Here is a 288358-nt window from a genome sequence, read left to right as displayed (position 1 = left end):
ATGACAACCTGAGTAAAATCCTGGAGGCCAAATACTTAAGCAAGCTTGCCAACCTCAACAAAATCCAACGGGTTGCGTCGGCCCTCTGAAAAGAAGTTACACATGTGCACTTTACTTGTGCCCTTAAAAGCAGCCACAATCAGGGGAAAATAACTGCACCAGTGTACAGGATTGCAAACTCTCTTGCCACATCGTGGGCAAATACTCATGACTTATCCTCTCGTCATTTCCGCTCCTCATCCCCATGTCTGGCTTTCATCAATACTGTGCTTTATAAACAGAACTTGAAAAGTACACATACCATAGTGTCACTCAAATATTTTTTAAGTTTAAGGCCCTCACCATAACACACAGATGACTCTATCAGTCCGCACCCTCTTATCTGGTGGAAGGTATTCACCATGCGCCAACAAACAGACCTAAACATGCCGAATACTCACACCAACTTTCAGTCCCCCACTTCAAAAGAGCCACAACCGGTGGTGCCAGCTTCGCGGTGTTAGCACCAAAAAATTGGAACTCGCTACCGCTCAATCTCAGAAAAGAAGCCTTGCTCGATGTGTTTAGAAAAAGCCTTGAAAACAAAGCTATTCAACTAGATTTTACTGAAGCTGCTCCCTTGTAACTTGAACTCACGTGCTGTTTTACCATCTTTAACCATGTAAATATCCTCCATGTATTCTGTATCCAAGTGAATTCTCTGTAATATTCTGTATTATGCTCTATCCATTTAAAGTTAACTGCCATTTATTCTGTATCTGAGTGAAACTTCTGTAAAAGTGCCACGATGCCCCAGGGCCAATGCGCGCTTTATAAATTCAAAATAAATAAATAAATAAAATATATTAATCTTATAGAACTATGTTAGGCAAACTGTGTACAATTGTAGCATTGTTCCCCCCACATTCACTGGAAGACTACAAATACCAGAATGCAATTCAGCAAAGGGCAAAAAATGGTCTCTGAGTGTAAAACATTCAAGGACTGACAGTAGCACATTTAAAAAAAATGTGGATGCCCATCCATGCAGTAACTGGGACTGAACTTGCTTAGTGTCAAAGTGAGGAAAGGGCTAGCCCCCTCAAGCCATGTTTCTCTTGTAACCTGGTCTAATTTACTAGGCAACATGGCCTGATGGGGCTGGCCCCTTTCTCCTTTTGAAGCTAAGCAGGGTATGTCCTGGTTATTATATGGATGGCTATCGTGTCACTGGCCATGGCCTATCATTTTTCACCCCCAAAGTCATTATTGCTGTAAAAATATCTTTAAAAAAAAGAGAAACTAAAACCGTGGCTAAGGGACGATACATACCCTCAACTATCTGTAGTCCTTTTTAACTGTGGTTATCAAGAAAAATAGCAAAACAATGCTTTCCTGCCCTCACCAAGTACCTGCCTGATCTGTGCTAGTTCCACCCACACCCCAGATGGCCTCCTCACCTCCCCTGCCCTTTCCCAGCACAACACACACAGTTGTTCAACTAGGACATACTCTCATTGCAGATTTAGTAATGAAACAGGAGTTGAATGCTATTCGAATGCAGCTTTGTTTGAGTTGTTCCAATGGCACCATTGTTGCAAGAAATAGCTTGCAGAGCAGACAAGCAGCTATGTGTTGAACTTTCATTTCCTAAAATATCTGTAGATGAAAAACCACACAGTACACATTTGGCAATGTCAATCCGAAATGTAATAGCTGTTGCAAGTGGAAATCAACAATGTTCTCAAAATACACAGGAAGATAGTCAAGAATTTCTAATGACTGTCTTCGATTTATTAGTGCAGAAAACTGTTAGGGGCCGATTCATGGAACAAATGTGCGCCGAAAATCTTGGCGCAAGCATGAAAAAGCAAGCGCACTCGCACTCATGCGATTCATGGAAGTGCCTGCGCGTGTTTACTGCGGGATGTGCGCCAAATACTTGCGTGGGGCACACGGGCGCACACGTCATTCCAACATCCCGAATGCCATGCGCGACACGCACAGCGATAGCGCACAATGTCGGCGCACACACCAAAAAGGGGGTGGGACTTGGGGCGTAACACACGGAATGGGGAACAACGCGTGAAAAAGAAGGTGTAACTGGGGAAGTACTGCAGGGAAATACACGGAACTCCCACACGCACGTGAACAACACGTATTCATGGAATCGAATACAGGAAACCCGCGCACGCTAAAAGACGAGCACAGGCGTCAACACGTCCGTCACACGAAGGCAGGAGGAAGCGTCCCTGCGCACATTATAAAAGTGCGCACAACAACAAACACGTATACACAGCTACGATGAATGCCTCATTTGTCGCAGTGCTGATCGTGGGACACCGCAGGAGGAGGGGAATAGCCAGGCCCACATGTTTTTTGCCCCGGACCAGCCTTTTTGGGATGCGTGACGACCGGGTGTATGGTATGGCAGGTATAGGTTTCCACGTCATATCATCCTAGACCTTGTCAGGGAGTGGGAAGATGACCTTACATCCCCCACCCTGTGCTCCCAAGCATTGAGCCCCTTGGAGAAGGTGCTCAATGTCCTGCATTTTGTTGGCCACTGGGTCATTTCAGCGGACAACTGCCATAGTGGGGGGTTCTCACAGGCCACGCAGTCACGCTGCCTACACCAGGTGATGGCAATCATGACTGCACACCCCTCAGTCCACAGGCACATATACATGCCCAGAACACCTGCAGAAAGGCAGGCCGTGGTCCAGGACTTCCACAGGGTGGCACACTTCCCCAAAGTGCTTGGTGCCATAGATTGCACCCATGTGGCTCTACATCCACCTAGGGCTACTGAGCACATCTATCGAAACCGCAAGCACAGGCATTCCATCAACGTGCAGGTTGTATGCGATGCAAAGGGAATCATCACCTCTGTCTATGCAAACTACCCTGGCTCAACCCATGACAGTTTCATATACAGAATGTCCTCCCTGAGCCGGGCCCTGGAAGCTGGGAAGCATGGCGACACATGGCTCCTAGGTGAGTACAAATGCCTGTGCACATGCATGCATGTCACACACAGACAAATACACAAACCCAACTAATCACAACCATTGCGACCTCCACAGGGGACAGTGCCTACTCTCTGAGCAACCACATGATGACGCCAATCTGGAACCCCACCACACCACACCAGGTAAGATACAACGCTGCCCATATTGCAACCAGGGCTATAGTGGAGCGCACATTCGGAGTGATCAAGTCACGCTTCCGCTCCCTTGACCGCTCTGGCGGCCAGCTACTATACGCACCCCCAGTAGTGTGCAGGATCATTGTGGCAGCATGTGTCCTGCACAATGTTGCAACATGGTAGGGCGTACAGGTGGACATGGTGGTGCCCCCAAATCCCCAACCACACGCACAGGCACTGCCCATGGGAGGGGAAAGGGCAAGTGGCGAGGTAGCCCGGACCCAGCTTGTGGCCACATTTTTCACCTAAACTCCCACCCCTGCGGAGTGCACACAGGCCTGGCACATACCAGGTGACAACCGATGATGACAAAGAGACAGTCAACTGTCACAACCTTACCACCCTGAGGATGTTGCCATGGGAGTGCCACATTGTGTGCATCCCTAGCTACTTAAACATAACCAATCCTGTCTGACCAAAAGGAACACATGCAAGGTGTGTATCACCCCCCCCCTGCAAAACAGGCTATGAAAGTCCCTGTTATGTCACCCAAACCCTCCCAAACCACCTCACCCTTGTCTGCCACGGTGACATGGTATGCAACAGCAAAAGGCCAACACATGAGCAATAATATACTAATTGACATGTGATGAATGGAAAGTGGCCCGAGACAATGATGCCTGACATGGATTCAGATGAAATGACTGACAACAACCTCCCACACATACCAAGTCATACACAAATGCTGTACACCAGTGGTAGCTTCAACACAGCACTGAATGCCTGTTCACATGCACATTGGGCAATGCAAAATCGCCACTCCCAAACCCGTGTGCTGTGTGCGTCTCCTGCTACACACTGCTCAGCACAGAGCACAGTCAGCTGCCATTGTGTTGGGAATACACCTTGAGCATCACATCAAATGGACAAATGATCACATTTTCCCATTGACGCATGTCCAGGATCCCCAAATGGTAATTGATCATGAGCTGCAGGGACACAGCGTGCCCGAGAAGGCAATATGTGTGCACCTGTGGGCAAGGAACGGTGGTTGTACGTGTGGTGGAGCATTGTGCAACTGTGTGTATCAGTAAGGACATGCACTCATATACATGTCAAATCAAGTGACCCTCAGTGTCCTATACACATCACATGTGAACATTGAACATTGCCCATGTGTACACCCCAGCATGTCAAACCACAAAAATCCCCTGACACCTGAAAAGTAAATACAACACAGGAACAGTCATTGACCAGCAGAACACATCATGTACATAGTACCCCACAATGGCATTGTCAGAGAGTGCCCAAACACTGTAGCCCAGGCTTACTGTCCAACAACAAAAGGCCGCCCTCATTTCCACATCACCATGACCTTCTGAACAAGTGTGTCTGGGGTATGTAGCCTTCTCCCTTTTAGTCTACCTGGCTACAGGATCCCCCTACCCCTTGGTCTTCAAGATCCACCTTGCGTGTAAATAAGGTCCAGCCCCCTCAGAGGCCTCCTTGACTGTCAAAAATACCAAATCGCAGACAACTCCAAGGCGCCAAACCCCCAAACCAGGTAAAAAGACTCTTGGCATACAAATACCCTGGAAGAGTCTTCAGTAGATTACTCGAAGTGGAAACAAAACTCCTGGCACATGTACAAGCAGAATGATCGAACTACCAAGGTAGCACAGTTCACCAATGGATCAACATGAAGGGTACCTTTTACCGGAAACACCATACAATGAGGATGCAACAACTGATGGGTAGTGTCACAGTTCCGGTCTCCAGGTGCAGGAGTGGCACGAACCAACCACCCCCTCCGTGGTCTGGGCGCCTTCAAGGTAAAACTTACACAGGCCTCCGAGACCGCGGTGGGGAAAGAGGGTCAGGGATCCATTGGTTGGACAGGCATATGTGCGACGGCCCCTGCATGTGCCCCTGACAACTTGTCAAGCTACTTGGCATTTGTCCCTCAACACATCTTAGCTTTACTGTGCGCTTCTACAGCAATATCTGGCCAAGCTCCCCATCAGCAGCACGACTTAGCATGCATGTGCAAGTGGCCTGGTGGAAGGTTGGCTGCGGTGTGGCCCCCTTGTGCTGCTCACCTTGCTTGGAGCTCCTGGAAAAACTTCTGCTTCTGTTGGACGTCTGAGCAGAAGCCCTGTGCTACTGCTTGCACACACATGCGCATGTCTGCACCACCGAACGTAGCCAGGTTTCTGTAGTACTTCGCCATGTGTCTGCTGGCAAAGGTGGACTAGAGGCTCTTTGTCCTGCAGAAAGGGCAAAAAACATATAAATAACACTTGAAAGTTCCCTGTGTGTGTGTCTTCATGCTGGTTGTCACTGGGCCATGTTAGAGACCTACATCAGAACTCCTCCCACCATCAGTGTGACTTTGACAGGCAAAGGGTGCAGGCTACTGTCCACAGCATGAAGTGCATCAAGGACATATACAGGAAATAAAATAACATACATCACAATCTAGATCAATGAATTGACACATCAATCATGAACCCACGCAAATTGATCCCAGACATGCCGTGTATAAAACCCCCACAATCCCCACTAGGGGTGTTAACACAAGTAGTACAGCAGCAGACAGGCCACAGATATGACAGTCCAAAGCCCTTGTGTAAATGACTGTTACACCGAACCATCCTTGCGAGCCCATGGATAAGGGAAGCAGGAGTGGCCTTTGTGAGTCAAGACCCCAAGCTGCAAACACATACACGAAACAAGCTTGAAGGGCCCAGCTGGAACAGACAGTGGATACTTTCAAAAGCCACAAAGCACCACACGTCACATGAATGCGCAATAGGCAAGCAATTATAAAATATATTAACTAATTAAACTAACTATAAAAAACCTGCATTACCTAATTAAACTAACTATCAAAAACCATATTAACTAACTAAAGTAAGAATAAAAATCAAAAATGGCCACATACGACCCAGGGGGGAGGGACCAAGGAGGGGGGAGGTACAGGGTGCACCTCAGCACCCACATGCGATGATGTTGAGACACAAATAAAAACCTCCATGGGCTCAACGCCTGCACAGCCCGACCTGTGTGGGAGATATCTCGTCGTCCTCATCACCCTCTTCCTGAAAAGGTTGACGTGGCACAGAACCCTGACCATGCCTAGGCGCAGCTTGCCCCTCGTTGGCAGCAAGTCTGCGGTACGGGTGAGCCTGGTTCTGTGCGGTGATGACACATAGGTCAGCATGCAGAAACTTGCGTGATACGCGTGCTTCCTCTTGCAAGGTAGCACGTGTAACACTGAGTTCTTCCTGCGTGGCCTGGCTGGACAACTGGTATACCTCCCGGCAAGCACGTAGCTCAGCCGAGATGGTACTCTCTAGCTGCTCCAACCTCTCCGCTGACCGCTTCCTCTGGAACATCAAGAGCACACCCAGAGTAGATCTGAGGGAATCATACTCAACCCTCATGGCATCCATGTGTGCCTGTGCATGAGCAGCAATTGCCCGACGCAAAGACACCATTTCAGCCCGGCGTGCCCTGTTTGAGGCCGCCATGCCCAGCCTGAGCGAGCGGGCCGTGGACTGTGCCGCCCGCTGCTGGAGTTCCACCTGCCTAGCAGGGGGTAGCACGGATTGAGACACATGCTCCATGCTCTAAGCGATGTTATCAATTGCTGCCCCCTGGTGTTCTGAATTGGCAACCATGGCTTGCTCCCACTCAGTATACCCCAGTGGCGCACGGCCACCGCGTTGCTGGGCTTGACACCTGCGGGGCCCAAGGCACTGACGTCCTTGTTGGGTTGGCACCGCCCGTGGCTGCAGGACTACATTCCCCCATCGACGTGATGCCCCAGGCACATCAGCAACTGGTGTGGAGGGTGACCCTGCGTCCCGATCCACCACAGGCGGAGGTCCTACCACCGTCTGGCCCCTCAGTGCAGGTGTCACAGACAGAGGAGCGTCCAAATCAGAATCACTCACCCCTGACGAATGGACCCGATGCACATCCAACTCGACATTGTCGTCATAGTGATAATCCGGGCTTGACTCATTGCCAGCCACAGACAAGATGGTCTGTTATACATGTGGGTTCTCGTGGTCTACCACCCCACAACCCCCACTTGTGCCGGGTTGCTGGTGTGATAGCAAACCTGTGTCTGGCATGACAACACCATCCTCTGGCTCAATTGCGTCATCATCTGAAAAGTGGAGAAAAGATTACATTAGTACACATGTCAGAAGCACATAACACACACACACATAGATATCACACAGACAGCCAACACATGAAGCAGACATGTCACACACAGATGAGAACCTGGCATGCATGCCAGGTCACTTTGACATAGCATCAGGGAGTAGGCATGTAGAACAGTGTAACACGGCTCTGAAGTGGGTTGATACAGTGCAGAACATGTGTACGTTATCCACTATCTACATGAACAAGTACATCATGATGTCTATCAATAAACTTGAAGGCAGTGCAAGGGCAAGTTCAGGCATCACGTGCAATGTGCATGCAATGTGTTCCATGGCTACAAGCAAACCCCCCCCCCACTAAGTGAAAATACAGGGATGCATTGCATGGCAGAAAAAGGGTGACCAGAGACCTGTGTATTGGTAGACAGTGTTGGCTAGCATCAATTGCATCATCTGAGTCAACTGACAACACAGCAGATGATGATGGGACAGAAAGCAGGACACATGATGAAACCTCAGTAGTACAGCCATGTGTGCAGAAGCCGCTACACCAGTTGAACAGAGTCAGTGGGCCTGAAACGGGGAGAGGCCTGTGCCCCACACAGACTGTGACACCCTAAACATGTGTGTGATGCAGGACAGAGCCAGAGTGGCCATGGAATGGATGATCAAATACCCAGAAATGTAGGTCATCCTGGACACGTACTACAATGATCATCCAGTCAAGGACACATAGGGGCATGCATGGCATACACATGGAGCATGAATGGGCACTCTTGTCCCTGCGGAGCATCTGCCATCTGCACAGTCCAAGTGAGACACCCTGCATGAAGGGTGGATGATGTACCCCACTGCATGTGTCTGGCAGGTTGGCTGGTGGAAGTTTGCATGTACACAGGAGTCTTGAACAGGCCATTGCAGTACGCCAACATGGTGCACACCAGTAAATGTTGAAATTGGGGTGTAGGGGTGGTGTAGGGGCAAGGGAACATGCCCACGTGGAGTACCCGCATGCATGCAGAGGACACATGCACCTCAGTCATGCAATGGCATAGTCCCAGTGCTGAGAGGAAACATACCCCAGGCTACATGCAGAAGGGCCAGAGCTGGAACATGGACTGGAGGAGCAGCCGGGTGACTAGCATGTGAGCAGGGTGCAAGTGTGGTGGTGAGGACAGTCCCCGTCTGCACATGTCCACTATCCTGCACAGTAGGCACACATCAGTGAAGCATTGCATGACTTGCACATGAGAACCATGTACACATGACATGCCGTGGCAGTCAAGCACAACACATCACACAAGCAAAACATACATGTCCTCGACGAACAGGCGACAACACTCACTGGACGGGGCATCAAAGTCGAGCATCTCTCCCACTCCTTCGACCATTCCTGTTGGTATGAACTCCGCAACAAGTGACTCGTGCGGAGTGAGGTCTTCCTCCTCAGGTGGTGGCCCACTGCCAGTCACCAGAGACATGTTGTAATTAGAGGCACACTTCACCTTAGTGCTGCATTTGAGGTCATCCCAACGCTTTTTGCAATCTTGCGCTGTGCGCACCTCATGGCCGAATGCACTCACATGATCCGCAACTTGCTTCCAGCAGGTATTACGATGGGCAGCCGTAGTTTGACAATTCGGCCCCACTAGCATGTCACGGTTGTGTTCCCGCACGTAGTCCATGAGGAAGTCCAGTTCCTGCACGCAGAACGGCTTCTTCCTCGACGTGCTGGAGGCCGTAGCGGTGTCTGGGGTCCCAGGCTGTACTACAGGTGAAACCTTCCTCCTCTTGGACGCTGGTCTGGAGTGTGGCTGGCAAATGCTACCCTGATCAGCATGGGCAGTGGCGCTGGTGGAATGAGTCGAGAGAGTGGCAGGTGGAACATGGAGTGAAGCCCTGACTAGCATCAGTGGCTGCTGGGTGCCCTGGAATGGACGCTGCGCAGCAACATCCGCTGTGCCAGGGTCATTGACTGGGACTGTACTGGTTGGTAGACTCACAACCGGGGTGGTGTCGGCTGCATCTGCCCCTGCACTTGCCTACACCCGGCTGGTCGGGGCAGCAGATGACATAACTGCCCCAGGGACACGTGCCTCGGTCAGGGCAGCCCTGCGTGCACCTACGGTGTGCCTCCTGACCTCCTGGTTGGTGGTGTCTACAGCTGCACCTGCAGCTACCACTACCCTTGGGCCCGTGGCAGTCGATGAAACGGACTGCTGGGTCACATGGGCGCCAACTACTGGAGCCGCAGGGGGTGGTGGCATGACTGCACCAACATGTGGCACAACATCGTGCTGAGCTGGCGCACCCCTGCCTCTTTCCCCTCTGCAGCCACCCTGGACACCCTGGAGTCCCCCTACTCCCTGGTCAACCCGGCCACATCCCTGACCATGCCCGCCACGTGGAGTACGCCCAGCTGAGGCGCCCCTCACCTTTCGTGGGCTCCCAGCCATGGCACAGATGGAGTAGTGCCGGCACAGATGGAGTAGTGCCAATGGGAGGTGTGCATGACAATTGTCCTGGGCAATTGGGGTGAAGGGGGTGGGATACAAGATGTTAACAGCACCCCTGCACCTGCAAGGCTGTATGTGGACCCCCGTGATAAAGTGATGAGTCACGCAACGCTCAGGCACCTCAAAACTCCAGTAAAACCGTGCACGCAACCCCCAGTAGCTCACGTGTGTGGAATTAACATCCCGCAGTATGCGGTGGCACCCAGGGACACAAAAAACACATACGTGTGCGACATGCAGGCTACTATGACCTCGAAAATGGGTACGCGATACACAGGGGCACACGCAGTGTGAAAAATAGCGTGCGCAACACACCTTTAGACTAGCGTGATAATGAAAAACACGCGTAGCCAATACCCCCGCCAAAAGAAGAGATAGGTCCGCTGTGAAGTTGTGATGGTGTGCGAAACAACACGAAGTAGCAACACACACGTCGGTCTCCACGAAAGGCACGTACAGCGAGCTGCCGGGACCCGCTCACCTTTAACCCGTGCTGAGGTAAACGCCCGCGCACATCACATCACTTACGCGCCTAAGCCCTTTCCTCGGATTACACGCGTGTATTTTCACATGCTGAATCACTATGCACCCCTCACAAGGGAAACACCCATGCGCATAACGTCACAGACGCGCTTACGTGCTAAGGGCCTTTCCTCGAATTACACGCTGATGTGCAGTTTTTTCACGTGCCTATTCACTCCGTATCAAGCTGGCCACGTGACAACACACGGAAGACCACGCTCCTGCCCAGAAGGCCGAATTACTACCCCGCAGAGTCCAGAGCAGCCTCCCACGAGCCATCTGCTGCTGCCTGCATGCCTGCTGCCACTGTGCCCTGCCATTTGGTGCCTGCATATCTGCCACCTCCAGGGGTCCAGTTGCTATGACCACCCCTGCTGGAACAGAGGACTCCCGACTGGTATTCCATCGCTCCACAGCCCATCCCCAGGACCCAGTTGCCCACCCACACCTGCCTCGGGGACTGCCTTGTCCGACACAACTCTGGGGTGTACGAGGCCAGATGCATGAAACTACGGTGATGTGTGTGCATGTCATCAGTATGAACCATGATGCATGTGAGTTTCAAACCACCATTGTATGTTTGAACAGTTCCTTGGACATGTATGCAAATGTTCTTTGCATGCGCCATGCCTGTTTCTGCATGTGTTTTGCCTCCACTGACCCATGTGTTGTGGAGGGACATGATGGAAGTGACGTTTGACAGTGCCACTCATGTGCTATTGCTTCCTGTCGAGGGGACTATTGTACAGCACCCTGATGCTTGTTTTCTATGTCTCCCTCTACACAGCTGCGAGTGAAGAAGAGGGCGGAGACGGCGCTGTGGAGCAAAGCGGTGGGGATGCCTCCACCGGACGGCGACGCAAGGCCCAGTCACCCTCCCAGGAATTACCATCATCTGGGAGCAAGGGGACTGGTGCCGCGTCTGCCACTACGGCTGCAGCGGAAGGGGTGGGTGAGCCCCCACAGGGGCTTGCGACGGCAGAAGACGGTGTGGAGCCATCCAGGTTGGTGGTTTGCACAGAGGAGGAGCAGGCCGCTACTGAGCCGCACATGGGGCCTGGTGGGGGTGGTACCACTGGTGCAAGTGGTGCAGTCCAGGGGCAGGAGGCAGCACAGGTCGCTGTGGAGGGGCCTGTGCATGTCACTGTCCCTGGAACATCACAGAGTGAGCCGTAGGACTTGCCCTTCGCCATTGTATATAGTTAATTAGTCTTAGGTCTCCTTTCCATTTTTCTTTAATTTGGGGCACATGGACTATGCCCCACCTTTTTGTATATAGTTGTTTATTAGGTAGGGTTTTTTGTAGGTTTCATTTGGATTGTTGGGCTCATGGACCCTGGATTTGTACATTGTATATAGTTGAAGACTGGATTAGACTTCATTTTTAAAAGTTTTTACCATGGAGCAATGGATGTTAATTTTTCTTTTTCCTTTGGATTTGCTTTGATGGACGAACCCTTTGGAGCCATTTTCATTTGAATTTATTTGGATTTTGCATTCATATTTTTTTTCTATTATTTTGGACATGCAGCCTTTTGTTTATTATTTCTATTATTGTGTGGTTTTCTTTCATTCCCTTGCTTTTATATTTAGTACATTTTGGTTTCATACATCATTTGTGTGGTATTCTGTCATTGGTTTCATGCATGTCACGATGTGGGTTTTCTCATTCACTTGCACCCATTCTGTGTGTGTGACGGACATGTATTGATGTGCATACTTGCGATTTGGGATGTATCATGTAATGGGGATTTCAATGTGGGGTGCATGGGATACTTGGTTGGGTGTTTGGACAGGGGTGGCGTGGGGTGGAATTTGGGTGGCCATAAGGGCCATGAGTGTGGATCGTGATGACGTGTTGGGGGGACATGAGTCGGGGCCTGCTGGAAGGTGCCCATCAATGCTGAGTGGCTGGGGTGCAGGGGGACATGAGTCGGGGTCTGCTGGCAGGTGGCCATCAATGCTGGGTGGCTGGGGGTGCAGGGGGACATGAGTCGGGGCCTGCTGGCAGGTGCCCGGCAATGCTGGGTGGAACATGTGTTGGGGCTCACAAGTGCATGGTACCATGTGGTCTGCCTACGGGGCATGCCCAGGGTGGATGGGCTGCCTGCGGGGCATGGCCATGCTGGATAGGCTGCCTGCAGGGCATGGCCAAGGTTGTAGGGTAGTCCCCTGTGGTGTGGGCTGCATGCAGGGCCTAGGGAAGGGGAGGGGGCACACCCCGGAGGACCCACACTGCCAAATCGCATGTAAAACTCTCTGCGCACCCCTCAGAATACACGTACCCCTCACGCACTAGCGAAAACGCGTGTAAAGGTTCCCGCACACTCCCGAAATACACGTACCCCCTCCCCAAGGCCTATCGCGTGTGATACTTACTGCATTCCCCACAAATACACGTAGCACGCTCGCCCAAGGCCTATCGCGTGTGAAACTTCCCGCGTTACCCACAAATACACGTACCAAGCTCGTCGAAGGCTTATCGCGTGTGAAACTTCCTGCGTACCCCACAAATGCACGTACCATGCTTGCCTATCGCATGTGAAACTTCCCACGTATCCCACAAATACACATACCATGCTCGCCCAAGGGCTATCGCGTGTGAAACTCCCCGCGCACCCCTCAGAATACACGTACCCCTCATGCGCTAGCGAAAACGCGCGTAAAAGTTCCCGCGCACCCCCGAAATACACGTACCCCACTCCCCAAGTCCTATCGCGTGTGAAACTTCCTGCGTTCCCCACAAATACATGTACCACGCTCGCCCAAGGCTTATCGCGTGTGAAGCTTCCCACATCCCCCACAAATACATGTACCACGCTCGTGCAAGGCCTATCGCATGTGAAACTTCCTGCGTACCCCACAAATACACGTACCACGCTCGCCCAAGGGCTATCGCATGTGAAACTTCCCGTGTGTATTCTGAGGGGTGCGCGGGGAGTTTTACATGCGATTTCGCTAGTGCGAGAGGGGTACGTGTATTCTGAGGGGTGCCCGGGGAGTTTTACATGTATTTTCATGGTTGAGGGGCTGTATGCTGGTCCACTGGATTTGTGCACTGTTCACGGTGCATGGGGCGGGGTTGGGGGCGTAACTAACGCTGCTGCAGTGTCGCTGCGCCACTCTGCGCCACGGTTGGTTACGGATGTTAAAATACATGAATACGCTGTGCGCTGAAATGGGTTTTGGCGCACGCGGCTGGCGCAGACTGCCGCAAACTGCTGCACGCGCACACTGTGCGCCAGCCCTGTGCGCCACTTGTGTGCTGATTTCTATGAATTACCCCCATAGTGTAGATAGGTATGTAGGAATTAGTTACAAGTGGAATCATATGTGTCCCCAATGTAAGAAAGATTACACTACTCAGAATTTTTCAGAAAGATTTGTATATGTTCCTATCCCTGATCAGAAAAGTGTAAATTTTTCTGATCTTCGAACTATAGCATTCTATGACATGCAATGCAGTGACTGTGGTTGTAATTTGCAATCAACACAGCAAACTCTAGTTTTTAATAAGTGTGTATTGATTATGATTGTGTAGGAAAATGAACACGTCAGTAATGAATTTTATAAATAGTCAAGTTTCTATTAGTAAGAACACTTTCAAGACACGTGCAATTATTTTTCATGAGGGGGCATTCATTCACTGTGGACATTTCACAACATGGGTGCGTACAGATGTAGATTGGCTTGTTTGTAATGACTCTGTAGTCACAAATCAAGCTAGATTGCCAAGGGGTTTAAAAAATGCGTATTTAATGTTGTTAGAACCAAAGTTTTAAAATATATGTTTTATATTCTTTGTGAATTTAAACATGTAAAATAAAAGTTTGAAATTGAAGAATAGGGTAATAAGTGTTTTATGTAAAATAGAAGCTGGATTGTTACTAGGATGTATTGTAAAATTAGTACAAAATAAATGTAGAGTTAATTATCTTAAAGCACGATCTGAACATTCGGTTTATTCGGGTTTTCTGGTGACAACCCCAAGCACAGCCTCCTCTCTCCATCACAGCTCTTCAATTGAACTGAACTAAACAGAACATTGAGACATAACCTTCTGTAAACACTCCATCCTCCACATTCCATGCTCCAGTTCCCTCTGTAAGACACTTCACAACACATCTCCTCTCCTTCCATCAACACTTTTTTTCTTCACCATCACAATCCTATTCTTGTTCCAGACTTGTCCTCGCCTCACTCGCACTGCACCCTTCATCACTCTTTACACCAAAACTGTCTTGGAATACACAGTCACCTTTCCTTCTTAGAACGCCTTTCTTTATCCTCACCCAATCTACACACTGAACATCCAATTCTTTTTTTCCTCTCTTCGCATCCTCTTTCACAATCCACTTGCTTTTCCTTTCTTTAATCCTTTCTCTTAACTCATCCACCACGCAATCGGACTCTCTTGCCCTTCCCAACCACGGTGGCACAACCTTTTTGATAGGCTTCCGACCTCTCATCAGTCCAAATGCATTTATTTCCATCTCCACATCCGGAGACATTAGCAGGGCATATAACCTTTCCTGTACTGCCACTCTCCTATTTTTATCACATGTGCCAGCCAGGCTAATGACCTCCATTATGCATCTATTAGTTATCTCTACCATCCCATTTCCCTCTGGATGATATAACGCAGACCTTTTAGGCTTTATTCAACATCTTTTTAAATACTCCTGGAAACAACTTCCAATAAATTGCATACCACTGTCTGTGAGCATGCTATTTGTCAAACCTTCCCTCAAAACTACTTCCTGCAAAAACTCAACTATCTTCTCACCAAGTGTCTCTCTCACAATCTTATATTCAACCCATCTAGACATCAAATCAACAAGGACAACAATATACTTTCCACAACCACTCTCTGTATCAACTGGCCCTAATATGTCCATGGCCAAGTCATTCCACAGTTTTGTTGGTACACCTGTCTCTACCAATTTATTTATTTAGTCATTGGTCACATGTTAGGCGCTTATACAATTAGCAAAACTGTTTCAAAGCACCCACAGGGCACCATGGTGGGGACAAGGGGAGGTAGACAATGAATTACAACAACGATAAATAATTGACTTAATAGCACAAACAAATAATGAGAATAAAAGGGAGGGGAGACAAACCTACTATGCCGTGTGAGTGTTCAAAACGTGCAAGTGCAGAGGGGAGGGGGTAAGGGATAGGTGCTATAGTGCTCCTGGAGAAGTGCTAAGAAGAGAAGAACGTATGGGCAACCACCCGTGGGGAAGGTGGGCCAAGTAAGTGCAGTAGAAAGACAGAGGCTGGGATGAGAGATGTGGGGGGTCAGGGCCCTGAGGGAACATAAGGGCCCTGCACATCAGTCATGCTACTGTATGATTAGCAGGGAAAAGAGGAGGAGAAGGACGAGGTAAGGAGAAAGGTCTTGAGGCTTTTTCAGAACTTAAAGAGTTCATGCTCAAGACACAGAAGGAGAGGGAGGCTATTCCACAGGAGGGAGATAGCCGAGGAAAATGATCCACCAGCAGCTCTCTGTTTAGCAAACGACTTAACATGCAGGTAGTTGGTGCCAGAGGAACGCATGAGTCTAGAAGGGGAGTATTTGGTCAGGAAGCATTGAAGATAGAGTGGTCCCCGGACCCAGATAGCTAATGGTTGAGATTGTCCAACTTCTCCCTTCAATATGTGCCTAGTGCAAGTGATGCCCACATGTCCCTCATGCGCTAGATCAATGATCTTCTCACAAATATCCAGAGACACCACAACGTTTTAATGATAAAACAGATAAAAAAGCACTACAATTAGAGAAGGTGATGAAAACTCATCATATTGTCTATCATAATACTGAGCCCACCCATACCAAGGGACATATTTTGGACTGGATCGGAGGAGGTAATGTCCAATTTGGGCCCATTTCCACCACCCCTTGCATCTGGTCTGATCATTACCTCTTGACTTGTTGTTTGGAGCTCCCTGTTTAACCAGTAAGAGTGCACCCTATGGCGCACAGTCAAACTACGTAATTTTAAGGACATCACCTCAGATATTTTAAAGACTTATGTGGAATCACTCATGGATAAAACAGGAATACAGGATAACCCGGAGAGACTCACAAAATTCTATAATGAGTTTATGATGGAGATGTTGGATAAGTATGCCCCCTTAAAAGATAAAAAGTCAAAGACCTGCCCAACCGCCATAAATGGTTTACTCCTGCACTAGCCGAACTTAAAGCTAGCAAGAGACAGGCGGAACATGCCTGGCACAAAGATAAATCCAATGAGAACCTATTAGCGTGGAAACTCATTGGAAAGCAGTACAAGGCGATGATCATAGAGACTAAGAAATCACACTATGATGATCAAATAAACCAGGCTGGAGACAAGACAAAGGAACACTTCCGTCTCTTTAGAACCTGGGAGAAACCTATGGCTTGTAACCCTGATATCAAACCTTCTACTGAAGATTGTAATCGAGTTCAGAAGGCCTTTGCAGATAAATTGTTGAAAGCCCAGAAGAAAATTGAACAGGAAGCACTGATCCCGCCTATATCGAAACCTCCAAAAAAAGACAACTCAATTAATTCTTCAGGTACTTTCAACTTTACTGAACCCAATTCAGTTGAAATCCTGGAGCTATTGAAAAACATGCACCCCACTAATTGTCCCGGGGAAATGTTTCCTTCCAAATACATATTAGAACATCGAAAATTGTTTGCTCCATTCCTTAGTCGGTTTGTCAGTTCATCCTTCCGTACTGGCTCCATTCCTCAATCTATAAAAAACGTGGCAGTTACCCCTCTGTTGAAGAAACCTGGTCTGGATCCGTTGGATGCAGCCAATTTAAGACCAATTACAAATACCTTGTTCTTTCTAAAACTAATTGATAAGGTAGCCACCACACAGCTCCAATCCTATGTAGTTAACACTGGTAAGCTACGCGTGAAGCAATCAGGCTTCAGGAGCTTTCATGGAACTGAGTCCACGCTTTTGGACCTACAAACACATATGCTTGGCAAATTAGAGCACAGCAAGTCGGGGCTGTTGATGTTATTAGATCTCTCAGCAGCCTTCAACCTGCTGGATCATAAAATCTTGCTCAAAAGGATGGCAACTGTTGGAGGTCTATCCAGCAACACCATCATCTGGCTTAGATCCTTTTTGGAGGGCTTCCAGTCTTGTGTTTACTAGGGTGATCGAGTCTCGGAGCCACAGATTATAACGTGTGGTGTTCCCCAAGGAGCTTGCCTCTCACCTCTACTGTTCAATATTTATATCCTACCATTATGTGTTGAGCTGGAAGCCTTGGGGATCTTTTTCTGCAATTATGCAGACCATTTCCAATTGGTATTAAATATAACAGGGAACTATGAAGTAGATCAACAAACTTTGACTGCAGCATACCACATCATCAAACAATGGATGTCAACGAATTGGCTTTGTTTGAATGCCGCTAAAACGGAGTTGATGCTTTTCGGCTCTCAACATGCTCAATCAAAACTGAACCAAAAATACAATTGCTTCTCCATCGAAGGCAATCAAATTAAGATTGTACAGAAAGTTAAGACCTTGGGCACCTATATGGAGGAAAGTCTTTACAGCGAGGCTCATGTCACAGCCGTCTCCACCAATACCAATTACCATCTTAAGGTACTGAGACAAGTAGCCCCGTTAATATCAGTGGAAAACCACATAGAACTCGCAAGAGCAGTAATTCTGCCACGTGTTGACTATTGTAACGCCTTACTAGGAGGAGCCAGTAAGGCAAATGTTCAACAGTTGCAGAAAATACAAAACGCAGCGATACGAATCATCTTTCAGATGAAAAGCTCCGAACCTACCAACACTGCCAGAAGGAAACTCCACTGGCTCCCGGTGGCTGCTCGTATCCAATTCAAATTGCTCACTACATGCCATAAATGCATCTTTGGTAATGCCCCATTATATTTGAAGGAGAGGATTAATATCTACCAACCAAATAGATGCTTAAGATCAATGGAGGGCTCTCTGTTGGTAATGCCACGAACTCAAAGAGCTCGTGGACTAGGGCGGGCCTTTCATGTTCGGAGCCCAAGCCTGGAACATCCTGCCAACTAGGTTACGCAAGATTGAAGACCATCTTCTCTTCCGCAAGCAGTTAAAAACCATCCTGTTTAGTTATGATTATCTTAGTCCCTGCACCACTTCTGTCTTTCGGCGCCTGGATGCCTGCTGGCTTTGGCGCCTTATGAATCTGAATAACATAACATAACAACGCACTCCCAAAAGTATAGCAAAACCCTCCACTACCCATAACTCATCTTGTACCTCCCAAAAGGATTTCTCTCTCTGGTTTAACAAACCCTCGGGTGGTCACCCGACCTCAACGTAATTTTGAACATTTTTTATAGCCTCATCTTGTCCAGGCTTCCAGCCCCTCACCTTTAGTCACAATGCCATCATAGTTCACATAGATCATTTCTGAAATGTCTTCATGTTCACCTTCCTCTTCCTCCTGACCTCCCAAACGTGATAAATGATCTGGTAGTATGTTATCATGTCCAGGTATTACTTCCATATTAAACTTGTGGTTCTGTAATCTTGTTAACCAGCGTGCCACTCTTCTAGATACTTTACTGAGACCTTTTGACTCAAATATAGACTTAAGAAGCTTATGGTCAGCTTAAATCACAAACTTCATACCCCAAAGGAAATTTGGGAATTCTTCTACAGCCCAATGGCATGCCAATGCCTCTTTTTCTAGAACTGAATAATTTCCTTCCGCCCCTTTTAACACTTGAGAGGCATGAGCAATAATCTCATCCTTTCCACCATCTCTGGTCTGGGATAGAACCGCTCCCACACCACTATCACTAACATCCACAGTGACACTACTTTTTCGCCTTGTATCAAAACATTTTAATGCCTTTGCTAAGTCTATTTCCTCCGTGATGCTACAAAATTATTTTTCCCATGCACTATTCCATATAAACTCTTCTCTTTTCTTTAGTAGCTGTCTCATTTTCATCACCTTATCTGTGAAATTTTCTAACACATTTCTGGTAGAATTCAGTCATACCTAGGAATTATATAAGCTCCCCTTTCATTTTTGGCCTCGTAGCTTTCTTAATAGCATTCATCATCTCACCCTTGGGCTTTAAACCGGAACTTGATATTTCATAACCCTGGTACTCGACCTTCTCCATTTTAAATACACATTTCTCTTTTCTTAATGACACTCAAGAATTGTCAATACTTTTTCCAGAATTATGAGTAAGAGGCTTGGGTATAATCTGTCACTCTGCACCTCAAAGTCTGTAGATAGTCAGATTGCCTGTCGCTCCTTATCAGTACCTTAAGGTATATCCAAACCTTAGAAGTGGTCCCATTTCTGATGATTTAAATCTTAAATGTAAGTGGACACTTTATTGTTCCTAAGTGCCCATTGTCTACATGCCCATATCTGATACGTGTTTCAGCCTTGCTTGGGCCTTTCTCAAACTGGGCATGTTCTCTTAGTATTCATTAATGGCCTAGGCTTGCCATGTGGAATTCATGTCAGTCTTCAGGAACAGTACCTTGATTTATCCATTCCTTTTTTACTTTTCTTATTCCAATACCTTTGTCCTTTGTCTTGTGCTTTGTAGTTTGTCAGTTTCTTTTATTTTAGCTTGTTGAATATTTTTTTAACTTTTTTGATATTAAGTGGCAGAGTCCTTTCTGTGCTATGTATTTTTACAGTTTTTACTTTTCCTCCACGGCCCTGCATTTCAAAATGGCTACGGCGAGCAGTGATGATGAGGTGGTGTGAGTGGCTTCAACCTTACCACCACGAAACAAGCAATGTGCACTAAAACCGTAGCTGACAGTTGTAAATATTTCTGCCTAAAGGACCAACACAGCAAAAAGGAGATCAAGGAGGTCATGTGTAATTTCGGCTGTAAGGTTTTGTGGAGGGGACCTTCACAAAAGCCGTTGTAAAGCTTAAGGGCCATTGACGTTAATTCAACATCTTGTGCTTGTTCAATGTGATGAAGTGGATGAATCATATAGGAAGCCACATGTGAGACATACGTTGAAAGTACATGGTAGAAGATCAGCACAGACGTATTTGTCCTCTATGCTACAGACTTCCAATTTGTTTAACAGCTTTTTCCCACCAACTAACAACCAACCTCAGTCCATCCTGCCTGCACCGATCTTTCTAATTTTATCGTGATAGGCAAAATCTGTTACAGCTTGATCGAGGTGGGAGGAGGCAAGGCTCTTTTAGAACATATGGCCAATAGCCAACTCTAGGTATATTTTTGAGTATCAATTTTTTACCCCATTCTTTAGATAATAAAACAGAAACAAATGTACAAAATATAAAATGTGAGAAAAAAATGTTCTTTTTTTACCTTTTGTTACATGTATGAATCCTAGCGTTTTTCCCTTCCCAGTTCCTATATCTATTTTCCTTACCCCCAAAAATGGTCCTTTTCAGACCAACTTTAAAGTTATAAAAACAGTCAATAAAAACACATACTGTATATATGGATCAAAAATCCTTAATTGATCTTTTCAATACAGTGTGTGTTAAATAAATGTATATATTTGTATGTATTTCATTACAGCCGTGGTTATCTACTGTGAAAGCTGAGGGTAGAACTCCCCAGTCATTGCCTCATTTAGCCGCACATGCATTCTTGGTAGCCGCAGCTACAAACCCGTTTAAAAAGAAAAAAAAACACATGTACACATATATGTGAGCAGTAGTCATGCAAACATTATTTTAGGATACATTCTGAGTGTAGTCTTTGTACAGTTATTGTAACATATTAATAACTTTATATTTATCAACAGTACGTATACATGTAAAAATGCTAAGTAAATATGGAAACAACGTTTTTTTTTAAAACAGGTGTATTTGGGGAGAATGTGGTTGCACAATTTCTTTTTATTTTACTTTCTACACATGATGCATTGTTTTCATTTGCTCAATTGTCTATATTATTAATGTCAATTATGTATGAAATAGCAAAACCCTTGAAATTCAAGGAAACATTTTAGTTGCATGGACATTAAGGTGAGCAATAAATTGGGCCTCATTACGACCCAGGCGCTAAGTGGTTAACAGCGCCGTAAAAGGCTGCGGCACAGTTAACCACTTGGCGCCTTACTACGAGGTCCCTTTGCGGGACCCGACCTGTACGGCTGGTCTGGACCAGCCGTTAAAGTAGGGACCCGCAAAGGGACCTCACAGGCAATTACGGTACCGCAATTTGCGGTACCGTAATTGCCGCCTTTCCCATTCCCATTGAGCCCTATGGGGCAAAAATGGGAATGGGGAAGGGCCATGGTGAAATGGGGAAATGCCGCCCCGCCATCCTTGGAATGGGGCGTTATTCCCCCATTTCACCATGGCGGACTCGTTACAACACTGGCACCAAACATGGTGCTAATAGCGCCATGGTTTAGCGCCGGTGTTCTAATGAGGGCCATTGTAACAAACCTTTGAAATGAAAGGAAAAAACATTTGTTGCAGGGATGTTAAGGTGAGAACTTAACACAACAAAACCCCTTAAATTCAGCTAAACTCACCTTAACTGCATTCCCACTGTTGAGAAGCCGATGACCACAATGATGACATCACAGACCACATCACGGTTGACATCACTAATTACATTACAAAACTAACTGACATTAAGCATGGCATTCAGCTATGGTCAGTGTGCATGGCCAAATACATTTTAACACATGAATGGGTACTAATCATGGCCGTCAGTTATGGCCAGTGGTCAAAACCTTCACCCATGTGCACTGAATATTTTAAAACACTAACAGGCTACCAACCATAGATTTTGGCCTTTACCAGTAGATACAGATTTCAACTGTATCCACTGTATATTATATACAATGATCAGGCACTAGCCATGGACTTTATCAGAGTACTGGCCAGTGGCCACAATCTTTGGCTGTGTCTACTATATATTCTAACATATAAATGAGCCACTAGCCATGGCCTTTGACCTTGAGCAATTTGTAAATCTTATGGCCATGTCCACTGTTTATTTTAAAATAATTAAATGCAATAATCTATGGCCTTCGGCTGTGCCCACTGTGTATTATACAACACTAACCAGCCACTAGCCATGGTCTTCAACACAACACTAGCCAGTGGCCACGGCCTTTGGCTGTGCCGACTGTATATTCTAACATATTAATGGGCACTTTTTGAGGCCAGTGCAGGTAAGTGCTGTGCCCCCAGGACCTGATTGCCAGATTTTGTTAACTTTTGAGGCCCCCTGTGCCCCGTTTGTGTTCTCCCTGCCCGAGCTTCCCTCAACTCACTTCCTTGATCCTAGCCCTCCTCCTGCCTCCCATCCAACCCCCCTCCCCTGATTGGGTGTTGTTGTGAAGCCAGCCGGGCCTAGCACTCCGGCTTCCTTGCCTGCTCACCACTTTTTGTGGTGTAGTGCAGGTAAGTGGTGTGCCCCCAGTACCTGATTGACAGATTGTATTCATTTTTTAGGCCCCCGTCCCCCATTCGCGTTCTCCCTGCCCGGGCTTCCCCCGACCCACTTCCTCAAACCCAGCCCTCGCCCCGCCTCCCATCCTGCCCCCCTCCCGTGATTGGTATTCAGAAACCAACTTAGAGCTCACACCCAAAGCAGCCCCTGCCCGTGCAGCCACCGCAGTGAAGGACCCGAGGTAAAGGACTCTAGCTCCCGAAGAGGCAGCTCCAAATCGTGTTGGCCCGTGTTAGCCTGTGCTGCCTGCAGCAGTCAAACAGCAGCGTTCGACCAGGTAGGAGAGTTTTTTGCCATGGGCTCTTCCGTGAAATGTACAAACCCATTACCCATCGCAACCCTTTGTAAACGCTCCTGTTGAACCCTCCTACTACTAGTCCTGACTCAAACCAGAGCCCACCTTAAACAATCATCCTAGTAGCCATATTCTGCATCTAATTAGCCAGTGCCCCCTAGGGTTTTTGTATATTGTTTGATACTACATTTACTGTTGTCCCCGTGTTAGGCCCTTCTCCCTCTATCCTGGTGTCCCAAATCTAGGCGCTAGTGTTGCATCTAGGGTTACTGCATTTTCTGTTACTGCATTTACTGTTGTCCCTGTGTTAGGCCTTTCTCTCTCTATCCAGGTGTCCCAAATCTAGGCACTGCTATTACAACTAGAGTTACTGCATTTACTGTTGTCCCTGCGTGTTAGGCACGTTGACCCTCCATCCTGGTGTACCAAATCTAGGTTCTGCTACTACATTTTGGGTTACTGCAATTTCTGTTACTGCATTTACTGTTGTCCCTGTGTTAGGCCTTTCTCCGTCTATCCAGGTGTCCCAAATCTAGGCGCTGCTATAACATCAATAGTTACTGCAATTACTGTTGTTCCCCTGTATTAGGCCTGGTCTCCCTCCATTCTGGTGTCCCAAATCTAGGCGCTGCTACTACATCTTGGGTTATTGCAATTTCTGTTACTACATTTACTGTTGTCCCCTTGTTAAACCCTTCTCCCTCTATCCAGGTGTCCAAAATCTAGGCACTGGTATTACATCTAGGGTCATTGCATTTACTGTTAAAGGTACATACAATTCTAGGTGCTGCCCTTGACCTCCCCTCCGGGACAGAGATCCCCTCACTGACCCCTCCTCATTCCCAGTCTTTCAGCACCATACCCACCCCCCATAACTCACCCCTCCTGGTGCATATTCTCCGCTCTAGCACCCAACTTCATGAACCCCCCCCTATATCCCACATCTGGTTGCAACCCATGACCCCTGCCCCCGAACAATGATACACCCGGACCGTCTCTGCCCAATCCCCTACTATCATTCCACCTCCAACTCTAAGATCAGAGGAGCAGTCTGGCATGCCAAACACCCGTCTCCTCAAATGCTCATCCCTCACACCTCAACCCACTGAACACATCATCATCCATCTTCCCTCTAACATCTATTGAGAACAACCACACACTCCCCATCCATACACCCCACGCAATCTCAAACTCACAAGCCAAGGGGGCTCTTTGGCGCTCCAAATATCACAAGTCCCCGCCACTACCACGCCATCCTTGTGCCCACTGAAGAACTCCTCACCCTCTCACCAAACCTCCCATGCCGCCCTCTCCCTCCCTCAAGCCCTACTCAACCCCCACTCACAGACCCACCTTCATAGCCCTTCCCTTCTCTGAAAGTAGCTCATCTCACCCTTTCTAGCACAGTTTCTTAATCCTCCTCTGACCCTCCTACCTTCTCTTACACTCCTCTGGCACCAAAACCCACAAAACGCTGAAAGAGTGACCGTCTCTCTCCCTCGGCGCTCCACACATCACCACTTCTCCATCGGTCCAACCTCTGATCCTTTCTCACCCCTACCTTCACACCCTCCCCTCCCCCCTCTCCCTATCTCCACCCCCTTGCTCTTGACTTCTCATCCAGTACACCTATACCCCCAACGCAACAAACAACTCGCCTAACTCGCCACGCCTCAAGTGTTCCACTCACCACCCTCCCAATCCCCCTGACCCTCCCCACCACATGTCTCAAATACCTACCACCGACCACCTACTCTTCCCACCCCTCTCAACCTAACCCTCTCACCCAACCCTAAAAGTGCACATGCAACGAGTCCATCCACTACTCTCCTCATCCAGTCTCAATCACCCAGACTGATCCTACCACAACCCCCATCTCCCCGGACACCCATGTCCACTGAGCACTCCCAGTGATGAGTCTCACGAAAAACACCTCCCCTCATGAAGTCACATGCATCCTTTTCAATGCCCGCTGCATAGCAAGAAAAAGACACAGCATTTTGACCTCCCATCCTCTGACAATCCCAACCTCATTTTTATCACTGAAACCTGGTTCTCCAACAATTTTGTGCCAGTCCAACATGAGGCATTCCCCCCTGACTACTTGCTTATTGCCCACAATAGACCTTCCAGAGGTGGCAGAGTGGCAATCCTTTACAAACCCCATTTATCCACCTCGCTCATTGAAATCCAGACGTGCAACGCTGCCTGTAAATCCGTTCTAGTAAAACTCTCGCTTCCATCGATACTCACCCACAGCTTCCTACTCATCTACAGACCCCTGGATACGACAGACACTTTGTCAACAATCTCTGTGACTCAATAGCTACCATTCAGGTAAGTCACCCATCTCTTACACTCTTGGGAGATTTCAATATCTGGTTCGATATGCCCAACAACCCCATGACCCAACCTCTGGTCGACAGTCTTGATGCACTCAACCGCTCCCAACATACCACTGTCCAACCCACACAGGTGGGTACACTCTTGATGTGATCTTCAGCTCCTTTGACCTTGTCTCACTATCCAATCGCAAACCACTTCTCTGGACAGACCACTCTGCCATCCCTTTCTCTGTCCACAGCCCCTCATCCTACAACTCCCACTGCCCCCACTGTCCCCACCTCTGATCACAAATGCTGGAACAAAGTCATGGTACCCACTGACCTAGCTGAAGCCCTGTTACTCCGTCCCCCATCAATGCTGTCCTGTGGTAGACCCTTAACCACTGAATCCTTTGACTCCTGGCTTAAACAATCACTAATTCCTCTCACCTCCTCATGCCTCACAACTTCACGCAAAGGACCGTCCCCCAAATAGTTCACGCCCCACTTGAGGACATTCAAAAATCAAAATAACTCTCTTCAACACAAATGGTGAGCATCTAAAACAGAACTCAGCAGATCCATGTTCGCCCTCCACCACCATAACTACAAAACCTGAGATCCGAAAGGCCAAAAAAGCTTATTACAATAAACGTATTCTGAACTTTGGCAGCAGCAGCAAAGAACTCCACAAGATCATATCTGAATTTGTGAAACCTACTTGCACCTCTGCTCAAACCACTCCCACACAAACACTCTGCGACTCCCTCTCGCTACATTTCTACAACACAGCACTTGGCGGGTTGGCAACCCGTAACACCAAATTCTCCTCCCTCACACCCTGCCCTACATTTACCCCTCCTGATCCCATTGCCCCGATGCCCATTATACCAACCTTCGACTCTTGCGAACCCATCTCCAGAGACGAGTTCCTTGACCAACTATCAGGTAGTAGACCCTCCCGGTCCCCCCTTGACCACTGCCCCGCCTCTCTTCTGAAAGAAATATTCTCCTCTACCTGCGCAGGAGAACATTCAAGATCCATACTAGAGGACTCCCTCACCTCTAGCACCTTTCCAGAAGCCTATAAAATAGCGCATGTCAAACCGCTTCTAAAAAAGGCATCTCTCGACCCCCTTAACCCTAAGAATTACAGGCCAATCTCCAACACCAGATTTCTTGCGAAACTCATTCACCGGACATCATACTCCTAGCTCAACTGCTTCGTAGAATCCAACAAACTCCTTGACCCCGCACAATCAGGCTTCAGACCCTGACATGGAACAGAAACCACTCTGATCTCGATCTGGGATGATCTCAATGTAGCGGCAGACTCTGAGGGTTGTGCAGCGCTGATTCTCCTCGATCTGTCTGCAGCATTTGACACCGTAACCATTCAATCCTCCTTGACCACCTCCACTCCCTAGGAATCTGTGGCTCGGCACTCAAATGGATTGCCTCCTTCTTCAGCAAAAGGAAACAAATCACCTTCCTTTCCCCTTTTGTCTCAACTGCTCACGCTGTGAACACTGGAGTTTCCCAAAGTGCGTGCCGCTCTGCTCTCCTTTTCAGCCGGTATCTGACCACTCTACCAGGAATCATCCGCGTACGCAACCTCTCCTGTTACAACTACGCTGACGATACCCAAATTATCCTAAGAATTCCCAAGACAATCACCAACCCACGTCCCGACCTTGAAGCTTGTCTCAGTGATATTGACCGATGGATGACAAGTAACAACCTTCTTTTGAACCCTGATAAAACTGAAATGATGGTGTATGGCAATACTGCCCTTCTGCCACAACCGCTCCCTTGCCCCCCCTTCCAATATAGTCAAAAACCTTGGCTGCACTATGGACTCAGGCCTAACACTCTACCGTCAGATCAATAATGTATCAAAATCCTGTCACTACCACCTCAAACTCCTTAGGCGCATTTTTCCTTACCTCACCTATCCCAACAGACTCGCTGCTGTTGTGTCCATTGTTATGTTGAGACTGGACTATGCCGAACTTCTTATACGTGGGAGCACCGGCATACCAAGGTAACAAACTCCAAAGAGCCCAAAATGCTGCTGCCAAACTCCTCCTCTCCCTGGGACACAGAGGCCACATTTCCCCTGCTCTCCACACCCTTGTTAAGATGGATTTCTGAACTCTGTCCTGGAGGGGCAGAGGTTCAGAAGGCCAGCCTAGTTTCTTGGAACAGGGTAACTTCTGGACAAGTCAGACCAATCAGGGTAGCGATGGCAGCGGTCAAGACTAGGTCTCAAGAGGGGTGAGGGTGACTGAAAGCCCGCAATGAGCACACAAAGCAAGGACACTTACAAATCACTCCAAGCAGGTGTTATATTAAAAATATATACACATTTATTACAAGGCCTCTGTAACATTGACCATAGTAAAGAATCACGGTAAAACTCAAGTAAACCAACACATCACAATCAAATACAATACATATACAATTACCGAAGGGTTTAAAGCAGGGGTGCACAACTGATTTTGACAGAGGGCCGAAAGTACCTTACATGAGGGCTATAGTGGGCCGAAAAGTAAATGTGGGCGGGGCGGTAGGCGGGGCGTGGCAGGAGGCTTTTTAAACCCCCAATTTGTACTAAACACATGGAAAAAGAATGTTTTTGAGGGGTAACGATTTTTATTTGCATTTCAAACTTACATTTTGTACTACACATTTTCCATTGTTATAATTTATTTCTATTTAGTTATTGTATCTCGTCTGTTTCATTAATTTATATATATTTTATTGACCCTAGATACACTATGCCCCATGGCCCCCTCACCCCAACCAAACACTATGCCCCATGGCCCCCTCACCCCAACCAAACACTATGCCCCATGGCCCCCTCACCCCCAACCAAACACTATGCCCCATGGCCCCCTCACCCCCAACCAAATACTATGCCCCATGGCCCCCTCACCCCCAACCAAACACTATGCCCCATGGCCCCCTCACCCCCAACCAAACACTATGCCCCATGGCCCTCACCCCCAACCAAACAGTATGCCCCATGGCCCCCTCACCCCCAACCAAACACTATGCCCCATGGCCTCCTCACCCTCAACCAAACACTATGCCCCATGGCCTCCTCACCCCCAACCAAACACTATGCCCCATGGCCCCCTCACCCCCAACCAAACACTATGCCCCATGTCCCCCTCACCCCCAACCAAACACTATGCCCCATGGCCCCCTCACCCCCAACCAAACACTATGCCCCATGTCCCTCACCCCCAACCAAACACTATGCCCCATGGCTCCCTCACCCCCAACCAAACACTATGCCCCATGGCCCCCTCACCCCCAACCAAACACTATGCCCATGGCCCTCACCCCCAACCAAACACTATGCCCCATGGCCCCCTCACCCCCAACCAAACACTATGCCCCATGGCCTCCTCACCCCCAACCAAACACTATGCCCCATGGCCTCCTCACCCCCAACCAAACACTATGCCCCATGGCCCCCTCACCCCCAACCAAACACTATGCCCCATGTCCCCCTCACCCCCAACCAAACACTATGCCCCATGTCCCTCTCACCCCCAACCAAACACTATGCCCCATGGCCCTCACCCCCAACCAAACACTATGCCCCATGGCCCCCTCACCCCCAACCAAATACTATGCCCCATGGCCCCCTCACCCCCAACCAAACACTATGCCCCATGGCCCCCTCATCCCCAACCAAACACTATGCCCCATGGCCCTCACCCCCCAACCAAACACTATGCCCCATGGCCCCCTCACCCCCAACCAAACACTATGCCCCATGGCCTCCTCACCCCCAACCAAACACTATGCCCCATGGCCTCCTCACCCCCAACCAAACACTATGCCCCATGGCCCCCTCACCCCCAACCAAACACTATGCCCCATGTCCCCCTCACCCCCAACCAAACACTATGCCCCATGTCCCTCTCACCCCCAACCAAACACTATGCCCCATGGCCCTCACCCCTAACCAAACACTATGCCCCATGGCCTCCTCACCCCCAACCAAACACTATGCCCCATGTCCCCCTCACCCCAACCAAACACTATGCCCCATGGCCTCCTCACCCCCAACCAAACACTATGCCCCATGGCCTCCTCACCCCCAACCAAACACTATGCCCCATGGCCCCCTCACCCCCAACCAAACACTATGCCCCATGTCCCCCTCACCCCCAACCAAACACTATGCCCCATGGCCCCCTCACCCCCAACCAAACACTATGCCCCATGTCCCTCTCACCCCCAACCAAACACTATGCCCCATGGCCCTCACCCCCAACCAAACACTATGCCCCATGGCCCCCTCACCCCCAACCAAACACTATGCCCCATGTCCCTCACCCCCAACCAAACACTATGCCCCATGGCCCCCTCACCCCCAACCAAACACTATGCCCCAATACAGACCCAAACCCCCACCCCCCAACTCAGCACACACACAAACATGCACCAATACAGACCCGAACCCCCCACCCCCCAAATCAGCACACACACAAACATGCACCCATACAGACCCAAACCCCCCACCCCCCAACTCCAAACCCCCACCCCAACTCAGCACACACACACTCAAGCATGCACCCATACAGACCCGAAACCCCCACCCCCCCAAAACAGCAAACTCTCAAACAAGCACCCATACAGACCCGAACCCCCACCCCCAACTGAGCACACAAAAAACATTCAAATCAAAACATTCATACACATCCGACACACATCCGACACCCCCCACCCCCGCATCTCAACATACACACAAACATGCACCAATACAGACCCGAACCCCCACCCCCCAACTCAGCACACAAACAAACATGCACCCATACAGACCCGAACCCCCCACCCGAGCACACAAACATGCACCCATACAGACCCGAATCCCCCACCCTCCAACTCGGCACACACACAAACATGCACCCATACAGACCCGAACCCCCCACCCCCAACTCAGCACACACACAAACATGCACCCATACAGACCCGAACCCCCCACCCCCCAAATCAGCACACACACAAACATGCACCCATACAGACCCAAACCCCCCACCCCCCAACTCCAAACCCCCACCCCCAACTCAGCACACACTCAAGCATGCACCCATACAGACCCGAACCCCCCACCCCCCAAAACAGCAAACTCTCAAACAAGCACCCATACAGACCCGAACCCCCACCCCCCAACTCAGCACACAAAAAACATTCAAATCAAAACATTCATACACATCCGACACACATCCGACACCCCGCACCCCCGCATCTCAACATACACACAAAATACATTCAAACACAAACATTCATACACATCAGACACACCCCCCCACCCCCGCATCTCAACATACACACAAAATACATTCAAATACAAACATTCATACACATCCGACACACCCCCCACCCCCGCATCTCAACATACACACAAAATACATTCAAACACAAACATTCATACACATCCGACACACCCCCCCACCCCCGCATCTCAACATACACACAAAATACATTCAAACACAAACATTCATACACATCCGACACACACCCCCACCCCCGCATCTCAACATACACACAAAATACAAACACAAACATTCATACACATCCGACACACCCCCCCACCCCCGCATCTCAACATACACACAAAATACATTCAAACACAAACATTCATACACATCCGACACACACCCCCACCCCCGCATCTCAACATACACACAAAATACATTCAAACACAAACATTCATACACATCCGACACACCCCCCCACACCCGCATCTCAACATACACACAAAATACATTCAAACACAAACATTCATACACATCTGACACACCCCCCCACCCCCGCATCTCAACATACACACAAAATACAAACACAAACATTCATACACATCCGACACACCCCCCACCCCCGCATCTCAACATACACACAAAATACATTCAAACACAAACATTCATACACATCCGACACACCCCCCCAACCCCGCATCTCAACATACACACAAAATACATTCAAACACAAACATTCATACACATCCGACACCCCCCCCCAACATACACACACATACATTAGGCAAAACAAACCCGACACACAAACACAAACAGAGCACTTACCGGAGACGTGCTGGAAGGCAGGTAAGCTGGAACGCTGGAATCGCACTACGGCTGGCGTGGTCCAAGGCTGAAATGCCTTCCGGCATCAAGCCTTATGGACCACGCCAGCCGTAGTGCTGGCCCTCCATTGGTGCAGCACACACGCATTATGTGGCTCGTAGGAGCGACGTGATGCGTGTGTTTGCTGAGCCAATGAGCGCCAGTGTTTTCACCGGCCCGGAAGACAACAAAGACTTTCCTAATGGAGGGCGGCCGCGGGCCGCCCTCCATTAGGAAAGTCTTTGTGCCTCGCGGGCCGGTCAAAAGGGCATGGCGGGCCGCAACTGGCCCGCGGGCCGTATGTTGTGCACCCATGGTCTAAAGAGTTAGAAGCATGAAATATGCAGACCACCTAGATGGGGAGGAAAACAGGCAGTGCAAGTAATCGTTAGACCCAGTTCGCCTTCAGAGGCCACCTAACTAGAAGGAAGTCCGAGCCCTACAAAGAGTGGAGCCTTGTGCTCAAAAGTACCTGCACACGCTGGTGCCAACGGGCCAAGGGGAGTCTCTTCAAGGGAATCAGGCGGTTCAGAGCGGTGAACAAAGGAGGGCGAACAGATCTCCGCTACTCAAGCGCGGTCTCCACTTGCGGGCAGAATCAGAGCGCGAGTGCGAAAAAGGCGTGCTGTTTAACACAGCGAGGAAAAGCTACAGGCTACTGCAGGAGGGCGACCGGTTCCTAGCGTTGCTACTCACCGGTCCCCGATGCAGGCAGACCCAGGCTTCTCCGCGTCAGTTTCAGTGCTGGCAGGTTCAGATACGAGCAGGGGACGTCCCGGCGTCGTGTAGATTCCGCGGTAGCAGAAGTTAGAGTTGAGGATGTCCCAAACGCAGTGAACCCGCACAGATTGTTACCACAGCAGGGCAACGCAGCGGCCGTGTGTATTTCAGCCCAATGCACACTTCTCACTTCAGACCTGGGAATGCCAAGTGTACAAATCGTGTGAGAGTGCTAAGGACTCGGAATACAGCAGCAACCTGACGGCGGTGACAGAGCAAGGCTCCTGGGTAGGCTGGTCAGTCCACTGGATGGCCCAGGGACGCTTCCGAAGGCTTACGTGCAGGAGATGATGAAGATGCCGAGAATAGTTGTTCCCACTATTTCAAAGGGTCGAAGTACCAGTACAGGCCTTCTCGTTCGATCAGAGGCAGAATGGTCTCACAGGGCGACAGCAGTGCAGAGGAGCAGTCCTTCAGCGGGTCACCAGCGATGCCTCGGTTCAGCCTCTTATACTTGACTCCTGTATCCGTCGTTCGTGAGAACTCAGGAGATCGACATGGTACTGGTGTTTCCAGCCTCCACTTATCCAGAGTTCCCTTCGCGCCAAAACGGAGAGGACCCAATGGGAGATCTGCTCACAAAACTCTCACACCATACGTGGACCTATCACGGACCACGGTGGTCCCAGGCATTCAAGACACACTAGACTCTCTGGCACCCAGGATGTGTACTGGGACCAGACATCCCAGCCCACATCCTGGAGGCCCACACAAGGCATGCAGAAGCCCGCAAAAGCATCTGTGTTTCGCGGGAAAGTACATGCCCAAATAAGGATGGCCCCGGGTCGGCTCGATCTGGGGAAGGTGAAGGGGCAAGACGGTCAGCGGACAGGACAAAGAACCTCATGGCATGGCCATTTTGGAAGCCAGGCCACCCATTTTGGCCAAACGCGAGAAGCGCGGTTAACAGGCAAAAGGGAGTTCAAAGCACAAAGAAACGATCGTTGCCACCAGTCCCGTCCGTGACATACTAGCACAGTTCGTTATAAATCCATCGAGAGTTACTAGGGCGTGTAGAATGACTAGAGACCCAAGAGCGCGGTAATGTTGCGCGAAAGCTGCAACATGAGAAAAAAAGAACTACGGAAAACAACGTTTCCCGGTACTGACTGTCTTAAGGGCATGTCAGTTTCCCAGTAAGAATGGAGCAAAAGCCCAGAGGAGTGCGGCAGAAGGCTGTGCTTTTCTGGCAAAGTCTAGATCAGGGTGTAAAACAACAGCAAAAGGTTTGGGGGTTGCCACATGGAAGGAAAATTACCTACAATATGAAATCTTTTTTAACAACCCTCCACTGGCTCCCTGTCAGACTAAGGGCCACCTTCAAAACCCTATGCATTACCCACCGAGCAGTGCACAAGACCGGCCCAACGTACCTACAAGAGAAGATAAAACCATACCTCGCATTACACACCCTAAGATCAGGCACTGCCCTCTTTCCAGTGATTACAACCTCCAATTCTGCCAGGATCGGAGGATCTGCCTTCTCAACCTTGGCCCCAACTCTGTGGAACTCATTCCCCCTACATATTCTACACACACAAGACTACATGGCATTCCGCAAAGCTCTAAATACCTGGCTCTTTCCATAATGCTGATTAAGACCAGCTAATGCTGCGGAAACCTTGCAACCTGCTGACAAATTTTCAAAGAGATGCCGAGCACTGACGCCACAGAAAGCGACCATTAAGTCACCAATAAGGTCACTCTGAAAGCAGCAATCGCAAACACGTAATTGAAATCTGGAATAGAGGACTTGTACGAATAAAACCTCCTCTCCAGACACTCACCTCTCCTATAGCTATGCTCACTCTCTACTCTACACCAACACACAATAGAGCGCAGCTATACCCCTCAATCAATTCGGCCTAGCTGCTCACATACGAACAATACTCCATGAACACCTCAGCATTCTGCTAGAACGCAGCTATACCCCACGTAAAATCGGCTTAGCTGCACACATAAGCATCCTACACTGGTCTAACACAGCCAGAACACCGTCTCGGTGACCACCCACCAGACTGCACACATTCAACTGATCTCAATACCGCACCTAATGCTAGGATGCAGCTACCATCAGGCAATCGCATCAGCTGCGCACATAATCGGTGCACCCAAGCACCCTATGATACCTTATTCTCTCGACTGACCTGGTCTACGGTCCCCGAGGACGTTCAACCCACAAGCGCTTTGAGGTCATACCAATGAGATATAGAGCACTATATAAAAGCCAAATAACATAACATAACCTAACTAGCTATGGCCTTTAGCCATGGCAACTGACTACATATTTCAATGTTGCCCACTGTATATTTGAAAACAGTTATGAGCTACTAGGATTGGCATTTAACCATGCACATTGGTATTTTTTAACACTAACCCACCACTAGCTATGGCCTTTGCTGCTGGCCATTGACCCAAGCCTTTGTCATAGCCAAGACCACGGCCTACATTTTTATTAAGGTAATCAAAGTTTTCATGATCTAACTTATAAATGATGTTATGTCTAATTCCATTACTGATGTAATCAGTTATATACAATGTAATTAGTGTTGTCACCAGTGATGGCATCAGTGATGTGATATGTAATAAACATGTAATTAGTGATGTCATCAGTGATGTCATCAGTGATGTCACCGTAGCGTCGTTATATAGACTATATCATCTGTCTATGGGAAGGTTCGGAGGAATCACTAAAGGCCTTCTTTGTCTGGCTTAATACATGTAGCAACGATATTCAATTCACAATGGAACATAGTAACTCCACAATTCATTTTCTAGATCTCGTAATTGGTTATGATGAAGGGAAGCTCATGTGTAGTACTTTCCGCAAACCTACAGATCGGAACACTATACTACATTTTGCCAGTGACCATCCACAACACATTAAGGAGAACCTGCTGTATGGACAGCTTCTGAGGATTCGTAGGAACTGTACCTCGTTGGATGATTTTTATCACAATGCTACACTCCTGAGCATCAGACTCTGCCAGAGGAGATACCCGAACAAATTGGTCTCCCGGTGTGATGCTGGAAATGCATCAGAAGGACAGGGCCTCTGAATCCTTGTCCTTTACTGCTTTTTATCGTGTGTTCTGTCGTGTTTTCTGCCCAGGAGTCCATGTGGGACTCCTGGCAGTGCAGCTCTCTCTTTTGGTTTGGTGAACAGACCCATGGGATACCCTTATGGCACCCATGGGTAGGGGTACAACCCTGTGCCCCTAGTGTATGTTTTTGGGCACCTGTGGGTGGCCCACAGAGCAGGGTATGGGCTGGTGGCAGCTCCATGCTGAATTTGACAGGTGCTCTGGGTGTCCTCCATTTTGGGATACCCAGGCCCTGCCATTGGGATCAGTTGATTCCTGATAGGAAACAAGATGGCCCCTGTGGCCTCTTGCTTTCTATTGCCTGTTACCTTGTGTTCCCAAAGTCCTGGGAAGCCCTGACTCTGTCCCTTCCCCCTGACTGGCTGTTGGGTGGAAGTTCCATATATGGTGTTGTTGTGAAGGCCCAGCTAGACTGACTGGAGCCTTCCCAGTGACTGTATGTTGTGGGTACCTCCTGTGGGTGGGACCTGGGTGAATGGAGTGTGTGACCAATATACACTCCTTGTTGTGGTTGTCTGGTTTCTGGCATGAGAGACAAAGACTGAGACAGCCCTGCCCGAAACTGGCCTGAATGCAGTGTGTAGTGTTGAATGGCTGGGTACTTGTCCCAATCCACATTCCTTGTTGTGAGTGTCTGAAAGGGAGGAGTGTGGCCTGAATGCACTGTGTGCCTGATTGGCTGACTGACTGCATGAATGCCCTTCTGTATGATTGGCTGCTGAGTGTGTGCCAGCAGTGTGGATGAGAGACAGAATAGTATATCTGGGGACCTCTCACCACTGGTAATTGTTCAGAAGCGTTCTGGAGCTGAGTCTCTACTCTAAGAGTAACTGGAACTGCTGATCCTCGACGTCCAGCTGGAAGAAGAAGACTTGCTGCTGCATTTGCTTCGACCGATCCGAAGGCTGCCGAAATCGTCGAAGACTGACCCGAGAGAGGACCTGGTAAGGCGCCCTTTTCCCGTGCTCCGAGGGACCATCGAGCACCGCTCCATCTTCGCCGAAGCGCCCTGGAAGTCAGACCCTCGAAAGGCTGCCGTCCCGAGACGGGACCGCCGAGGAGATCGAAGTGAAGCACCCGGACATCGCCGCCATCGAAGTCCATTACCGTCGACCAGGGTTTGCAGGTCTGTGTAACCGCTGGAGGCCCGTCGAAGTTGTGTTGCCCAGCCGTGGGAACCACTTGACGCCGTGCCGCCGACGAACGGAGCCGTCCGCTCCTTGCCTAAGAACATCTGAATCGAAGGACTCCCTCATCCGCACCGTCGACCACTTTATCCTGCCGGAGAAAGTCTAGGACGACCAACGCGCCGAGGAGAAACCTGCCGGTGGGTTTGCCGCCACCCGAAGACTACAAAGACTCGAACGACTCGACTCCCTTGCTGGGCCCCCGTCTTCACGAATCTTTGCGGTCCAGAACAATTGTCGTCGAGGTGCCCCGCATGCCTCTGCCTTGCAGGACGCCAACGCTCCGTCGTCGACGAGCATCGACACCGTTCTACCCTGTTTGTTGTCGGACGTTCGACGCCCCGTGTCTCCCGCTTGAAAGGGAAGGCATTCAAGAAGGGCCGTCGATTCCCCGACGCCCAACGCCGAGTTCCTCGACGGACGTTCGACGCCCCTTGTCTCCCGCTTGAAAGGGAAGGCATTCAAGAAGGGCCGTCGATTCCCCGCCGCCGAACGCTGAGTTCCTCGACGTTTCTCGACGCCTCTCGACGATCCGTGACTCCCGCTTGAAAGGGGGTCGCTCAAGAAGGATCTGTCGACGCCTCGTCGAAGAACTCGACTGCACCAGGTACATTGGGGGGGTAAAAACATTATAGGAGGGAATAAGACGTGCAGAACAATATATGGACTGGGCTTGTGCTATATCTTTATTTTGCAGGTTGCCCAGGTGGGGGGATCTCCACACAGAACTGTGTCTAGTGGTAGGGGCCAGTATTCTGCCCATTGCTCAACCATCTTATTTTCTCTCCTCTCTCTATTGCTGGTTTCACTGTATTGATCTGTGTGACATTGTTACAGTATTGTTGATGCACTTTAATAAGATCTAATACAAAGGGTGGTACCACTTTAGAATTGTATATATTTGCCATTGTTGATTTTCCTAAGTACAAAGTGAGTTATTATGATAAGTGTACATAACCTTGAATATTGATGGTTACCAGACATTTGGTCGAAAAAAATTGGTCAACCAGACAAATGGTCGAACCAATTTGGTCGAAAACCAAATGGTTGAATTTTTTTTTTTTTTTATTTTCACCCCTTTTTTTTATTTTTTTGGGGGGTCCCCCCCAACCCCCTTTTTTTCTCTGAAAACCCCTTTTTTTAAAAAACGAAAACCCGAAAAATAAATATATAAATAAAAAAAAAAATTCGACCATTTGGTTTTCGACCAAATTGCGTCGACCAAATGTCATTCGACCAGTTTTCAGTCGACCAAATGACTGGACACCATATTGATTATATAAAGACTGTGTTCTAACCAATACAGTGTGTGGACATTCCTTTGTGGGGGCTTGGGGACTACACTGTACTTAAGAACCAGCCTGCATCACCTCCTGAGAAGCTAGGCCTTGATTGCTCGACCATAGCTACCGAATAGAGAATCTAGGCTGGGTTCCTCTGTGCCTCCCCTCTACCATATAGAGAGCAGAAGTACAGACCACCCCCTACAGGTCCTTTACAACTGGTGGCAGCAGTGGGATGCTTATGGTTTTAAGAATCAGTGTATAACCGTGCCACTTACAAAAGATATCTGCACTTTATTAAATTAAGGTTTAGTTGTGTACAAGATAACTGCATTACAAACAATGGAGTCTATTGCAAATGGCAAATTGACTCGGATGAGCTTGGAGGCTCTCCAGAGTGCTTGTGAAGCCAGGGAGTTAGACTTTGTGGATAAGTCTAGGGCTGAGCTGATAGCTGCCCTGGTGGACTACCAGACTGATGGTGAAACTCTTGATGAGGGGGGGAATGCAACCAATGAGGACTCTGCCCCTGGGGTTTCTGCTGAATCTGTTTCTGGGAATGCCGCCATTCCTGCTGCCTCTGTTCCAAACCCCAGCAATTCCTTGGAGCTTGAGTTATTAAGGATGAAATTGGCCTTTGAATACCGCAAGTTGGAAATAGATGCTGAACTTAAGAAAGAGGAGTTGGCTCAACAAGTGGAGCTCAATAATAGGGATCTTGAACTCAGAAAGAAGGACCTTGAACTCAAGAGCCAGGACACTGAATGTCAGAAAATCCAGCTAGAGAAAGCTAGAGTGGAGACTTCAGCTAAAACCAGTGAGAGTGTCAGGTCCCCAGCCACCAAGTTTATGAAAGATTTGGTTGGTGTATTTGTGGAGGGTTCAGATATCCTCTAATGGATTGAAGCGTTTGAAATGGCTTGTGCGATTCATGATGTTGATAAAAGAGATTGGGCTAAGTGTTTGTTAAGCAGAGTGCCTCAAACTGGATATGACTGTATTCTGAAGCTGAGTGTGGAAGAAAGGGGTCAGTATGAGTGTATGAAGTCTGCTTTGATTGCCAAGTTTGGCAAGACACCTACCCAATACCTTAAAAAGTTCAGGGATTTTAAGAAAAGAGAGAATGTGTCTTGGGTTGACTGGGTGAGTACTGCGCACATGAACATGATGGGGTGGATTGATGGATACAAGGTTAAGACTTTTGTTGAATTGTCCCACCTCTTGTTTTTTGAGCATTTTTCTGAAGCCTGTTCACCAGAGCTGCGTCAGTATGTGGCTGACCAGAACATTTTGGACCCCTTTAAGCTGGCTAGGTTGGCTGACAAGTGGGTCTCCCACCGGGTGTCCCCTAAGGACTCCAGTGGGAAGGACAAGGACAAAGAAAAGGGGGCCTCTCAGAAAGCTGAGGAGTCCCACAAGCAGTCTAAACCTAAACCTTCCTCTCCCAAGACCCAAAAATCTAGTGGGGATAAGTCATCTGTGGGTGGGAATAAGAGTAGTGGTCCACCTGCTGCAAAGCAGGCTCCCAGTGGTTCCAGTACCGTACCCCGCACTCCTGGCACTTGTTGGGACTGTGGGGCTCTAGGTCACAGAAGGGGTGACTCCAAGTGTAACGGTAAGGCACTTGGAGTACAGGCTGTCAGCCTGACCTACCCTTACCCTGTGTCTGAGGTGGAGGCCACTGTCCTCCCCTCCTCTACCGGGATCACATTTGGTGCTCCGGTAGAGATTTCCTTAGTGTCCCTTGGGGCCTGGGACCAGTATGCAGAAGTACTGGCGACTATCCCACAGAACACCCGTAGGTTTTTGAGAAGTGTCATCTTGAATGGCCAGCCTTCTACTGGTTTGAGAGACACTGGGGCAAGCATGACAGTGGTGTACAGGACCCTGCTCAAGCCAGAGGACTATGTAGGTGCTCCTCTGAGAACCACCAGGTTAGCTGGTGGGCCTCCCAAATTATCGCCTGAAGCCTTAGTCACACTCATGATTGGAGACAAGACAGCAAAGCTTCCTGTCCTGGTTCAGGACAATGTCCCTGCTAACATTCTGTTAGGAAATGATCTAGTAGAGTTGGGGTTGATCTCGGATGGTCTTCCCATGACTGCTGCTGCAGTCACTAGGTCACAGGTGACACCGGGTCTGGCTGTGAGTCAGGTACCCGAGCCAAAGGCGAGGCCTAAGGCAAGAAGAAGGAAGACCAAGAAGGCCACCTCTGTGGAGGGAACACCTTCTCTTCCTGCTGTTCCGACAGCACCCATTGGGATCCATGCTCCGGACGGGCTGGGTCCAGTGGAAAACCCAAACTCAACTCCTGTGAGAGAAGAGACAGAAGACTCTCCTGTGGGAGAGGTTCTCAACCCGGAGGATCATCCCGACCTTCAATGCTTGTTAGCTGAAGGGGGACCCTCCCGGGCAGACTTCTGTAAGGGACAGAGAGAGTGCCACTCTCTCGAGGGACTGAGGAAACAGGCCCTGTCCCAGGCACAAGGAGAAGTGCCTAGGACATTCTGGATTTATTGGGAGGGTGAGCTCCTTGTTAGTGAGCCCACTAAGCCTGAACCTGGTGCCCTCAATAGGTTGGTGGTACCCCAGGTTTACAGGCCCTTCCTACTGCAGTTGGCGCATGAGGTGCCCTTGGCTGGTCATCTTGGGACCAAGAAGACTAAGCAGAGGCTCTCTGTCCATTTCTACTGGCCACGGATGGGAGTAGAGGTGGAGTCCCACTGCAGGACCTGCCCAACTTGTCAGTTGTCTGGCAAGACTGGAGGCAGTGTCATTGCCCCACGCAGCCTTTGCCAGTGGTTGGCACACCATTTGAGAGGGTGGGCATCGACATCGTCGGTCCCCTTGACCCTCCCACTTCAGGTGGACATCGGTTCATCCTGGTCTTGGTAGATCATGCCACCAGGTACCCTGAGGCAATACCCCTTCGGACTGTTACTGCCAAGGTGGTTGCCAGGGCTCTCCTGGGCATTTTCACCCGTGTTGGATTCCCCAAGGAGGTTGTCTCTGACAGAGGATCCAACTTCATGTCTAGTTACATGAAAACCATGTGGAAAGAGTGTGGGGTAACCTACAAGTTCTCCACCTGTTACCACCCCCGGACCAATGGTCTGGTTGAGAGATTTAATAAAACTCTCAAGGGCATGCTAGGGGCTTTGGAAGAACCCCTAAGGAGGAAATGGGATCTCCTCCTGCCATGCCTGCTGTTTGCTTACAGAGAGGTACCTCAAGAGGGTGTTGGTTTCAGCCCCTTTGAGTTACTCTTTGGACATCCCGTGAGGGGGCCCCTCGCCTTGATCAGAGAAGGCTTGGAAGCGACCCCTCCAGGTCCCGCCAAGCCAGTGGGGGACTATGTGTTAGGCCTCAGATGGAGGATGACACAGATGATGGGTCAGGCAACCGCAAATCTCAAGGCCAGCCAGGAATTGAATAAGTACTGGCATGACCTTAAAGCCTTGCAAGTGGATTGGACTCCGGGACAGGAAATCCTTGTGATGGAGCCTACCAAGCCTAGAGCTTTGGCAGACAAGTGGACTGGACCCTTCAGGATCATCTCCAAGATGGGCGAAGTCAATTATCTGGTTGACATGGGAGCCTCTGGGGTAGCCCCTCAGGTATTCCATGTCAACCGGCTCAAGCCTTTCCACTGGCGAGCAGAAGTCTCATGTCTCTTGCTAGCTTCAGGGCAAGAAGAGGATGAGAGTGAGCCCCTTCCTGATTTGCTGCATAGCAATCCTCAGGATGGCTCAGTAGAGGGAGTACATCTCTCTCCGGATTTGACAACAGAGCAACAGAGGGCCTGCCGGGCTTTGCTCCAACAGTATGCCTCTCTGTTTACACTGACGCCAGGCCTTACACCGTGGTGTAGGCATGAAATTGACACTGGTGACAGTGTGCCTGTCAAAAGCAGGTGCTACCGTATGTCAGATACCGTCAAGAACCACATCCAGGCTGAGGGTGCCAAGATGTTGGATCTGGGTGTTATTGAACCCTCAACCAGTCCCTGGTCCAGTCCAGTGGTCCTTGTCCCCAAGGCAAGTTCCCAGGCGGGTACCAAGGATTGGAGGTTCTGTGTGGACTACCGAGGAGTCAATGCCGTCACCAAAACTGACGCGCACCCATTGCCCAGGGCTGATGAGCTCGTGGACACCATAGGTGCTGCCAAATTTGTGAGCACCTTTGACCTTACCTCAGGCTATTGGCAAATAGCTCTGACGGACCATGCCAAGGAAAAGACGGCCTTCTCAACACCTGAGGGACTCTACCAGTTTAGGGTCATGCCTTTTGGGTTGAAGAATGCCCCTGCCACCTTCCAGAGATTGGTCAACCATGCGCTCAGTGGGCTGGAAGCCTTTTGTGTGGCTTACTTAGACGACATTGCCGTCTACAGTTCCACCTGGGAAGAGCATTTGACACATTTGGATAAGGTGTTGCAGGCCTTGAAAAGGGCTAACCTCACTATCAAGGCCACCAAGTGCCAGATAGCTCAGGGGAAAGTTACCTATCTTGGTCATGCGGTAGGAGGGGGTCTGTAACGCTCACCTGAATCCCTCGGAGGCGCGGGTCTGGTCTGGGCGTTCTCCGAATCTTCCAAAGTCACTCGCAGGCCTTTGGCACCACCCTGGAAGGGCCAGCTCCTTACTGTGATCTTAATCTGGAGAGTGAGATGTCTGCGGGCAGAGAAGAAACAGGGGTTAACGTCTGCCTGACGGGGTTTCGGCCCTTTCCCCTTCCTGACACTCCTACAACTCTCCTAGGCCGCACGTGCTCACCTTAGGTAGGTAAAAGCGGCGCTCTCCATCCTGCGTCTGTGCAGGGGCGCTGTAGCCAGTTACTTCACTGGACGATAGTTCAGCCCTTTATTGCGAAGGTAGAGTCCAGAAGGCAAGACCGTCGTTAGCTGCACGAACGGTGAGTGCCTTATATGAGTCTTTTTATTGTCCTTTCAGAATCTTGCCTCTTTTGCAGGTCCGGTATGCTGATCCGGTAAGTGGAGAAGTCCAGAGTTTTTTGCAGGCAAGCAAAAGTTCATCTGAAGTTAAATGCACTTTTAAAAGTCTTTTTTCCCTTTCTTTCAGGTGGCTGTGCAATCGGCGATGAAGACTGATGCCGAAGGATAGTGCCGGAGGATGAACAGGTATCACCGCTTAAGGCGCGTGAGTAGAAATGGAGTCCTGAGCTCTAATAATGTCCTTCTTGTATTTTACAGGTGCGGACAAATGGCGCTGAACGGAGCTCGCGGAGACCGTGGCACAGGTAAGCAGATATCACAGAGTTATCGCTAACCTGTATTCTTTGTAATTGCAGATGGCTGGAGAACGAAGAATGGCGGCACGAGGCCTTGGAAGGCGCCGGAAGGTGGTAAGAGCAGCTCTGGTACTTTCTCGTGCTACTCTAATGTTCTCGTTTTCCTTTTCAGATGTCGCGGAAGGCTGGAGCTGGATTCAGGAAGGTAAGTTGAAGATTTTCCTGTTTTCAGGTGCAGAAGAAGAAGAGCAGCTGAAGCCGACACGGTGAGCGTCCTGCTGCTATTGCAGAATAACGCGAAGCACGTGAAACCAATCGGGTGTGGTTTAAATAGCCTTCAGTAGTGCTTAGGCGTCTTCTTCCACAGCTTTCAGAGGTAAGAAAAGAGTTCCAGTATGTAATTCTTGGGAGTGGTGCTGGCCCCACCCAGCAGTTAAAGTAGTCCCAGCAGGATTGGATGAAGAGTTCATCCTGCAGGTAGGAAGGCAGCATGGTCTGCAGGAGGTAAGTCCACCCAAGCACCAATCCTTTTTATATGAGCCCGGCGCTTCCAGTGCCGGGACTGGGTCCCTTTATGAGCATGAGCCTGGCGCCGCTGGCGCCAGGACAAGGTCCAAAAGGCCCCTACGGGGGCCGGCTTGTGCCTGGAATAAGGGTCATGACCTTGCTTCCAAGGATGTTGGGCTAGGTCTGACACCTTGGAGGCAGTGGTCATGACAGCACCCCCCCTCAAGGCCCCTCCCAAATTGGTCTTCCCCGGAGGCTTTGGTTTGTTGGGGAAGGTCCGATGAAATTTTCTGATTAGACGAGAAGCATGGACATTTTCTGAAGGTTCCCAAGATCTCTCCTGGGGGCCATACCCTTTCCAATCAATCAGGTAATACAGTTTTGACTTGAAAAACTTAGAATCCAAGATGTTCCGAACCTCGTATTCGTTTTCTCCGTCTACTTGGATTGGCTCTGGAGGTTTAGTCAGACGGGTTCCGGGTTGCATAGGTTTCAGGAGTGAAACATGGAAAACAGGATGTATTTTCATTCGAGTGGGCAATTCTAATTTAACCGCCACAGGATTTGTCACAGCCGTGATCGTGTAGGGTCCTAAGTACTTTGGATTGAAGGTGCGTGGTCCTTTTAGAGACAGATGTTTAGTAGACAGCCAGACTTGGTCTCCTACTTGGTACTGAGGGGACTCTTTCCGATGTTGATCAGCACCTTTCTTATAAGATTCTTTGGCTCGTTGAAGGTGTGCGACGGCTTCCTTAAATGTTTGAGTTATGGTCGCATGAAGATGGTCCACAGCGGGTGTTCCGAGATCTTGAGGCGGATCTAAATTAGAGGTCCGAGGGTGAACCCCATACAACAGGAAGAAAGGGGTTTTACCTGTTCCGGTATGTATTGAGTTGTTGTATGCATATTCAGCAATCCAAAGAATGTCCCTCCAAGTACCCTCTGATTGTTGTAACATGCAACGAAGATACTGTTCCAGAGTTTGGTTAGTCCTCTCAGTCTGCCCGTCAGTTTGAGGGTGGTGGCTGGTAGAGAGTCGCACATCAATTTGTGCAAGACGACAACAACTTCTCCAGAAATGGGAAATGAATTGGCTCCCTCGATCAGAGATTAGGACTGAAGGGAACCCGTGCAAGCGAACGATGTTTTCAAGGAATTCTCGGGCTAGAATGGAAGCTGTGGGTAATCCTTTCAGTGGAACAAAACGAGCCATCTTTGAAAAAAGATCAACAATTACTAGAATTGTATTATATCCGGAACAAGGGGGTAAATCCGTGATAAAATCCATTGAGAGGGTGTGCCAAGGGCACGGTGGAATGTCTATCGGATGCAGTAGCCCGGCTGGTTTTTCTCTCTGGCTCTTATTTTGTGCACAGATGCCGCATGAGGCCACAAAGTCTTTGATATCCTTTCTCCAGGACGGCCACCAGAAATGTCTTTTAATTTTTTCGGAGGTTTTGGCTACACCCGGATGTCCTTCTATTAAGGAATCATGATAGCAGGTGATGACCTGTTTCTGTAAGTCATCACACGGTAAATAAAGTCTGCCTTGGAAGTATAATAGATCTTGATCTATCGTAAAATCCTTTCCTTTCTGCAGCCAAGTCAAGGAATCTTCGGGAGTTATTATTTGCTTGATCTTCCTTTTTATGTCGTCAAGAGACATTGTGTTGATGACTCCCAAAATCTTTTGTTCGGGGATTATGGGTACTGGTTCTGGATTAGCTGCGAGTTCGTTAACGCCTATTCGTGAAAGGGCATCAGCTTTTCCGTTTTTGACGCCCGGCCGAAACGTAATCACAAAATCAAATTCTGCGAAAAATAATGCCCAACGGAGTTGTCTTGAAGATTGGGCCTTGGCTGACTTCAAATATTGGAGGTTACGATGATCAGTAATTACAGTGACAGTGTGCCGGGCTCCAAGGAGATAATGCCGCCAGGCCTTAAAGGCGGACTTGATTGCCAGAATTTCCTTGTCCGTGATTGTGTAATTGATTTCCGGGGCCGAAAATTTGCGGGACCAAAACGCCACAGGGTGTAATTGGTGTGTTTCAGGATCTCTTTGTGACAAAACTGCCCCCATTGCAAGACTAGATGCGTCGGTCTCGACGATATAAGGAAGTTCTGGGCGAGGATGTTTCAGGACTGGAGCAGAAATAAATTTGGCTTTCAAATCTTGGAAGGCTTGTTCGGCCTCTGGAGCCCACTCGAATTTTTTGTTCTTTTTTAGGAGAGCCGTGATAGGTTGGACTATTCGAGAGAATTCGGGGATAAACCTTCGATAAAAATTAGCGAAGCCCAACATGCTCTGTACTCCTTTTACCGAAGTCGGAGACGGCCATTTGGTGATAGTATCCACTTTTCTTGTGTCCATGTGAACACCGTTGGGTGACAAAATGAACCCCAAAAATTCGACTTCCTTTACATGAAAGGTACACTTTTCAAATTTAGCAAATAAACGATGGTGGCGAAGCCTCTGCAAAACTGCGGTGACATGTCGTCGGTGTTCAGCTTCTGAGGAGGACTATACCAGGATGTCATCAATGTAGACGACTACACAAACATCAATAAGCTCTCGGAGAACGTCATTCATAAAGAACTGGAAGGCGGCCGGTGCATTACATAGTCCAAAAGGCATTACTTGATACTCGAATAATCCGTATTTTGTGCGAAAGGCCGTCTTCCATTCGTCACCCTCCCTGATTCGTACCAAGTGGTAAGCTCCTCTGAGATCTAGTTTAGTGTAAATGCAGGCGCCTTTTACTTGGTCCAATAGTTCGGGAATCAGAGGCAGCGGGTACCTGTTTTTGACTGTAATCTGGTTCAGGGCGCGGTAATCTATACACGTTCTCAGGTCACCTTCCTTTTTCGGGACGAAGAACAAAGCTGAAGAAGCTGGAGATTTTGAGGGACGAATAAATCCGTTAGCCAGGTACTGGTCTAAGTATTGTCTGAGGTGAAGATTTTCTGGCTCAGTAAGAGCATATATTCTACTGCACGGTGGAGTGGATCCGGGTATCAGGTCTATCTGGCAGTCGTATGATCTGTGCGGGGGCAAGGTGTTGGCCTGATCTTTCTGGAAGACATCACTAAACTCTTGGTATTCAGGAGGCAATTGGAGGTTCTCGGAAGCGATGGCTGCCAGCCTGATGTCGGGCCGAGAATAACAAGTTTGGGTGCACTCTGGAAACCGGATTACCTTGGCTCGCCAGTCGATCTGAGGATTGTGTTTTTCCAACCAAGGAACTCCTAGAATAACTTGAAACTGCGGGGCCTTGATTACATCAAACACGATTCCTTCCCGATGTCCGTCCTGGCAGAGCAGCGTCACTTCCACGGTGGTGTGAGAGACTGGTCCGGAAACTATTTCTGTACCATCCACTGTAGTGATTACATCTTTTACCAATTTAGGACATAAAGGAAGATTCATCCTAGCTGCCATATCTTGATCCACGTAGTTACCGATTGATCCGCTATCAATGAATGCCTTAATAGCATGCATACGATTTGGTTGGTCGGGGCTTATGAGGACCATGGGCAGTACGAAATGCGAGGTCAAGGAACTGGTTTTTACGCTCGGCAAGCGGACCTCTACGCTTGCCGGGCGAGGTCGTTTCCCGATTCTTGTTGTTTTGCATCCTTATCGGAAGCTCCCAAGGCTTTCTTGACCGGTTTCACTGAACAATCTCGAAGGAAGTGTCCAGACTTCCCACAGTAGAGGCACAGCTGTAACTGTCTTCGCCTTTCTCGTTCCTTTTGAGTTAAAGGTCCTTTCACGATGCCTATCTGCATGGGTTCCACGGAATCATTTCCTTTAGCAGGGTTTTGAGTCTTTGAGAACGTCCGGGTTTCAAATCTGGAGCGAACGGCCTTTCTGTTCTGTAGTTGATGATCTAATTGAACTACTAAGTCGATATAATCGGAGCACTCTTGCGGAGGATTTACCACCTGTGCTAAGACATCTTTAAGTTCTCCACGTAGCCCCCTGTGGAAAAGCGTGATCCTCTTGTCTTCTGGCCACCTGGTTTCAACCACCAGTCTGTTAAAAGATGCTATGTACGCCAGGAGATCTTGGTTACCTTGTCTTAGCGATAGGAGTTCATTGTCCAAGGCCTGCCCTTGTGAGTGTCGTGCGAACAACTTTTCCATACTGGCCTGAAAGTCTTGGAAGTTTTGGAGGACCGGATCATCCTGTGTCACTAAAGGAATGGACCAATCAGCCGCATTGCCACTAAGATAGGAAAGTACAAACGCTACTTTAGCTTGGTCAGTTGGGAATGCAGCGGGTCTACACAAAAAGTGCAAGCGGCATTGGTTGATGAATACTGCGTAGCGTTTAGGATCGCCTGAGAAACGTTCTGGTGGAGCCAGGGGCACGTTCCCTGGCAGATTAATCTGCACCGGATTGCTTGAGGTTGTAAGTGGATAATTCCCTCCCGAGGTAGGCAAAGGTGCTTGCCCAGCTTGAATTTGTAGCAATTGCCTGGCCAGGTCGTCCGCTCGCTCTTTGGAAACGATCAATTCCCTTCGTAAGGCATTTATTTCTTGACGAGATGCATGTACCTCGGCCCTCAGCTCCCCAAGCAATTGGGCCAATTGGTCTGTATCCGAGGTTTCCATTGCGCCTGGGTGGGATATTTGTGGTAGGCTTCGCGTTCTGTAACGCTCACCTGAATCCCTCGGAGGCGCGGGTCTGGTCTGGGCGTTCTCCGAATCTTCCAAAGTCACTCGCAGGCCTTTGGCACCACCCTGGAAGGGCCAGCTCCTTACTGTGATCTTAATCTGGAGAGTGAGATGTCTGCGGGCAGAGAAGAAACAGGGGTTAACGTCTGCCTGACGGGGTTTCGGCCCTTTCCCCTTCCTGACACTCCTACAACTCTCCTAGGCCGCACGTGCTCACCTTAGGTAGGTAAAAGCGGCGCTCTCCATCCTGCGTCTGTGCAGGGGCGCTGTAGCCAGTTACTTCACTGGACGATAGTTCAGCCCTTTATTGCGAAGGTAGAGTCCAGAAGGCAAGACCGTCGTTAGCTGCACGAACGGTGAGTGCCTTATATGAGTCTTTTTATTGTCCTTTCAGAATCTTGCCTCTTTTGCAGGCCCGGTATGCTGATCCGGTAAGTGGAGAAGTCCAGAGTTTTTTGCAGGCAAGCAAAAGTTCATCTGAAGTTAAATGCACTTTTAAAAGTCTTTTTTCCCTTTCTTTCAGGTGGCTGTGCAATCGGCGATGAAGACTGATGCCGAAGGATAGTGCCGGAGGATGAACAGGTATCACCGCTTAAGGCGCGTGAGTAGAAATGGAGTCCTGAGCTCTAATAATGTCCTTCTTGTATTTTACAGGTGCGGACAAATGGCGCTGAACGGAGCTCGCGGAGACCGTGGCACAGGTAAGCAGATATCACAGAGTTATCGCTAACCTGTATTCTTTGTAATTGCAGATGGCTGGAGAACGAAGAATGGCGGCACGAGGCCTTGGAAGGCGCCGGAAGGTGGTAAGAGCAGCTCTGGTACTTTCTCGTGCTACTCTAATGTTCTCGTTTTCCTTTTCAGATGTCGCGGAAGGCTGGAGCTGGATTCAGGAAGGTAAGTTGAAGATTTTCCTGTTTTCAGGTGCAGAAGAAGAAGAGCAGCTGGAGCCGACACGGTGAGCGTCCTGCTGCTATTGCAGAATAACGCGAAGCACGTGAAACCAATCGGGTGTGGTTTAAATAGCCTTCAGTAGTGCTTAGGCGTCTTCTTCCACAGCTTTCAGAGGTAAGAAAAGAGTTCCAGTATGTAATTCTTGGGAGTGGTGCTGGCCCCACCCAGCAGTTAAAGTAGTCCCAGCAGGATTGGATGAAGAGTTCATCCTGCAGGTAGGAAGGCAGCATGGTCTGCAGGAGGTAAGTCCACCCAAGCACCAATCCTTTTTATATGAGCCCGGCGCTTCCAGTGCCGGGACTGGGTCCCTTTATGAGCATGAGCCTGGCGCCGCTGGCGCCAGGACAAGGTCCAAAAGGCCCCTACGGGGGCCGGCTTGTGCCTGGAATAAGGGTCATGACCTTGCTTCCAAGGATGTTGGGCTAGGTCTGACACCTTGGAGGCAGTGGTCATGACAGGGTCAAATCCAACCTCTCTCCAGTAAAGTACAGGATGTACAGAACTGGGAGACTCCCACTACTCAAACCCAGGTAAGAGCCTTTTTGGGCCTCACTGGGTACTATCGCAATTTCATGGCAGACTATGGAACCATAGCTGCACCCCTGACAGCTCTAACTTCACCCAAACAGCCTAGGAAGGTTAATTGGACCGAAGACTGTCAGAGGGCCTTTGATGGCTTGAAAGAAAGTCTGTGTAGGGCACCTGTGTTGTGTGCGCCTGACTACAGCCGACCCTTCATCGTCCAGACGGATGCCTACGACACCGGAATTGGAGCTGTCTTGTCCCAGTTAGATGACAAAGGGAGAGAACATCCTATCATATTCATCAGTAGACAACTCAAGGGTAGAGAACTTAGGTGGGCTACTGTTGAAAAGGAGTGTTTTAGCATAGTTTGGAGCCTTATGTGTTTTAGGCCCTACCTTACGGGGTCTACCTTCAAGGTCCAAACAGATCATAAGCCCCTGAAGTGGCTTATGCAAATGAAGGGTGAGAATCCGAAATTGCTCAGGTGGTCCATTAGCCTGCAAGGGCTAGACTTCACCATAGAGCACAGACCAGGGAAGAGTCACGATAATGCAGATGGCCTTTCCAGAAGGTATGTTGACCGTCTAGATGAGGGTGTCTATCCCGTGGGAGATTAGACACCCTCCACCTCAGTCTGGGGGGGGGGCGATTGTGATGCTGGAAATGCATCAGAGGGACAGGGCCTCTGAATCCTTGTCCTTTACTGCTTTTTATCGTGTGTTCTGTCATGTTTTCTGCCCAGGAGTCCATGTGGGACTCCTGGCAGTGCAGCTCTCTCTTTTGGTTTGGTGAACAGACCCATGGGATACCCTTATGGCACCCATGGGTAGGGGTACAACCCTGTGCCCCTAGTGTATGTTTTTGGGCACCTGTGGGTGGCCCACAGAGCAGGGTATGGGCTGGTGGCAGCTCCATGCTGAATTTGACAGGTGCTCTGGGTGTCCTCCATTTTGAGATACCCAGGCCCTGCCATTGGGATCAGTTGATTCCTGATAGGAAACAAGATGGCCCCTGTGGCCTCTTGCTTTCTATTGCCTGTTACCTTGTGTTCCCAAAGTCCTGGGAAGCCCTGACTCTGTCCCTTCCCCCTGACTGGCTGTTGGGTGGAAGTTCCATATATGGTGTTGTTGTGAAGGCCCAGCTAGACTGACTGGAGCCTTCCCAGTGACTGTATGTTGTGGGTACCTCCTGTGGGTGGGACCTGGGTGAATGGAGTGTGTGACCAATATACACTCCTTGTTGTGGTTGTCTGGTTTCTGGCATGAGAGACAAAGACTGAGACAGCCCTGCCCGAAACTGGCCTGAATGCAGTGTGTAGTGTTGAATGGCTGGGTACTTGTCCCAATCCACATTCCTTGTTGTGAGTGTCTGAAAGGGAGGAGTGTGGCCTGAATGCACTGTGTGCCTGATTGGCTGACTGACTGCATGAATGCCCTTCTGTATGATTGGCTGCTGAGTGTGTGCCAGCAGTGTGGATGAGAGACAGAATAGTATATCTGGGGACCTCTCACCACTGGTAATTGTTCAGAGGCGTTCTGGAGCTGAGTCTCCACTCTAACAGTAACTGGAACTGCTGATCCTCGACGTCCAGCTGGAAGAAGAAGACTTGCTGCTGCATTTGCTTCGGCCGATCCGAAGGCTGCCGAAATCGTCGAAGACTGACCCGAGAGAGGACCTGGTAAGGCGCCCTCTTCCCGTGCTCCGAGGGACCATCGAGCACCGCTCCATCTTCGCCGAAGCGCCCTGGAAGTCAGACCCTTGAAAGGCTGCCAAACCGAGACGGGACCGCCGAGGAGATCGAAGTGAAGCACCCGGACATCGCCGCCGTCGAAGTCCATTGCCGTCGACCAGGGTTCGCAGGTCTGTGTAATCGCTGGAGGCCCGTCGAAGTTGTGTTGCTCAGCCGTGGGAACCACTTGACGCCGTGCCGCCGACGACCGGAGCCGTCCGCTCCTTGCCTAAGAACATCTGAATCGAAGGACTCCCTCGTCCGCACCGTCGACCGCTTTATCCTGCCGGAGAAAGTCGAGGACGACCAACGCGCCGAGGAGAAACCTGCCGGTGGGTTTCCCGCCACCCGAAGACTACAAAGACTCGAACGACTCGACGCCCTTGCTGGCCCCCGTCTTCACGAATCTTTGCGGTCCAGAACAATTGTCGTCGAGGTGCCCCGCACGCCTCTGCCTTGCAGCACGCCAACGCTCCGTTGTCGACGAGCACCGCTTGGATCGAAGCTGCCGCCTCATCGACGCCGTTCTACCCTGTTTGTTGTCGGACGTTCGACGCCCCGTGTCTCCCGCTTGAAAGGGAAGGCATTCAAGAAGGGCCGTCGATTCCCCGACGCCGAACGCCGAGTTCCTCGACGGACGTTCGACGCCCCGTGTCTCCCGCTTGAAAGGAAAGGCATTCAAGAAGGGCCGTCGATTCCCCGCCGCCGAACGCCGAGTTCCTCGACGCTTCTCGACGCCTCTCGACGATCCGTGACTCCCGCTTGAAAGAGGGTCGCTCAAGAAGGATCTGTCGACGCCTCCTCGAAGAACTCGACTCCACCAGGTACATTGGGGGGGGTAAAAACATTATAGGAGGGAATAAGACTTGCAGAACAATATATGGACTGGGCTTGTGCTATATCTTTATTTTACAGGTTGCCCAGGTGGGGGGATCTCCACACAGAACTGTGTCTAGTGGTAGGGGCCAGTATTCTGCCCATTGCTCAACCATCTTATTTTCTCTCCTCTCTCTATTGCTGGTTTCACTCTATTGATCTGTGTGACATTGTTACAGTATTGTTGATGCACTTTAATAAGATCTAATACAAAGGGTGGTACCACTTTAGAATTGTATATATTTGCCATTGTTGATTTTCCTAAGTACAAAGTGAGTTATTATGATAAGTGTACATAACCTTGAATATTGATTATATAAAGACTGTGTTCTAACCAATACAGTGTGTGGACATTCCTTTGTGGGGGCTTGAGGACTACACTGTACTTAAGAACCAGCCTGCATCACCTCCTGAGAAGCTAGGCCTTGATTGCTCGACCATAGCTACCGAATAGAGAATCTAGGCTGGGGTCCTCTGTGCCTCCCCTCTACCATATAGAGAGCAGAAGTACAGACCACCCCCTACCGGTCCTTTACACCCGGTCTAAGAAATGAGGCTGTTTTACTTGGCGGGATTCACTTCTGACCCCTAAAACATCTTCACCCAATGAAGGAGAAGACCAAATTACATGTGTGGTTACCCATGGCCATCATGTATTCAATATCAAAAAGATAATTTACAAGTGCTGGCCAATTGTCATACTTTGTATACCGAACCAACAGAAACCAAGGTTTGCGTTAAAAAGATCTCGCAACCTGAAGGAACATATGGTCCACTTCATGTATACTAGGAAAACGGCACAGGGGAGTCTTTGGAACCTCTGCACACTGACAGGACATTACCCTTGTGGTTCCTGCTCAGTATGTCAGTTCACAAGCAAAATACAACACTTCCAAAAGGGGGAATGGACATGGACTCTTAAAGATCTGTCCAATTGTAAAAACCAACCAAGTTGTGTATTGTGTGGAGTGTCCCTGCAGGCTAAGGTATGTGGGCTAAACGATACGAAACGTGGGCATCTGTATATTGGAACACTGCTCAAGGATCCGGTGTAAAAACCTAACCTCACCATTAGTGCAACATTATGTCGAGAATCGACACAGCCCTAATGATTTGAAGTGGTGGGTCCTTGAACGTGTCCGTACTGGCCTCAACATCCAAGGCCGACTGCTGGATTTGGAATGCAGATGGATATAGAGGATGGACTCTGTGGCACAGGGACTTAATGAACAATTCCTTCCGTATCACTGACTATGGTTTTAGATTATAGCCTCCCCACACTCCTTATCTGATTACCCAGTCCAGCACAAAGTACCCATCATTGTGCACTGCCATTAAGACAATCACATGTCACACTGTGTGACACTGTTTTGGAACAAGCCACCCGGATTATTGCTATCTCCTAACACATATGAGATTGTGGTAAGTCGAATTAGCCCGTCTGATCATCTCTCTTGAACTCTGTTGTGATGCTCTCAGCGTGAGATACTGAGAATGATCGCACACGACTCACATGCCCGAGACATAAGGCTATCTCCGGGCTAGTATTATTATTTTCCCTGATCCTTCTCGACTGCGGGCATAAGGATGGACACAGATCGAGGTCTGTTACTTTAACACACAGGGTTACGCTCACCTGGTATCCACAGAGGCGCCACACAATACTGGATGGAGGTCTGAGCACTATCCCGGACCTTTCTCTGCTTGGTTATGTGCCAGGCCCTTGGTTAGTGCCTTAGGTTTTTGTGCATTGAACTCTCTGTCCTGCGTCTCTGTGCAGGGGCGCGTGGTTGGTGCGGGCGTTCCGTGGACCTAGTTGCTTCAATGGTCCATGTGCCCTTATGTCGGGTCCTGACCGGCTGTGACTCCGACTCTGCTTGCTGTCTTCCAGGTGAGTTATAATGTTTTTTCCGTAATTTATTTTGTCTCTTTCTTTCCCTCCGTTTTCTCTGTCTTCTCGGCGTCTTGCTCCACCATGCTGTTCCCTAATAATGTCTCTTCTTGTTTTCACAGGGATGGTTGCGATCTCGGAGTTGCTGCGTCGATGGCGAAGACCACAGTGAGTTATTGATGCGTGGAGCACTGCGCTGTTTATTGGTGTTAATTGCTAACCTGTGTTCTCTTCCCTTCTTTGTACAGGTTGCGGTGATGTTCCGGAGTGATGAGCGATCGAAGCGCTGCTTGCCCAGATAAGTGCTTTGTTAATGCTGTCCTTGTTCCTTCTCCCTTGCAGGTTGCGGTGAAACCCGGAGATGGGCGAGGAAAGAGAAGCGCAGGGACCTGCCAGAACTCGCTGCTTGCCCAGGTAAGAATTGTTATTAATGCTGTCCTTGTTTCTTTACCTTTGCAGGTTGCGGTGAACTCCAGAGTTGGGCGAGGTAAGCAAAGCGCAGGATGGATTCAAGACCAGTTACTTCAAAGGTAAGTGTTCTTGCTCGCTAATGCTGTTCTTGTTCATGACTTTTCAGCGTGTGATTTTAGCGCAGGTATTCTTCAACGCGTGTGCATCTTTGCACGCGTATCGCCAAGAATCTACGTACTCAATTGTTTTGTAAATAGTTTGGAACTTAAGAAAAGAATAAAACAAAGACATTACTAAAGACAATCTTACTGGAACCATTTGTCACCTTTGAAAAGGCAAGAGCAAGACTTCTCAGGTTTGCCATGAATAAGAAGTTGCTGTAAATGTCAAGAGACTCAAGTAAGAAATATTTTCAGCTACTTCTGCAAACTTCTCTAAGAAGTATTAGGAGAAGAACCAGGTATGATTCTTAACTTATTAGTTATGGATTTTAAAGTCAATTCTAATCAGAGAAGTTAAGTAAGTAATGAGAGGATTTGCATCTGTTTTCTTGTATTCTCTGCAGGTTCAGTTTCGGTTAGTCTTGATGCAGTGAGCCTGGTGTTTTATGTTATCCACTTCCCCCTTTCCCTTAGGGGTGTAGTTAACAGAGCTGAGTAGTATTTCTGGTTTTGAGAATTACACTTCAGGGGGATTGTCGGGGGTTCAGCAGCTTCCGCGGACACAGGTACTCTCAGCCTGACAGAGATCGGGTGCACAATCTGGGAGAAACCCGGGATGAATCAGCGATAAAAGTTCACAAAGCCGAGCATACATTGGACACCTTTGACTGAAGACGGTGATGGCCACCTAAGGATGGCATCTACTTTGTGCATATCCATCCGGACGCCTCTGGGAGTGAGGACGAAACCAAGGAACTCGACTTTGGTCACATGGAAGGAGCATTTTTCAAGTTTGGCTTTTAGCTGGTGCTGTCAGAGTGATGTTGTTGATGTAAACTAGGACACATACGTCGATCAATTCCCGTAGTACATCGTTCATGAAGTACTGGAACGCAGCAGGAGCATTGCATAGCCCAAAGGGCATCACCTGATATTCATACAGCCCATACTTAGTACGAAAGGCGATCTTCCATTCATCTCCTTTCTTTACACGCACAAGAGGGTATGCCCCCCTGAGGTCCAATTTGGTGTAAATTTGGGCATCCTTGACTTGGTCCAGCATTTCTGGGATAAGGGGTAGAGGATAACAATTCTTAACTGTTACCTGGTTTAGTGCGCGGTAGTCGATGCACGTTCTAAAGTACCCCTCCTTCTTGGGTACGAAGAATAGGGCCGAGGCTGCCCGGGATTTGGACGGGCGGATAAAACCGTTTGCCAGTTATTGGTCCAGATATGATTTCAAATGGAGATTTTCAGGTCCGGTTAGTGCATAAATTCGACTACACAGGATTTGTTCACCAGGTCCGAGGTCGATCTGACAGTCATATGGCCAATGAGGGGGTAAGGTATTAGCCTTTTCTTTTTGGAAAACGTCTTGGAAATCATGGTATGCGCTTGGTAGTGTACTTGTTAAACCTAGTACCAACCCCTCTTTATCTTGGACAGGTGTCTCTGGGTCAGGCAATGGCATTTCCACTTGGTAGCACGCATGAGCACACTCATTGGAGAAGGCTTTTGGCTCACCAGTTGATGTTAGGATTGTGAGCCACCAACCACGGCATCTCTAGAATCACCCGGAACTAAGGGGCCTTGATAAGGTTGAAGGCAATGGCTTCCTGATGTCCGTCTTAGCACAGAAGGGTCAATTCTGCTGTGCGTTGAGTGACAGGGCCAGAAGCTATCTCTGTGCCGTCGACAATGGTGACCTTCTCAGTTGTTGTTTTCTGACAGAGGGGAAGCCCCATCCTTGTTGCCAGGCCTTGGTCTATGTAGTTACCAACGGCTCTGCTGTCTATGTATGCCTCCACAGCATGTATCCGAGACGGTTGTTGGTGACTGATCAAAATCACAGGCAGGGCAAGGTGTGAGGTATGTGGCTCTTTTCCTTCACTCGACAAACGGACCTCTACGCTTGCCGGGCCTGGAAGTTTTCCGACTCTTGTTCTCCTCATTCTTTCTCTATAGCTCCAACTGTTCTAGTGGGTTTTACGGGACATTCTCTGGGAAAGTGACCTGATTTCCCGCAGTACAGCCATAATTGCTGTTATCTCCTTTTGTCTCTTTTGGCCTTGGTTAATGGGCTCCGTACCCCGCCAATTTGCATGGGTTCCAAAGATTTTTCTGATGAACGCAGAATGTTCTCCTTTGAGCGTACATACACAGTCCGTTTCTCCATCCTGGCTCGATCTGTCCTTCGATCTTGCAGCCTGTGGTCTATCTGCACCACTAGGTTGATGAACTCTGCACAGTCTTTTGGCGGGTTTACCACCTGAGCTAGGACGTCTTTCAATTCCCCCTGTAATCCTTGATGGAATAACATTGTTCGTTTCTCCTCAGGCCACCAAGTTTCAATGACAAGTCTGTTAAAAGTGGCGATATATGTTAGCAAATCTTGGCTGCCTTGGCGGAGGGACAGAAGTTCGTTATCCAGAGCTTGGCCCTGGGTATGTCGGGCAAACAGATTTTCCGCAGGAGTGGGTCATCCTGGCTTACTAACGGTATGGACCAATCCGCAGCACTGCCACTCAGCTATGACAGAACAAAGGCAACCAGCGACTGATTGTTATGAAAGGCTCTGGGTCTACAAAGAAAATGGAGGTGGCACTGGTTCATGAATACTGCATATTTTCTTGGGTCCCCCGTAAAATGTTCCGGTGGGGCCAAAGGAACTGCCCCAGAGAGGACCACCTGCACTGGATTGACGGATGTGGCTGGAACCGACGGAATACTTTCTGGCAACGGAGCCTGCCCAGCCTGTGTTTGGAGTAATTGTCGAGCTAATTCATTGGTGCAGTCCTTGGTGACAATCAACTCCTAAGGGTGTTGGGTTCTTGCTGGGCGGAGTGGACCTTGGCCTGTAATTCTCCCAGTAACTGGGCTAGTTGGTCAGTCTCTGATGTTTCCATGATGCCCAGGTGGATGTTTTTAATTGAGGCTTTGCATTCTGTTACTCTCACCTGGTATCCATGGGGGCACCACACGATACTGGATGGAGGTCTAAGCACTATCCCGGACCCCTCTCTGCTTGGTTATGTGCCAGGCCCTTGGGTAGTGCCTTAGGTTATTGTGCGTTGAACTCTCCGTCCTACGTCTCTGTGCAGGGGTGTGTGGTTGGTTCAGACTTTCCGTGGACCTAGTTGCTTCACTGGTCCATGTGCCCTTATGTCGGGTCCAAACCGGCTGTGACTCCAACTCTGCTAGCTATCCTCCAGGTGAGTTATAATGTCTTATCCGTCTTTATTCTGTCTCTTTCTTTCCCTCCGTTTACTCTGTCTTCTCGGTGTCTTACTCCACTACGCTGTTCCCTAACAATGTCTCTTCTTGTTTTCACACGGATGGTTGTGATCTCGGAGTTGCCGCGCTGATGGTGAAGACCACAGTTAGTTATTGATGCGCGGAGCACTGTGCTGATTATTGGTGTTAATTGCTAACCTGTGTTCTCTTCCCGTCTTTGTACAGGTTGCGGTGATGTTCCAGAGTGATGAGCGATCGAAGCGCGGCTTGCCCAGATAAGTGCTTTGTTAATGCTGACCTTGTTCCTTCTCCCTTGCAGGTTGCGGTGAAACCCGGAGATGGGCGAGGTAAGAGAAGCGCAGGGTTCTGCCAGGACTTGCTGCTTGCCCAGGTAAGAATTGTTATTAATCCTGTCCTTGTTTCTTTACCTTTGCAGGTTGCGGCGAACTCCGGAGATGGGCGACGTAAGCGAAACACAGGATGAATTCAAGTCCGGTTACTTCACAGGTAAGTGTTCTTGCTCGATAATGCTGTTCTTGTTCTTCCAGGTTATTAATGGAATCCAGATCTAGGGTTTCAGGATGGGGCCGCCGGAGAAGCAGATGAGCAGGAGCTGGACACGGTGAGCGTTACGCTACAGGAGTGCAGAATAACGTGAAGCCTGTTCTGCTGTTTGGGTGTGGTTTAAATAGCCCAGGTAAAGTAGTTCCAGGCCAAGTAGTTCCAGGCCCAGCCACACCCAAAACACTAGACCCCATGGCTTGGTTCTAAAGAACTGAGCTGTGTAATAGGCCTCCATGTTGGATTAAGGTCCAAAACTGGTAATGCTTTATTCCTGATATTGAGCCTGGCGCGACTGACTCCATGTATGTTTCTGATGGAGTTTTAAGGCCCTTGGGACGGTTCCATGTGATAATATCGCTGCAAAAATATCGCCATACAAAAATTTCGCCATATTTTTGTGGCAGAATTACCCCATGGAACCTGCGGGGGACACCCCCAAACCTCCATATATTTTAAAAGGGAGCAGGGGACACCCCCGCAAACCCCCCATCAATTTATCCCAAATTATCCCCACCAAAAATATTGCCTATGGCCATTCCCAACGACCATATGTACGGCGATATTTTTGGTGGGGATAATATTACCTGATACCCTTGGGGCCAGTGTGAAGGGCTTTAGCCCCACTGCTGCCAGGGGGCTGTTATACCTGAGGGGGTCATGGGCATGGATCGTGGCACACAGAGCCTCATCCGCTGCCACACACGCCCTCTGGATGACATGGGGCCAATACCTCCTTAACGCGTTGCACCCAGTGCAACATTTCCCACACTTTTTACAATTAGGGCTGTCTTTTAATTTTAAAGGATTTTTTGCCTTTTCATCCAAATCATTTAAATCCATTTATTATCATCCCCCCTCACCTCTTAATTAGGACTCGTGGGGTGGTTCCGAGGATGGACATTTCTTCCACAAGGCGCCCAAGCAACTTCCACCGAACACGCCTTTGTCAGTTTCCACATTCAGACATTGCATCCAATCAGGTTTGATGGGCTCGGCTACCTGATTGGATGCTACACACACACCCATAGTGACGTAGGGATCCAGCCGGCGCCCCGCTGGATACCCGCTTTGCGTTTCAGCCCACTGACGGCTGGCTCCCAATAAGACCAATTCTACCCAGCGTGCTGCCTGCATTTACACGAGCAGGTGTATCGTGAGAAAGATTTGGGATACAGCATGAACCACAGGCTGTTCCACGCCACAGTGTCGGATTCAACCCTTTTTCTCCCCCGGCTGGTTCCGGTCACAGGTAAATGTTTTAAATACATTCTGGCTTCTGACGCCATAATTGCCAATGGGAAAGGCGAATTAGAATATGGCCAACGATAGGTCCGAGCGTGTCCTCTTGGGTATAATCGAATTATACACCCTTTCTCGCTTTGTTTTTTGCTATTTTTACCCAGCATCCAGAATAACGCACTGGGGGACCCTCAAAAAATATTTCCTGCGTACAAAGAACACAGGATAAAGAACAGCTCACTCAGATACGTCGGCTGGAGCATTTAATGGGGCCCCAAAAAGTGTACGCACAGGTAACATATGATGTTACAAATATGTGAGACAATGGGCCTCATTACACGGACGGCGGTAAGGGTTAACGGTCACCGTTAATGGCAACGGTGACCGTTAACCCTTACCGCCGTACTACGAGGTCCCTTTGCGGGTTGGAGGAATCAACGCCTGCTTCTTGCAGGCGTTAAGTACCAACCCGCTAAGGGACCTCGGAGCTAATTACGGCACCGCAATATTGCGGTGCCGTAATTAGCGCCTTCCCCATTCCCATAGAGCCCTATGGGGCAGAAATGGGAATGGGGAAGGGCAATGGCGGAAGGGGGATTTACCGCCCCTCCAACCTTGGAATGGGGCGGTAAATCCCCTTTCCGCCAAGGCGGTGCCGGTAATTTACCGGCATGGTCCAGGGTGCTAATAGCACCCTGGATTACCGCCTTCCGTGTAATGAGGCCCAATGTGCAGTACCTGCATGAAGTAATTACACCAATGCAGGGCGGTATGGCTAATGGCTCACCATGCCTATTTCCTCACTTTAGGGAACCTGGACAAGTTGATTACTCGCATGTCCAACCGACTGTTCTGTGCCACTTAGCACTACCAATATAGAGCTTCCCACAAGAAAGTATTACAGGGGCAGCCCTAGATGAGAGCAGTACCCATAGGGGACGTTTTCTTGTGAAGAACACTTGCAGGATCCCCGTGGTGAGTAGGTTTGGAATTCCTTGCTTTTCACCACGGCTTGTTTGAGATAGTAAATTATCCTCCACCTCCCTTTGCCCATAAAATTATGTGTTCATGATTTTAATTCTTCCAAAAAACTATTACTTGATGCCTTTAAGTGCCTGTGAAGGAAACACACAGAACTAAAGGGGACCTTTTTTCTTACAGGGGTCATTTACCTCGCCTTCAAGAAGGCGACCATTACAAATATCCACAAACTGCATTTATTTGCCCTGGACTGTTGTATATTTGCCGCCGAAATGCTCACTGAGCAAGGGGCAATTCATGAAATAGTTTTTAGGCTGGCAACTTTTGGACTCTCAGGAGACACTGTCAGCACTTATCTACTGGAACTACCCAGCTTGACCCCCTGCAACATCGGCAAAGTGTGTTTTTGTGTGAAAACAGTCAACAGAGACCACTGTTTGTTCTAGAGAATGGAATGTAGAATGCTTAAGTGAACCCTTCGGTAGAATCATTGTCAGTTGGATTACCTGCTGGCATAACACTTGCAGATCTACCATTCAGTTGGTAGATGTGAATATTGTCTGCACTCTATATCCTGTGTGTGTTCTCTGTGATTCTTGCAACAGCGAACCTCTCTCTAGTTAATACCTAAGGGTCGAAACGTATGTGTTTTGTGAATTATTGCTTGTGAATTTTAACTGTCATATTTTGGTAACCATGTCCAATTAGACAAAGGTTCTCTAGTTTATGTTTAATATGTGTACTTTTCACAATAGTTCTTTTTCATGATGACTTCTCCGGTACACTGTATTTACTTTAGAAGCAATTTCACCTTCAGGGGTGTCATTATACTTTCTTAATCCTGCATTGTTAATTGGGAAAATCAACTCTACTTTTCAAATATATCTAATTGAGCTTACCCCTCAGCTCGTCTATGTGTTTCCTTTCGGACAACTTTTGGATTTTATGATTTATCCGATCAGTAATATTGGGGATCTCCAATTGGGTCTTGATTAATATGACCACCATGGGTGAGACCCACTGGTAGCAGTACTCACTTTTTCTGATTGTCTTTATGATTGCCCCAGTCTGCTACCTGCCACTTTGGGCAAACCAAATCCTTTTTGTATGTTATCAATGTGGTGATAGGCTGTGTAACAGTGGGCACAAAGTAATGGTGGCTTTAGCTGAATTTCAGGGATTTGTTGCGTTAAATTCTCACCTTAACGTCCCTGCAACTCATGTTTCTTTCCTTTAATATATATATATATTTGTGTGAACAAGCACCAGGACGGTGCAATATGCGTTGCCTAGCGGCCTCCCACTCCATGGGCATGTTCCCCATCAATAAATGACATTTGATACATGATTTGGCATTTAGTGAGTTTGTGGCAGTCTGGAGGTTCTCGAGTGCGGCCCGGCACACTTTCTGGTGTATGTTTCATTTTTTAATATATATACTTTTACAAGGAGGGACCTCACGGGTGCAGTGAGCAGAGGTGCAAGGTCTAATGTTATGTTATCTTATGTTATTTTGCATTTATAGAGCGCCTTATGTATCATTGGTATGATCTCAAAGCGCTGGTAGGTTGAACGTCCTCGGGAACCGTTGTTCAAGTCAGTTGAGAGAGAGAGGGTCATAAGGTGCGTGGGTGCACTGGATATGTGTGCAGCCGGTGTGGCAGTTGCATGATAGCTGCTTCTTAGCGGTAGGTGTGGTGGTTGGGAGGTCAGCTATATGTGTTCATTCTGGGGGGTAGACACCCAGACTGATTTATGGCTGCATTAGGCCTGAGGAGAACGCTTAGCTGTGTTTAATTAGGATGATGAGGAGTATGTGGCGGGTGTTAGTATGAGAACAGCTATACCGAATGTGTCATAGTATCGCTGTGTTCTAGTTGAGTGGTGGTGTATAGGAGAGAGTAAGCGTGGTATTGTGATATGGTGGTTATCAATAAGGCACTTGAGATCGAGCATTCCATCTGTACCATCTATTCTATCCATTTTATTCACTCTGTCGGTTCATTCCACTTCGTCTGTTCATACATTTTGTCTAGTTCATCATTTAATTTAGTAGTCTTTCCATCCATTCCATCACTCAATCCTTATCCACATAAGCTAGTGTATCCATTTCGTAGATCCATTTCATCCTACCCATCTGTTTAGTGTGTCGCATCCGTTCTATCCTTCCTGTTCATTCAATCCGCTCTGTGTGTTCCACTCACTCCATAAGTTACATCTGCTCAATACGTTCCATCCTCTCCATCTGTTTCATCCGCTCCATCCGCTCCATCTGTTCCATCCGCTCCATCTGTTCCATCCACTGCATCTGTTCCATCCGCTCCATCTATTCTATCCAATCCATCCGTTCCATCCGCTCCATCTGTTCTATCCACTCCATCTGTAAATCACTGCGACCATCCGTAGATGCGACCAAGCAAACCTGACCCGCACCCGGTCTCCCATGTAACAAAAAACGCATCAGAGATGGGGACCAGAGCTAAACAGGTCACTGGCTTCAGAGGAGCGAGTATAAAGCCCCTTCCACCATCCTCTCTAGTGAAGACCGAGGGCCCACCGAGAACCCCCACTCGCTGCCATCTGGGCTCAGAGTGGCTCCATTTCCCGGGCTTGATGATCATCCTGGCAAGACCTCCAAGCAGGAACTCAAAGGCCTCCAAAACTGGATCACGCTCAACCAGACCCCCTGCTCAGCAAAGGGACCTCCTGGGAAATGAACACCCCAAACCCCATGCACCCAGAAACCCAGCACAGACTGCAGGGGGTAGTACAGCATACAGTAGAACATACAGTTGTCCCTCCGAGCACAGCAGGGAGAGGAAACAACACAACAGCAGGTGGCCCAGCCACCGACCCAAGATCCTGACACGTAGGCAGCAAATAAAAACATTAACATGCTACGGGGGTGGGAGAGTATTGTACATTCAGTGTAGGGGAGGTGTAGGTATGGGTATTGATAAATAGATAGAATGGATTCCTGAGATGGAAGTCATGGACCTCGCAAGTACATAGTTGCCAACATGACCCACCCTGGGACTTGTAGTCTGAGTTTTACTATGGGAAAAGTTGAACTGCAAACCCAGAATTCAGAGAAAAGAACCAGGACTGGATAACACCTACAGATTGGAGTGGGTCATGTTGGCAAGTATGCAGGTAAGTACTGGGACAAGGAAGAGGGACGTGGAGGTAATGGCACAAAATACATTTCTTATATTATCAGCATCACCTCTCTTATGTGTGTACGTTTGGCACTGTAATGGGACATGTCCAACTGAAAGAGCACACAGAGCTCGAGTTACCGAACAAATCTGTATACGCTTCCAAGATAAAGTGGGTAACACAACAAAGTTTATATCCATGATATATAGCTTGACATTAAATCAAAAGGTGTGCTATTCTGCAGATTGTGAGATGCTCTTTACATCATGCATATCAAAGAGCTGATAGTTTGTGATAAAGAACCTCCATAAGCATCTCATCCTTCTAGAACCAACTGATGTATTACACAACTTCCCTCAGTGTCTTAAAGTGCTGAAAGTACAGCAGTGTAAAAGAGATGGTTCAGGCACGCATCATTTTGCATTCTGGGACTTCGAGTTTTCTATTTAGGATGTGCAAAATCAGCAGCTACAAGATCAAGTTGAGGGTAATTCCTCTGCACCTAATGCCAGTGTTACGGCCACAGTGGCTGGTGGTGCCTTCACCACATGGACAAGATAAGGCAACAGGATTTACTGCTGTTGATAGAAATACAGGTACTAATAGGTGCCAGACAGCAGTAACCAATCCAAAAAACATACAACTACATGTTACTACTATCTTTATGTCATTTTTTTATTTGCATTTCATACATATTTTCAATGTATTAACAAATTGAATCGCTTCTATGGATTTTCAATTTTGGCCGAAAAGACAGTGGGATTAAATGATTTTCCACGAATCCTCTTTTTTGGTTAATTAACGAATCCAGGAATTGAGCCGAGTCTTAATTTCTTTACATAAACCTTCACAGCACTAGCTGTGGTTGGTACAAATAGGTGTGTGATTTGCAAAATATGTCATCCCATGTTTAATGTGGTTGCTCTCTTGGCTCTGCTCATGTTTGGCCCATAGAACCTCTTTGGTATATTGATAACTGGAACCCATATGCATTCCAGGGAGAGAACCACATTTTCCAGGGGAACCCATTGCTTTCCCTGATCATTGAGCAGATGGTTCCATTGGACCCTCCTTTGAGAAGCCATATATAAGTATATAAACATTGGAAGCCCCATCCCAGGGCCTCATTACGAGTTTGGAGGTAGCAATGCCCTAGGGCTCAATGGGAATGGGGAGCATGCTAAAAACTGGCCTGTTAATGACGGGCCCATTGTTAGCATCCTGGGCCGCTCGCGGGACCCGCAAAGGGCGTTTGGTAAAACCAGGCATCCAGAGAGGGTCCCGCGAGCGGACCTCGTAATAGGGCGTTAAGGGGTTAACGCTCTGGCACCTTTACCGGTGCCGTTAACCCCTTACCGCCCAGCTCGTAATGAGGCCCTTACAGTATCGCCACTAATTCGCTGTGTCTTCCTTGCCCAAAGGAACTGTACCACTCATCTCATCTATTGGTAATATTTAAAAGAGAAAAAACACTGTTGGCGGCACAGAAATGTTTCCAGCCATTAAACAGCACATCAAAGAAACTTGAAGATGACCATCTAAAAATATCAGACAAAACTGCCCTTCACATAGGGATGTGAGGGGTCAGCATAGGGGATGCAAGGGGTCAGAAATGCAAGACCGATACAAAGGTAAGGTTTTCTCAAGGTTTGCAATTTATTCAAAGTTCAAAGGGGGTTTAATGAATGCCCAACTTTCCCTAACCTAATAGAAATATCCCTGCCTAGAAAACTAAAACTAAAGAAAATTGACCTAATGTCCAAAATATCTCTGGCCCTCACCCTAATACATAGAATGAAATCATACAAAGAAAATATGGCTAAAGTTTAGTTCAACAAAAAGTATTTTATATTTCAAACTAAAATGTTCTTGCAGGTACTCCTTGCGACCAGGGATGCATTCCCTTGCCCTTGATCAATTCAGGAATACTAAGATAACAGTTCAGTTTCAGTTTCAGCAAAGTTCTATTCAATGTAATAGAAAACTTTTTTCAGTCATTGGGCCTCATTACGAGTATGAAGGTAGCCATGGTGCTATTAGCGCCATGGCTGCCTCCATACCAGGCTCCAATACCGGGTTCCTGCAATGAGGAATTACCGGGTCATTCCGACATTGGAGGACCCGGTAATTCCTCCTTGTAGGAACCCATCCCCATCCCCATTTGAGCCCCCATAGGGCTGAATGGGAATGGGGAGGGAGGTAATAACGGCACATTACAAATGGCCCGTTATTAGCTCCCTCTTCCCCTCGCGGGACAAGGAAAGGACGTCTGGTTTTACCAGATGTCTGTTCTGGGTCCCGCAAAGGGAACCTCGTAATAGGCGCTCCCGTAATGAAGGGTGCCGGTCCCTAGTTTACGCTCAACATATTTGATTGTTTCATCATTTTCTTTGGGAACCCACAACACTATGATGTTACATCTAAATTTACAGTTCTTGTCATCATAAACTTTTAATTTGAGTTTGCTTCTGTCAGGGAACAGGGACAATAGGAGGGAACGGTGCAGCCCTGCTGGGTGTGGGAGACCACAGGAGGACACACAGGACCCTAAAAGGACACACTAGGTGCCATATTTGACCAGCATGCCGACACAACCATTGCTCCAATAGCTCCCGAAGCAAAAGACATTAAAGGCATTACAGTTCTCAGTAATCCTAGCAGCAGGACTACAGGAGCAGTGGCCATCGGGATGGCTCTGCCCAAAGCAGACGCAGTCGCGCGAAGACGCTGAAGTGCTGCTTGCGCTCAGGTTGTTCACCAGAATGGTCGCAGGATCTAAAACTCTGTAGAGCTTGAACTAATGCATGCGGTCACACCCGATTGGAACAACGTTCCCAGGGCCAAATCTTCTTAGATAAGGGCTCTACCAGCGCAAACTCTTCCACATAAACATTGGCATCAGAAGTATGTGTATAGCACATTAATTCAGCAACAAGGCCCAATTCAGGGGTCTTTACTGCCAGGCAATGTCCCAGGGCCAAGGTATAGGTCCAAGCAAAGTGGGGTGTCCTAACGAAGGCCCCAGCCCCATTATAAGGAAATACCCACCAAGAATAGAAAGTAGAACTGTGGATAAAGCTGCCCAAGTCAACAATGGGTAGGATTTCTCAAATACATATGGAGATAGTACCTAAGCTTCTCTCTATTGTATTAAACTGTACCAACCTTTGTCCCAGGAACATACTTTCACCATCTTGGAAAGATATTGTTCAGCTTACTCTGAGCGGATAAACTCCTGCGCAATGCAGTAGATCTGCGGTCACTGACATGGGTTGAGAGGTCTAGCAGTCCCAGATGTGGAACTGTATTATATTTCTTAAAGTGGCACAAGTAAAAAAAAAGCACGTCCTCACTGTTTTTACCTGCGCTACTTTTTAAGAAACTTGCCCAAAGTATTTGACTGGAGCCAAATAGCAAGAACCGGTTCAGCTGGAGCCTGAAAGCTTTTTATTCAGTCAAAATACATAAACTGGACCAGAAAACCTTGCCAAAAATCATTGGGAAGGTAATGACAAACAACTTGACAAGCAAGTCAACTGGTCAGCATTGCTCCAGGACTACCAATCTAGGTTTTGTCATACATGCAGCACCAAAAACAGCAACCACCCATGTCATCGATGATGTTCTCCAGATTGTGAACAAAGGGGATTCCTGCCTCTGTGTCCTCCTGGAACTATCCACCATCTTTGATACCGTGGCCCACCAGACTTTGATCAGCCTCTTCGAACAAAGAATGGGTTCATTGGAACGATTCTCTACTGGTTCTCCTCCTACACTTTGGTCAGAAACCGGGCTGTCTATATGGGCACCTTAAGATCTGGCCACTGCCCAGTTACCTGTGGAGTGCCACATTGCTCAATCCTATTCCTGGTGATCATTAATCTATTCATGGAACCACTGGGATCAATCCTTGACAACCCAGACATCTTGCTACACCAATACCCGGATGACACACAGATGTTCCATGAAGTAAACTGCTCCCACGACATCACTTTTGGGATGTCTCGGGATGATAGCTCAACAGCAATGTGCTCGCCTTGGAAGCAAGATGACACGGAGCACCAGAGGTTCGATCCCTGGGTCCACACTTAGAAACCTCTGAGTATTGAGCGCGTTATAAATAACCTATCATATCATATCACTCACCTCCAGAAATGACAAAGCACTCTCCACACATGTGTGACAAGTGCATACCTAAAACTCAACCAACCAAAATGGAATTCATGCTCCTTGGCCACCCATCCAAACAGGAAACCATCCTAGGATATCTGAATGAGATGCACCTGGACGATTCACCACCCAACGTGCCCCACCTGCCAGATCCCTCAAAGACATCGTAGACAGCAACATTCTCTTTCAGCAGCAAATACAACATAGTACCACATCACTCTGTTTAAACGGAGAAGAGAGTGGGCACCACAAAATATCAAAAATATTCCAAATATTCAAGTCAGTATAAAATAAGGATTGAATGTTCAAAAAAATACACACAATTTAGAAGGAGCTGGCTGTGACAAGTCTGGAGACACCCGGACTCAAAATTGCAACAAAAGCTAGAGACCAAGTAACAGTACTGGGTCACACAGCCGCTCTCATTTGGGCCCAACCTGGGCACGTAATTATTTAAAGTTCAAAGCAGTATACTCAGTTATCCAAAATGTATAATACTTGCTCAAAAATAGAGAGATGAGTCTGTTTGGTAGTTTATATCAAAATAATGATTTATCCAAAGAAATTCAAAAATAAAGCTATCACTAAGGAATCCTTAGTGAGGGAGCAATTGCCACAATCCATACGTAATTTAGACTAAATATGCCAATGAATTTCGGAAATAATTTCCTTCTTCAGGGCAAGTCTAGTAATTTAAGCAATTATGCAGATATGTAACGTAATACATTCACATCATGATAATAAATAAAACAAAGCACACATTGATGAAAACAAATAAATAAGGGTAGAACATACCAATCAGTAGTGGTTTCAAAGTTGATAAATGTAAAAGACAAAAACAAGAAGGCACAATAAGTGGTTTGCAATATAAGTCAATGGGACAAAAAGGATATGAAACTAGGTTTTACCTTATAGATGTGGCCAATGGTGTAAAACAGAACGTTCAGCATTCATGCCCACTTTAAAATGGGTCAGCAAAAATGTCGTAGATAACGTGGATAGAATGTAAAAACCACTTGTGTTCGTAGAAGAACGAATCTGGTGATCATAAAGAATCTAGTTAGATGCCGTGTCATTGGAGGCATAACCATGTATAGAGAAAGGTAAGAGGGGTGTATTGTGAGCAAATTCCTTACCTTGCAGCACACGGAGCGAACGAATCCTGTGTGCAGCTGCAGGGCAGTGTCTCAGACTGCCGTGTTGAGACGTTGCCGAGACAACGGCTCTTTTGTTAGACACATGACCGCCTCGCATCTGTGTGATGCAGGTGGTCACGAATAAAGATGTATAGCCGGCAATATCCCGCATAAATAAACACAATAAACATTTTTGGGGCATAACCTGTTAATGCCCGCAATTGTGATACCATAATTTCAATAAATTTAAAAAAACGAAAATAATGGAAACAGAAGAAACACTGCCGCGGGCCAAATGGCAAACGAGGCAGCTAAAGGTAATGTTACTAAATTACGTGTTGATGATGTTGGTAAAAAACATGAATGTATGAACCACTGTGTTAACAACATAAAATGCATCATGTGAACAAATATAAACCAATCAGTTGTAAATTGTGAAAAAAAGGAAAATGCACAAGAATAAACCATATTAGATGGGGCTATTCAAAGATCACTGAAGAATCGAGGTTCAGCCTTAGCACGGGAGTTGTCACCCTAGGGCGGCACCTTGGGTCCCAGACATCGTCCGGGACTTGCGGCAAGGCTGATATTCGGTGGTACAAAACATCATTTCAAACTGAAACTGAAAATGGTGCGGATTAACAGATACAATATCGAATGCGTAATAGAGGCACAGAGTATCATATGTTAGAAAACATGTTCTTGAATAAAACTGTATCTCAGACATAACAGTGGTAATTAATTTCTTCATTCAGACCACTCGGAACCAGACTGCAGAGTTTGTCAATCCAAAATGTCTCCCTGCGATTAAGGCGCAGGCCTAAATCTTCATGGGGGTTATTCCTGGTTAAAACTTCCAGGATCAGAAACTTGATTTGTGATAGGTTATGGTTATTCAACGCCCAATGGTGAGCCACAGCTGAATTTGGGTTGGAATTGCGGATGCAGGACCGGTGTTTATTCCACCTTATTTTGGCTGCTCTGGTTGACTGGCCCACGTAGTATTTCCCACAAGAGCATTTGATACCGTATATGGTGTTGACACTGTCGCATGTTCCAAATGTCTTGAGGATGATCTTCTTGCCTGTACGTGGGTGGAAAATAACATTGCCTTTAATAACAGAGTTGCAGTTAATGCAGTGTAGACAGGGAAATGTCCCGGTGTGTTGTGTGATCGATTTCTTCAAGGGTGGTCTTGTGTGTACCAGTTCATCCCTGAGATTCCTGCTTCTCTGATAGGCAAACACTGGTAGTTCATTGAACAGATTCAAATATAAAACTGAACTTGAACAAAAGAAAGTTAAGAAATTTAAGTGTGACACATATGACTATATCAACGACGAAGTGTACACATGGATGGAGAAGTATGGCCCAGTAGCACCAACAAAGCTCTATAAATACCCATCCGACAAACACCCATCCGACAACACTTCCAGTTCAGATTCAGAGGCACCAAGAGATTCAGAAACACTGACTGAACAAACAACCGACAGCCTCAACCGCACAGTGACCCCTCCAGCACAAGCATCCTCCACCTCGGCTTTTTTAGGCGCTCGCCCAAAAGAACCAGCAGGGGGAGGAGGAAACCTAGGACCCAAACCACAAACACATCTACAATTAAAGGAAACTTAGTTATTAATATCCCAGACAGAACACTCAGCAAGCAGGAAGAAGATACATTACAAAAAGGATTGAGCTTCGTTCCGACTTATGGCACAACGTTGTTCAACAGCAACATCGAACTTTACAAATTTGTAAGGAAGCTTAAATTGAAAGTGTTCTTTGAAGAATTGGAAACTTATGATAAACCTACCAATATGCCTGACTTCCAAGAATTTAGGGCCAAGAGCGGATTTATACCACCTATCAATGTATCCTCTATTGATATTTTCCAAAAACTGGTTACTCGAGATCTTGAACGGATTAATTATAGAACTCCGCCACATAAGAATCTCAAACCCCACGAAATGAGACTTATTAGAGATCTTTACAGTGACACGAAAATTACAATTCGCCCCGCAGATAAAGGAGGTGCCCTTGTCATCCTTAATACTGTGGATTATGATTCAGAATGTTGGAGACAACTGCAAGATCAAACTACATATGCTACATTAGATCATGATCCAACCATTGCAATTAAACACAACCTAGCTATCCTGCTGGACAAGGCACTAGAATTGGATTGGATAAATGAACACACACATAAGTTCCTGCTCAATGATTACCCTAGATTCCCAAACTTCTATACCCTTCCAAAGATTCACACGGATCCCACCAAACCCCCTGGAAGACCAATCGTCGCAGGGATGGACAGCATAAATCAGCCACTTGGCGTTTACATCGATTTTTTCTTGCATTGCAACCACTAATACAAAAAACCCCTACTTATACCCGAGACACTACTCATTTTCTACAGAAACTAAACAGTATTACTTACCAACAAGATCAGCTGATGTTCACTATAGACGTCAAAGGTCTATACACTTCCATACCACACGACCTTGGATTTGAAGCAGTAGAATGGCTGTTACTCCAATCACCAGATGTTGGAGCCCAAAAATAATTTATACTGACTCTCCTGCAATTCATTGCTGAGAATTCCTATTTTCAATACCGCAACCAGTTTTTCCTGCAAATCTATGGTACATCAATGGGCGCAACCATGGCTCCGACATACGCCAATTGTTTTATGTATAAATTTGAGCTGGATCACATTCTGAACAAGCAAGAATGGGAGAAAGATATTCATATGTGGACTCGATATATAGATGACATTTTTGGCGTTTGGACAGGCACAGAGACAGCATTTGATGACTTTTTTGAGTACATGAATAACATTGACCAACGAGTTCAATTTACCAGGGAAGCATCACGCGACAAGATCACTTTTCTCGATGTACAGATAACAAAGAAAGACAGTGGTTACAGCACTACCCTTTTCCGGAAGCCAACTGATCGAAACAATCAGTTATACCGCCTCAGCTTTCATCAGCCAAGCCTACTGAGGAACCTTCCATTTAGCCAACTTCTTTGAGTCAAAAAGATTGTTAGTGATCCTGAGGACTGTACCTCACAACAACTAGTTATGAAAGAGAAATTTCTTAAACGGGGGTACCACCAAGAAGAGTTGGATTCTGCAGTTGAAAGGGTCAATATTCCTGACCGTGAAGCTCTACTATCTGCTCCCAAGAAACCAAGGGAGCTTAAATCACCAGTGTATGTATAAAAATTCTCCATTCAGAGCAATAAAAATTAAAAAAACCATCAAGAAACATTGGGGTATTTTCAAAAACGACACGAGAGTACAGAATCTGTTCAATAAACTACCGGTGTTTGCCTATCAGAGAAGCAGGAATCTAAGGGATGAACTGGTACACACAAGAACACCCTTGAAGAAATCGATCACACAATGCACCGGCACATTTCCCTGTCTACACTGCATTAACTGCAACTCTGTTATTAAAGGCAATGTTATTTTCCACCCACATACAGCTAAGAAGACCATCCTCAAGACATTTGGAACATGTGACAGTGTCAACACCATATATGGTATCAAATGCCCTTGTGGGAAATACTACGTGGGCCAGTTAACCAGAGCAGCCAAAATAAGGTGGAATAAACACCGGTCCTGCATCCGCAATTCCAACCCAAATTCAGCTGTGGCTCGCCATTGGGCCTTGAATAACCATAACCTTTCACAAATCAAGTTTCTGATCCTGGAAGTTTTAACCAGGAATAACCCCCATGAAGATTTAGGCCTGCGCCTTAATCGCAGGGAGACATTTTGGATTGACAAACTCTGCAGTCTGGTTCCGAGTGGTCTGAATGAAGAAATGAATTACCACTGTTATGTCTGAAATTAATTACCACTATTATATCTGAGATACAGTTTTATTCAAGAACATGTTTTCTAACATATGATACTCTGTGCCTCTATTACGCATTCGATATTGTATCTGTTAATCCGCACCATTTTCAGTTTCAGTTTGAAATGATGTTTTGTACCACCGAATACCAGCCTTGCCGCAAGTCCCGGACGATGTCTGGGTCCCAAGGTGCCGCCCTAGGGTGACACCTCCCGCGCTAAGGCTGAACCTCGATTCTTCAGTGATCTTTGAATAGCCCCATTTAATGTGGTTTATTCTTGTGCATTTTCCTTTTTTTCACAATTTACAACTGATTTGTTTATATTTGTTCAATTGATGCATTTTATGTTGTTAACACAGTGGTTCATACATTCATGTTTTTTACCAACATCATCAACACGTAATTTAGTAACATTACCTTTACCTGCCTCGTTTGCCATTTGGCCCGCGGCAGTATTCTGTTTTCATTATTTTCGTTTTTTTTTATTTATTGAAATTATGGTATCACAATAGCAGGCATTAACAGGTTATGCCCCATAAATGTTTATTGTGTTTTTTTATGCGGGATATTGCCGGATATACATCTTTATTCGTGACCACCTGCATCTCACAGATGCGAGGCGGTCACGTGTCTAACAAAAGAGCCGTTGTCTAGGCAACATCTCAACACGGCAGTCTGAGACACTGCCCTGCAGCTGCACACAGGAGGATTTGTTCGCTCCGTGAGCTGCAAGGTAAGGAATTTGCTCACAATACACCCCTCTTACCTTTCTCTGTACACGGTTATGCCTCCAATGACACGGCATCTAACTAGATCCTTTATGATCACCAGATTCGTTCTTCTACGAACATGAGTGGTTTTTACTTTCTATCCACGTTATCTACGACATTTTTGCTGACCCATTTTAAAGTGGGCATGAATGCTGAACGTTCTGTTTTACACTGTTGGCCACATCTATAAGGTAAAACCTAGTTTCATATTCTTTTTGTCTAATTGACCTATATTGCAAACTACTTATTGTGCCTTTTTGTTTTTGTCTTTTACATTTATCAACTTTGAAACCACTACTGACTGGTATGTTCTACCCTTATTTTTATTTTTTTCATCAATGTGTGCTTTGTTTGATTTATTATGTGACGTAATACATTCACATCATGATATCTGCATAATTGCTTAAATTACTAGACTTGCCTTGAAGAAGGAAATTATTTCGTAAATGCATTGGCATATTTAGTCTGAATTACATATGGATTGTGGCAATTGCTCCCTCACTAAGGATTCCTTAGTGATAGCTTTATTTTTGAATTTCTTTGGATAAATCATTATTTTGATATAAACTACCAAACAGACTCATCTCTCTATTTTCTAACAAGTATTATTCATTTTGGATACCTGAGTATACTGCTTTGAACTTTAATTACGTGCCCAGGTTGGGCCCAAATGAGAGCGGCTGTGTGACCCAGTACTGTTACTTGGTCTCTAGCTTTTGGTACCACATCACTCTTCTCCCCAAGATTAAGCTTTCCTCCCTCCGCAGGACTTCTGCACTGTGGTATGGGCTCTCATATTTGCACACATTAATAGGGGTAATGCGCTCCTCATCGGGCTCCCTGCAGTACAGCTGGCTCCCCTCAAAGCAATCCTTCACACCACAGCCCCCCTTATCACCAGTTTAAAACAGTCGAGAACATCAACCCCATCCTGCGTGAACCCCACTGGTTCCATAGCACTGCCAGGATCCTTTTCAAAATTGTCTGTATCACCTACAAGACAACCACTGCTCAGAGGACTGCATACCTGGTGGACAAACTTAACACCTCAACAGGTACACACTCCTCTAGGAACCAGACAATTGCTAGTGTAGAAATTAAAGTAGCCCACAGGGAAGCGCCCGGGAAACAGTTCTTCTCTGGCTATTCCCCAGCATATTGGAACACCCTCCTGGTGGCAATCAGGACCACTCCAATACTCCTGCAGTTCAGGAAAGAACTGAAAACCATGCTGTTCTAGGAATTCCTAGAAATGACTTAGGTAACTCTGTCCCGGTTCTACCACCACTACTGACCCATTGTGAACTGCCTTCTGTTCCTTGAATTGTTGTACAGCACCTCCTTGCTCTTAAACTAGGTTTGAGCTATAATAAAACACAAATGCAAATACAAATAAGGACTCAACCGCTCCCTTTTTACGCTGCCCTTAACAGCAACCCAGACAAGAAACAAAGACTGCCCAAGATTAGTTGAGGAAATCATTCCCTCAAGGTAGTGGATTCCAGAGTGCCGGCCAACCTCCTATGCTAGACCCCAAACTCTGACGCAGGAGGGGGAGCCTCTTCTGAAAAAAAAACAATGCTTTAGCATTTGACAATGCTTGATGAAACAGCAAATACCATAGGAATCAATTCATACGATGACTCATGTGTTTCTAGACCAGAGAGGTCATGCGGTTACAAAGTCTCTCTGGCATGAGGCGAGGATGGTTCTCGCATAGTGCACAAACAAAAAGATAAACACACAGCATTCTCTTAGCATTGCAGAGATTACAAACGTATATGCCCCTCGTAATGAATGACAGTTCCATGTTGCAAATTGCCGCTTTTGCTTACCAAGAGGTTTCCTATAAGCAGAATCACATGGTAGCAAAGTGGAGAGACCCAGACCCACAAAGAAATTAACACCAAGACTTCAAGTGGAATGAAGGGAGACTTCAGACAGGTCCACCACTGTGATGAGTTCTAAGATGGTAACAGGCCTCCTTGTAACCTCAGGCCAGTCCCCGTGCAAACCAAATGACACCCAACTTAGGAAGCAATCACAGGCAAGGCCAACCCTCAGTGCACAGGTGACCTCAATTATAATAAGTCCCAACCCAGGGAATAGAGACCTTTCTATGTAATGCAGTCAGTTCAGTCTGGCATTGTGGGGTCTTCAAGTAGGAGTTGGAGGAGGAGTTTGTTGGAGACTAGAGGAAGAGGTACTTACTGAGAGAGAAGCAGGTTGGGAGAACTGGATGTTAAATGAAGATTCTGGAAGAGGTTAAGGAAGAAAAGAAGTGCCATCAGAAGAGAGGGGAGTTGGAGAATGAAAGAGGTGATAGAAGGTGGGAGGTGTCATCAGGCGGAGAAGAACTGTGGGGGAATAAAGAAGATGAACAAAGAGAGGGAAAGGGAGAAAATTGATAGAAGGGAGATATACCTATATCCCTAACAGGCTAGAGAGGAGAGAAGGAGCCCAGACAGCACTAAGAAGAGAATCCACTGAAGTGACTAGGGCAGGTTAGCCCAGTGCAGAACTCAGTTGAGGTGAGAAGCAGTGAAATCTTACCAAGGCCCAGGGCCCTTTCCATACAAAGGTTCCACCGGAAGTGCCACTGGGACCAGGGCCCTAGAACAGGTAGGTAGTTCCCCAACAGAGAGCACCCACAGACCCCTAGAACTCTAACCTTCCTGGCAGAGAGCAACTCAAGCCTCTTTCTCGTAACTTGAGGAAGTGAGGAGCTTCTAGAGAAGTACCCATTGCTGGCCTTATTTGAAGGGACCTGCAAGTTTGCCCAAGTCAAGAGAAAACAGGTCAGGCATGGCCTAGACCTACGTACACAAACGTCTAGGGTTTTCGGGGACACTGTGCAACCCACAAATTAAGACAAATACATTGTACGACAGGCAGCAGAGAGAATAAGAGCTGGTAATGGGAGTGGTGATAAAAAAAAACATCAGGGGCATACTGTATACATAACTGAATGAGTGCGCCCTGAAAGCAATGATATACAGTCAAAAGAAATGCCATACACTTTCTGTGCTGGTATATCCACAGTACACACTGCCTGGAGACAGTAACAGAATGGGGCCATTGCTTACAAGAATGAGTTTGACATGATGGCCAACAGGTTCTTGGGTTTCTAAAACTAACAGATCTAGCACATCTCCCAGCTTGGTAAACGCCATCGGCAGGCATTGTAATTCTTCAACATAGACAGAGTACAAAGGGGAGACAAATCAATTTATGTTGTGTTCAGTATGACAGTGGCTTAAACTGTGCCATAATGTACACTAACTAAAACAAGCCTTAAAATATATGGGCTTGTTTAGTAGCTGGGAGTAGTATGATTCTGGTCTTCAAAAGGACTACAACAGTTAGAAAAATGTAACCTTAATGCTCTGTAATGTAGTCTTGAGCTATGATATACAAATTAAAAGGGTTTTAATATCAAGTACCTGATCACAGAAGCGGAGACTGAATGTTGAACTGAAGTGATAAAGTATCACTGAGCCTGAAAAAGTAGCCATCTTCCAAAGACTGACATCCTTAATTGTCCCCTACTATTTCTTACATGTGCTTACAATCTGAAGTTAGTCCCTCCTGCTTCTGTAAAAGGAGACACCCTTAATCTAATCTTCACATCCTCTGATCTTGACTCTATTGAATCCATTAGCTCTCATTATTTTCCTCCTGCTGATCATTTCCTGGTTAGCACATCTCTTAATTTTCCTGATCGTTAATTTCCTTCTTGTTCCCCCTCAACATCAACTTTCCTACAATGCGATCTTTGGAACCCTGATTCCGCTTTCCTTACTGTTTCCATTTTGGATCAGCTTTCCATCCATAGTCTCTTTGTTTCCTCTAATGCGGACAATCTTCTATCTTCTTTGGATTCAGCTATTGCTACTTCTTTTGACTCTCCCGCCCCCCTCTCTAGCTTTCATCCTAAATGCACTGGCTCTCTCTATTCTTGACATCTTTACAGATTCTTGCCTGTAGACCAGAACTCCACTAGCTTAAAAAAAAATCCCCGGCTAACTATCTTCTATTCTCTGCTTCCCTCACTTCTTACACGTCTGGTCTTAAACCAACTAAATCAAGCTATTTTCAAAATCGTATTTCTTCTCAAGCCTGTCATGACCACAGGGTTTCCCCTTAGATGTGCTCTCAAGAAGTCTTGGTTGGCAGCATACCATTCTTGGTCAAAGAGTAGGGAAGGCAGTGTAGGCTGTTAAATGTTAAGCACTTCCTCATCATTCAATATGTCCGCCAGGTTATCTTCCCTGAATGCTACATTATGGTCTAGTAGTTGGTAGCTCTGGAGTACTTAAGCCCCTCCCCCTTGTTGTGCTGCGCTTCGCGTCGTCTCTGCAGATAGCAGTGTACGCTTACCGCGGTCCGCTCCTGAATAGACTTTCCACTGACACAATTTTCACAGAAAAATTCCCCGTAGTGTTCCCTGCTCCGTTTCTGTGTTCATTCACTGTATCCCCGTAGCCTTGTTTTCGTAGTACTATTCTTGTCATTCCAGTCACCTTTTGTCAGTTAGGAAATCTGGTGTTTTCAGTTAGCGAGCAGCTGAGAGAAGCCATCTCCTCCGCACACATCATACCGCAAGTACCTGTATTCATTGAAAGTGTTGTGAATGTTTGAATAACCCTCTGCGAGTGAGCGCTTTGAGCTTCCTCATGTGCTCCGCTCCGTTTCCAGTAAACAAGCCTTGTTAGAGTGTTTCTTAATGTTCGCACGTTTGAGGGAACTACAGTTTTGATTCCCCTCACATGCGGTCGTGTTTTCGAATTAATTGCTTCGCAAGAGCGTCTGTTGAAATTCGCGCGTGTTAGGAAATCATAGTATTGATTCTCCTCACGTGCGCTTGCTATTTTTTGAATAAAGTGTTTGCACGCGGGTTCTTAAGTTCGTGTGTGTGAGGGAGTTTCCATTAACAGTAAAGGGAAACACCCCAGTCTTCACTGACCATAGTTGGCCTTCGAATTAAGCCACGGTGTTGCAGAGTTTAAGCTTTGAGAAAGACATCGCATTGGTACTTGTTTACAGTGTCTTTCAGTAGGATATTGTGTGAGAAAGAATACACTTACATTGTGTTAGGTTGCACTTAGGTATTTAGTTAGTTATCTGCAGTTGTGGTATTATCTCCATTTTGGGAGAGAGCACATTGAGACACTATACACTGCAGGTTCATCTATCCCAATTTCCTTAATACAATTTACAGTACAATAGTTTGAGGTTAAGTGGAGGGTTTAGTAATTACGTATTGGGCTCGATTCACAGTAGGCAATTCTTTACCCTTCCCAGTCAAACCGTTCCTCTCTTCAGGACATGCGCCCCTGCACAGAAGCAGTATGGAGAGTTCATCATAACACTAACTGAGGGGAGGAGGGCATTCCTAGTTAAGGGAAAGATTAAACTCTAAGGCAATCAGCATAAAGGAGATCACTGACACCCCCTTGTATATTACATAGATTCCAGTTTTACATAGAGGAACACTGGGTGGTGAGAGAGCAACGTTCTCAGAGAAGAGTCATAGTTCATCAGGAGTGGTGCTCCCGCAGGTCCCAAGGTAAGCGTTACAGAACGCAAAGCCGTGCAGAAAAGTGCTCTGCCTGAACATCATGGGAACTCCTGAGATGGACCAGTTGACCCAACTTCTGGGAGAGCTAAGGGCTGAAGTCCATGCAGCTCAGTCTGAAACTAGTGCCCTTAGAAGGGAATTAGGGGTGAATAGAGAGCGGACAGATGCACTGGCTCGTCAACTGTTACAGAATCAAGTGGGACAGGTGCCCTTACCCCAAGGTAATTCCCAGGCTTCCTCCTCTACCTTGCCCCCAGTTCCGGTTCAAGTGGTCATTCCAGGGAATATTCCTTTAGCCCCTCCAGAGCGTTTTACAGGGGATCCAAAAAGGTTTGCAGTGTTCGTAAATCAATGCAGGCTGCATTTTTTGTGCAGACCTGGAGTGTTTCCTACTGACCAATCAAAAGTTGCATTTGTATTGTCTTACCTGGGTGGATGTGCGGCAGATTGGTCCATTCCTCTGCTTAATAGGGATGATCCTGTGTTGCAGAACTTTGCAGAGTTTCAACGAGAGTTAGAAAAACTATTTGCTCGTCACACTCAAGGACAGGCGTTGGACAATGAGTTGCTGTCACTTAAGCAGGGAAATCAGGAGTTGCTTGCGTATGTGGCTATATTTAATAGACTGGTAGCAGAAACTAATTGGCCCTCGGAAAAGAGAACAACATTATTCTATCGTGGTTTGCGCAGTGAGTTGAAAGACTTTTTGGCTCAAGTTGTGAATCCGCCTGAAGGTATCACGGAATTCATTGACCTCACTATACAATTGGATCATCGTTTACAGGACCGAAGAACTGATCGAGCTCGTCAGGACAACCGAGCCCTTGTGGTTCGTTCAAGGGAAACACCGTTGAAATCAGGAACAGATCCTCATCCAGAACCAATGCAATTGGGTGGAATTCGAGGTCCCATCTCCCAAGCAGAGAGAGAGAAACGACGTCAACTACAGTTGTGGCAAGGCCGGCCACTTTTGAAAGATTGCCCAGAAACCTGCTAGGAAACCTTTGGGAGGAGTTAACCAGGACAAGAAAGATCAGAAGGCGGAAAACTCCAGTGCCCAACAAGTTTAGAGGTCAGCTTGTCGAGCATGGAAAAGGTTGCAGTGACCTCACACTTCGTGTTTCCTATAGTCCTTTCTAGTCATGAGACTCCCACTAAAAGGCATGCATTGACTGCATACATTGACTGTGGGGCAATTGGCAATTACATGGATGTACATCTGGCAAGCAGATTGGGTCTCTCTTTCAGGGAAAAGTTAGAAGCCGAGAATGTCTCCGGGGTGGATGGCACTCCATTGGTGTCAGGTCCCGTAACACAGTGCACTAACACTCTCATTATGCTTTGCCAGGAAGGACACAGGGAGATGATCTCTTTTGACCTGATTCAAGCCCCGCAATTCCAGATCATTTTGGGAATGCCTTGGTTGGAGAAGCATAACCCCTTAATTGATTGGTGTTCCCGAACCTTAACATTTGCATCAAGTTGCCAGAGTGCTTGTGTGTCAACAGATGAATCAGCGATAATGAGACAGCCTAATTCCACTGCGGCAGTCACCTTAGGTCTTGTAGGCTCGCTACCAGGATAGTATCAAAAATTCCAGGAAATCTTTCAAGAAGAAAAACAGGCGGAAGTTTTGCCCCCACACAGACCATATGATTGTCAAATTGATATCATCTCAGGAGCTCCACTTCCGTGCAGTAGAATTTCTGCGCTCACTGAAAAAGAAAATGTCCATTTAAGGTCCTATCTGGATCAGTATCTGGCTAATGGGTTTATCAGGCCATCCAAGTCACCGGCGGCCTCTCCCCTCTTTTTTGTGCCAAAGAAAGAAGGTGAATTGAGGACCTGCATAGATTACCAAGCACTGAATCAAATCACAGTGAAGAATCGTTATCCACTTCCCCTCATCTCAACCTTGCTGGATCAGGTGAAACAGGCACGGATATTTACTAAGCTGGACCTCCGAGGGGCCTATCATCTTATTCGAATTAAGAAAGGAGACGAGTGGAAAACCGCTTTTCGAACACGGTTTGGGCTTTTTGAATACCAAGTTATGCCCTTTGGGCTTTGCAATGCTCCAGCGGCCTTTCAGTCCTTCATGAATGACATCTTCAGAGAATTGTTGGATATCTGTGTGGTCGTCTAAGTAGACGACATTCTAATCTTCTCTGCAAATCCTTCAGATCATGTAAAGCATGTGACTTCAGTACTTCAAACACTCAAGGATAACACTCTCTATGTCAAGCTAGAGAAATGTCATTTTCATGTTCCTGAAGTGGAGTTTTTGGGATTCATTCTGTCGGCACATGGAATCAAGATGGATAACCGGAAGGTCGATGCCATTCTTACCTGGCCGGCACCCACTTCTGTCAAGGGAATTCAAAGTTTTCTTGGATTCGCAAATTTTTACCGGCGATTCATCTCTGATTTTTCACGTTTGGTTCATCCCATCACATCGTTGCTTAGAAAAAACTGAAAATTTGATTGGACTAAAGAGGCAGACCAGGCCTTCCAGAAATTAAAAGAGCGATTTACAGCTGACCCGTTCTCCAACATCCGCGACCTGATCTACCTTTTGTGGTGGAGACGGATGCATCCAATGTAGCCATGGGAGCGGTTTCGTCCCAGCGCAACCCCGACTCCCAAGAACTGCACCCAGTGGCCTTTTGGTCTAAAAAATTCTCCCCTGCAGAATTGAACTACACAATTACTGATAAAGAGTTATTGGCAATCAAATGTGCACTTAAAGAATGGAGACATCACCTGCTCGGAGCAAGACACACTGTAACCATCTTCACCGACCATCAAAACTTGCAATATCTGCGCGCTGCAAAGGCTCAATCCTCTCGACAGCTACGATGGGCCCTCTTTTTTGCAGAATATGACTTTGTCATTACCTTCAGACCAGGGGTGTGGAATGGAAAGGCAGATGCCCTATCCCGTATTAGAATAGGGGAGGAAGCTTATGTGCCTGTGAATCCTGTGGAAATAATTTCCGGGGAGATAGTACTCGGCGTGATAGATACTACAGATTCGACCTTTGAAGAACTGAGAAATGAGATTAGAACCAGCATCTCTAAGGAGGTATTGATGAAATGGGAGTCAAAAGGAGAATGTTTTTCAGTACAAGATGGTTTACCCTTTTATCAGAAACGTTTGTACCTGCCCACGCCCACCCTACAAGCACAAGTGGTTTGGAGCCCTACTGGAAGGTCATCCGAGAATCACTTTAACCTTGGAAAGGCTGAAGAGATCTTACTGGTGGCCTACTTGGCGTAAAGATGTCATTCAATTTCTGAAAACATGTGGTAATTGCTCCCAGAATAAAACTAAAAAAAGAAAACCTGCTGGCTTTCTCCTACCATTGAGTGTGCCACCTGCTCCTTGGCATACTATTTCCATGGACTTCATTACGGACCTACCTAATTGTGCAGGGTTTGACACCATCCTGGTGGTGGTGGATTTATTTTCAAAGATGGCACATTTTGTAGCCTTGAAAGGATTACCTACAGCATCAATTTTGGGAAAAACCTTTTTGGAAAACATTGTTAAGCTACATGGCTTTCCTTCAGTAGTAATCTCAGATCGGGGTAGCCAATTTGTCTCTAAATTTTGGAGGAAATGCTGTGAGTTGGAAAAGATAGATGTGCGCTTGTCCACCAGCCATCATCCCCAGACTGATGGCCAAACGGAGAGAACTAATCAAACCCTGGAACAGTATCTCAGATGTATGCTACATCAACTTGAAGACACCTGGCTAAATGTGTTGTGGATTTCTGAATATGCATATAATAATTCTGTCCATGCCTCCACTGGATTGAGTCCTTTTTACACCTTGCATGGCCAACACCCACGCACATCGGCCTTTGACCCACCTGAACCATTGGAGATGCCAGCTGTGAAACCCCTGCATGAAAATATTGCTACCGCAGTTGATCAAGCGCGGAAGCAATTGTCCTTGGCAAAAGAGTCTCAAAAGAAGTTTGCGGATAGCAAAAGATGTGATGCTCCAAATTACAAGGTGGGGAGTTTAGCATGGTTGGCCACAAAGAATCTGGCCTTAAAAGGGTCTCGAAAATTTCTTCCACGATTTCTGGGGCCCTTTGCCATTGAAAAAGTAATCAATCCAGTGGCCATGAAGCGAGCTCTCCCAAGAACCATGAAAATTCACTCGGTATTTCATGTCTCACTTTTGAAACCAGTTCATCCAAACACTCGAATCCAAGATGCTCCAGCTCCTGTGGAAGTAGAGAATGACCAACTTCAGTATGAAGTCAAGGCAATCTTGGACTCTAAGATTGTGCGCAATAAACTATTCTATTTGGTGGATTGGAAGGGGTACGATCCTCGGGATAGAACATGGGAACCCATAGAAAACATTCATGCCCCCAGATTGTTGAAGGCCTTTCATCGCAATAACCCATGTAAACCGGGAAGGGGAAGTTCCAGCTTAGGAGGGGTTTTGGGGGGAATACTGTCATGACCACAGGGTTTCCCCTTAGATGTGCTCTGAAGAAGTCTTGGTTGGCAGCCTACCATTCCTGGTCAAAGAGTATGGAAGGCAGTGTAGGCTGTTAAATGTTAAGCACTTCCTCATCATTCAATATGACCACCAGGTTACCTTCCCTGAATGCTACATTATGGTCTAGTAGGTGGTAGGTCTGGAGTTCTTAAGCCCCTCCCCCATGTTGTGCTGCGCTTCGCGTCGTCTCTGCAGATAGCAGTGTACGCTTACCGCGGTTCGCTCCTGACTAGAATTTCCACTGACACAATTTTCACAGAAAAATTCCCCGTAGTGTTCCCTGCTCCGTTTCTGTGTTCATTCACTGTATCCCCATAGCCTTGTTTTCGTAGTGCTATTCCTGTCATTCCAGTCACCTTTTGCCAGTTAGGAATTCTGGTGTTTTCAGTTAGCGAGCAGCTGAGAGAAGCCATCTCCTCCGCACGCATCATACCGCAAGTACCTGTATTCATTGAAAGTGTTGTGAATGTTTGAATAACCATCTGCGAGTGAGCGCTTTGAGCTTCCTCATGTGCTCCGCTCCGTTTCCAGTAAACAAGCCTTGTTAGAGTGTTTCTTAATGTTCGCACGTGTGAGGGAACTACAGTTTTGATTCCCCTCACATGCGCTCGTGTTTTTGAATTAATTGCTTCGCAAGAGCGTCTGTTGAAATTTGCGCGTGTTAGGAAATCATAGTATTGATTCTCCTCACGTGCGCTTGCTATTTTTTGAATAAACTGTTTGCACGCGGATTCTTAAGTTCGTGTGTGTGAGGGAGTTTCCATTAACAGTAAAGGGAAACACCCCAGTCTTCACTGACCATAGTTGGCCTTCGAATTAAGCCACGGTGTTGCAGAGTTTAAGCTTTGAGAAAGAAATCGCATTGGTACTTGTTTACAGTGTCTTTCAGTAGGATATTGTGTGAGAAAGAATACACTTACATTGTGTTAGGTTGCACTTAGGTATTTAGTTAGTTATCTGCAGTTGTGGTATTATCTCCATTTTGGGAGAGAGCACATTGAGACACTATACACTGCAGGTTCATCTATCCCAATTTCCTTAATACAATTTACAGTACAATAGTTTGAGGTTAAGGGGAGGGTTAAGTAATTACGTATTGGGCTCCATTCACAGTAGGCAATTCTTTACCCTTCCCAGTCAAACCGTTCCCCTCTTCAGGACATGCGCCCCTGCACAGAAGCAGGATGGAGAGTTCATCATAACACTAACTGAGGGGAGGAGGGCATTCCTAGTTAAGGGAAAGGTTAAACTCTAAGGCAATTAGCATAAAGGTGATCACTGACACCCCCTTGTATATTCCATAGATTCCAGTTTTCCATAGAGGAACAGTAGGTGGTGAGAGAGCAACGTTCTCAGAGAAGAGTCATAGTTCATCAGGAGTGGTGTTCCCGCAGGGTCCAAGGTAAGCGTTACAAGCCAACTCTCTCAAACTGTTTTTATTCTTTCTCTCTCAGACTTTGCTGATTTTTTCCTCGCTAAGATTAACACTATCCGTTCTTCTGCTAGCTCTGTGGTATCATGATCTACTTTCAGTAGTCCTCCTGCGTCCCCTGATTCCGTGTCTTCTGCCTTATTGTCCTGTCCACTCTTTCCCTTTTCACACCTACTTCCAATGGTGATGTCATATTTATGATGCGTGAGACTCACTCTACAGCTGCTCCTTCAGACCCTCTCCCTGCGTCTCTGGTTAGATCTGTCTATGCTCCTTTAGCTCCCTTCTTTACTACTTTATTTAATCTCTCTGTGCTCTCAGGTTCCTTTGGCTCATTTTTTAAACATGCCACTGTTCTACCACTTCTCAAAAAACCTTCTCTTGACTCATCTGACCACTCATATTTCTGTCCTATCTCGCACCACCCATACTTATCTAAATTCTTGGAACACTTAGTCCACTCTCAACTTTCCTCTTTTCTTAACTCTGATAATTTACTTCCTTCTTAACGATCTGGCTTTAGATCTGGTGTTTCTACTGAAACTACACTTCTTTGTGGATCTGATTCAATTTGTCATACACGCCATCTTAAACTTTCTTCCTTATTGATTCTTCTTGACCTCAGTGCTCCCTTTGACACTGTTCATCACCCCACTCTGCTCTCTACTCTCTCCTCCCTTGGTCTCTCTGTCACAGTGTTCAACTGGTTCTCTTCTAACTGCTCTAACCGCTCTTCCTCTGTTTCTTGGAAGGGATCCTCTACTCCTTCCTTTCCTCTCTCTTACGTTCTCCCGCAAGGGTCTGTCCTTGGTCTGGTCCTTTTCTCTCTTTACACTTCATCCCTCCATGCTCTAATCACTAGCTTTGGATAGCAGGCACACTTTCACGCCGATGATACCCAGATTCTTCTCTCATTTCCTACCTTTTCTGACTCTATTCATCATTGTCTATCCTCCTGTCTTTCTGCTAGAGAGGGTATGCCCAGACGTGGGTCCCTTGCTCGCTGTGTGATAGGAAACCAAGCTGCACCTCACTCAGGAGGCCCAACAAGGCCGAAACATGTCTGGGGTTGCTGCCTCGTCTGTTTGATGGTGGCCATGAATCTTTCTACCATCCCGTTGGCTTGGGGCCATAGCAGGGCAATTTTCTGATAGTGAAAGCCTAGGTGGACGGGCAGTTTCTTGAATTTGTGTCCTTGGATTGGGAATCCGTTGTCGGTCTTCACGGCAGCAGGTATTCCCCATTCACTGAATAGTTTGTCTATTATTGGGGCCATGTTGTAGAATTATGTTGTGGTGTTTGTTTGACAAACGGGAAGTGGCAGTATTCATCGATTGCCACGAGTATATGTCCCCCTTCTTCCAGTGGTCCGTAAAAGTCTATTGCGATTCTTTGCCACAGTCTTTCTGGTAATGGTACTAGCTGTATTGGGTTTGGGTTTGTTTTTTGTGCTGCTTTTTGGCAGGGTTCACAGTGGGCTAGCACGTCTGCCACTATGACGTCCATGTATGGGAACCATATGTGGTTCCTCAGGATTTTCTTGGTGTTTTCGAGCCCTCTGTGTCCTTTGTGTGCTCTTGCCACTAGCGCTTCTCTAAGGTCTTTAGGGGCCACCAGCCTGTTACCTCTCAGTAATATGCCTTGTTCTGTTGTCACTAGTTTTGATTGTATATTGGCTAGTCGGGAAAAGTCCTTCTTGTCAGCCTCCTCCCCCGAAAAATGTTTTGTGTGGATGTATTTCCACTTATTCTCGCTGGTGAGGCGTATTGCAGCCTGTACAGTGTGGTCAGCCTTGCTCCTGGTGGTGAATTCCTCTGGGGTGATGGGGGGGGGGCATTGCGTTGGTGGACAGGTATGCGATGTAGTCCTCTGCTTTGTAGGCTAGGGTGTCATCTGAGATGGCTGGTGGGTGGCAGGATAAGTAGTCTGCCGGTGTCGCATCCCCTCCAGGTTTATATACAAAGGTGTAATTGTATTCCTGGAGTCTTATGCCCCATCTCTCTATACGGGGGGGGGCATTTTCGTTTTGGGGTTCCCAAACAGGGAGAGTAGCGCTTGGTGGTCTGTGACGAAGGTGAAACCCCTGCCTATCACAAAATGATGGAACTTTTCGCAGGCCCACACCGCCGCTAGGCTCTCGCGTTCTGCCTGTGAATAGGCTTTCTCAGTGGGTGACAGGGCTCTGCTGGCATATGCGATGACAGTGTGACGGCTGTTGTCCCCTGGGCTGGTTTGGGCCAGGATGGCACCGAGACCTACGGGGCTGGCATCTACGGTGATGATAGTGTCCCAGCTTGGGTCAAAGTAGGCCAGTTGTCTGTGGTTGGCTAGGCTCTCTTTGATGTCACGGAAGGCATCTTGGCATTGTTTGTCCCATTCAAATGGCGAGTCCTTCTTGAGTAATGCCCTGAGGGGGTCAGTGATGGTGGCATGGTTTGGAAGGTATCTGGCGCAATATCCTGCCATCCCCAGGAAGGATCTCAACTCTGCGATGTTCGTGGGGGCGTATAGGTTGGTGATGGCTTTTATTTTTCTGGGTCGGCCTTGATGCCCTTGTCTGAAAAGATGTGACCAAAGAACCGTAGGCTGGTCCTGTTAATGTCACACATTGGGCCATTGAGGGTGAGGCTGGCGTTGTGGAGTATTTTGCATACGGCCATGAGTGCTCTATCATGTTGTTCTTGACTTTTCCCGAAGACGAGAATATCATTGCTGTAATTTAAGGCATTGACCTCTGGTGATATGAGCTTCCTAATGGTCTCTTGGAAGATCTCTGCCGCCGAGGATATTCGGAAGTTGAGGCGTTTATATCGGAACCATCTTTCATGAGTGACATATGTAGTAATTGGTCCAGATGCATGGTCTATGACAAGTTGATGGTATCCTTGGTTTAAGTCTAGTTTGGAGAAGAGTGTAGGTTGGTACAGCCAAACAAGCATATTCTCAATGCTCGGTCCCGGATGCCTCTCCCTCTGTTTGGCTGTGTTTGGGATGAGCATGTCGACACACAGGCGCAATCGACCGTTGTCTTTTGGGACAACCACGAGGGGGGATACCCAAGGTGTGGGCCCTTCCACCCTCTCGATGTAATTTTGCAGGAGCGCGGGTAGTTCTTTGGTGACCTGTGCTTGAAGGTGAAAACCGACTCTGCATGGGTGTTGGGGAACAGGTGTGACCTTTGGGTCGATGTGTAGACTGATGACGGAGTCCTTGAGCATGCCTACCCCTTCGAATAGCTTGGGGAAGAAGGTCTTGAGGCTCTCGATGGTGATGGGTCGTTGGGCCATTGACCTTATTTCTTGTCTATTCGGTGGATACCTTTTTATTAATTCTGTGGGATCGTAGCGGAGATCAATGAGGGCGAGGGCTCTGGCTGCTGGGTAGCTGAGAAGACATTGTTCAATGGAGGGACTCTGAACGACGTAGATGGCAGTCGAGACTGTGAGTCCTCTGTGGGACAGGTCACAAAGGAACTGGCCTTTCGATGTCAGCGGTTGGGTTGCTTCCCATTGGAAGATGTGCGTGCAAGATTTGCATAGCGGGTAGATGTCTGCAATCGTGTAATATAGTTCTTTGTTTATCACGTTGACGGTAGTCCCCATGTTCACGACAAACTGGTTATGGGCGACTCCCATTTGCACTGTCACTCTGGGAGAAGGTGCATCGTCCCAGGGTGTGCTAAGGAGCCTCACGTATTCTCTTTCCTAGCCGTCTTGTAGGTAGTGTGGGTTCCGTTCGATCGTCGTTAAGGCTTGTGGTGGCGAGTTCTCATCAGTCGGGTGGAAACGCCGCTACTTTTGGATACGCACATGCGTTTATATAGCGGAGCTGCAATTGCAAATTTATTGGATATCTATCTGCCATATATATAAAGAACTAGTGCCAAGTCTTCTCAGCCTTGGAAGAAGAGCTCTTGCTCGAAACACGTGTCGGCTGTTGTTTGAATTGCATTAAACTATGCCCAACTGAGCACTTTAATTTTTTGGTTGTGTGCGCAATTCTTGGGAGCAAAACAACCCTCATCGAGTTCTCATAGGGGTCATAGCCAGGTATGATGACGATGGTTGTACCCCCCATCCTGTTCCAAGCTTGTCGTATACCCTCTGCTGTAGGTCGGCTCTGGGCTGGAGGTGTATGGATCCAGGTAAGGCTGGTAGTCGTATAGGTCATATTGTTTCCTTTCGGGTTCAATGTGGAGGCTTTCCAGGGCTCTAATCGCTTCCGGGCGGGCTGTGGTTTTTCAAATGGTCTGCGGTCATTAGAGTCTCTTGTTTGCTCTGGGGTTCGTATAGGACCTATTGCTGGAAGTGGTCAGTGGGCTCCGATGTCGGGAAGCTTCTCCCTGCACATAGCCTGGAAGTGGTTTTCTTGGCAGCAGCACATACATCTTTGACCTATCACTGGGCAGGGACCTCTGTGGGGGTACTTGAACCCACATCTGTATCATTGTCTGTCACACTGTGGCCGTTGCTGTGGGTTCCTGAAGGTTTGTCTCCATGGTGGACCAGGGTGCCTGGGGTACAGTGTTGTATTAAGTGCCAGGCCAGCAATTGTATCAGTTTTCTTGGGGTTTTCGATGTCTGCGGCCTGGGCATCAACCAAATCGAGTATCTGTTGTAGGGACAAGGGTTTCTTCAGGAGGTGCTTCCTGAATAGAGACGAGATGCACCCTTCAATTATTTGCAGCCGTATTGCCTCGTTGTCATTGAAGTTGGCAAAGTCACACTTTAGAATTTTTCTTTGCAGGCGTATTACAAACTCGCCGATAGATTCATGAGCCATTTGGGCGCATTGGTTGAATGTGTAGCGCTCGTAATCTCTATTGGGGGTCACCACGAGCTTGCTGCTGATTGTGGCTAGAAGGCGTTGGTAGGTGTCCCTTTCTTGTGCTGGATCTGTCTTTATTATGCTCTTTATTTCCCTTCCAGCTAGATCCGTGAATATGTTGATCTTGGTGGGCGGGTCCTGACTTCCTATCGCTCCCACAAAATCTTCAATTTCCTCAACCCATTCCTCTCACCTTTGTCCTTGCTCATGGTGTAGGTTGAGAGTAAATGGGTTGGGGCGTCTCATGAGGCTGGCGTGGGAAGAGGAGCCTATGCCCGCTAGGGCACGTGCGCTTCCATGGGCAGCCGCTTGGGCTTGGTCAACCATGATGACTAGGCGTAGTGGTGGCAGTGCTTGTGGGTCGCTCGCCTCTAGATGCCTCTCCGGTTTCTTGTGGCTGTGCGGATGGGCGGTTGCTCAATTAGGTGGTGGTGGGTAGTGCACGTGGTGGCTAGGCACTTCAGGTATTGAGAGTTTTCACTTTATTCATTTATATTTACTTGTGTGGCGCTATGTGCATGCCTGCAAAATGGGGAGGTGTCCCCCGCGGTGGTCCTCGTGGGTATAAATGTGGTTTTATTGGGTCATAGGGCTGTAATGGCTGTGGAGCCGTTGATCTGGGCAGACTGTAGTGTCTGTGGGCCCGTTGAACTTGTACCCCCATCGCGCACTGCTCCGTGGCAGTGATGTGGGGTGCAAGTGCATTGAGTTGCTGCTGGGCCCTCTCACCTTCTTGTCTCGCTGTCTTCGGGCACGTGAATCAGTCACGCTCTGCTCCGGTATGTGCCTCGTTGCAGGCGCGGTATATGTCTATCTCTGCCTCACTTCCTTGGTGACATGCAGGTGGTGTAGACCGCATGGCTGGTGCTCCTCCATGGCGTCCTGTGACTGCTGGGCGGCTCACTTTCAGGTAGGCAGCCTTTGCCCCTTACAGCTGCACGGACTCGCTGTCTTCGTTCACCGTGCCAGGCACTTTCTACACAGCGATTACCTCCTGCCGCTGTGCTGTCTCCACCCTCATTCATTGCTACTGTACTCTCCGGGGCACAGCACCGTGCCTTACTTCAGTTGTCGGATTGCAGTCGGGTGCGCTCGGCCTGCCTCGATACTGCTGGGCACAGTGTCCCACCTCTACTGCAGGTCGCGCAGACCTACTTTCCGTCCCTCTGCTGTTGCACAACGTGGCACAACGTCTCACCACCACTGCTGATTGCTTGGACCTCCTTGCCACCACCTCGCTGCTGGGCACCTAGATCACCTTGCTGCACATTGTGCGGCACGATGGTCTCGCCACCAGTTGTTATCCCCTCATGGGGCCTCAATGTGCACTTCAAATAACTACGCCTTTATTCGTCGCCTTACAACTCTGACTTCCCTCTTCCCTTGCCCCTCCCTTTCCTCCATCCTACCGCTCCCTCCCACCGTTGCATGTCCTTCTTTTCTTAAAGGGGCTCACCCTTATTCACCCGCAACAGGGACCTGGCCTAGCAGTTCAGGCTGGGCTGCTACCATTGGTGGCAGTACCTGACTGATTTGCATATGGCTGGACCCCTTTTGCAATGGTGCAGATGGGCTAAAAAACGGTGGTGTGGAGGCTTGCCCAGAGCAATGCCAGTGGTTCAGATTAATTCAAAACCTTCCACTCATCACTGTTGTGGTTATAATTTCTGTTATCTCTACCTGGATGTTTTCGTGTTTCTTGGGCCTCAAATCAAAGAAAGCCGAAATCTTGTTCTTTCCTGCTTCTTCTAAGATTCTCCTCCCTCTATCTATTTATTTTCCTCCATTGCACCTTCCTTTCTCTTCTCAAGCACGGAACCTGGGAGTCATCTTTAACCCACCCTCCCCTTTCAAGCTCATAACTCGTATGATCTTGCTCCTGTAATTTTCATCTGTTTACAATCAGGAACATTCCACATTTGCTCACCTTCTATTGCACCAAAACTTTGCTCCAATCCTTGATTCTTTCGCAACTCTATTATTGTTCTTCACTTTATATGTTGGCCTACACAAATATGCCCTTCTTCCCCTTCTATCTTGCACTCTGCGGTTGGAACCTTATTTTATTTTAATTTCTCTGTGCACATTTCACATTACTATGCCCCCCTTAAATGGTTCCACGTTCACTGTCGTCGTGAATTACATTTTCTTTGTCTTGTCTTTAAAGATATCCATGCTCTTGTCCTTATCTACCTCTGCTCCTTGGTTTATCTTTTTTCATCCTACTCAAACTCTCCAATCTTCTTCTCAATTCCTTTTTGCTGTTGCCCACCCACCTTGAGACCCTTCTCACATTCAATCATTCCATCTTCTTCCCCGTAAAACATGGAACTCCTTTCCCCTTGAAATCTGCTCTTGCTCCTCTCTCTCGCTCTTTAAAAAAAGTTTAAATGTCTCACCTACTTCTCTCTTTCTGCTTGATCCTCACCCTCTATTGTGATTGATTTTTCATTTTATTGTACTGTCTTTCTTATGTCAACGCGTTTTGGGTAAAAGCACTACATAAGCACTGCAAATAAATAAAATAAATATGTACTCCAGTTAAAGGAGATGACATTATTTTGCTGGATGTTTTAGGTTCCAACACTGAATGCAAGTGTGTCCTAACAAAGTGCCAGGCATAATCTGTAGGTGATAAACTGTAACAATGAGGCGCAAACTCACCTTGCATAGCAAGTAGAGAGAAATGTTCTTTTGTAAAGGTACACATCTTCACCTTTGCAAGAAACAAAAGGCCAGAGTGTACCAGACCTCAAGTACCAAGCCCTTTGCAGGTTACAAAATTCCTCCTTACTTTATCAACCTGTGCCCCAAGTGTCCACACTGACCCATCACGTGCCCACATGGAGGAGAGTGGAGAGAGAGTTGAGCACAGACCAGATGATTAATGGTATCCATTATATATTATTGAACTGTTGGTGGGCCCTGGATTGGCCAAGCCCTGTTGTCAATACAGCTGATCAGTAGTTTTTTGTTTGTTTAAAACAAAAACGGCTTTGGTTGTCAAGGGTTTAAGAACCTGGGAACTCTGATACATGTGTAGAGGAGCAGCTGAATGCCTCTGCAGGAAGTCCTGCCCCTATTCTGCCTGGGGGCCTCATTACGAGCATGGAGGTAATGAAAAAAGGAAAGCGGAATGGTATTACCGGAATCGTTAACGGGTCCGGCCATTACGAGCCGACAACCCGCCAATACCGCCCCGCCCGTACCGTGCCCCTTCTTAACGGCATGCACGCGTACACGCGCCCCTTCGCAGCAGAAATACCGGGATGCCGGCAATAGGGAACATCACAAGTTATGCGGGCATGCACTTACCGGCATCCCGAAGATGGTAATTAGGGCCTGCACGTCAGCGGCAATACAGGCATCGCGGACCACCCGTAAATAGCAACCCGCAGTGTAGGCAACTGCCACAGGTGCACACAATCACCACAGGTCGAGTCAATGGAGCCTGTCCCAGTACAAAAGGAGCACACCCACACACCACACCCCTTCCTACACCAAAATGATACCACTAGCTGTTGCAATCATGGGGCTGGAGGACATGCCTGTACTGCTACAACTACAGCAACAACAGCAACAGCAACAACAACAACTACAGCTACAACAACAGGCAGCACAGAGGAGACGCAAGAGGAGAAGGAGGGCGAGACAGGCCCAGCAAGTTCCACCAGTGCAGCCAGTTATACCACTTAGGCAGCCACCAATCCCTCGCATCAGACCCAGTCCATTCAATCTTACCCCTGAGCAGATCCACACCCTGTACCGGTTGGACCGGGACACCATCACCACCATAGTGGACATGATACACAACGACATTGTCAGCCTCATAGAAATACGCACTGCCATCCCCGCGCTACTAAAAGTGGTGTCTGTGCTCCACTTCCTGGCCACAGGCACCTACCAGCACGCAGTGGGCCAGCTGCATGGTATATCACAACTACTCTTTTCACGCATGCTGACCCAAGTGCTGGATGCCCTCCTGAAGCACGCTATCAGCCACATGTCCCTAGCACAGACTGTCCAGGAGCTTGCAGACACTAAAGTAAGCTTCCATGCACTGGCAGGCATGCCCAATTGCGTCGGTGCCCTCGACTGCACCCATGTTGAATTGTTTGTCCCTCATACAATGGAGGCAGTGTACTGCAATCGAAAGCAATACCACTCCATCAATGTGCAGATGGTATGTGACTCCTGCAAGATCATCACACATTGTTGCGCCCGATATCCCGGATCTACACATGATGCCATGGTGCTGCGTAACTCCATGCTACCCCGTTACATGGAGCGGCATGCTGGACGACGTGCCTGGCTGCTTGGTAAATTGCCTGACTGGGCCATGGCAGTGCATCGGGGCGGTGAGGTAGGGGGATGCACACTCCACCTGGGTGGGAATGGGGGGATGCACACTCCACCTGGGTGGGATTGGGGAGGATGCATACTCCATCTGGGTGGGATTGGGCGGTGAGTGGACAATGCACTCAGAGCTAAACGCTGTTGCCCTGAACATCCCTACCTGAACATGAAACATCAATGCCATACATAAGACCAATGCCGTACATCAATGACAACATGCAAGACGCACAAGCAGGCCACCATGGGTATGTCAAGCGATGAATGACTAAACATGATTACAACTGTGCCAATGGCGCTAGTGTGATTAGGCACAGAGTAGCATACACTGCAATCATGGGTGGCAAGACATTGTTCCGCATCCACAGTACATCTCCATCAGCATGCAAGAGAACACCCTGCATCATCTGTACAACGCAATCCACACTAGCAGACCATAGTGCAGTACACAATGCATAAAATGAATCTGTGTACATACATACAGGGACATATGCATGTTGACACCAAATAGCTGCAGCCATGGCTGTGAATCCTAAAGGTGTCAACTCAAATTGACTCACACATACCTCTTTGTGCTCCCATGCAGGTGACAGAGGCTATACCTTGAACCCGTGGCTACATACCCCTGTGCGGAACCCGCAGAACAGTCACGAAGAGGAGTACAATCGGGTTCATACCCGTACCCGTGTTGTGATCGAGCAGACCTTTGGCCTGTTGAAGGCATGGTTCCGCTGCCTAAGCAGGTCTGGTGGAGCACTCCTTTATGGCCCTGAGAAGGTGGCAAATATCACCATTGTCTGTGTCATGCTGCACAACAGGTGCATCCGTAGAAATTTACCACTGCCACCTGACATTGACATGCATGCACTGGGTGAGGATGATGAGGATGGTGATGGAGGAGAAGCAGCACCCCTGACACTACGTGATGCACAAGATTGCCGTGCTGTACTCCAATCACTGATTGACGATTACTTCTGAACCACAGGGACGTTGCTGGTTGTGTCAGTGCTACACTGAGCACTGGGACCGTGTGGACATGGACACAGGGTGTGTGGGGAGTTGGGCACTGTGCGCTGTCGTGAATTGAATTGACACATACAAAATGAACAATGTCCAGCCATTAAATGATTTTGAACACAACAGGTGTATTAAGATTATTTACAAAAAAGTGCTTCCCACCTCCACCACTCACACACCCTCCCCCCTCCCGCAAAACACCCAAACACCCCATACCCCCAAACACCCCATACCTCTGATAAACACCCCATACCCCCAATAAACACCCCATACCCCCAATAAACAACCCATACCCATCAATGAACACCCCCTTAATCCCCTCTACACCACCAACACCACCTCCCCCCTCACCCATTGTCACCCCCACACTATTTCCGTTTTTTTGTGTCTGGGTCCGGGGCAGCATTTCAGTCTGCCTAGCACTGCGCCTTGTCATCCGCACAGGGCTGGAGGGAGCGGAGCTTGCAGGTGTGGATGATGGGGTGGATGCGGATGGTATTTGCACCACTGGTGCAGGTTGTTGGCACTGTATGTGTTGGAGCATGCTGGTTAGGACCTGCGTGACGGCCCCCAAACTGTCACGGATCATGACTGCACTAGAATTAATGGCCGCAATGGTCCCAGCATTGGCCTCATGGATCTCTCAGCGTGTTTCCTCGCTGTCAGCCACATATTGGCACACCAGCTCGATCATCGAGTCCTGCCGGGCCTCTACCCTTGACAGGCGGGCCTCAATGTCAGTGGGGGATGTGGAGGTAGAGGGTGCTGTGGCTGGGTGGGCCATTGCAGGGCTGGCCTCTGGGGTGGTTATGAGATCTGAACTGTGCAGTATCCAGCATGAGGCTGGACAGTGTGCCCTGAGTGGTGTGTTGGGGGGGGTGGATGGGGGGCTTGGGGTGTGGGCACATGGATTGTTCCATCAGGGTCCACATACTTCTCCGCTTCCACATCCACATTACTGAGTGGGGCTGTGGCTGCTGCCTCACTCACTGAATTTGTGGCAGCGGACTGGGTGCCATCAGCCTCCCCTTCAGCTGTTGTTGGCAGCTCAGTGGTCGCAGTCTCGTCTGCTGCTGTGGTTTCCTCATGTGCCTGCCTGGCCTGTGCACGTGCCCTGGGTTGCACAGTGGGCTGCAGTGCTGCCCCGGGGGTGGAATGGCCAGTGCCCTGTTGTCTGGCCCTGGATGTAGATGGCCTTGGGGCAGGGACCTGACTTTCACCTTCTGCATCAGTGCCTGTGGGGGAAGAAGAGATGCAGGGCATCAGTGATGGTGTTGTGGTGTTGCATACAAGATGCATGGGTTGGTGCTGCACATTACATCGTTTCTCATGCATTGCAATCTTATAGGTGTGTCACACAGGGTAGTTTCAAAGGGGAGGGCATATTTGCATGAGCCGTGGCGTCTCCATTCAGCACTGATGCGTACCAGGTGGCATACCATTGTATTGAGGTTTTTGTGTATGACATGCAAATGGTCCCTGTTTGTTGGGTGTCTGTTGGTAATGGGATTGGCACACATCATGCATTTCATTGTGGCATGGTTTGGGCCTCCATCTGGACATGGATCTATATATGTGTGTATAATGGGCCATGCATTGGCTTGGCTTGGCTCACTTTCACATCAGTTGTACTACGTCATGGTATGGCCTACTGGGGTTTGCAGGATCGCTCATCTCCATCTCCAGATGTCGCAGCACCCGTCTCCATTTCACCGAAGCCCTCTATTGCCTCCATTTGGATGGTCATGCTGCAGATTTCCTCCCAGCGTGTCAGCTTCACTGGTGAGTGGGCACCCCCGCCTGTGGCCATGGCCTCCCTGCGATTGCTGGCCAGGATGTTCCGGACCCTGATACGGAGGCCGTCCCACATTTTTTAACAGTCTTTGACTGTGCGGGGGTGGTGCCGACCGCTGACAGCTTGCGTGCAACCTCCTCCCAGATTTCCTTCTTCCTCAGCTGGACCTCCCTTTTGAGGTTATTAGCAGAAACCTTTTCTGCATTGGCTGCAAGGGTGTCGGCCAGCATATTTAGCTCCTCATCGGATGAACGCTTCTTGCGCAGGCGGGGGGTGGTTTTGCAGGTAGTTTCGACATGCTGGGTGGTATGGCACTGCTCTCTCCTCTGTATCACTGCTGGATTGGGAGGATGGAAATGGATTGTGTTTTTAATGATGGCCGCCGGAGCATTTCCCGTTCCGACGCAATGACGTTACTTCCATGTCCGGTATTACGAGCCCGGAATTACCATGATGATATTATCGGGTCGTTATTAAGGGGTTGCTCCTTGGCGGAGGCGGTATCGGTGGGTCCCGTGATGCCGCTATCGGGGGGTTGGAGGGCCTTTAGCGGCATGGTGGTAAGGCCATTAGCGTCATGGGGGATCGCGCGTGCTCGCGCCCTTGTAATCAGCCGCTATTAGCGGCATCAAGTGAGCACGGACCCGCTACTTCCTCCATGCCGGTAATGACTCCGCTTTTAGCGGGATTCTCGTAATGAGGCCCTATATGTTGAAACCGGAAATTGCCACATGTGCAATGCCAGTGATGGTGCCGATTACACGAAGAGCCTTTGAGACAAGGTATCCACTGAGAAAACCCTATGTGATGTATTCCCCAAGAGATGACGGTCTCCTGAGGTAGGTCCCTGAAGAATTGTGAAGATATGAAAAGGAGAGGCTGGTGACATCACAAGAAACGAGTGTGACGCACAGAAAAGGATGACCGATGAAGAGAATGCATAGATCTTATATAATCTGATGACGAAGTAAAGAATTGAGAAGACTTTCATGTGCAGAATGAAGATTGCACTGCAGAAAGTGCAAGCCATTTTATAACTGTACAGATGCCGTAACGCATGTAGACTAAGTAATTGTAAAGGCTGGCTATACGTAGTGAATAGACTGCAGGTGGTGCCACCAATATATATATATGTGTATATAGAATCTGGATAATCGATATCACAATTTTAGTAAGCTCAACCCATGGAGAAATGAGGATTGATAGCTGTGTGTGTGTGTGTGTGTCACAGCAATGAAATAAGCTGAGGCTCAAAGATGGACCAAAGAAAGGCTGCTTGGCCAGGTGTCAAAGGCTAAGACAGCCAAAACTGGTTATCAGTCCTTGAAGAGCAAAGAATGTGAGATGCCTAGGCATTCTTTGTTAACTTGCAAAGAGAGAACACTGTGAATGCCAAGTTTCTTTATTCGAGACAATTCAATGCTATAAAATGGGCTGATTAACAGTCTCCTCTCACGTGAGTCCAGGATGGAAATAGAAGTGGACATGTAGACCAGAACCTTGATAAGAACATGATCACACTCCTTTATATTCCCAGAGAAGAAAAGCAACTACAAGGCCAAGTTCAAAGACAATCTGAATGGCAGAAGGCATGAGCGATGAGAAATGTTGGGCTAATTGGATGGGGAGGTATGGTCAAGTCCACCCACCAGCACCTGGGGTACCAGCTTACGTGCTGCTAGTGATTCGAATGTTCCAGAAGGGTACAATCGTTTCAACCAATTGTAGAGGCCCATATAACGAATGGCCTTATAGTTTGAGAGCCAATTATGTATTGTGTTTCTAATAACTGTTGAAGATGACTTGCACTAAGGGAGGGCATAAGTTGCCCACCTGACTATAGAGAGCCAATCACAATCCATTCCCTTATAGAAAGTATATTTAGATAGTCCCCTTAGTCCTACCACAATCCTGCATAGGTTTTCTTAACTTGCCACATACTATGATGTCACGTATGATGAGCTTTAGTCATATAAGTGCTGTTTTTTATAAAATGCTTTGAGACTATGCTGTGCGACGTCCATTGATGTCTGTTGTACTCCTTGTTTTAGATAAATGAGAATAAAACAGAGACATTTTGCCAATTTCCTTAGTCAGTCTTCCTATTTGGTGTGAGAGTTATTCTCCATCCCATCCATCGTATGATGTGTTGCCTCTATTAAAAGGACCATAACGGTTCACTTGGTAGCATTTTGAATGGTGCAGAAGTGAGAGACCCATCGACCAGTAGACTCCAGTACTTCAGGTGATTGGGCAACCTCCGCCATCTAGCCGGAAGATCGTGAGGTTTCCTGTGGAAAGCGGTCGATATAGAATTCTTGCAAGAAAATCGAGACGGTGGGACGTGTCCCTCTTTGACAAAATCCCTCCTGGTTGCCACAGGTGTTTTGCAGACGGAAGGCGAAAGTGGTTGATTGGAGGGGGGAGTCGATACCGAAGGCCTCGAGCTGAACGAACGAATGGTGAGCAGACTAGGGGGAATGATAAATTGGGGGGATGGGATTGTGGTAGTTTAGAAAGTAACTGGGAAAGTGATGGATAGTTTTCGAAAATAACAGGAAAATTAACAAGTGTTTCTTTTTGTGCAACGAGGGAGAGGGAGATAAAGCCCGAGAGTCCTAACCTAAGGGGGTTCAGAAGAAATTGTTATACACTTCAGTCGAAGTATATATAGGCTACGTATAGGACAGGTCAATATAAGATAACAATTTAAATCCTGTGATCAGGGTATTATTAGGGGCAGAAATAAAGAGTGATCACTGAGGATTAATGTGAAGAGTCGACTAGTCTGTCTGTGTATTTGTGGTAAATTGAGGTGTCGAAGAGTGACAATTGTGTAAGGAAAATTGAGAAAAGGTCGAGGAGACATAGTTGGGGTCATTATGAGTTTGGAGGTAACCATGGCGCTATTAGCGCCATGGCTGCCTCCAAACCCATACCGACTCAGCCCTGGTGAATGGAGGTATTACCGCCCCATTCCAAAATTGGCAGGGGCGGTAATTCCCCATTCACCAGGGCCCTTCCCCATTCCCATTGAGCCCCCATAGGGCTCAATGGGAATGGGGAAGGCGGTAATAATGGTACCCAAAGTCCCGTTAAGGGAGGACCCGCAAAGGGACCTCATAATAGGGCAGTAAGGGAATACCGGTACCGGTGCCCTTACCGGTACCGGTAATCCCTTACCGCCCGGGTCGTAATGAGGCCCAGTGTCTATCTAGAGAAACTGTTGGTACCGACTCAGAGGTAGACTGAGATTATTGAAAAATAGAGGTTTTGAGTGGAGATTGTTGGGGCGCGCTCATTTTTGTTGTTTTCATTAAAGTATTTTTGTAAACACTGGTATTGACAGTCAATTGAGACTTTTCATAATGGGAGACCTTACTCCTCTGATCCATTTATGTAAGTCTTTGCCAAAACACATGCCCAAGCTCAAACAGTACAGTGCAGAGTGGGTGAAAGGCACAGCAGATAAGCTGTTCATGCCATGGCCACAAGGAGGATCATTGTCGAAAGCAGCATTGTAACAGATGACCACATACTTGCATGCTGCGTACACAGGAAATAAATTGGAGAAAAAGTTAGCTATTTTAGAACTTTGAAAAATGTACCAAGAAGAGAGAGAGGTCTGCCACCTGAGGAGTGGATGCTTAATCAGTGTAAGGAGGAAGGTGTCGAGCCTTCTGCTCCTCTTGCCTCATCTGAGGTAAAAGGTGAAAGCACGGAAAACCTAGGATTGTATCCGTTAAAGGAACTGAAATTGCAGACGGGGTATCGTAATACAATATACGAACCACCTGCTTATAGTAGTGACGATAGTCCAGATGAGACTAAGAGAAAAGAGGAGATCTTTAAGGTCTTACAAAACAGGGAAGAGAAAAGCAAGCGATCAAATGTATCGACAAAGATAGAACAAGAGATCAAGAGATGGAAAGGAGAGAAGGATAAAGCTGACAAGGTAATGCTTGTGCAGAATGAATGGATGGGAGGACATATATTACTCAAGCTAGATGGGAAGAGCATTGAGGAAGTCGGGCAAAGGGAAGATCAAGACGAACAGGATAGGAAAGACAGGGAACCCGAAAAGAGATTAAAAGAAGATGAGCATAAAAGGAAGAGCAGACAGCAGTGAGAACATATGTATCAGGAGGAGCAACAAAAGAAATAACAAACAGCAGAGGAGCAAAGGAAGTATGACAATGGACAGGGAGCAATAGAAGACGGGATAAGCGAGAAAGGAAGAGCGAAGAGGAAGAAGCGCATACATTGAGAGATAAAAGAATACAGAGACAAAGAGAAGAGGAAGAGAGAAGAACAGGGGTAAGGAGAGATAAGACAAGAAGAGGAAAGAGTGAAGAGAAGTAGATGAAGAATTAGAACGAAAGAGGATACAGTAGGAGTGCGATATAGACCGCATTCAAAAGGAATGAATGGAGCCAAGTCCAGTAATACAATGGGGCAGTATAGAAGAGTTCCTCCCATCGCAGGGAGCAACATCAGGGCCATGTAGTGTAACCCTAGAAAAGGACTTTGATATAGGAAGCATCGGAGATAGGATTGATAAAGCTTATCAGAACTTAAGAGAAGGTGGCAAATCGGGAAGCCAATGGAAGGGAGATTAAACCCTAGACTTCCAATCACAAAGTGAAGAGAATAATCTATTCTGTCTTGAGCACAGAGCCTTATCTTTAAATAGACTGATCTTAGACAAGAGTGACGGGGAAGAGAGTCACACTAATTTGGGACCAGACATGTCAGATGAAGAGAGAGAATCCTTCAGTGGAGAAGGAGGAGGTGCATGTGCCCCTGAGGGAGGCCTGCACGTTGACAAGGAAGTAAGATGGTCTGATCTAGAGCAACCTAAGGAAAGGACGCCAGATCCTATAGCATATCCAGAGCGCCCTAAAGGATGATCGTATAGCGAGAAGAGAGAGTCATCGTTATATGTAAGCATATGTCCTTGCCAGGAAGAAGGCAATCAGTAACCATTGTCCCCACTATGAATAGACAGACGATGGGAGCCGATTGTGGATTAGGATTTACACAGTTTCCCTTATTGGAAAAAGGGGAGCAAGACCACAGTATATTCCATGGCCACAGATGCATATGGATAATTTAAGGTGCAAACTCCTCAGTTTAATGGCACGTGCAGGAAAATGGATTTATGAGTTATAAGAAATCACAGGAGGTAATACCTTAGCAATAGGAGATATTAAGGTTCTCCTACCAGTCATTCTTGGGGAAAGAGCTGGTGACATTTGGAATAGAGCAGGCTATTCAACTGTGACAGCACAAAATACACAGCACGATGGGCCACCATTTAATAATTGTAGGACAGATGTTTGGAGAGCTCTCAGAGTACAGTATCCCAATGCATCAGATGTGGGTGCGATTATGACATGAAAGATGAAATACGACGAGAATCTGCTTGCTTACATTCAGGACATTCAGAAATGCTGGACTCTTGAAACGTGCAAGCCGTGGGGAAAAACAGTGGTAGTATTTTACCACATTTTATGTCAGGGATTGCCTGAGCAGGTACAGAGGCAGCTCAAGGAGCAAGTGGGAATGAAAGCAAAGCCATGAGCTGAAATACAGTTGACTATAGTGCACCATTGTCGGCTGTTACAGGAGAAAAACAGGAAAAAAGACGATGCTAGAAAAATTGAGGAAGCCAAGTTAGTTCAGAAGAAATTGTCAAAATATGCCATAGAAGGGGCAGTATTGACAAGCGCAGAAGGACTAGAAGTGCAACAAATAGTGGGTACATAACAGGCTAGTAATCAGCCCCCGATGGACCAAGGAGGTAATGGGTTTGTACCACAAGGTAGATGCAAGGGCTACAGAGGAAGAGGTGGATTTCAAAACAATCAAAGTGGGAGAATCAGAATGTGCAGGGAGGGTTCTACCAAGAGGGACTAGTCAGCCTATATGTTGGACATGTGGGATGACAGGACACATTGCCGTACATGCAGGAGCCAAGGTTATGTACAAAAGAGCCAATTCTCAATAGGGGGACAGCTTATCCTCCAACATATAGGAAAGGATTCGCCCAAGATCAAACAGTGTATCGGGCACAAGCACTGCAAATGCAACAGGCACAGCAACCACAGCAAGCACCAGTGAATCCACCAGAAGGGCAGTCACATCATACCCCCATGCAAATACAGCAGAACGCAAACACAGGACAATTATTGAAACCTAGAATAGGGGGTGTCACTGTAGTAGGAGGGAATCCTTTCACAGGTACAGGGGTATGCATGTGTCCACAATAGGACAGTTCACAGGGTGACTTGATGTGTTCAGTACTATCTGTGACACCAGACCCCCAAGAGGAACCAACGGTTGATGTGATGATAGGAGGCTAATCTTTTCCGTTTCTAGTAGACACTGGTGCAACTCGTTCATGTGTATGAGAGGGAAAATATCCAATGTCAGGAATTGCCATGAATGCTCAAGGGTTCTCTGGAGCTACGAGTCGAGTTCCTTTTACTGATGAATTACCAATCTCTATAGGAGAGCGTGACATGTCTGTTCTATTGTTGTATTCATGACAGACACCAGTTAATATTTTGGGAAGAGACTTAATGACAAAACTTAACATGATGATTTCTTTTACTGATGAAGGTGTAGTGTGCTCCACTCCTGGGATACACTATATGAATGTAGGCACATTTATATTGGCATTTACAGGGCAAATGGCTCTGCAAGGTGTGCCAATAGAACCATATGTTTTCCTTTATGGGGTGAGCATTTTGTTAACATGGCTACCTGGCTTAGTGGGAAAGACTATGACGATACCTGATGAATTTTTATTTAGACCGCAGATACCTATGGATGAAGAGGGGGGACAGACCATCCCTCAAGGGTTAGATGCAGCCATAGTACGAGGCGAAGTGGCAATGCTGGAAGGAACGGATGATAAGTGTAGACCATGGAGAACAGTGATTGCAAATGGGGAAGGGTGCAGATTGACTGATGTCACTGACGATGACATGCTTGAAGATGATCCATCAGATGATGAAGTGGTGTTCTCTATGAGCATTACATAATGGATTAGAATAGATAAAAGGGAGATTGCACAGTGCATGGCGATAATGCAGCAGCATCCAGAATTTTTTTGCAACGACTTGGAGAAAGTGCCAATCCCTTTATGGACTATAGGCCCTTATGATGTAGGCCTATTGAAAGGAATTGGGGAGGTTAAAATAAAGCTGAAACCAGGAGCACTTTTACCTCGAGCAAGACAATACCCAATGTTCGAGAGGCACTGATGGAGCAAGGTATTCTGTACCATCAGAATCATTGTGTGAGACCGCCGTGTGCCCTGTGAAAAAGTCAAAGGGAGGATCATGGAGATTTGTACAAGATATGAGACTGAATAACCAGATTGTAGAGGCAGAGTTTTGTTTAGTTCCTAATCTAGCGATGATACTATGTAGTATACCAGTAGAAGCGCAATATTTTTTGGTGATTGATTTGAAGAATGCGTTTTTCTCAATCCCATTGCACAAGGACTCACAAGGCTTGACTTCATTCACGTTCCATCAAATCCATCTGAAACACACTTGTTTGCCTCAAGTGTACTGTGAGTCCCCATCGATCTTTAACAGAGTCCTACAAATGGACCTAGACAATATTGATTTGTAAAGCACCGTTATACAGTACGTAGGTGAAACTTTGATTTGTAGCACAACAGAAGATGAGTGCAGACAAGACTGAATTCAGTTAATGACTATTCTAGCAGACAAGGGATACAAGGTAGACAAAGAGAAGTTACAGTATTATCAAGAAGAGGTGTTGTACAAAGGCCAGTTGATCTCACATGAGGCAAAGAGGGTAACACCTGAAAGAGCTGAAGTGATCATGAAAACTGCAAAACCACACACAGTGAAACAGATGCAACAGTTCTTGGGATTATCTAATTATTTGAGAAAATGGATGTTTGACTATAGTTCATACACAAGACCGCTTTTGCAGGCTTTAAAGAAAGCACAGGTAAATAAAGAAAAATAGAATGGACTGAGGAAATGGAGGGAGGGCTTGAAGAACTGAAGAAGGCGATTTGTGCAGCTCCTGTTTTAGGAATTCCCAATTATGCTGAGGAGTGTTTCTTGTTTTCACATACCAATGGGACAGTTATGACAGCAGTGCTTAAACAGAGGACTACATTAGGGTACAAACATCTGGCATATTACAGTGGGATTTTATACCCGGTAATGAAAGGGCATTTCCCTTGTGAACAGTTATTCTCAACCTCCACGTTCGCAATTGAGAAATCTACAAGTATTGTAATGGGTTGTTCTATGACGTTTTTTGGAGAGCATGTTTTGTTTGCAAATTTGGAGAAACCTAAGGCTACATTGACATCTCAGAGAGCTTCTCTATATGAAGCTATGATATCAAATCCAGCGATTAGAATTGTCAGATGTAAAATAGTGACTCCTGCCACCTTTGTCGCTGAGCCAGTGGCCGAGGGCGAGCATGCGCAAATTATATAGAGTTTTATGACGACATACCATGCATAAAAGAGTACGCATTGTGAGGAGGGTAAATTCTCTTTATTGATGGTTCTTCGAAAATGTATCAAACAAGTAGAGAAAGGCCTTCTGGCGCAGCTGTAGTAAGGCATAGAGCAAATGGTGAATTTGAGGTTGTAGCAAGCGCAAGTGCAAGACTACCGTCTCACTTTTCAGCACAAATGGCAGAATTGGAAGCACTTATTGTCATGCTCGAAAAACATGAAGGCAGGAAGTGATAGTGTACAGTGACTCCGCCTATGTGATGTCCACCGTACACGCAGAACTAGCATGCTGGTAAAGGAGGGGCTACCTCTGAGTGGAGGGCACTCCAGTGCAGCATGCATCATTATTGGACAGACTTATTAAGGCACTACGACTCCCAGTAGCCATAGCGATAGTTAAATGCATAGCGCATACTAAAAAAGCTGATTTTATCTCTTGCGGTTCAAGTTTTGATACTCTAGATGTTAAGCAGAAGATAGCTATGATTATGGTAGTGAATGAAGGATTTAATCATTTACCAAGTTCCCAGTTAATGGAGATTCAAGGCAGTGCACCACGGGAAGAGCAGGAATTGTGGAAGCAAAGGGGATGTTCTTTTTCCCCCTCAGAAGCATTATGGTGGCATGAAAGTACTGGAAGGCTGGTGATCCCAGTAGCATTGATTAAGGGTAACGCTTCAACAGCTGCACTATTCTGCGCATGTAACTAGGGAAAATCTTGCTGCTACGATTACAGAAGACTGGTTCCTGCCGAACCTCTTAAAACACGTCGCATTTTATGCAGTAAACTGGATTGTGTGTTTGCATCGTATGTCAAACGTTTACAGCTGGGCATACACTGCAAACAATTAGAGCAGTGATTCCTCAACCGAATGGTCCTTTTCAGCATTTACATATTGATTATGGATACAGGTATCTGATACTGGTGGTGTATCCCTTCTCCAGGTGGATTGAAGCAGGTCCTTGTACACACCCTGATGCCACTTTTGCAGCAAAGTTTTTAGTATGTGAAGTCTTTCCATGATGGGGAGTGTGTGAAGTGCTGAGATCCAATAATGGGTCAGATTTTGTTAATGAAGTATTTGAACAAATTGGATTATTGTTGAACATTAAACACAAGTTTTCTTCTGCTTATCACCCACAAGAGAACAGGATATGTGAGAGACTCAACGGCCTTCTTAAGGAAAGGGACGCCAAGCTTAAGTTGATGCTAAAAACGGATGGCTATATTGCCTACCGCTAGCTTAATATGCCCTAAGGAATCAGCCCGGGTCGGACCACCACCTCACACCCCACGAGCTAGTGACAGGAAAATGAATAAGAATGCCTTTAACTCCTCGATCGAGGAGTAGGAATGATGCCCAGAGTACAGCAAAAATGTTAGGAAATGAATTAAATGAATATTTGACATGTATGACCACTAGTATCTCTGTCATTTCAGATCAACTCAAGCGGCAGGGGGGTCGGTCTCAGAACACAGATAAAAACCATTCAGAAACTGGATTTTCAGAATTATTACTAGCACTATGACTATTTGCTGGTGAAACTGTACTGATCAGAAACTTCACTAGGAAGTGGCATGAGCCGAGATTCATTGGACCTTATATGGTGGAGGACATTACTCCCTCAGCAGCAAAGGTTCAAGGCAGATAAGCTTGGATCCACTTGAGCGACGTCAAGCTCTACATGGGAGAAGCCGCAGCACCCCCAGCCATCGCTATAGAAGCAGGACAAGAGGAATAATTTCAGCGTGTGCAGCCTTGTTCGATGACAAAGAAGAAGGACGATAAACCAACGGATTGCCAATAAATGCAGACTTGCATTTGGACTGTGGCTCTCCCGGGACACTCCTTAGAGATATTATAGCAGGCATGCAAACTTGTTACTTGAGTCACAGAATTCTTTGAAAATTGACTTTATAAAGATGCTGATGCATTACAAATATGCCTGAACTAGATTTCGACTTTGGTTTTGATAAATAATGAGCAGTACCCTGATTAATTTCTTAGTGAATACTTGTTTGACTGAGTTTATGGTTCTCCCCAAAAGTAATGTGCATCGTATTGTGCTTGCTATTTTTGTGTTTATTCTTCGAGCTTATCTAGCCCTTGTTAGAAGAGATGTAGATATCCACACATTTTTACAGGATCCTAAAAATAGCTGTGTAATAAGGAGGCTGCTTATAGCAATCGTAGAGGAGCTACTACAAGTACCAAACATACTACAATTGCCGGAGTAGTGTTTTTCCTTCCTTAATTGAGCATAGTAAAAATGACGAATCTTGAAAATGGTACAGGCTTAAGAAATTAGCAAGCTCAAGAAATTCCAGAATGCCATAAATAGTGTGGGTTAATATTCTGGTATGTAATATACACATGCACAGTTTCTATGTTGGTCTACCTGTTTCATCTGGTTCACACTCTTTATTTTATTGGTCCAAGTAAAGCAGAAGTTCCTTTGATTCTCCCCACTCTAGGAACTTGTGTAGATTTGTCCATTACCTATGAGCCAAGGTCTTGAGTATTTTCTGCCCAGAGAAGAGCTGCTTTAGAGTTGTTTCCATGGGCTGTTAAGAGGGAAGACACAGGAGTAATGCAGAGGAAGATGATAATGGCATTAACACATATTTGGACAGTACACCACACTTGGGTAATGACATGTGGTATCAACACATGAAAAAGGTTGGAGAGAGAACACCTAAGGAGGGTTGCTACGCGTGTCCTCTCGTACCTTCTGCCATGAGTACTGCCCGAACTTTCATTTCCAGAGAAATACCAGAGTACGATGCCAGATGTCTTGTCAATCTTGCTGCATGCATGACTTGAGGACAGTTCCAAGGACATTGGGCCACTCTACGATGGAGATCGAAATGGTCAGTCCCATTCCAGGATGTTTATATCAAGACTACACTAATGGAAAAGGAGCCTGCATGGAAGAGCAAGATACTCACGTACCCTAGGGCAGGACAGGATGATGTGGTCATAATGGAAATTAAGAGAATAGACTGTCCTGATAAATCAGAGATAGCTTGGATGCTGGGAAAGAACTCAGATGTTAGTCTATGGTCAGGTGAAGTCCAAGAAAGGATGGGAAGAAGGAATGATGTCCTGTGCAGCTCATCTATTGAAACAGGAAGATGTGGGGCGCTGTTGCGCGCGATGGAGATGGCCGCCTGAGGGGAGAGCTCTGGCCCGTAACAGATCCTATTAAAAATTAATCCTGTTTGGGGCCGTCTGCATGCCAATAAACACCTGCATTCAGCGGTGGAGAGCCTGCGGCATCACTCCACCGATTTACATGAAAAAACGTCGGCTCAATCCTGAGAAATCAGACTGCAAACTTATACGTGAACGCGGCGGACACGTATCCGGCCCACGGCTCCAGGAGAAATCACGCGACGGCCGGGGGTGCTGGCTCGTGCGCAGGCCGGAAGGGGGAGGGGCCGCGCTCCGCGCCTTTCTGAGTTGCCGGTGGATATATCCTGTTGGCCCTCGATCCTTCTCCTGGGTATACACTGTACGCCTGGTCCGGACGGAACATTGCTCTTTTCGTCGAGATTGTCATCCTGTTCCCTGTGCGGCTACTGCCCCGCGGATTGATCCTTGACTGACCGCCGGGTTCGGCCTTGTCGGCGGCGGTGGGCCAGTTGCGTTCACTCACTGGGGCCTGCCGATAACATCATAAGGTGGGTGCCCTGGTGCCTTTCTCTTATATACTCATAAGCGGTGTACGCCACACTCCTAAGTGCCAACGATCGCCAACCACTAACTATCACTGGGCGCCAGAGCGTGGGCAGATGCAATGCAACTCAACAGAGTTGACACATGGGCCGCAGCGAGAAAAAAAGCATGGGTTCCAAGAAAACTGGTCCGATGGACTCCTTTGCCAGCTCCCAGCCGCATGGGCCTGCCGAGACACCCGCTGAGCCCTCGGGCAACCAGCTGGAGTCTCCAATGGATGTGAGAGTGGACAAACTACTAACCATGGTCCAAAGTGGATTCCTGGCGGTGAACAGCAAACTGGACGACATAGGGGCCACGATCAGCTCTTTGAAGGCTAGGGTTGATAAGGAAAGTGCTCGCACTACGGAGGCGGAGAACAGGATTGGAGTTAATGAGGACTCGATAGCACAACATGGCCGTGATATCGCCCAGTTGAAGGGAGACCTGCAGAAAACCCTGAACAAGTGCGAGGACTTGGAATCTCGCTCCAGGAGAAACAATATCCGCCTGGTCGGAGTAGCCGAATCCTTTGGTAAGGGCTCCATGGAGCGCCATGTGGAAAACCTCCTGAAATCCCTCCTGGTCCCCGATGCTTTCTCCGATCATTTCCTCGTGGAGCGGGCCCATCGCACCCTGGCCTCCCCTCCTAAGCCTGGAGCGCCGCCCCACACGATCATTGCCCGACTTCTGAATTATAGAGATAGAGACGCTATCCTGAGGCTTTCCAGAGAAAAAGGATCCCTGTATTACGAAGAAAACAGGATACACATATATCCGGACTTTTCGACCAATGTGCAGACACTGAGAAGATCCTACGAACCAGTCAAGAGACAGCTGAGACTACGCCAGATCCCATATGCGCTTGTCTTCCCGGCTAAAATGCGCATCCAACACGGAGGCCGCGCACACTTTTTCGACAATCCTACGGAGGCAATGATGCAATCCCCCATTCCCCCGGGGAACCGGGAAGCTAACCGTAACCTGCCACCCCGGCGGGTGCCGGAACAGGAGGACCACGCTGGCTGAAGAGACTTGCTCTACACTGCCTTACCATAAGTTTGATAACCCGTCGACGGCGAGGTGGCCCCGTCCACCATATATTGTTGTAGGGCCGTGAGCCCCCCCACATGGTGTTCGGTCACGTGAGTATAGCTCACACCCCCAGGAGACTTCCCAAGTTATGGTTGATGGGATACATCATCGGGTTGGGGTTGATGATGCGGGTGTGGGTTGGAAGGGGAAGCGGGTAATAGTTTGTCCTGGTGCTCTGCCAGGCAAGGTTGGGGATGTTATAAAGTTTAAACCAGGGGACTGTTCTTCAGCGAGACATTTCCAAAACTTGAGACAGTGGCACCATGCTTGGCAAATGCCCCCTTTGATAGGCAACTATGGCGCAGGCTAAGGGTGGGTTGAACATTCGACTACTTTCTTGGAATATTCGGGGTCTCAACAACCCAGTCAAGGCAAGGAAAATTGCTGCATACATTACACGCCATGATCCCCAAATCCTTCTGATACAGGAGACACATACGATGGGGAGTATCAACAATAAACTCCTTCCACGGTGGGGCCCTCATAGGTACTTCACAGAATATTCAACACAATCCAGGGGAGTCCTGACGCTTATACACTCCAAGCTGTGCTTCAGGTATCTTGCTAGTTAGATAGACCCTTTGGGTAGATACGTGTTGGTATGGGGGGAGGTGGCGGGACGGCAAATCCTGTTGATTAATACATATGGTCCTAATATTGATGACCCGCTATTTTATCGCGCAATCCGTGACATGATATCCACATCGACAGAGGTGCAAATAATATGGGGCGGAGATTTCAATATGATCCTCGATCACTCCTTAGACCGCTCATCTGCATCCCCCAGGGCCCCGTCCAAAGCGGCTCTTGCCGTTAAACAGATGATGGAACAGACTAACATAATTGACGCATGGCGCACGTTGTATCCACTTGAGAAGAAATTCACTTTCTACTCATCTGTTCACGACTCCCACTCCCGTATAGATTATTGGTTTATTAGCTCGTCCCTCTCCGCTGAGATCAATGACTGTGCAATAAACCCCCCCACACTCTCAGACCACTCGCAGATAACACTGGACATCAGCCTGGGTGACTCCCCACCTCCGCTTAGAAGGTGGAGGATGCCCTCTGCAATCCTTAGGGACCCCAATATCTGTGAGGCATTACATACTGAAATTGAGGAGTTTTTGGAATTGAACAAGGGTTCTGTGAGCACCTATGCTATCCTGTGAGAGGCATTCAAGGTTTAGGTACGGGGTACTATACTGGGTAAATCTACAGGTATGCTGAGAGCAATGAGGAGGGAACTGGGTGTGGCTGAAGCCGCAATAGATACACTACAGACAGACTATAGTGCCACATTGAACAAGGAAACCCTGTCTAAGATACACGCTTCCCTCAAGGAATTTAATGAACTAGCCAATAGGGAAGTTTTGTACATGGCTGCCCCGGCTAAGGCCCGCAGATTCGGGGAAAGCAATAGGGCGGGGAGATTTCTGGCCAACATGCTTAAAACAGATAGGCACCTTAATCCAATCGCTAGTATCCAGAACCCGGCTGGGGTCACGGTCAATAAAGAATGCGATAACAACACTACTTTTGCTGATTTTTACTCCGCTTTATACTCTGATCACGATGTTAAAACCAGGGAAGACACGTTCGGATATCTGGACTCCCTTGACCTCCTAACACTCACTGAAACGATGCAAAACATTTTAGATCAACCCGTGACTATTGAAGAACTAAACGAGGCCATTAAATCTTTATCTGGTGGCCTCGCCCCTGGCTCGGATGGCCTGACTGCCGAACTGTACAAGGAATATCAAGGCGTATTGGCCCCACTGTTACTGAAAGTATGGGAGGAGGCCATGAATTGTGGTGTCCTTCCAGACTCGATGCATGAGGCAGTTATTACGGTCCTTCTGAAGCCACATAGACCAGCACAAGATATGGCCTCCTACAGGCCCCTCTCCATAATCAATACTGATGCGAAAATCTTCGCTAAAGTACTGGCCACCAGGCTCCTTCGGTACATGCCAATCCTGGTCCACCCTGATCAAGCTGGCTTCATACCAACTAGATCCACGGCTTTAAACCTTTGACAACTGTTCAATGTGCTGGCGCAAATAGACCCAGAGGCAAGGCCTTTGATTCCGTCTCCTGGACATACCTCTTCCTTGTACTCGAGAGGTTTGGACTTGGACCGTATTTTATTAAATGCGTTCGGCTGCTATATACTCAACCATCCGCCAAGGTCCTAACCAATAAGACCCTGTCCCCTTCTTTCCATCTGCACAGGGGGACCAGGCAGGGCTGCCCATTTTCCCCCATTCTGTTTGCCTTCACTATTGAACCAATGGCGGAATATATTTGTCAACACCACTCGCATAGAGGACTCAGGATGACTGGCCCTCCCCAGATCATATCTCTGTATGCGGATGATACACTGTTGTATGTCCGGGACCCACATGAGAATGTGCAACACATTATGGCTGACATACACAAGTTCTCGGAATACTCGGGATATAAAATCAATGTCCCCAAATCCGAAATCTTTCCTTTGACCCCTAATACGGGTGACCTATATTGCATCACAGGGTTTAAGCCTGCCCCCAGGCTAGTGAGATACCTGGGATAAATGGTGGCTAGAGATAGACAGCTGCTGCACTCACACAACCACGGTGAACTACTTCTCACCCTTTTGACCAAGCTCTACCTATGGGCTAATCTCCCTCTGTCCCTATACGGCCGAGTGGCCCTACTTAAAATGGTAGTATTACCCAAACTCCTGTATCTCTTCAATAACATCCTGATCTGGCCTGGTAAACCCTTTTTTGTCAAACGTAGGTCACTGGCATCTTCCTTTATTTGGAACGGTAAAACTGCTAGGTTGGGGTGGGATAAAATGGTGGAGCCATACTCACAGGGCGGTATTGCGGCCCCTGATTTTGAACTGTATTGCATAGCAGCACCGGCACAATCCGTAAAGCATTGGTTTGACCCCGAGGACACAGCTCCACACATTCTTCTCGAAAAGCATGCAGTTCGCCCTAATGATATACGTTCGGTCCTTTTGAATCCCACCTATAGTAATAAGTGCCCTTTCGACCCGGTATACGTCACTACATGGGCGTGGTCCAGGGTCTATAAAAGGATTGGCCTGTAAGTCCCCTATGACCCAGATATTCCCCTGTGGAACTTCTCCAGTGTTTCCCTGACCTCGACAGGGACAGCCAACCTGGGACCCGTATAAACTCTTCAGGTTAAGAGATATGTTCCCTGATGGCACGTTTTGTGAACTTGCAGATTTCACGGGGCGGTGGGAGGGGGTCAGCTTAAACGTCTTGAATACTATCGTATGAGAACCGCTTTTGCTGCCAAATGGCCTTCCTTCCCGGTTGAACCCCAGGCACATGAGTGTAGGAGAGCCATGGTGATGACGGACGGTCATGGTAAGGGAATCTCGTCGCTATACACCCTGGTGCAATCACACTCCCCCTCACGAAACACTATCAGAGAAACCTGGGAGCGGGATGTGGGTACTCAGATCGATGGCGTGAGATGGGCCCGATATTGTCAACTCACCAAATCGGTCTCCATGAACTCTGGACTCCGACTGATCCAATTCAAAATACTGAACCAGCTACATTACTCCCACGGCCAGACTGGCTAAGTTTGTGGAGGGTTGCACAGGGACATGTTTGAAATGTGGCTCTTCTGATGCTGGGGCATATCATATGTACTGGTCGTGCCCTGTTATCGCGAACTTTTGGCGAGAAGTGGCTGAGCTCCTTGAGGAGATAACGGCGATCCCAGCCGCCCTGTCCCCCCTAACATACCTGCTTGGTGACATTGGGAAGGTGAAGGAGACCACGAGGAGACTATTTAACATCTCATGTATTATTGCCAAACGCTGCATCCTTAAATGTTGGAAATCCACTGCAGGGCCTACCCGATCCAATTTCCTGAAAGACTTGTGTATGGTGAACGATGACGAGGAACTCTTTGTTTTATCAGTCCCGACACCCTGTCGTCCTAAAGATATACGGTCGCTACTACGTTTGTATTTATGTGATTTGATGTCCGATGCCGATGTAACACCTACCCCGTCGCCTTAGGTGACAATACCTGTTTTATTGCCACAGATATATGCCATTGTCGATATTATACATATGGTATACTGTACTGTTTATGAGAACTGTCTTGCTGTGAATTGTTCCCCTCAATAAACAAAGTTTAAAAAAAAAAAGAAACAGGAATATGTGCGGGAAGTACAAAAGGTAAATGATGAGTGTTTGAAGTCACTGGCCGAACATGATAAGCTGTTGACATGAGTAGAAGGTGAATATGGCCCAATGTTTGTAATTCCACTGGTGAATGTGAGACTGTGCTTTCAATGAAAAGGAAGAAGGCGTGTGGGAGATAACATAGGTTGCAAAACTATAGTTGATGTCTCCAGAATGGGAGAAGGGACAGCTGTCCTGATGGATTGATATTGGCCTTGTGGGTCCAGAGCCTACATGAAACTGCCCATGGATTGGGGAGGAACATGTTCCTTAGTACTTGACCATGCATTAGTGATTCAGAAGAGTGACCTGAACATTGGGGAATTTCCAAAAGCGGATGCCCATTTGAAGAAGAGAAGATCACTTGAATTCCTCAATCGAACAAGGAGGGAGAATTATTTCTCTGCTTAATCGATAGAAGCCTTTGATGCTATTTCTTATGAGCATAGGCTATACAGCAAGTCTGCCTCGATCTCCACAAATATCTTTATGCCAGGGACCCAGATGATGGCCAAATCCAAATGGTTACAGATTACCAGATGGGAACTCCTGCAGACAAACAACACTGCCATAAAGGGATTCAATGTGATCAAGGAAGAATTGAGGGCCATAAGATTGATGACCCTCCAAAACAGATATGTCCTTGATATGATCACAGCTATGGATAGATGTGTTTGAGCCAAAATTGGGACATGATGTTGCACATTCATACCTTCTCATGATGATGAGAATGGGACCTTGACAGAGGCCATAACGTTGCTGATGAAGCTGCACGACAAAATGGAAGCTGAGACAAAAGATATTGCAGATGACAGCTGGTTAGTGTCTTCTCATGGGTTTCACAATGGATGGTGAATATCTTCAAACTCCTGGGAGCAATACTGGTGATGGTGATGTTTGGATTCTGTGTGATCAGGATAAAAATTACACAGTGTAAGAAGACAGCAAAGAAGGCAGTAGGAATGAAAATCATGATCAATGTCGAGTCAGGGTTTAGACCCAAGGAGCTGACAGATGAAGAAATCAGACAATATATAGAGGCCAGCATCTTAGCACCTAAGGGAACAAAGTTCCTACATCCAAGAAATGACAGGAAGTATGTGGGATGATGGATTTACTGTAATCCGAATGGACAATGCAGCCACATGACCTGGAGTGTTGATGAACATGTAAAATCAGCAAGATCCCTGAAGGGAGTAGTGAAAATCTGGACTCCTAAGAAGCACTTTTTCAAGAGAGGATACCAATATGTGGAGACTGGTGAAGGAGTGGTCGATAAATCAAACAGAGGGGGGGATATAGAGGAGCAGCTGAGTGCCGCTGCAGAAAGTTCTGCCCTACTCGGATTACATGTTGGAAATCGGAAATTGCGACATGTGCAACGCCATTGTTGGTGCGGATTACACAAAAAGCCTTTGAGACTAGGTATCCACAGAGAAAACCCTATGTAATGTAATCCCAAAGAGATGACGGTCTCCTGAGGGAGGTCCCAGAAGAAGTGTGAAGACATGAAAAGGAGAATCTGGTGACGTCACAAGAAACGAGCGTGACGCAGCGAGAAGGATGACCAAAGAAGAGAATGCATAGGCCTTGTGGAATCAGATGGCAAATTAAAGAATCGAGAGGACTTTCATGTTCAGAATGAAGATTGCAAATGTGAAGAAGCACTACAGAAAATGCAAGCCGTTTTATAACTGTTCAGATGCATTAACGCAAGTAGACTATACATATATTCACTGAAAAAACTTTGTTAAAGGGACTTTATGGTTATGTTGGACTAATAAAAACCTATGAAATTCAAAGAAAAAACTTTGTTAACAGGACGTTATGGTTCCAAGTAAAACCGAAAACCCCCTGAAATTCGCCTTTTATGGTAAGCTAAGCAACCATAACTCACGCCACCACCGTGCACTGCTAAGACTAACACCCAGGACATCAAAGATGGCATCACAAATGTCATTGATGACATCACTGATGACATCACATATCTGGGCCACTTGTTTTTGTTCATTGACATATATAGGTCAGGTGGTTTTGTTCACTGACAGTCAGAATAAAAAAATTAAAAAAGGTGCTATATATCTAGACGTTAACCTTGGCATATGTTTTTAAGTACTTTCCTTAGGGTTTGGTCTCAGCTCATGCTGCACATACATGGGGAAATGAGCAGGCCTCAAACACACAATTCATTTGTATACTTGAATATAAACGTTTATGTCTTTAACATTTTCTGATGATGAAGTTTCTTTCTTACATACTTTAGTGTCCCTGTATGTGCCTCTGATTTGTGTGCATTGTGGTTCTTCATATGTATTGTTTGTACCAGCACAAGTGCTGTAAGTCTTGAATTGTTAGCTAGTCATTACATGTTTAACATTACTCAAAATTCTAATAAGGTAGCATTCATTATTGTACTATCCAAAATTACAATATTATAAATATTGTACTTCTATGGTGCATGCTGCAGTCATTGCCTATGTTTATATATGATTAGGTTTCTGTATGAACAACAACACTCCAGTACAATATTAGATGAGAAAATTCTTAATAGATTAAGTAGTTCATGATAGGTTTCCCGATCACCCCTGACATCTTGTTACCAACAATATGAACACAACTCCTTGAAGAGACTTCATCAAAATGTATTTCACGTGTGATGTCATCAGTGATGTCATCAATGACATTTGTGATGTCATCTTTGATGTCCTGGTTGCTAGTCTTAGGAGTGCACGGTGGTGGCGCGAGTTATGGTTGCTTAGCTTACCATAACTGGCAAATTTCAGGGGTTTTTCGGTTTTACTTGGAACCATAACGTCCCTTTAACAACATTTTTTCTTTGAATTTCATAGTTTTTTATTAGTCCAATTTAACCATAACGTCCCCTTAACAAAGTTTTTTTCATTGAATTTCATAGGTTTTTACCAATGCATGCTATTTTCCTACAACTTACTAATATCATATTTACCCAATATAGCAATATTTGTGTCCAATTTCCAAAGTTTCACCTTAAAACTCTTCCCACCATCTGGAATAATTTTTAACACTTCTATACACTTTTTGCAACTATTTCAACTAGTTTTGCATCCTTAGACGTCTACGAACATCTGACTACATAGCGGACCTTCCGGACAGTGCCACATGACCATACGCTGGCGCGCGGCATGAAGACGTGTCCGAAAACCCGTCCGCACTTCATAATAAGATCTCTGCTTGGCGGACAGTTCGGAACTGCATTTTCTACTGATATAGGAACTTTCAACTTCAAAATTTCCCTTGCACAGCTCCAACACCTATTTCTACTCATTATCCATTAACAATCTAGTACAGAATACATACTTTAGCAAAACTGCTATTTATCTTAAAATGGCATCAGCTAATGCCATCCCTCCTCCCCAAGAGCCACCACCACTGCTGTAATCAAGGAGGATGAGAAACAGTGCCCCCTAACTTAGAAATAACACATACGCAACATTTTCCCTTGTCCACCTACCCCTCCATATTAGTGTTTGGTTCCTATTCCCTCATTTCCCTCCCCACCTTTTGTTCTCAGCTCTCCTGCCAAAACAAAAATACATCCAAAAATAACAAAAGACTTAGGGCCTCATTATGAGTCATGCCGGTAAGGGAAAAATGATGCCGGTATGTAAATACCGGCATCATTTAACGTTCCGTAGCATTCTGACCCGGTATGAACGCCACCATTATTTACGGTGCCGCTAATAGCGGCATAGGCGCGTACACGCGCCTCTTCAGGTAGTAAATACCGGCATGCCGGTAATAGGGGGTAATGAAAACCCACGCAAACATGCAAATACCGGCATCGCGAACACGGTAACAACGGGCTGCATGATGCTGGAAAAACAGGCATCGCGGACCACCCGCAAACAGAAACCAAGATACAAGGCAGCTGCCACAGGTGCACACAATCCCCACAGGTGGAGTCAAAGGAGGCTGCGCCAGTATGAACTGAGCACACCCACACACCACAACCCCCCCCCAGGTGTAAGCAATGCAGAGTGGGCCAGTACAAAAGGAGCACACCCACACACCACACCCCTTCCTACACCAAAATGCTACCACTAGCATTTGCAATCATGGCGCAGGAGGACATGCCTATACTGCTACAACTACAGCAACAACAACAGGCAGCACAGAGGAGACGCAGGAGGAGAAGGAGGGTGAGACAGGCCCAGCAATTACCACCAGCGCAGCCAACAGCGCCACGTAGGCAGCCACCAATTCCTCACACCAGACCCAGCCCATTCAACCTAACCCCTGAGCAGATCCACACCATGTACCGGTTGGACCGTGACACCATCACCACCATAGTGGACATGATACTGAACGACATTGCCAGCCACATACAAATACGCACTGCCATCCCCCCACTACTGAAGGTGGTGTCTGTGCTACACTTCCTGGCCACATGCACCTACCAACACACAGTGGGCCAGCTGCATGGCATTTCACAACCACTATTCTCACGCATGCTGAACCAAGTGCTGGATGCCCTCCTGAAGCACGCAAGCACCCACATATCCCTTCCACGGACTGCCCAGGAGATAGCCGAAACCAAAGTAGGCTTCCATGCACTGGCAGGCATGCCCAATTGTGTCGGTGCCATCGACTGCACCCATGTGGAATTGGTTGTCCCCCATGCCACAGAGGCGGTGTACCGCAATCGCAAGCAATACCACTCCATCAATGTGCAAATGGTATGTGACTCCAGCAAGATCATCACCTATTGCTGCGCCCGATTTCCTGGATCCACACATGATGCCATGGTACTGCACAACTCCACGCTACCCCGTCACATGGAGCGACATGCTGGACCACGTGCCTGGCTGATCGGTGAGTTGCACAACAGGCCCATGGCCATGCTGTGGGGTACTCATGTGTGCGGATGCAGAAGGGGGGGGATGGTACACCTGGGTGGGAAAGGGGTGGCTAGTACACCTGGGTGGGAAAGGGGGGGGATAGTACACCTGGGTGGCAATAGCCAGTGAGTGTAGAATAAATGCAGAGCTAAACACTCCTCACCTGACACAGCCAAACTGAAAATGACACATCACTGGGCCACATATCACAAATGATGCAAATGGATGACAACAAGTAAGAGGCACAACCAGGCCACCATGGTGATGGCAAGCAATGTATGACTGAATAGGATGGCAACTGTGCCAATGCGGCCAGTGTGACCATGCATAGCAAACAGTATACTGCATGATTTGGAGGCTAAACATTGTCGCACTGCCACAGCACATCTGCCTCAGCATGCATGCTTACACCCTGCATCATCTATTCAACCCTATCCAGTGTTCCACACCTCTTTACAGTATACATTCCATATAGATGACTATTTGGTACACATACAGGGACATGTGCATGCTCACACCTAATAGCTGCTGCCATGACTGTGCTCCCTGAAGGTGTCAGTTCAGAGTGACACACACCTATTTGTATCTGCTTGCAGGTGATGGAGGATATCCCTTGAGGCCGTGGCTACTTACCCCTGTGAGGAACCCGCAGAACAGCCATGAAGAGGAGTAAAATCGTGTGCACACTCGAACCCGTGTTGTGATTGAGCAGACCTTTGGCCTGTTGAAGGCGCGGTTCCGCTGCCTAAGCAGGTCTGGTGGGGCACTCCTGTATAGGACTGAGAAGGTGGCAAAGATCACCATGGCCTGTGTCATGCTGCACAACATGTGCGTCCGAAAGAATATACCACTGCCACCTGACATTGACATGCATGGCCCGGGTGAGGATGAAGTGGATGTAGATGGAGGCGAAGGAGCCCCCCTGCCAGTACGTGATGCACGGGACGGCCATGCTGTACGCCAGGCACTAATTGACGAATACTTTTAAAACTCAGGGACCATGAATGACTTTGTCAGTCAGACACTGGGCCAATGTGAACATGCACAAAGGGAATGTTGTAGTTTGGACACTGAACACTGTAACACATTAAATGGATGCACACCAAAAATTACAATATCCAGCCAGGGATTGTTCTCCAGAAAACTTGTGTATTATATGAAAGTGCAAAACTATGCCCACTCCCCCCTCCCACAATCCCAAAACAAACTCCCTCACCCACCCCACAGATCCCAAATGTCCCCATGTGCGCAACAAACAGTGTTGCCTTCACCAATGTTACTGCTCACATTTTTTTCAATTTTCAGAAAGTCACTTTTTGGCGACTTTAGGGTCTGGGGGTTCCATGGCCATGCGCCGTGCGCTCCTGCGCATTAAGCGCACAGGGCTAGATTGAACAGAGGTGGAAGGTGTTGACGTGGTGGATGTGTCAATTGTCAATCCCCTTGCAGACCCATACTGTGGCTGCTGCACTTGCCTGATGTTGGCTAGTAGGGCCTCGGTCAGTGACCCCATGCACTGCCTGAATGCAGACGTGGACGCCTCCACGGCAGCTGTATTTGCAGCAATGGCCGTGGCTATGGCCTTCAGGGCCTCATTACCGGCAACGACCTGTTGCCGCATAATCTGCAGCATCTCGTCTTGGCGGGCCTCCACCCTTGCAAGACGGACCTCAAAGGTGGTTTCTGTCGCAGGTGTATCGGTGGCTGGTGGGGTGGTGGAAGGCTGGGTGGTGGAAGGCAGGGTGGTGGAAGGCAGGGTGGTGGAAGGCAAGCTGGTGGAAGACTGGGTGGTGGCAGGCACCTGCGTGGGGCACTTGTCCTGGGCACTGTCGTCCGCGAAAATGCCGATGTCCGAATCTCCTAGGTCAGAGTCATGGAGACATGGGTCATCCAGGCTCTCTGTCTCCACAGGGGGGTAGGGGGTGCCAATGGGTGTTGGGCTGGGCAATCCCAAAGATTCTTCGGCCTCTTCGACCACCTCTGTGGACACAACGTCCGTGGTGGCCGGTGGTACAGCTGGCACTATCGCAGCAGGTGCACCCTGCAGAGATGTTGCCTTGTGTGGCACACTGGGAGTGGTCGCAGGCAAATTTTCAGAGGAGGGGGTTGCGGTGGCCCTGGTCCCCTTGCGTGCACTGGATGTGCTTGACCCCCTGTCCTGGGTTCCACCTTCCTCATCGGTGCCTGGGGGATAGAAGAGATGCAGGTCATCAGTGAGAGTGCCAAATGGCAGCTGTGATTTGTTGCAGTGTAATATCTTGATACATTCAGGCATGATTTCATTTCTGTTGTGTGGCATTTGGTGTACTGAGGGGACATGTTGGCAATGATTGCATGGCTGGTGGCAATGGATTGTCTAGGTGGGGGGGGACATGGGCATGGATGGGTCATGTTGCACCTCTGTTGGGTTTACATATTTCACTCAGCATGCATGTGGTGCAGGGGGTGGCAATCATTATTCTGTTGGTGAGTTGATGTTGCCTTGGGTAAAGGAATTGCCTTGCCTAATCCATCTCCCACCTCACTTGTGTCACATCATGTTTTGTTATTGGTGGATGTGATGGTTCACTCACCTTCCTCTGTTGTGGTAGCTGCACCAAACTCCTGCTCTCCGATGCCCTCTATGGATTCTGGATCGATGAATCCACTTGCAATCTCCTCCCATGTGGTGAGCTTAACAGGGTAGTGTGTGCCACCGCCTGTCGCCATTGCGGCCCTCCGGTTCTCTGCAAGGATCTTCCGGAGGCGGAGGTCGTCCCAGCGCTTTCTGAAATCCCGGACACTCCTTGGGGTGCACCCCACTGCTGTTACCCTCTGCGCAACCTCCTGCCACACCTGTTTTTTATGCGTTTAGGCCGCATGCTTCAGGTCCGTGCTTCGGATTATGTCAGCATGCTGTTGTAGGGTCTCCGCTAGCATTGTCAATTCTGCATCTGAAAAGCGCTGCTTCCTCTTCCTTTGTGAGCTTTTTCCAGTGGCCTTTGACATCCTGGTTGTGTTTTGGCACTCAACAACACGGGTGTAGTGGTAGTAATGGAGGATGGCAATGGATTGTGTTTTTAAAGATGGCCGCCGGCCATTTCCCGTTCCTGCGCAATGACGTAATTTCCGGGTCCGTTTTTATGTGAACACGGTAATAACATGACGGTATTACCGTGCCGGTATTTACGGGTTAGTGTAAGGCGGTAGCGCAATGGACGGGCCCTGCAATGCCGGTATAGGGGGTTTGGAGGCCCTTTACCGGCATGGCGGTATTGCCACTACCGGCATGGGGGAACGCGCGTGCTCGCGCACTCGTGATGACCCGCAATTAGCGGGTTCATACGTGCACGAACACGCTCATTCCGGCATGCCGGTAATGAACCCGGTTTTACCGGGCAACTCGTAATGAGGCCCATATTCCTTTAGGAACCACTTTTCACAGTTAAAAAATAGAACTTAAAAAAATGTATAGACTCCATCTACTTTATATTTCTCAGTAAAGTACATAGACTAAATAAGATTTTCCAACATTTCCATTTGCATTTTGTGTTATGCTAATGGGAATATTGTGGCTTTCATCCTCTGTTCCAGGGACTGGAACGGTGGATACCGGTCCAGCAGCCCAAGTTATCAACCCAAGCGAAGCAAGGATGGATAACGAGGTCTCTGGACCATTATCTCCCCATTCCAGCCCCTGAAATGGGGGATAAAGGCCATTAGCAACCTAGGTTCCCAAAGCGGGAACCCGGGGTGCTAAGAAATAGGATTTTTCTTCCAATACCGGGGTGTAAATAGGAAAATCCTTTTCCAAGATGGCCACCATGGAAAGGGAAGGCGAGGGTTCCATACAGGGCCCCTCTTCGCTTTCCATAGCAGTCTGCAGAAGGCAAAAAGAGAAGCCTATGACCATATTAGTGCGAGCACATTTTTCTTCCCTTTCAAATCTATCCTTACTTCGAATAACTTTACCACAAAGCCAGTCCCAGGTGGACATGGCCACTTTAATCCTATGTTTTGTCCCTTGTGGTCATGGCCAGTAGCCAGATTGTCCGGATCATGACCTTATTCCATGACCCAGACAATCTGGCCACTGCTACCCCTCAGCCAAAATGGCTACCCCTCAGTCACTAAAGGTATACCGCTATCTTTTGGCCACTTGTCAAATAATAAAACACTGGCACATTTTCAAAACCATGCTTGTAGGTCCTTATGCAAGTTTGCTGGAAATCCACCCATGTTTTATTTTTTCAAAAGTGTCAAATGAATGCACATACAATCTTCATATAACCTAGCCCCCACTTGACAAAATCCATTCAGACTTTACGAAAACATCTATATCTAGATCTATAATCTTTTTGCGAACCTTTGTGTACATTTGTCAAATGGCACCCCATTTATAAGCCTTTACAATATTTTGGGACCCCCCTCTAATTTTGCTCACTCGTGACAGAATCCCACCATACTTCGCAAAAACATGTATATCTAGATCTATTATCAGTTTGCCAAATTAAGTGTAGATTCGTCAAATGGCACCTCATTTATAAGCCTTTACATTATTTCCCCCCTCCCTAATATTTCCCACTGATGACAGAATCCCACCAAACTTTGCATACTCACTCAGAATCAGGTCAGAAATATACGTGCAAAATGTCATGCAGTTCCATTAAGTGGCACCAAAGTTATAAGCTATCCAAGAACTGCATTTCACCAACCCTGTAATGCTAAGGTGTCTGCAAACTTTCACATCCGAACTGTTCGCTGACTTTTCGCGGCAAAAAACACCCATTTTTTTTGCTTCTTGCAGCCATATCCCATCGCATCCTCATCACCTCTCAGCTCCCCAGAGATTATCTGATAAGTTTGACAAGTGGAATGTTGTGTTTTTTTATGTGTTTTTACCGCGATGTCTGCGGACATCGGCTGATGTCCGCGAATCCAAGACGGCAGGCGTTTCCAAAAATCTGACGCACTTCACGCTCTTCACCATCCAATCAGCGAACATGTTGCATGTCCACGGACATGACGCAAGCCGATTAGCCAATCGGTGTCCACGGAGCGAACAGGGAAGTGTGTCCGCAGACCGTACATAGATATCACTAATTTTTTGTGACCTACATTTTGGTCATTTTTAAAAAAAACACTGGACGTATTTTCACCAAATTTACAAAAGCAGGCTTTCGGGACCAAGACGTTGCTCCTGCCGCCAATTTGGTGAAAATCCATCCAGCGGTTTGGGCTGTAAGCGTGAGCAAAGTCTTTTCCCCATTCAGTCTATGGGAAAAAAAGAAATTTTCGAACCCCCTATTACTTTGCCCCCCCCTGGACAAAACCTCACCAAACTTTGCAAAAGAATTCAGAGTGGGCCATATACTTGCAAAGTTTGGTGTGGATTCATCCAGGGGGAGTGAAGTTATGAGCCGCCCAAAAAGTGCTCTTCCTATGGGATTAGCAACTTAACCATAACTACACAGGCACTACCGTGGCTGTGTAATATATATATATATATATATATATATATATATTGCAAAGAAAGGGGAAAATTACTCCTTTTTCCCCTAATGAGGAAGGCACTCCGGACAGTGAAATACTCCCCAGGATAGGGCTTCGTCCTTGAAACAGACAATAATTTTATCTTTTTTAGAAATCCAGTTTTATTGAGGCATCAGCCAAAGATTAGAAAAAACATATATATATATATAAAATCTGGATATTTGATGTCATAATTTTAGTAAATCAACTTGTGTAGAAAGGAGGATTGATATCTATGTGTGTGTCGCAGCAAAGAAATAAGCTGAGGCTCGAACATGGACCAAAGGAAGGCTGCTTGGCCTGGTGTCAAAGGCTAAGGCAGCCAAAACTGTTTATCAGTCTTTGAAGAACAGTCAATGGGAGACGCTGAAGCATCCCTTATTAAGTTTCAAAGAGTGAACACCTTGAGTGCCAAGTTTCTTTATTTGAGACAATTAAATGCTAGAAAATGGGGCGTTTCACGGTCTCCTGTCAAGTGAGTCCAGGATAGAAATAGAAGTGGGCATGTAGAACTGAACCTTGATAAGAACATGCTCACACTCCCTTATATTCCCAGAGAAGAAAAACAACTACAAGCCCAAGTTCAAAGATAATCTGAATGGCAGAAGGCATGAGCGATGAGAGATGGTGGGTTAATTGGGTGGGTAGGTACGGTCAAGTCCACCCACCAGCACCAGGGGTGCCAGGTTACGTGCTGCTATTGAATCCAATATTTGAGAAGGGTACAAGGGTGCCAACCAATTGTAGAGGGCCATATAATGAAGGGCCTTATAGTTTGAGAGCCAATGATGTATTGTGTTTCTAATAACTGTTGAAGATTACTTGCACTAAAGGGAGGGCATAAGTTACCCACCTGACTATAGAAACCCAATCACAATCCAATCCCTTATAGAAACTATACTTAGATAGACGCTTTGTCCTATCACAAACCATTGGCATGTAGTATGATGTCACGTATGACATGTTTTTGCTATACTAGTGCTGTTTTTTATAAAATGCTTTGTGACTATTGCGCGACTTGAATTGATGTCCGATGTATTCCCTTTTTTAGATAATTGAGAATAAAACAGAGACATTTTGCCAACTTCCTGAGTCGCTGTTCTTGTTTGGTGTGAGAGTTATTCTCATCCCATCCTACGATGTGTTGCCTCAATTAAGAGGACCATAAGTGTTCACGTGCAATGACAGCTCTCAAGTGGGTGCACATAATTGTAATTGCATATATATAATGTGCTTAATACCCAGAGGTTTCTAAGTGAAGACCCGGGGATCGAACCAGTGTTGCTCTGCATCGTCTTTCTTCCAAGGCGAGCATATTGCACCTGAGCTATCCTCCCGTGACATTTTCTCAACTACCAATCCGCTAGGCTACATCTAGGATTCAACACCATAGTGATGTTTTTGTATGACTGTATCATTCTATTGGGTAAACAAAATCAACAAAATTGCAAAGGATCAAATGCCAGTTCTAAAGGCTTTTGCTGGAAACAATAGTCCAAATCACTTTGCAACCAATGCTGTAACCTCTAATCGCACACAAGGATGTCATACATTACCGCACAATCGGCCAAAGCCCTGTGCATAGGCAGAGCAGTTTCCTTCTAGTGGAACACCATGGAGAGAGTGGAGTGATGCCATTCGTTTTTCTCTTTAGGCCTATTAGTGATGGAAAAAACAGGAAATAAATTAACGAGTGGCCATTTGCAGCGTCAACAGGTCTGGTACTGGGACAAATATTATAGGCCACTAATTCAAATTTCGATAGCAAGTAATGTAAGATTGAAACAAACAAACAAAGCATTGAAACAAACGTAGGGAACAGAGGTTCAAATGAGAGATGGAGACAGGAAATAATGGATGGATGTTGGAATGGAAGGAGGGAGGGGAGAATATAGTGGATATGAGGGAGAGATGGAAAGAGGGCAGGATGGGAGGAGGAATTAATTAAGGGATGGGTAGACATGCAAGTAGGGAGGGATGAGAGAGGGAGGAGTGATGGAGGAATGGAGGGGACCAGGAAGAAACATGAACGTAGGACATGGGGCGGGGGGCACAGGGGCAACAAATCCCCTCCACAATTTTAAGTGAGGGGGATATAATGCCATGTATCCCCCCAGAATATGTGTTGTGCACTGTGCACTGTGTCTCTGCCACTGTCTGCAGTTGCATGCAGCATGTAAAAATACTTCTGCAGGCTTTGCACTGCTGAAAAGCGACTTTGCACTGCCAACACAAACCATGATTCATGGAACTGTGTAAAACGTTTGGCGTGCAAAGTCAGTGCAAAGTCATTTTTGCCATACAAAATGACTTTGCACTCCAAAAATACACTTTGCACAGTTCCATGAATCAGGCTTTGGGTCGGCAGTGCCAGTGCAAAGTCACTTCTCAGCAGTGCAAACTTGCAAAGTCACTTTTAACCATGCAAAAAATTCCATGAATCGGGCCCAAAAAGCTGTCTTTACATGACATTGGCGATGAGTCGGGATCGACACTTCCCTGCTGACACAAAACTCTCTAATGACTATCAGTGCAAAATGGCACAACCCTGCCGTCATTTATGCCACACCCAGGTAAACTAGCTATTCCTTGGAGCCAAGAGCATAGCTGTGAGAAACTACATAGCTTGGTATGGAATTTAAACTGAAAGACTGCCAGATAGCACACCACCAACCCCTGCTAAAAATTAGGATGTATATCAGTATATGATAGAAAAGTGATTTGGGAACAGCCAAAGCATGCTGGGGCACAGGACACGCTGCACACAGGCAGGTTTTCCAAGTGCAGAGGGCAGGACTGGCAACGCGTACTCTTCTTCCGTCCCAGTGGCAGCATGAAAACCAGTTCAAATCATCAGTTTGTCATTTTTAGGTATTCGCCGATTACATTAAATAATCATCGGAAACCTTTGCCACAACATTTCAACTTTGTATTTATTGAAAGCTCCTTCGCAACACAACAACTGCATTGGTGTGTTTACAACAGCAAGGGCTTTTCAGATCCTGCATTTGTGCATCACTAATCCAATGCTTTGCTGGGTGTATGGTGTCATGAGAACATAGCTATTTATTTATGTATGTATTGGGTATCTAAAAAGCGCCTAGACAGAAAGTGGTGTTTCAAGGCGCCACAAGACAGAAAAAGGGGTGGGGGACAGGGAAGAAAACACCAATGACAGTCTTACTAGGCCTTGCTGTTCACCATATATCAGCTAGAAGCTGCTGTTTGTCAGACGTCAGTGAGATAATAAGTCAGTAGCTCCTGTACCTTATTCACATATCCTGATTCCTTCTCTTAAAATATCTCGGTGAAGCAACTGTACATGCACGTGGTTGGGCAACTAGTAAGGCTCGAAATTGAGAAGTATCCAAAGCGACCTTAATTATAAATTCCACTCAGCCTCATGGAGCCTCACCAGTCCAGAACCCAGGGTCTTTAGGTCCTTTAATCACTGCTTACTCAGTTAAAGGGCCTCATTACACGGTAGGCGGTAAGGGTTTACTGGTACCGGTATTTTACCGGTACCGGTAAACCCTTACCGCCCTACTACGAGGTCCCTTTGCGGGTTGGGGATTTAACGCCTGCTTTTTGCAGGTGTTAAAAACTAACCCGCAAAGGGACCAGGGAGCTAATTACGGTACTGCAATTTGCGGTGCCGTAATTAGCGCCTTCCCCATTCCCATAGAACCCTATGGGGCAAAAATGGGAATGGGGAAGGGCAATGGGGGAAAGGGGAATTACCGCCCCACCAACCTTGGAATAGGGCGGTAATTCCCCTTTCCACCAAGGCGGTGCCGGTATTTTACCGGCATGGACCAAGGTAATAGCACCTTGGTCCACCGCCATCCGTATAAAGAGGCCCAAAGTTCTGTCCCATTCAGCCGCAGCACGTCCCATAGTAAAAACATGCTCACCTACACCAGCCTACACCAACTCTTACAGATTGCAGGCACAAAGCTGAGAAATAGATGTCGCAGCGCCCAATGCTCTATTGGTGTAATCAAAATGCCATAACCAGGTTCATGCTCAGCCACTCGATTTAGAAGCACTATGTGTGTCCTTCACTGAAGTCCTGGTAAAAACAAAGAAAGCCAGCAGTTTTGGCTTGTGTACAAGTATTAGGCATTTGCTAATCACTGCTGTTAGATGCCCAGGTACTCACACCACAAGTGACTTTGCTGACACAAAAGCCCAAACTGTTGGCATTGCCAATGCTTGTTCTTTTTCAAATCAATTAGGATAACATGAATAGAAGAAGATATTGTGAGTATATGTACTCTATTAGTGAAAGTAAGATGCAAGCACTTAGACGTGGGACTTCAAAAATAAGTTATTGATAGTAGAATAAACATCTGCAAAAGAATCCTTATAATAAAAGAAGCTTTATATATTGTGGGATGGGGGGTGCAGGTATAGGGGAACCTGTGGCTGAACAGGTCAGTTCCTGTATATGGGGAGCCCTCGCAGCCCTACTTTACGTGATGCTAATGCAGGTTTTGGATAATGGGTGGGCTGCAATGGGTGGGCTGCTGCATGCTGCTCAGGGGTGTGGGCAACAAGAGGCCTGCAGTGTAGGAAATTGCATCATCGTGGACCATGTGTTTTGGTTGGATTGAGCCCGCTAGCACAGGAGCCGAGATTGAATCCAACTGCAGTGGTTCAACCACTGCGGTTTGGTGGTGCTCAGGCACCTCAAAGAGGAAGGGAACTTTTATTTGTATATTGGAGCACAGCCTTTTGTTATTTTGTGGACATAGAATACCCTATAAGTTCAGGGATTCTGCATTCGACACCCCTCTAGGAAGGAATTGGAATGAGGGAGCCATATAAGCTCAAGCAATGACAAAATCACACACCTCCTATTCGTACACATATTTGACTGATGTCTCAAATGCACTTTGACCACCTCTAAAGGTTCCATAGCATATACATAAAAAAGCCCCCGCATGGCAAGCCTCAGCCTCCTCTCCCAGCAACCATCAATCCCAGACTCCCATGACCTTGCGTGGAGATTGGTGCAATCAACCCATTCTTTCATGGATCGCCTCCTTCTTGTCCACATCACTTGGACTCGCCATTTGCCTCACATCCATCAGGCAGCGATTAATACTTTCCACCAGAACATTACTTTGGGGAGGTACAGCGCTGTCCTCCTGTGTTTTATACAACATTGTCCGAGATACCTTTCTACCTCCTTAGTCACAAACTGTGGACCGTTGTCACACAGTGCACTGGCTGGCTGGGTTGAGCTGTCACTGAAAGCACACAGAGCTCTCACTCCAACAGCTCTCTGCATGCCCTGCTCCGCTATACAGGAGAGAGGGTTTTTTAACTTAATGCTTCTCCATGGCCTTGTGCCACACCCAATAGACACTGTGCCATGTGAGGGTATGCCTTCAGTCCTACCCCAATAGTTTGATTCTAACTGCAATACAGGCTATTAATGGCCTCTGGTATTCACTAAGCCATGCTTTGAGCACAGAGGGCCTGATTTTAAAAAATGTTGTAACATTGGGTGTCTGTCTTGAGCCACATCTCCCATATTCACATTACACATTACATTAAAGTGCTCTTTTAGTGGATATGGATTTTGGAAAAAATGCTCATGATCATCAATCGCTACAAAATAATTGGGAGACCATTTTATTCTGTGGTTTGTGTCTGCAGCAAAGTCCCCGTTAAGAGGGTTGTAAAGTTTGTGAGATTTGTGGGCAAGGAATGGTGGGTGGACACCCAATCTTTTTGGAACCAGCTATGCTCAGGCCATGAAGCCTTTTGACCTGGGAAGTGGTAACATTTTTACGTGAACTGAGCCTTCTGAAGTGAGATGCCAAATTGAAGGATTTTATACTCTGAACTGCTTTTCTTTTTCTTAATTTTCTTCTGTTTTCTTTTTTTCTTTTCTCTTGTTTTATACAGTGATGATATGTGCGATTTAATACGCACTGCTATTTTAATTTTAATTTTGTGAAAAGTCGAGTTCTTTGAGACTAAAACACAATCTATTAAAAACAAGCAGAGTCCTCAAGGTGTCCCCTGTCCTCCCCAGATTGTATGTGTCTCCTACGCCCCTGATTAGAAAGCGAGGGACAGGAGAGGGTTAAAAATTAAGGTTGCCCTCTTGTATTTACTCTGTTCTTATTCTACTAAATGTAGCAGTTTGTTCTCACTAAATCAACATAATTTTCCTACATCACGGCTGCACGGTTCACTGAACACTTCTCCATATGTTGCTCTGCCTTGAGGTAATAGCACGAGCAGAATGAGTTTGCTCTCGCTTGCGGGTTCTTTTTGTCTTTAATGAATGACTTGCCTAATATTAATATTGGACTGTGGGCATGTCCTTAAACTGTATGACCTAACTACTTCTTGCCACACTATTTACCCAGAAGCAAAAGTCATATTTTCCATATAGCTCGCACTCGGGCCCCTTATAGGGACAGTGACACCACGTGTTGAACTGTGGGGATACCCTGCCTCCTGAACGTGGCATGTTCGGGTTAGCAGTACCCAGTGGATGGTGGCACCTAGCCCCTTTGCATACTCTGCGATCCATACCCCATGTCAGGCAGGGGACTTCATCAGAGCACGTAAGACAGGTATGTCATACCTAATAGCAGAACAGAACAAAAGTGCGAGTTAACATATCATTTATAGTTTAATGATGTTCATCTGTGTTATGGAACCACTTCATCTGAACAGTTTTTGTACCTTAAAATGCCATTCTCATTGTTTGTTGATTTCTCACTTTTGTAGTGACCATAAGTGTTTTTAAAAATGTGTGTGTGTGAATTGAAGGAACAAAGGGACTGTATAGTTAAGTTTTCTCAATAAATGGGGTGCTGTCGAGCAGCATGAGGATGAGGACCTAATCCTCAGTCGCTCTGCTGTGGCCTTTGAAATAGTGGAGGAAAAGATTCTGTTATCGGCCGAAAATCACCAAAAAACGAGATTTTAATATATCTAACAGCGGAATGCAGTCTCCATAAAATGATCTGCAGTGGAGGAAAGAAGGAACAGGAAATCGCCTAGAAGACCGCCCGAAGGGAGCGAGCCGGATGCTGGGTACCATTTTGCCAAGCCGACCGGAACGAACTGTCACGTTGGTGGAGGACAGTTCAAAGTACCTGAGGCGTCTGGGAGGTGAGGAACGTGCTGGCGGTTGGAGAGTGCACATACGCAGCAGGGCAGATGCCGGAACCCTCCCGCTTCTGTTAGTCAACTATAACGGATGGGGTGGGCGAGACCGCAGACTCTGATACGCAGATCGAGAGTATCAACAGCCAGGGACACCGAGCAAATCCATGGGCAGACCACCCGGATTGAGAGAAGCACTGGGGGCGGATCTGCCGAAGCCAGAGTGTCCACCAGCGGGACACTGATGATAACACACAAACAGTAAGGGACGGCGGCAGAGAATGGGAACAGAATGTGAACCCCTGCAGTTCCCGGACACAGATATACATCAAGGTAAAGGACAGACACGTCTTTTAAGCACAACTGTACATAGATGCCGGAATCATTACACCACAAAAGAGGAGGCAACAGCTAACTACCTACCAACCAGGGGACATAGCACAAGCCATAAAAAGAGTTATCAGAGAAACAGAGGGCAGAGCAGGCTAAAGGATCAGGAATCAGGAAGCAGACTGGCTCACCTCAGAGGAAGTAATAAGAAGAGGCCACAACTAGAGCATCGACAATAAGGGCAGAGCACCGAGGAGGGGCTTTCCGGAGGCCTACTGGGGGAAGCGGCCTGTGTTTACTCTTAATATAAATCCACAATCACTTCACAACAATGGTGAAGGGACAGCAAATGACCCAACAAGCCCAGGACCAAGAAGGAGATCCGGGCACATGGGCAGAGACAGGTGGAGTGACATTGGAGAACCTTATGTAAGCCATACAAGACACAAGGAAGTCACTTGAAACTAAGATACAAGAAATGGGGGTAGATGTGTCATTGGTGCGGGCTGACCTTGGGAAGGTGAATGATAGGGTGGCAAATGCGGAACGGTGAATACGTAACTTGGAAGATGTGGTGGAATCCATCTGAAATCAAGTCAAAGGCCTGGTTGGGGCAAAAAGGACCCTCGAAGACAGAGCGGAGTACGGCAAAGGGCGCTCTAGGAGGTGTAACATCCGGATGATAGGGGTGCCTGAGTTAGAGAAGGGAGACAGCACGGAACTATATGTAGAAAAGTTTGTACTAGACACCTTACAGCGCGCAGCCTTTCCAAACTGTTCACAGTCGAGAGAGCATACAGGGGTCCAGTTCGCCCGCCACTTCCTCGAGCAATAGTGGCCAAACTTCTCAATTTTAGAAACCGAGACGTTATCCTACAGGAGGCAAGGAAACTTGACAGTATACAAAAGGATAATGCACAGATTTTGATATTTCCAGACTTCATGCAGGGGGTACAGAGACAGAGGCAGATCTTTGACTCAGTAAAGCAGAGGCTCCGCAAACACAGCTTGAAGTTTATAATGTTCTTCCAAGCGAAACTAAAGTTACTGGCAGACAACCAATCACATTTCTTCCTGTCTGCAAAAGAAGCATGGTCCGGGCTAGAAGCCAAATACGGACAGGGTGACAGCCCGGAAACACAATGGAACGAGGACAGCCAAAAGCTATGAGGCAAGTTCAGAAACCGGAGACAATTATGGTGATGGAAACGGAGAGAACTACAGAGACTTTCCGTGAGCACAGTTTAATAAACAAGAGACGTGGCACGGGAGAGGAGGAGAACCAGAATCCGGAGCCGACGTTGAGGCCATACCCCAGACTGAAGTTCCGTAGGCCTTGCAACCACACATGGCAGGTCGAAAGGGACAAACAATCATACCAGAGTTTTTGAGGATGACTAGCAGCGGGTGTCTGCCACAGATCAAAGTAGGAAACATCTATTCTGTGGAAAATGTTGGGGTATGGAAGAGTTGGGGGGGCAGGAATGGGGAGGGAGGGAGGAGAAGGGAGTTTGGGGGAGGGAATTGATGAAGGGGAATAACAACGTAATACTGGAAGTAGTTTGACAACTGGGCAGAGACATCGGGACTACCAGCAAAGTTACAGTTGGAATGTTTGTTTATCTCAGATGAAAACCCGGCTGGATAACAGACGCCACGGTTGGGGACACAAGGGGAAATGCATTGCCACCCCAAGAAGGTTGAAATATCCAGGTGGGAGGACATATACCAGATGGTCCAAATGTCGATTAAATTAGGAACATGGAATGTACGTGGCCTAGGCAATAGGTCTAAACGTTCCAGAGTTTTGAAGTTCCTACACTGACATGGCATTCAGGTGGCCTTATTACAAGAGACACATTTAATCGAGGCTAACCTCGCAGATCTGCATAAATGGTGGGGGGCATCCTGGTGGGATTCTCATATTCAACATCTTCTTGCACAAATCCGAAGCAGGTGAGCAGAAATCTTTCAGAGACCTTGCTTGGCCTTTTATTCGGTTTATTTTAGCTCTTGTTTTTAGCCCCCAGCCCCTCTGTGCATCCCGTCCCTGTGATCCACCCTCCCTGGCATCCACTTTCCTGTCATGCTTCCCTCCCGCCTTCCAGCCCACCCACCATCCCTGATTGGCCATCCCTACTACAGTACGAGGCCTAGCGGCCTTCAGAGCACTGTGCTCTCTTCTTGCACAAATCCAAAGCAGGTGAGCAGAAATCTTTCAGAGACCCTCCTGGGCCTTTAATTTGGTTTATTTTAGCTCTTGTTTTCAGCCCCTAGCCCCTCTGTGCACCGCGTCCCTGTGATCCATCCTCCCCGGCATCCACTTCCCTGTCGCGCTTCCGTCCCACCTCCCAGCCCGCCCACCATCCCTGATTGGCATGTTAGACAGTCATAAGTGACCCTCTCAGGGCAGCCCTCTCCCCATGTAGCCCCTGCGGCTAAGGGCCCCGAGGCAAAGGGTGGCTCCTACAGAGGCGGCTCCAGGTTGTGTCTGCAGGTGTCAGTAGGGGAAGCCAACTGTCAACCAGCAGCTACAGCAAAGGTAAGAGTGGTCGAGGTGCGAGTAGAGCAATCACTCTACCCAGAATCCCTACCACTTTGCAAACTATCCAAGCACTGTAATTGTTATCCTACGTCACACCTTACAGAACTGTTCAGACTGACGTCTATCAAATCCACTCCTGCTGCATTGATTCTAGAAAAGTGCCTACTATGGTAGTACTGTAAGTTATTTGTCTGTGCCACTCTCTTACAAACTGTTATTGCACCACAGTTTCACTTCTGGAAAGTGCACCCTGCGATATTACTGTGTGTTACTGTAAGTGATTTACCTGCCTAGGCTACTCACCCTAAATAGTGCCCACTGAGAAAACACTCTGATTTATGTGCCTGTACCACTTCCTTAGAATTGCTCCTGTTAGCTTAACCCACAGCTAGAAAGTCCCCCCTGAGATATTACTGTGTTTACTCTATCTGTCCCACATACTTAGAAATTGTTCCTGTTAGCCTGATCCGCAACTAGAAGTGACCCCCGAGATATTACTGTGATTTCTCTGTACCACACCCTTAGATATCTGCTCTGGCAGGATTGATGCACATTTAGAAAGTGCCCTCCATGACTTAGAAATTGTACCTGTTAGCCTTATTTGCATGCAGAAAGTGCCCCCTGAGACTTAGAAATTGTACCTGTTAGTCTGATTTGCATCTATAAATTGCCCCAGAGACTTAGAAATTGTACCCGTTAGTGTGTTTCTCATCTAGAAAGTGTCCCCTGAGACTTAGAAACTGTACCAGTTAGCCTGATACACATCTACAAAGTGCCCCCTGAAATATTATTGTGCTTTATTTTTACCACCCCCTTAGAAATTCGCTCTTGTAGCATTGATTCACATCTAGAAAGTGCCCTCTGTGATATTACTGTGTTTTATTTTGCTTGAGCTATTACTGTGTTTTATTCTGCCTGTCCCACACAGTTTGAATGTGTTCCTGTTAGCTTGATTCGCATCTAGAATGTTCCCCTGAGATATGACTGTTTTATTCTGCTTGTGTTATCACTGTTTTTTATTCTGCCTATCCCACACACTTACAAATTGATCCTGTTAGCCTGATTCGCACCTAGAAAGTGCCCCATGAGATATTATTGTGTTTTATTCTGCCTGTCCCACACACTTAGAAATTGATCCTGTTAGCCTGATTCGCACCTAGAAAGTGCCCCCTGAGATATTATTGTGTTTTATTCTGCCTGTCCCACACACTTAGAAATTGTTCTAAGGGGGTGATACTACTGTGATTTGTTTGTCCCACACACTTAGAAATGTGCTCTGACTGCACTGATTCTCATCTAGAAAGTGCCTTCTGTGACTTAGAATTATTCCTTTTAGCCTGATTTGCATCTAGAAAGTGCCCCCTGAGATATTACTGTGTATTATTCTGCCTGTCCGGCAGACTTAGAATTGTTCCTAGACTTAGAATTGTTCCTGTTAGCTTGATTCACATCTGGAAATCCCCTCCGAAATATTACTGTGATTTATTTGTTCCACACACTTAGAAATTGCTCTTGCTGCATTGATTCTCACCTAGAAAGTACCCTCTGGGAGTTTGAAATTGTTCCTAGCCGCTTGATTCGCATCTGGAGGGTGCCCCTTTAGATAGTATTATAATCTATTTGCCTCCGCTGCTCACTTGGAATTGCTCCTGTTGGCTTAATCTGCTACTAGAAAGTGCCCACTGTGATTGATGTACTTCTAGAAAGTGCACACTGTGATTAATGCACTTCTAGAAAGTGCACACTGTGATTGATGCACTGTGATAATACTGTGATTTAGTTGCCTCTGCCGCTCACTTAAAACTCCTGATTTATTTGTACCATACTCTTAGAAATTTGATCCTGTTGCATTGATTCTCATCTAGAAAGTAGCCACTGTGACTCAGAAATTGTACCTGGTAGCCTGATTCGCATCTAGAGCATGCCCCATTAAATAATACTATAATCTATTTGATATTTCTGTAACTTAGTTGCCTCTGCCGCTCACTTAGAACTCCCTACCGCTACCCTCTTTGGCCCTATCCCACTTCCCGGTGACCAGAATCTAGATGCAGATTGTACTTTTTATGCCTATACATCTACTGTTACTAGTTCATCAACCTCTAGGTACTGCACTGACCTCCCCCAGGATGGATATCCCAGCTCTTGATATACCCCCTCTCTGACCGTCCTGATCCCTATCCTCCCCATACCATACCCACCCCCCAGCGCTCCCCCTCGTGGCGCATGGCCCATGCTCTAGCACCCAACCTCACGATCCCCCCTCTATCCCCCACCTGATCGCAAACCACGTCCACTCCCCCATACATCAATACACCCAGATGCCACCCGCCCACTCTCCTACCATCATTCCTCGTCCAACTCTAAGATCAGAGGAGCACTCTGGCACGCCAAACAACTGCCCCCTCAAGCGCTTAACCTTGTTTCCCCATCTCACCCTAACATATCCACTTCCACTCTCCCTCTGACTTCTATTGAGAACACCCTAATCCCCCCCATACACCACAACCTCTATCGAACTCCCAAGTAGGGGAGCCCTCTGGTGCTCCAAACAGCACAAACCCACCTCCACTTCCACTCCATCCTTGTGCCCTCTGGGGAACTCCTCCCCTCTCTACCAAACTCCCACGCCGTCCACTCCCTCCCCCTTAGCACACTGGGGAACACACCACCCCCTTGACTAACCTCCCATACGACACCTCCAACCCCCATAACCCCTACTCGACCCCACCAACAAACCACCCCCTTCATATCCTTTCCCATCTCACCCTTGCTAGAACGGTAGCCTCATCTCCTTCCCCCTCTGAACCCCTACCCTCACTCACACCCCTATGGCACCAAAACCCACAAAATGCAGAAAACGTGACTGATCCTCTCCCACAGCCCTCTACTCCTCACCTCTTCTGCCTCAGCCCACCCTCCCAGACTCTCCCTCCCTTAGCCCCTGCAATCCCCTCTCCCCTCCCCCATTTTCCACCCCCTTTCTCTTGACTTCTCACTCTGTGCACCTAAACCCCCATCGCACCCCAGATTTATTCCAAAATCTGCACACCTAAACCCCCACACGCCATCCGATCCATTCACCACCCTCCCAACCCCCTTGACACACCCCTCGTCTCTCACTTTCCTACGTCCGCCCGCCTGCTCTTCCCGCCCCCCATCGATGTAACCCTCTCAGCAGACACTCAGGCACCACAGACACCAAGCCCCTCCCGTAGCCCTCCTCAACTGTCTCAACACCCCTGAATGTTCCTACCACACCCACCACCCCACCGGGCAGCCATGTCCCTCAAGCTCCCACCCGATGAGCACCACGAAATCCACATCCCCTCACAAAGTCACTTGCATCCTCTTTAATCCCTGCTCAGTAGCAGAAAACAGACACAGCATCTTTGACCTCCTATCCTTTGACAAGCCAGACCTCATTTTCATCACCAAAACCTGGTTCTCCGGCGACTTTGCCCCTGTAGCATACAAAGCCTTCCCCCTGTCTACTCGCTCATCAACCACAAGAGACCCTCAAGAAGTAGCGGAGTGGCAGTCCTCGTCCATCGTCATTTCTCTTTCCCACTCGTCGAATCCCAGACATGCATTGCCTCCTGTGAATCCCTTCTAGTAAAACTATCTCTATCACCGACCTTCACCCACAGCTTCCTCCTCCTCTACAGACCCCCTGGATACGACAGACATTTCGCTAGCAACCTCTGTGACTTAATAGCTACCATTCAAGTAAATCACCCATCTCTTACACTCCTAGTAGACTTCAATATATGGTCCGATATCCCCAACAACCCCATGCCTCATCCACTGGTTGATAGTTTTGATGCACTAAACCTCTCCCATCATACGACTGGTCCAACCTACTCAGGTGGGCACACAATTTTCAGTTCCCATGACCTGACTTATTTATCCCATCCCAAACCACTCATCTGGACCGACCATTATGCCATCCCTTTCTCTATCCACACCCCTGACCCCCCGCCTACAGCTCCCCCGGTCCGCCCCCCTTGTCCCCCCTCGGGATCTCAAATGCTGGAAGATCCTTCCCGACCTAGCAGAAGGCCCTGCTTCTAATGCAATGCTCCCCTCGATCGAATCCTGGCTTAATGACTCGCTAATTCCTCTCACTCCATCGCGGCCCGGTTCCTCACGCAATGGACCGCCCCACAAATGCTTCACGCTGCTCCTGAGGAATTCCATAAAAACAAAATAACTCTCTTGAACGCAAATGGCGAGCATCTAAAAGCGATCTCGGCAGATCCATGTTCTCCCTGCACCACCGTAACTAAAAAGCTGAAATCCGAAAGGCTAAAAAAGCCTATTACAATAAACACATTCTCAACTATGGCAACCGGAGCAAAGAACTCCACATGATCATATCAGAATTCGTCAAACCCACTTGCTCCTCTCCCCAATACCCCTCCACACAATCACTCTGCGACTCCCCCTCCCTACACTTTGTTGTAATGTGTCTTGCTAGCTGAGTGGATGACATCACTGCCAAATGGAATGTAGTGATGTCAGTGTGAGTGGAGTGTTGGTGTGTTGTTATCGGAAGGGGGATTCTATGCTTGGCAGTTGGAGGTATGCTGACTTGGAAAGGACATGCCAATGTTTTGTTCCTGGCATTGAACTACAATAAATCTACTTAATAACTTACCTGCTGGCTCGGGTGTTCATCAGCTTCCAAGTTATTACACTGGCGACAAAGGTGGGATCCTGTCGAGGAGGGGACAGTTCAGAAACAGGAAAACATTGCCCTCCTGTGAATTCATGTCCATGAAAAAATTGTCTGTAAGTTTGGCCCAGAGTTGTTTACTGGGCTGAGTACCCTTTTCAGCAGGCCGGGCGGTGCTGATTCGAGAGGCCCTGTCAGCACACAGGTCGGTGTGCTGTGTTTTTGGCACAGCTGCTGGGGTTGCAGATACTGTCTGAGCAGGCCGGGTGAGCCTCAGCGCAACAGTCCGAGGAGCGGGGCTGTAAGCAGTGTTTTGTCCGGACAAGCGCCAACAGGAGCGGTGCTGGTCTAGTGTACCAGCGTGGGGGACCTGGTGGTCTCGTGGTTTTGTGCTGAACACTTGGACAGTGCATGTCCTGATGATTACGGGGCGCATAGTAACATCCTGCCAGGCTGCGTCGAGGTGAGGAGAGAAGGCCCCGCTGAGCCGGTGTCCCGTAAGGACAGCAGTCCTTCCCCTCGTACCTGCAGTGTATGTGCAGCAGTGAAAACACAGTGTGCCTGTACGCTGACCGCGGCATCTTTGGCGGCTCTGCTGAGGAGCGGCGCACTAGGAGGTGGTCGCTGCCACTTGACTCTTAGGCAGAGGTCTGCTTTGGCGAGGTGCTAAAGGAGAGCAGTGCCGAGTGCCGACATGCACTTAACCGCTGAATTTCAATCGAGCGTTTGCCCGGGTGAGCATGGAGGTCCGCTCTGTGTTTCAAGGAGGAGGGTGTTGGGGAAGCGGTGCCCCGGCGCTGCGGACTCCATGGAACCCGCGGCTATCGTTGAGCTGTGGAGATGTTCCCGCGGTTGCAGCTCAAGCCTAATGGTGACGTTGCCTTTCTCTGGGCATGCGTTGCAGCACCAGGAGCTGGAACGCGGTTGTGTCGCTCACTGGAGGGGCGAACGGCATTCAAGAGTGACGTCGGCCTGGTCTGGGTGTGCGTTCCAGCGTGTTGGGCTGGAACGCAAAGAAATGCTTTGTTGCGCTGCTCATATGGAGCTCTGGACTACTACTTCCTTACTTTCACATGTTGCCGGAAGGAATTTGGAACATGGCAACAATGTGGATTTGGGTGTCCTGATGGAAAGGGTGTTAGCGGACACCCGAAGGGACTTCACGTGGAGTGGTGAACTTGTGTTGGGAAGACGCAGTGACGTGGACTGTTTACACTGCAGTTTTACCAGGTTGGACTCAAGACAAGATTCGCCTGCAGCCTGCGACCTGAGTCGTGCTGCGTGGGCTTTGGAGGTGTTAGATCCTATGTCGCAGCGGTTTGTTTTGATGAAGAGGATGTTCCTGTGTTTGGGGAACCTGTTTCACTAGTGAGATTTTAATATTACCGGTTGTGTAGTGTGTGCGTGTGCATGGGCCCATGTGAGTGAGAGTGATGCGCGCGCTGTATGTTGTGTATGGGTGTCTGGAGGTTAGTTCTTGCGTGATTTCATATTCAAGTGCAGTGGCTGTGCTAGTGAGATTTTGTTGTGTATGGGTGCATTAATATGCCTGAATTGCAATGTATTTTTATCAATAACAATTTTTCTTCTAGGTGCACAGAACATTTAGGGTTCGGACTTGTGGGTGGGGGCACTCACATGTTGTTATCAGTAGTCATGTCTTGATTAATGTGCTTAAGGCCTAACAATGTTTTCTTTACAGGGTGGGTTTCATTTGGCTTTGGATGGACTCGTGGGTGGGGGTGCCCGTGGGTGATTATGGTTTATCGGGCAGTCATTTCAATCCAAAAGTGCTTTAAGACATGTCTCATCCTAATTGTTCGAATATGCTTTGTCTAATCTTTGGTAGCATTGAATATGCGTATGCAGGACAATGTTATCTTTTTGCAGTTATGCATATGGTGTGTGGAGGTGTATATGAAGAGTGGAGGTGACTCTTTCCGTGTTGTGTATGTATGTGAGCTGTGCTATTGTTACAGTGTGCCTCTGTTTGGGGTTTCCAATAGCAACATGCAAGGTGGGGCCATTGGGTAGGTCCCATGTTGGAGTAGTCCTGCTGTTTTGCAGGTGGTTGGACCAGGGGTCCAAGGTGAGTAGAGTGCATCCTGCGTTCGCGCAGGAGGCTGGACCTGGGGTCCATGGTATGTGGTAGGTGTGCTGCGGATGGCAGTAGGCTGGACCTGGGGTCCAAGGTATGTAGTAGGTGCGCTGCGGGTGGCAGCAGGCTGGGCCTGGGGTTCAAGGTATGGAGTGGTGTGCTGCGGGTGGCAGTAGGCTGGACCTGGGGTCTGCAGTGGTTGGTGTGGGTGTTTGATTTGTGTCTGGTTTAGGTGGTTGGTCCTGGTTGTGTTCCGCATTCTTGCGGGTTGTGTTCTCTATGGTTCAGGGTTTTGTGGTGTTGTGGTACCCTTAGGGGTGCTGTGGTGAACTGTTTTGTTGTTGTGCTTGTTGTTGCTCTGTTGAGCTGTGTGGTTCGTGCCCAGGGGTGGCAGCCCTGGTGTCCTAGGGGGCAGACTAGGACGGGAGGATGTTTGTGCACTGAGGGTTGAGGAGTGTTAGGTAGCTATCTGGAGGACGCTGGGTTGTGGCAGGACATAGGTTCCATGGGGCAGCTTGGAACAGGTGGAGGTGCGTAGTTTTTTATTTTTGTTTCTCGAAGTTTGTCCGGTTCTGTTCATGGAAAGAGTGAGCCCTTTGTAGACTGCGTTGGGATTCCTCTCTGTTTTGTTTATAAAGGGAGGAGTGGAAGTGGTGTTGAGTTGGGCGTAGGACTTGGTGTAAGGGTTTGGTTGACACGGGGTGTCATGTTGCCCAACGTGTTGGCACAGTTGTTAGTATTCTGGGGGTGCCATGTAGGTTTTATTGGGTTCTTATTCCTTTGGTGGAGCACTTTCCTGTTTCCTTGATCTTCCTTGGAGTGTCCGGGGTTTTGGTGTTCTCTGGGGGCAGTTTCTTGTCGCCAGTGGTGTTACTAGTTGGTGCATTACGTGCTGGCCACACGTATATGTAGGGGTTTTTGTCTGGTGGGGGTTTTGGTGTGATCTTTCTCTGTTTCTAACAAAGTAAAGGAGGGGGAAGTGTTGTAATGTGTCTTGCTAGCTGAGTGGATGACATCACTGCTAAATGGAATGTAGTGATGTCAGTGTGAGTGAAGTGTTGGTGTGTTGTTATCTGAAGGGGGATTCTATGCTTGGCAGTTGGAGGTATGCTGACTTGGAAAGGACATGCCAATGTTTTGTTCCTGGCATTGAACTACAATAAATCTACTTAGTAATTTACCTGCTGGCTCGGGTGTTCATCAGCTTCCAAGTTATTACACACTTCTACAACACTGCTCTTGACAGGACGACATCCCTTAACACCAAACTGTCCTTCCTCTCCCCCATCACTGAACCCTCCTGATCCCATTGCCCCGACACCCAATTTCCCTATCTTCGACTCCTTCAAACCCATCTCTAGAGACGAGTTCCTTGACCTAATATCAGCCAGCAAACCCTCTGGATCGCCCCTCGACCCCTGCCCAGCCTCTGTCCTGAAAGAAATAGTCTTGTCTACCTGCACAATGGAACATACAAGAGCCATTCTTAATGAATCCCTCACCTCTGGCATCTTCTCTGATGCATTCAAAATAGCGCATGTCAAGCCACTTCTAAAAGAGGCATCCCTTGACCCGCTTGACCCCAAGAATTACAGACCGATCTCCAACACCAGATTTCTCACGAAACTCATTGACCAGACTGCATACTCCCAGCTCAACTCCTTTGTAGAATCCAACTGCATCCTTGACCCCGCACAATCAGGCTTCAGACCACGACATGGAACTGAAACCACTCTGAAATCAATCTGGGATGATCTCAAGGTCACTGCAGACTCTGAAGCCTGCGCAGAATTGATTCTCCTCGATCTCTCTGCAGCCTTTGACACGGTTAACCACTCATTCCTCTTTGACCGCCTTCATTCCCAAGGAATCTGTGGCTCTGCTCTCAAATGGATCGCCTCCTTCCCCAGCGACAGGAAAAAAAGAACCCTCCTCTCCCCTTTTCTCTTAACTGCTCGCTCGGTGAACACTGGAGTACCCCAAGGCGCATGCTTGTCTGCTCTCCTGTTCAACCTCTATATGACCACTCTACCAGGAATCATCCACATGCACAACATCTCCTGTTACAACTATGCTGACGATACCCAAATTATCCTAAGAATTCCCAAGTCAGATATTAACCCCCTTCCCGACCTTGAAGCCTGTCTCTGCGATATTGATCGATGGATGACAATAAACCACCTCCTTTTGAACCCTGCTAAAACTGAAATCATGGTGTGAGTGGCAATACTGCCCTTCTACCACATCCGATCCCATGGCCCCCCACCCTCAGTCCCTCTACCCCCCTCCGATACAGTGAAAAACTGAGGCTGCACTATGGACTCAGGCCTGACCCTCTCCCGTCAGATCAACACTGTGTCAAAATGCTGTCACTTCCACCTCAAACTTCTCAGATGCCTTTTTCCCTACCTCTCCTACCCGAACAGACTTGCTGCAGTTATATCTATTGTGATGTTGAGACTGGACTATGCCAACTCCCTATACCTAGGAGCCCCGGCATACCAACTCAACAAACTCCAAAGAGCCCAAAACGCTGCTGCAAAACTGCTCCTTGCCCTGGGTCAAAGAGACCACATCTCACCAGCTCTCTGAACCCTCCACTGACTCAGAGTAGGACAAAGGGCCACCTTCAAGACCCTATGCATCCCTCACCGAGCAGTGCACAAGACTGGGCCATTATACCTACAAGAAGAGATAAAACCATATCTCCTATCCTGCACCCTAAAATCAAGCACTGCCCTCCTTCTAGTGATTCAAACCTCTTGTCAGGATAAGAGGATCCGCCTTCTCAACCTTGGCCCCAACTCTGTGGGACTCAATTCACCCACATATTTGGCACACCCAAGACTATATGACGTTCCGCAAAGCTCTAAGAATGTGGCTCTTTCCGTAATACCAATCACAATCATCTGAAGCGATTGAACCCTAGCAACCGATGACTAATGCTCAATGAGATCCCGAACAATGTCATCACTGAATACGCTTATTAATTCGCTATTAAGCAACCGCATGCCTGAAATGCGGAATATCGATCTCCTTAGATCATAACTCCATCCAAACACTCACCTCCCATATCACTATGCCTACTCTCTACTCTACACCATCACACAGTTAGAGTGCAGCTACACCCCTCCATCAATTTCAGCCTAGCTGCTCACATACGAATATTACCCCATGAACACCTCATCATTCTAATAAAATGCAGCTATATCCCATGACAAACCGCCCTAGCTGCACACATAAGCGTCCAACAGGCCTAATGCAGGCAGAACGCAGTCTTGGTGTCCATAAATAAATAAAATAAAATATCAAATCACCCACCAGACTGCACGATTTCAACCAATACCAATACCACCACACCTAATGCTAGGATGCATATATCATCAGGCATTTACATCAACTGCACACATAACTGGTGCACCCAAGCACCCTACAACACCCTACTCTCGCAACTGACCTGGACTATTGTCATGGGTATCAGGCAGGTAGTTGGGGCAAGCTGGGTGTAGGCTTGGCAGGCCTGGCATAGGGACAAAAAGAGCCCATAACAAATCCCTCCTTTCATTCCTTCCTAGTGTTTGTAGTAACTTCCTGGTTACCACTTCCTGTTGCCAAACAGGAAGTGCATGATAACTCATGAGCTCTCTAGTGTTTGGGTGTGGCTGGCTATGTAAGCCACACCCAAGATTCTTCCAAAGCTTCGTGTTGCTTACAGTGAGTTGTATCAGCAACACACTTGCCGTGCTCTGGATCAGCCAGCATCTGCTTACCTGCTCCAGATCATCCTGTTTCTGCTTACCTGCTCCGGATCATCCTGCTTCTGCTTACCTGCTCCTGATCATCCTACTTCTGCTTACCTGCTCCGGATCATCCTACTTCTGCTTACCCGCTCCGGATCATTCAGCTTCAGCTTACCTGGTTCTTACTCAACGCTGCAGCTATCTCCAGTCAAGAGGGGACTTCTACACCGGCACCGGTAAGAACAAAGAAGAACAGTGTTAACACATGCACACCAGTAACGCTGCGCATACTCACCGAATCTTCCCGCAACGCTAGGATCCAGGTTAGTTGCACGAGCGCACAAACCCCTGTAAGAAAGAAGAGACATTATTCATTGCGCTCGCTCCAACAACGCGGACACTTATTTCACTGTGCTCTCTCTCTCTACGCGGTGCATTCTTACCAAAAGCCTACGTGCAAACTTACCAAGTCTCCAGTAGCGCTGAACCCGGACTCGAGGTGCTAATACCACATAATTTCTCCTGCAAGGGAAAGGGAGAGACATTACCAGGCGCGCTCGAATATAAGGCGCTGCGCAAACCTACCAGCATCTAGCTTGTACACGCAGCGCTACTCACCCACAAAAATACCGGCAAACAAAGACAATACGGACAATTTTGGACACTCAACATTCTCCGCGCAACGTTAACTTGTGGGAAGGACTTTCTAGCCAGTGAAGAAACTGGCGCCTTGAACTCTCTGCCTCGCTGTGAAGGCATAAAACAGTGTTTGGCATCTGAACTCAGCCTACAGACATTGGCACCAATCACATGAGTGAATCGCGACCCCTGCAAATCCAGGATGGAGTGCACACCCTACTAAAGATCAAGGTCTTCCTCTGGGTGAAACAGGGGAAGTGAAGACTCGGGGTCAAGGGAGGCTCGTCCATCGCTCCTGTAGAGACAAAGGTGAGTGTGACAACTATGGTCCCCGAGGGCATTCAACCTACCAGCGCTTTGAGGTTATACCAATGATATATAGAGCGCTATACAAATGCCAAATAACATAACATATTCAAGGGGGGTGATGATCTGTGTGGATGCGAAGGGGCATACATTTATAATGCAGGGTAGTTTAGAAGGGTAGAGGAGCTGCATATTGAACTCCTACACACCTAACATTGACATTGAGGATTATTTCGCACATATAGTGTAATTTACAGACGGAGACAGAGCAGATACTATTATCCGGGGAGGGGATTTTAATTGCTATTTAGACCCAGACAAGGACCAGTCCAGAAGAGGGTTTTACCAACAACCGTGCCCGACACAATCTCTCAATAGAATGGTTTCAGAGTTGGACTTGCTGGAATTTTGGAGAGGGTCATATGGTGATGACAGAGGGTATTACGTTTACTCGCCAGCACAGGGCACACACTCCCGTTTGGACTGCTTATTTACAGGCACAGAGAAATGCACATAGATTCTCCCAGATGGGATATTGAGGGAAAGTGTTATCAAATCATGCCCCCCTGGTCACAATATTACAAGTGGGACACCTAAGTTCGGCAATACCAACTTGGAGACTGAATGTGGAGTCACTACAGGGCAGGGTATTTAACATGACATTAAGAGAAGAGATCACCTCTTTTTTGGGAAATATTGAGGGCTTGGTAGATAAAGTAGGCATCATGTGGGAAGCTCTCAAGGTATTGATGAGGGGAGTGTGTATATCCAAGATAGTGGAAGTTAGGAAGACTCTGTCCAATAATTTAAGGGATTCATAAATATTAATCAGGTACACGGAAAAAGACCTGGGCTCAGGGAAGGCGGTAGGCCCAGATCTGGCTGCGGCAATTACCACCCAAAACACGCACCAAGAATCATTGTCTAAGTTTGACAGGAACCGATACACCAAGAATATAAACGGGGTAGGAGATAAGGCTGGTCGGCTGCTAGGATGTCTGATCTGAAAAGAACACCTCGCGTGAACGCGGGACGCGGCAATGATATTTGCAGTTGGGATTGATCCCCGTTATTACACTTCCAGTAATGATCAAGAGAAATAAAGTTGGATAAGCCCTGATTTGAGAAAGGCACCTTGCCGAAACATGTGTAATCCATAGGGCAGATCAATTAAACTTTATTATCACACAACAGCAATTGGACTTAGTCTCCAGCATAATTTTTTTTTCTGGCACAGTAATAAGGTGTGACCACAGCAGCCTGGTTTCCTAATTAAACAAACGGAGTTGAGGAACTCGAAGTCTCCGTTCTATGGCACACCAATGCGACAGTGCACATTTTTGCATTTAATCAGGTCGCTGGGGTTCTAAGTGATATCAACCCAAAAGTTCCTTCAAAATCTGTACACCCTAGGGGGGCACTTACACAAATCAATGACGAAGGGGATCTAGAGTGGCCACACAACAGCAGATTAATAGAGTCTTTCAAGAGTACTGTAAGACATTATGTTCCAGTGAAGGGATGTACTCGGAAGAGGAGGCATTGGATTTATTAGAAATAGCACATATACCTAGATTGACGGAATCCCAAAGAGAGGCACTGGGAGCCCTGATAGAAGTGGAGGAGATTGAGCGAGCATTATGATCAATGAAGAAGGGTAAATCACCTGGCACTGATGGGCTAACGGTGAAATACTGTTTAGAATATTCAGATATCCTACTCCCGGTGCTGGAAAAAGGTATATGTGGAGGCATTTACTCTGGGTATCCTCCCCGAATCTATGAGGGAGACCTTAATCGTGGTTTTGTTGAAACCCTGGAAAGATCCCAACTATTGCGGTTCATATAGACCCATATTGTTATTAAACGTTGACACGAAAATATTAGGGAAAGTCATTGCGATTGGAGGCGGGGGTTCCCAATATACCACATCCGGATCAATGCGGTTTCGTGGGAGGGCGAAATACCTCTGTGACTATCAGGAGATTGCATTTCGTAATGGAACAAGTCCAACACTCAAGAGAAGAATTAGTTCTGATGGCATTAGATGCCACTAAGGCCTTTCACTCGGTGGAGTGGCCGTGGCTCTTTAGAGTGTTGAGGGAGATTGGGATGGGACGTCAAATATTGCGGCGGATCTGGTTATTATACTTGAGTGCTTAGGCAAGAGTCAAAACAGGCGATTGGATATCCAAGAAATGGCATTAAAGAGGGCAACCAGGCAAGGGTGCCCGGTATCCCAATACTATTCGCCTTGGCTCTGGAACACTTGGCAGGGTACCTCAGGGAATATATCCATGAGACAGGGATTAAGGTTAGAGGCATTATACATAATATATCCTTATGTGCAGACTATGCATTGATATATGTTAGCAATCCTACTGTGAACATCCCAGTGATACTTGAGATACTGGCCAAGTTCAGAAAGCTGTCAGGTTACCACTTACACAGAGAGAAATCCCTAGTATTCCCATTAGGGTCCCTGTTTACACAACCCATAGATTTATTCCCACAATGGGGTATTTGCTGGGAACTTGAATCGTTTCATTATTTGGGAGTTACAATTTTTCATGAGATGGAGGAGACTTTTATGTTCAACACTGGGAGGGCATTGTCGAGCATAGGAGCCTCAATAGAATTTAATTTTGGAAATCCCTGCCACTCATCTTGATGGGAAAAATTGTCTTATGTAAAATGGTGGTGTTAGCCAGACTGCTCTATTATTTTTTAACACACCATACAATATTAAGAAATTCTTTTTTTAAAATGCTGGATACCAAAATTTGGGGTACTAACCACTCTGTACAGTCCATACACAGAAGGGGGGATCACCCTACCTGATTCTGGAGCCTATTTTGTAGCAGTTCAATTACAAATGGTGTCTAACTGGGTGGACAAACCGGAAGGGGATATAAGAAGACTGCTGGGGGATTTCCTGTCACACAGGAAGGGAATAGAATTGTTGTGGGACTTGATGGCAAGCATTGGGAAGAATAAGATATTTGCTGTACCAAGAGAGATTTGGAAAAAATTACCAGGGAAACTATGCTGTCCCCAGTTATATAGCCCGGACTGGCCACTGAGCTTTGATCCTGTGTTACGTGAAATATTGACAAATCTTGAGTCCTCTAGACTACGACACAGGGGCTGCACTAGATTGGGGGATCTCTAAGAAGAAGGGAAACTGTTATCGTTTCAGGATTGGCATCAATGCTATGACATGCCTGAGGGAGCTTTTTTGGGTCATGCCCAAATAGTGAAATAACTGCCCGCTCTCTGGGATGAGACTCCAGAGGAACCAGAACATAATCCCCTAATGCAACTAATGTTGGACATAGGAAACACTAAGGGACTGATCTCAGCCTTATATAATCGAATTGGGGAACAGAGGCAAGGTCCAAAACTAGGGGTCAAGGCTAAATGGGAAAGGGATACAGGGAAGGACATCCCCGAAAAGCAGATTCAGCCTCATACAATACAACTTTATGCACAGAGTGTATATGACACCGTCTAGTCTCCATATGATTAACTCACAACACTCACATACATGTCCACGATGCGCAGAAGCCTTGACGGGATTTTGGTATATGGTCTGGGACTGCTTTTTGGGAGGAAGTGGCAACCAAATCGATTTCTTGGGCACACAGTGAGTACACCCGCAAACCAGAGGCATGTTTATGGGGGATACTACCAGGAGGAAAGCGGCCCAAGACAAATAAGAAAATAGGAGCCTTTCTATTTATACTGGCCAAACGCAGGCTAGCAATCTCATGGAAAAACCCAAGGGGCCCATCTTTACAATTATGGATAACGGATGTACACCGCTGGGGGAAGGCAGAGATGGAAATATTGAGAGGACAGGCCACAACTGAGGAAGACGAGGACAGGGGAATGGATTGGGGGCACAGGCTGAATGAACTAATGAATACTCCAGATTTATGCCCACCCTGATCAGGAGGAATAAGGGAAACGGTGGTCTGAAAAGAGAAGTGGGTAGCAGTAAAGAGGGAGGGAATAGAAGGTGCTGAAAGGACGACTCAACCCCCATGCAAGGAGATACTTTTGCCATACAATGACGGGAATTTTATTTTAATTTCATCCAATGACTGTACCAAGTGCAGTGTTGACAGTTTGGAATATTGTCGCTTACCTGAATGCCCATCCCTGATCTGTATTTATTTGTAACGATCAGCAATCCTTTGCCCCGGACCTGCAAGCCCAAGTCACTCATTGGAAAAGTTGAAGTTTACGTGTACTGGTTTGAAATGCTCCATGCTGAATGTAATGTTTACCGGACTGCCGAATTATGCATTGCTTACTTAAACTGTAACTCTGAAATGAAGTTGTAACAATTTAACCAATAAACAAATTCAAATAAAAAAAATGTCCTCAATAAACCTTGTGAAATGCAATAAAAACCGCTGTAAATTGGATGTTATGGTTGCACCGCAAAATGGAAAAGCCATAGAAATGTGTCCGTTTTGGTAAGCTAGACAACCATACCTGCACCCCACTGTGCACTGCACATACCACTGAGTGCAGACTTGTAATGTAATTTGTACTGTCGTCAGCGATGTCAACAATTATGCCATTTATGATATTGCCTGTTTTGTTCTGTGCATTGTGATGGGCACATTTCTATGATTTTGTACTGCAACTACAATGTCTTTTTAACAGCGTTATGTCATTGAATTTCATAGGGTTTAAATATTTCATAGGTTTGTATTCAGTTGAAACATAACGTCCCTATAACAGGTCCTTGAGCTACCGGCCGTGGCCTGCTCCCAGGGCCAGTGTTCAGATTGGCCTTCAGTCATGGCCAGGGCAATTTGGCCTGGTTATAAACCGGACAAAATGCCTTTATCTATAGATAATGGTTCCCACTCTATAGGCCCATTGGCCAGGTCCTGCAGCCAAAGCCTGAGGTCCATGGGCAACTGGGCATAACCATTTTCAGAATAACGGGGTCATGGTTTTTTTGTATGCCCTTTTCATGATATATTTCATCCCATCCTAACCCCTGCACAGACCCATGTAAAATTAGTGTCATTTTGTGTTTGTTAATATATTTTACCACTCTGCTAATAGACAAATGGGTGAAGTTTGTGAAGCAAATAATAATTTGGCAAGCCACCATTTTTCTTATTGACCAATCAGCTCCTTTCCACAATGTCTGCAAAAAGCATGGCCCATCTGATTGGTCGAGTAGTTTCTGCAGACTCACTTCTAGATTTAGTGTCCGAGGACAGCTCTCGATGAGTCAGTTTAAGAAGTGAGTAGCAGACCGAATATCACTATCATTTTTACCTCCTTTTTGGCCGCTTTTAAAGAAACCGCTGTATGGAAAAGCGCACTTTTGGGACCATTCCACCACCCTTGCTACAAATTTGGGGAAAAGCTCTTCAGTGGTTCGAGCTGTGAACGCAATAGAATTTATTTTCAATTTAAGTTAATGGGGATTTCACAAAGTTAGGGGCCCCACCTATAACCTTACCCCCTTGATGAAACCCCATGCAACTTTCCAAAGAATGTTGATATATATTTGCGTTTGGTGTGGATTCGTTCAATGGTACCAACATTATTAAATATGCTCTTCATACGGGGAAGGGAAACTGTTTACTGAGAAAACCTTAGTTAAGGTGCAGTTAAGTTGCACAACAAACCCCTTGAAATTCAGAGGATGTGGGAAGTCCTGACCAGCTTAACTCTGCGCGCTGCCGTTGATATCCCCCATGATGCCATTTTGTATGTCATTGTGAATCACTTCTCTTATAATATGTATGTGCTCATGGACTTTGCAACTCGCCCTGGCCCTGGCCAGTGAGAACAGCCTTCGGCCATGGCCACTGTATAATTTAATTTAAAACACTACTGGGCCACTAGCCATGGCCTCCGGCCATGTCCAATGTACAGCTTCCCCCAATATGTTTCTTTTGGACCCACACGGCCACCATGCATGACTTTCAGGCCGACGAGCTAAGGCCTTTGCCCATGGCCAGTGAGCACAGACTTCGGCTGTGCCACTGCATACTTTAAAGCGCTACCGAGCCACTAGCCATGGCCTTCGGCTGTGTCCCCTGTACATGCTCCCCCAATATGTTTCTTTTGGAACCACTGGGTGGCCACAGCCTTTGGCGCGGTGGCCACTATACATGTCTATCGGGCCCACTAGCCAGGGCCTTTGGCCATGGCGAATGACCACGACATTTGCCCGTGTCCACTATACATGTGCCCCCAATATCTTTCTTTTGGACCTATTAGGTGGCCACGGCGTGAGCCATATTGCACCCCTTGACATGTTGAGCCACACCTCACTGTAGCTGCAAAATTCCATGTTTTTTGTAGTAATCTCATGTTGTTAACTCTCTCTTTTATTTTTAAACTTCTTTCCCATAAACGCAGTTATATTAACAATGAACTACAAACAGCCCTGAATATTTAAAAAATATTTGCTGTTATTATACGTGTGCCGCGCCTACAAAAACCCTGACTATGCAACAAAAAATAACTCCAGATATGCAAAAATAAACTTGAATTTGCGAAAACGTTCGAGCTCTGAACTTGGTCCCAAGATCCCACCCCCAAACTTGCCAATTTCACACGGTGTCCGCTTTCCCCCACCCCACCTCTAGCCTGATGCCATTCCATCCATTTTACTCCTCCAAATAGCATGTTTCCAACTTTTCCTTCTCGGATAACCCTGAATATTACCCAGAATATTTGCGAATAGCTCTTGCATCGAGTAAATAAAATGGCAACTTTTTAATTTCTGAATAGCCTCTCTGCTGCAAAGCACCATGGGAGATATAACTATAATTTTGGGAGAATGGGGTTATCCCTTTTTTCCTTCAAATATACATAAAACCCACTGGGTGCAATAACCCAGACCCCTCCAGAAATTGAGTAAAAAATATGTGCCCAAGTTGTTTCGTACCTGGTCCAATTACGTCCAGTGGTTTTCTCTGGGAACTCAAGCAAAAATTGGACATTTTCGTCTATGAGAAAATGAATTGGGGACTAGCCCGAAACGGAGCTTTTTCGTTTTCTTAATAACTTCTGTAATTTTTTACAGATCTTTCCCAAAATCTCTAGTCGGGCGGGAGTGGGGCTCAGTACAAGTTTCCTTGCATTGTTTCATCCAATTCCGTTGTACGAGTCAAAGGTTATATTAGCAATTCATTTTTTATGTTTCCTATGGATATAGTGCAGTGAATCCGTTGTATGAGTCAAAAGTAATTAGCAATGCATTTTTCAGGTTTCCTATGGAACTCAATGTTCACCTTAACTAGAGCGAACCCCGCAGTGTACTATATAACTTGGGATAAATGGGACCCCATCGTTGGCTAAATAAAAACATGTGAAATTTTGTGAAAATACTTTCTTAAAGAAATGTTGTGGCTGGAGCGCAAGAAAGGATAATTCCCCAGAAATAGGTCAGAAAACAACCATAACTGCTGCTGGCACTGTAAAATAACCATAACTCGGCCACCATTATGCACCTTGAGCAACATGACAATGAGGTTCTGTTAACCAAAGTTGTTTAAGTGATTCCTGTTTTTTTTATTTTTTTTAATGATTGATAGCATGCTACCAAAAACCTTCAATCATGCCCCAGGCACAAACATGCCAACCAATAAGCCAATTGCCCATGTCCAATCGTTTCGTTGACCAGGGTAAGACTTTTTACCCTGCCGAGAAAAACTTGGAATCACCCAGTGGACCAGATGTGCTTGGCTTGTGCACATTCTCAATTGTCACACTGTCTGGAGCTGAGCCTTTGGCCCCCCTCTCAGGTACCCGCTTTGACTGGATAAGGCAAAAGGAAAAAGGTTGAAGCCTTCTTGTTGGCTTTGCATCTGTGCCAATTCAACCTTTGTAATATCTTGTCTAATGCCCAGCAAATGCCTTGGAGCATTGGGATTTGTTTGCTAAACTGTCCATCTTGAAAAAAACACTTTAAACTCCGGAAGCCCATTCCGTCCTACCAAGTACTTAACCATGCCCTATGTCAATGGCCAGCAGCCTCAGGCTCCACTAGTATGCAGTGTGCACTGCAATGTAGTTTATTACAATCTCTCTGCAAGTTTAAAAGATGTAAATACCATAATATTAATAATGACTGCATTAATAATTAACAGTTTCTTCCCATGGAAGTTATTATAATTATAATTGTTAAATGTCAGAGCCAGTTTCTAAGCCTGAGTCCGGGATTCAAATCTGTGTTGCTGGGATTTAAACCTTTGTTGCTGTGCATTGTCTTGCTTCCAAGACAAACGTGTTGCCCCTGAGCTATCCTCCCAGCTGGATTTTCCAGGCAATTATTTCCTCAATAATATAGTGCGATTCCCACAACAAGATAACAATTTCCGATAACTGTGGCTTGAAAATGAAAAAATCTTTCCTGTCCTCATTGGCACTCATCATGTGTCCCCTCCCCTTTTCTAGGTCCCCCCACTTCCTTTCCATATTTATCTCGCGACCCTCCACCATTACCACCTTTCACTCTGCGGTTTGTGTGATGCATTTGTTTTTACGATCATTACTAGGCAAATCTCACGAGAATCCTGCGAGATTCCCCCAATAAGCTGAAATATTCCTCCCCAAATGGGCTCCCCAACTCATCCTAAACTCCCTCACTGCATATAGCTCCTCTTTCTCCATCCCCACCTGTACCCTGATATGAATACACCCTTTTTCCTTCTCAGTATATCATTTTTAGCACTTTTAATTCCCTCCGCATTTGCTCTCATCTAACAATAGTTACAGGTGGGTAAAAAGCAAGCACAGCGCAGGGCTGAAGAATGTCAAATCCAGTACTTACAGGTGGGTAAAAAGCGAGCACAGCGCAGGGCTGAACAATGTCAAATCCAGTAGTTACAGGTGGGTAAAAAGCGAGCGCAGCGCAGGACTGAGCAATGTCAAATCCAGTAGTTACAGGGATGTAAAAAGCAAGCACAGCGCAGGGCTGAACAATGTCAAATCCAGTAGTTACAGGTGGGTAAAAAGCGAGCACAATGCAGAACTGAAGAATGTCAAATCCAGTAGTTACAGGAAGTTAAAAAGCAAGTACAGCGCAGGGCTGAACAATGTCAAATCCAGTAGTTACAGGTGGGTAAAAAGCGAGCGCAGCGCAGGACTGAGCAATGTCAAATCCAGTAGTTACATGGATGTAAAAAGCAAGCACAGCGCAGGGCTGAACAATGTCAAATCCAGTACTTACAGGTGGGTAAAAAGCGAGCACAGCGCAGGACTGAGCAATGTCAAATCCAGTAGTTACAGGTGGGTAAAAAGCGAGCGCAGCGCAGGACTGAGCAATGTCAAATCCAGTACTTACAGGTGGGTAAAAAGCGAGCGCAGCGCAGGACTGAGCAATGTCAAATCCAGTACTTACAGGTGGGTAAAAAGCAAGCACAGCGCAGGGCTGAACAATGTCAAATCCAGTACTTACAGGTCGGTAAAAAGCGAGCGCAGCGCAGGACTGAGCAATGTCAAATCCAGTAGTTACAGGGATGTAAAAAGCAAGCACAGCGCAGGGCTGAACAATGTCAAATCCAGTAGTTACAGGTGGGTAAAAAGCGAGCACAATGCAGAACTGAAGAATGTCAAATCCAGTAGTTACAGGAAGTTAAAAAGCAAGCACAGCGCAGGGCTGAACAATGTCAAATCCAGTAGTTACAGGTGGGTAAAAAGCGAGCGCAGCGCAGGACTGAGCAATGTCAAATCCAGTAGTTACAGGGATGTAAAAAGCAAGCACAGCGCAGGGCTGAACAATGTCAAATCCAGTACTTACAGGTGGGTAAAAAGCGAGCACAGCGCAGGACTGAGCAATGTCAAATCCAGTAGTTACAGGTGGGTAAAAAGCGAGCGCAGCGCAGGACTGAGCAATGTCAAATCCAGTACTTACAGGTGGGTAAAAAGCGAGCGCAGCGCAGGACTGAGCAATGTCAAATCCAGTACTTACAGGTGGGTAAAAAGCAAGCACAGCGCAGGGCTGAACAATGTCAAATCCAGTACTTACAGGTGGGTAAAAAGCGAGCACAATGCAGGACTGAAGAATGTCAAATCCAGTAGTTACAGGTGGGTAAAAAGCGAGCGCAGCGCAGGACTGAAGAATGTCAAATCCAGTAGTTACAGGAAGTTAAAAAGCAAGCACCGTGCAGGGCTAACCAATGTCAAATCCAGTAGTTACAGGGAGGTAAAAAGCAAGCACAGCGCAGGGCTGAACAATGTCAAATCCAGTACTTACAGGTGGGTAAAAAGCGAGCACAATGCAGGACTGAAGAATGTCAAATCCAGTAGTTACAGGTGGGTAAAAAGCGAGCGCAGCGCAGGACTGAGCAATGTCAAATCCAGTAGTTACAGGGATGTAAAAAGCGAGCACAATGCAGAACTGAAGAATGTCAAATTCAGTAGTTACAGGAAGTTAAAAAGCAAGCACCGTGCAGGGCTAACCAATGTCAAATCCAGTAGTTACAGGGAGGTAAAAAGCAAGCACAGCGCAGGGCTGAACAATGTCAAATCCAGTAGTTACAGGTGGGTAAAAAGCGAGTGCAGCGCAGGACTGAGCAATGTCAAATCCAGTAGTTACAGGAAGTTAAAAAGCAAGCGCCGTGCAGGGCTAACCAATGTCAAATCCAGTAGTTACAGGAAGTTAAAAAGCAAGCACAGCGCAGGGCTGAACAATGTCAAATCCAATAGTTACAGGTGGGTAAAAAAAAAGCGCAGGGCAGGGCTGAACAATGTCAAATCCAGTAGTTACACGTGGGTAAAAAAAAAGCGCAGGGCAGGGCTGAACAATGTCAAATCCAGTAGTTACAGGTGGGTAAAAAAAAAGCGCAGGGCAGGGCTGAACAATGTCAAATCCAGTAGTTACAGGTAGGTAAAAATCAAGCACTGCGCGGGACTGAACAATGTAAAGTCCAGTAGTTACAGGTAGGTAGAAGGTGAACACAGCGCAGTGCTGAACAATGTCAAATCCAGTAGTTATAGGAAGTTAAAAATAGAGCACAGCGTAGGGCTGAGGAATGTCAAACCCAATAGTTACATGTAGGTAAAAATGGAGCACAGAGCAGGGCTGAGAAATGTCAAATCAAATTAAGTTATGTGCACAGTCTGGCAGAGCCACTTCTCATGATACGGGGGGCTGCTGCAGGAGTACGGAGACAAAATGAAGGTTGGTATACAGTCAGAAAGAGCCTTCCAATACATTGAATGATAGGTAGCAGATGTAAACAATGAAGATTGTGAAGGGTTATAGTATAGAGGATCAGACAGGTAAGGGGGAGTAGAGAAGATAGGGTGTCATATGCAGGCGAGAGGCAACAGTGCAGTAAAGGCATTGCCCCAGTTGCACACACCATGAGAGATACAAGGTAGTAATCACAAGGGCAGTAGAAAATGTGCATTTTGGATTTACAGATGCGGAAGCGGCCGATACAGGAGGCAGATGATAGATAAAAGCACGCTAACATAGCTTTACCAGCAGTGCTAGACTGCGTCTGTAGTGAGTACCGAGGGCGATAATAGTCTGATAGTTGGGCAGGCAGTGCGATAGGTCATAGCAAAACAGTTGCTCGAGTGGCTGTATCATAGCAAGCCGATGAGCGCTGGCAATGCAGCCCCGGATGGGCTGAATGAAAAAGCATCTGAACGATGCATTGGTAATAGGGCATGGCTTAGCATATAAGGTAATGCGAAGAGTATTCAAGGTAGAAGATGCATAGGCAAGAACAGTCTCGTAAATTGTTAGATGCGATTTGCGACCTAACTATTATTTCAAAGGAAGGCACAGGATTCATGATCCAATGCCGGACAGGGACAGACAGGGGACACACACTGAGGCCTTAAAAGGCGGCCTTCGAAGGGAGCTGGAGTCACCAGCAGACTCCCTGGAGGAAGCTGCATTTTACCAGCAGCTCTCCAATCAGGTCGGAGCAAAGGCAGGCTTTCGGGGCAATGCTCATGGTGTGAGCTCATTGTCATCTAGCAGGCAGCCATCATGGAGAGGGTCATGGATACACTGATGAAAAGCCCACCGGGGCTTACCTGATCTTCTAATCCCTCATGGCAGGGATCATGGGGGCACTCCTGGCCTGCAATGTAGCATGGAGAGTGGTCAAGGCTGAGTCTCCGGAGAGGTGAGCGTGGTGTGATGAATCCAGTGCAGTCATCACTGATCCCCTGATGGTACCCTCCTCCCATGTGGCCAGGGAACGGCAGCCGCTACTTGATCCTGACCCTGGGGTCAGTTATATGAGGGAGGATCACATGGGAGGATACAGCCTTCGGGGAGATTGTTATACATCAATCCATTATAATAATAATATACTGGAGCCTCATGTTAGTGATCCATATCCTTTCATATATATCTTCTTACTGCCCTTTTCTATACATTCCATTCCAGATCCCTAGACCCGTTCCAACTTCTATTACAGGAGTTTACCATTACTCTTTATACAAACTATGTGCACCTAACAATACTTAACAACACCCCCTTACTTATCATCTCAGTTTATCTTTATAAATGAACAAATAAATGTGTACTTACAGTATAGCAGGTTCACACTACATCTGCTCAATTAAACGAGCCGGCCTTCGACTCATCCTACAGGGTCGACTCCTTGTAACTACATCGTGTAACTCAGAACTTACATCACCTTCTGACTCCACCAAACCAGCGCTTTCTGAAACATCAACAGACCCTACAGAAATGTCATCAGGAAAAGGAAAATCCATTTCTTTTTCAGGTCTACATGTTCATCCTCAAGTTCATCCAAACCATCTTGAAACAGCCTTCTAAAAAATGAAGCATTCCTTGTTATCTCACAGTCATCTCCCACAGCTGTCACCATGGGACCTTTAATCGCCTTGATTTTCAACGGCAATGGTCTGTATCTCAAGTCCAATTTTCTACGCTGCCTCTGTTGCACCAGAACATACTCTCCCACTTTCAATTTACTGTCACGCGACCTCCCTCTCCCTGATCTCTGCATCCTCTGCAGGTGTATAATACGCCATCTGTGGAAACTTGGTTTGTGGCTTATATCTAATCATCAGCTCAGACGGCGAATATCCAGTCATCTCATGAGTAGTATTACGATAACTTTGCAACATCTGAAATATTGCCTGAGGCATTGACACATTATCCGCAAGAGCTGTCTGTCGAGTTCTCTTGATTGTGTTTATAAATCTCTCAACCATGCCATTTGCTTGTGGCCACAATGGTGTGATCTTTTGGTGTTTAAACCCCAGGTGTACTGCAAATTTACTAAACTCATGTCCTTGAAATGGTGGTCCATTATCAGTTTTAACCACATTTGGGACACCCCAGTCACTGAATAATTCTTCCAATACTATTGCTACATAATGGAAAGCAGTAGACGCTATATGCTTAACCAACGGAAATCTGGAGTATTCATCCACAGCCACCAGCAAATATTCTCCTTCTTCAAGTGGACCAAAGAAATCAATAGCTACTCTATTCCATGGCCCATCAGGTAATGGCACTATCTGAAGAGGTTCAGAATGTTTTCCAGATGCAATCACTTGACAAGCAATACAGTGTTGTAATGTGTCTTCAACAATTACATCCATGTAAGGAAACCAAACTTGATTTCGGAGAATTTTCTTTGTATTTGCAACTCCACGATGTCCTTCATACGCCAGCATTACAAGTATTATCCGCAAACTTCTAGGAGCTACTAATCTATTTCCTCTCAGCAGCACTCCTTGGTCAGTTGCTGATAGTTCACTGCTCACTCTGGCTATCCTCTCCATGGTAGGACCCTCTTTACTTTTTTTTATAAACACCTCTTTCGTAACTGCCGATGGTAACGCATTAAGTGACAAATATGATAGATATTCTTCTGCCTCCACTTGCATATTATTTTCAGACACCTCTGTTGGATGCCTAGATAAATAATCCGCTGGATTGGCTTCCTTTCCCCGCTTGCGAATGATGTTATAATCATACTCCTGCAAACTAATTCCCCCTCTTAACTCTGGGATTCCCAAACAGAGATCGGAGAGCCTGGTGAGCTGTTATCAAAGTGAATGGCCTTCCAATTACAAAATGATTACATTTTCACAAGCCCATACTGCTGCCAAACTCTCACTTTCAGCCTGTGAATATGCCTGTTCAATAGGACTTAAAGCTCTACTTGCATAAGCCACAATATGCCTGGCATTATCCTTTCCTGGTTCCACTAAAATGGCCCCCAGAACCACCGGGCATGCATCCACCGTAACTTCAGTCTCCATCTCGGATTGAAGTATTCCAATTGCTTATCATTAGCTAGTTCCTTTTTTATCAATTCAAAACTTTGTTTGCATTCTTCACTCCATAGAAATGCCACATCTCTCTTCAACAACTGTCTCAAAGCATCAGTCATTGTTGCATAATTAGGCAAATACCTCGCACAATAACCAGTAATTCCTAAAAATGACCTCACTACAACCACATCCTTTGGTGGATCCAGCCCTAGAATGGTATTCACTTTCTCTGGGTCTGCCTTAATCCCATTTTCGGAGAATATATGTCCGAAAAATCTTAAACTGTTGTTGTTCACCTCACACTTTGGACCATTCAATGTCAACCCATTATCCTGAATGATCTTGCACACCTGCTCCAGTGCCTCATCATGTTGATTCTGATCCACGCCATATACCAATATATCATCACTATAATTAAACGCATGCTTTACTGGTGCAATAACTCTTCTTATCGTCTCTTGGAATATCTCTGCTGCAGAAGAAATGCCAAAGCTCAATCTTTTGTACCTAAATAATCCCTCATGCATCGTTATGGGTCGTGAATCCGGGTCAATCATCAGCTGATGATATCCTTGATTTAGATCCAATTTCGTGAATCTGGTGGCTTGATTCAAACCAATTATGATGTCCTCAATACTGGGCCCTGGATGTCGCTCCCTCTGTATTGCTGTGTTAGGAATCCTAATATCCACACATAACTGAAGGCGACCATCTGCTTTAGGTACCACTACCAACGGCGACACCCATGGCATAGGTCCTCCATCAACCCTCTCAATGATGTCATTGTTAATTAGTTGCTGTAATTCCACTTTGGCTTGCAGATGAAAACCTATTTGCCTGGGGTGCTGAGGAACAGGACGAACCGATGTATCAATATGTAAATGTATCACACTATCCTTTAGTTTTCCAACACCCTGAAATAACTGCGGAAACTTCTCTTTTATCTTTTCCAAGTCCAATGTTCCCTTCACAAGAGTGCACACGTTTTGATGCTGCAAAGGCACTCCTTGTATCTTTTCCGATTGTTTATACTTAACGTCAATCAGTTGTAAATCTGTGGCAATTTTGCAGCTAATGAGACATCTACCAACTGCTGGAGTGCTTATAACATGCATGTCAACTGGTACACAACGTCCATCATGAATCAAATCACATTGAAATTGTCCTTTTGATAATAGTGGTTGTTTAGCACCCCATTGAAATATTTTTGCTCTTGATGGTCTTAAAGGATATAATGCTGATATCCCTTCATATGACCTTTTACTCATTACATTCACTGTTTCCCCAGTATCCACTAGAAACGGTATATCCCGTCCACTTAGGTTCACAGTAACTTTTATGGCCCCTTTATCATCTCCATTGTCATATATCAGTCTTACACACTCTGTACTATGTCTATCATACTCCTGATATTGATATTGATCTTTGTTCACATACTCCTCCTCCACTGGTGGGTTTTCATAGGGATCTCCCATCTGTACTTCTTCCTGATTCTGACTCTGATACGCTTTCACAGCTTGATCTTGTTCCAGACTTCTCTGCTCAGATATTTCTATTTGGAGATTATCCATTGCTCTTACTAATCTTACAAATCCTGGTTGTTGAACCTGTTAAGTCACGCCTGCTAGTCCACTTGACCTTATCACCTCCTTCTCTGGAAGTGGTCTTGCAATGAAACCGCTTTGACTATCATACCTACAGTTTGAAACCATCAGTGTATTTGTTCTATATATAGGTGCCATTGCTCTTTCTCTGCACATTGTCTGAAAATGATTTTCCTGTCCACATCGTAGATATAATTGACCTATAGCAGGACACTGACCCTTGTGCAGGAATTCAAACCCACATCTGTAGCATTGTCTTTCCGACTGACTCGTATGAAAATTGTTCCAACCATCCTGACAAGGTGCTACTCCAGATGACACATTAGAATATCTCTTCTGCCATGGTATATTTTGTCCTGTAGCAGCAATAGTGTCCAGTTTCTTTGGATTTTCTATGTTCGCCGCCTGTGTATCAACTCTCTCATAGACTCTTGCTAATTCAAGTACTTCTTTCAATGGAAGTGGTTTCTTTAATAGATGTTTCCTAAATTGAGATGACACACATCCTTCAATTATTCGTAATCTTATTGCTTCATTATCATTGTAATTTGCACAGTCACAATATACTGCCTTTCATTGTAATCTTAATGCAAATTGTGCAATGGATTCATTCAGACCTTGTGTGCGTTGGTTGAATATATATCTCTCATAATCCTTGTTTGGAGGAATTACCAGCCTACTGCTGATTTCTGTTATCAGAAGTTGATATGTAATTTTCTCCGCTGGCGGCATTGTCTTAATAACACTGTTCAGGTCTTTACCAACTAAATTTATAAATATATCCAATTTATTTACGGCCTTTTGATTTCCAACTGCTCGCAAAAACTGCTCAAACTCATCTAGCCACTCTTGCCATCTTTGACCTTGATCTTTTTGAGGTTCTAGACTAAAAGGGTTTGGACACCTTAAATAATTGACTGGATTCATGGCCATTGATACTTCAGATACAATTTGCATTATCAGATGACATTTTATCCAATCAATTTTTCACTCTTACTATATTTGTTTATTGTTTTGCATGCAGGTTTATTTATTTCTTCGTTGTGGGCTTCTTCACTTCAATTTGTTCTTCAATATATATGTTTTTATTTTTTTCCATTTTTGTTATTTGCCAATGCTGCTTAAATATTTCACTTTCACTTTATATGAACCTCCAATACCTCCGATATTTCACTTTGTTTTGTATTACTTTATATGTGAACAACACTTTTATTTGTGACAAACCATAATCTCATTGCTTTCCTTCTGCTCGGTTTGTCAAATCCATAACTTTCACTTTCATATGATTTTGTCGTTTCTTTCGTATCTTATCTCATGCATCAGTGTTGTTATAGTGTCGTTATGAGAGCGTTTTGAAAATACATCTTTTTCCAAAATGGTGACACTTTTTTGACGCCTTTAGGTACTTTCCTCTTGGACCTTCCTCTGTGTTTACATACGTGCGTCCATTTGTCCTTCTAATTTGAAAGATGCGGTGCCTTTCCCAACCTAATATGTATATTATTTATGATATTGAATGTCCCCATTTTTCCGTTTTAATAATAGGCCGCTTTACACCTGTATGCGTGCCTTACCTTTCTTTCATTTGTTTTAATGTCCTTCCTTTTCTTGTTTCACATTATTGTTCATTCAGTGTCCGTCCTTTCTTTTTTCTCTGCCTCAGTAGTTCTGTTTCTTTTTCTCACCGGTTACGTTTCCCCTCGTCGCCATTGTTATACATCAATCCATTATAATAGTAATATACTGGAGCCTCATGTTAGTGATCCATATCCTTTTATATATATCTTCTTACTGCCATTTTCTATACATTCCATTCCAGAACCCTAGACCCGTTCCAACTTCGATTACAGGGTTCTACAATTACTCTTTATACAAACTATGTGCACCTAACAATACTTAACAGAGATGTCATATCTATATCGGATGAGACAAGATATCCCCCATTTTCTCTTGAAGATAACATCCTCATGTCTGAAATCCTTATGGCCTATTATCATGTATCCACTCATTTTCCTATGAAGAGCAATAAAAACCCTTTTACCAAATCTACCGACCAACCTTCCAACCTTGGTCTACTTTGCCAATGTGATTAAATCACCTCTTTCAATTCCACTTGTCAATCAATCAGAACTGATTTTCCATCAAAACCTTCTTAAAATGCTTATCCGAATTCCATTTTTCAATCATTCACAGTGGACTTTTGTTCCCAGAAGACAACAGGTGTGTCGAGAGGAAGCCGCGGAGGAACGTCAAATGAAGGAAAGAAGGCTGCGAGAGGGAAGCAGACGGGAATCCCTGGCGACTGTGATGATTTGGATTGTTTTACCAAAGTACAAAGAATCATGGCAGAATTGGCGGTAGTCGATTTCACAGCAATTCTACTTTGGTAAAACAACCCAAAACTGCTTAAACAACCAGAATTCAACCCCCCCACTTATCTTTTCACTGGCCGCCGCTGCTTCGCCTATACCCCTGCGATGTCAGTTCCATCCCTCTAACGCAGGTCAGATCTGATTCCGCGGGGTCCCTTTTTCTTTTTTTGCTCTTTTTATTCTTTTTTTTTTGGGTCCCCCGCTTCAAATGTCAAGGATGCAGGGGACACACCTGCTACCCCAAAACTCATAATACCGAACATAGGGAGCGGGATCACCCCTGCAACTCCTGCTCCTTATTTTAGGTATTTTGGGGTTTGTTTTAATGGTACTAGCCAAATTCATTCAAATGTACCATATACAAGAATTTGCCCATGAGAAAGGATACCAATGCCTACAGAAACCAGTGAGTCCTTCCAAAAGCAATAGGGACACCAGGGTGTATCGGCTAACATGCTGAGTGCGAACAATTGAACGTTACTTACCTGAGAGAGAGAGAACAGAGATGGACATATTGAAAGAAGCAAATTTAAGATACATATAAGCCCTTTTCTTGTGTGTACATGTACACAGTGCCAATATGAAGAAACAGAGCAATGATAATGTATCAGAAAGATACATTGTCAAATACTAGATACAGACAACTTTGGAAGCAGGCCAAAAGCCCAAATAAAGATAGGTCCTGGCAGGGGAGTGTACCAGGCAGTCAGAGGTGTGTGGAGTGAATCAGAAGTGCTGGCAGGAGAGTAAACCAGGAAACCTCAAGTGTGTGTATCAAGGGTCCTGACAGGATAATACACCAGGCAATCTCAAGTGTGTGAATCAGAAGTCCTGGCAGGAGAGTACACCAGGCAATTTCACGTGTATAAAACAGAAGTCCTGGCAGGGGAGTATACCAGGCAATTGAAAGGGATTGTGTTAAACAAAAAAGAAGCCAAACAGGTTTTGTGTGCAAGTGTTGTCCATGGCCAAGAGAAGCCCTAAAACCTGTTCTTGAAAGAAACCAACATTGTGAAGTTAAACAGTTGTTGTGCAAGTATTGTACTTGGCCAAGAGAGGCCCAAAGATTGTGAAGTCAAAAGGTTGTTGTACACGTGTTGTACTTGGCCAAGAGAGGCCTAAAGAACTATGGTTTATGAAAACCTCAAGGAGTAAAGATAAATCCAGGGGAAGGGAGCTACCTAAGAAGTTTATCCTTGAAGAAAGTAATGTATGCTTCATTTATGAACACTTTGTAAATAACAAGGGGGGTCCTGTGAGACTCTCTGCCAGACATGAGTCCTGGTTACAAGAGCCTTACCCACAGTCTTTAGCTCACTATCTTTCACAGAGAAGAAATATCCCAAACATATCAGTCTTTATCCTGCCCTGGGGCAGTCCAGCACCGAAATGATAGGCAATTCTCCTCTGAACAAGAGTACCAACAGTAACCCCAGACACGTGTTTCGGTCTGGTTGAACCTCATCAGTAAGGTGTAGCTGTGCCTCTATGTGAATAATGAGCAAGGGGTCCACGTCTGGATTCCCCTAGTAACTTAGTGTGAGACCCAAAGTTACTTGAAATATGCAAATAACAAGGGGGGTCTTGGGAGACTCTCTGCCAGACATGAGTCCTGGTTACAAGAGCCTTACCCAGAGTCTTTAGCTCACTATCTTTCACAGAGAAGAAATATCCCAAACATATCAGTCTTTGTGCTGCCCTGGGGCAGTCCAGCACCGAAATGATAGGCAATTCTCCTCTGAACAAGAGTACCAACAGCAACCCCAGACACGTTTCGGTCTGGTTGAACCTCATTAGTAGGGTGTAACTGTGCCACTCTAAGAATAGGGAGCAAGTGGTCCACGTCTGGATTCCCTTAGTAATTTAGGGTGAGACCCAAAGTTACTTGAAATATGCAAAATAACAAGGGGTGTCCTGGGAGACTCTCTGCCAGACATGAGTCCTGGTTACAAGAGCCTTACCGAGAGTCTTTAGCTCACTATATTTCACAGAGAAGAAATATCCCAAACATATCAGTCTTTGTCCTGCTCTGGGGCAGTCCAGCACCGAAATAATAGGCAAACCACTCAAGGTTAAAGGCGCTTCCCCTTTTCACCATAGAGTTAAATTTGTAGTATGAGCGTCAGACTAGAACATTGGACAAAGGACAGTTTTGTTTTTGGCATCCTGACATGGACAGAGCCTTAGTTTTTGTTTAGATAGGGAAATTCCTATTAGAATAGGGTCAGAAAGGCCTTTTCCCAACCCCTTTTATTTTCAATAAAAGTCTTTAACCAAAAACATGACACACTCGTGTCTGACTCTCATTTTTGACTCCTCACAGTGGTAATGAGTCCACACTGTGAGTAATCAAGTATTACACTCAGTCAGGTAAATGCAAGCATGCTATTATTTTATTTATTTTTTTTATTGTTTTATCAAAATATGATTTTACAATACTGAACTTTTTGTAGTGAACTACAAAAGGAAGACATGTCTTTGTTTTCTGTTTTGCAGACTTCTGTTTTGCTATTCATTGTTCGCATTTAGTAACTTTGCATCAATATGTTCTAGCATTTTTGCAGTTGCTATTTGCCACGTTGTTTTGTCTCCCCCGATGAGTCTGCACCACCACAGTTGCTCTTCTGGCAGTGCGCTGAAGTCTGGTATCATTGGCAGATAGCACTGTCTAAGTGCTGCGGTCGCTGTGCATGTCATGAGTAAATGTCTTATCGTCTCCGTTGGAGGTTGTGTATCGTTGGAGCAGAATCTGCAGGTGTTTGACTGTGTTTGTCCTCGTACGTATCTTATTTCGTTTGTTTTCAACAGGTTGAGCCTAGCGCGTAGGATTAAGTTCTGTGCTTGCCTGTTTGGAAATTGCTTTATATAGTTTTGTAGTTCATTTCTTTTTGCAGTGAAACTTGGTAGGTGAGCGATGAGTTTTAACGTTGAGGTGTCATCGATCGTTTTGGCCCAGTCCATGTCTTTTATCTTCTTTAGCACTTTGCATGGATTTGTGATGAGTTTGTCTTCATCTGAGTTGATTGCCTCTAATACTTTTTGATTTTGCCTTTGCCAGTTGGTTATCATGTTACACGTATTGTCATTCATTTCTTGTTTAATGATGCTGAAGATTTTGTTTTTGCTGTCCATTCTGCATTTGCGGTATAGCATGATTCCATTACAGGTTGCGGCACATTCTAGGGATTGTAAACTTAGTTCGCGTCGTATTGCTGTCCCAGGAGTCGAATTTGGTAGTTTGAGAACTTTGCGCCAAAAATGAGCTTCTAGTTTGCACCAGACTTTCTGTGGAATCATTGGCATGGCTTCACTGCCGTATATGATGGCAGGTACGACTTTCATCTTGTAGAAGTTTATTATTGGTTTCAGGGAGAATTTTCCAAATTTGCTGTTGATTTTTTTTGCTTGCGCTGTTAGTTTGTTCATTTTTGTGTGTAGTTCCTGCTGCATTGTGGTCTCATGGTGGGAACTGTCCATGTGGAGTCCTAGATATTTAAAGTTTGAGACCACTTCGATTTTGGTTTTGCCCAAATGCCATTGAAAGTTTTCCTTTCTTGGATGGGATTGGAAAATCATGATTTTTGTTTTATTAATATTGATTTCCAGGTGATTGCTATTGGCGTAGATTAGGAGGGCATCAAGTTTACGCTGCAGGCCAATTTGGGTTTGGTCAAAAATCGTTAGGTCATCAGCATAGAGTAGGTGTCCAATTTGTGTTTTACCTAATGTTGGTGGGAAGACTCGTGTTGGACTTCTCATATTTTGAATATCACCTATGTAAGTGATAAAGAGTGCTGATGCTAATGGGCAACCTTGTTTGACTCCTCGTGTGGTGTTTATTTCGGATGATAGGTCTCCTTCACGGCTGAGTCTGACTCTTATGGATGTTTCCTGGTGCAGAGCTTGAATTGGCTCTAACAGAGCAAGGGGACATTTCCATGCTTCAAGTTTGTTCCACAGGAGAGATCTTTCAACTCTGTCAAAGGCTTGCGAAAAGTCAATATAAGCTGCAAATAGACGGTGCTTCTTTTCTAGGGTTTTTGCTTTTAGTATACTGCACACTAGTATGTTGCATGTTGTGCCTGTGTGTTTCTTAAACCCCGTTTGCATTTCATCATTACATTCTGCAGAGGCCGCCCATCTTTGGAATCTCGTCAAAAGTAGTGAGGCGTATATTTTCCCCATGACATCTAGTAGGGCGATAGGTCGGAAGTTTGTTGGATCCGTGAGACTGCCTTTTTTGTAGATTGGTACCACAATTGCTTTGGACCAGGATTGTGGTACTGATCTCGTTTCGTTGCATCGCTTGAAGATGACGCTTAGCAAGGTGGCCCATTCCTCTGGATGATTTTTTAGTTCTGCATTACTGATGCCATCTGGTCCTGGCGCACGAGAGTTTTTCAATTTATTGATGATGTCGATGATATCTTCTTTTTTGTCTAAGTTCAACCATTGTTCACCTGTTAGTTGTTGTGCCTGTGGTTTTGCATTTAGATCGGATTTAAAGACTTTACTGAAGTGACTTTCCCATGTGTGTTGACTGATGTTATTTAGAATTTGATTATCCTGGGATTGTTCAACGTTATGTATTAAGGACCAGAAGTTCCTGCTATTGTTGTTGATGAGCGCTTTTGTTATTTGTTCGGCGTCCTCTTGGTACAATTTGTGTCTATATGATCTTACCCAGGCTTTGTATTTTGTTTTGATATTTTGCATCTCTGATGTACCGTTTGAGGGCATTTGCTTGGAGGCTATTCGAAGAAGTCTTCTATATTCGCGTCTTTTATCAGTTAGAACTTTGTTGTATGCATGCCTTGGATTTTTGTTTGTTGCATTTCTTTTTCTTTTTGTTGATTGTATATACGCAGTAGTAAGGGTTGGTAGTCGATGCTGAGGCATGTCGCTGAGCTGGTAATGGCCTTGTATTTTGCTGTGATTTTGAGAATTTCAGCAGTGCTTAATTTGATTCTGGCGCCTTTCGCGTTTGCCTCAATTTGTATGTTCATTTGACGGTTTTTGTTGGTTTTAAGGTTCCATGCAGTTTCCAGCAAGTTGTGGTCACTTGTTGGAGTGTGCCGGACTTTGAAAAGTTGGAGGCGTTGCAACATGGATTTGGATACATAGATATAATCGATCGTGGAGGCTGAGGATGCTCTCTGCCAGGTTGCTATTCTGTCAGATTCCACGAACACTTCATCCAAGTTGTATAGCTCACTCGAGTCGGTGAACTTTCGCCAGATTGTGCCACGGTGTACGGACGCCTTTTGTGATTCCGTTGCGTACGTGTTAGTTGTTTGGGTGACATTTAGATCTCCGCATATCAAGATGTTCTCTATGTCGTGCTCGGTTCTTATTGCGTCAATTGTTGTTTCACAGAGGTTTATGAATTTTTTTGTAGTGATTGCAGCTGGGTTCCAATAGAGATTTATTATAGCCATTTTTGAAAAATCTGTCTTGTGATTTGCGTCGCCTTGCCAGGCAATCTCTACTGCCAAAATTGATTGATTTGCAGTTATCGTTTGTACAATGGAGGCTCCAGAACCGTTTCGGCAGGCTATTAGGAGACCTGAGGTTGGACGTCCTTTGGATCCTCTTGCAGCAGGGGATAGAATGATTTGATAACCTTCTAGTGTGGGAGTTTGCTGCAGCCAAGTTTCCTGTAGACAGATTATATGGAATTCTCCAAGATTGGGACCTCCCGGAGCAGTCAGATGTGCATGACCTCGCATGTTCCATGAACATAACTTGATGTCGTTGTTGATTTCTGTTGGTTCGTTACATGTGACTGCTTCCGCTATCTTGAGTGGCTATTGTTTACGATGTAAGTTTAATGCTCTTGGCAACCAGGCCCAGATTCCTGTTTTATTGCTTGTGTTTGGACTTTGTTTGTGTTGAGCCGTAGGTTTTGAGCCGACTCTTTGCGTGCAGGTTATTTTTGTGGTACCATCTATAATTAGTTTCTGTTGTGGCGTTGCCGTATTTTCTTTCTTCGTTGTTTTGTTGTGTACTGAGTCATTCTTGGTTTTGTGGTGCTCATTTCTGCTCTTACCATGATGTGATCTCTGATGTTTTTTTGATGTTTCAAGTTCCATTGTTGCTTTATGGTCTTTCTGAGGATAATCCTCTGTATCTTTTGTGACATGCTTCTCATGTTTCGTGGTTAAGGGTTTGCTTTCTGTGGCATCGGTCTCTCTGATCTTAATTGATTCAATGCGTTCTTCGTTACTGTGAGTTGTGAGGTCTTCCACGTGGTAACCAGAATTGTAGATATCTCTTTTATTATTTAGAATTTTTTTGAATGTTGTTGAAGACGTTAAATGCAGTATTGTAACTGCCCCATGTTGCGTGTGCCATGGTTCGACAATTTTCAGATTGTCTGTGTGAAGTCTCTGTAAGTCTTTAACTTGACGTAATATTTTTAAGACCGTTCTTCGATTTAAAATGATCTCTTCTTTTATGCAACTTCGTTGGGTCAGTCTGATGGAATATCTTGAAACATTTTTCGTGGAATGTAACTCGTCGTTTTCTTCAGTTTCTGTATTTCTTGTTTTTGGAGCATGAGATGCTCGTTTGTGTGTCTCGTTCTGTTGTTTAAGTCTTGAGCTTGGATTATATTTGGTGTTATTGTTAGATCTTCTTACTTCGTAGTCTCGTTTCTTGGGTGTTCCTTCGTACACCTTTAGCTTTCGTTTTTTGTCCACTTAAAGTTCTTGTGTTTTGTTTTGTACTTGTGAAGTGGTTATTGACTCTCTGTCCGTTTTCTTTTTCTTTTTTGTAGAAAGTTCTTCTGATTTGTTTCTGATGTAAGTTGTTTTGTCGATGTTCTTGCTTTTGTTAGTTTCAGTGTGTTTATCTGCAGTATATGTTTGCTTGTGCTCTTTTTTGTTCTCACGGGATGCTGCATACTTTGTTAGACGATTTCATTTTTGTTCTAGAGTTTCAAAGTCGCGTTCTTGTAGCATTTTCGCGTGATTTTCTTCTGTGGTTGCTGTAGTCTTTTTTTTCGGTGATTGTGTTTGTTCTACCTTTTGATTGACTGTGGTTAGTGTTATTGGTGAATCACTGATTTCATCCGAGTATGTGCTCAGATTCATTAGGGGATCTGTTAAATCCAGTTTATCCTTGAAATTCTGGTTTTTGATTTGTTTACTTTTGTTGTTTATTGCGCTTTCTGAGTTACTGTTTTCTCCTATTGTGGTGGGCGTTGAGCTACTCGCGTTCCATTTTGGTGCTGCGACTAGTGATATTATTTCAAGACTTGGGTTCGATTCTTTTTCTATGTTTTGTTTGTTGGCGGTGGCTTTTAAGACATCCTTGTTGATGCAGGTTGAGGCTGTTTTTGGACCGTTATTCGGTTTGTCTTTCCGGCCAGTTGTTTCAAAAATGCCAAATGAGGGTGTTACAAATCTGGTCTCGCCTTTGTCTTTAGCGTTTGCTTGATTTAGCACCAACATTACCGATGGCGTTTGTTGTTTCGTGGACACATTGTGTTTAATGTTTGTGGTCTCGTTGTTGTTTGCTGTGTTTTGCTGGGTTTTTTCTTTATCAATTGCTTTTCTGTCAACTGTTAAGTCGATGATGGTCTCTGTTTGTGTTCCTACTTGATATGTGTTGATAGACTTGTTTGGTTGATTAGACAGTGTTTCATTTGTTGTTTCTGTGCGGTTGATGATCGTGTCATTGCTACTTGACTCAGTTGTACCTTTATTGTTTGTGGGATTTCCTTTTGCTGTGATGTAGCCTTCCAAGTATACTATTTTTGTCAGCAACATTGCAAGGATGACTTGTTGATCTTTTACTGCGTCATTCATGGTCTCATATAGTTTGCAGAAGGGATTGAGTGCAATAGTTATGACAGACATAATTCCTTGTAGGTCCGTTTTTTTTGAGGATGCTTCCTGTACTGCATTTGGCGTTTGTGGGCATGAGGTTCTGCCTGACTGGTGTTCAAAGTCACTGTGGCTTCTCCTGGGTGTTCGTGGATGATGAGAACCTCTTGCTTCCATTTGTGTTATTTTTTCTGTCGGAAAAATCCATTGGGGTCGATCTTTTATTTTATCCCCTTGAATATCCAGTTCCACTATCTTTGAATGTTTGTTTGGTTCTTTTGTATCTGTCGCGTGATGACTGGCTAAGATTTTGACTGGATGCAGCTCGTAATGGGGATACTTCTGACACAGAGGTCTGAGGTAGGCTTTCTTGTTCTTGTGTTTTTGCCATGACCGCAATGGCCTTTTGAGGCTCTTTAAGTTCTTTACTGCTTCGAATCGGTTGTTCATCGCTTGTCGCGCTCTCCTGGTCTGTGTTAGACGATGTTGAGTACACACCTTCTGTGGTGTCTTGATAAGGTGCGTTTTTTCTATTAGGTGTGTCTTCGTCTATGTTCGTAGAGGGGTTGACTTTTGCCATTTGGCCTGTTGCATTCTCGTCGCTTGCGTTTGTTTTTTTGCCGTCCTCGATAGTTGAGTCTGTTGATGTAATTCTTTGAACTGCGGGTTTGTCTGCTTGTGGCGATCCTGCTTCAGGTGAGAGGTCCATTCTTCGTTGTTTTGCGTGTGGTATGTTTTCGCTTATGGCTGTTAACATTTCTGCATCAGAAATTTCCGCGAAGTTTCGTGATTTCTTCAGTAGCTGGAGTTCAAAAAAGTCAGTCAACATTCGCATGGTATTTGTTTTTTTTGATTTCACGATGCTTGCGCTTTTGATCATCTGCTCTTTCACAGTAAGTGATGCGTTCTTAATGGATCGATTCACTTTGGTTCTTGCATGCATATTTGATTTATTATTCTTTTGATTGGTAAGTTTGTACAAGCTTGATTGTCCGAATGTGGTTTCGCAACTGTCTCTGCTTCTTTTTTTCATGTTTCGCTCCGATGTTAGTGCGCTTTCTACGCACTTCGTTTCTGGTGGAGCGTGTTCCGTACCGTTTATGCTTTCCTGAAGGTTGTCTTCATTGTTTGAGGCGTGCACTAGGACTTTTACTTGTTGATGGACCTTCGTTGGTAATTGGTCATGAGTCTGTTTTTCAGATTTTTTCTCTTTCTGTCTATACGGTTCACAGCTCTCTACTTCGATTACGGGTTGTGTGTCCTTCATGTGCTCACGATCTTCATCCTCTGACGGCAGATCAGAGGTAACTATTGACAATCGAGAGTTGGTATAGCTTGATTGCAGCGTTTCTTCTACGTCTTCATTTTGAGGGCGTGTGTCTGTTCCCTCACTTTGCTCTAGGCTCTCTTCATGCATACACTCCAACCCCCCTCCGGGGGTCGGCAGTGTGGTTTGCTTGGGAGTGCCGAGTTGTGGGGATGTAGACTTCTTGCCGTCCTTGCTTTCTTCGTTTTCCAACTGTTTGCGATTTTGGACGCTGGTTATTGTTTCCTCGTTCACGGTGATTTCTGAGATTGTAATGGGGGTGTGCGCAGACTTGTGGTTTCTTTCCAGATTGACTGTCCGCGGGCTGGTGTGCTCGCAACTCGTTTGTATGAGGGGTATTAACGATGCATCGGTGACTTCAGAGGGAGCATCGTTCTTCTTTGTTGATCTATTTACCTCGTTTCTTTCAATGGCTGCACCGGTTCTGGGCCCTCCTGCTCCTTTCCTCGAGCTGCGAAGACGACGCCCGTCATCTTCGTCCATTTCTGGAGTGAGCAGATTTTGTGCGCTGGGAATTTGGGTGCGTGTGATGAGTTAATAAGCTTCAGTTCTCGTGATTTTGAGTGGGATGGGTGTTGGAATTGGAGTTTATGGGCTGGATGCAAAGAAAGAAGGCTTGAGAGCTTGGAAGGGCTTACCGTGTGAGCTTGAGCTTCTGGGTCAGGGCGCTACCGCGGCCCTCCGCCGGACCACGCCAGACCACTTAGACACCACTTCGCACCGCGCGCGCTCCGCGCCGCGGATGGTGTTTTGTAGTTGCTGCAGCTCCTCCTTCAAAAATCGTGGCAATGGATAACAGACTCTGACCACGCCAGACCACTTAGACACCACTTAGCACCGCGCGCGCTCCGCGCCGCGGATGGTGTTTTGTAGTTGCTGCAGCTCCTCCTTCAAAAATCGTGGCAATGGATAACAGACTCTGACCACGCCAGACCACTTAGACACCACTTCGCACCGCGCGCGCTCCGCGCCGCGGATGGTGTTTTGTAGTTGCTGCAGCTCCTCCTTCAAAAATCGTGGCAATGGATAACAGACTCTGACCACGCCAGACCACTTAGACACCACTTCGCACTTCTATTATTTATTATGGCCAAAAACACACTATGAAGAAGAACTAATAACAGGTAATATTATCAGACAACACTAAGGGCCTCATCACGAGTCTGGCGGTAACCCTTAAATGCGGCAGTAGCGCTATTACCACCACATTTAAGGGTCTGCCAGATCATGGCCTTGGTGGATTTCCCCCCTGCTCTGAGCTGGGGGGAAATCCGCGGCAAAATTGCTGATTTTCGGCGCTATTACTGCCGGCGGGAAATCCACCGGCGGTAATAGCGCGAATTTTCCCCATTGGGCCCAATGGGGAATGAGGAATTCCCGAATGGGCCCAATGGGAAATGGGCAATAACCCTTCCGACAAACCTGTGATCCGGCGCTAATAGCGCCAGGGGGTTTGGCGGTAGGGCCATTAGCGCCGGCGCTAATAGCGCCGGCGTTACCGCCCAACTCGTGATGAGGCCCTAAATATTAAAATACATATATACAATCACAGTGAGTTAGTGTAAAACATACAGTTCACCTCCACAATACCTGAAAGGGAAGGTAAGCAAATAATGATTACACCAACAGTCCACACGAATCACAACCCTAACTTATAAAGTCCAGCCCTAGGTTGTGTGGGGCCGTGTGCCCAAAAGTTCACAAAGTTTCCATTTGTTTTAGGGAGCGGTAAAAAGTTAGGAGGAGGAGCCTGTGGGTGTGAGGAAGATTCCAAAAGTCAGAAGAAGGCGTATACTGGTGAGTAAGACTGTTCCGAGATTTTGGAGGGCTTTCGGCAACAAGTAGGACCACTGTTGGAGAAACTCATACATACACTCCAGACATACTGAAACCAGTTTGTGCATTGCGACCATCTGGTAGCAACCCACTTCCTAGCTTCAAAAACACATGGCAGGCTTTCCCAAGCAAATACATGACCATAAAATAATGTTCCTGACCTTAGAAGGCAGGAAGAAGGCAAATAAAACAAGATGGCCAGAGAACAAACGAAAGACCTCGTGGCCTGGCCATGTTAGGACACTAGCCACTGTTAGCAGCCAAACGCGATAAACACGAAAAGGGTAACAAAAAGTACAGTGAAAAGTATGAAAAATGTACTGCTGCCACCAGTTTGTCTTTAGGCACATCGAAAAGTAACCACAAATCTTCTGAGTGTATTCTAGGGTCATACAAAAGAAACCCCATTGCCCTGCATTGGAAGATGCATTGTGCAATGTTAAAAAGTTACTCAAACAGATAAAAACGTAAAATACTAAGGGAAATGTGGATTCCCAGTACTGACAGTCTGAAGGACTAGTCGGTTTCCCCATAACATGTGATCAAAAGGCCAGTGAAGTGAAGCTGAAGGCTTCACTTTACTGCTAAAAGTCAGGACAAAGTGCAAAAACAAAAGCAAAAGGTTTGGGGGTCCATAAAATATGAAGGGAATGTGGCTCCAAGAGAACATTTTCCTAACAATGTATAAACGTTTTTTTGGGAGCAGAGGGCTCCACCGCCCCCCCCCCCCCACCCAAACCCTTCTACATTGAATATTTTGAAAACTACAGGGCTGACTTACTCCAACCAAGCAAAAGGCACATCTGTGATGCATTGTGAACATGTTGTTTATTATTTGTGGGTGCTTAATCCAAGCACTCTATCTCTAGGGGGAAATGAATGGGATTAGGCCGAATACAGAATTTTCAATAACTTTTCCCCCTTTAAGTGGATCTTCCCTAAAATGTTGGGTGGGCTGGGACAATACTTTGTTTAGGAGCAACCATCCAAATCTGTCCACTGATTCAAAGGTAATCAGCAATAGAATTGTAGGAAAAGGCTATGTAAACAGGCCTCACCATAACTATAAGGCAACCACTGCTGCTCCAGTGTATATGTGTGTGTGTGTATTTGTGTTTGTATAATATGTATACAAAACAAAGCTGTAGTGGGTTTTAAAAGGCTTGTAAACTTTCACCTGAAATCTGAAAATAGGATAGCCCATTTGAGCCACGTCACACATGCCGCAACCCCACCTAGTAACCATTGCTGGAAGTTCACCTCCAGTTCTGAGCCCCATCAGCAAGGCATGGTGGGTATGCAAATTAGTCCAAAAAATATATATATAGTGTCAGGGGTTCCCATGCCTTTTCTTCCAATCTCAGTCCTCAAGTTTGCAGAATCTCTCGGTCAAGTATAAAGCCTCTTAGACCATTTGTGTGTATCACCACAGTGTCTCTGTCTTGCTGAGGATGATCCTAGGGTCGTCGCCTCCAATTGTGGGCATTTTGCTCTCCCTTTACTCAGGATCCCTGTCTCCCTCACATATCGAGGGCCTCCTCCTACACCTTGACTACTCTTCATCTGTCCTTCTTGCCAGGGTCTCATTCCTCCTTCAGCCTCCTCAGCCTGTCATGGGTCAACCTTCCCCCCTCATGCCTATCTGTCCTCTCTAATTAAGGGGTTTCACTCCTCACTTCTCTCAGCTGTTGATCCTTCCACTAGCTTCATCCATACCATCCCCTCAGTTGTTACCACCTCCTCCTCAGCTACTACCACCTCCGCCTCAGTTGTTAGCACCTCTTTTCCAGACACTGATGCCTTTTTCCTCTATTCCCCAGTAGCTACCCCTAATGGCTCGTCCTAATGAACTTTAATACTTTCCCGCTGCGTGCCACAAACCTCTCCAACAGCTCGAAAGGAACTATTTGAACTGTGTGCTTTTATCATGTGTTCTCTCCTCCCACTGTGTTGGTCTTCTAGTGAGGGTTTGTACCTTTAGCTTGTAAGTGGGTGCACGCCTTGATTGCTTTGGCCTCAAGGAACTGGACCAAGTCTATAACTAGCCTGCCACCAACTTGGTTGATAATCCCACTCCGCTGATCTTCCCTGTTGCTGCCTGTGCTGTGCTTTTGTTGCCAATGTGTGAGTTAGAAGATGTAACACGATAGGTAAGCTTTCAAAACACATTCTTTCATTGAACATGCAGAAAAACAGTAGCATAGCAAGCACCCTTGGAGTGAGAATTCCTTGCCAGAGAACAATGCTTCTGAAACTCCGCTTCCGGAAGTAGCAAACTAGCAACATTGCATCCGCAGGAACGCAGAGTTCATTGCAGACACAGCAAGCATTATAAACCACGCTTACTGCCATTGTCGAGTGAAGAGAAATAATTCCCTTTAAAGGAAATGCTTTCTTTTCACGTGCTGGGGATTTGGTTCTTCTAATGGTGAGCTTCAGGCCATGTCCATTGGCTTTATTAGTCAGGACATGGCCTTTCAGCCCTGCCCGGGAACCTTCGGACCGCTCATTAGGTCCACTGGGCATGGCCTGCAGCCATGCGCAGTTGTTAGTTTGTAGTCAGGGCCTACAGGACTGGCCTAGGTATTCCAGGGAAATGTGATAAGCCCATAGCGCATGGCTTGCGGCCGTGCCGAGTGGCTACTTTGGTGACCATGCTCAGTGACTACTTTGGTTGTGGCAGAGCCTTGAGCCCTGCACAGTCAACCCCTGAACCATCCATTGAAGCAATTGGTAATGGCTTTCAGCCATGCCAAGTGATTAAGTTGACCTTGGCGTGGCCTTCTGACCTTTGCTGTGAAACCCCAAACCGTCTAATGAGCCCACCAGGCATCGCATTAGACCATGGCTCAGGTCCTGCTTGTCTCTTTAATGGCCATAGCCAGCTCCGCGGTGGGTGCTGCATGGCCATACCTCCCAGAGTGGCCTTTGACCATGGCCTGCCCCCAAGTTGGCTGAGAGCATCATCCTAGACGTTCTGTTTAGCAGCCAAATGAGCTACTGTTTTTTATTACCCAGAACCAGAGGAGCATGACTTCCATGCACAACTGGTGAGCCTAGACCAAGTTTCTTGCTTATGTACTGCATGGTGTTGCTTATTGCAACCAGGACTTGATGCAAGAAAGCTTTAAGCGTCAATCGGATCATCGTCCACTCTAACAGAATGATGAGAAAGAATCTCTTCTGGCCTTTCCAAAAGTCACTCCCAGACAACACCTGGACATAAGATCCTCACACTTGAAGGGATGCATTCATCACATGAGTGGGTGGGATGTTGCCCCTAAAGAATATTGTATAGGGGAGCCCACCATTGCAGGTCTTGACAAATGTAAGTGTCTACATGGAAAAGATTTGCCATGTTCCCTCAGAGTTGGGGCTAATCACTTTCCAGTGATCAATTTCTCAACCTGGCCTACCTCACAGGAAAGGTGGATGTGCCATAAAACCAAGCAGTGTGATGAAGGTTCCTAACTGGGAGGTCTAATTTTGAAAGGAACTTTAATGTCCTCAATGTTCAACACGTTCTCTGGGGAGGAAGAGCCAGGCCTGTGTCAAGCACTGCTTCAACGAACTGGAACCGCTTGGAGGGCAACACAAACAACTTGACCGAAAAACCTAGAGGAGTCGAAAAGGAATACATCATCCTTAAACCTTCAAATGCGTTGTCCTCTGACCTTGCCCTCCTGAGCTAAACATTGAGAGCGCGAAAAGCATGGACCCCCTTCCTCTGAAAGTGAGTTTCTGCGGCCTTTGTAAAAGCTCTCTGAGTTAAAGATAGAGTGAACGGAAAGACTGAACTAGTTATGGGTGTGGCCTACCATATAGCATCGATAACCTTGATGCCTGCGATGGAGAGGAAAGTGACAGCATGCAGCCTGCAGCTCTAAAGATTCCAGCCAATATGAAAGGGATTATTTTGAACTTGTCCTTGTGCGGGGTAATAATGTTCAGTATTCGACAGGCGTATGCGACGAGGAAATGCACTTCACCAGCCTTTTTAGAAACTCGTATCACCCTTAACCAACCTTTTAGCAGTCTCTTTCAAGCCTGTGTACTTTTAGGAGGGGCCGGGGGTGTCCCCCCTCCCAAATTTCATGGCACACCATTTTGTCCCCCTTCATTTGGCTGGGGCACGTTTTCTTCAGATGTCATGTCCCCCCCAACATTTTCAGCAAAGTTACTCCACTGCCGAGGACTGCCCCGGGGTTGCACCGCAGTAGGAATGAAGGAAGGTACTAAAAGCAGGGTGGCTACGCGGAAAAGGTGCAGGAAAGGGTCCCAACTCCCCTAAATATAGGAACATACTTTATTAATATAGCTTTACAGACCTTGCCCGAGGGCAGTACCAGACGTTATGGGCCCTGAAGACCGAGTGGGCCTTATTTATTTTATTTATTTATTTATTTATTCATTGGTCATTTATAAGGCGCTTGTACAACAAGACAATGCTTCAAAGCGCCATGCCTTTAACATGGTACACGGGCCATAACTCCGGTACGGCCTGAGGGCATGGTCTATAAAGCTATTAAAACCCATGGCCAAGCACAAACACACACAAAAGTCATATAAAAATATACAATTGTTTTTATTATAATATTGATTTTTTTTTATTTAGATGCACATGAAAAAGTGCACCTGGAATTGCATTTAACATTTTTAATCAGTAAACATATGGATAGATTCATAAAGCTGATGAGTAACATAGGAGGGTGCCCGATAGAAATAACATTTTCTTAAAAGATCTACAAAATGAGGACTGTGAATGTTAGGGTACTTTTCCTAAAGTCCACTTTGGAGGTAGACTTTAAAGAACTATCCCAATGGTTTGTAGATCCCCAACTCTTAGTATCAGTCTGTACTACTCATGGAACCTTTGGTAGAGTGGCAGAGCAGTCAGGCTTATCATAAGAGGAAGATGTGAGCTGTAGGTAAGCACACTGAACCTAGCGAGTAATGCAATTTAAAGAAACACTTACACATGAATGTATATTAAAATATATATTTATTATATTTACACAAGATATACTTTTGAACACTTGGCACATTAAACCAAAACACTTTAGAATACTTGTAGATACTTTTCAAAGGCCACTGCTTAGTTTCTAGTTGCTCGCGGTTACAATTGTTACAACTTTTGACACTGATGACAGTACTACCTCATTATCAGTAATGGCATGCACTCACGCACACACAAAGATATAGGGTAATTACATTTATTTAGCAAAACCACATACGATAATTACTTTATGGAAGGAAAACAGTTGGTTAGTGTAATACTAGCAGAGTTTAAGGTTGTAGAAGCAGTTTCTTTGCACAGCAAGGCTTTTAAAATCGAAAACACAACCCTAGCTAAAAGGCAGTTCGGAGAGACTCAAAGTCTTGTAAAGCAGCAGAACAACAAAAGCTCCTGTGGATATGTTCTACTCTCTAGTCTTATAGATGCAGGAAGATCAAACCAACGCTGGAGACCATGTTAAAGGACTCGCTAAAGCGGCACAAGCAGCAGCTTGGGTCAGAGGTAAAAGGGGGGCACCCTGGACACCTCTACTTGCACTCCAAAGCTCTGGAGTGACTTTACTGATTAAGGTAAGCAATACCTTTTTCCCAACTGTACCTTTGGTTTGAAGAAATGTTTGTGTCTGGATTCTCCTCGATGTGGCAGCACTGGACCCAACCTCTGGATTCCTTGGTCCAGTGACGAAAGGCAGGACAATGGATGGGATCCCTCAGTAGCAGTCTTGAGGGAGGACCTCTGGCATAGATTTCATCAGCTTCTCTGGTTAGTCTGCAGTTTTTAAACCTTTTCTGCAGCACCAAGAAAGGGCAAAATTTGCCTGCTCAATCTACTTCAATTCCTGGAGTCCTGCACTCTGGTGAGGGGGCTCGGATGAGTGGGATTGTCTCTTTGGATTTTCGCCGGGAGATCAGCAATGACTTGGACAGATTTGGCTATGGCAACACAATGCACTGCAATTGGGTCAGAGTCCTCCTGGTATTTGCAGTTTACAGCTCTAGAATGCCAGAGCACCTCGGGAGATCACTCAGATTGTAGTTCGTCTCGAGGCTGGTTGGTCCCATCAGCCAAAGGGAAGGAGTCGTCCTCTTCGGAGTTCCTCTGTTGCATAGAAAATGGGGTCAGGACCGCAGTGGTCCCTTCACAGTGTTGCAAAGGGTCTGCAGGTGTCTCTGATCATCTTCTTTGTTACTTCAATTTCCAGTGGTTGACTTACCTTTCACCTCAAGAACCTCACCTTGTATTCAGTTTCAGAACAAACTCCTCTGCAATCTCTCTCAGCAGTTTACCCAAAGGGGCAGGTGGCTGTCCAATGGGAGCTGGTTCCATTAAGGCACTCAGACAGACAAAGAGCAGGGTAGTGAAAAACTCATCCCCAACTTCCTGCCTGCCCATACACACTGGAGCCTATAAGGGGACACCCAAGGGTCCATGCCAAAGGTCAAACCCTCACACAGACCTCCCCTTCCTAGAATGGTAGAAGAAGGGCTAACAAAGAACAACCATGCTAGGAACAGCGAAAAAAGAAAGAAGGCCCCAAGTTAGTACTTAGGTGCCCCTATTGTGCACAACCGGGACTGTGAATACAGTCTGCAGTAAACAAATAGCACAATAGTCCGTTCAACACGTCCACTGCCACCAGCCATAACTAAAAGGTTGTCCATGTGGTTAAAAAGTCAAAGGAACAGAGAGAAGGGGGTATTAAATATCCCTTTGGCAATCCACAAAGGTGGTGTGTGCCAATCTCATAGAGTATAACGTTTTCGGAGCGATACAAAGTATCTCTCTGTCTTCAAGAACAGTAGAAAGTAAGGATATGGCAACAATCTTAAAGGAGAACCCAAAGGGTTCCCAGCAAGACTGCCCATAAGGAGCTGTGTGCGGCAAACGTAAAATACAGATGCCTTAAAAGAGACATGGAGGAAAGTAGACTCCATAGAAAAAGTTAAACACAGAGAACAGGCTATAAAGGAAAAGGTGCAGAAGTTCAGCAAAAAGTGCTCGGGGTCTCACTAGGAGAGGGGATGAAGCATAAAAATGATAAATCTCCCTAACTGTGAAAAGCACACATTTTATTTCCACTAAGTGCAGCATCCCCATAGGAAATACTTGTTTTAAAAAAAAAATAGAAATATAATTCATCCTTATTTATAACAAAGTATCCTAACAATTTAAACAAACAAATGAAAAAATAAAGGTCTTTGTATGAAAGTGTAATTTTCAGTTAGGCCACCAGAGGGAGGTGATGCACTGTTACTCCATTCCTTGCAGAGGAAAAGTAAAGCGTGTTTATTCTGCCCGCTGTACGAAATCTCCAGGCTCGTATAGCTGTAAAGTAGACAATAGGAATGTGTTTTCACTCGCTCAAGTTCACTATAAAACTAGTAAATACATTAGATAACATTATAATTAAAAAGCATGAGCCGATTCTGAAAATTAAACACAAATGAAAAAAGTGCAGAAGAGGCGCTTTTTTCATTTGCGTACATCACCCTATCCACAAAGGTGACCAGCACCTATTTTGGATGACGTGCAGCAGTGGGTTAGATGCGCTGGCTATCCCCCCTTGCAGACAGTATCAGGAGCATAAAACAGGCGTGTAGCACCTACATAGATATGGAAGCACATATGGCAGTGAATGTAAACAAAGCAAAGCCTTCCCTGCTTGAGGGCGGAAATGCAAGTGGGACACAGCAGCAGGCCAAACCCCTGATATTCCACATATATAACATGGCCAGGGTTGGCCGAGTCATGCAAGCAGGCGCGGGGGGGGGGGGGGGGGGGTGGTGTCTTTGTTTTCTGTGTATTTGAAAGTGCATCCCATTTCTGGATACAGAATGTGCTTTCAAAATATGCATAACTGCCCCCAGATTTGAGCAAATGTGCACAGAGGGTAGACATTCAAATCCTCTTTGAGGATGAAGAGCATTTACTTTTTGGTGCAAATGATGAAGTTGTGAGAATCTACCCCGTAGAATACTTGTAGGTGCGGTGTACTGGCTCTTTAGCTATTCTGTCTGTCGTTTGTCTCTGGCAAATCATCTTTGAGGATGAGGAGTTTGGGGTCATGAGATGGGGATGTAAACTAAAACAGAAGAAGAAATCGTTAGCTAATCAAGTTAGGGTACAGGTACAACAAAACAAGGTGCAAAGGTCAATTCTAAGATGACCTTTTGTCCTAAAGCTTTCCCCAAGCCTAGAAAAAACAGTTTAGATCTAAAAAAAAAACCTGTTTCTTTTTTTCTTTAGGTCACTTGCATTAGCAGGGTGTTTTAAGCACCAATACGCACTTTTTTCTCTTGGCGTCTCCTTTTCTCGTGGCGCAGATATTGTTATCCTCTATCCTCTATGCTCCTTGAATGTGTGGTTTTCAGTAGGAATTTCTCCCACGCTGCCCGTTTGCTTCTCAGCGCTCCTAGTAAAGAGCACCCAACAGGTCTCAGAATGTGCCTCACTCCCAATCCCACAGAAAGCCATGAGTTTCAGTTCATCATCCCCTGCGCCAGGGATTTTCAGCCGCATCAAAGCCCCTTCCAGCTGTGTGGTACTCTAAATGATGCCCACAATTCTTAAATGTGGTCTTGGCACCTAGTGGCTGTCTCTGCAGCAATTATTTTGGCGTTGAGCCTAACAGTGCAATGAGTAATACATGACATGGTGTTTAGTCAATGTGGTCCCACATTGCTGCGCTCTGTCAGTGTGAGGACAGTTTTTCCGAAGTCCAACTAAGGGCTTCACAAAATGATACAACTGAGACATTACAAAACTCCACTCTTAGTATAAAGCTGTACCACCTGAGTATTTGGTAGCACAGGCAGAACACCCAGGCGTATTTTAGGAGGGAGAGAGGGCTGTTGGAAAGTACAAAGAACCTGTAGCAGACAAATGGTTCCAAAGAAACACTTACACCCAGAAGTATTATACAAAATAAAAGTTTGTTATAAATACAAGCATGCCAAGGTAAATCTTAGAGGGTAAGTACGTTGTCATAGAATCATAAAAACAATATAAAAACTTAAGACATTGTTTTAGGGTACCAAGACCAAAGCATAGACCTTGTTCAGAATACTAACAGTAATTCTAAGTAAGCCAGTCCTAATCATACATGTTTAGAAAAGAACACACGTATCCCAGGGGAGTAAAACCACAAGTTACTTTTAGATTACTTTCACTAATACAAGGGTAGTAGACCTTGCCAGTCATGCAGTGACACTCAGTTAAGAAAATCCCTTAGTAAACCAACCCTGTTGCCAGGATACCTTTCTGAATAGTGGAAAACAAATTCATGGAACAGCGTGAACCTAAAACTACATTCAGGATAACACTCTGTTATACTAGGTGTGTAAGACCTAATGTTGTAATAAACTATGACAGTTGCTTTTCAGAGCAGTGGAACAAAGACTAAGGTAAGCAATAACTCTACATTATTTTAGGATCACATAAGGCAGAGCAAGGTTAGTAAAACCCACAGCACACTTATTAAGAATGGCACACAGCTATTCAAGGTATGTAAAGCCCAAGGCAGATTTATTTTAAACAGGCTATACAGCAGGTTAGGGGAAGCTAGACCCAGTTGGTAAACGTATACACTAATTTTCAGAAAGAAATACTTCGGTGAAGCCAACAACATTACTTTTGAGAAGAAGATCAACCAATTCAAAGGCAAGTACATTTAACCCTTTATACTTTTAAGAATGGTGTTAGGGCAAATTCTCAGAAATGTGCTAATTCCCTTCTACCTCAGAAATGTGCTAATTCCCTTCTACCTTAGAGACCAGGGCTCTTTTGCTGGCTCTTTTGCTGGACTTTAGGACTTACCTGGAGAGAGAGGGACCATTTTCCCACTCTCTCATATATTTTTCTTTAATCTGAACACTGTGTTTCTTTTGGTTTTGGAGTCTGACAACCTCCATAGGCATCATCCTTTTACATTGTGTCACACAGCACTTTGAGTGCAGTGACACAGGGAAGTCTCTCAGATTTCCCAAAGGTTTAAATAAATACCTTCTCTTGGTTAAACTACTGTTTACAAGAGCAGTGAAGTAAAATGGACTTTACTTACATTTGTAACTTTCTAGACCCAGCACACACTATCTCACAATAGAGTGCTGGACAGGGTTACTTAGTATCGCCTTTGTCTAGTTTTTCATGTAACATTTTTATGTTACCCTTTCTACAATAAATGGCTGGTGGCAGTGGTTTACTTTTTCCTACCATTCTGTGTTTCTACCGCGAGCTGCAATTGCAGCTGCAGTAAAGCACCCATGGATGCCCATTTGGTCAAAATGGCCCTGGTCTTCTTTTTTCACCATTTCTTGTTGGAAAGGTCCTTCTTGAGATTTACTCTGCGTGCTAAACTAGGTTTGGTCCCTTTGTTCACTTTGTCTTTGGTGGGATTCACTGCTGAAGCTTGCATCTGGCTTCAGCATGTCTGGCAGGGCAGGCAGTGAGGGAGGTGCCCGATACTCCCTGTGGTTAATCCCCTTGGTTACAGGAATGCATCCAAAGGTGATTGGCCGACTGGCTGTCCTTGAGGGACAGCCACCATGCTGTGTGAGTGACAGCTAGGCTGTGAATGAATGGAAGAAACCTGCATAAAAGGTGAGGCTTTTTGGCTTGGAAGGCAGAGTCAACCACTGGACGAAGGAATCCGAAGAAGAACTTCGAAGACACACCTGCTGCAACTCCTGGACCGTTGGTTTGCCTGATGAAGCCCTGCTGCAGTACTGAAGCTCTGAATTCGCCTTGACTAGAGAAGCCCTGCAAAGGATGACTTCTTCCCTTGGGTTGGTGGGACCAATCGACCCCAAGACGAACTCATCTGGACATTCACTCGGAGCTGGCTGTACTTCCATTGCTGCTGCAGGAACCAATTGCCAGGGAGAGGATCACCAGAATCGAGTGTCTCATCTTTAAGTCAGGCCCGAGCTCCAGGAAGATCCTCCGGACTCCCATGAAGCAAGGCTGACCAAGCTTGAGCCACCTCAACAGAGTGCTGGACCCCAGATGCGAGGAAAGTCCATAAGGTATCCGAGAACCGCGGTGGTGCTATTCACGAGAAGCTGAAACAGCCAGGTGCCGGCGATCCGAAGTTTGCTCATTGTTGCCACAGACCTTGAAGCCATGGTGCAGGAGTCCCCAGACGTCCTCCCTCTTGTTCACATGACTGAGTCCCAGGAACAACAGGATGTGCCATACTAAAACTGGAACAGAAGCCAGCTGGAACCAATTTCTTCAGACCTAAGGTACTGTAAACCAAGGGATACTTACCTCTTGTTGTGTAGCCTCTTTTGCAGAGTTGCTTTCAGCTTTGCCCCTCACAAGCTTCCCAGCGTGTGGCCCTACAGTGATTTCATTTTCAACACAGACTTCTTTGTGCAAGACTTTTTTACCTACCTGTAAGAAGTGCTTCAGTCCACCTAGACTTTTGTTCAACTAACATTGGCTGTCTTAGCTCCCATAAACACTCTTCTTACCCCTGACTTTGTGCTTTAACTATCCCTCAGCAAACTTCACTCATTAGATAACGTGTGTAGCTGGGAAAGGGTTAATTTACTTTGCATTAGAGGGTTCAAAAAGTACTTACCTGCTTAAGAATATTTGTTAACCATTATTTTATTCCCTCATCTTTCTCTTTTGACACTGACCTCACTATTGCTCTAAATGTGCCAGCGATATATTAATGTCCACAGTGTCCTAGTCATTTAAGTCACCTCAGAGTGTAGGAATTGTCTGTGTGTCATCCCAAATGGGTATCTAATGATTTAAAGAAACTGAGAGTGTTTATTTTGAAGTATATTTTGTTTGTGTTACATATATTTGCTCCCTTCTAAAGAAGGCTTATACAACTGACTGTTAAATTAATAAATAATTGTTTAATCAAGAAACCTTGAGAGTAAGTGTTTATTTGAATACCTGTCATTGTGAATCTCTATATTATAACCCTACAGCTCACATTGGCACCTCTTGAGATAAGCTTGGTTTCTTAGTCACTCTACCAACTTGTGTAGTACATGCATATACAAAAGGTGGGGTTAACTATTGCCAAGAGGACACAGGGTACTACACACAATCTTGCCTAACAAATGGCAAAACAAATACAAAGGAAAGTAAGAACTTGTGTAACTGCTCATATTTCAGAGTGACATTTACCAAACCAACTCTTTCATAAGTAAGTAATTTTAAACACTTCTTACATTTACTAGGCAAAAGGTCCAAACCTTATACGTCCTTCCCTATTCTTGAAGCATGAGTGTTCTCAGTGGCAGGGGGGTTGCTAGTCTCTAGTGGCCAACAGATAGTTCAGGATAGACAAAGATGTAGGAAAAGTCAGAGTTCCCGAGCAAAGCTGTTCAAAACAAGTGAGTATTTTACTTTAGAGTTGCAAAAGGGTTCCAGGACCTTCAGAGAAGACACCCCAGATGGATTCCAGCCATGGCCCTGGGTGAACTCGATGAGAGGACTCCCAATCACATGAATAACCCGCAAAACTTCACAAGCATCACACAAGGCTCAAGGCAAGTAATACCCTAGCCAACAGAGTACCTCTGCACAGAAGAAGAGCTTGCAGCAGGACATCTTCAGGATCTGCAGCCAAAAATCCGGTCGATGAATTCCTTGTCGTGAAGACTTAAGACAGGACGCTGGAAGGGAATTTGAAGCAGAGATCAAAGGGAAGGCTCCAGGCAAGAGTTACTTTGAGGACGGTCACAGCTCTGTGGTTTGGGCTCCCTTTTCCGGAACCAGGAGAAGACTGAATATCTCTGGTTGGATTCTCGTCGCTAATCTGGTACAGCACTCTGGTGAGAGGACTTCAAGGACTTACATCAAGTCTCTGGGGGTCAATCAAGATGTCCCCAAAGGTTCAGCAAGATTCAGGATTAGGAAGACTGTGCACCGCACAATGGCAGCTTCTGGGTAAGAATCATCGCGTTCGGGACCACCAGGTTGATTGAAAGAAAGTATTACAGCAGGCTCCCATTATACAGCAGGCTCTCTTGTCGCTGGAAGTCGCTACAGCTGTCGTTTCATCATCTTCCTCTTTTGGTTTCAGCTCCAGTGGTCGACTTGTCAGCGTGTCCAGGTTCAGAGTATTTAACAGAAACTACAGCACAATTTCTGCAATCTCTCCGTGCATTTTACAGCAAGGGGCGGTCTGGCTGTCCAATCAGCTAAGGGTTGAAAATAAGGTTGTATTTTGGCACCATCTCTTTTTAACCTTTAAATGGCTGCTATTGGGTCATACCTACTGAAAGCACATGCATTCCTCTCCTAGATTGGGGTTGGTGATGATTCAGTGGATTCTATATGTGGACAATTTGGTCCTTTTGGACCAAACTCCGGTGTTTCATTTTAGTGCTCAATTCCTCCCTCCTTAGAGACCCCCAACTCTTTTGCTGGACTTTAGGACTTTTTAATTTTAGCCATGGAGTGAGTGAGCACTTTTTCTCACTCTATCATGTGTTTTTGACCTGATTTGGATGATGTGTTTCCTTTGTTTTTGGAGTGTGACAAACTCCAGAGGCATCTCCTTTCTGTATGTTGACACAAAGCACCTTCAGTGCAGTGCCACAGAGAAACCCTTTAGATTTCTCATAAAGTTTAAATATCTTCTCTTGTGTGAACTACTGTTTCCAAGAATAGTAAAGTGAAATTGACTTTACTTACCTTTTCTCTTTGTAGGGCCAGCACACACCATCCTATGTGGAGTGCTGGGGGGTTACTTAGTAGCCCTTTATCCTACCTACTCATGTGACATTTGTTATGTTACCCTCACTGCTTTAAATTGCTGATGGCAGTGGTTTAATTTTCCTACAACTGTGCTTTCGTACCACAGACTGAATCCTCAGCTGCAATATAGCACCCATGGGTGACCATTTTGCCAAAATGGCCCCAGTCTTCTTTTTTTTTTGCCATTTTCCAGTTGTGAGGTCTTTCTTGGGTTTTACTCTGCACGACACGCCAGGTTTGAGCCCTTTGTTCGTTTTGCCTTTGGCACGCTTCAGTACTGAAGCTGGCCTCTGGTTCCAGTATGTCTGGAAGAGCAGGATGTAAGGGAGGTTCCTGAAACTCCACTGTCCTTTGTCTTTAGGAATGCCTGAATGCACCCAGTCCTGATTGGCTGACTGGCTGCTGTTGCAGGACAGCAACCCTGCTGTTTGTTTGACAGCTACGCTGTGCATGAATGGGAGAAACCTGCTTAAAGGGCGAGGGTTTTGAGACTGAAGACAGAGTCGACCACTTGGAAGAACAACCCAATGAAGAAACTGTGAACGAAGCTGGCAGCATCATCCTGGACCTTTGAATTGCCCGGTGAAGCCCTGCTGCTGTGCTGAAACTCCTTTTTCTAATCGACAAGAGAAGCTCCGGAAGGGACGACTTCTTCCCTTGGGATAGTGGGACCAACTAACCTTGAGATGAACTCCACTGGACCACCTTTCCCAACTGGCTGTACTTCTTTGCTGCTGCAGGAACCGAGTGCCAAGGGTCGAGAAATCCATAGTCGAATGCAAAGTCTGTGATCCAGCCAGAAGCTCCAGGAGTCTCCCTAGTGCCCTCCAGAAGCAGGACGACCAGAGCTCCAGTCCCCGCAAGACTCAAGGAGTGAAGGAAGCCCAGTCGGTAGCCAAGATTTGCGGTGGTGCTGTTTACCATTTGCTGAAACCGCAAAGTGTCGCTGACCTAAAAAAAGCCCTTAGCTGCCGCCAACCACCGAATTGCTGCCGCAGGCGTCCTCCAGATGTCCTCACTCTTGTCCCCATGGCTGAGGCCCAGGAACTCAGGGTCTGCATCGCTGCAACCAGAGAGAAGCCAGCTGGACCGCTCTCCTTCTAACCAAAGGTACTGTTACGACTGGAGGTACATACCTCTGTGTCGTTAGTTTTGCTGTTCACAGTTGAGATTTGCAATAGCTACTTTGCAAGAGTTGATTTCAGCTCTACTCTACACAAGTGTAACAGCTTGTGACCCTACAGTGATTTTTCTTCAACAAACTCTCTAACTTTGTGCAAGACTTTGTTATCTAAGAGGTGCCTCAGCTCCATAGACTGTATTCCAATTTACTTTGGCTGTCCTGGCTTTCTACAGACTCTTCTAGTCCATTTAACTTTGATACTTACTGTCCCTCATAGGTAATAACTTGGTTTTAAATATTATTGCTGGGAAAGGTTTTTATTTAGACTTCATTGGAAGATTTAAAGTGCTCACATGCTCTGAGAACCTGTTTAACCTTTTTCTTTCCCTTCTTTCCTCAGAATCTACAATATATAAATGCCATTATTGTCCTAGTTAGTGAAGTCACATCAGGGTGTAGGACGTGTGTAAGAAGCATCTCTAAAGAGTGTCTACTAGCTTTGTGTTGATTCTGGAAAAGTATTTTAAAGTATATTTGATGGCTACATACATTGCCCTTTTTAAAGAATGCTTAATTAAAAACTACTGTTAAATCAATACACACTTATTTATAACAAAAACCTTGACTATAAGTGTTACTTGGCTACTTGTATTTGTGGATTGCATTGCTACAGCTCTACAGCTCACATTTACCCATCTTGAGATAAGCCTTGCTGCTCAGTCACACTACCAACTTGTGTAGTTCAGGCCTATACCAAAAGGTGGGTTACCCAATATCAAGAGGACAAGGGTTGTGTAGTCTCCCACAGGGTTACTACATCAATTGTTGCCTAACACCTACAAAGGCAATTGGTCAAGTTAGAGGAGTTCTGCCTCTCTTACAACGGATCTCAGAATATAGAAATCTGTGGAGTGTAGCCAATGAAACTCGAGCTGAAACCCAATATTAGAATGATTTGAAAACCAAGATAATAACAGCAGACTCTCAGGGGCTTATTTTACATAAGAACTATGGAAGGTTTTCTTTTTTTTTCATTATTAAGTTTATTGAAATTTACATAAAACCATACAGAGCATTAGATTAATCAACGCTATAAATATAGAATTCATCACAAGTTATCTTTCCACATACCACCATCCCCTACCCTACGTAACATAAATCAATCTAAAATATCATTACAACTCATCCAAAAATCTACCCCACATGTCATCAAACAATTTCATTTTTTTGTTTCTGCGGAGAATAACCTTCTCAATTCTGGAAACCTGTCTTAAGTCCTCAATCCACTCTGAAAAGGTCGGTCTCTCATCACATTTCCATTTCCTCAAAATTATTTTCTTGGCTGAATTTGCTGCCCTGAAAAACCAGCATCTCTGTGGGTAAGTAAGTTCTTCCACCTTCTCATCTTCACCCAATATGACAGTAATGTAGTCAAAATCTTCCTGCAACATTAGAACCTCATTAATCTTCTCAGTGACTCTCCTCCAAAATGTCCTTAATTCATAACAATCCCAGATCATATGTTCAAAAGAGCCAACTGCATGTTTACACCTCCATCAAGCCTCTGAATCAATCATTCCTCTTGCATGAAGTCTTTGGGGAGTCCAAAACACTCTATTAAGAATTTTGATTTGTCGGCTTTGCTCTCCCAAATTAATGGAAGTGAAGGACACATTTTTACAAATACACCTCCATCTGTCCTCAGACATATCTGAACCAAGTATCTCAGACCATTTTGATAGTAATTCCTCTGCCGGTACATGACGTTGGGCCAGATTCTTGTATACCTTAGACGCCATACTTCCCTCTGCCTTATACGCAGACAACCACATCTGCCATCCATTACCATCAACTGCACCCTCATTCCGCAGGATTCTCCTCAATTTCCTGTATTCTCCCATTGTACAGTCACTGAGATCTTTAACTCGTGCAAGTCTTTTAAAACTGATCCATTTGCCATCTTCAAACAAATTGCTCAGCCATATTACACCACTTAGAAGCCAGTTCAACCACAGTAGCAGCCTCCCATTCACCAGTATTCCTGGATTCAACCAGATCGGGATGAAATCATTATCACAAATTCTGCGATTACTCTTCTTCCACAGCTCCTTCCAGCACTTTCTCAGAAATTTTGTTGGCGGAGATGACTGATACCCAGATCCATCCACCATGGACAGTATAGCTCTAGGAGGTAATGGAGATGAAAGGCTTGATTCCGCCAGCGTCCAGACATCATTTGAATTGTCAACAAATGGAACCAGATGTCTGGCTCCAAAAGCGAAATGATAGATTGCAAAGTCCGGAACCCCCAAACCACCGCAGTCCTGGGGCAGCTGCAATTTCCACAATATGAGGCGCGGCTGCTTATTTTCCCAGAGAAAAGATTGGATTAAACCCTCAATTTTCTTCAAAAAGCTCTTTTTCACTTCCAAGGGGAGAAACTTAGCACATAATTGACACGTGGTGTGGAAGTCATTTTGATGGCGTTCACTCTGCCACCATAGAATTACGAACCTTTGGTGACCTTCTATAAACAGAAGGTGGTCCCAACCATATCATATGGAGTGGAAGCCATTTTGTTTTTTGGATAAAATGGACTGGAACAAATGGGAAGGTTTATTTTTTAAAAGGGTCTTAGGGGTAGCAAGGGGAACACCTATTCAGATTCTATGTTATGGTCTTCTTTTACTATCTGCAATTCTAAGGTTGAAATATTTAAGCCGCTTATAGAGAATAATACTACGGCAGGCTAACTCTATCCTTCCAGTCTTGCACCCTTTATTCAAAGATGCTAATTTTGAGGCTATGACTGAGTGGAGGAGGACCTGCCTAGCTTGGTTAAAAGAAGCGGGTATAAATTTGGAAACTTTATTGTTGAGACCGGATGATGCAAAAAAGATGATGTGGAAATTGGATTGGTGTTCTACAATTGCGGAGTGTCACAGATATAAGTCTTTTAAAAATTACGAATTCGAAGTGAAAGCACTCAATTGTCTCCTAAAGTATCTATGTCCATTTCCCTGCCCTATTAAACGACGTGGATTTTTAACATTGCGCCTATACCTTTGGACCACTCGAGAAATCGTGGCCTCAAGATTAAAACAGGGGGAATCTGCCAAAGTCTGCGATTCTGTGGTCATGAAACCAAGAATCTGAGATATTTAATTACATCATGCTTAGAACTGAATATTTTGAGAAATGTGCTCTTAAGAAAGCATTTTAATTCTCTTAGAGAAACCTCAGAGGCTTTAGTCTGGGCACTAATTATTAGTGGAGAGCATGATTCATTGGATGTAAACACTGTTAAATATTTGGAACAGATAGGTTTAATATGAAAAATTGATGTGCGCTGAACTCTGTAGAATGACCAGTTGTAACTTGTAAGATTGCAATGTGGTGTATTATTTTATTTTATTTTTTGTAATTGTTGTACTGCATTTAATGATATTGAATTGTTGTACTGCATTTAAAGATATTGAAAGGTTTTATATCAACCACAACAATAAGAAAAAAATATTCTGTTAAAATGCCATGGATTGTTCATATGTTTGTAGCATGTAATATCAAGTCTCCTATTTTTACTGTAATAACTATTACATGAACAACTACTTACCTTTGGTAACGTGCTTTCTGCTGTGTAAATCCTTACTCCCACAGAGCCCTCTTCTTTGACTGATCTTCCAGGGTGGAGACTGCATCAAAAACCAAAACGGTGTCCAGACAAGTGGTCGACTGTAAATTGGTCGAAAGAAAAATGGTCGACGTAATTTCGTCGAAAACCAAATGGTCGAATTTTTATTTTTATTTATATATGTATTTTTTTGGTTTTCGTTTAGGGAAAAAAGGGTTTTTTAGAAAAAAAAGGGGGTTGGGGGGGACCCCAAAAAAAAAAAGGGGTGAAAATAAAAAAAAACAAATTCGACCATTTGGTTTTCGACCAAATTGGTTCGACCATTTGTCCAGTCGACCAATTTTTTTCGACCAAATGTCTGGTAACCCATCAAAACATGTTCAACAGTCTGACGGTGGTGCACTGCAGCTCCGCTTGGTGCCATTGGCACCCAGGATGTGGGATATGACATCTGTGGTACTTATATAGAGCTGGCCAAATCTCATTAGTTCCTCAAATTGTCTACCAGGCTCAGAGGAGAGGGACCACAGAACTGCTACTACTTATAAGCAATCTGTTGGAGGGGTAGGTGGGTTGGTTGCTGAGGAATCTGTCAAAGAAATACGTATCTATCGGAAAGAATATTGCAGATCGTAGGTAATGATTCTTCTATTGGATACCTTCCTCTCACAGTGTTTGCATCTTTGCAAGACTTCCAAAGCAGTACAGAATTGGAGGAGGAATGAGAGCAGGGCGCCAGCACCTGAACAACTTGGGGTGGAGCAAGTGATCCAAGTCATGCATCCTATCCTGGCAAAGAATCTAGGAAATTATGCTTGGTAAAAGTGGGCAGCATGGCCATGTTGCCAGCTAGGACATGCCTAGAATAGGAATACCCGGCTGCAAGTCAGAATTTGCAACCATACCTCTCTTGGAATTACCCTGTGCATCTGCACCTACGTATTGGCCGCAGTAGAGCATTTTTAAGGCAGCTGGTCATCTTTCAGGAAGTCTCTTGTCCAAGAGACATAGAAGGTCAGGACCCTGATGAGGTCCAGCCAATTCAAGCACTCTTCCACTTTGTAAGGGTTTGGGAGGCAGAAAAGGCACAAACAAATACATTCTCCAGGAGAGGGAGACTTAATTTACTTGCATTGGCATTGAGGTTCTCACCCTCAAGGTAACCTTCTCTGTAAATAAAGATAGGTAAGGCGGTTTCACAGACAGAGTCTGGAGCTCACTCACTCATCTGGCAACCATCAAAATCACCATTTGGTTGATGAAGCGTAAAAAGTGATATTGCCTGGGCTCAAAAGAAAGAATAAAACCCAATGTGATCCCATGCATGTACAATAAACTGGCATAGTGGAAAAGCATTTGCCCGCTCTGCCAAGCTTTAGACCTTCTGTGCCATTGCTTCTTAAAGACTGTCCCCTTCATTGCAGTTTCCTGGTACACATGCCCCATTCCAAAATACTACCTTCAGTGTATTCCAGCTCTAATGCAGTTGGGCCAGGCCATCATTCCTGATGGATCTGGTGTGGGCAGTTTCTTTTTTATGGTGTTGTAATCTTCTTATTAGTTTCAGTTGCTCAAACAAAATGATAAAACGTCTTTCGACATGCCCCCCACACCATAAACTTCAGTGAAACTACTTTAAACCCCCGCCCCACCCTTCCTCCTCAACCAGTCATTACATTTTGCAAAGACAACTTAATATCTGTTTAGGACACAGAGGAATACACTTCCCCCTCTTTGTCCCCCCTTCTCACCCTCCCCTCTGGAACTCAGGGGGACAGCAGTAATAACTCTAAACAACAGGATCCTGCGATCTATCAACACGTTCCAGGGGTTCTGTGCTTTCCATCCTCCTTTCCCCTCCTCCCTGCATGTACCTTCTCCCTTCTATTCCAGATCTAGGAAATTCAGGGTTTGGAGCCTCAATGGCAGGCCAGAACACTATTTACTCTGGAAAGAATGTTCATCATCTGTTCCCACGTGTTGGCAAAAGGTCGGCAAAGTGTCTCCAAGCCTATCAAGGATTATTTCCTACCCCAGTATGAGCCATATTTTATGCCACCAGGTGGTGATGTGCGGTCGCTCTACCATCCTCCAAGCTGCCCCTATCACCACTTTTTCTGCCAACAGCAGGTTTGACGCCAAGTGACAGGGATTTAAGGTATAAAATCCCCTGCCTCGCAGTTTCATGTTAAGAAGCGTAATTCCTGGGTCCAATGGTGTATCGCTGCCAATTATCTCAATGATGTTCCTGTGGACCTCCCTCCAGAAGGGCTGTATCTTCAAGCATTCCCACCAGATGTGTATCAGTGTTCCTTGACTGCCACACCCCGCCAACACCTATCTGTCTGCTGAGGTGATATCTTGGCCAATCTCACTGGGGTCTTGTATGCCCTGTTTAGTAGTTTGTAGTTAGTCTACCTATATTGTATGCACGTGGTAGGCTTTTTCATGTTTTCCTTTGCCTCCTCCAGTTCTCTCCTTTTTATTGGTCTTCCCAGCTACCGCTCCCATCTAGCCATGTATGGTCTCAGATAGTGGTCATTTGCTGCACTAGGACCTTGTAAATGTTCATGATTAGCCCTCTCAGAGAGGCCGCCTCGACCATTTGTTTCTCAAACGGGCACAAAGACCACGTGGCACCCAACCTAATGTGTGGCTGCATTACCCAGTGCCTGATTTGAAGGTGCTGGAATCTAACTCTTCCCCAAGAAAGAATTCCGTTTTACATTCCTGAAAGTCACTCACATACCAACCTTTGGTCCTCCTTCATTTCAAGAAGGAGGAACCCTCCCTTCCTGGCCCAAACTCCTTTTTGTGCTATACTGGTGTAAATGGGGAGGGAAAGGTCGTCAGCCCCAGTTTTTGTGCCGTCTAATCCCAAACTTCCATTGTTGCCTGTGTAACCGGGTTGATATAAAGCAAAGGGGGCCTACTTGATTTCGGCAACCAGATGCATGTTCCAACCAGCAGCCACGTCCATTGCACACCATTGCTTCTCTGATTCCACCATACATCATTCCCCCACTATGCGCAGGTGATCCGCCTGGTGATATCTGACCAAATTAGGAAATCCCATTCTGACCGCTCTCAAGGGGGCCACTAAATTGATTTTACTTATCCTATATCTCTTATCCCACCACACAAATCTAAATAGGTCTTCTAGTGGGTCGCCTATCTTGGTAACACCATAAGTGCCCAAAGCACCTGTTCAAAACCAAGCCTAGTCAGTGCCCCTTCCCCACAAGACAAGGATGCCCTATGCTCGTTCCTAGGGCTTGCAGATGATTACACGAAGTGTGTTGAGAATTTCGTAGCCAAGTGCACTCTCAGCTGCACACAAGGGAGAATTCAGGCAGATTCAGGAACACATTGCCCAAGCTCTGACACAGTGCTCACCACGGATGGCAGTAACGTGGGTCTAGGTACAGCGTTCACACAAGTATGCCCAGGACACAAATTCATTGAACAGTATATTTCTGGAAGAGGCTGTTGCCCTCCATCGGAAATGTACCAACATGTCGCCCCTAACACTGTGACCATGGCATTACCGCGCCTTTGCGCCGTACTAAAATGCCCACCCCCCACTACACTGACTAATGGAAGCGGGATTGTGGGGGTATCCCCGCTGGCTTTAGTCAGTGTAGTGAGGGTCAGGGGTTGCAGGGTTGTCCCCCACTTCCATTAGATGGTGGCAGGGGACAATGAAGAAAAAGGACACAGCTGCGTCAATTGAGACCCAGTAGTGCAGTCCAGTCTAGCAATGTAACAACACTTACTATGCTTGCTTTAACTTTGATTCCTAGTAACAAATACCATGCCAGAAGCACAAAACGTAGCCAAGCTGGCTGCAGCAATGCAGTCCAGTCCAGCCACATAACAACACTTATCATGTTTCTTTAACATATTTGCCCAGTAAAAAATACCATTGCCGAGACAGAAAAATGTAACCAGATTGGCTGCAGCAATGCAGTCCAGTTTAGCCACTGTGAGAAAGGCGTGGTATCATGAGATGGCACAGACAGGTAGATTTTCAAAACCTTTATTTTCAATGGTCAGGATGGGAACATACCTAACTTGCCCTAACTCTAAGGTGGGAGTGTTCCCTGATGCAAGAAAAACGAAGGGAAGTCCAAGTCTGTCAGTCAAAACAAAAACACTGTCTGCGACAAAACCCATGCTTGCCCTCACTTCTACAGAGTAACAGGGTGTATGGGATTTGGCCAAGTCAATAGTGTTCAAAGTAAAGTTAATGTGACAATGGAGCGCTTCTGCAACTCCCTTCCCCAAGTTCAAGGCACTCAGGTAGTCCTCAAAGTAGAGTTCCAAAGGTTCTCAAGATTCACTTGACAACTCAGATTGGCTTGACAAAAGTTCACAGTACCTTTTTCTTGTCAAGATGCACCTCTGTAACGGGTCCCTCAGGCTTCCCTCGACTGAGCCAGACTCTCTTGATTATTTTCCAACTCAAAATTACTCAGCTGCACCATGTTAACTAATGAAGTTCAATTCACAAAGTCCTGTTAGAAAATGTCACTCTTCTCTTGGTTCCTGCTGGGACTCCCTTCCCCACTCTGAACAAGGTTCTTTTGGTTTGGAACCTCTGTACTTCATGCAACTCTCTTTCACTGCTAGGGCTCCCCTGGTTGTGGCACAGTTGTCAGACCACACGGTCCACCCACTACAGGTCGCACAATGGGGTTACTTAGTTTGTTTCAGTTCTCACGTTCTCCGTTGTGAGGTCTCTGCAGGCCACCTGGATCAGCCTCCTGCCTGGGTGCCACCCCAATGCTTCTCAACACTCTTGGTTTATTGGGAAGTCTCTTCTCCTTTAGTTTGGGAATTTTGTTCCCACTTCGGTTTTCACAATGTTCCCCCTTTTGGATTTCTATTTTCTTCGTTTTTTAGCGCTGCGCACAGCTCCCCTTTATTCATAGGAGCTTCCTTCAACAATTTGTTCTCCTCTACGCGACCACTCTGTTACTTTATATCAGCAGAATCCTCTTTGTCAGTTTCACCCAATGTGTCTTTCACTATACGGGGTGAGCGATAAGATTGTATCTTGCTCAAAACACACCAGGCTTTCAGACTGCTTGCCTCTCCACTTGTGTTTCCTTCCTTTTACCGATAGCGCCCTTGCAGTCTGAAGTAAGGGTCTTCCCACCTGGCTCTCAGACACTCCTGGGTCTGCATTCACCTAAAAAGCGATTAGCACGCCTCCTGGTTCCCTTTTCAAGACTTTGAAATGCAACTGGGGTGACAGGCTTCTAGCCATGCTGTTAAAGGGCACTCCCTCATGCAAACTCGCTGTGTCTCGGCATCCTGGATTTCCCCAGCTGGTCTCGGGCAGCCACGGCTCCACAGCTCTCCTCCCAACTCGTTCCAACCACTGAGTGCTTGGGTGCCTTTTATACTGTCCTGAGTACCTGACAGGGTGCAGGTGTGCATGGTTATTGTCAATTGCCTGCCTTGCCTTGTCAGTGGGACATAGAAAATTAAGAGGTTGATGTGCCTTGATCTGCATCTTCTACTCAGTACTATAATGGTGTTTCTCATAGGAAGTCTGTACTCCTCCTGAATTCCTCTCCTTCCTTACAGTACTTAAGTAATGTTTGTGGGAAAGAGAAGAGTGCACCTGAATACATCCTATGAAGGCTGAGAGGGGATAGGGTAGGTCACTATCAAGGAAGGGGGATAGCATGTCTCACCCCTGGCTATTCCCTCCCCAATTCCTGAGGGCCTTGTACCCAGGTGATCTTCCCTCGCTTGTCCACCCCCAGGGTTGGGATCCAAAAGTGATGGCCCTCCCATGGCCACTTGTGTAGAGGACCCCCGGGGAGTTGGTTGGGAAAGACCCTTAGATTTTTCACATACCCTTTCCCTATGCGATGTGAGACCGTCTGCTTGCCAGGGAACCTCGAAGGGAAGTCAACGTTGCCTTTTTCTCAGCCCTTTCGATGTTCGACTGAGAAGCAGTGCAGTTGTAAGTCCAAAAACCATCTCATGACTCTAGGATTAAATTCCTTCCTTTGGCTAATCCAGAAGAAGGGGGAGTGATCTGAAGCGCCTGCCCAATAGATAATACTTAAGGTGAAGGATGTCCCACTTTATTGCTAATGCCTCTAACTCCAAAACTGAATAGTTCTTTTCTCCAGGGAACAGTTTCCTGCTAATGTATAATATTGAGTATTCCATCCCGTCGTGGTTTTGAGACAAGACAGCACCCAACCATGCCAGGGAGGCGTCGGTTTGGAGGATAACTTCGTTAGAGAAATCTGCCACTTTTAAAATGGGACTTTGACACAAAGTGTGTTTCAAAATGTTATAACAAATGTCATCATCATTATCCCATTTTAGCTTCTTAATTTATCGGTTAACCTTTTACTGGAGAAGTTGGGAATGAAGCAGCAGTAATAACCAATTAGCCCCAGAAAGGCCCTTTAATCCTTTTTGGTTTTCGGGGCAGGCGTTTCAAGGACAGCTCATATTTTTTCCTGCTGAGGTTAGACACCCCCATTGCCCACAAAGAACCCCAAGTATTTTTTGGCCGACTGGGGTTGGCAGTAAATCCTTCTTTTCGTAAGGCCCTCATGATGATATACAGATGGTATAGGAGGTCTTCCCAGGTTTTGCTATGTATTATGTCATCAATGTATGCACCGCAAAAATCTTAGTAAGGTTTTAAAACTCAATCCATTCATCTTTGGAACGTGGCGGGAGCACCATGTAAACCAAAGACTAAGGCCCTCATTCCGAGGTTGGTGCTAGTCATGGCACTACTAGCGCCATTAGCGGAAAATCTAATGTCTTTTTCCAATGTCTAAATTGCATACATTGAACAACTGTTATGCATAAAGTTTTTTCCTCAGTTTTAGCACTCCCCTGTTAGAATATATGAATGACGAATGAATGGTATGATTGATAATCATGTCTGAAATGTTTTTTAAGATATTTTTATGACTATTAAAGAGATAGATATTTTGTAATAAATTGCAGTTGTTGCGCAATTTCTCTCAACTAAGCGATTACCTAAGTCAATGAAATACACAGGTTGCCCTGAACCCTGACCTGGGATCCATATGAGACTAAAAGAGAGAGGTAGTCAATCTGTATTTCATCATTTTCCTTCTCCTTGCCAGGTCCATGTAAGGGAAACTGCCAATATCCCTTTGTAAGATCTATGGTTGACAAATAGACAGAATTACCCAGCCTATCTATAAGATCATCAATGTGTGGCATTGGGTAAGCATCAAAGGTGGAGATGGAGTTTACCTTCCTAAAATCTGTACAAAATCACCAGCTCTGGTCAGGTTTAGCCACCAGTACTATGGGAGAGGGCCCTGAGCTAGTTGAAGGCTGAATGTTAGCTTGGAGCATTTGTTCCACTTCTTTAACCACCAGTTCCTTGCAGGCTTCAAGCAGTCCTGAGGGTCTTAAATACACTACCTTACCGGCTAGTGTATCGATGTGATAGTAGGTGCCTTTCACTCATCCGGGTTTTTCACAGGACACATCAGGGAATTGGTTTATAAGATCCATGAGAGATTGGCTTTGGTTATTCAGAGGGAATCAAGGGTATTTCCTTTTCTTTAGGTACCAAACAAGAAAACATAGAGGCGTGGGACTCTGAGGAATTCTCCTTCCATTCTTTCAGGAGATTTCAGGAGATTTACATGGTAAATGTGTGTCTTTTGGTGGCGATCAGGTTGAGATATTCGATAGTTACAAGGACTCATCTGCTCCACCACCTCATATGGCCCATGCCATTTCGAAACCAGCTTATTGTCAGCGGTTGGCAACAGTGCTATGACTTTTTGGCTGATAGAAAAAGATCTTAAAAATACCTTTTTATCATAAGAAAGTGTCTGCTGTTGTTGGGTCTTTTCCATGTACGTTTATACCAGAGTCCTAACGGAAGCCATATGCACTTTGAGTCTTTTCGCTGTTTGTGAGAGTGGTATTGGGGCCTCTTCCCTCACTTCCCAAGTTTCCCTAAGCATGTCTAAGACATCACGAGACTCTCGCCCATATAATAACTAAAAAGCGAACCACCTGGGAGTTCCACATAGTTCCACATGACACAGGGTTTATTGACAGATTTGGTCGGTTTTTCCTGGCCCTGATACGTCAAACCTGTCCACCCAGAGGGAGGCAAAGTCCAGGTAGGGGGAAGAGAGTGAGGGCACTTCCTGCCCAACCTCCAAGGGCTTTCACATAGGGTTTATCCATTTGTAATCCTACAGGGCTCAAGTGTAAACCTATTTCTGTGGTTTTGAAAAGTCAATGTGATGTAGAAATTGAACTACTGCAATGGTTTCGCTGATGTTGTTGCCCTCCATTAGACAATTCCACCAACTCTCTTCTTCATAGTGGTAAAGGTCCTTAAAGATGTGGATCATGTGAATGTTTCTTTCTTTCATGAGACCAATACAGTTTAATAGAAGATGTCTCAGGGATTCTTTAAGGTCAACTCTCCCACAAAACCGACATCCATCTGAATCTGATGTGCCTCTAATTGCTCGTATTTCATTCGTTGTCAGAATGTTGAGGCGGGCTCTCATGAAGGTTTGATGATATTGCGTATTTGGGGAAGTCTCTAAGTATTTCCCTGTGTAGTTTATTTTTCTGCTAGCTGAAGTTATATGGCCAGCCAGTTTGTAGGATCCTGCTAAGTCTTGAGTCTTTATCCAGTCTCAAGTTTCCAACTTTGTCGCCACTTTTGTTGGGTTAAGCACTAGTTCGTCTTCTGAGGATCCTATTTCTTGTAGAGTCAAACTAGCGTTAACTCGCCAGTTCTTTAGCGCTTTAGAGTTTGCCCCAAAAATTTCCTTGTGAATTGTGTTAAAGATTGATGGACGATCAGGCATAATCACCTTTCTGAAGAGCGTCAGTTTGTTCCTCTCAACCACAGCTTGCAAAGATATAATGCATAATTCCCTTCTAATAACTGGCATTGGGGTAGGTGTAGAGGATGGTAGAGTTAATAACTCTCTCCAGAAATGGCTTTCTAATTTCAACCAAAGTCTTTCTGGTAGATTTAGGTATGCCTCCACTCCGTAAGTTAATGATGGGATCACCTTAACTCGGTAGTATTGGAGAATTGGCCTCATGGAAAACCGACAGAATTTTCTTTCAATTACCTTGGCTTGTGATGTCAATTTTTTGACCTTGTCCCAGACATGTTCTTGCATTGTTTGTTCCATTTGATCGTTACTCAAGATCACTCCTAGATATTTGGAATCAGAAACAGTCTGAATTTCTACTCCTTCCAAATGCCAGGTGAAGTTGATGTTCAGTCTATTTGCTTTTTGGATAGACATTATCTTGGTTTTGGTGGTGTTAATTTCCAAGTTGTTCTTTCCAAAATATCTGCTCAGGTTATCCAACTGCCTTTGCAGGCCTATTGGTGTTTGATCTAATAGGATTAAATCGTCTGCGTATAGCAGGCGAGAGATCACTTCTCCTCCCATTTTAGGTGGGTAGGATCTAACTAGGTTCTCTGAATCCGTAAAATCCCATAGGTATGCATTAAACAGGTAGGTGCCAAGGGGCACCCCTGTTTAACTCCTCTAGATGTTTGTATAGGTTTGGAGAGGGTGCCCAGTTGATTTAGACGAACTGACACTGACGTCTCCATATGCAAGGCTTGTATTTGTTCTAGAATTGTTCTTGGGCATTCTTTATCTTCTAGTTTCTCCCAGAGCAATTCCCGATTGACCTGGTCAAAAGCTTGAATATATATAATAATTCAAAAGACGGAAACTTGGTAGAGGCTTGGGGTGTTTTCGAATTACGAAGAGAGCCCAGCGAAACATCAAGAGTTTTATTGAATCGTTCCACAAGACCATCCATTTGAGAATGGTACACAGAGGTCCGGAACGCAGTAATTTGTAATACCTCCCCCATGAGTTTACTGATGAAATTGGTACCCTGATTGGTCAATATTTCTCATGGAAGGGAGAAAAAAAGGAGTACATGCTTTAAGATTTGCTGCGTGGTATTAGTTCTTAAAGGGAAGGACTCAGGGTATCTTGTGGCATAGTCCACTATCACCAACACATACTTGCTGCCCAATTTGGAGGCTTCAAGAGGAGCAATAATATCTATTCCAATCCTAGAAAAAGGCATCTCAATAATGGGCAATGGGTTCAAAGGAGCTGGTGAGGGAATATATGTGCTGGTCCGTTGACAAATGTCACATACTTGTACAAAAGATTTGATGTCTGCATGTATCCCTGGCCAGTAAATTTGTAACTTATGTGGGCTAGTGTTTTTGTTTGACCCAAATGGCTGCCGTTAAGTGCGAGTGGGCTATCTCAAGAACTACTTGTTTATGGCTCCTTGGATTGGTTTTTGTCATGCCCTCCCCCATTGCTTCCCCTCTTTATAAGTGTCCCTGTGTCAAGAAAAAGAAAGGGCCTCCTTTTCCTCTTCCTTCAGGTTCAGGTATACCTGTAAGAAGGCCTCTGCTAATAAAGAGTTGTTGCTCTGGGCAAAGTCCTAACCGGGAAAGGAGTTCTTCTTCGCTATGTCTAGGAGTTACAGGTGGATTGGAGTTTTCATCTTCTTCCCCGAAACCCAGGTCACAGCGTTCAGTCTCCCCTTTCTCAGATTCATCTTTCGGTACAAGAATCATGGTTCTTTCAAGTATCCCTCTGGCTATTTGGTCCCCAGGTTGCATTTTAAATACCTTTTCCCTGTGGTTCTGTAACATAACTTTTATGCCTCCTCTAAAGTCTGTGTCAATAACCCCAACCAGGACATCCAGTCCAAATTTGGAGATGAGTACTGACTTTGGAGCCAGCCTGATGTAACACCCAGGAGGAGATATTAGGATCGCATTAGTGGGTAGCTACCTTCTTTCCCGTGGAGGTAGTTTCTTCTCGACTATTACAGATGTCGAACCTGATGAAGCCTTTTGTGGCTACAGTCGGGCTTGAGGCTCTTTGACTCAACTTCTTATATTTTAGTGTCCCCCAACTTGTTTTGGTTGATCTGCATCCAATTCTGAGACCATTTGTGAGAAAAGACACAGTATTAAGGGATGACACAGACAGATAGGTAAATTTGCAAAAACTTTATTTTCATTGGTCAGGATGGGAAAATGCCTAACTTGCCCTAACTCTAAAGTCTGTCAGTCAAAAGAAAAATACTGTGCTTGCCCTCACTTCTACAGAGTAACAGGGTTAATGGGATTTTGCCAATTCAATGGTGTTCAAAGTAAAGTTAAGGTGGCAATGGAGATTTTCCATAGCTCCCTTCACCAAGTTCAAGGCACTCAGGTAGTGTTCAAAGTAAATTTCCACAGGTTCTCAGGATTCACTTGGCAACTCAGATTGGCTTGACAAAAATTCACAGTACCTTTTTCTTGTCAGGATGCACCTCTGTAACGGGTCCCTCAGCTTCCCTCACCCCGAGCTAGACGCTCTTGATTCTTCTCCAACTCAAAATGACTCAACTGTTCAATGCTGCCTCCTGTTAACTAATAAAGTTCAATTATCAAAGTCCTGCTAGAAAATGTCACTCTTCTATTGGTTCCTGGTGGGTCTCTCTTCACCACGCTGAACCAAGACCTTTTGGTTTGCTGCCTCTGTAGTTCATGCAACTCTCTTTCACAGCGAGGGCTACCGTGATCATGGCGCAGTTGTCAGACTGCGCGGTCCACCGAATACAGGTGGCACAATCAGGTGCCTTACTTTGTATGAGCTCTCATGTTCTTCTTGTAGGGTCTTTGTGGCCCTCCTGTATCAACCTCCTGCCTGTGGGCCACCAGAATGCTTCTCAGCATTCTTGGTTTAGTGGAAAGGCTCTTCTCTTTTACTTTTTGGAATTTTGCTCCCACTTCGGTTTTCATACAGCTCCCTCTTTTGGATTTCTATTTTCCTCGGTTTTCAGCGCTGCACACTGCTCCTCTTTAAACATAGGAGCTTCCTATTCATCTACAGAGACTTTCGACAACGTGTTCTCCTGCACACGACTACTCTGTTACTTTGTATCAGCAGAATCCTCTTTCTCATTTTCACCCAACGTGTCTTTCACTATATGCAGTCGAGCGACAAGATTGTATCTTGCTCAAAACACCCCAGGCTTTCATACTGCTTTCCTCTCCAGTTGTGTTTCCTTCCTTTTACCTACAGCGTCCTTGGAGTCTGAGGTAAGGGTCTTCCCACCTGCCCCTCAGATACTCCTGGGTCTCCGACTTGGCCCAGGGGAATGAGCACTTCGCATTTACCTCAAAAGGGATTGGTATGACTCCCGGCTCCCTTTTTCAGACCTTGGGCGTCATTACGAGGTTCGAGGTAATGGAAAAACAATGCTGGTAAGGGATTACCGGCACCACATACCGCTCCAGGCTATTCCGACTCAACAACCCGGTATTAGCTGCCCCTGGGCCCGGCAATAGCGTGAAGGCACTAACAGGAGAACATCACAAGTCAGGCGGCTATGCAATTACCGGCATCATGAAGGCGGTAATGATGGATACCGGGATGCTGGCAATACCGGCATCGCGAACCACCCGCAAACAGCAATGTGCTGTGTTCCCAACTGCCACTTGTTCACACAATCAGCACAGGTGGTGGCAATGGAGTCTGGCCCAGCACAAAAGGAGCACACCCACACACCACACCCCTTAACACATCAAAATTATTCCACTTGTAGCAGCAATACTGGGGCTGGAAGGCATGCTTGCATTGCTACACCAGCAACAACAACAGGCACCACAGAGGAGACGCAGGAGGAGAAGGAGGGTGAGACAGGGCGAGCAAGCCCCACCAGTGCAGCCAGTGGTACCACGAAGGCAAGCACCCAATCCCTCGCATCAGAGCCAGTCCATTCAACCTAACCCCTGAGCAGATCCACACCCTGTACCGTCTGGACCGGGACATCATCACCACCATTGTGGACATGATACACAACGACATCGTCAGCATGATTGAAATACGCACCGCCATCCCACCTCTAATAAAGGTAGTGTCTGTGCTCCACTTCCTGGCCACAGGCCCCTCCCAGCACACAGTGGGGCACATGCATGGCATTTCACAACCCTTATTTTCTCGCATGCTGAGCCAAGTGCTGGATGCCCTCCTGAAGCACGCAAGGAACTACATATCCCTACCACGGACTGCCCAGGAGATATTTGACACGAAAGTTGGCTTCCATGCACTGGCAGGCATACCAAATTGTATTGGTGCACTTGACTGCACCCATGTGGAATTGGTGGTTTCGCATGCAACGGAGGTGGTGTACCGCAATCGTAAACTATATCACTCAATCAATGTACAGATAGTATGTGACTCCAGCAAGATCATCACACATTGTTGTGCCCAATTTCCAGGATCAACTCATAACTCAATGATCCTGCAGAACGCCACGCTATCACGCTACATGGAGCGACATGCAGGACGACGTGCCTGGCTATTTGGTAAGTTACATGACAGGTTGCATTACAGGCACATGGAAGTGAAATGGGGGGGAGAGATGCACACACCATCATGGTGTCATTGTTGTGGGGACTGCACTATGTCCACATCCCACAACACTGTGCCCCATAGCATCCCAAACTGAACCTGACAACCAATCCCCATAGCAATGAAGGAAGCTGCACACCAATCACAACATGCCAAACTTTCAACCTCCCCATATCCCACAACATGTGCACCTCCCATCATCAGACCTCACCCTGCGTAACATAATCCAGCAACATGCTGTGAGTATACACAGTGTAAATGTCAGCATCAAATCACTACACAGAACAAGCATCCATGAGAGTGCACAAAACAAAATCACCAAGGGAATCCACTGCTTGTCATAGGTCCACCACCATAGTAGTGCACCATGTCACCATGGGAATAATCAGCGCAGAATGCCAAATAATGCAGAGACTACTGCCAATGCTGCCAGTAAGCAAATCATACAGAACACTACACATCACATATATAACACACAGCGGTATGCGTCCACAATGCATGAGCAACATCAAGGTCAGTGTACACCGTGTATCATCTTGAAGACGCAATCCACACCATAAGACCATGGCACAGCACACATTGAGGCAAGGTAAAATTTGTGCATACAACCAGGGACATGTGCATGTGACCAACAAATATCTGCAGGCATGTGTGATAACTACAGCAGTCCATCATGAATTGACTAACACATACCTTATTTTGCACCCATGCAGGCGATAGTGGCTATCCCCTGAAGACGTGGCTCCTCACCCCTGTCCGGAACCCACAGAACAGGCACGAAGAGCACGACAATCGTTCCCATACCCGTACCCGAGTGGTCATCGAGCAGACCTTTGTCCTGTTGAAGGCACGTTTTCGCTGCCTCAGCCGGTCGGGTGGGGCACTCCTCTACAGGCATGAGAAGGTGGCCAAGATCATCATGGCATGTGTCATGCTGCACAAAATGTGTATCCGACGGAACGTGCCCCTGCCCCTGACATTGCACTGCAACCACCAGGTGATGATGAAGAGGAAGAAGAAGATGTGGGCGCACATCATTGCGGTGCAGATGCACAGGAGGGACGTGCTGTGCGCCAGTCTGTGATTGGCCAATATTTCTAAGACACATGGGTGCAGAGGGTGCCATGAAAGTGGGACTGAGGGCACTGGTTGTGGGAATACATGTACACTATGCACTGTAGACCAATAAATGACACATATAAAATAATGAATGTCCACTCAAGTATTTTTTCTGGTACACAACAGGTGTATTAAACAGTAAAATAGTGAACAGTGCTCATGCCCTCCATGTCCCCCTCTCCGTTTCCCCACAACTCCCCACACACCCTCTCCCCCCTCTGACTCCTCCACTACTCCCCCACACACCCACCCCACCCTCTCCACCCCCCACAACTCCCCACACACCCTCTCCCCCCTCCCTCTCCCACACATGGAGTCCAAGCAAATGCCTAAGGTTTCTGCGCCAATTGCCATTATCAGGCTGCCCCATCTACTTTTGTCCACTTCCTGCATCTGGTGACGGCATGTCTGAGTGCCGCAAGGTACGCGCAGACCTGCAAAGGGGGCTGGTCTGAGTGGAGCTCGATGAAGATGCCGTGCCCGCTTGCTCCAGTCTCGGGGCAGGACGCTCTGCCTCCAAGGCATCCGCTATGTTGGAAAGGACCTGCCTCAGAGCAGACACCTCCTCACAGATACGAGTAGTGCTGGCCTCAATGGCCTGTCTCAGGGATGCAGTGTTGTCCCGCCCCTCCTGCCTTGCCTGGGCACCGTCCGTTACAAACTGCCTGACTAGGCCTGTCGGCTCCTCCTGGTGCTGCACTGTATGTGCCATTTGCTGCACCCAATCTCGGAGACCAGTGGAGGTGGATGCTGCATGTGGTAAATTTCCAAAATCGTGTGGCTCCTCTGTGGGGCTCATGCTCCCTTTCCCTGGCTCCCCTCCATACTGCTCCTGTGTGCGGTCATTGGTGGAGCACAATGGTGTGAACTGGGGTGATGGTGGGGGACTGGGTGTGGCAGGTAAGTCAGATGAGTCATCCTCCACAGGGACACACATCTGCCTTGGCTCTGCACATCCTCATCGGTCTGGGGTGCCGTAGCTGCCACCTCCCCAACAGAGCTGTTGGCAGCTGAAAGGGCCCCATCAGCCACTGGTTCCTGTGCAGGGGACACAGATGTTGTGGGGACTGTTGCTGTAGCAGTGGCCCTTAGCTGCACCAGTGACGTGGCATCCTGTGCTGCCTTCCCCTTCTGTGGCAGTCGTGACTTGCCTGGCCCTTTTGATGTTGAAGCCCTGCCCCTGGCCTTCTTCCAGGGAGTTGTTGCCTGGGCCGCTGCATCCCAGGCCTCGCTGTCAGGATCTGAGCCTGTGGGGGACCAAGAGAAGGTCGGCATCAGTGATGGTTCTACAAGCATCATGCATACATTGGTATTATTGCTGTTCTACACATTAGAGGGGATTAGGGGTTGGAGTTTTTGACAATCAGGTTGCTTTCTATATGGGGGCACTGTTAAGACGTTTTAGATAAATATTAAGGAGACTAGATATTGGATAAGGTTCAAAGTTGTTGTTTTTTTACAAATAAAGAACTTTTGATTCAGGGGAGTGTACTGGAGGACCCGAATTAAAGATATATTGAATCAACAACTAAATGAAGTGGAGGGCAGTCCCCCCACTTAAACCTAAGCAGAGAAATTCGTATGGACTAATTTGATATTGTAATTATGTGAAAATGGTATTCATAATGTTAATATATACTAGTATTCAAAGGACATCGTGTTTATAAGGTCGAAAATGAAAATGTCCTTATCAAGGTGTGATAAGGTTGCAAGGCACAGAATGGACAATAAGATTTTCTGTACACAGACAGAAAATAGCGCTGCCAAATGCCTTTATTGAAACTGCATGTAACCGAAAATGTGGCTAAAATGAGAAGAAATTAAGTAGTGCCCAAAGTGTGTAGGATGAGGTAATTTTAAAGTTGAGACATTCAAGGACACCATGCTTTCAGAAACTTGACGAATGGGCAGAACCCAGACTTTTAATTAGGCCTTGTCTGGAATCTTATCTGAAGGGCCCAGCTGCACCAATTATAATTGAGCAGTGCACCGAAGAAAAAAGTCAGAAATGCATGCTAGAGAGTATTTCATTTTGAAGGGTTAGTTAAATTAAAAAATAATTACCCAGTGAGCTTATTCTAACAATGAGGTTGCCTAGACTGTGTAGGGAAGGTGGGGGCAGAATGCTCCCTCTCATTTTTGCTATAAGAGTGAGCTCTGAGTGGAGCTGGGGGTGGTTGAGTCCATGAACTTGACCACGACGCTGGGTGTGCACTGTGTCAGCAATGGCTTGAAATAAAAACTTGGTGTACTTAACAGTCTCTGGGCTGAATCATTGAGTTGTCCTTATTTACTGGTGTTGGAGTATGTGAATCCTGCACCCCAACCTCCTCAAGGTGCAGCTATCTTGTCTTACAGACACATGAGGGTGAGCTCTGACCTATGGGCCCGTCAGAGGATGCTACGCCCTCCTGTACACTTGGTAGCGTGAGGATGGTTTTTGACCATCAATTATTGATTAAAATAAGACACCTAATGGCCGTTGACACAAAGTAACTCTAGGTCTTCGGCAATATCACAAGCCCTTCGCCATTACGGGCTGAGTATACTGTGAAGCTGCCCGTAGACAATGGTAGTGTAGTTGAGACTGCAGTCGGGGCCTGAAGGGACCCGTTTTTGTATAAACATCTCCATTCCCATTCCTACGGGCAGCTGACCAGACGAAAACCGGTGATCGCGAGGGTCGGGAGAACAAAAAGGTGAGTGAAGAAACTGGAAAATTGCTATGATTTAGGGATAGGGCAGACTGCAACTGTCCTAGTCGATAGAGACAGGGACACGGGGAGGAAGGACAATATAACAGAAAGGGGATCATATATATATATTTATATGTAGAAAAAAAGGACTGGGAACCAATCCGGATTACATCGGCACTCCGGCTGTGATCGAAGTGAAAGGCTGAATGTCTTCAATAAATCCACACGCAGATTTGTATTCCGTGCAATCAAAGTGTCCTTTATTGTTTAAGATACATGGACAAAGGAGGCAACAACGGTCCTAGGTGCAAGAAGGAACGACGCGTTTCACCCTACTCGGGCTTCGTCAGGTAAGTGACATAGAGAGAGGACTCTGGTATTATATAGACAAGTATATGAGTCCTTTTTCAATGTTTTGCACTAAGATAAGGTAACAAGTAGTAGGCAAAAATGCAGCCATGTTGGAACCTACATAGCAACACAATTCAGTGCATTTAAAAGAGACACGGCATTTTCATAGACAGTGTAGCGGTTTGAAACATGTTTGTTTAATCACACCAAATGTCCCAAGTGGGTAAGGGATGGACAGAAAGCCTGAGATTGCTGATATTGAATCACTGATATTAAATCATGTGGTTTCATCTAGGTATTTGCCAATGTCAATAAAATTGGGTAAGACAATCGTACACCGTTTTCTATTGTGCTGGGTATGTTGAATTCGGCCCAAGTGGGCTGACACATTGTCTCAACATGAATTGAAGTGTGCTCTCAAAAGATTATATTCCAACATATATGTTGCAGATATCAAAATTGAGATATGCAGGTGTTGTATAGCTAATAAAGTGCTGCATGCTTTGTAAACATTGAAAAACGGTTGTTTGATAAAGTGCTGAGTGCTATCAATAAAGTGCATAGTATAAAGTGCATATTGCAAAATCGCAAGTGATAGGGAATTAAATCTAGAGGCGGTACTTAACCCTTGCGGGTGCCTCTAATATGTATTCTATCCTACTCTGATCTCTGTATATCATACGTTTCAAAAAATGTTGATATTAATGGGCAGTGTGTTACCCTCGCGGGCGCCCAGATGCTGTGACATGAGGCTGTATATAACCCTTGCTGGTGCCTCACATATTGGTCGAATCACTATGCATAACTATACATTGGAAGAGACATACAATCCATGGTATATATTATGAATGTCCTTAATGAAACATATAGGTGGTCTAATATGTACATATAGGCAGTGTGTTACCCTTGCGGGCGCCTATATGTTGTGACTATACCAACCTGTCTATTTAGCAAGGTAGTAAAAAGTAATTTATGCAAATGCAAGAATAAATATTACCTTCTAAAATTGTTGTACGAACATATTATGAAAAGAGTTTTGAAACATTTTTTTAAAAAAAGAGTTAAGTTGCTTGATGTTATATGTTAAAATTACTCCTTATAATTCAAGTGCAAACGATTTAAGGTGCATAGTGTAGGATGGCACATTCATGTGTTGGTGTTTTATGCTAGAAAGTTATTTTTAGTGGATGTGGGGCATGAGGCATAATATTTTTAACATTTAAAATATTGCCTTCTCCCATACTTGAAATCCATCGATTACATTTAAAACAATTCTATGATTAATGCACATTGTTTTGAGGGAACTCGCAATACATTTCACAACTAAATGATAAATGCACTTTACATATTGATAAAAACAGCACTAGATAGAACTAAAGATAAAACATCCTCTCCCTGAACTAAGTTGCTAATTTAAAATGATTGGTGATATGAAACAACACACAATCAAAGTGAAAAACTGCTTGCATAAAAGACAGTATAGGGATGCATAGGCGTCCAAATTAATCTCAATTTTCTAAGAACCTTTTTTTCCCCATTATACATATCCACCAAATAGACAAGATATACAAAAATTGCAAATAATATATATCGAATTTTCAGAGATGCAAAAACGTGAGAAAAATTGGAAAAATTAGAAAAATTAGAAAAATTAGAAAAATTGCAAAAAATTTGGAAAAATTGAAAAAATGAAAAAATGCGAAAAAATTCAAAAAAATTCGGAAGGGCTTAGGTCTATAAGTGATCGAGATTTTAAGTCTTTAAATGTTTAGGATCCCAAAAATACATATAATTCCTCGTCACGATTGTGACCTCCCGGATACTTGGTGTTGAAATCTACTATATATCTGGATTCCATTTGTCTAAGTGTTCGTAGTCTGTCCCCTCCTCTTGGGTGGCTTGTGGCTGAGTCAATAACGAAATACTTGAAATAACTGATGTCATTTTGATGTACTTCTTTAAAATGTTTAGCAAGTGGATAAGACATATCATGATTTTTGATTGCCCATAGATGTTGCAATATTCTTAGCCTGGCTTCTAGTTTGGTGCTACCTACATACCATAAATTGCAGGAACAAATAATCACATAAATGGCAAATTGTGTAAAACATCTCAGATCTTGTTTGATTTTAACTTCTTTTTTGGTCCGAGGATGTAGGAATATTTTCATATTTATCCCATGACGACATGCTTTACATTTAGCACAAGTAAAAAAACCCGAAATTTCGGTGGGTAGCCAGGTGTTGGTACTTTGTTTGGGCGATCGGAACATACTCAGTGATAGTTTACTTTGTATCGAAGGTGGTTTTCTGTATGTCATGGTGGCATGTGTTGGCAAATATGGAGTAATGTCCTGGTCTCTTTTCAAGAGATGCCAATGTTTCTTTAAAATTTGTTTGATTTCTTTTGCTCCAGAATTGAAAGTGGTAATGAATCTGAGTGCGCAATCTTCATGTGATTGATCCTTTATTGAATTTTTGATTGTATTTCTTTTGGCTAGAATCATCTCAGGTTTTCTTGCAGGTTTGATCGTAGGCTTTGTTGATAACTGTTTTCTTATAGCCTCGATTTAAGAATCTAGCCGCAGTTTTTTTGGCATTTATATATATATGGTGGTTTTTCAGGGAAAGAGAACAATGGCAGTCCAGATTTGGGAACAAACCAAAAACATTAACTGCATTTAAAAATCAATAACAAGAGTAAAATATTCATGAGGGGCTCACATGCAGCCGACCAGATCGCGTCTGACTTTGTCACGTCATGTTATGTTATGTGTCTAATTGTTGTATGTTACGGCTGTTCATGTGATTTATTTTATGGCATAACTGCATGTGCACTGCAAAAATATTGGAATTAGTATAAAAAGGATATTTTAAGCTAAATAAAATTAAAAAATTGGCATCAAGCCAAGGTTTTGAAATTGCGAAAAAAATTACATTAAGATAGGTGATCAGATGTAATGATTTAAAGCACACAAATTTGTGGTGATTTCACCCCAAAAAGAGTTAAACAGCCCTGTGATAAGAGCAAAAAGCTGTTGCACTATAAACCAACACAAAAAATTCACACGGCAGCTATGGAGTTAAATTTATAATTTCCATGTAGCAGGCAAGATAACTAATAAATTGTGCTAAGAACGATAGATTTTCGCATTAAAAAGGCTGAGTTATAGTGATTTATAGAAGTGCTGTTCTCGTGTCTTAAGCGCGTGCTGAGCGAAAGGAATGTACCGTGTGGTAATGCTTTCAACTTTGAAGTGTAAAGGAGGTCCGGTTAGGACTAGAACCTGTGAGCCTGTGAAGTGTGTAAAACACAAGGAATGATTGCAAGACTTTTAAAGCAAACACACAGTTTAGTGAAATGTAATCGAGGGAGCATGTGTGGCTAAATTCAAAAGATGTTGATCTGAAATATGTATTATAAGCTGGTTTTGTTAGAATGTTTGTATGAGGTTTCAAGTAGTGATTAAAGATAGTGGGTTTTTTAGGTTTTAACATCAGAGCAGCTGTTTGGAAAAATACAGTTGATAACTAATGTGTAAAGGGGGTTGACAAGAGAAATAAAACAGGCCCCTCATTAGAGCCCACGAGAGTGAACACGGTGATCTAACAAGAAAGGAATGTGCAAATAGCAGCCATTGAGATAGCAATGCGAAAGCTCCATGTGCGCCTTGCAAGGTTGTATTAATTGCACACAAACAAGTATTGTAAAAGACAGACTGTGTTTCATTAGAAAACAGGGTGTGCAATGCAGATCGCAGAATGCAAAGAATCATTCTGAGCATTGTTGCAAATTATGGAATAAGAGGCCCACATTTAGAAACAGGAGGAATTCAAAAGTGCAGTTACGGCTTACCCATGTAATAACGAAGCGGTAAGGGGATATTTATTAATGAGAACAGCAGCTAAATATTTCCGTGGGATGGCTGGTAAATGCAGGGCTCAGATCTGGCTGGGTCATTACATTTTTTCATTATGACTCGTGGTGGACACGCTAACAGCCGATGTAATTGTGAGGTTATTTCAGTGATTTGGAGAATGCTCGAGTGAATGTGTCTTTTACATTGCATCTCTTTTTGAAAATAAAGTGAATTAAAGTAGGTAGGGGCTTGATTGTATATTAAAGCTTCTAGTCTGTTGAGGAAAGCAATGCAAGATTATTTTATTTTTAGTACTGATGGGCGGGCATGCCAGCTTTAGGAGTCGAATGACTAAGGTTAGGCCCCCAGTTGTGAATTTTTAAAGGCAGAAATATATATAGGACTGACAAGAAGGGACTGATGGGCCAACAAGAATGATGCATTCTGATAAGTATGAAGGGGCATGGGCAAAAAGACATTCTTGCGTATTTGCCAATGGGTTTGACAAAGAAATGCATTAATTTACCGATAGCCTGTGCGCGTTTCCCCTGTCTTATGAGAGGCATCTGTATGGAATATTCAGTATTGCCTAGAGGTCTTAATCTCTGTGAGACATACTTATGCTGCCGTGCAGCATTCAAGATAAGCATGTTTACGCCCTTTTGAGTCTCCTACCCTCTCCATTCCTGCTCTAATCAGAATGAGAAACAAGAAGCATTTGAAGGCCCACATTACCAATCTACTAAGAGGTTACTTCTCTTCTAGTATAGAAACAAGATACCTTTTAGCATCCGGGAAAGTATGCAGCCTGCAGTATTAATGTAGGACTCTATGTGAAAAGATACATGCAACCCAGAATAGGCAGAGAACTTACATTAGCTGCCTCAGAGAATGCAAAAGTGCTCAAGCATGGATAGAATAGACCATAAAAGAAGGAGAAAGCCGTACATAACACAACATAAATAGTGAAGGCAGATTAGAAGCTGCCAGGAAGGTGTCTCTATCCAGGCAGGCTGAGAGTAGGAGTGGGACATGGTTTTCAAATTGCGTTGCCATTAGAGATCAAGGGGACAAGTGCCTGTAGTGTGCAATATATCAATGCTCACTATCATAGTGGAAACAACCTCATAGCCAATGAAACTATGAGGGGTGCTTCAATGAAAAACATACCCTGAGAAGAAAATCACCCTGAAGGGCTGACGGTTTTGAAAGGTTTAAGGGCTGGCAATTCAGAAATGTTAGGCAATAAAAGAGTAAATGAGATGCCCAGAATCACAAAGTGTTTAGGGGGTAAAAGTTGGGATTTGTCTCAATATTGCAATTCCTGCATTTGAGCACTTCCTCTCCCAGCTCTTAACATTCACTAAAATGATCAAATTTTATAAAACTGACTTGCAAAGTACGCAAACCGCATTTCCAAACCTGCCAATTTTTAAACCAAAATGTTACAGAAGGATGTTATACAACGTGAGAATGATCCCAGCATCTATTTCCCCATTATCAAGGGGAGTACCAGCATGCAGGTAGGTAAATCCTCACAGAAGACAGTACAGTAATGCAAGGGATCCTATATGATTTGACCAGGATCACTGTGTCATCTGCTGGCAAAGCCAGGATACAAACATGAACACTTTGGCTGCACAGTCTTGAATTTGCATATTTATTCACCTCTTGGACAAATAGTTTATGCACATCTTTTGAAGGGATCGCTTAGGATTTAAGAATGCCCATCTGAATAAACTAATTTCAACCCCTATCTGGTGCAGGAACAGTGCTGTTAATAGCGCCGCTTGTGCTGCAAAAACCAAGTAAATATGCAGGTATGCTTTTGAACTTCAGATTTAAAGACGGTTCAGCCAGTCTTACTGGGATGTGCCCATCTAATCTTTCATATGAACACATATCTCTGCAATGAGTGCTTAACACACTGAGCCAACTTCTGAACCATCGTGGATGAATATGGATTTCAACTTTGGCTATTGCACACGATCAGCAACATTCCCACAAAGGGGAGATAACGCTACAAGGATCGTGTTACCCAAACTATGTATTCCACAGTGGAAAACAAACAGCATTGCATCATTAATTGATCAAGGCAGAATGTACTTGTCAATAAAGACAGGCAAGGGGTTTAGAATGTCAGCAGGATGCAACAAAAAAATGTCCTGGCATGCGCTATTTAAGCCTGATGAAAAAGGGAACCTTACTTTAGATCGGGCAGCATTGTGGGGGGTCCTGGGCGGGTTCCCTATTTGCCCTCCCATAAAAACGTCCCTGGTGCCTATTGCAGTCTGGAAAGGAGTGAGCAATTCCAAGTAGCATGGAGCACACAGAAGCCCGTAGGCATCGTGGTCCTATTAAAAGGAAGGGGCTTGCAGATTACAATAAAATGGCATACACCAGGGGCTGCACGGCGAAGCTTCGCCCGTAGCCATAGGACAAATAGATATATATTGTAATTACTATGAATGAGCTGCATGTTAAGCTCACACTGGATAGAGTAGATATTAAGTAAAACACAACATAGAGGTTAATTTAGCAAAGGGGGATGAGTACAGACACCGCTGGGGGAACTGATAGAGGTAGGTAACCAAAGTAGGGTTGAGAGTTTTGCGAGAAATGTGTAGGGATGGTGCCACTCTAAGTTCGCTAGAGAAAGCATTCCATGGGTTGGGGACAAGACGGGGGAGTTTAGTCCTGTGGCATTAGCTCCTTTGGTTAATGGGGACAGCAGCTGATGACAAGGAGTCCATGAGCATGAGCACTGGGTGGTAGCTCAGGATTTAAGAAGTGCTTGCCTCTCGTATTGTATGCAAGCTTCTCATCTAAGTAGGCCCTGCATCGACGCTTGTGTATGTGTTTATATATCGTTAAGTGCTGTATGGAGACAGAATGCTAGCAGTAGTGCTGAATTTTAACACTGAGTTTGCAGGGTGAGCGCGCCTGATTGGCTTGTTAAATTGGGATTTAATTCCTTGCATGGGGAGGGGGAATTCAAGGCTGTGTATGACCATCCTGCGCACCCAATAGGGGAGCCAGTGATGACAATGAAACAGGTCTTAGCTTCATTTCTATTCCTTTGTGTTGTGGGGTGGCAAGCAGCCTGGTGCAGGTAGGCAACCTGGCCCTGGCTGAGCATCACATAAGATATTAGCTGGGTCATTGCGCCAGCAGTCCCAGTGGCACATACATGCAGGACTGCCAGCAACTTAGGCAAAATGGAATATGGCAGTCAGTGTGTTGCTGCTTTCTATAGCATGTGTGGCTCTGAAAGAGCTAGAGAATGGAGGTTATAGTTTCATCTAGCGGTCTCTTCGCTCTCAACCCCTTTCTGGGCTGGCAGAGATCCTTCAAAGGGCAGAGTCTGTGTCTGTGCATATCTGTGGATGCCACCAGCCTCATACAGGTTACTCAATGGTGTGCTTTTTGGAAACTTGGCTTTCATATCCTTTGTTTGGTGACACCTTGGCTCAGCTATCGCTTTGTATTTCTGATATGTGGATTTTTGTTAAGTCTATTGTGTATGTGCGTTATATGGCAGAAGCACAGCGTTCCCATTTTTGTGAACTGCCTTTGGTGGTGTTGATAGGTGCTTCATTGTAGAAAATTGTATTCGTATGCATTACTCATAATTAGGCCAGGATTTGTTATGTCATATTTCTGTGGGTTTGGACAGTAAATTGCACATTTGGAAGCCTTTTTTCCAAAATTTCTTGCAGGGGGAGAAGCCACTGGCGCACTGATTGGTGTGAGTTGGCCTAGCTTGCTCCCAAATTCCCACCAAGATATGTACGCCCCACCTACTTTCAAAGTCACCTGCCGCCACTGGGCTGAACTGACCGTAGTAACAGCATCAGTTAAATATACTAGCGCCGTGTGAGACATACATTCATGATTTTAAAAATAAGCCTTTCCTCCATGGGTACCCAGTGAGCAGCTCGTCTGGCGCAAAGTCATGTGTATTCCTTCAAAGAATACTGGGAGTTGCACACTGCAGCACTCTGCTTTTTAGAGCCTGTGAGGATTTTGATAAAATGCCTGTAAGGATGGCAGTGTAGCAATACACTTTAACACTGATAATGGCACGAGAAATGAATGAGCAGGTTTTGTAAGTATGACGGAGAAAGGAAAAGGGCCTGTGGCATTAGCATATGTGGTAGTGAATGACACAGGGACGTCACTCCAACAAAATGATAGAGGTAGCGGAAGTGACATCTCATGACCCATGACCTCCGATGACATCACTGTAGGAAAGGTTTTAAACATTTTTTATTATAGGGTACCAAGGGAGACCACGGGGCAACAAGGGATACCTCGGGGGTTGCAACTGCGACCCCTGGCGACCCCCAAATGACGTCCCTGCAATGGCACTCAAACGATAAGTGCAACAAAACAGAGTATAAACCTGGCATGACATGAACAAGGGTTATTTTACAGCTACAGAAATAATGTTAGAGTTAAAAGAGGTAGTGATAAACTTCATGAGATGGGAAGCAAGTGATTTTACATGGGGCTTTAAACCAACGCGCAGGCAGGAGCAGGCATTGCCCTGTAGCTGAATGGTCTACTGCCATTCATGTTTTCTATCATTTTTGACTTAGAATGCCCCCTGAAATTGGAGGAGGTTACTGGGTAATCTGCGACCTGCTTTTGGGGAATTTTGAGGATAGCACAAATGTAGTGAGGGGGTTTTGGGGTGCTCCTAAAAGCCTTTTTCCAGGAGCTCCACCGTGAGTGGTAGGACAGTTTGCATGGAGTCATACCAGGGGTGGAATTTTATAATTTTGAGGCCTTGACGGCCAGAGTGGAGAACATTTTTTATTAAATGGGGAAAACCCTTGTGTGATTGGAGACGATCAGTTGTGATCCAGGTATTATAGGATAAAGAAGGTTTGAATGACAAAGCGTGAAAGCATGATGACAGTGTTCAGAGAACCAAGGAAAGCATGTTATTTAGGACATGCCCTAGTTAAACACAAGCAATTTTGAAGGCATGATAGCGGCAAAAGAACAATGAGATTGGGTAAGTGAGAAGTAAAAGATTTTTATTATTTTGCAGCGTGGTAAATATAGCCAGCGGTATGACCTGGCAGAGAGATAATGAAGTTCAGGCGCAGGCAGCAAATGTATGAATGCTTGCAAACAAGAGGTAGAGACAGATGACCTCCAGGAAAGTAAAGGCAGCCATAACATAGGGAAATATGGCAAATAATTGAAGAGCAAGCAGAATGAAATAAGAATCATGAAGGACAGTAGTGGTTCAAGTGAGAGGTTACCAGGGCGGGGGCACCCGAGAGAAAAACCAAAGGTTACCGGGGGGCACCTGAGAGAAAAATGAAAGGTTGCCGGGGGGCACCCGAGAGAAAAAGTAAGGTTACCGGTTGGACACCCGAGAGAAAAAGTAAGGTTACCGGGAGGACATCCGAGAGAAAAAGTAAGGTTACCGGGAGGACACCCGAGAGAAAAAGTAAGGTTACCGGGAGGGCACCCGAGAGAAAAAGTAAGAGGATTTGCCTTGTTCCTGCGCTTTAATACAGCGGTCAGAAGAAATGTGAACTCATAGTCCCACATAATAGGGAAAAATTAGGCTACTATGACGATTAAAGACGTCATAAAAGGGGTTTGTTTAAACCCCATGTCGGGGTGTTGATTAGAAGGCAGGTGTATGTGTGTCCAGCTGGTGTTTGTTTAGTCTGTCAAGTGCCTGTCATACATGTCCTGTTGTATGGCACATGTAAGGAATTTTGTCTCCTTGTTGGTTGAAATCGGGTAAGGGTTTTTATGCGATTCTATAGTTGAGAGGGAATCGCACACAGATTGATGTTCTTGAGTAAATTGGTGGTATAAATAATTTGACGGGAAGAGATTGGATTGGAGTTTGCAGGATTTGGTGCTCGCTCATAGTAATGGGAGTGTTGGACTCACATAAGAATATCGTTAGAAACAAGAGCTAAGCCTGGAAAACATTACTCCAATAGGAGGAGTAGGTTAAAGGTACGCCCACAAGATGTTCATGCCACGGCCACAAATTGAGTCTTCATCTAAAGCTGTCTTACAACGCATGGCAACTTACTTGCATGTCGCATATATAAGCAAAGAGTTAGAAAACGCTATGCTGTTCTTAAATTGTAAAAATATAAGAACAAGGAAAGGAGGAAGAGCCTCGAGCAGCTTGGTTGCAAAAATAATATGCACTGAGGGGGGTGAGACGCCTACAGCGACGCCTGCCCCACCTGAAACAGGAACCGAGGGAAGTAAGCCTGATGAACTCCACCCACTACGAGAGCTTAAGGCAGCCACAGGGTACAGCAACCCCTCATATGAGTCACCTACGCACAGTAGTGAAAGAAATCAAGGGAAGAATAAAAGACAAGAATCCCAACCTCCGAAGGCCCGAGGAGAGACGAGGTCCGAAGACAAGGAAAGACGCAATGATCAAGGGAAGGATCAGGCACAGATTAGTGCACCTCTCGATAAGGAGAGATAGGGAAAGAATTGGAAAGGAAATGAAGACAGAACTGGTGAGATAGCATTCGCAAAGGACGAATGGATGGGAGGATAGATATTGTTGAAACTCGATAGTAAAAGGAGGTGATGATGTGAGACAGAGAGACGTTAGATGAGGCACAGAGAAAGAAGAAAGAGAAGGAGTTAAGGGACGTAAAGATAAGAAGGAAAGATGGGTCAAGGCGGGAACAGCTATATCGTGAAGAGCAAGAAAAGTAGCTCTATCGCAAACCAGAGAGCAGCCTATGAACGAGACAGACAGAAACAGCAAAGGTTAGAAGGAAAGCAAAGGGTACGTGAAAGAAGGGATGAGGAAGTTCAAAGGACAGATGAACGTAGAAATAAAGGGAAAAGTAAGAAGATAGGGTCAGAGAAGAGGGGAGGAAGCGTAAAAGGATTGGTTACAGGAATGAAAGGAAATAAATAAATAAATAAATCAGGAAATAATGAAAATGAGTGATTATCTTGAAATGAAAGTAAGTTGAGAAAAAGAACAATTGGGCAAATGAACAAAAGGATAAGGGATAAACTCAAAAGCATAAATGGACAAGAAAAAAAAAATATCAGAACATTGGAAAAGCAGCACCTATCAGGTTTCCTGGCCAACGGCAAAAAGGAGCGTTGGGCAATAAAAAAGCATCAAGAGACCATGAAGACCAAGAAAAGGAGTATGGCTGATAAAATTGGGTGAATTAAACAAAGGAAACTCGCACAAGCCATTTCAAGAAAATATGATGAAGTAAGCAAAAACAACTTGTGAGTGCCTGTAACAATTTTGATTTATTTTACAGACAAGCTATGGACCTCTTGCGTGGAAGCACAAGAAATTGTCTGCATGGCCTTAAATTAGGGAGAAAAAAGAAAAAGGTAAGTACTAGTTCACGCCAAAAGGGTGTGGACACACAATTGATCAACTCTAAAGGTAAGAGGATCCAGGTGAGTAACAGCAGGAATTAGGTAGTAAGAGACAATGTCTTCAAAAGTTAGCTGTTTTTCCCAAGACAGGTACGACAGGTGTGGAAAGAGTAGAAAATAGATAACAACATGGCCATTTCAGACAACCACAGAAAACAGAAGTAAAATTGAAGGTGAGTAATCATTTTCATGTTCATAATGTCAAAAGGATTGTTATGATAGAGGTATGCAAGCATTAGAAGAGGCAAACATTAATGGGAACGATAAAAATGGAGGTACGTAGTCTTGGAAGACAGGGGTAAGTGTCACGACCCGTGACACAGACCCCACTGGCATGGTCACATGCCAGGTAGGGTCAGGACTCAGGGTTCATTTGGGGCCCCAAGGGCCTTGCATTATCATCATCTCCTGGAGTAAGACCTGGCGCTTCTGGCGCCAGGCTCATGTTCAGATTGGGACTTTACCTTGAAGGGACTACTTTTCCTGTGAAGGCCTGCAGCCAACATGGAGGCACCGTTTCAGTCTAGTTCCTAGGAACCAGACTGTGCGGTGCAGTGTTTTAGGGTGTGGTAGCCTGGACTACTTTACCTGGACTACTTTACAGAGGGCTAATCAACCGCACCCAAGCTACAGAAGGTGCTTCGCGTTATTCTGCAGCCAGCAGCGTGACGCTCATCGTGTTCAGAGACCAGCACCCAACGATCCTTGAATAGCGGACCTGCAGAGGAGACAAAAGAACATCATTAGCAGTCTCTGCTTACCTGCAACTTTCCTTCCGTCATTTCCTGCTGCTCGCGGTCTTACATCCAGTTGGCAGCATCATCAGGACACCCCGCTCGCACCGGAACGAAGCACCTGGAGGGAGAGAGAAAGAAGGACAACGTTAAACAGGTTACTCACGGCATTCACGGCAATAATCACAAAATCCTCACTTGGCTGGGCATTTCTTGACTAGTTCCGCTCTGGAAATCTTCACACGCCCAGAAAGACCATCGTGACCTGAAAAGGAATAAAGAATACAGGTTAGCAAGAAAAGACATTACCGCGCTGCACTACGTGCTTAACCTACCATCCATCATACGCTCCTGCGTCCATCATCCTGGCAGGAGCCTGATCCAAGTAGCGCATCCACCGAACCACTGTGCACCTAAGGGGAAACAAACAAGAAAAGACATTATTAGCAAGAAAGGAAAGCAAGGACATTTAAAGACTGCTATAACCAGACTTACCTCCTTAAAGACACTTGAATGGGTTAGCACCAGTGAAGTTAACTCGGTTGCTTCAACCCGCAGAAGACTACGCGCCCCTGCACAGAAGGCAGGACGGAGAGCACGCCAGACATCATAACAAGGTGAGGAGTGGGCCATCAGGTCGAGTCCAGGGGGCTGGTGGGAGGAAACGAAGTCTGTTCCTAAACCCAGTCCTCCTGTGTTTTCAGGCCCGACCGCCACAGAAGGCATCGTCCAGAATTGGGAACTTCCAGGGTGAATCTGGCAACCAGGGCATAAGGGCGTCCCTGTGGATACCAGGTGAGCGTAACAGTAGGCTAGATCAAGTTAGACAGGGACAGTGTGCAGCGAAACACCTCTGCTGTATCTCCATAGGATGAACGCAAAGCACAAGCATAGACCATGGTCCAACTAACGGTAAGAAAAGAATAGGAAGAATGGCAGCTGAGCTGAGTAAGTATGTGCAGCTAACCAGCAAGAATTTACTGCTAACCTGGAAGAATGTGCAGCTAAGCTGAGCAAAGAACCAAGCCAAAATGAAGTAAATTTCTCTAATCAAGCAGCATCCTGGATCACAAGAGCCATGAAGGTCTACTCCGACAAAGCTAACGCAGATCCTACCACTATAAACTGCGATGTCCCCCAAGGATCTTGTACAGACCCCACCCTCTATAACCTCTTCACAAAACCCCTCTTCGACCTACTTGACTCCATGGGTGTTGCATATATAAACTATGCAGACGACACTCAAGTACTTTTACCCCTATCTGGACTCTATCACCAAGACGCCACAGCCCTTCACAGCATCTATGCCACTATCCAAGCTTGGATGGCAATCAATGGCCTCTGTCTTAACGGGGAGAAGACTGAAATTCTCATCCTGGGCCAGACAAACACATTATCGAAACTAAGCCCCCAATACAACAACTTCAACATAGACAACTCAACCATCTCCGTATCATCCTCTGTCAAGACTCTAGGTGTTCACATTGATGCAAATCTATCGATGAACAAACAAGTCAGTGCCATAGCCTCTGCATCAGCGTTCAGCACCAAACTCATCAATGCCATTAAACCCTACTAATTAACCCCCAACCGCTTGGCCATAGCTAGAGCAACTATAGGAGCCAAACTCGATTATTGCAACGCCCTTATAGCTGGCACCTCCGCCAAAAACATTCACAGACTGCAAACCACACAAAACAATGCCCTCAGAGCCGCCATGAGCATCCCTAGAAGAGACCATATATCTCACGCCAGACGTGAAGCACGGTGGCTCCCGGTCAAAGACCGTATTACTCTGAAAATCCTCACCATCACTCACAGGTGCATCAACAAAACAGCTCCAGCATACCTATCTGAAGCAATATCAAGGACCACATCCACTTGCTCCACCAGAGCTCAGTACACGAACCAGCTACACATACCATGCATAAAGAGAGCCACAGCGGGAGGTCTAGGCTTCTCCTATATTGCACCGAAACTCTGGAACTCACTCCCTGCCACCGTTAGAGCTGAAACTTCCATCTCTGTCTTCCGCAACAACCTCAAGGCCACTCTCCTCAACTAGCAAGTGGAGGACTGCCTCCTCCACATCTGCCATGTATATTGTAATATAACACAAATGTAATATGACTATATTGTAACCTGTATATATACTGCTAATGGCCATGTAATTAAGTAACTAAGTTTTGTACTGTAACAAGTGCCACAATGTCCTCGGGCTGTTGTGCGCTATATAAATACAAATAAAACAAAAAAATAAAACAAAAAGTATCCCATGGGGTGGGTGGAAAATAGTTGTTTATGTGCACCAATGAATAGGGGAGAATGACCCAGAGAGTATTTTTGGTTGGCAGAAAAGGAGGAAAAGGGGTTAAAATCGGGAAGAAATCCTGACCCCTTTCCAATGCCCAAATGACTTTTGTCTCTATTTCTTTCTCTATCTACTTTCTACAGTCGACAGGGATCCCCAAGGACGTTTCTGTCATCTACTACGGACATGCCTAGATGACTAGGAAAGAAGAAGACGTCTTTCTTTAATTGTTTTGTCTCCTTAGGGTTGCATGTGGCACCCGAGGGAAGGAAAAAATGTGTCCCATGAAGGACGAGGTGTATTCTGTGTTATTGAAAACAAAAATCATGTTCTGGCCAGCTGACACAGAGCTAGGATTGGGGGTATTTTGGTTGTAATGGGAAAATGACCCACAGAAAGGCAACATGCAAATGAAAATGTTTGTAGCTTTGTCTAGGAGGCAGGGGAGTCAAATAAGAGGGAAAGTTTCGCAATTTCTAGGGAATAAGGTACAACAGCCAATGCAAAAAAGAGAGGGATTAAGGAAATGGGTTGGTAGGAAATGTGTCAACTAGAAGAGACATGTTTATTTTACAAAGGAAACTCATTCTGTTTTATATTGCAGGTATGCATCGAGGGACCTGTATGCCTTGGGAAATTAACGTTGAAGCGCGTGAGGAAAGAGGGAGGTCATAGAGAAACCCAGTGAAAGCCCGACGCTGAATTGTGTCTGCAAAAAGACTCCCCCCAACCCTGCGTCCCCATGCTGAAATGTCCCCTCTTGTGGACTCATTGAACAATGAACCCTTTTGAAAGAGAGACACTCTGGAAAAAAATTGAACTTCTTGTGAAAAGGAAAAAACTATGGACTACTGGTCTAAGCATCAAAGGGACCTGGGAGACCGACTGTGAAAACAGCACAATGGAAAGGAAAAGGCGACAGGACGCAGACGGTCCACTAACGCCAAACCAATGATGACTAAAACGGAAGATACGGAAAAGGGAAGAGTGTGGAAAAGAGGGAAGGACAAAGTGAAAACGATATGCATGGGCAGGAGAAGATGATCAAGGAGATATTGTACTTTGTTGGGGTGGGAGTTGCAGACAAGGGATGACATACGAAAAGACAACGGGCTAATGGGTTACCTCAAAGCTTGACCAAACCTCTTGAGTCTCACAATGGAATTGTCTGAGGCATACATTTAGTTTAAAAGCAAATGATTACAGGACGTGGGGCTTACATGGAAGGAGATGACATACACATGTTTGTTTTAAATAACAATACGTTAGTATGTGCCAAATTATAAGATTGTGTTAAGACGTTTTAGATAAATATTAAGGAGAATAGATATTGGATAAGGTTCAAAGTTGTTGTTTTTTTACAAACAAAGAACTTTTGATTCAGGGGAGTGTACTGGAGGACCCAAATTAAAGATATATTGAATCAACAAATGAATGAAGTGGAGGGCAGCCCCCCACTTAAACCTAAGCAGAGAAATTTGTATGGACTAATTTGGTATTGTAATTATGTGAAAATGGTATTCATAATGTTAATATATACTGGTATTCAAATGACATCGTGTTTATAAGGTCGCAAATGCCCTTATCATGGTGTGGTAAGGTGGCAAGGCACAGAATGGACAATAACATTTTCTGTAAACAGACAGAAAATAGCGCTGCCAAATGCCTTTACTGGAACTGCATGGAACCGAAAATGTGGCTAAAATGAGAAGAAATTAAGTAGTGCCCAAAGTGTGTAGGATGAGGTAATTTTAAAGTTGAGATATTCGAGGACACCATGCTTTCAGAAACTTGACGACTGGGCAGAACCCAGACTTTTAATTAGGCCTTGTCTGGAATCTTATCTGAAGGGTCCAGCTGCACCAATTATAAATGAGCAGAGCACCGAAGAAAAAAGTCAGAAATGCATGCTAGAGAGTATTTCATTTTGAAGGTTTAGTTCAATTAAAAAATAATTGCCCAGTGAGCTAATGCTAACAATGAGGTTGCCTAGACTGTGTAGGGAAGGTAGGGGCAGAATGCTCCCTCTCATTTTTGCTGTAAGAGTGAGCACTGAGTGGAGCTGGGGGTGGTTGAGTCCGGGAACTTGACCATGACACTGGGTGTGCACTGTGTCAGCAAAGGCATGAAATAAAAACTTGGTGAACTTAACAGTCTCTGGGCTGAATCATTTAGTTGGCCTTATTTACTGGTGTTGGCGTATGTAAAACCTGCACCCCAACTTCCTGAAGGTGCAGCTATCTTGTCTTACAGGTGCATGAGGGTGACCTCTGACCTATGGGCCTGTCAAAGGACGCTACGCCCTCCTGTACAGGAGCATGCAGGAATACGTCAGGGTCACACATGTTTGAGGTGGTGTATGCTGTGTGACATGCATTTCTGTTGTGGACTGCGTGCAGTGTAACTAATTACGTTTTCATGTTTGTGGGGTGTGTCTCAGGTATGGTATTGACATGCTGCATGCATGTGGATGTGTCGGTGCTGATGACGGCATCTAGACAGGAATGTGTCCTGTCTGTAATGGGCCATGCATTGCCTCATGGCACAGTCAAATTGGTGGACTATCATCAAACTTTGCATTACAGTGTTTTCTTAGGACACTCACCTCCATCTGCCGATGAGGTGGCGCCACGTTCCATGTCACCCACACCTTCAATTGCCTCAATGCCAATAGTGCTGGTGCAGGTTTCCTCCCAGCGGCTTAGTTTGATTGGGGAGCTAGGCCCACCGGCAGTAGCCAGGCCCTTGCTCCGGTTGGCCGACATGATGTTTCGGACACTGAGGCGCAGGTCGTCCCATCGTTTGCGCACGTCCTTCACTGTGCAGGGGGTGTTCCCAACTGCCAGCGTGTCTGCTAGCATTGTGAGCTCGTCCTCCGTGAAGCGCTCTTTACACTGACGGGATGCCCCTTTTTTCTCTGCAGTTGGCATGATGCTGGTGGAGATGATGTTTTTCTGCTGCATGGAATGAGTCTCCAGGTGCTGTGTACTGAGGATGGCAATGGATTGTGTTTTTAAACATGGCCACCGTGCCCTTTTCCATTCCGGCGCGATGACATTACTTCCGGTTCCGCTTAATAGCGGTGACAACTATTAGCGATACCCGCTAATAGCAGTGCCCGCTAATGCCGTATCCATTGATGCCGGGCCCGTTATTTAGAGGTAGACAGCGGCGGTACTGCTATCGGCTTTTGTGGGACGTTAGCAACATGCCGGTACTGTCGAAACCGCCATGCCGCTACCCTCGTGCACGCAAACTCGTAATGCGCCACTATTAGCGCCCTCTTTCCTACACGGACACAGTATTTGCTCCATGCCGGTAAAAACTGTTTTTTACGTCCAACCTCGTAATTACCCCTTGTCTCACAACTGGAGTGGCAGGCTTCTAGCCACGCTATTATAGGGAGCTCCATCATGCAACTCCTTAGCATCTCACCGTCCTGGATTTCCCCAGCTGGTTTCGGCAGCCACAGCTCTACAGTTCTCCACCCAACTTGTTCCAATCACCGAGTGCTTGGGTGCCTTTTATACTGTCCTGAGTACCTGGCAGGCTGCAGATGTGCATGATTAATGTCAATTGCCTGACCCTGCCTAGCCTTGTTAGTGGGACATAGAAATTGAAGAGGTTGATGTGCCCTGATCTGCATCATCTTCTTCTCAGTACTGTAATGGTGTTTCTCATAGGAAGTCTGTACTCCTCCTGACTTCGTCTTCTTCGTCACAGTACTTAAGTAATGTTTGGGGGAAAGAGAAGAGTGTGCCTGAATACATCCTCTGAAGGCTGAGAGGGAGTGCGGGGGGTTGGATAGGCCACTATCAAGGAAGGGGGATACCATGTATCACCCTTGGGTATTCCCTCCCAATCCCTGAGGACCTCTACCCAGGTGATCCTCCATCACTTGTCCACCCCCAGGGTTGGGATACAAAAGCGAGGGCCCTCGCCTAGCTCCCCGTGTAGAAGATCCCCAGGGAGTAGGTCGGGAAAGACCCTTAGGTTTTTCATACATCCCAAAACTTCATCTTCAGCATTCTTTAGGCTTAGCTCATGCGACTTCCATCTTAAATCATTTGGCCTCCCTAACATGTATTATGCTTCTCTTCCTGAGATGGAAACATAGAACACCCATCAAGCTCAGCACTTAGAGTATTTATTCCATGCATTTATTACCTAACCCCAATTCGACCCTCACAACCTACCCAGACTCCACTAGTCATTCAATAACAAGGCTTTGTGTTTTCAGGACATTTTTCCCTTGCATCTACACATCCATCTGGCCATAAAACCCAAACTAATGGAAATTCATTCCGTCCTCGCCTCCAGGGACCATTTGCTCTGCTATCGCCTTCAGCTCAACGTGGTTTGCTCCCGCCCTCCCCTCTCTTGACCCAGTGTTCATGTACAGACGGTAAAACTCATAACATGATAATATTATAACTGCATACTCAACCTAAGTCATCTGAAGTCCCCACATGTTTGCTTCATGAGATTACCATATACTCGTGGGGCTTGCAACCATCAGGTGGAGTGGCAGCCTGTTGGGTCAAGTCCCCGGAACAGAAACGGCATTTCAGGTTGCGGGTTATTAGTCTGGTTGGGGGGATGGGATTTATAGACGGTATGTTGATGTTACTGGCGTAGGAGATGGAGGAGTTGGACAAAGGGTTGTTTACTGGTTTTTGCACTGCACACACTAGCGAGGAGGAAGATCAAAGAACAGCTGTCTTACCCCGGGGATGCCGGGCCCAAGAGGATGTCCTGGACCGTGGGTAATTACTGGCTTGTTATGCCATACCCAAGCGGGCAGGGGTTTTACATGTAGCCTAGATGGATAGCATTACAATTATGTCCTGGAATATCCATGGTTTCACAAACAATACAAAACTTCAGCAGATTGCGAGGTTTGCTAAGAGGCATCATGCAAGGATTCTCATGTTGCAAGAAGCGCATCTGGGGCATGGAGGGAAATTACCAAGAGCGCATGGTTGGGGGTTCCACAGATATGGGGCCCCATTCTCATCTGACTCAAGAGGGGTCACCACCTATATACATGCTTCTCTGGGCTTTAGACTACATGATCAGGTAGTAGATGTTGGGGGCAGATATCTCATCCTATCCGGGGAAATGCTAGGCATCAAAGTTGCTATGGTGAACATGTGCGCACAGAACATACAGTCACTGGAGTTCTTTCTAGAGTGTGCCAGGCATTTACATAAGTACTGTGGGTGGGGATTTCAACTTTTCTATGATGCTAGACATGGACAGGCCTAACCTTACCCAGGTGAGGTTGCCAAGGGCGGTGGTGACATGGCAGGGAATAGCTGAATATCATGGGTTGACGGGTGTTTGGAGATTCAGGCGCCCGGGACATAGAGAGTAACCATATTATTCGAGTGTTCATGACTCTGCATCCAGAATCGACAATATTATGCCCACACACAATATCGTGAGGGGCACTGAGGATGCGCAGATCTTGCCCAGAACACTCTCAGATCATTTGCCTGTTAAACACACATTTAGGAGCTTGAGCCCTAATCCTGGACATTCCCTCTGGAGTTTAAAAACTGGGCACTAGAAGACCCCGTTTTTAGGGAAGACATCGTGCAGGACATGGAACAGTTCTTTGACCACAATGGCAGTTCAGGTCCTGACACAGAAACAGTATGGGAAACATTTAAGGTCTGCATGAGGGCTAACTGTATATCCAGGGGAAAGGGAGTGTTGAGAGCATTGGAGGCAGCCTGATCTCCCTGGAGAGCGGTACTAAGGAACTGGAAGATAGGCAAGCAGTTGATGGCAGACAGGAAGTCACATAACAACTATGGGAGGGCAGGAGGGAGTTTGCAGACATCACTGACGGGGAGGGCAAATACATAGCAGGACCAGAAAAGGCAGCAGCATATGGGGCAGGGGATGGACATAGCAGAACGCTAGCGTGGGCCATACGTAAAGAGAGAACTGGTCGATATTACTGAGGTAGATAACAGAATGGGAATTATGGTCATGAACACCGTGGACATAAACGAAGTAATTCGGGCATATTATGAACTTCTCTACTCAAACGTGGTGGGAGACATAACTAGGTGACTTCTTGGATCTAGTAGCCCTATGGTGGCTCGACCGAGAACAGGCCTTGCTCCTGAGCATTCCACCAACTGCCGATGAAATTAAGAAGTTTATCATGTCCCTACCTAACAACCAAGCACCAGGGACAGACGGTCCTACAGACGAATTTTATAAAGAATTCAAGATTAAATTATTCTGCATATGCTCCTTTGTATGAAGCTGCTATCGGGAGTGGCATTCTGCCGGAATCTACAAGGGCCGCTCTAGTCACACTACTTAAGCCATGCAGGGACCCAGCAAACTGTGCCTCTTACAGGCCACTATCATTGGTGAATACGGATAACAAAATATTGGCGCGCTTGTTGGCGGATCGCCTCCAATCACATATGTCAGCCCTGGTGCTTCCTGACCAGGCTGGCTTTATCCCAGGCCAGTCCACACAGAATAATCTTAGAAGACTCTTTTCCCTCTTGTCCAACATGAATCCCACAATACCAGCAGTTGTTGCCTCCCTCGATGCGGAGAAGGCCTTTGATTCTGTGGAATCGCTCATTCCTGTTTGAGGTCCTTCGGCAGTTGGGGCTAGGCATAGCATTCATGCAATGGATATGGCTATTGTATTCGGAGCCAAGAGCTATGGTGATTATGAGTAAGGTGCTTTTCTGATTTTTGTGACTAGGGGGACAAGGCAGGAGTGTCCTCTATCCCCTCTCTTTTGCCCTGTCCATTGAATTGTGAGCGCACAAAGATTCGGGCGGCTATATGGTCTGCAGGTAAACTGGGATCAGTCTGAAGTATTGCCTCTGACGGATGAGGTGACCTAGAGGGATATAATGGCAGATTTCAGATGGTGTCCACAAGAAATATACACCATTTAGGGGTGTTGGTGGCTACTGTCATTGCTACTTTATATGTAGGAAAGAAATGCAACCTGGATACATGTCCCTTTATCACAGGCTCCCCGTCTTTCCCTGGCCAAGATGGTAATACTGCTATAAATGTTCAATAATGTTCGGGTTGCACCCCCAGAGATGTTTTGGGCACAGATAAGAAGCCTGATGATTAGGCTTGCGTGGGTGGAAAAGCAATCTAGGGTTACATATGATATCCTCACTAAACCATATGAGAGGGGAGGCTAGATTTCCATGACATATATCTTTATTATCTTGCGGCACAGGTCCACTATGCTGTATGGTGGTGGGCACTAACTGCGGAATTGCCGCATTTTGGAATTGAGAAAGCCACAATATATTCTGTTGATCTCCGGCCGATATTATGGGGCAAGTGTCAATTTCATCATTAAGAAATACACCCGGGACAATATATGCAGGGCCCGGGACAGGATGGCACAAGTTATTGGGGAGGAACGTCTATTTGTACCGGAGGCTTCCATATTCAGAGTAAGGGGAGTCAGGGTGTCACAGGCAAAGATTTTTCGGGTACACTTTGAGGGATTGTACATGATCTATTCCAGGATGGTAGATTTCTCACCATGGAACAACTGAAGGTCAAGGGACCGTGCACTGCAGTGGCTACACTCCTGTACTATAGACTTAAACACAAGCTGCAGTCCTATTTGCTGAGCATGCTGGGCAAAACCCTGCCCACACCGATGGCACAATACTTGACTAACCCACCTAGGCACACTGAGCAGAATACTGAAAACTCAGAAGGTAGATCCTGAGGACAAGGCCACGGGGAACTGGTACAGGACACTAGGAGAGGCTATGACGGACCAACAGTGGAAAATAGCCTGTATGCAGACGAGAAGGATATCCATTAATAGCAGATACAGACTGACACGCTTTAAATATATACACCAAGTGTACTATACACTGACACAGTTACATAAATACTATCCCAATAGACCAAGCGACTGTGGGAGGTGTGAGCAACCTGATGCAGACTTTCTGCACCTCGCGTGGCAATGTTGTGAGGTGAATGTACTATGACAGCGAATCGCGGAATACATGGGAGAGATGATTGGTGAGTGTACCTTGTGTGCACCCTGCATACTGCTGGGGTTTAACAAAGAGCCACTCTGTTGTACCGATATGCCACCGATGACTTGTGGATAAACTATATATATGTACATGTGTGGGTATATAGTAACAAGTGCACGGCGTAGGTAGTAGAACAAAAAGTAATACAATCGGTTTGCTTGTCATGTGTTTTGTTTCTATGTTGAACTTTCTTCAGGGAAGTCCTCCCCATTTCTATGTCAGATATACCTTTTGCCTGTGCAACCATTTTGGGTTTCTGTGAACTGCGTATTGTAGGACAACATGGTGATATGATATGATATGATATTTCTAACGCGCCTATACACAAGTGTTTCAAGGCGCGACGCGGCAAGGGAGGGGAACAGAGGAAAAAACAGCAACAGCGATCCTACTAGACCAGGTGTCATTCAAATCACGCAAGTGCTGGGGAATGTGGATGAGGAAAAGAGCGGAGGGGGTGGTGGGGAAAATGCAGTACATGGGGTAATAGAATAAATAACAATAGGAGAATTAGGACCAGCTTGTGGCAAGTGCAAAGGGTAAGTGCAAACAACAGGTGTCAAGTGCAGGTGGGGGACTGTAGGGGTACAGAAAACAGTCCCCAAGTGGGGGTGATGCGAGGGAGGCAGTGCAGGAGTGTAACTGGCAGGGGAGGGGACCTGGGCCCGAGAACAGAGGGTGACCAGGTGACCAGTACAGTTTCAGCCAGGAGGGGAGAGGAGGAGCGAATGCAGAATTTGAGGTGCTACCGGAACCGGAGATGGTTCTCCTCAAGTTTCAGGGAGGCAGGGAGTCTGTTCCAGATGGAGGCCCCAGCCGAAGAAAGAGATCTGCCACCAACTCGTTGCTTGGAGAAGCGACTGACCCTGAGGGAGTCGGAGGCGGATGAGTGAAGAGCTTGAGAAGGAAGATATTTAGGAGAGTTGGAGGTATTGAGGCCCCAGGCCCCAGAAGGCCTTGTTGACAATGCAGAGGGTTTGAACTTAATCCTCACAGCCACTGGGAGCCAGTGCAGAGATTTCAGTCCTGGAGAGATACGATCCCTGGGCTTGAGGCCAAGGACAAGTCTCACAGTCCTGTTCTGGATGAGTTGCAGAGGGCGGAGAGTAGAAGCAGACAGATTTAGAAAGAGGCTGTTGCAGTAGTCTAGCCTAGAGAGAACCAGAGCTCTGGAGACAGTGAGCTTCTGGGGGAAGGTGAGGAAAGCTGGTGGTGTGACTTCTTAGAGATGTCATGGATGTGAGAAGAGAAGGAGAGTGTGGAGTCGAAGATGACCCCTAGGCTTTTTGCCTCGCAGGTGGGATCAGGAAGAGGGCCAAGAGAGGCCGGCCAGAGAGTGACAGGAAAAAAGAGAGCAGGTGTGCCGATGAGGAGAATCTCAGCCTTGCTGGCATTAAGGCAGAGATCATTGGTGGCACACCAATCCTGGATAGCAGACTGACGGTCAGAGATGAGAGATGGAGAAGAGGTGGCCGAAGGTAGCCTGAAAATGAGCTGAGTGTCATCCACATAGCACTGGACGTTGGGGCAGAGAGTGGCAATGCGATGGGCAAGAAGTGCCATGTATTGGTTGAAAAGCCAGAGAAAGGTTAGACCCCTCGCGGACATCACAGGTAGAGATAGAGATAGAGGAGAGGAAGGAACCAAGTTGGACTTGGGAGGGTCGATCAGAGAGGAAAGAGGTCAGCCACGCCAGGGCCTGACCGGTAATACCCAGGTTATCACGGAGACGGTTGAGCAGGATGGCATGGTTGACCATGTCAAAGGCAGAAGAGAGGTCAAGTAAGATCAGGACACAGGGGGTGTTGGACTCAAGGTTAGAGAGCAGGTCTTCACAGATGTTCAGGAGAGTAGTTTACGTGCTTCTGGCAGCTCCGAAGCCAGACTGACGGTCATGAAGACAGCCAACAGATTCAGTGTGAAGATTAGGCTGAGAGGTGGGCAGCTTTTCCAGGAGTTTGCCCAGGAAGGGAGTGATGGAGATAGGGCAATAGTTAGCCGGGCAGGACGGGTCGGCAGAGGGCTTCTTAAGAAGGGGGTGCACAAGGGAGTACTTCAGGGGGGAGGGGAAGACTCAAGTGGCAAAGGAGTGGTTGCAGAAGTCGGCCAGAGTAGGAGCTACGGTGTCAATATGTGTAGAGCGAAGCTGCCCCTGTGCTCCCCAGGCGCATGTGGGGTAGGAAAGGGAGCAGCTGTTGCCACTCCAACTCCAAATGGGGATTGGTATGGCCCATGGGAAGGGGGAACAGGTGTGTTGGTGTGAGGATTCGACCTCCTGCCTGCTGTGAGATCCCCTGTCCTTTCGAGGGGTTGGAAGATCCCCAAGGAGGTTTAGGCGAGCCATGGGCGGCAGAGGGGCGTGCCTGGTTGCGGAAATGTGTTGTCCCTGAGGGCTCTGTCAGTAACTGTGGTCTCCCTCCCAGGGAGGGAGACCACTGGCAAGCCTTGCCAGGACCGCAGGCTACGGCTGTAGTTGTTAGTGAGGAGCGTAATATGCCGCACCGGATTGTTCCGCCCAGGGCAGCAGCCGCCTTGGATGCTGGGCGTCCCTGGAGGTGGTGCTGCTGTCGACATTCCCAGGTCGACGAGCCCTGGACTAGGTTCTGAGCTGGTACATATTGTGTACCAAAAAGGTAGGAAGTGGGAGAACCCAGTCAAAGGAAGGATCGAGAAGCATGTGTGAAGGGCTTCCATAAGAGCCTGTTTTTGTCTGTCTCTTCCATGAGTTTCAAGCCGTTGCCTTCCTCTCTCCGAGTCATATACTCAGAGGACATACTGGCTGCCTTTTCCCCCCTCCACATCCCGCTCTGGTGGTCCTCGGGGTCCTGTGAGCCTAGGGTTGAACCGGTATATTGCTGGTGTGCAGTCTGTGCACAGCTGCCGTCATTTCTGGAACACTTGCCTCCCAAATAAAAGCAAAGCACGGGTGCAGATCGCGACGAGAACCAGGGTTATTGTTTTACCGTTTAGTCAGGAGTTTTTGAGGGTGCCTCACATAACTCTTAACTATGAGGTAATACAGGGATTCATCTTCCCTAGCCTATTGATCTTGGCTCGTGGGTGTCCGATGTCCTATGTCTGTGGTGAATGCTGCGTGGGTGTGTGGCAGACTGCAGCTGCCACTGGGCGTGTGCTAAAACCTAGTAAGCACCCCAGATCTAAATCTTGTCCGGGTTGTGAAGAGCGAGGTTGGTGCCAACAACTGAGGTGCCTTTAGGTTGCCATTTATCTAAATGGTGAAAATAATGAAATGTGACTAAAGTTGGTGTTTCAAACCTGCTCATGCATTGGTCCACACATAATTTAGACGAGAACAAACGCACTAATTCATATGGTTTCTTTCCTTCCCACTGCATCTGTTAACAGGGCCCAGCCAGTGACGTAAAGGGGGTGGCATTGTTTATATGTATTGCAGTTCAACCGTCATTTACTATGCTCATGAAGCACTGTATGAACTAGGAGGCTTCTTATGTCAGAATTATGTGTGCAGAGTGTATTATACTTTCCTACAAGGTACACAGCCACCCCAAAGTGGTGTGTCTTATGTACTTATTTATTAATTAATTCCTATCTGGGCAACTCAACAGTCAATCAGCCAATGTTCAGCATTGATGCTATTTATTTATTTATTTATTCCTATCTGGCTAACACAACAGCCAATCAGCCAATGGTCAGCATTGATGCTATTTATTAATGTGTGTATTAATTAATTCCTATCTGGGTAACACAACAGCCAATCAGCCAGTGTTCAGCATTGATGCTACTTATTTATGTATTTATTTATTGATTCCTATCTGGGTAACACCCTAGCCAATCAGCCAGTGCTTAGCACTCATGCTATTAATTGTTATAGTTATTAATTGAGGTCTAGGACATTAATACCACCTAATTATTATTGATGGATTCATGCTATTCATGTATTTAATTACTTATTCATTGATGCCTAATATTAAAAAAATCAGTTTCATGTTCACAAACTCATGAATAGTACCGTTATTTCATGCAGATTTGTTCCAGCCATAGCAAGATGCTTTTGGTGGTAATCATTCAGCACAGAACTAGGAACCAGGCCACATCGGGTGCCCCCTGACTCTGGTATTCGCACTAGTGTGCGGTAAGGAGTGTGCCTATATAATTTCTCCTGGTTCTTTCTGGTTGCTACTCAGGGTGCTGTGCAGGGCAGTATGGGGGTGCTGTCTCTCCCCCATACTGCCAGGGCACTCACCCCTTACACTTGCATGCCCCTTATGTGGCTTTTGGTGATTTTTGAAGGGGAAAGTACACTTCACAATAGACTGCTAAGCATGGCATCGATGGTGGCTCGATCCTTGATAGCTCGGACCTGGCTCAAGGGGAAGACCCCCTTTTTCAGAACTAGCTGAATAATATGATTAATTGCGAGGCACGGAAGACTTGTTATGCCTCTTCGCTATCTGCAAGTAGCAGGCCCGTAGACATTTGGTCCCCACTGAGGACATATGTGATGCAGCATGATAGTGTAACTCAGACACAATATGACAGGCATGAATGGCCAGGAGGTAAGGGGTTGAGGGTGGCTGAACACAGATATTGGGACTCTGTGGTAAATGAGGCATGTTTTATAGCTGGGCATATCGGTAATGCATGATTACTGCTTGTATCATGGTTACTGCAGCAGGAAGGTGTACTAGTGCAGTGCTGTTCATGTTTTGGTTTAAGTGGTTATGTAATGCCAAAGTGCTTTTTTGATAATAAACAAAGTTCACAAAAAAATTACTCTTTGGCAAAGAGAACCAGATGGAACAATGCGATCACTCTTGAGTTTGTGGCCTTCAGGAAGGGGGCGTAGGTCCCTGTGACTTATTAGTGGTAACCACTAATAGCTTCTAGGAAGGGGGTGTAGGTCCCAGTGACTTATTAATGGTCATTGAAAAGGCTAAACATATAGGTAACTGTCTTCTTTTGAATTAGAAGGACATATTTGTATCAGATGGAATGCGAGGTATGTGCGGTATGAGAACTGTATCTAAATTCCACCGATTACACGGTGTTCAGTGATGTGTCTTTGTCGACGTGTAATTGTCAACCTTGTTCCATTGCAGAGTCCCTGTGATGGCATAAGATTGCGTAGTAACATAATTACAGCACCTTCTTTCAGTTTTAGCTCGTGAGGAGGCATTCGTCCTACAGTGTTTCCCTCTTTAGATACTAAAATGTTAAGCCAGTAATGACCTGTTCATTGACACTGGAACTGCTGTGCCCTGTGTGAAGAGAAGTCGGGGTAGAAAGAAGTAACTTGAAATTATTCCGAATGTTGGCCATAGTGGAAGGTGAAGGTGACCGCGTAGAACCGTGCTTGTTCTGTTTGTTAAAAGGATAGCTGTTGTTGAATTCAAAGGGCACACAGAGGTGGACTTTGCCATTTGGACAGCAGAGGGCAACCTACACCTGATAAATTGCATCAGCTGAGCACGGAAACATGCCTAAGCGTTTTACATAGAGGCATATCTCATTATTGGATACTCTTTTTAAAATGTTTGGACAAGCACTACTAGCAAAATTGGAGGAGTGGGTCATAACATACCATATTTTATCCGATGCGCAACTCGGATGTCGCCCAGGCATAGGCACTACCGAGCAGGCTCTGAATCAGTATCTTTTAATCATGAATTCTCTGTATGTGAAAATGAAGCCTATTTACCTGGCTTTCATGGACCTGAGCACAGCATATGACAAGGTCAAACAGCAAAAGCTCTGGGCCGTGCTTAGGTCATTAAACTGTCCCCCGGAAATTCTAAACGTACTAGGCATGCGACACAAGAAAACACAGTATCATGTGAAAGGAGTGGAAAAGAAGGACATTGCACAGAATATTTTGAAGTAAATGCAGGGGTCCGACAGTGCTGTGTATTGGCCCCTTTGCTATTTACCCTATATATCAATGGCCTAAAGGACCCTCTGATTGAAACTGAGGAGGATGTGCATAAACTAGGTAGCACCATGCTCCCAGTGTTGGTATAAGCAGATGGCACAGTGCTACTGGCTCATACCCCCACCCCCGGCCCCGTGTCCTCAAAAAATTTATTACAGCCTACACCGTTTTTATGACTAATTTGGATTTTAAAGTAAATGCATGTAAATCCGCTGTTATGGTTTGTCAGGTGGTTAATCGCTGAATTATATTCCCCCTATGTACAGTATTAACTCACCGATCGCTGTCGCCAGGGTGTTTGATTGTATAGGAATGTCAAATATTGTCAGCTATGTCTTTCCGCTGAAGAAGATCTAATTCACTTCCTATTATTCTGCCTATATTACACACTTATTTGGAGACGTACTTTGAAACCATTGTTAAGAGAGTGTGGTTTTGTTGGTTGTTCATGAAATATTCGAATGGAAATGTCCGTGGGAGAAAAAAAGTAAAGTTATTTAAACAAAATCGACTTTCTGTTTTTTTTTTCCGTGGACATTTCTGACAACCTGCTCCCACCACTTGCTTACTTGCCTGTTGGTGACACACCTCGTTGTGTGACAGCGACCTCTCCATCCCTCTGAGATGCCTGTTCCCTTCACTTATGTGCATGGAAACCGGCACCGCAGGGTCCTTGTTATTCCTTTTTTAATTTATTTTTCAAATGTATGCAATTGGGAGTGGGGTACACCCCCGATGTCTTTATAATGAACAAGGATGCGGGGGACACCCCCGCAACCTATGCTCCCCTTGTTCACTATAATAACACCGAATGGTAAATTTGTTTGAAATTATCAGCTGAATGCAATTTTCGTGCAGCCGAAATTCGATCAAATTTACCATTCGGTTTTTTTACAATAATTTCTACGGATACTGGTTTTATTCAATATCGTCCTGCATTAGTTTGTTTATTGTGGGTTAATTCTCTGAAAGTGGGTTGGACTCTTCTGACCTATCTAAGACAAGCATGTTCTAGGCGTAACCAACCACTAGCACTTAAGGTATATGCGTACTTGCTCTTATTATTATTTGTATTTATATTTTTAATCTTGAGAGAAGCATGGTGCTGGTCTAAAAAACTATTGGCACTTTAGATAATTCTGCATTTTTATTTTAAATTTGTTCTTCCTTGTTTTATATTGATTAGCTGAAATCTTGTTTTGAAACTATTGGTACTCTTGTATTTAGCACTATCCCGAATCGTATTCTTTTTCTTCATTCATCTACACTAATGTTATATAAGTATTAGCATTTTATTTGTGTAATTGTGTTATTTTATGGAAACCGTTTTTCTGGAAAAACATGATATTGATTGATTGATTGATTGAGTGATCAGTATCATTACGGTTTTAAAATGCGCTAAAGCCCAATAGATGCTTAGGACTTCTCTCTACTGTGTCATATCATAATTCATATCGTCTGAGAGTGCTGGAAGCAAAAGCAATAATGATTTCTCTTCCATCTTAGATCTGGTATAGCACTCTGCCCAAAACTTCATTATTCGCCTGTACTTTAAATATTTCTGACTTTATTCCTTCAAATTCTGTTTGGCACTATTCCGACCTTACAAATTAGTAATTATTTTCATTCGATCATGTAGATGGTTGGTCTTATCAGCAAACTTCTTTACAAGTTCTGAGTAATACTTGGCCATCCTAGAAATATTCTGTTGATCTTTATTTGTGGGTGGAATAGTGTTGATGAGAACCTGTTTTGGCTGGATACCTTCCTGGTTGATATTGTGTCCTAAATATTCCACTTCAGTTCATCTGATACTTCTCTAATTTTAACTTGAGTCCTTTTTTCCTTATTGCATTCAGTACAGCAGTTAGCTGAGCGTCATGCTTTGCAGTGTCATTTCCTGTTACTAGGATATCATCCTGGAAAAGAATGTACCTGTTTCAAGCCTCTAAAAAGGTGTTCATTCAGCCTCTGAAAAAACATCTGCAGCTGAAGCTAATCCTATGGCATTTCCTTAAACCTACATGATCCTAAAGTTGTTACAAACAATGTAAGTGGCTTTGATTCATCACTTAGTTCTATTGGATACTACACCGAAGATAGATCGAAGGCTGTGAAATATTTTGTTGGAGACATGGTGATTAAGAGTTGACTTATAATAGATAGAGAGTAGCAGTCTATCCATACTTTTGCATTGAGATCCCCGAGATCTGCGCACATCCTGATGTTGTTAATCAGTTTACGCACGATTACTATTGGGGAACGCCATTCCGAAGATTCTATTGGTTCTATTGGTTCTATGACAACCTCCTTGCAAGGTTGCAAGTTTGCAAGGTGGTACCAATGGAACTGATCTGACCTTGTGTACAATGTCTTGGCTCTCTTTTTAAGCATAATACAGTGTTTAAATCCTTTCAGGAGACCTATCTCATCAGTGAACATTTCTGGGTAGTCCTTCTGTAGAGTCTCAGTTGATTTTGGGCCATTTGTCGATATGCTTAAAGTGGAAACTGGTTCATCTGGGTGCAGTTTCATATTAAGAGCAATTTGCTCATCCCAACCACCTACTGATAAGCGTCTCTTGCAACAAATACCTTTCAGTTTAAGATTCTTTCACATAATTTTAGATGTACCCACTGAACTTGACATCTCTCATGGCTCTAAGCTATACCTGGAGTGTATCTATCCATTGTTCCCATTGGATTAGTGATTCCCCAGAGGTAGGCAGGCAAGAAGGGACATGGAGCTGGGATATTTTGCATGATCTGATTGTATGCTTCTTTGGTTGTCCCAATACTAAATAAAACATGTTTTCCCTTTTTTGTGTTCTTGCGTTTGTGTTCAGTAGCATTATGTTATCACTGGATGTTCTTCTGCTCCTTTTTATATTTATCCTTTTTTTAAAGTGTTTTGGTTCATCCTAACTTTGTAGTGCCTTCTCACTGATTCATAATCTATTCTATAACTGTAATAAAAGGCCTTTGAATAAAGTCACAATAAACCACTTTCTGAACGTTCCATTGGCTTCATTGTTCCTCTGTCACTGCTCACATCTGTTTTGTGTGGGAGCATTGAGAGGTCCTTGGCTCTAGTGTAGACACCTCTCCTTGATCCGTATCAGCTTTGAACTGTGCGGCACCACCAATGGACTACTCTGAGCTCCTCTGAGCTATCAGATAGGTATCCAGCGAGGCACTCATGGCAGGTACTTTTCTCTGACAATGGCTGCCCTCTGGACTTGACCTGAAGCTGGGGTGTTTACCATCAATTAGGTCTCCTGGCAGTACATTCTCTTCACACTGCAAAGGACCCACACCAGTGTGGAGATCCTGTCTCACGAGAGGTGGGGCTGCCAGCTCTCGTAAGATCATGGAGCTCACACAAGCAGAGCCGCCTGTGCCGCAACCTTCAGAGAGCGGGCTGTGTGGAGTAGCACATGCACCCTGGCGCTCCTCCGATGGAACTTGGACCAAAACCGATCCCCCCGTAAATAGTGATATGCTGAATGAATTCCCCATATCCTCTGTAATTGCTCACACAGTGACTCAGCTGTGTTCAGCCTCCCTGCTGCAAAGGCTAGGCTAATAAAGCTGCTAACCTCACTGAGGCTCAGTGACATCCTTAAGGCCACAACATAATTGGCGACGAGGAGAAGGACGCAAACTCGCAGTGGGCAAGATGCTGAGTGTGAACCACCCCCAGAATTTCTGCAATCAACGGGTAAGCCTGCAATACCTTAGCCTCAATGGGAACCGCAGTTCGAGACATACCTGGAAGCAGTGGAAGCTGCAGGCTATGCCGCAGTGATGAAAAGAGCCATGCTGCTAAACGCCCTCGGCATGCAAGGGCAAAGAATGTTTGCAGGGTTGAAGCCGGAGGTCGTGGTCGATGATGCTGATGATGTCTACAAGGAGGCGATGCAGAGGATTGGAAACAGTTCTCCAGTAACAAGAACATATTACTACACAGGATAAGATTCTACAGCAAGAAGCAAGAACCTGCAGAACCAGTGGATGACTATGTAACCAAGATGAGGGAGTTAGCAGCGTTATGCACCTCCAAGATACTGCAGAAGAAAGGATTTGTGACATGTTGATGGTGCACACTAACAATAGGAAAGTGCAAGATAAATGTATTCTTAAGAAAGAGCTATAGCTGGACGACAAGACTGTTCAAATTGCCAGGGCAGTGGAGGAGATGTTGTGTAGATGGAAAGAGTTGGCAGGAAGTTTACCAGTGCCATATGTACATGTCATGCATTTCAAGAGGAAGAGAGACAAGTGACAGCCAGATGCCATCGAAGAGAAAGGATGGAAGCGAGAACCTTTGAAATGCCACAGATGCACCAGCACCAGACACCTTGCAAATGACAGAGAGTGTCCATCACAGAACAAGGAAGGCTCGAACTGCAGATGGTTTGGCCACAATCCTAATAGCTTGCAAATGAGGAGGTAAGAAGATAACATCTGTGATGAGCAAAGATGTGAGAGATGGGGAGTCGTAGGTTGAAGATGGGAGACCCACAATAATAATGGTGAAGTGTGGTAAGGCCAGAATCGAAAAACATCATCAAGGTGGATGGAAACGACACAAGTGTGATGGCTGACTTGGGGTCAGACCTAACAATATTACTGATTTGCGCTTACAAGAACATGGACGGCAGAGACAGGGTAGAAGTGAAGAGAATGAAGCACAAGCCCACCATGAGTCTGTTGGGGTACATCTGCAGCGCCATTGGCAGAGTGACACAGACCAGGGTACATGTCTCACGGGAGGGCTCAGCTGTGTTAGCGTGGGATGACCAGGCCAAACTCAACATCAGGCTGGATCCCAGCACAGTGGACCAGGTATTGTTGGTGAATGCAGGAGGAGCGTCGGTGTCCATGGAAGAATTTCCCCAGTTCTTCTCTGAAAACTCTGGGTGAATAAAGAACTATGTCCATAAAAACATGTTGAAACACAACCCAGTTCTGGTAAAGCACAAGTTGAGACTGGTGCCAGAGACAGTGAGGGCAGCCCTACAGGCACAATTGGAAAGGATGTTCAAGGACGGCACAATAGAGACGGTGGAATCATCTGAATGGCTGAGCCCAGTGCTCCTTATCAAAATACAGGACTAAGGGAATATCAGAGTGTGCATCGATTTACACAGCCTCAATCAAGAGGTGATCACAGACAGCTACCCTCTCACAAGCATAAACGAGCTGATCCTCATGATGAAGGAAGCCAAAGTGGTTTTGAAGCTGGATCTGAGGGACGCATTCCACCAGATTAGGCTACATAAAGATTTGAAGCCCCTCACAGCATTTATTACACTATTTGGCACATCTCAATTTACCTGCATGCTGTTTGGTTGTCTTCGCGGTTGCAGCCTTTCCGCGGATGATGGACTCACTGTTGCGCAATATAGGCAATGTGTCTTATTTTCAAGACAACATTTTTATCTACGCAGAGGACGTTGAGACCCATGATGTTGTGCTACGGAAGGTCCTCACCAAGTGGAACTGAGGTCATTCTTGGGCCTTGCGGAATACTATGCTAATCTTGTTCCAAGGTTCTCAGAGACCACTGCACCACTGGGGGAGTTGCTAAAGAGAGGTGCAGAGTACAGCTGGCCCCAAGAGCAAATGAAGGTGTTTGAAGAGATTAAAGAGTGAGTCATAAATGCCCCATGCCTCCAGCTGATCAATCCATTGTGAAAGACATCATTACAACTGATGCCAGCGCATATGACCTGGGGCTACCCTTACACAAAAGAAAGGTGATGCAGAACATATAGTGGCGTTCGCTTCCAAGGCATTGTCCCAGGATGAACTGAACTATTCCACTGTGGAAAAAGAAATGTTAGCCTGTGCCTGGGCAGTTGAATATTTCAGAACATATGTATGGGGCACAAAATTTCAGTTGGTAACCGACCATATGCTGTTAATTCACATGCTAACTCCAGGAGCAGCGAAAATGCCCATGCCTATGCTGGCCCGCATTGCTGCTGAACTGCTGGAGTACAACTTTGAAATCATACATATTGCGGGATTGAAAAATGCCCAAGCAGACTGTATGCCACAATTACCAGAAATGGGTTATACAGCAACCAACCTTCTCAAGGATGAGTGTGTAGTGGCATCCATAGGCGATCTCAAAAGCAAAGAGTTTCTCGAAATGAGTGAAAGGCATTGGAAAGAAGAATCGCCAAGAGACTCAACGTATGCAAGACCGATGGAATGAGCCAGGAAAGGATGGCCAGTGGAGGGAACGATTCCGGAAGGCCTGAAGCTGTACTGGAAAGAGGCAGATGAAATATTTGAGTCATATGGTTTAGTGAGGCAACCAAGTCATATCGCCTGTGGGGATGAGGAAAGTCAAGTTATGTTCAGGGTGCATGCAGGGCTCCTGAGAAGCAACTTGACGAGGCAACGCATGAAGAAATAATATTGGTGGCACTGCATTGATCAGGAGATACGAGTCATGTCAGAGAGGTCTCATGAGTGCTTGATTAGCAATAAAAAGCTAAAGGTTAGGCAAGCACCTCTGATTCCAACCGAGATCCCGAAAGGAGCATGGCTCAAGCTGGGGTTGGATTTCATTGGTCCCTTCGAAGTGATGTTGCCGGAACATACATACAAAGTGGTCCTGATCGACTATCTTTCTAAATGCGTGGAAGCTGAATTTGTTCCCGACATAACAGTGTTTACAGTTGTTGGTGTTCTCACAGAGATATTCCAGAGAGAAGGCTTGCCCAACGAAATAGTGACAGACAATGGCATCGAATTAGTGTCCAGAGAAATGGAAAGATTCATGAGGGATAACAATATCACACAGGTAAAGGTGTCATTATATCATCCTCTATCATCCTCAAGCTAATGGATTTGTGGAGAGAACGAACAGGTTCATCAAAGCAGCATTACAATTAGCAACAGCATTGGGAATGGACCTGTACAGAACTGTCAAGGAAGCTATAGATGCCCATCAGCTGACCCCTAATGGGACCACTAATGTGTCCCCTTTTCGCAAGCAGAGGGGGAGAAGATCAGCATCCACACTGGTACCTCCGTTGCTGTCAAGGGTGAGGGAAGATGAAACAGTGAACATGGAGGAAGTAGTGTGGTGTGGGATGTATTGACCCACTCCGCTATGCTATGCGGCATCAGCCTGCCAGTTATGGTGAAAGGAACGGCAAGAATGGTGGCAAAACCCTTGTGCGTGCCACAAACCTACAAAAACCGTGTGCTTCAGCACACAAAAAGAGGGATGCACAAACTGCCACCCATGGTGCATGTGCAGTGGAATAGAGCACACCCTGCAGAAATGTGCCAGTAGGCTTCATGACCAGCAAACAGAGTACAGAGAGAAAAGCAGCACTTTGCAAGTGAAACCCCAAAATGTGCCTACAAATGACATTTGCTTGTTGCCAAAAACTCCTAAATGCCCATAATCAGGGACGTCATTTGGGGGTTGCCAGAGGTCGCAACTGCGACCTCTGAGGTCTCCCTTGCGACCTCTGTGGTCTCCCTTGCGACCTCTGTAAAAAAAAAAAAAAAAATGTCTTCCGTTTTTTGTAATGCAAGGTCCTGGAGTGGCTGGCTCTCATGTACAGGCTCTTTAAAAAAATAAAATAAAAAAAAAAATAAGAACAGGAGTGCCACACGTCTAACACTTTCAGCACTGACCCTAAATAAGAAAGAATAGGAAACCAAATAAGGTGTCTTCCTGGAATTCTGTACAATAATTGCTAGACTCATTAAAGGTTTATTTCAGGCACACGTCAGGGGGTGAGTCACTGATTTAGTCTGTTCTTAAACGCCTCAATTTAGCCTTTCATCCTTCTGAGGTCGATAAATAAGTACCAAGACAGGTTGGGTGATATTGGGTGTATATGTTTTCTATATAAAGTGCTTAAGCGTAAGTGCTATATAATAACACATCATTATCATTTGGTCATGGACGTCTGCTTGCATTCACAGTAATTTGGTAATATGGGCCTATACACACTGATCTTAACGCTACATATGGTGATCCATTCTTGCATGAAATGTACATCACATTATAGTGATATCGTAACCATATTTTTCGTAGTGTACAATGCTGTGATGTCACTTCCTGTTTTGGCAACGGGTGAAAGGTCGTGTTCCATCGCTTCCTGCGATATCACTTTGGGGTGGGGTCAAATGACATCACTTCCTGTGATGTCATCAGGGGGTCAAGGGTCGTGTGATGTCACTTCCGCTACCCCTGGCATTTTGGTGAAATGACATCCTTGCCCATAATACAACACTTCTCAACATTCAAAATCTTGCCTGGTGCTAAAATCCAGGTATCTAATGAAACATTGTGAACATACAAAGTCCCAATGTGAAGAGCAAAACATTCTTCAGACAAACTCGATTGTCTGAAAACTAACAGCATATGCCAAAATCTGGGTGCAGTACCCAGGGCTACCTGAATGAAAGCTGTCAGAGGAATACTGATGAAACTTTAAAATGACCTAAAACTAAAAAGTCTGCTGGATTAGCAAACATAAAAACGATTGTTGCCAAAAAGGAATACAGATTTTAGTTGTGTTTTTTCCCACAGATTTTAAGGCCAAAAAAGAAATGCATTTATGTTTGATGTAACAAATTTGTTTTTTGCTGGATTTAAGAAGTTAATTAGCCTGGCTGGAAAAGCAGGGTTTTCTCCCAGTTTGAGGGCCTTCCTCTCAGCAGAAACTCACTGGGAGGTGTTAAATGCGGGTTAGAATAGAATCTTGTCTACAGAAAGCAAAGGAACAATGACAAAGCTGAAGCCCAGGAAACTGGAAGTGTGAAGGGGGTCGTAAATGGCCTCTGGAAGGAACAAACAAGCAGGGGGATGCCCTGGACTGCAAGGGAGACAAAAGGGGGCAGACCATCTGTGGCTCAACATGAACAAAGAACAATTTTTAAAAGACTCATAACGTGCTATTCAAAAAGGTGAAAAAAATAAAAAGGACAGAGATGTTAATTTAATTTCTGGCTGCACGTGTAAAGAGGCGGTAGAACTGTCTGACATGCTCTGGACAGGAATGGCAATATATGTGGTTTTATGCAAAATGTATTACTGTTAGAATTGTGAAAATTTACACGCATATCCCTATTTTAAACATGCACATTTGTGGAAATTGCATAACATTTGGAAATTTTGTGCATAGCGAAAAGGGCAAAATTCTGTAGAAAGTTGAGAAAAGATCCCACCACTGCGGGGTTTTGAGGAATAGCTGCAACATAAAATATGGAATCTTTGTCTGTGATTTGTATAAAGGTGACCAAGGTAGAAATGTACATTTAGATTCAAATCCGATTTTGAGACCAGTGGCTAAAGGGAGGTCTCTGAGGACTGCAAAGCAAATCATAAAATGTGACATCATCCGGCCTTGATCCAATCACTCAAATTGCAAGGCGGAGATGAAGTGTGGTCCTATCCCAGCTCACAGGGGCAAGCTTAGCTAAGCCGGCCCATACACCCCCTTTGTGATGTCATTTTAAAGGATAAATAGAGACAGCTGATAACAATAGGGACTCACAGAACCACTCACTTTCCTGATTCCGGCGAAGCACTCTGATCCAGCATCCTACATCCAGTTTTAATATTCTTCCAGATCCAGATGCAAATCTCTTGCCAGCAATAGAGAAATATTGATTTCCAGCAAGGCCCAAATCCTCAAATGCATTCTCTCCCCCAGTGAAACGCTGGGTGGTGTGAGAAGGCCTTTTGAACCAGTATCCTGAAATTCTCTGGCTTGCCACCAATAGGCTTGCCTGAGGAACTCGCCATCCAGCTGATTCAAATACCCACAGATTAGGAGGGCAGATTCTGTGCAAATCTGGCGACCGGCATAGCTGATCCAGTACCGTGCCTGATGTGCTGTCTTTCCTAGGCCAGACCCAATCCTATGACCAGAGCTGACGGTTCCATTTAAAAACTTATCCTGTGGGTATTAATAAGAAGAACTGTGGCCCATAGTATATTTACTTTGTCTTATCCCTATTTCCAACCCATCCTATCTTTCATTCAGAACCAGTATTGTTAGGAGTATCTTTGCATTGTCTTATCCCTATCTCAAACCCATCCTATCTTTCCTTCAGAACCAGTATTGTTAGGAGTGTCTTTTCATTTTCTCATCCCTACCTCAAACCCATCCTATCTTTCATTCAGAACCAGTATTGTTAGGAGTATATTTGCATTGTCTTATCCCTATCTCAAACGCATCCTATCTTTCCTTCAGAAACAGTATTGTTAGAACTATCTTTGCGCTGACCTTTTTCTCATATGAAGAAGGTTTGTTTCCTTAGCAGGCGGGTCGCCCTGATTAAGTGTCTGTAAGATCCCTGTGTGGTATTCGCTTTTTCATTGTCATCCTCTAGTGTAAGCAAACACATTTGTCATTTTCAAAAGTGCATTTCTGTTTTCCATTCTCGTGCCTATGTCACAAAAACGACCTTTACTAAAAACCTCTATAACTCCCTCAGTTTTTGTGATAGAAACAGAATTTCAACTCCTACTTGCATTTAACATCCATAGCTATCCATAGAACCCAAAACGCATTTCTCCCGTTATCGTGAATATCGCGCAATGAAAAGTTTGCCGCAATTTTAAAAATCTGAAAGGTTTATGCGTGTGAAATAGCTCTAAACTGCTTCCGACTTGGACCTTAAGATTTCAATTGTTTTCTGCTGACTAAATCTTTGCTTGTGATTGTGTGCAACTGTTCAAAGCGGCTCCCATAAGAATGTAGAACAATTTGAGTATTTTTGACCACATTTGGTGTTTTTGCCCAGTCAATTTTAAAGACAATTGTAAAAGCCATCCTGACAGCTGAAAAGTCAATTCTGTTTTTCTCTTGTGTTTTATGGGGGAAGGTGGGAGTGATATTCTGTTTAATTTGTGCTATTACTGATTACCTGCTCTCTTCTCCGTTCTCTTTACATTGCCTATTGCCTATTTCTCTTTATAGTGCCATCTGTCCAAACCAACACAACAGTATTATTTTCTGTGCTGCATTTGTTTTGCTCATGACTTATTCCTAGTGTATTAAAGATATGATTCAGCGTTCTGTCACCCCATTGGTGATTGTTGTTTATCTATTAAAATATACTGTGATTACATTTTCAATGCATAAATAAATATTTACTGTTGCAAACTACCCTGATTCCTGGTTCAGTGTGACCGGGGGGTTCCAGGAGAAGGGTGTGATATGAGTGGTATATCGTTCAGAATATTGAATTTATAGAAAAAAAGAAAAAAAGAAGGGTTTCAGTTATGCAATACATGCTGGGCTTTGACCTGGGTGTGTGCCGGATTGAAATCACTTACAGCTTGGGGGCTCGTCGCGGGATCCTGAATTAGACATACCACTCGTGACAGTCTTAACACAGCAAGCTAGCTGACATGGTACATACACCTTGTTGGGTTACCATACTGTGCTACACTGTATAAGCACCCCTCAAAAGAAATACTCAAAGGAGTTGGGCCTGTTTGCAAAAGTAAAGTAACCCTGAGATAATCCAGAAGGAAATTCATATTTCCGGAATGGAGACCCCAGTGGAAATCAATATTGCAAGGGAACACCTACTGCACAAATTGTTTGTCAAGGGTGAATGGCTAGAACAGGACGAACAGGTATGACTGCAGGGAATAAAACATGAAGTCACTGAAATCAATCTTAATATCTGGCAGGATAAGGGTCCATTACACCAAGCACTCAGTGAGCTGTACATGACCCCTAAAATAAAAGAGGAGCAATGCAAAATTGCCAAAATAGCGGCCTACCTGTATCTCCACATAGGAGTCATACAGGAAAAGTACGCAGACCATGTAGATTTCACAAAGAGGCAAGGGGAAGCACTGCAGAAAATCCAGAGAAATCTGGACTCTGCAGAGCAAAGGCTCCAGGACAGCAAGGAATCTGAAACAGATTCTAGGCAGTATGCCAACAAACTCCAAGAAGATCTGGCTCTCTTACTGCAAAAGAATGCAGAGCAAGATACACAGGTGCAGACACTGCAAAAAGAGTGTCAGGAAAGGTTGAACTCCTTAAAACAGAGTCAACAAAAGCTGGCGCAACAATTAACTTTTAACAGAGTCTGTGCAGAACAGCTCAACGTCTTACAAGACCAGATAGACCAATTAAAAGAGGAAAATAATAAATTGATTATCAAAGACCTAGAATCCCAAACAGAGTTTGATGAGGAGCGCCAGAAAGCTGGGGCACTTAAAAAGCAGAGGGACGACCTGGCTGCACAGAGGGGCACTCTAAGTCAGGAAAGGGACACCTTAGGCCAGGATGTCAGCCATTTAAAAACAAAGTTGGAAGAAAATGACCTGGCCCTCAGGAACTTGGTGAAATCAAAATGTATTATGAAAAGCTGTTAGAGCACACCAGGCGGGTGGAGGATGCTCTGGCAAAGAATAATCAGACCAGTAAGGACCAAACTCAGGAGGTGAGTCTTCTGCAGCAAAAATTGGCCCAATACTCCCAATTCAGGCAGGAAGCACAGAGAGACAATGAGGCTCTCTGTGAAAAGAATGACAGGCTCCATTGACAGATAGCCATGCAAGAACAACTCATAGAGACCAGTATGGCCTTAATAGAGGAGCAACATGGTCAGATATTGGCATGTCATCAGGAAATAGGGGCTGGAAAAGATGAGGTAAGATGGGAGAGAGAAGCCCCTGAGCATAACCTCAGGAACCCTGGTATCAGGGACTTTAATGCCTTCAATTCCATGGACTAGTCCACCCCCATGTCCACTGGCCCATATGAACCAAGGGCCACCGGGATGGTAGATTTCAACACAATGAGAAATATGGGACTGATAGATCAACGCCTCCCAGAAATGGATGGGCGGGCATCTATGTACAGGCTCCCAAATGCTAGGGGCGGCTGCTCTGATCAGGGAGACTCCAGTGAGGGGAGAATCAGAGAACTGGATCCTCAGAAATAACACTTACCTAGAGATCAGTCAGTCAAATTTGGTGGGGAATTCCATGAAAAATGGCCCACTAGGAGCATCTTAAAAACCTCTTCCCAGCTAGGACAGTGGTGGATTGGGGTACTCAGCCAATCCTGGGAGCAAGTGAGAGTCAGAAGACTCTTCTGAGTGCCACAGGTCTCAAGAGACTAGGCCCCCACATTCTGCCAGCCATTCCCAAGCTCGCAGAATCAGGGGGAGCCTAGAGGATCAGACAGCCACCTCAGGTAGCAGTGCCTCTGAGTCAGAGGATGAGTGGACATGGGTGACCAGAAATAAAAAGGCCAACAAAGTTAAGAGAGCTTTACTGAAAGATCCCCTGAAGCAAATCAAGGCTATTGGGAGCGTCATTACGCCTTACCATGAAAATGCCAAATATTCAGTTTCGGAGCACCTGGAGCTCTTTGAGCAAATGATGGAGACTTTCCACCTGAAGGACAGCCAAAGCTGTATTCAAAATGTCAAGTGGACATTTTCACCTGAGTACTCCAGCTTCTTTGCGGGGCTGGAGGATCAGAACCATTCAAGATGGTCCACCTGTAGGGCGGCATCTTAAAGTATTTTTGAATCCATAGAAACCCTCAAGAGGCCCGCAAGGCAGCCTACAACCTCCAATGTGGGGAAGACCAGGCCCCACAAAAATGTGTCCAAGAACTGAAACGTGCCTTTGCGCAGACCACCAGGTGTCATGACCCTTGCCCCTGGCCCTCACTGGCAAGCCAGCCTTCCAGTTAGGGCCAGGTCAAAGGCCTCAAAACCACATCCAAGACTCTCTTGGAGTCAGTCATGGCGCGTTTGGCGCCAGGCTCATAACCATCATGAAGACCAACATTAGAATGGGACTATTTACTTAGGACTATTTAACTTGGGTGGGGTTCAGCCAACATGGAGGCACACACATAGCTCAGTTACAAGGAACTGAACTATGCGGTCTAGTCTTTTGGGTGTGGCAGGCCTGGGACTACTTTACCTGGACTTCTTTGGGTGTGGCAGGCCTGGGACTATTTTACCTAGACTACTTTACATGAGACTATTTAAACCGCACCCAAACAGCAGAACATGCTTTGCGTTATTCTGCTGTGGGCAGCGTAACGCTCACCGTGTCCAGTTCTTTGATGCCAGTTTACCTGAAACCAAGGACCTGCAGAGAGAGAAAGAACACTACGAAACTTACCTGGAACAGTATACTGTCTCCAATCCATCGCCGCCTTCAGTTCCACTCACCTGAAGGTACGAACTCCATCATCCGGCACCGCATGCATCCTGGAATACCATAACCTGGAAAGAGGAGAAAGAAAGACAGCATTAGTAAGCGTTTACTCACGTTTCCTCCCAAATGAAGAAAGCCACACAATTCTTACCTGGGTAGTCATCTCCTGGTCAGTATCATTGCTGGAACATTACGAAGCTAGGTGAGGAACATTGTAATCTGCAAGGAGAGAAAAGACACAGGTTAGCCATATAAAAGGCGAAACAGCGCCGTGCTTTACTCACCAGACAGCATCGCGCACACCGCGCTTTCGCCTACTGGCCCATGCTCCTCTTCAAACTGCATGACAACACCAAAATACCTTTCCATACCTGAAAGGAAAGAAGCAAGACATTATTATTCGAACTAAGAGGAACATAAGAACTACATATAAAGACTGTAAAGCAGTAAACCTACGGAGTCGCAGCAGGTCTGGATTCCCACAGGGGGGGCTTGCACCAGTGAAGTAACTTGGTCGCTGCTCGCCCCCCACATCTACGCACCCCTGCCACGAGGAGCAGGACGGTGAATCCACCTTTTACAAAATTAAGGTGAGGAGAGGGCACAAGGGGGAGGAAGGAGTTGAGGCCAAGGGAGGTGGGAAAACAAAGACAATCTGGTATTGAATCCAGCTCTCCTATATTGCAGACCCATCTTTAACCAGAAGCCTTACCAAGGTTCCGGGAGAGGGTTTGAGAGTGCAAATCATCCAACCAGGGCTGGGTGGCGTCCCCGTGGATACCAGGTGAGCGTAACACCAGGAGAGTGCGCACAGACAGTAGGGAATTTGTCGATACCTTCTTCCATGCCCTCTCTAAATACATTATGACCCAGCTGGTGAGGGACTTTCATGAGAAAAGATCACTAAACTGGGTCATTGAACAAGCAACTCGCATCTACGAGGTGCAGAAGCCACTAGAAAGTAAAAGTGCTAACAAAAGCCCAAAAACAACCAAAACCCCTGCTGCTGCTAAGGTGGCGGAGGTGAAGGTTGCCCCCAATTTAGATCTGGAGATGGGGGGCCTAAAAACATTCCTGCACAGAATTCTACCAACCCAAGACCCAGAAAGGCCTCGGGCCAATCCCAAACAGGGAGTCAGGGAGGTAACCCCACAAATGGGACCCCTAATGACCCGGACTACATCAGCCCCCGTTACAAGGGCAACAGACCCATCCTGGGCTATGTCTGGACTCCTGCAGCCCAAGGGGGGGAATCTAACCAGGCAGCTGCCAACCCAGGAAATTTCCCCCTCACTGTCCCCAGGAGGGCAGTAATCACCCAAATCCCGGGTTGAATTTCTTTCCCAGGTACCCGCCAAACCTCAACCCCCAAAACAACCCTTCTTTCTTTCCCCACTTTCCCGAGCCCAGACAGTCCAATTTGGGAGAGGGGAGGCCAAGGGTGGAGGGGTACCAAAACGATCCTAACCATGGGCATTATGGGAGAATGGACAGTTACCCCTCCCGTGATCAACCAAGGGTAGACCAGAAGACCCCGTACCAGCCAGAGCGTGTGTCCCAACTGGAGCGCCAGGTCCAGAACTTGGCACAGGATCTGGGTTGCATGCTCAGGGCTCAACAGAACCCTCAGATGAGCATGGCAACTCAGAACTCCTCAAATCAAGGGTCTGGTGCTCCAGAACAATGACAGGGGAAGAACCCCGACAACCCACCGGTTCCTAGGGAGGAGGCACAGGCGGAAAGGAGGTGTAAAGCCTTAGAGGAAGCTTCCTTCCCCACTTGTAGAAATTCCCTGGAAACCCAGGAACCGGAACCCGAATCTCCTACGCCCGAAAGTCTGCAAACTAAGGAACAGAGGGTGGGTAGGAGAAATAAAGAGCCTAAAAAGGTCAATTTTGTGGAGAAGGTGCAGATCTTCCAATTTGAAGGAGAGGGGTCCTCAGAGGAGTCAGGAAAAAGGATCTTCTCCTTCAGGGCTGGGGGAACTCCTCCCAAAGAAAAATGGGTCCCAAGAGATCCTGATCAAGACTGGGTAGATGTGGGGACCGAGTTAAAACCGCCCATCATCAAACCCCAGAATGACCAGCAAGAAAATACCCTTGGTCAAATCAATTCTGGTGACCACCTCCGAAAAGGGGGGGCAGCCCAGAATCAGAACCAGTGACCCCAAAACTTCCCCATCTCTAATTGCCACCTTTTTCTTACAGGTTCCCAAGATCCCAAACAAAATCCTGCCAAAATCACCCCTCTGTCAGAATCCAAAGCAAAGAAATTAACCTACCAATTGCCAAAAAAAGGGCACTATCTTTGCCCCCTTGAGGAAAAGGAGGGAAGACTTTATTCCCCGGTCCAGGGGCAATGTACATTTTTGGCATTGGTGGACACTGGATCCCAAGCCACCCTTCTGTTAAAAAAGGGCCTTTGATCAGCTAAATTCCGGAAGAGGTGAAAAATACCAAATCCCTCTCACCCCTCTTCCTGGTCAACTTCAGAACTTCGATAGGAATGAAATTCCTGTTGAGGGGACTGCAGATTTAGACATTAAAATTGGGCGACACAAGGTGAAGCACCCGGTCATAGTTGTGACTCCAGAGGGCACACCTTGTGACATCCTGCATAGATTTTCTCCCCTCATAGATTGTGTAAACAATGTCCTCGGGACCCAGATTAACTGACCAATCGAATTAAAACATAATGTCAACCATGTTAGTTTAAATGTCACATGCCACATGATTGAACAAAAACCTGACCAAATTGAATTCCACTTCCAGAATAACTGAATCCCTGATGTGACAGTAATTACAGTAGGACAACAAACTGGTGATGGGGTGTCCCATCTATTTCTGAAAATCAACCTTCCTTCCAGTCTAAGGTGGCATTCCACCGTGGAAGGGAACACTCTGAAATTCTATACAAATTCACAATCAGAAAAGCCTACTCCTATAGTCCAAAATGATGAGAAATCAGCTCAAAGCTTGGCTGATATTCCGAAAATTGGAGAGCAGTTGTTCATCCCTATTCATTTAAATGAAGGGAAGGACTCTGTTCTCGCCCGAGTATGTGTGAACAACGGTAAGAGTTTCATCAGTGAGGCCATGTTCTGCAAACTCCCAAAAGATCCATCCATTCCCACATTTAAATTGGTAGACAAATGGGAAAAGGACCTGGAAACACCCAATTCCAAACATCTCCTGCCTAGCAGGTGTATGCTCAAAATGTCCATAGGCAACAAGAGCATAGTCCATAATTGTTGGGTTGTGCGAGATGTCCCTGCTGCATTTTATTTAGGCAGTGACATTCTCAATCGCTTTGCCATTAGTTTGGACCTAATAAACTTCAAAACCTGGTCCTGATTAACGGGTAATCCCATGGACTTTGATGAGCCAGAGAAAGCATTTTGGTCAGCTCAACTGCTGCCATATGCAGTTGAAATTCAGATTGGAGAGGAAGTCACCATCCCAGAATGGACCCGACAATTCTCACTGGAAGTGAAAATTAAAAGAGGACATAAACTGAAAAATCCTGACGCCTAGGTTCATCTCAATGCTCATTTCCAAAAGCAAGGGTTGGGGGTAAACCCAACACCACTAGTCAATATAGAACACAACACCATTCCAATAGAGGTGGATAACAGCGACCTAAAGAGTATCACTCTGGTGCAGGAACCATTATTGGAATGACGGTTGATGACCGACATTGTTCTATAGATTTAGGTAACAAACTGTTAGGACCAATCACCAAGGACTGTTTTGACAGTAATAGTGACAATGACACAACACCAGACAAGATTTTCACCCAGCATGGGGGGAATTTCCTGGTGTACTCTTTCTGCCCTTATGGTAAGGAAGATGTGACCTGTGCCTTCAGGAGGGATGAGGTGATCTTTCAAGTCCACAAGGACTGCCTTCCCCACCTGTAGCCATCAGTCCAAATCAGTACTTTGACCAGGGACTTCTCCACCCAGCTGGAGGAGGCCGCTGAGATAGTCAAACCAGAAGTCTTTCCGGGCTTCAGGCAGATGGTTGAAGAGAGAGTCAACCTAGCTGATGCCTGTGAGACTGGAGCAAAAGCAGAAATTTAAACAAGTTTTCTTAGATTTTCAAGATCTCTTTGCGGAGGACTCATATGACTGTGGTCACACCGACATCCACACAACAATTCCCACGGGCCCTGGCAAGACTCCAGTGTTTGTGAAGCAATATCGCTTGCCTCTCGCATCAATGGAGTCCCTTACTGAAATAATTAAGAACCTTGAGTACCGTGGGATAATTTGTCCAGTCCACAGCACCTTCAATAATCCGGTGCTGGGGATTTTGAAACCAAACGGCCAGTGGAGACTCTGTGCTGACCTAAGGGAGCTCAACAAATGGGTCCATACTTCCCGATGGCCTCTTCCCTACATTGACCAAGGGCTGGCCCAGATGCAGGGGTCAAAGGTATACACTGCCATTGACCTGACCAATGGGTACTGGACTGTACCTGACAGTAGGGAGGACCAATACAAGCTGGCCTTTAACTTCGGGGGCAGCAGTACACTTGGACCCGGACTCCCTTCGGATACATCAACTCCGGCAATGAATTTAACATCTTTCTTTATAAGGCCATGCCCGACTTGGGTGAAAGGGGTAACCTGGCCTATGTAGATGATGATCTAATCAAAAGCTCAACTGTGGAGAAACACATATCAGAGATCTGTTATGTTCTGACATGGGGCATGAGCTAACTCCTGAAGGTCTCTGTCCCCAGGAAAAGAAAGTAGAAGCACTCCAGAAAATAAAAGATCCCACAATTCTGCGGGAACTAAGGAGCCTCCTTGGACTAACTAATTACAGCAGAAAGTTCATTGAGGACTACGCAGAGATCACAAGACCCCTGATCCATCTGTTGAGGGGGGGTTATGTGGGAGGGGGGTCCAGAACAAGCCGAGGCAGTACGACAACTCAAAATAAGCCTCTCACAAGCGCCTTGCCTAGCTTACCCTGTCAAAAACAAGGAGTTCTTGGAGACAGGGTTCTCAAATACATGCTTGACTGCAGTATTATATCAAAAGCATGACAAGGTCAATAAAGTAATCTCCTATGCGAGTAAGACTTTATCCTCTGTGGAAGAACAATTCAACAATTGTGAGAAGGCACTCCTGGCAACGGTGTGGGCATTGAAGAATTACCACTCATTTATCCAGGTGGAACACATCATAGTGAAGACTCCACACCAACCATTGCAATATCTTCAAAGTGACAGAATCCAGGCTGGAAATGTGAGTAATTCCCAAATGACCTCCTGGATTCTATCATTGTAAGGCTTTCCTGTGGAGGTCAGATATGGTCAAAACAAGAAGAGTCCCCTCGCGCAAGGTCTGGTTGACTTGCATGATTGTGCCAGAGAAAACTGTCTCGAGGACGAAGGTCTTAAAATCAAGGACAACATGGAGGCATTGTTACGCTCACCTGGTATCCACGGGGACGCCACCCAACCCTGGTTGAATGATTTGCACTCTCGAACCCCCTCCCGGTCCCTTGGTAAGGCCTCTGGTTAAAGATGGGTCTGCAATATAGGAGAGCTGGATTAGATACCAGATTGTCTTTATGTTTTCCCACCTCCCTTGGCCTCAACTCCTTCCTCCCCCTTGGGCCTTCTCCTCACCTTAATATTGTAAGAGGTGGATTCTCCGTCCTGCTCCTAGTGGCAGGGGCGCGTAGATGTGGGGACCGAGCAGCGACCAAGTTACTTCACTGGTGCAAGCCCCCTGTGGGAATCCAGGCCTGCTGCGACTCCGTAGGTTTGCTGCTTTACAGTCTTTATATGCAGTTCTTATGTTCCTCTTAGTTCGAATAATAATGTCTTGCTTCTTTCCTTTTAGGTATGGAAAGATATTTTGGTGTTGTCATGCAGTTTGAAGATGGGCCAGTACGCGAAAGCGCGGTGTGCGCGATGCTCTCCGGTGAGTAATGCGCAGCGCTGTTTCGCCTTTTATATTGCTAACCTGTGTCTTTTCTCTCCTTGCAGGTTGCGATGTTCCTCACCGAGCTTCGTAATGTTCCAGCAATGATACTGACCAGGAGATGACTACCCAGGAAAGAATTGTGTTGCTTTCTTTATTCGGGAGGAAATGTGAGTAAACACTTACTAATGCTGTCTTTCTTTCTCCTCTTTCCAGGTTATGGTATTCCAGGCTGCATGCAGTGCCGGATGATGGAGTTTGTACCTTCAGGTGAGTGGAACTGAAGTCAGCGGTGGATTGAAGACAGGATACTGTTCCAGGTAAGTTCCGTAGTGTTCTTTCTCTCTCTGCAGGTCCTTGGTTTCAGGTAAGCTGGTATCAAAGAACTGGACACAGTGAGCGTTACGCTGCCCACAGCAGAAAAACGCAAAGCATGTTCTGCTGTTTGGGTGCGGTTTAAATAGTCTCAGGTAAAGTTGTCCAGGTAAAATAGTCCTAGGCCTGCCACACACAAAGTAGTCCAGGTAAAGTAGTCCCAGGCCTGCCACACCCAAAAGACTAGACCGCATAGCTCAGTTCCTTGTAACTGAGCTATGTGTGTGCCTCCATGTTGGCTGAACCCCCCCAAGTTAAATAGTCCCAAGTAAAAAGTCCCATTCAAATGTTGATCTTCATGATGGTTATGAGCCTGTCGCCAAAGGCGCCAGGGCCGATTCCAAGAGAGTCTTGGATGAGGTTTTAAGGCCTTTGACCTGGCCCTAAATGGAAGGCTGACTTGCCAGTGAGGGCCAGGAGCAAGGGTTATGACAGGCATACCTTAATTCCCCACACAAGGTCTATGAAGTAGACAAGTGTGAGGGAATGCCCACGGTCTATGTGGATGGGTGCTCCTACCATGTTGACTACAACGGGAAAAGGAACTTGTGGCCGGCGTGGGGAATGCAGGGGTGAATGATGTCCCAGAACCCTCTGATGGGTACCAAATCGGTCCCCGAAGTAGTCAAGTGGCAGAGCTGATGGCTTTGCATCAAGCCACCCTCACTGCTGTCCAACACCAACTTCACGAACTGGTCATAATCCCTGATTCAAATTATGTACGGAACGGATTCGTGGAGCACCTGGTTAACTGGAAAACCAGAGGCATGCTATGTGCTAATAATAAACCATTAAAACATGGAAAATGTATACAAAATATTGATGATCTGGTCACCCTGAATGGGATGACCATCTACTGAAAAAAGATCAAGGGTCATTCTAAAGTAGAGGTACCAGACAAAACTGGAAATGCCCTAGCTGATCAGCTGGCCAAAACCGGAGCCATCCAAGGGGATCTACTTGAGATAGAGTCCCTATTGGTGGAAATCCAGGTCACTGCTATCACTAGGTCCCAGTCAAATGCTCACAATGAACTCTCAACTGTACAATGGAGTAAGGAGACCCCAGATGCTGATTTGATTACGGCTCAAAAAGGAGATCCAATAATTGGTAAGTTTTATGAACACATTGAGGACCCTGAGAACTTTCCCCTGACGGATACCGATTACATTGGGAAAGAGGACCTCAGAGTGTTGATGAAATGTCCAAAAATTTTCCGAATCCAAGATGGTTTGCTGGTAAAGAGATCCATTTCTGTCCATGACCAGTCGGTGGTCCCTAACTCATTCCGAAGCCTGATGCTAAGTCACGCCCATGATGCAGCCACAGCCGGTCATCAGGGGTTTCCTACGACATTAGAAATCTTGCGAGAGGTTGCATACTGCCCACACATGGGGCAGGATCTCGACTAATACTTGAAGGGGTGTCTTGTGTGTGCACAATTTCAGCCAACATCACTCACACACCGTGCTCCCCTCCAAAAGAGGGGAATGACACTGCCTTGGTCAGATTTGCAAGTCGATTTTATCGGGCCCATGAATCGATCCTCTAGGGGGAACAAGTACATGTTGACCGTAACATGCTTGTTCACTAAATGGGTAGAATGTCTCCCGGACCCAAATTGCAAGGCAGAAACAGCAGCTGCCCTGATGATCAATCACATCTTCTTGCATTTTCAACTACCCCAAAGGATTGAGTCAGACAGAGGTAGCCACTTCAACAGTGAAGTGATGACAAAGATGTGGGAGATACTTAGGGTCAAAAGGAAACTACACATTGCCTACCGCCAGTCCTCTAGTGGTGGAGTTGAGAGATACAATAAAAGTATTGTGAGCATATTTAAAAAGTTTGTGGCAGATTCTGGGCCAACTTGCGAAATTCGATTAGCCCTTGTCCTGATAGCCATCAGATCTACCCCTTCTTCTGAAACAAAAATGTCTCCATTTGAGCTGATGACTGGACGAAGGATGGTGCTACCCCAGCATCTGCTCTACAGAACCCAAGAGCAGACCTTGATAAATGCCTCCACAACTCATGAGTATGTTGAGAATCTGAGAAAACACCTTCAACATGCTTTTGCCTATGCTCAGCGGAAATCTAGAAAGATCTGCAGACTGTATGAAGACCCACTATGATCTCAAGACAACTAAAAAGGGATACCAAGTAGGGGACCGGGTTAACTTGTACAATTTCCAAAGGAACCAAGCCAAAGGGCGCATATTCCTCCCAACTCGGCGGGGTCCTTTTGAAATTGTGGACAGAACCTCACCAGTCGCCTACAGAATCCGCATCCCAAGGGCAGTTTGGCAGAAGGGGAAGACAAGTGGGTCCACATAAACCAGCTGAAGAGTTGCCATCCCAGGCATACTTTGCAGCAAATAGAAGATAGAAAAACCAGAGGGGGAAAATCCAGAAACATAGAAGAATCACTAAATGTTCACCGTGTATGTGCAAGAAGAGTGTTAAGACCATTAGTAAACATATATGGGGAATATTGACAATTATAACCAATGCAAGTGTCTTTCCCACTGCTGACATCCCCAGATGACTTGTGGACACAGTAGTGGGAAAATATCCATAACCATGCTCTGTTCTATCTTCTAGCATCTGTACTAAGAATCATCCAAAGGATTACCAAGGAGGACCACTCGGCGACCGGGGTGAAAGACCCAAGGAGCCTGGAGTGCCGCTCCATACTCCCAACCAGAACCAGCAATACGCCCAACCAGAACCAGCCATACTCCCAACCAGCAATACTCCTGACCAGAACTGGCGAGGAGAGGGGGGTCACCTCCAGCACTGACGGGAGAAGCGACTCAAGTTCTCCACCCAGACAGAAAAAGAACATCACAATTTCCGAACTTCCCCTTGATGGGAGGTCAAAACCAAGTCGGGAGGGGGGCTCTGTGGGTTGTATCGACCCACTCCGCTATGCTATGTTATGGTGAAAGGAACGGCAACAATGGCAGCAAAACCCTTGTGCGTGCCAAAAACCTACAAATACTGTGTGCTTCCACACACAAAAAGAGGAATGCACAGCCTGCCACCCATGGTGCATGTGCGGTGGAATAGAGCACACCCTGCAGAAATGTGCCAGTGGGCTTCATGACCAGCAAACAGAGTACAGAGAGAAAAGCAGCACTTTGCAAGTGAAACCCCAAAATGGGCCTACAATGACATTTGCTTTGTTGGCAAAAACTCCAAAATGCCCATAACGTAACACACTTCTCAACATTCAAAATCTTGCCTGGTGCTAAAATTCAGGTATCTAATGAAACATTGTGAAGATACAAAGTGCCAATGTCAAGAGCAAAACATTCTTCAGACAAACTGGATTGTCTGAAAACTGACAGCATATGCCAAAGTCTGGGTGCAGTACCCGGGACTACCTGAATGACAGCTGTCAGCGGAGTACTGATGAAACTTGAAAATTACCTAAAACTAAAAAGTCTGCTGGATTAGCAAACTTAAAGGAGTGTTGCCAAAAAAGAATACAGATTTTAGTTGTGTTTTTTCCCACAGATTTTAAGTCCAAGAAAGAAATGTATTTATGTTTGATATAACAAATTTGGTTTTTGCTGGATTTAAGAAGTTAATTAGTCTGTCTGAAGCTGCAAGAACTGGAAAAGCAGGTTGTTCTCCCAGATGGAGGGCCTTCCTCTCAGCAGAAACTCACTGGAAGGTGTTAATTGCGGGTTAGAACAGAATCTTGTCTACAGAAAGCGAAGGAACAATGACAAAGTTGCAGCTGGAAGTGTGAAGGGGGTCGTAAAGGGTCTCTGGAAGGAACAAACTAGCAGGGGGATGCCCTGGACTGCAGGGAGACAAAAAAGGGGGTGCCATCTGTTGCTAAACATGAACAAAGAACACTTTTTAAAAGACTCATAACTTGCTATTCAAAATAGTGAAAAATATAAAAATGACAGAGTTGTTAATTTAATTTCTGGCTGCACGTGTGAAGAGGTGGTAGAACTGTGTGACATGCTCTGGACAGGAATGGCAATATATGTGGTTTTATGCAAAATGTATTACTGTTAGAATTGTGAATATTTACATGCATATCCCTATATTAAACACGCACATTTGTGGAAATTTGCATAAAATTTGGAAATTGTGTTCATAGCGAAAAGGGCAAAATTCTGTAGAAAGTTGAGACAAGATCCCACCGCTGCGGGGTTTTGAGGAATAGCTGCTATGTAAAATATGGCATCTTTGTGTGTGATTTGTATAAAGGTGACCAATGTAGAAATGTACATTTAGTATCAAATCCGATTTTGAGACCAGTGGCTAAAAGGAGGTCTCTGAGGACTGTAAAGCAAATCATAAAATGTGACATCATCCGGCCTTGATCCAATCACTCAAATTGCAAGGCGGAGATGAAGTGTGGTCCTATCCCAGCTCACAGGGGCAACCTTAGCTAAGCCGGCCCATACACCCCCTTTGTGATGTCATTTTAAAGGATAAATAGAGACAACTGACAACACAGAGAGACTCACAGAACCACTCACTTTCCTGATTCTGGCGAAGCACTCTGATCCAGCATCCTAGACCCAGCTTTAATATTCTTCCTGATCCAGATGCAAATCTCTTGCCAGCAATAGAGAAATATTGATTTCTAGCAAGGCCCAAATCCTCAAATGTATTCTCTCCCCAAGTGAAGCGCTGGGTGGTGTGAGAAGGCCTTTTGAACCAGTATCCTGAAATTCTCTGGCTTGCCACCACTAGGCTTGCCTGAGGAACTCGCCATCCAGCTGATTCAAATACCCACAGACTAGAAGGGCAGATCCTGTGCAAATCCGGCGACCGGCATAGCTGATCCAGTACCGTGCCTGGCGTGCTGTCTTTCCTAGACCAGACCCAATCCTATGAACAGAGCTGACGGTCCCATTTAAAAACGTATCCTGTGAGTATTAATAGGAAGAACTGTGGCCCATAGTATATTTACTTTGTCTTATCCCTATTTCCAACCCATCCTATCTTTCATTCAGTACCAGTATTGTTAGGAGTATCTTTGCATTGTCTTATCCATATCTCAAACCCATCCTATCTTTCCTTCAGAACCAGTATTGTTTGGAGTATCTTTGCATTGTCTTCTCCCTATCTCAAACCCATCCTATCTTTCATTCAGAACCAGTATTGTTAGGAGTATATTTGCATTGCCTTATCCCTATCTCAAACCCATCCTATCTTTCCTTCAGAACCAGTATTGTTCTAACTATTTTTGCGCTGACCCTTTTTTCATCTGAAGTAGTCGAGTTTCCTTAGCAGGCGGGACACCCTGATCAAGTGACTGTAAGATCCTCTAGTGTAAGCAAACCCATTTGTCATTGTCATTTTCAAAAGTGCATTTCTGTTTTCCATTCTCATGCCTATGTCACAAAAACGACCTTTACTAAAACCTCTATAACTGCCTCAGTTTTGTACTTGTACCTAACATCCATAGCTATCCAGAGAACCCAACCCAGTGCGATTATCCCGTTATAGCCGCAATTTTAAAAATCTGAAAGGTTTACGCGTGTGAAATAGCTCTAAACTGCTTCCGACTTGGACCTTAAGATTTCAATTGTTTTCTGCTGACCAAATCATTGCTTGTGATTGTGTGCACATATACAATTGAAAGAATGGGGGGATTTTTTTACTGGCCCCGAGATTCGTCCCTCCTATTTGGCTGGCGAATGCTCCTAGACTAAAGAATCTTGTTGCCTTTATGCTGTAGCCTATAAAGGGGGAGATAAACACTATTGGTTATGTATACCAAAAACCATTCCCAAAATTCCACTCGACCATTAGAAAAATGTAATACAAAAAAAGTTTCTTTTATTATTAAAACAGTATGTTAAAAAAGTATTAAACAATCATCAATAAAAAGACTCTAAACAAACTGAATGCTGCCTTCAATTCATACTATTAGTCTACAAACACACAAAGTGCCTTAGTGCTTTCTTGCAAACAATTTTCCATACACCCACTAACTGATGCACACTCTGTACACCACACTCAATTGCACATAGAAATGTTGAATGCAAAAAACTGAAAGCTCTCAAACTGTGAGTTGCTCTCTGAAGACCCTTACAGGGTAATTCATAGAATTTCGCAGAAAAGTGTCGCAAGCGGCTGGCGCAGAGTGTCCGCGTGCGATTGTGTGCGCCAGGCACGTGCGCTAAAACCGATTTCCGCGCACAGCGTATTCATGGATTTCATGCTCCCAAACCAGCCGTGGCGCAGAGTATCGCAGCGAGCCTGCAGCAGCGCCAGTAACGCCCCCAAGAACGCCCTCGCGCAAGGAAAAGCCATCAACATCGCTAAATCATCGCAAAGGGCTGCGCTAACCCTGGACCAGTTTACAGGGCTGCCAAACAAGGAACGCAAAGGGGGCAACCTTCATATCAGGAGTACGCGGGAAGTTTTACACGCGATTAGCCAGGGTACGTGTATTACAGGGGTACGCGGGAAGTTCAACACGCGATTGTCCAGGGAACGAGTATTACAGGGGTACGCGTGAAGTCTTACATGCGATTAGCCAGGGCACGTGTAATACAGGGGTACGCGGGAATTATCACACGCGATTTGGCAGGGTACGTGAATTACAGGGGTGCGTGGGAATTATCACACGCCATTTTGCTGGGTACGTGTATTACAGGGGTGCGTGGGAATTATCACACGCGATTAGGCTGGGTGGGTCCTCACAGGTGTTCCCTGTACACCCTCCACGGCCCCTGCAGGCAGCCCACAAAACAGGGGACTACCCTGCACACCTGCTCATGTCCCCCTGCACCCCCACCCCCCAGCCACCAGGGGCACCCACCACCAGGCCCCCACCCATGTCTCCTACCACCCCCACCCCCCCGCACTGTGGGGCATCCTCCACCAGGCCCCCACCCATGTCACCCACCACCCCCACCCCCCAGCCACCAGGGGCACCCTCCACCAGGCCCCCACTCATGCCCAACTCATGTCTCCCACCACCCCCACCCCCCAGCACTGTGGGGCACCCTCCACCAGGCCCCCACCCATGTCTCCCACCACCTCCACCCCCCAGCCACCAGGGGCACCCTCCACCAGGCCCCTACCCATGTCCAACTCATGTCTCCCACCACCCCCACCCCCCAGCCACCAGGGCATCCTCCACCAGGCCCCCACCCATGTCTCCCACCACCCCCACCCCCCAGCAGTGCAGGGGCATCCTCCACCAGGCCCCCACCCATGTCTCCCACCACCCCCACCCCCCAGCCACCAGGGGCATCCCCCACCAGGCCCCCACCCATGTCTCCCACCACCCCCACCCCCCAGCAGTGCAGGGGCATCCTCCACCAGGCCTCCACCCATGTCTCCCACCACCCCCACCCCCCAGCCACAAGGGGCACCCACCACCAGGCCCCCACCCATGTCTCCTACCACCCCCACCCCCCAGCACTGTGGGGCACCTGCCAGCAGGCCCCCACCCATGTCCAACCCATGTCTCCCACCACCCCCACCCCCCAGCCACCAGGGGCAGCCTCCACCAGGCCCCCACCCATGTCTCCCACCACCCCCACCCCCCAGCCACCAGGGGCACCCTCCACCAGGCCCCCACTCATGTCTCCCACCACCCCCAGCCACCAGGGGCACCCTCCACCAGGCCCCCACTCATGCCCAACTCATGTCTGCCACCACCCCCACCCCCCAGCCACCAGGGGCATCCTCCACCAGGCCCCCACCCATGTCACCCACCACCCCCACCCCCCAGCCACCAAGGGCACCCTCCACCAGGCCCCCACCCATGTCTCCCACCACCCCCACCCCCCAGCAGTGCAGGGGCAGCCTCCACCAGGCCCCCACTCATGTCTCCCACCACCCCCACCCCCCAGCCACCAGGGGCATCCTCCACCAGGCCCCCACCCATGTCTCCCACCACCCCCACCCCCCAGCCACCAGGGGCACCCTCCACCAGGCCCCTACCCATGTCTCCCACCACCCCCACCCCCCAGCCACGAGGGGCACCCTCCACCAGGCCCCCACTCATGTCTCCCACCACCCCCACCCCCCAGCCACCAGGGGCACCCTCCACCAGGCCCCCACTCATGCCCAACTCATGTCTCCCACCACCCCCACCCCCCAGCCACCAGGGGCATCCTCCACCAGGCCCCCACCCATGTCACCCACCACCCCCACCCCCCAGCCACCAGGGGCACCCTCCACCAGGCCCCCACCCATGTCTCCCACCACCCCCACCACCCAGCAGTGCAGGGGCAGCCTCCACCAGGCCCCCACTCATGTCTCCCACCACCCCCACCCCCAGCCACCAGGGGCACCCTCCACCAGGCCCCCACTCATGCCCGACTCATGTCTCCCACCACCCCCACCCCCAGCCACCAGGGGCACCCTCCACCAGGCCCCCACCCATGTCTCCCACCACCCCCACCCCCCAGCCACCAGGGGCACCCACCACCAGGCCCCCACCCATGTCTCCTACCACCCCCACCCCCCAGCACTGTGGGGCACCTGCCAGCAGGCCCCCACCCATGTCCAACCCATGTCTCCCACCACCCCCACCCCCCAGCCACCAGGGGCACCCTCCACCAGGCCCCCACTCATGTCTCCCACCACCCCCACCCCCCAGCCACCAGGGGCACCCTCCACCAGGCCCCCACTCATGCCCAACTCATGTCTCCCACCACCCCCACCCCCCAGCCACCAGGGGCATCCTCCACCAGGCCCCCACCCATGTCTCCCACCACCCCCACCCCCCAGCCACCAGGGGCACCCTCCACCAGGCCCCCACTCATGCCCAAATCATGTCTCCCACCACCCCCACCCCCCAGCACTGTGGGGCACCCTCCACCAGGCCCCCACCCATGTCACCCACCACTCCCACCCCCCAGCCACCAGGGGCACCCTCCACCAGGCCCCCACCCATGTCTCCCACCACCCCCAACCCCCAGCAGTGCAGGGGCAGCCTCCACCAGGCCCCCACTCATGTCTCCCACCACCCCCACCCCCCAGCCACCAGGGGCACCCTACACCAGGCCCCCACCCATGTCTCCCACCACCCCCACCCCCCAGCCACCAGGGGCACCCTCCACCAGGCCCCCACTCATGCCCAACTCATGTCTCCCACCACCCCCACCCCCCAGCACTGTGGGGCACCATCCACCAGGCCCCCACCCATGTCACCCACCACCCCCACCCCCCAGCCACCAGGGGCACCCTCCACCAGGCCCCCACCCATGTCTCCCACCACCCCCACCCCCCAGCAGTGCAGGGGCAGCCTCCACCAGGCCCCCACTCATGTCTCCCACCACCCCCACCCCCCAGCCACCAGGGGCACCCTCCACCAGGCCCCCACTCATGTCTCCCACCACCCCACCAACCTGGATGACTCCGTGCCATCTTCCCCCGTTGGGCCCTGTGGGGTCCCAGCTGCCCCTTCTGCTGCCGAGGAGTCCAACTCCGACCTCCGCCTCTTGGACCTCCCCTCGCCAGCTGCGGCCTGGGACGCCGCACCAGACTCCTCACTCCGAGATCACAACTTGGGAGGGGATCCGGGCCTTGCGTCTTCGGCTGGTGGTGCGACCCCTGCCGCTGTGCTCCACAGCACCTTCTCCGCCCTCTTCATCAGTTGACGCTGCAGACAGGGAGAAAGAAAACACAGGCATCAGGGCACTGTAAAATGGACTCATACACACATGACAGTTATACATGAGTGGCATTGGTAAACCTCACACATGGCATCACAATCCCCAACACACATGTCATTTCAACTTGCACACATGAGCCATACCACAGCCATAATGCAACAGCCAGCACCATCCATTCACATACAACAGCATGAGCAGCCAAAGGTCATCCACACATCACATGCAACATAGGGAGTACACTACACATGCACACACAACACCAAACCTGCATGCATGTGTACACCTCCGCCAACTGTCGCAGTGTCTCGATCGACATCCATGTCACACCTGACAATCATTCCTCCACATCCTGTGCCATGCAAGCCCACACACACAAGCACCATCCATGTGTCACACATGAGACCCCTCGCATGTGTCACCCTCACAGCCCTGTACAACCCCCCTACTTGGCCACATAAAAATACATGTTCAACCTGCACACTCCTGGCACACCACCACACGCACAGCTTACAATCAGTATGCATGTACACTTACCGCTCGACTCCAGACGAGTCTGCTTCATAAGGACCTGGATGTGGAGCGCTGGGGATATGCGTTCCAGGACACTCATCTGATCTTCCGACAAGTGGCCCCGCCCGCCCCTTAGCATCTGCTGCCATCATGAGGCGCCGGGCCTTGTTGAGGGTCCTGGACCTGAAGTCCTCCCTGCGCTTCCTGACACGTTCGTAGTCGCGGACTGCCACCTCCTCCGCGTTGATGGCAGTCACGATGTCCATCCAGATCCGAGTCCGTCCTTCCTTGTCGGCGCGCAACCTTCCGAAGAGGGCATCATACTGCCCCAGGACATGCTCCACCAGGACACCAACTTCCCTGGCACTGAAGCTGGTGCCCCTCTGCCTCCTTGGCCGGGGGTTGCCACTGGTGCCAGATGTTGTAGTGCCCGACATGGCAACCCCAGAGGCAGGAGTGGGTGGGCAACTGGGTCCTGGGGCTGGGCTGTGGGGCGACGGAAAAGCAGTCGGGAGCCTTTGGTTCCAGCAGGGGTGGTCACAGCAACAGCACCCCTGGCTGATGTGCAGGCAGCAAATGGCAGGGCACGTGGGCAGCAGGCAGTCAGGCAGCAGCAGATGGCAGGTGGGAGCGTGCTCAGGGCTCTGGGGGGCAGTAATTTGGCCTCCTGGGCAGGAGCGTGGTCTTTCATGTGTGAACGCGTGGACAGCTTGATAAGGAGTGATTCTGCACGTGAAAATCCTACACGTCTGCGTGTAAATCGATGAAAGGCCCTTAGCGCATAAACGCGTCACTAGCGTATGCGCGTCTATGAAGTCACGTGCACGCGTAGGAAAAAGTTGCGTGACACGTCCGAGTGTCAAAGCGTGTTATTGGTGGAAATAGCCCTACACGCAGAAGTTACAAAGCGTGTAATTGGTGAAAATGGACCTACACGCAGAAGTGTCAAAGCGTGTAATTGGTGGGAATGGGCCTAGCACGTACACGCCGCGTAAGTGACGCTGTACGTGTGGGCCTGCATATAAGGTACGTGTAGAACACCAATTCCTTGTACGTGCTTTTCGTGGAGAGCGAGTGGGTGAATTCTGTACTTCTTGTCGTTTCACACGCGATTTACTTCACGGCGTTTCAAGTTTGTACTCCCTGTTACCTCTGACAGCTTTTTCTATTTTTTCTCTTGTACTGGTTTACCTGGGCCTGTTCCCTCAAACAGTGTTCCCTTCTACTGTTGTCCTGTCTCCTCAGACAGCGTACATATCTTCTTTTGGCGGGGGTGTTGCCAACCAAACGCGCTCATTTTTCACACTCTTTTACCTGGCAGACGGTGAGTCACGCACGTATCTAACATCTGTGCTTGCCCCGTGTGTAGCCTACCCCTTCAGAGGTCATTCTAGGCTGCGTGTGACACGCATACGTTCATTCTTGTGTTACTGGGTGCCACAGCGTAGTGCAGGTTTTTCTTTCTGCACACGTGGTCTAGGAGGGGTTGCGTGCACGTCATCTCCCTTTTTTGGGCCTCCTGTGCGTTGTGTGACCCGTCATCTTTCCCCAGGGGTTACATTCAGCCTTGCTAGAGCACTAGGGTACAATTACCATCTGGTACCCAACCCCTTTGACCCCCAATTGCCCAGGACAATAGTCTACAGCCACTCCCATACGCACATTAATATCAGTGCCATGGCTGGGAGGCGAGGATTCCGTAAGGGTGGCAAAGGTGGAAGAGCCACAAGTGGTGGCCGTGGTGGATCCGGTAGGGGACGTGGTCGTAACTTGCAGGGTGAGCCTGTCCCCCCATGTGTGGAGGACCAGTCAAGGGCACCCATAATCCCTCCCCCTCCCCCACTCCCGTTGAGGCTGATGTGGCTGACACCATCCATGCTCAGCCCTTGTTGGACCAGCCCATTGTGGCACCAGACCTGGCTGACTCCATGGCTGACTTCCAGGTCAGCAGGGCTACGACACGTGCGCTGGTGCACGTTGATGCCATCATGCCACGTGGATCTGGGGCAGCAAGGTCATCTGCTGCCCCAAGTAGGCAGGGCGGAGAGGCTGCAGGGGCAGCTGCGGCTCCATCCACCCCAGCTCTCACACACCCAGCCAGGACAGTGTCGGTCCTAGTCCATCCTGCTGACATTCCCCCTGACACCATTACACTTGAGCCAATGCCTGCACCAACTCCCATGCTGAGTGTGCAATCCCACACACCTGATACAGAGCCCACCAGGGCTCCTGCCCCTAGTGTCCAGAGCGGCGCAGGACACTCAGGATCACCACCACCTTCCAAGCGGAAGAGGAAGAGTGCTCGTCCGGCACAGGCTGATGCCCCAGACACGGCTACACAGTCCGGCCCGTCGAGGAAGCCCAGCTTCACGGATGACGAACTGAATGCACTTGTCGAGTATGTGTCCGGACATGATAACGAGATGGTCATTGTTGCAGGATCCAAGACCACACCTGCACAACGCCAGGCACACTGGCAGACCGTTGCGGACATCGTAAGTGCCCTTGGAATCGTGAGGCGCACAGCCAATGATTGCTATAAGCGCTGGAATGACCTAAAGCGCAGGGCAAAGAAGAAGCTGGCCTCAAGTCATGCCGCAACTCTAGTGACTGGAGGTGGGTCTCCAGTAGTAGACATGGAACTCACTCCACATGAGTCAGTCGCTGGGACCTACGTCACGGAGGAACAGATCCAAGGCGTGGGAGATCTGCCTGATTACGAGGCATTGTCCGGTGAGTGCACATGCATGTGTGTGTCATCCATGTGCATGGTGTGTGTGTGAGGGCTTCTGTTTGTGTGCCAGGTGAGAGTGTGTGCGCCTGAGTCGTATGGGTCAGCCATGTGCTTCATGCAATACATCCTGCGCAGCTGCATTTGGCCATTGCAGTATCCCTTCTGCCAACAGTAGACATCTAGCCCAACAGCACGCCAGTTGCCCTTGAAGTGTCACCTTGCCACAACATTGTTGCTTATTTTTCTCTGTTCATTCAGACAGATTGTTTGCATTCCACCACTTATACTAGGCATTTCTCAGTCCTCTAGTCACATGTCTGGCATGGCTATGGTAAAGTGGAGTGACTTTGTTACCTGGATGTCATATGTTCACACATGTCCCTGTGCAATTGGACCATTAAGGACTGCCAGCTCCAGGTGAAAATCAGACCTGTTTGATTTAGAAAAGCTATTACATGCGGGAACTGGACTGAATGAATAAGTGCTGCCCTCCTCTCCATCTTGCCTCAATAGCAATGGTACATGCCATCTGTGTGATGGCATGTGTGTGTCACCTGGCAATCACAGGCCAATGTGTGATGCCACTGCCAGGCAGCATGCAGGAAATGTGTTCATCTTCCATCTTTGTGTCATCAGTGTGTGCCATTTGCCTGCCCTTCATACGCAGTGAGGGTGCATGCATGGGAGGGTCTTAGTCATGTGGGACATGTGTCAATCAAGTACTGGTTCTCTTGCTTCTCAGCCCTCATTGTGTGCCATGGTGCTAATGCCTGTTTCCATTTCTTTGTTATTATGTCTTTGCAGGGGAAGACGCACGTGATACTGCTGGGGTTGTGGAGATGGTGCAGAGCCAGGAGGGGTCCGAGGGCCGACCAACCACCAGTGAGGGACGTGGTGTGCTGGTGGGTCAGAACCCACAAGTGCTGCAGGTCGTGCTCTCAAGGGGTGTCTCTGGCTGCACCTCCCCCGAGCTGTACTCAGCTGTTGATTCGGATGATGAGACCTACGTGCCGTCGCAGGTGAGTGTTCCAGGGAGGGATTCTGTTCTGTCCCACCCACCTGCACCAGGGTCAGAACCCTCAATGGGGATGTCAGTGTTGGCAGCTAGGCCTTTGGTGGTTATGGATGCAGGGTCACACTCCGCAACATCTGATCCTGTTCCTGGGCCAGCAGATCAGAGGGGGAATGCAGTCCTGCAGCCTCAGGCAGTGCCGGCACAGCAAGGCGCAGTCCGCCTTGCCCCAGACAGGTGTGGTGCCCGCCGACGTGGTGGCCATACGCCACCTGGCAATACCGCATGGGAGCAATCCATTTACGGTATGGCTACCCAACAGGCAGCATCATCCGAGATGATGGCTCAGGCCATGGATAGGGTGGACACTTCCATTGTCCCCCCTGAAAGGCTGATGGAGCGACTAGAGCAGGCAACCGACTCCATCTGCCAGTCACACAGGGAGGACATGTTGGCGTCCAACAGGGACAGGCGGGCGGCACTGGCGACTCTGCAGGAAGCCATCTCCATAGAGTCCCAGGGCCACAGGGAAGCCCTGAGGCAGGAGCTCCATCAACTCAGGACGACTCTTGTTGAGCTTGAGGCTTCAACACACCAAAGGACAGAACAGCAGCTGGAGCGTCTCACCCGTACGCTCTCAGCTGAGATGCAAGCAACGAGGGCGGAGGTCCGGGCATCCCGTGAGTTGTTGCATGGGGACCTCCGCACCCTCATCCTCCAGAACGAGACCTACCACACCCGCATGCTTACAGCCATGGAGGAACAGAGTAGGGCCTTGCGTGGGCTGCCTCCCATAGTGCAACCACCTCTGGATGCAGCTGCACAGGGTGATAATAGCGACAGCAGTGATACTCCCACAATAGGGTAGCCGTGTGGGCCATGAGCCCATGGAGGTGTTTTTTTTTCCCAGGATCCACACAGGTGGGTTTTGGTGTGCACCCTGTCCTCGGACCTCCTGGGTGGCCTCCCCAACCCCCCCGGGCCCATTAATGGCCATTTTTTATATTTTTTTATTTTTATTTTTATTTTTATTTTTATTTTGATTCTTATATTTTTCCCAATTTTTTTGGGACAATTTGTTGGCTTCCGTGGTTCCTGTGGGCATACGCTGCATTGTGGCTGGGCACATGCAGGCTTGTCATGTATTTGATTCAGATGCCTGGGTTTGAGAAAAAACAGAGTTAATCATCCTGGGCTCCCAAACTAAACTCGCGAAACTTGACGCCAACTACAATTCCTTCACTATTGACGGGATTGACATCAAAGTGGCCAATGTCACCAAAACTCTAGGAATCTACCTTGATTCTACCCTGTCCCTCACGCGACAAACCAATGCAGTTGTCTCTGCATCGTCCTACACCTGCAAATTGATTACAGCCTGCAGGCCATTCCTGACTCCAGACAATTGTCTGACCCTCGCGAGAACCCTCATCTTATCCAAAATAGACTATTGCAATGCCCTATACCTTGGGACGAGCCAAAGAAATCTGGACAAACTACAGGTCACACAAAACAACGCCATTAGGGCAGCATTCAACATACCTAGACGGAATCATATAGCCACTATCAGACGCAACATCCAGTGGTCACCTATCTTGCACCGCATATCACTCAAATCACTTGTGCTCACACACAAGGCACAGAACAATGCAGCTCCAGCCTACTTAATATCACGTTTCTCGCATCACACAGCCACCAGACCCTTGAGAGCTGCCCAGGTGCACACTTTGGACATCCCCAGCTTCAAATTACGCTCGGCAGGAGGGTCAAGTTTTCCGGTCCTTGCTGCCAAGCTCTGGAACTCACTCCCCAATGCACTAAGGAACATTCCGCTTTGCCACGTATTCAAAACCAAAGCTAAACTTTGGTTACGGGAACAAGACATCTTGTAAATTTGTAACTGCTCACAGCGCGTACCCTTCTACTGTAACCTTGGGTACTGCTTCTTTGTTGTTATTATCTATGTCATTTTCACCCGTTATGTTATACTGTATCATTGTCATTTTCACCGTTCATGTTATACTGTATCACTGCCTATGTAACTGTTAACCTCTTCTCCTGGAACCTGTAACTTCTCCTCTGCAACTTGTAACTGCCTACTAAACATGCGCCCGCAAGCCTCCGGGCAAGGTGCGCAATACAAATAAATAAAAATAAATACAAATACAAATACACACCCCTCCTGCTTCCCGTTTCCATGGGCTTGCAAAGGGTGTGCCCAAGTGACATTGAAGTACATGGTGACATTGGACTCCCACTACATGTGTGGGTAGTCTAGTCAATACTGTGTATACATTCCTAGTGCATATTGCTGTTCTGTTGTACACTGCATGTTGCATTGATGTGTAACTCATCATCTGTGTCTGCCTCCCAATTTGCAGGTCCCTTCCTCATGTCTACACAAGGCCCTCTAGTCTGGAGATGGGGTCCTTGTTGGCAGCAGTGCACCTACAACTCTACATGGCGCCAACACTGTACAGTTGGAAGTGCAGGTATTTCCAGGTGGTGAGACTACTGATTTATTACATTAGTGAAGTCATGTTAATGGTAGTACCTGCTCAAGTTTGTTGTTGGTCCTGCATTACAGTGAGCATTTCAGGTGTAGCAAGTTTCAATTGGGGACACTGTACATCGTGACACTTGTCATGTTGTGGGCATGACTTTGTTTACCTGCACATAGCATGACATGGCACGGTGTGTTGTGTGGCGGTGCTGGGGATGGGTTGGGTGACATGGCACTGTCCTCTTGTTGCATTTAGCAAGTGGGTATTCATTTTAGCTGCTTGAATGTGTTTCTTCACAAAACTGCAGTGGTGGTGTGTGTGGGTAGGGATGCACACATTGTAACACTTCCAGGTGAACAATCTCAGGCTGATATGCTTTTCACGGTTGAATCTCCAGACATTCAGGATCAGTGTCAGGTTGAGTCATCATTGATTGTCAGATGGAATGTGCCAGGCCAGTGTGCACTCCACAGGGGTGTGATCACTATGTGAAGTAATTAGCCACTAGCTGTGTACGGGCTGCCTCCCCCCGTGCCCTTTCCCCTCCCATGCGCAGCGGCTGTGCATGTGGTTGGGGATGTGGGGCCACCACCATGTCCACGGCCAGGCCCCGGCGTGTTGCAACGTTGTGCAGGACACATGCTGCCACTATGATCCTGCACACTACTGGGGGAGCGTATAACAGCTGGCCGCCAGAACGGTCAAGGGAGCGAAAGCGTGACTTTAGCACTCCGAATGTGCGCTCCACTATGCCCCGGGTCGTAATGTGGGCTGTGTTATATCTTACCTCGGGTGGCGTGGTGGGGTTCCGAATTGGCGTCATCATGTGGGGGCTGAGAGGGTAGGCACTGTCCCCTGTGGAGGTGGTGATTGGTATCATTGGTGGGGTTGTGACCTTGCTCAGTATCCAACATGCATGCATGTGCAGTGGCATACATACTCACCAAGCAGCCATGTATCGCCATGCCGCCCAGCTTCTAGGTCCCGGCTTAGGGTAGACATTCGGTAAATGAAGCTGTCGTGGGTGGACCCGGGATAGTTGGCATATACTGAGGTGATGATTCCCTTGGCATTACATGCTACCTGCACGTTGATGGAATGCCAGTGCTTGCGGTTCCTATAGATGTGCTCAGATGCCCTGGGGGGACGTAGAGCCACATGGGTGCAGTCGATGGCACCTAGCACTTTGGGGAATCGTGCCACACCGTAAAAATCCAGGGCGGCAGCATGCCTTTCTGCAGGTGTTCTGGGCAGGTATATGTGCCTGCGGACTGATGGGCGTGCAGTGATGATGTTCAAGACCTGGTGTAGGCAGCGTGACTGGGTGGCCTGTGACACCCCACCCACTATGGCACTTGTCCGCTGAAATGATCCAGTGGCTAAGAAGTGCAGTACATTGAGGACCTTCTCCAGGGGGCTGAGTGCTTGGGAGCACAGGGTGGGTGATGTGAGGTCATCCTCCCACTCACTCACCAGGTCCAGTATTATGTGTGGTGGAAACCTGTACCTCCCATACACCTGGTCATCAGGCATCCCGAAAAGGCTGGTTCTGGGTGTGAATATTCTGGCCCTGACTATCCTCCTCCTCCTCCTTTGGTAACCCACTGCCACTGCTGCTAGGAACAGTATGTTCATCCTGGCGTCTGAGCTTGTTATTGTTAAAGTGCGCAAATTTATGCTTTGCGCGTGTTCTATGCGAGCGTGTGACCCGCGCACCCCTGGAATCCAGTTCCCAGTCCAATAGCGTGTGGAAATTCCCACGCACCACGGGATGCAGGTGCGCTGACGTACTTGCGTGTGTAAGTGCCCACGCACCCATGAAATACACGTACATAGGCCAATCGCGTGTACGCGCACTTTTGTCCAATTACACGCGATGACACTCTGACGTGCAGTATTGTATCCGCTGTGTTTTGTGTGTTTGGGGCCAGATGGATGTGACTGAGGTGAAGTGTGTGCATGTGATAGGCATGAGCCATGATGCATGTGAGTTACATATCATTGAATGTTTCAAGAGTCCATTGGACATGCATGGAAATGTCCATGGCATGCACCATGCCTGTTACTGTGTGTGTTTTGCCTGGACTGACCCATGTGTTGTGGAGGGACATGATGGAAGTGTACTTTGACAGTGGTGCTCATCTGCTATTGCTTCCTGTCTAGGGGACCATTGTACAGTGCCCTGATGCTTGTGTTCTTTGTCTCCCTCTACGCAGCGGCTAGTGAAGAAGAGGGCGGAGACGGCGCTGTGGAGCAAGGCGGCGGGGATGCCCCCACGGCTGCAGCGGAAGGGGTGGGTGAGCCCCCACAGGGGCCTGCTACGGTGGGAGACGGTGAGGAGCCATCCAGGTTGGTGGTTTGCACAGAGGAGGAGGAGGCCGCCACTGGGGCACACATGGGGCCTGGTGGGGGCATCCCTGCTGGTGCAAGTGGTGCAGTCCAGGGCCAGGGGCAGGAGGCAGCACAGGTCACCGTGGAGGGGCCTGTGCATGTCGCTGTCCCTGACCCTGTGAGTGCACCACCATGCACCAGCAGGGATGCCCCGTCCCAGGCCCGTCCGCAGGTAGAGGGGATGTCCATGTCACCTGACTCCCCTCCACCTGCGGATGTGGGAACCCCTGGCCGTGGGAGAAGGTCCTGATTGGGGTCGCGATGCGCACGGCTGTGATTCGTGATGCCATGCGTGCTTCCCGGGAGGAGCGCGCACGTCATCACGAAGTGCACCGTGCCGACGTGGCCCAATTGGGATCGGCCATGTTCGGGGGTTTCCTGCATGTGTTGGCCAATCTGGCGGCCCTCTCCTCCTCTGTGCAGGCTATACACCAGTCGTTCTCCTTGCCGTCTTCCGGCCCAGATGCCACCAGGGCCCCCTGTGGACCTGCCCCGACCAATGCAGCCAGCTCGGTGGGGATCCCATCCCTGCCACAGTTGGGAGTCGGAGGTCCAGCAGGGGTGGACAACACAGCAACTGGACCCCAGCAGATGGAAGATGTGACAGCATCATCGGGCAGGGCACGTGCACGACGGCGTCGGTGGTTTCCATCAGCCTGGATGCCGTCGTGCTGGCAGAGGCAGTGGCGTCGGAGGCAGCAGCAGGCTCGACGTGGGAGGCATCATGGCTCGGGGCCATCAAGATCAGAGGGGCAGGCATCGGCCGGAGGGCAGGGCAACCCTGGGATGGTGGTGTCTTCCGTGTGGGAGCAGTTGGTCCAGCGGATAGGTGCGGAGCGGCAGCGGGCGGAAGAGGAGCGGCTCACCATGGTCAGGGCGGAGTTCTCCATGCGTCGGGCGTTGAGGGGGGCTGAGTGCCTCGAGGAAGCTCGCAGGGAGTTTGAGCTGGACATGGGGTTATCCCTGCGAGACCTCGGGGCCAGGACAGAGTCCCGCCTCCAGGACATCGACATGGAGTTCGATGATGCCCTGGCCAGCAACATCACCGAGTGAGCCGCAGGACTTGCCCGCTGCCTTTGTATATAGTTATTTAGTTAGTTAGTGTTAGGTTTCCTTTATTAATTTTTGGACCGCTCGGACAATGGCCACTTTTTTGTATATATTATTTTCATTAGGTAGTAGTAGGTTTCATTTATGGTGTTGGGCTCATGGACCCTGGAATATATGTGTATATAGTTTGCTTTTTGAAGAAACATTTTTTTTATTAATTATTGTGTTCACCATGAGGAAATGGTTTTTCATTATTTTCCTTCCACATGATATTGCTTTGGACAACATTTGTTTTTGGATTACTTTGTTTTTTTTATTTTTACATTTGTTCTCGGACATGGACCATTTATTTTGTTATCCCCATTGTTGTATGTTTGATTTGTTTACTTATTTTTCATCTTTAATACATGTTTTTTTAACTTTCACTTGTGGTATTTTCTCATTGGTTTCATACATGTCATGATATGGGTTTTGACATTCACTTGCACCCATTGTGTATGTGTGTGTGACGGACATGTGTTCATTTACAGACTTGCCATTGGGGTTGTATCATGTAATTGCATTCACTATGTGGGTGGATGCAATCCTTGCCTGGGTGTTTGTGCTGGGTATGCTGCCCATTACTGCCATGATTGAGTATCGACAGGACCTGGGGGCAGGGGGACATGTGTGGGTGCCTGGTGGAGGCTGCCCCTGCACTGCTGGGGGTGGGGGTGGTGGGAGACATGGGTGGGGGCATGGTGGAGGGTGCCCCTGGTGGCTGGGGGGTGGGGGTGGTGGGAGACATGGGTTGGACATGGGTGGGGGCCTGCTGGCAGGTGCCCCACAGTGCTGGGGGGTGGGGGTGGTGGGAGACATGGGTGGGGGCCTGGTGGAGGGTGCCCCTGGTGGCTGGGGGGTGGGGGTGGTGGGAGACATGGGTGGGGGCCTGGTGGAGGCTGCCCCTGGTGGCTGGGGGGTGGGGGTGGTGGGAGACATGGGTGGGGGCCTGGTGGAGGCTGCCCCTGGTGGCTGGGGGGTGGGGGTGGCGGGAGACATGGGTGGGGGCCTGGTGGAGGATGCCCCTGCACTGCTGGGGGGTGGGGGTGGTGGGTGACATGGGTGGGGGCCTGGTGGAGGGTGCCCCTGGTGGATGGGGGGTGGGGGTGGTGGGTGACATGAGTTGGGCATGAGTGGGGGCCTGGTGGAGGGTGCCCCTGGTGGCTGGGGGGTGGGGGTGGTGGGAGACATGGGTGGGGGCCTGGTGGAGGGTGCCCCTGGTGGCTGGGGGATGGGGGTGGTGGGAGACATGGGTGGGGACCTGGTGGAGGCTGCCCCTGGTGGCTGGGGGTGGGGGTGGTGTGAGACATGGGTGGGGGCCTGGTGGAGGATGCCCCTGCACTGCTGGGGGGTGGGGGTGGTGGGAGACATGGGTGGGGGCCTGGTGGAGGATGCCCCTGCACTGCTGGGGGGTGGGAGGGGTGGGTGACATGGGTGGGGGCCTGGTGGAGGGTGCCCCTGGTGGCTGGGGGGTGGGGGTGGTGGGTGACATGAGTTGGGCATGAGTGGGGGCCTGGTGGAGGGTGCCCCTGGTGGCTGGGGGGTGGGGGTGGTGGGAGACATGGGTGGGGGCCTGGTGGAGGCTGCCCCTGGTGGCTGGGGGGTGGGGGTGGTGGGAGACATGGGTGGGGGCCTGGTGGAGGCTGCCCCTGGTGGCTGGGGGGTGGGGGTGGTGGGAGACATGGGTGGGGGCCTGGTGGAGGCTGCCCCTGGTGGCTGGGGGGTGGGGGTGGTGGGAGACATGGGTTGGACATGGGTGGGGGCCTGCTGGCAGGTGCCCCACAGTGCTGGGGGGTGGGGGTGGTGGGAGACATGGGTGGGGGCCTGGTGGAGGGTGCCCCTGGTGGCTGGGGGGTGGGGGTGGTGGGAGACATGGGTGGGGGCCTGGTGGAGGATGCCCCTGCACTGCTGGGGGGTGGGGGTGGTGGGAGACATGGGTGGGGGCCTGGTGGAGGGTGCCCCTGGTGGCTGGGGGGTGGGGGTGGTGGGAGACATGGGTGGGGGCCTGGTGGAGGCTGCCCCTGGTGGCTGGGGGGTGGGGGTGGTGGGAGACATGGGTGGGGGCCTGCTGGCAGGTGCCCCACAGTGCTGGGGGGTGGGGGTGGTGGGAGACATGGGTGGGGGCCTGGTGGAGGATGCCCCTGCACTGCTGGGGGGTGGGGGTGGTGGGTGACATGGGTGGGGGCCTGGTGGAGGGTGCCCCTGGTGGCTGGGGGGTGGGGGTGGTGGGTGACATGGGTGGGGGCCTGGTGGAGGGTGCCCCTGGTGGCTGGGGGGTGGGGGTGGTGGGAGACATGGGTGGGGGCCTGGTGGAGGCTGCCCCTGGTGGCTGGGGGGTGGGGGTGGTGGGTGACATGAGTTGGGCATGAGTGGGGGCCTGGTGGAGGGTGCCCCTGGTGGCTGGGGGGTGGGGTGGTGGGAGACATGGGTGGGGGCCTGGTGGAGGATGCCCCTGCACTGCTGGGGGGTGGGGGTGGTGGGTGACATGGGTGGGGGCCTGGTGGAGGGTGCCCCTGGTGGCTGGAGGGTGGGGGTGGTGGGTGACATGGGTGGGGGCCTGGTGGAGGGTGCCCCTGGTGGCTGGGGGGTGGGGGTGGTGGGTGACATGAGCAGGTGTGCAGGGTAGTCCCCTGTGGTGTGTGCTGCCTGCAGGGGCCGTGGAGGGTGTACAGGTAATACCTGGGAGCACACAGCCAAATCGCGTGTAGAACTTCCCGCGCACCCCTGCAATCCACATACCCTGCCTAATCGCGTGTGGAACTTCCCGCACACCCCTGAAATCCACGTACCCGGCCAAATCGCGTGTGGAACTTCCCGCGCACCCCTGAAATCCACGTACCCGGCCAAATCGCGTGTGTAACTTCCCGCGCACCCCTGAAATCCACGTACCCTGCCTAATCGCGTGTGGTACTTCCCGCGCACCCCTGAAATCCACGTACACGGCCAAATCGCGTGTGGTACTTCCCGCGCACCCCTGAAATCCACGTACACGGCCAAATCGCGTGTGGAACTTCCCGCGCACCCCTGCAATCCACGTACCCTGCCTAATCGCGTGTTGAACTTCCCGCGCACCCCTGAAATCCACGTACCCGGCCAAATCGCGTGTGGAACTTCCCGCGCACCCCTGTAATCCACGTACCCTGCCTAATCGCGTGTGGAACTTCCCGCGCACCCCTGAAATCCACGTACCCGGCCAAATCGTGTGTGGTACTTCCCGCGCACCCCTGAAATCCACGTACACGGCCAAATCGCGTGTGGAACTTCCCGCGCACCCCTGCAATCCACGCACCCTGCCTTATCGCGTGTGGAACTTCCCGCGCACCCCTGAAATCCACGTACCCGGCCAAATCGCGTGTGGAACTTCCCGCGCACCCCTGTAATCCACGTACCCTGCCTAATCGCGTGTGGAACTTCCCGCGCACCCCTGAAATCCACGTACCCCGCCAAATCGCGTGTGGTACTTCCCGCGCACCCCTGAAATCCACGTACACGGCCAAATCGCGTGTGGAACTTCCCGCGCACCCCTGCAATCCACGTACCCTGCCTAATCGCGTGTGGAACTTCCCGCGCACCCCTGAAATCCACGTACCCGGCCAAATCGCGTGTGGAAATTCCCGCGCACCCCTGTAATCCACGTACCCTGACTAATCGCGTGTGGAACTTCCCGCGCACCCCTGAAATCCACGTACCCGGCCAAATCGCATGTGGAACTTCCCGCGCACCCCTGAAATCCACGTACCCTGCCTAATCGCGTGTGGAACTTCCCGCGCACCCCTGCAATCCACGTACCCTGCCTAATCGCGTGCAGAACTTCCCGCGCACCCCTGAAATCCACGTACCCGGACAAATCGCGTGTGGAACTTCCCGCGCACCCCTGAAATCCACGTACCCTGCCTAATCGCGTGTGGAACTTCCCGCGCACCCCTGTAATCCACGTACCCGGCCATATCGCGTGTGGAACTTCCCGTGCACCCCTGCAATCCACGTACCCTGACAAATCGCGTGTGGTACTTCCCACGCACCCCTGTAATCCACGTACCCGGCCAATTCGCGTGTGAGACTTCCCGCGCACCCCGGTATACACGCACACGTTTTTTTTCTGTCAGCGCGTGTCTGTGTTTGTGGGTACCCCTTTGCACGTCATTTGTCCTGGAGGGCCACAGTATTGGGCATTCATCATGGCTGTATATAGGTGCTATTTGTTGGCGCACCTTTTGGCGCACATTTCTTCCAGGCGCAGAGACGCTACCACCTGCTTTCTTGTGGCGGTCGTGTTTGTGCCTGTGCGCTGGTTTGAGCGTGCGCTTTTTTGCCCTATTCTATTCCATGAATACGTGTTGTAGGCGAGCGTGTGGGCGTTCCGCGCACTTGTACCCTGTGCTTCCCCCGTGACGCCCACATTTTGGCAAGTTGTTCCCCATTCCGAGTGGTACGCCCCGTGTTCCGCCTACTTTTGTTGCGTGCGCCGCGCTATGTGCGATTTTCGCTCTGGCCTGTGCGATTTTCGCTGTGACCTGGTGCACGCTGTTTGATGGCCTGTGCGCCAACGTGCGCCGCGCACTTTTTTATCGCACATCCGCTGGTTTTCTCGCGCACGGACTTCCATGAATCGATGTGCGCTGCTTTTCGTGCGATTTTCGCACTTGCACTGCGATTTTCGCTATTCCACTGCGAATCGCACATTTTTGCCCACTTGCGCCGCGCTAATTATTCCATGAATCGGCCTGTAAGTGTCTTAATTAAGCAAATCCTTGCTAAACAAGGTTCTAGTGAACTTAATAATAGCTAAATAGGTGTTGCCAAAACAAATGCAACAACAATAACGTCCAACATGTTTCGTACTCTTTACAACATTTTGTCAGAACAATGGTAGAACTTCTTCAGGGGGAAATCCGACATACAGGTTTTCTTTCTCTTATACACTCCATGTAATAATGTTCATCTGTGTCCCTACAGGGAACAGCATAAAAAACAGAAGTAAGTATTCCTGTTATCGAATTAAACATCTAACCAACTGTGGAGCTAATAGTCTCCTGTAGTAGACTTACTGTGGTAGCTTTAATAAATAATGCTGTCCATAGTGAAGTAGGTGCGTCTTCCAAAGAAACTGCCCTCTGTTGTGGTGGACGTCACTTACAATTTCAGACTGCCGAGTTACCACTCTGCAAGAACAGTTTTATATATATATATATATATATATATATATATATATATTACACATTACACAGCCACAGTAGTGGCCGTGTAGTTATGGTTAAGTTGCTGTTTCCATAGGAAGAGCACTTTTTGGGCGGCTTATAACTTCGCTTCTCCTGGATGAATCCTCACCGAACTTTGCAAGTATATGGGCCACTCTGATTTGGTTTGCAAAGTTTGGAGATGTTTGGTCCAGGGGTGCAAAAGTTTTAGGGGGGGTCCCTAAACCTCTTTTTTTCCCATAGACTGAATGGGGGAAAAACTTTGCGCATGGCTACAGTTCAAACCGCTGGACGGATTTTCACGAATTCTGCGGCAGGTACAGGGGCTTGGTCCAGAAAGCGTGCTTTTGTAAATTTGGTGACCTTCCGTGCAGTACTTTTCTTTAAAATTATCAAAAAGAAGGTTTGAAAAGATTTGTGATATCTATGTCCGCTTCGCGGTCACACTTCTCTGTTCGGTCTACGGACAAGATACCGATTGGCTAAGGGGCTGGCGTCATGACTGCGGACACGCAACGTCTCTGCCCATTGGCTGCTGCGAGACGTGCTCTGCGTCAGATTGTTTGGATGCGCCCGACATCTTGGAGCCCCTGAAAGCGGAGCAACAACCAGCGTACATATGCTCTATTTATAAAACTCTTTTGCTGTGTCAAAGACCATTGGGAAAGGTTCAGACAGTAAGACATGGGTGATCAATGCATTTGTTCTGGGGGTCGGTCTTCATGATGTACTTTCCATGGACAGCTTGTACGCATAGAAAATGAGGGGTGTAATAACGATAGCACTTCAGTCCATGCAGTGGACAGGAAACTTCTAACTGTTGAAAGCACACGCGTAGTGGTAGCCAACATTGAAATTGACAACATGCCGTGATTGCATTACTTTTCCCGATGTCTATTACTATATTTATTAGTACGCCGCCATGGGTGTCACATGCTACAGTGGTCGTGGCCAGGGCCTAAAGTCTTGGATGCATGGCCGTCGTTGTAGCACAGTTATATGTAGTGTGCTTACAAGGCACAATGGGTACGATAGGGTGTGGTAGTGCATCACTCTGGTGGCTGTGTGGAGGGGCTGCAATCATGGGTGTATATTTGTTCATAGTGTACTTATATGCCACAATGGATGTCATATGGTGTGGTAGTAGTGGCCAGGATGCAAAGTATTTGAACAAAGTAATAAGCACTGCAGTTGTAAGTAACTATGCATTTTAAACACTGTATACCCGTACATTCATACTCCTTACTTTGTTCAAAATCCACATACAATTTGTAAATGGTTTTTGTACTTGGCGGAAGTATCCCTTTTTCCATTTCTGTGATAAAAGAAAGAGGTATGTTAGTCTTTGCATTGTTTGAAAATGTACTACATTGCTTAATAGACAGTTTACCTTTTTTTTTAACCCTCATATTTAGTTTACAAACCAGTGTATTAATGTTATGTTTGTTGCCTTCCTGACGATTTTTGCCAACAGTTAGATACCTGTAGGTGTATTCTAACTGTGCCTTTGTTCCTACAGCTTTGTGATATTCATTCATTTGTGTCATTGTTATATCCTGTTTCCTTCATCTTTCCCCTTAATGTTATGTTTGTTGCCTTCCTGCCAATTTTTGACAACAGTTAGATACCTGTTGGTGTATTCTACCTGTGTATTTGTTCCTAACGATCTGTGATATTCATTTATTTGTGTCATTCTTACATCCTCTTGGGTAGTTAGATACCTGTTGGCCTATTCTAACTGTTTGTAGACTTTCACATAATTTTTTTTAAAAATCTTGAAGTACACATTATTTCGTAAATTTTGGCTTTCAGAACATTAAATACGCATTTGTAAGATTAGCTGGCAATCACTGCTTTAGAGCAATGGTGCTATCATTACATTCGAACCATCCACAATTCTTTTTAATGTATGCAGTGTAGTGACCTGCATTGGTTGTAGCTCGTGCATGGTAGATTATACCTACTGTTGTAAAGGCTCTCTTTCCAAGTGACACTTGACCGTGTGTGAATCCAGTCAGTTTGCAGTTGTTTTTGGTGCCATCTGCATTATAACGTAGAAGCATAAGTATTATGTAGGCACTATGTGATTGTATCAGTAAGGTGGAGCGATTGTCTGAATTGCAAATAGTACATAAT

General features: G+C 46.8%; 1 long non-coding RNA gene across 1 annotated transcript; it reads left to right on the top strand.

Annotated features, from left to right (window-relative positions):
* Window positions 1–59785: 59785 nt before the first annotated feature.
* On the top strand, window positions 59786–228799 carry LOC138510941 (uncharacterized). The gene is made up of 3 exons (XR_011280484.1): window positions 59786–59962; window positions 85443–85540; window positions 227283–228799. It is a non-coding gene; the product is annotated as an uncharacterized lncRNA (long non-coding RNA).
* The last annotated feature ends 59559 nt before the right edge of the window (window positions 228800–288358 follow it).

This window comes from Ambystoma mexicanum, chromosome 6p (assembly GCF_040938575.1).
Source record: "Ambystoma mexicanum isolate Mex_15411 chromosome 6p, UKY_AmexF1_1, whole genome shotgun sequence".
Classification (NCBI taxonomy): Eukaryota; Metazoa; Chordata; class Amphibia; order Caudata; family Ambystomatidae; genus Ambystoma; species Ambystoma mexicanum.
This window is presented reverse-complemented; position numbering and strand designations above follow the sequence as displayed.